Source organism: Eretmochelys imbricata, chromosome 26 (genome assembly GCF_965152235.1).
Source record: "Eretmochelys imbricata isolate rEreImb1 chromosome 26, rEreImb1.hap1, whole genome shotgun sequence".
Classification (NCBI taxonomy): domain Eukaryota; kingdom Metazoa; phylum Chordata; order Testudines; family Cheloniidae; genus Eretmochelys; species Eretmochelys imbricata.
Window position 1 is genome coordinate 15,208,446 of NC_135597.1, and position 272,039 is coordinate 15,480,484.

Sequence of the window (272,039 nt, forward strand, 5' to 3'; positions counted from 1 at the left end):
TGGGGCTCTTGCATCAAACAGCTAAACGAAAAGTATTTGGTGCTGGTGTTGCTTCTGGAATACTGTGTCCAGCTCTGGTGTCCACAATTAACAAAAGGTGCTGAAAAATTGGAGAGGGTTGAGAAAAGAGACTTGAGAACCATTCAAGTGTTGGAAAACATGCGGTATAGTGCAGGACTCAAGGAGGCTGAGCTATATAACGCCTCAAAGAGAAAGTTAAGGAGTGACTTGAACATAATCTAAAGTATGTATGTGGGGAAGAGAGACTTGATAGAGGGCTCTTTATGGCTGCCTCCAAGGGGCCCATCCTCTTAGCCCCCAGTGTGTGGAGCTCTTACAGAAACGTTGTCAGGTACTGGGGAAGGTGCTCAGCATGGTAATGTCCGTTCAGGTCAGACCTGGAAATTGACATCGTAAATGGTCAGCGTAGGAACAATCATCTCCCTTCTCCTGTCCAGTCAGGCAGTTATGTAACAGGATGTACAGGGCAGCAGACAGGGTGGAAAATCCTCACACTCCTGCCAGGGGCATGTATTGGATCTAACCCCATCAGTGGAAGGGCTCCTGCGTGTAGAATTTTAGCATTTTCCATTCAAAAATACATATTTTAGAGGGAAAGTTGTCTTATTTCAAAGCTTTGGATGGAGGGGAAAAGCTTTCCTCTCATCTCTATTACAGAGCAAAGCCCTAAATTGGAATTTGGCCCTGGGATTTTTGCTCAGGACTCCATTCTGTGCTTCAGAGTAACAGCCATGTTAGTCTATATTTGCAAAAAGAAAAGGAGGACTTGTGGCACCTTAGAGACTAACCAATTTATTTGAGCATAAGCTTTCATGAGCTACAGCTCACTTCATCAGATGCATACTGTGGGAAATACGGAAGATGTTTTTATACACACAAATCATGAAAAAATGGGTGTTTATCACTACAGAAGGTTTTCTCTCCCCCCACCCCACTCTCCTGCTGGTAATAGCTTATGTAAAGTGATCACTCTCCTTACAATGTGTGTGATAATCAAGGGTGGGCCATTTCCAGCACAAGTCCAGGTTTTCTCTCTCCCCCCCCCCCACCCCACACTTCATTAACATGCACTGAGGGAACAGGTTGGGGGAACAAACAACCCCAACAATGCAGACACCATTTCCCTAGTGTTTATTGTACCCAATTAAAAAAATCTCAGCAAACTTAATGCGCATTCAGCTGGCAGCAGCCAGCCTCAGTGCCGGCAGCAGCCACTGCATCCGCCCAGCTGGGTCTCCCTGCCAGGTCAGACAAAAAGTTAGAGCCCTGACGTTCAGTGGGATACAGGAATGAGAAGACAGCCCCGTTTGTTACCCTGCGGGAGGGAGCCCCTAGGGCTGAGCTAAGCTACGGGCTGGGTGTGAGGCTGTGCTCTAGCTAAGGGCGTTCATCCCTATTTCCTTTGCTGCAAGGCCAAGGCCCTTGGGTGGCTCAAACCCCACGCAGGACCGGGGGCTGGCACTGTTAACGCTCATGCTGGGTGGGCCGGCGGGGGCCACGCTTCAGTGCTCCGGTCCTGAGGCTGTGTTTTGAGTTACGTAGCAAACGGGGGGAGGGGGGACGTGCCCACCCATGGGCTGTGAGTGACTCCAGCACCAGAACCGCACCCCCTGCCATCTCTAAGGGTGCTGTAGGCGGCTGTAGTTCCCAGAGCCAGACACTAGAGGGCGGTAACCACATTGCTCTAAGCGGCCATGACACCTGTGCGGGTGAAGGTGCAAGGACTGGGTGCTCGGCCTGGCCTGTGGCTGCTCCTTCCCTCGGTGTGCTGCCGGCGGGTGGGCTGGCCCAGCTGCTCCATGGGCACCGACCTGCAATGGCCACGGGCGCCCAGGGGGCAGCTGAGCTCGGCATTGGCTGGGCCACCACAACCCCAGTCCCCCCTGCGGTGTGGGGTGGGGTTCTCATGGGGGGGGGAGTCTTGTGGGCTGCAGCCTGAAGGGCTTGCGCAGTGCACTGGGTGACCACACCCTGCCCTCCCCTCCAGGCGGGAGTCAGCCAAAAGCCAGAATAAGGGGGCACCTGTCTTCAGCGGCCAGCCTGCCACAGCCAGAGTGAGCCTGACCCAACGGAGGGGGTGTCTGTTGGGTTTAAGGGGAGCTCTGTCGTGTTTTCACCTTAGGCTGGGGCTTGCTTAGGAAGAGCTGGGGCATAACTCAAGGGGGGCCCATAACGCTGTGTATAGCCCGCAGAGAAGACCCTGCAGGCTGGCTGGGGAATTCAGCCGGCAGAAAAGGGGGCAGCCTGGAAATGCCTCTGTTGGGAGAGGTGGGTCTCCAGTCCCCTCAGGGAGGTGGCAGGTTGGGAGCTGGTAGCCTGAAAGGGGAGATAGGGGGGCAAATGCCCTGAATTGTAGAAGGCCCCTGTCCCTTCATCCCCCCTGCTATCCTGCCTCACCCCACAGCTCTGTGGGGCAAATGTTTCTTTCTGGGCCCTTTTGGGAGTGTGCTTCTGGGGCAGCTGAGGACCTCGGCCTTGTCCCGGCAGGGAGGAGCCCCCTGCTCCTGCCCTGATTGGTTCCTCCCACCCCCTTTCCCATCTACACTCCTGTGCCCAGGGGATACAGCCCCAGCAGGACCCCCCTCGCAGCCTGCTCTGAGCACCTAAGTCCTCTGAGCTCAGGGGTGGGGGGAGCTGCCCTGCCTGTCCTGATACCAACATGTCACAGCCTCTGCCTGGGGGGCTCTGCCCCTGCGGGCCCCAGGCCCGCTCAGCACCAGTTGAACGTGCGCCCCGCCAGGCTGAAGAAGTGCTCGTTGTGGGCGCTGAAGTAGGTGCAGAGCTGCTCCAGCAGCAGCTCGGCGATGGGCGGGTGGGGCCGCCCCTTGGACTCGTCCAGGCAGCGCTGGCGGGCCCCGGCCTGCAGGCAGTAGAAGCCCTTGGTCTGGTTGAAGTAGAAGTTGCCGGGGCCCAGCTGGGGCGCCAGGCCCAGGAACTGCTCCACGCGGCGCAGCTCGGCCAGGGGCTCGCGGATCAGGCTGCCACCGTCCACCACGTGGATGTGGGCTGGGGGGAAGGCAGCCAGCCAGCGGGCCAGGTGCAGGGCGTAGAGGCTGCGCTGGATGGGCTTGTAGCGGGTGTCGAGGCCCCGGTCCCCCCGCACCAGGAGCTGCTCCAGGGGCGGGTAGGGCTTGCAGCGCGCCTGGCGGTTGTGCAGGATCTGGGTGTAGTCCGACACCAGCCGCTCCACCGGGTCCCGCACGATGAGCAGCAACCGCATGCCAGGGGCCAGGGCGCGGACGCGCGCGGGGACCCGGGGGGAGGAGAAGTAGCCTGGGGTCTTCTCCACGGTGAGCTGGCCAGGGCGCGAGAGGGGCATCTGCTGGCGGTACCAGCCCAGCCCCCGGCGGTAGTTCTCCTCCCGGTTGAAGAAGTGCACCTCGGAGCGGGCAGCAGCCACCTGGGGGTGCAGCGCCAGCATCTCCAGCAGGGCTCGTGTGCCCCCCTTCCGCACCCCGATGATGATCCCCTGGGGCAGGCGGCGCTGCAGGCTGCTGGCTTGGAACCCGGATGCGTTTCCCAGCCGTGGAGCCGCCTGTGCCCAGGACTCCAGCGTCCCCTGCTCCAGGCGGGCCCCCCCAGCCTCTGCCAGCAGGAGCAGCCAGCCGGCCCACCAGCAGGCCATGGCTGCCCTTGCCTAGGGAAGGTGGGCACAAGTAGCCTGGGCTCTTGGCAGCAGCTGGGGGTCTCACAGCCACCCCCCTTCCATGGCCAGGGTTAACAGCAGGGGCTCCCTTCCCTTGCTCCCAGGGGGCCCCGCCCTGCTGCTGGCTGGCAGAGCCCCTTCCCTGGCACTGCCTCCGCTCAAAGGGGCAGCGGGGCGCTACGGCCCCCGGGCATCTCGCAGGATTCCGGCCCCGCTCCGCTTCCCGGGGCGGCTCCGGTGCTGGGACCCTCGTTCGATTAACCGGCTCCTCAACGCCTGGCGCAGCCCCCTGCGGGAGGAAGGGGAGAAACGGGGCATCAGTAGGACGCACAGGGCTCCCTCTGATCCCCGGCACAAAGTGACCCAGCCGGAGCAGCCCGGGGATGGATCGGGACTGCCCTGCATGAAATAACTGCCCCTGGGGCAGGCACCTCCTGGCACGTAGTGCCCAGTTGGGCATCAGGGCCCCCGCAGAATGCATACACACTCCCCCTGCCATGCTGACAGTCCCCCCCAGGTCCACTCTCAACCCCCCACCTCATCAGCCATGTACCTGCAACAGGCCCAGCCCCCCCCAGCAGACCCAGAGCAGCTCCTCCACGCTGGGTTTAAAGACCCCCAAGGTCCAGACTCCCCCATTTACACCAGTTTAAACCTGCCAGTGACCCCTGCCCCCACTGCAGAGGCAGGTGACCCCCCCCCGCCAATCTGCCCAGGGCTTGGGGGGGGGGGTTCTTCCCGACCGGTGTGCAGCGGTCAGCCCCCCCCCACACACACACAAACACCCCCCACGTGCCCACACAGGCCCGGCCAGCCCCGCCCCACAGGAGCTGCTGCTCCGGCTGAGCGGGGCACCAGGGAGCCCCCCGGCAACGCACGTCCCCCGCCTGACGCCCTCACTGAGCCCCCGGGAGCCCCGCTGGCGTCAGCGAGCGTCGAGCCCCGTGTCCCGGCCCCCGGGGGAGGGTGTGTCGCCGTGGACACCGCGCGGGGGGGTTCCGCGCGCCCCCGCCGGGAGGGGCCGGATCTGCAGCTGGGGAGGGGCTGCTGAGGCCCAGCAAACTCATCTCTCGGCGGCGCCCCCCGGCCAACAAGGGGGGCAGATTCCGGCCTCTCCCCGGGCCGGGCCCAAGCGTCTGCCCGGCTGCGGGAAACCGAGGCAGGAGGGGCCGCTCCCAGCGCCCTAGTGCCGCGGGGGAGGGGCCCCGCTGCCGGGCCGGCTCTGGGGTGGGGGCGCCGGGCATGGGGGGGGGGGCACAGACAGACCCGGCACCCGCGCCCCCACGCTGACGGGCAGGACAGAGCCAATGTGATCCCCCCAGCTCCTGGAGGCTGGGAGCCAGGACTCCTGGGTTCTCTCCTGGCTCCAGGAGAGGAGTGGGGTTTAGTGGTTGGGGGGGGTCTGGGAGCCAGGACTCCTGGGTTCTCTCCCGGCTCCAGGAGGGGAGTGGGGTTTAGTGGTTGTGGGGGGAGGGCTGCGAGCCAGGACTCCTGGGTTCTCTCCCCGGCTCAGAGAGGGTAATAGTGGTTAGAATGGGGGAGGGCTGCGAGCCAGGACTCCTGGGTTCTCTCCCTGGAGTTAAGGAAATGTGGGGTCTTGGATGGGTCTCCCCTCTCTCAGCTTCCCCTCTGGGGCTAGTGACACCCGCCCCGGAGGGGCTGGAGCAGGGCCGGGGTCACTCCCAGCTCCTGGCACTGCAGGGCCTGCCCGTCTCTCTGGGGGACGCTGTTTTGCTCTGACGAGGCGGAGCCCCCCGGGGACGATCCCCACTTCCTGGCGGATGCTAATTAGAGGGGAGCCGGGGGTGGCGGCGCAGACTGTCACGGCGGTCACGGGAGGGTGTTTAAAGGGACAAAAGCCTCAATATGGGGGTGGGGGAGCTTGAGCCCCAGCCCCCGGGGCCCCCTGTGTGGCTGCAGCGCCCCTCTGCCCAGGGCCCCAGGAATCCAGCTGGCCGCCGAGGAGGGGAGAGAGGCATCGGGAGAGGGGGCACCAGGGCTTAATTTGTGCCATGGCTTGTCTGGGCTGAGCCTGGCCCCCCTGGCCCCCCAGTTATGAATGAACTGCTCGAGCCCCAGCGCCTCTCCTCGGGGGGCACCGCGCACAGGGGGCAGATTCAGCGCCTGCAGGGCACCCAGTCAATGCCCCGGGTGGCATCATACCAGGGACCCAGCCCGGGACAGCACCGTACCAAGGACCCGGCCCCCATCTCCTTCCCCGCACGCCATTGTACCGGGGCCCCAACCCCCCCAGTCCTGGCACCTGTACCGGGGCCTGCCCTTCCCCCCCAGGGGCACAGACCTGGGCACACAGGGGTGAGAAACACTCCTGCTCCGCGCCCCCTAGCCCGGCGCCCCTCCCTGCCCGCCCCCCCCGGCGAGATGCCACCCAGGGAGCCGGCAGGTCCCTCGCCAGTGCAGGCGGCGGAGTCTGCGGCAGGGCTGGGAGCCAGGCCCCCCGGAACGAGTGTAAATGGGTTACAACGCCGCCCCCCACCGGCGCCCAGCTCTGAGGAGCCCCTGACTCAGCCTGCCCCCTCCCCCCACAGCCCCCCTCACCCCCCCATATCCATGTCCCCTCCCCGCCCACACCCCTCATCACTCGCCCCCCTGCCCTAGTTCCCGAGCTGGTTGCCAGACGGGAGCGCGCCCTGCTGTGGGGGACGGGGGGTGTCGGGGCTCGCCTTGGGTCGGCAGGTCCCCGGGATGCCCCGGCGCCGCCCTTGGGACCCACCACCTGAGAACACGTGTTCGGGTCCAGCCGCCCGGGTCCGCACGGGCAGCTCACACTGCGGCGCCCCCCGCTTCCGCCTCCGCCCCCCGCCTTCCAGCCGCCCCCTGCCTCAGTTTCCCCAGCTGCCCTGGACGTCTCTCGCTCCGTCCGAGCACGATCCCAGCCCGGGAGAGGCGGCAGCTTGGAACTGGACCGGGGGCTGCTCCCGGAGCCGGCCTGGGGGCGGGATCCGGCCGGCCGGGGGCTGCAACTCACTGGCTGGTCCGGGAGCGAAGCGACACCGCCGATCCGACCCCTGGGAGGGACCCGCCGCTGGGCCCCGGCCCGGCCCGGCTCGTTCAGTCCGCGGGGCGGCTCCTGCAGCCCGGGAGTCAGCGCGGCTCCGGGGTGCCGGGGCCAGCGGCTTTGTAACCTGCCGGCCCCCCCGGCCCCGCCCCCGAGCCGCCCCTGCCCCGCCCCCCTCTGGTTGTGCCCGGCCCCGCCCGGCCCCAGGCCACACAGAGCCCCATGTGCCCGACTCCCCATCAGGGGCTCTGGCTCCGAGCCCGCTTCCCCCTCGCAGGGTGGGGCCAGGCATCCGCACCATGACACAGAGCGGGGGGGAGGAGGAACTTACCCCCAAGCCCACAGCAAGTCAGAGCTGGGGATGGAACCCCGGCGTCCTGGCTCCCAGCCCCCGCTCCCCTCCCAGAGCTGGCCATAGAACCCCGGCGTCCTGGCTCCCAGCCCCCGCTCCCCTCCCAGAGCTGGCCATAGAACCCCGGCGTCCTGGCTCCCAGCCCCCGCTCCCCTCCCAGAGCTGGGGATGGAACCCCGGCGTCCTGGCTCCCAGCCCCCGCTCCCCTCCCAGAGCTGGGGATGGAACCCCGGCGTCCTGGCTCCCAGCCCCCGCTCCCCTCCCAGAGCTGGGGATGGAACCCCGGCGTCCTGGCTCCCAGCCCCCGCTCCCCTCCCAGAGCTGGGGGTGGAACCCCGGCGTCCTGGCTCCCAGCCCCCGCTCCCCTCCCAGAGCTGGGGATGGAACCCCGGCGTCCTGGCTCCCAGCCCCCGCTCCCCTCCCAGAGCTGGGGGTAGAACCCCGGCGTCCTGGCTCCCAGCCCCCGCTCCCCTCCCAGAGCTGGGGATGGAACCCCGGCGTCCTGGCTCCCAGCCCCCGCTCCCCTCCCAGAGCTGGGGGTGGAACCCCGGCGTCCTGGCTCCCAGCCCCCGCTCCCCTCCCAGAGCTGGGGGTGGAACCCCGGCGTCCTGGCTCCCAGCCCCCGCTCCCCTCCCAGAGCTGGGGGTAGAACCCCGGCGTCCTGGCTCCCAGCCCCGGCTCCCCTCCCAGAGCTGGGGGTAGAACCCCGGCGTCCTGGCTCCCAGCCTCCGCTCCCCTCCCAGAGCTGGGGGTGGAACCCAGGCGTCCTGGTTCCCAGTTCTGCGCTGTAACCATAAGATTTAATGTAGGGGTGCGAAGTGCAGGCCGAGGGCCAGAGGGTACCACCCCCTGCGCCCACGTGCGGTCCCTCCTCTGGTGTGTGTGGGGCGGGGGGGGGCAGGTAGCCATTGGCCCCACTCCCTGGCCTCAGCATTGCACATGGGCCCAAAGAGCCAGGCTCTGGGCTGGGTATCCACCCTGCCCGCTCACTGCCACTCCGAGAGCTGGGCTTGCCCAGCCCGTCCTACCCACCTGCCAAAGCAGGACACCTGCCCTTTAAATGGGCCAGCTCTTCCCACCCCCCCCACCCCCCCATGGGTGTGCGTGTGACACAATTACACAGATTCCGTAGCTCAAGTTCACCCAGAGTTCACAATCCACTGACCTCCCCCTCGCCCTCCTGGGGGAGCAGCAGGTGCTAAATCATTAAGGGAGGCTTCAAAAATTAATGTCTGGCAGAGAGAATCTCTGCAGTGCCCCTCCCCGACTTTCCCTCCCTCCCTTTGCAGCCCGCTGCCTCCCCTCTTCTCCCCTCCCCAGATCCTGCCCGTTTTGGGGGCTCCCCCCGAGTTCCAGCTCAACCCCTTGGCTCTGCGTGAGGTGGGGCCCCCAGTGCCGGGCGCTGCCCTGAGGAGCTCACAGCCTAAACAAAGAGGAGAAACTGAGGTACAGCGAGACTAAGGGGCTCAGCGACCGCTCAGCTCTCTTGATTCCAGGGCTGGACCCACAAGCCTTCTGCCCCCAAGACCGCTTTCTTCCCCGCCTGCCCGTTTCTCTGCTGCTCTCCTGCAGCAGGCCTCAGGCCCAGGTCTCCTGCAGCAGGCCTGGTATCAGCCCTTCACGCCTCCGCCCTGCCCGAGCCAATGGCTCGTGGGAGCTTGGCACACGGGTCCATTTCCTGGGAGCAGCAGTGACGGGAAACCCAGCCCCCCACACGGGGATACACTCAGAGAGCAGGGCCCCCTCCAAGGGGCACCGTCTTTGGGGGCGGAGGTTGGCAGCCACCCTGACACAAGCAGAGAATCATCCACAGCCCCCAAGCCCCATGGACCCGTATTCACTCCCCCGGCGCCGTCCAGGGCTGAAAGGGGCAGCGGGGAGCTGTCGGTCCCCCCAGGGTACAGGCAGGCAGGGGGCAGCGTGCACAGCCCCACGCCTGCTGAGTTCTGTCCAGAGCCAGACAAGTGTCCCATCTCCCCATCCCAGCACTGCCCTCTTGCTCGCCTGAGTTGGGAAGCAGCCAGTAGGAGCCCAGCCCAGCTGCAGGAGACCCCGAGCAGGGCAGGCAGCCAGGGTGCGGTATCAGGCTCTGGGCCTGCCTGTAGCTCAGCTTGCTGGGGCCTGGGGAGGAGTCTCTTTGACCCCCTCTAGGGCTGAAGCCGCCAGCACTTCCCAGCCACTCAGTCATGCAGAGTTCGGGTTGAATCCCCCCAAAACCATCCAGGGGCCTCACTCAGAGGGTTACTGACCCCAAGGCCAGGGGCCGCTCTGGTCCCCACTGTCCCCACAGCCCCTCCCGCGGGGGCCATGCTGTGAGCCCCATTGGACAGAGGGGACTAGGGCCAGAGCCTGAAACAGGAGCTGGGCTTGGCGGCAGACCAGGGCCATGCAGGGACGTGACCCAGGCCTGCCAAGCTGCAGCCAGTGGCATTGCCCCAGGCCTCGCCGCCTCCGGGAGCAGGGACAGGCCCACAATGGTGCCGAGGGGCATTTGCCATTGGCATTCACAACCCCATGCCCAGCTGGCACGTAACCCTGCAGGCGTCACCTCTCCGCTGGTCGGCATGTGCAAAGAAGCCTGAATCCGAGGGCTGCTGGGAGCCTGGGCACCCCCTGACATGGGGCTCCCACAGCAGGTGGCCCCCATGGGGGCCACCCCCATAGGCACCTCAGGAGCGGGCCTCAGCCCTGGAGCCTGGCCTCACATCCACTGGGGCAAGCAAGTGCTGGGGCCTGGGCCCCTGCTGAGGGCAGAGACCTGGCCCGGGGCCCCTTTCAGCCTGGCCCAACTACCCGCTGATTATTTACACGAAGCAGAACAGTGCCAGCAGGAGCGGCTGAGCTCCCCACCCCCGCAGAGCCCATGGCCCGGGAATCGGGCACTCACAGGCCACGTGGGTTCAAGTCCTTGCCCCAGATCAGGGCCTCGAACCCAGCTCACGTCTCAGGAAATGCCCTGGCCACCAAGCTGTTGGCTGCCACGTGGTGCGTTGCTTGCGCCAGCTGAGAACTCTGGGCAGAGACGGGCACCGCTCTCAGCCTGGCAGTCAGATGCTTGGAGGCCCGGGCCAGCAGGAGCTAAAAACCTGTGAGGGGCAGGGCCTAGGCCCCCCTCCTCTGCATTTCACTCCTGGACGGCTTAGGCAGCTGGGGTTCTGGCCTGGGAGCCAGCTCTCCCCACGCATGGGGTGGGCAGCCTGGACACTCAGCTCAGGGGTCCCCTGGGTGCCAGCACCCTAGGAGTTAGGCACACCAGTGCCTGAGTCCAGGGGCGAGTGCCCACCCCAGGTGCCCAGCCCTGGCCTAAGGACTTGGGGCCCACGCCCATCAACAGCAGGACCCCGGGGGGGTGAGGGGGTTGGGTTTCTATTAATTCAGCCTATGGGGCAGGAAGGGGGCTGAGTCTGCCCATGGGGAGGGGGGCTGGGTGTCCTGAGCCCCCCTCTCCCACGTGGGAAACTCCCTGATGTGGCCCTGCTCGGCGGATCATTGCCCGAGCAGGGAAGGCTGGCCTGAGGCCTGGGCACTATGTGGGCCCAGCGTGGGGAGCTGGCTTGGCACAGAGGGGGTAGGGCCCTGTGCGGACGGAAGCGAGAGCCATGGGGGCCCAGCACCAGGGTCTCACCCCATCCATTGCTGCTCGGCCAGGGTGTCTCCCGCCCCACTGATTGCCCCTCTGCTAGCTACAGCTTTGCCCAGCGAGCCCAGCCCCTCCCTGCAATCACCCCCTGGCCCCGCTGCCCTCTGAGTGCGCCTTGCCAGGCCGCCCCAGCTCACTGCCGTGCTCCTGGTGCTGCCCAGGGCCCGTACCCCCCACGGCTGGAGGAGACGCTAATGGAAACAGACCAGGAGCTGCCTGGGACCCCCCCACCGCATCAATAATGCAGGGGAGCAGCTTCCAGGCCGGCTCACAGGTGACGCTTTTCACACTTCGTTATCTGCCATTTCCGCCCGACTGGCCACAGAGGGTGGCATGGGGGTGAGGACGGGCAGCCAGCTGCTTACCCAGCCACCATGCTGCCACAGGGGCTGAGCCCCTCCCCCACCTCAGCAGGGTCAGGGAAACTGAGGCACAAGCCGATAGCACTGATTGCCAAAGCCACCAGGGGTGTGATGCCAGTGTCATTCATAGACATGGTGCCCCATGTCTTGGGAGCTCCAGGCCAAGGGACTTGCCCACGGCCACTGCGATAGAACCTGGGCCACAGACAGCAGGTCAGGAGTCAAGACCTCAGCTCTGTTCCTGGCCTGTAGGTGGTTGTGGGCATCACTGCCCCCCCGTGCCTCAGTTTCTCCATCTGTCCACCGGGGCTCTGATCCGCCCGTGGTCTCTCCAGCCCGGGAGCTCCTTGGGGCAGGGCACCTCTCTGTGCAGCGCTGGTCATCACGGGGCCCTGGTCTGGGGCAGCCCCTCCAGGGTTACTGGGACAACAAGGGTAGGGACTGGGAACTGACCAGGAGCCAGGCTGTCCCTCCTCCCAGCACCCACAGCTTGGGCCCCTCCCCCCTGCCCTGGCCTGGCCCACTCCCTTGCACAGCTGGGGCCAAGGCCCAGTGACCCAGGAGGCTGTCAGAGGCCCCAAGGGGGCACAGGGCCACAGCCAGATGTGCAATCCCACCCCTGGACCCCAGTCCCACCAAGGGTGGGGAAAGAAGCCCCCATCCGTATGCCCAGCCCATAGCCCCCTCTCAGGGCTGGAACCCAGGAGCCCTGGCTCCCACCCGGCTCCTCACACCCTGAAGACAGCCGGGGATCATGTGGTCCTGCCCTCACCAGCAGCACAGTGAAGGCCCTGGGGACCTGGCAATGGTCCCCCCCATGCAGAGCAGCGGTGGTAGGAGGTGCTGAACCCTGACTGACCCCAGTGGGGGCCCTAGGGGGCAGACACAGCCCCCCCCCAGCCAAAAGGGCTGGGTTTGATGGGGCGGGGGGCAGCTTGTGGTGGGGTCATGGTGGGAACCACCATGAAATATTCATAGCCCCGCTGTATGCCTGGCACTGAGCCCAGCCAGCTGGGCCCTGGCAGGAGAGACGGAGAGACCAGCCTGGCTCCCCAGGCCTTGGCACGCACCATGGCTCACCCTGGCTGTCCGACTCCTGGGGAAGTGGGGCTGGGCACCCCCATGGCACCACTACGGGCCCCCTCCCCTGAGCCATAGGAGCCAGCTGTACACAGCCCCGGACCCCCCCCCTCGCTCCCTGGACTCCCCCCCCTCGCTCCCTCCCACCTGAGCACCCAGCAGTGGGACTGATCCCTTCCCCAGGGGACCCCATCCCTCTCCTGCTGCCGCGGAGGTAGACAGAGCCCTGCTGGCCAGGGGCGGGGGGGACGCACCGCAAACAGGGGCCACGACCTGCTAGTGCCCCCCTCCCCTGAACCAAGCAACCGGCCAGCCAGGAGTGCGGGGAACACGGGGCCGGGGGTTTATTGATCAGCCCTTGGGCGCTGGGCACAGACGCGGGGGGCTCAGTCCACACGCACCAGCCTGGCTGGGTCACTCGGGAAACACACTGGAGGCAGCCAGCACGGGTGGCAGTAGGGGCCGTTTCCAGGGCTGGAGAGGGGATTCCTGGGCAGTGAGGGGTCTCTGCGGGGGGCACGTACTCCAGGGTTCAGGCGTTTCTCTGTGCGGGGGGCACATACTCCAGGCCCAGGTGCTGGAAGATTTCTTCTTCGGACGCAGCGGGTAGAAAGAGGTTCTGGAAGGAAAGAAACCAGCGCCCGAGCTGACAGCGGCTCCCCAGGGTGATCGCAGCCGGCAGGGCAGGGGACGGGGGGTCCTTACGCGGCAGCTGGCGCCAGGCTAATGCAGACCCTGCTACCGCACTGCTCAGGCGACGTCCCGCCCCGGAGCTACCATATGCCGGTGCTGCACACCCGCCCGCCGCCCGCGGGGCTGTGCCAGGGGAGTTCAGCACTGCACAGGGAAAGCCCCTCTGATTGGCTGCCCTTCCCCAGGAGGCGGAGCAGTGGGGAAGGCAGCCAATCAGGATGGTTACAGGAGACAGGCAGAGTGTTGCCCCACCACCCCTTGCGAGGTATAGGAGTATTTTGGCAGGGGGAGGGGAACAGCCAGCATCATTCCGCGGGGCTGGGGGAGGAGAGGGGGCAGAAAGAGACCCGCAGCTTTGGGCGGCTCCACCCCCTCTTCCCCCTGTGACCAATGGGTAAGTCTGCCCCTGCCCCCCGCCGGGACGGGCAAGGACCCTGGGGCTGCAGAGGGGAATGAGGGGGGCAGATTCGCTGTGGGCAGCAGTGGTGGGGAGAGCAGAGTTAATGAACGGGAACGTCAGTGGTGGGGAACAGCTGGAAGCTCCCTCGCCCCCTGGCACCAGCAAGAGCCCCTGTGGGGGGCCAGAACTGGGCACCGGCAGCCCCCCGCCACACGCCGGCCACAGCCACCATCACCCCCCCGGTGCGCTGTACACCACACAGCACCGGCCACACCGACTGTCCCCCATCGCATACTGGGGATCTCAACAACCAGAGTATCGACCAAGCCACACGAACCCCGCGCTTTCCTGGGGCCGGTGCTTCCCGCGCTGCCAGGCTCAGCCACGTTGGTGCTACCCCAGGCGTACCGGTGCTGTGCCCGTGGGCCAGGCAAGAGGGACCGCGGATTTCGCTACCCCTCTGAAGTCAGGGACCCTCCACCCAGGCCCCTGTAGATAGCTGGTCTGCCTGCGACTGGGGAGTCGGCTGAAACCAAGGCTGCGGCTCAGCCCCACCGGCTCATGCCAGGCACGGCAGGGAGCAGGCGAGAGGGCATCTGGGGGAGGGCAGTGCCAGGGCCTGCAAGGGTCATAGGTAGGGCCCAGCACCTGGGTGTCCCTTGGGTGGGGTAGCGAGGGCCTGGGGATCCCTCCCGCAGAACAAAGGGTGCAACCACCTGCCCTGGGGTGGGCTCCTCTGGGTGCCAGGTCTCTGCAGAAACGTCACCACCGGGGGCAGGATCGAACCCCAGACTAGGCTTCCCCGGACCCGTCCATTCATCCCTGTGTCCCCACCCACGCCTGGCGCTGCCGTACCTGCCTGGTGTCGTACAGGGCGTGGCTGTTCAGGACCATCTTCCTCTCACGGCTGGCGAAGCGCCGGAGCTCACGCTCGAAGTGCTGGGGAAAAGGGCGCAGACCCCGGAGTTACCGCCGGTCGCTCGGCAGGTACTCGGAGCCTGAGGTCAGGGCGGGGCTTGGCACGGAGGTTCTGGTTCAGACCCAGCTGGGAAGCGCTGACCTGGGTTCGGATCTCAGCTCCCCTGCACATGGGGCATCTGGCCCATTGGAAAGGGCTGTTTGGATCCACATTCAGAGCGCAGCATGGGTGGGGCAGGGTGCGCTGGGCTGGGATCTAAACCCCCCCGGCCCCCTGCCGCAGGGTGGGACAGGCTCAAATCTAGAACCCCACCGCAGCGGGGCTAGGCCCTAGAACCCAAAGCCTCCCCTGTAGGGGCTGGCTCATCTCTGGCACCTCCACGCCTGCATCCGGAGGTCCGGCCCTCGCCCATGTCTATCGGCTCCCCCTCCCTGGCCAGTCACCTACCCGGGAGCCGGTCCAGCCAAGCAGAGCGAATGGGAACTGACTGACCGGAGCCACGACCAGGTCCACCCTGACGGCCTTCCAGCCTCGGGCAGCGCCCGGGCCCCCCTGCGCCTCCAGGCGGAATATGGAAAAGCACCTCTCGAATCGGTCCATGACGTCCCTGCCCCCGAGCGGCTCAGGGCCCTCCCGGAGCCCATAGCTGTTCTCCTGGCTGTGCTGATAGAGTATCAAACCCTGGGGGTGGGGGGAGAGCACGCACCTCAGCCACGTGGGGTATTTCCAGGGCCACCCACCCCACCCGCCTAGTGCCGACCCCGAACCACCAGCTCCCAGTCGCCTCCAAGAGCCCAGGGAGAGAACCCAGGTGTCCTGGCTCCCAGCCACCGGCTCTAACCGCCAGACCCCACTGCCCTCCCAGAGCCGGGATCTCTCCCCCGATCTGAGGTCTTTAAAAATGAACCCCCAGGTCCCGCCCCTCCCGCACCTGGCTGTCCAGCCAGCTGACGACTCGGCTCAGCAGCCCCACCTCTCTGCCTTCCTCGGGGTGTGTGAGGAGAAGGTCGACGTCATGGCCACGCGGCTTCCCCCTGTGCGGGGAGAAACGGACAGTCCCTCAGCAGCACGTTCGCCCCAAGCCAGCAGGGATTCCCCACGCCCAGCGGGTTTAAGAGGCAGGGGCCTGTCTGGCTTGGGGCTGGGATCCCCCCGGCACAGGCCGTGCACGCTGGGGTGAGCACGGCCGCACACACGCGCATGCTCCCAGGGAGACCTGACGTTGGTTCTTTCTTTGCCGTTTCCACTCGGGAGGCAGCAGGGTGGCAAGCTGATGCCCCTCCCCGCAGAGAAGGGCCCCCAGCCTGTTACCGTCTGAACCCGCCGGCCAGCGTCACTGAGGCTCCGGGCAGGAACCGCTTCACCGCCTCCTGCACCGCCTGGCTGGTGGACTCTGCCTCACTGCGCTCCACCGGGGTGTTGAGGTCGCCATAGTGCCGCAGCCCTGCGGGAGAACCACCGGAGCCGTCGCTCAGGATCCCAGGGCCCGAGGCACCGGCCGGGAGACGGGTGCGAGGCTCCCTCCCCACGCCCTGCTGCATGGGCCGCGCCACGTCTGGCCGTGAGGCTGCCGGGCTCAGTGCCTCCCGTCAGGAGCACACGGCCACCACGGAAAGCTACCGGGGCCCACAATACCAAACCAGCAGCAGCCCAGGTCCAGCCCAGCTCACGTCTCCCTGCGCCCGGGGACTCGCCCCTCCCACGTCTGCAGAGTCCAAGCCAGGGCGTAGAGGGCCCGTGTGACAATGCCAGGCAGCGTGGGCCGGGAACGAGAGCCTGAGGGACCCCCAGCGGGCATCCATGTCCAGCAGCCTCGGGGCACAGCCCCGCCCTGGTGCTTCTCCCGCAGTTCCTCACCTGCTTGCTGCTGCCTGGTCAGTTTGGTGTTTCGCTCCTGCAGGTCCAAGAGCGTCCGGAGCCCCTCCTGGTACCACCGGCTGGCCGTCCTCACCCCAACCCCGAAAATCTTGGTGAAGAGCTGCGGAGACAGGAGCCAGACGGTGCTGGCTGTGAGTGAACCCGTGCGATGTCACCCCCTAGCGGCTGCACTCGCAGCTGGGATAAAGCAGCTACTACTGGTGGCAGCCACAGGAGTGCTCCTTTAGCTTAGGAAACAGAGTTAGAGGAGCTGGGAGCTGTGTGTCCTGGGCCCTATACTGCTAACAGGGATCCCCCCTTCAGCTCAGCTGGTATCTCTACCATATAATTAATCTGTCAATCAAACACCTTACAGCTCCAGCCTGTACCCAGGAAGGGACCCTCACCGAGAGGCTGAAAGAGACACGCCGTGAGGTCCAGTCATGGCTGACCCATGGTGCCATCAGGAGGGAACCTGTCTGAGCCTTTTCAACACCACGGCCAAGGCCCATAAACCCGCTGGAGCTGGCAGGTGGTTAAAGCAGCCACCAGAGGGCAGCCGGGAGCAGCCGCTGAATCCCCAGCTCAGAGACCCCCCACTTCCGAAACCAGGCCCAGCGTGTGCCCCACCCTGGCCCCAGCTCAACCCCCTGCTCAGGATCGAGGGCTGGGGCCTCCAGAGATTGCCTAGCTCAGCGCCCGCTGGACCAGCCAGGGCTCCTGGGGGCAGAGGCGGGCACGTCTCAGGGCTCCAGGCCTGGCCCGGGGCAGGCGTGAGCTCAGGGGGAGCCGTGTGGGCAGACAGGGTGGACAGAGCTGGCAGAGCGGTGGTAACAGGGCGGAACGAAGCTCCACACGGGAGGATGAGGCAGCTCGGGGCCGGCGCAGGAGATGGAGCCTAGAGAGAGCGATAGAGACGCCAGAGGAGGGTCCCCAGGGGGCAAGCAACACGATGGAGCCAGGAGACTTGGACTCCAGCATCTCTGTGAGGGCTGCCGAGTCGGAGCCAGTCCCCAGCTCCAGCCCCTCGGCACAGCCTGGCACCTTGCCCCTCTGGGACAGAACCCACCCTCCTTGCCCACCCACCGAGCCCCGAGAGAATCCCCACCGGCCGTGAGCAGCATGGGGCATCAGACACTCGTTCCCAGTGGCAGGGGGCAGCAGCCAGGGCCCATGAGCCCCCCGACCCCACCAACAGCACCCGGCCCCACACCCCTCCCGGCTCTGGTACCTTCATAGTCCGGTATCTCTCCGACAGCTTCACTCTCTCCACCTCCGCGCAGACGCCATCTTCCAGCACATCCTGCCCGAGAGAGACAGCCCTGAGCCCAGCGCCTGCCCCTCCCATGGGGCCGGAGCGGTGCCCTCAGCCCAGCCCCTCGCTGCAGGACACGACACCCCGGTGCCAGCTCCGACCTGGAACAGCCAAGGGCTGCAGGTTGTGGCTGAGGGGCACTGGCAGAGCTGGGGGGCAGGGAAGGGATGGCAGGGGGCTGCGGGTCAGGGTTGGGGGCACTGGCTGAGCTGGGGGGCAGGGCAGGGATAGCAGGGGGCTACAGGGTCTCTCTGGCTCTCTCCAGGCCTCAGGTTCAGTACCCCCAGATCAGGCCTCCCCCCCAGGCCTGGCTCCTGGGGGCCCTGTGGGGCTAGCCAGGGGGGAGTTACCTGGATGACCCGCCGGGAGTGCTCCCCGATGCCAGGCAGAGACCCCAGCTCCTCCAGGGCGCCGAGCCGGCCGGGCAGGGCCTTCAGCACCGAGGCTGCCCTGGTGAATGCCAGGCTGCGCCCCTCGCTGCCGCTGAACCCCGCCTCCTCCGCCAGGGTCTCCAGCGCCTCCTGGGACAGAGCAGAGTCACTGAGGGGTGGGGGAGCCAGACTCACCCCCCCACCCGGCACCGGGAACTGCAGCTCAGCCCCACGGCAGCCAGGGGAACCCCAAGTGCCTCCGAGCACCCCCAGGACCAATCCCCCCCAGCTTTTGCAGCAGGCCCTGCCACCTCCCGCCCCTCCCAGCTTCAACGCCCACCTCCCCTGGCCGTAGTGCCCCCCAGCCCCTCCCCGGCCCCGTGGGGCAGCCTGTACCGTCAGCGGCTGGTTGCTGTGGAGAAGCGGGGTCCGGCGCTGGCAGGCATATGGTGCCATCTGCCGCCCATGCGGAGCCAGCTCTGCCACCTGGGGTGGGGAGCAGGGGGAGGGAGGGAGGGTGTCAGTGCCAGGAACCCAGGAGACCCTCACCCTGCCCAGCCCCCAGCATGCCCCGTCTCCCCTTCCTGCTCAGGGGCCAGGAGCCCCCCTGCCCCCAGCTCACCCTGAGGCGGTGCCGGGACTCAATCTCCACGGGCCGTCCGGCCCCCATGCTCTCCGTGAACCAGCTGATGTCCAGCAGGGCGGGGTCCCCGCCGTCACCGCACTCCTCCCGCTGTTGCTCCAGCCACTGGGCCACCTCGGCCCCCGAGTTCTGCTCCGACACCACGTGGGTCACCGCGGCGCTGGGGGGCCGCCACCGGGCGGGGGAGAAAGGGATGAGAGGGGGCATCAGGCTGGGACCCCAGGAGGGAATTGGGGGAGCGACGTGAGTCTGGGGGGCTCAGGCTAGGACGGAGCATGGCTCTGCCCTCCACTTACCCCACGCCTGGGCTTTCCACCCCACCCGCACAGCTCCGCCGGTGCCCCTCACTCCCAACCTGCAGCCCCCTGCTAGACCAGCCCTGGGGTTCCTCACCCCACCCCCACTCTGCCAGTGCTCCTCACTCCTGACCTGCAGCCCCCTGCAACTCCAGCCCTGGGCTCCCCCCAGCTCTGCCGGTGCCCCTCAATCCCCACTGCAGCTAACCCAGCCCTGGGCTCCCCCTGCACCCGCAGCTCTGCCGGTGCCCCTCATTCCTGATCCGCAGCCCCTTGCCAGCCCAGGGCTCTCCCCAGCTCTGCCGGTGTCCCTCACTCCCGACCCACAGCCCCTGCTAGCCCAGCCCTGAGCTCCCCCGGTGCCCCTCACTCCCAACCCACAGCCCCCTGCTGTCCCAGCCCCGGGATCTCATGGGGAGGGAAGAGACCCATTAGATTTTTCCGAACGCCCCTCAGTACCAGCTATGGGGGATCTAACCCACCGGGACCCAACAGCCTTGCCCAGGCTCAGCTGGATCCACCAGGTGCCACACCAGATCCGGTGTCCCAACCAGGCCATGTCTCCCTCCCGTGTCTCCCCACTCAGCCAGGGGGAGATCAGGCCAGGAGCAGCCCTGGGCAAGCCTAGCGCCATCAGGGTGCCCCTCCACTCTGGGCCCCAGGAACCCCCGGGTTGGGGGAGGGGGTGATGGGTGACGAGTGAGTGGGGGAAAAGGGCACAGCCAGGGCCACCCCTGCCTTGCGGGGAACCTGTCAGGTCTGGCCCTTCTGGGCTTTGCCAGACCTCGATTCACAGGCCCCTCATCCTGCCAGGCTGGCCAGCTGCTCTCCCTGCCCCCCAGTTGGATGCCCTAGGCTGTGGAGGGCTGGGGGGCTGCAAGGGGTCAATGAGGTGAGGCTGGCAACAGCCATGGGGTCTATGGGGCGGTGCCCCATCTCCCCCTTGTCCCGGGTCACCCACCCAGGTCCCTTCTCACCTGTAGGCCCTGTCCACACGGAAGCCCTTGGCCCGGGCCAGCTGGGTGAGGAAGGCCCTGCGGCTGGCACCCATCCGCTTCTCCACCAGGCACAGCACCACATCGGGGAAGCGCCCAGGCCCTGGGGGCCCGGCTGGTGGGGACGGGGCCCTTCTCCTCTTCTTCAGGGGCACCAGGGCCATGGCCCCAGCAGGACCCCGGGCGGGCTAGGCTGGGGGAACACGGGGGGGGGGGGTCAGGGACAGTAGCCAGGGTGCCCCACACAGCAGGGCCCCCCCAAAACTCAGCAGGGTCAGGGAGTGGGGGCGGGGGCAGGCCGTGGCTGCGGGGAAAGGGTAGGACTGACGGGCTATGGGGCTGGGGGGAGGGCTAAGGGGGGTCAGGGCTGGGGGGTCACCAGGGGAGCTCTGGGGGAGGGGATTGCACGGGGGTTTATGGGAGGGCTGGCGGAGGACAATGGGAGGGGTCCCTATGGGGGGCCTGGAGCGGGGGGGGGGGGAAGCTATGGGGGGAGGGGGCCTGTCCGCCCCCGGCCCAACCTGCCCAGAAGCGACGCGTGAGCCTGAGGCGGAAACGCCCCCGCTCCACGTGGGTCAAAGCCGGGCGCAGCCACGCCCCTTATGCAAATATAGCCCCGCCCCCTCCCGCGCTCCTGGAGGTGCCGGGTCGTATTGGAAACCCGGGAGTCGGGTGGGCACCGCCCACTGCTAAGGGACCGCCCCGTTTGGGGCGGGGCCGGGGCGGGGCTTGCCGGGGGCGGGGCCGGGCCGGGGCATGTGGGGGTTTGTGCATTTGCAGCTGTCATATGATCGGCAAAGTTGCGCTTCCTGGAAGTGCGCTGGGGGCTCGGTGCTCGGCGCTGGGCAGGGGCTCGGGGCTCGGCGCTGGGCAGGGGATCGGGGCGGGGCTGCGGGCTCAGACCTCGGCGCTCGGCGCTGGGCAGGAGGCTGGGGGCTCGGCGCTGGGCAGGGGCTCGGGGCTCGGCGCTGGGCAGGGGATCGGGGCTGGGCTCGGCGCTGGGCAGGGGATAGGCGCGGGGCTCGGCGCTGGGCAGGGGATCGGGGCGGGGCTGGGGGATCAGACCTCGGCGCTCGGCGCTGGGCAGGGGGCTGGGCCAGGAATTGGGGCTGGGCTCGGGGCTGGGTAGGGGGCCGGGACCGTGCAGCCTGTGGGGGTCGCAGCCCAGCCATGGGGCACCCGGCGAGCTGGGATGCCCTGCTGGTGCTGAGCGCCGCCTGGCAGCTGGTGCTGGGGGGCCCGCACAACATCGTGCTGATCCTGACTGATGACCAGGACACGGAGATCGGGGGCATGGTAAGTGCCTGGGGCCGCCAGCCCCTCCCTGGCCACAGGGCGTGGGCACCGTTACTGCCAGCCCCCCCCCCATGCTCCCCGTGTCATGGGCCCCTGTAACACGGTCACACGTGCCACGGGCCCTCCGCGCTGCCAGCCTCACCTGTGTGCTTCTTGTGCCACGGACCTCACAGCCCCTCTAGAGACCTGGTGTTTGATCCCAGCCCAGCCACTGAGCAATCCTGGGCAAGTCACTTCCCCTTGGCAGGTGGATGATGGTCGCTACTCCATGAGCGAATGTCTGTGAGCGGTTCAGGGCTCGCAGTGCAGAGTGTTATGACCCGCCACTCCTGGGTTCACTGACGTGTCGACAGGCTTCTGGAATTCGCACTCTGCGGCGTTGGAGGGTGGGAAATTGCCCCTCTGAGTCAAATGCACCTGAATTCTCCACCCCCCTTTGTGCCTAGCCATTGGCCCCCTCACCCGGATGCTGTCACCTGGGGCTCTCAAAGGTGGGTCAGTATCGTTATCCCCGTTACAGAGGGGAAACTGAGGCACTAAGAGGGACTTGGCCGTGGACTTGCACAGTAAGTCAGTGAAAGAGCTGTGAACCCAGGTGTCCTGGCTACCAACCACCTGCTCTAACCACTAGACCCCACTCCCATATTCTGTATAAGCCGTTTATGCTCAGGGCAGGGGGGTGGTAAATGCCCTTAGCTGGTGGAACCTGGTCCGTCACTCGTGACCCACAGCACGCACCACTTCCTCCTTCCACTTCTGGTTCTGCTCCTTGGCTCCCAGGGCCGAGCTGGCTGTTACCCCAGTAACACAGTCACGCGTGCCACGGGCCCATCCACGCTGCCAGCCCCACCCGTGCGCTCCCCGTAGCACTGGGCCCCTGTAGCACTGATCACACAGCCATGGCATGGTCCTGTGATAGTCGCCCCCCTTTGTAAAGGATCCGTGGCTGCTGGGCCCCTGTGAGAGCTGGTGCTCGCTGTTCTGCCACGGCTGGGACCCCTCTTATAAGCTAAGACTGGGGGTGCAGCTGACACGGTTCTATCCCCACTGCTAGATGGAGCCACGTTCCACCCACAGCACAGGCCCGGGGGCACCGATCGGGGCCACACTGCATGGCTATGCCATGGCTTAGCCGTGTCACAGGCCCTTGGGGACACAGTAAACACACAATGCGCAGCCCAGCCCCACCCACGCCACTGCCAGCCCCACCGCCCAGCCGCGCCACCCACCCCCGCTGCAGTGGGACTGACCCAGATAGTGCCAAACTTCCCCTAGACAGGGCGCTCTCCTGGAGCCAGCAGAGCTGGGTTCTAATCCTGCCTCTGTTGGTGGCAATGGGCAAGTTACTTCACTGCCCTGGCTCAGTTTCCCCTCTCACCATGTGTCGGTCTTGCCTGTTCAGACTGTGAGCTCTTCAGGGCCGGGCTGTCTCCCAGAGCGGGGCTGTGTCCGTACTGATCCCCGTCAGGGCGCTGGTCGGCCCCAGCCTGGCGGTTGTTTTGAGTCGCTGGCGCATGACAGGAGCTGGGGTGTTTGGTGCGTTCTGTGCAGCTGCGCAGGGTTTATTATCGCGTGGTTAACCCCGAAGCAGCTGGCAGTTCACACTCGGAGCTGGTGGCTCTGCTGACCCCGGGGGATGCAGGGGCTTGCCCACATTTGGAAGAAAAGCAGGATCCGAATTGCTCTCCGAAGTGCAGTGCTCCCCGTGGATGCATGGTGGGGTCCGTCTGTCCCAGGAGGGCACGGAAAGCCTGCAGCTGGGCGGGGTTGATGACTGACCATCACTGGCATGCTTGGGAGCTGTCCAACCGTCGTGGTGGGAAGGGCGGGTCTCATGGTTAACCTCACAGCTCCTCTAGAGACCTGGTGTTTGATCCCAGCCCAGCCACTGTGCAATCCTGGGCAAGTCACTTCCCCACCACGTGCCACAGTTTCCCCTTGGCAGGTGGATGATGGTCGCTACTCCATGAGCGAATGTCCGTGAGCGGTTCAGGGCTTGCAGTGCAGTGTTATGACCCGCCACTCCTGGGTTCACTGGCACGTCGACAGGCTTCTGGAATTCGCACTCTGCGGCTTTGGAGGGTGGGAAATTGCCCCTCTGAGTCAAACGCACCTGGATTCCCCACCCCCCTTTGTGCCTAGCCATTGGCCCCCTCACCCGGACGCTGTCACCTGGGGCTCTCAAAGGTGGGTCAGTATCGTTATCCCCGTGTTATAGAGAGGAAACTGAGGCACTAAGAGGGACTTGGCCGTGGACTTGCACAGTAAGTCAGTGAAAGAGCTGTGAACCCAGGTGTCCTGGCTCCCAGCCCCCTGCTCTAACCACTAGACCCTACTCCCATACTCTGTACAAGCTGTTTATGCTCGAGGGGTGTAAATGCCAAGGGGAAACCCAGTCCGTCACTCGTGACCCACAGCACGTGCCACTTCCTCCTTCCACTTCTGGTTCTGCTCCTTGGCTCCCAGGGCTGAGCCGGCTGAACTCCGAGGGGAAGCACCCAGTGTCCTGCCGGCTGGGACGGGAGCCTTTCCTCCGGTGCAGCAGGCATTGGGCTGGGGCCACGCTGGGCCAGAGCCTGTCTGGGAGCTGCCGGGAGCGTGGCGCTGTGTGTCAGGTCACCTCTATGCCGGGCGATCGAACATCAATCCTTCAGGCACCGCCTTGCCCTCGCTGACGCGCCAGCCTGGCTGCTCCATACCCTTAACACCGCCAACACCTGTGGAGGCCAGAGCGTGAGGGGACACGCTGGGGGGACCGATCCTGCTCTGGGCGCCGCAGGGTGGACGTGGCGACCAGGGACCGCAGCTTGGAGCTGTGCTGGGTGACTCCAGCTGAGGCTCTGCCCCCAATCACCTGGGTCGCGTAGGGGCCTCTACGCGATTCTCTCGCCTTGGCACCTTACACACATCGCTCCAATGCCCCGACCCTGCAGTGAGCCCCTGGTGGAGACTCGCTTGCTGGGTGGGCGGCGGGTGCGATCCAGAGGTGCCAGGTGTGTGGGCCGGGGAGTTAGAGCAGGGGAGAGCAGCCTTGGGGGAGCAGCAGTCACCCCCCTCCTCTCTCCCCGTCAGCCCCTCTGGGTCCAGCAGGCTCTGAGCCCAGGGGCCAGGGCCTGATTCTGGTGCGTTGCCCCCGGGGTGAATCACGAGTGACAGCCCGGGAATCGATGGAGCAGAGCCAGCGGGGGAGGGGAATCGCACCCCAAGGACCAGGCAGGGGACAGTGGCTGGGCCCAAGTCGGATTTGGATACTGGTGTCAATCTGAAGTGACTCTGGATTTAGCCCAGGCTGGGCTCTGAGCTGGCCCTGCCCTCAGCCCTGCCCTCAGCGCTGCTGTTTAGTATTGTTCTCATCACGAGGCTAGTCCTCCGGCACCCCGACCGGCCGATTGCCCCACCGCCAGCCTTGTGCAACCCCCTCCCTTCCCCCTGTGCAAACGCTGGGCTGAGCAGAGAGGTCAAGAGATCAGCGCCCGGCCCTCCCCCCTCCAGGCTGCTCTCCCCTCCTTCCTGAGCTGGGGGTGTCACGGCTCCACAGGGTCCTCTCCACGGCTCTGGAACAGTCCCTGGCAGGACCCCATCAGTGTGTCAGCCCCCCGAGGGTCACACTCTCACTGGGGCCAGCCCCTCAGCTTCCCCGCCTCCTGGGACCGACCCCCAGAGCCTTCAGCACCCCGGGGTCATGCCGTGAGCTCCCTGCAGCGAGTCGAGTCCCCGGGTTGGAACCTGAGGGAGACTTGTACCCCCAAAGGGAGCACTGCACCCCACCTGCCCTAGACTGTGGTCACGCTCAGCCAGCGCGGTAGGAGCAGTCGGGGTTTATTTGGTGTCTGGAACACAGGGTGGAAAGTCCTGGGTTAGCACAGGGAGCGGAAAGTGACAGCCTGGTCCAGCAGGGTCAGCCCAGAGCCCTCTGCCCCCTCTTTGGTGCCAGTCCAGGAGAGACTCCTGCTTCCCGCAGCCCCACACTTAACACCCCTACCTGGCCCCTCCACAGCCCTTTGTTCTCCAGCTGCTCCCACCCAGCTGGCTTCTTGCAGGTGGCGGGGGTGGGTGGGGGGAGTGCCTTAGTTGCTAGATACCAAATATCCGGGGGAATTGGAGTGGTCATTGTCCTTTCAGGCTCTGGATCTCTGCAAACAACCTAGTCCCACTACCTAGTAACCATGCAGTACATGAGGAAACTGAGGCACATACACTATCCATACAAAATACGAAAAATGCCCACTTTGTCACAGGGAGATTCCCCTTTCCAGCTGGGTCTCTCTCTGCTCTGGTCTGTCAGCCCCCTTGTGCAGGTCGAACCCCAGGCCCTCAGTGGTGAAGCATCAACTCTTCGAGCTAGCTGCTAATTAGCTGGTAGCAGTAGTCGGTTGTTCGCCTCTGATGCAGAACAGCCCCAGTTGCACCCCACACGGTCACACCCGCCTCGCATGTGCGGCCACTGCAGCCCCATGTGCTTTAGTCAGACACAGGGTTTTGTGCTCAGGGCAAGTGTACAAGGTTGCCTGGCCTGTGTCCAACAGGCCCAGCCAAGCGATCTGATGGGCCCGTCTGGCCTTAAACTCTACAGATCATGGGGGTTCCTAAAGCACAAATGATACACACCAAGCGTCTGTGAAATGTAGCCAGCTCCGGGGTGGAGCGTAGCGGGCAGAGATGCCAAGGGAAAGCCTGAGCATTCCAAAATGACCGGGGGTGTCTCAGAGCTCTCAGGTTTAAGGTCTTTCCCCTTTAACGATTCCACATTTATCGCTAACCCTAATTGCTGTGTTCTATTGAGTTGTTCTTTACACAGCACCATGCGGGGCGTGGGGGGAGGGAGAGGGGGGATATGGTGCCCGGTTCCTAAGCAACTGACAGTCAAAGTGACACTTTCCAGAGCAAAGGGTAGCTCTAGAGGAATCACCGGCAGTGAATCAGACCAGGGTCCATCTGGCCTAGCTCCAAGGAGCTCCCTGTAGAGTAAATTCCTTCCTGACCAAGCTGGGAGAGGTTGCAAGTGCTTTGGAGGACAGCATTAAAATTCAAAATGATCTGAACAAACTGGAGAAATGGTCTGAAGTAACTAGGATGAAATTCAATAAGGACAAACGCAAAGTACTCCACTTAGGAAGGACCAATCAGTTGCACACATACACACACATGGGAAGTGACTGCCTAGGAAGGAGCGCTGCGGAAGGGGAATCTGGGGGTCATAGTGGATCACAAGCTAACATATGAGTCAACAGTGTAACACTACTGCAAAAAAAGCGAACATCATTCTGGGATATTGTCAGGGTTCCTTCCCCACTCTGAACTCTAGGGTACAGATGTGGGGACTGGCATGAAAGACCCCCTCAGCTTATTCTGACCAGCTTAGGTTAAAAACTTCCCCAAGGTACAAACTTTGCCTTGTCCTTGAACCGTATGCTGCCACCACCAAGCATTTCAAATAAAGAACAGGGAAAGAGCCCACTTGGAGACGTCTTCCCCCGAAAATATCCCCCCAAGCCCTACATACCCCCTTTCCTGGGGAAGGCTTGATAAGAATCCTCACCAATTTGTACAGGTGAACACAGACCCAAACCCTTGGATCTTAAGAACAATGAAAAATAAATCAGGTTCTTAAAAGAAGAATTTTAATGAAAGAAAAGGTAAAAGAATCACCTCTGTAAAATCAGGATGGAAAATACCTTACAGGGTTTTCAGATTCAAAACACAGAGGATCCCTCTCTGGGCAAAACCTTAAAGTTACAGAAAACAGGAATAAACCTCCCTCTTAACACAGGGAAAATTCACATAAACCAAAAGATAAACTAATCAGCCTTGCCTGGCTTACCTCTACTGGTTGCAATATTGGAGACTTGGATTAGGATGGGTTGGAGAAGATGGATTTCTGTCTGGCCTCTCTCAGTCCCAAGAGAGAACAACCACGTAAACAAAGAGCACAAACAAAAGCCTTCCCCCCACCCAAGATTTGAAAGTATCTTGTCCCCTTATTGGTCCTTTGGGTCAGGTGCCAGCCAGGTTAGCTGGGCTTCTTAACCCTTTACCGGTAACAGGAGGTTGCCTCTGGCCAGGAGGGATTTTCTAGCACTGTGTACAGAAAGGTGGTTACCCTTCCCTTTATATTTATGACAGATGTATTAGCAGGAGTGTTGTAAGCAAGACACGAGAAGTAATTCTTCTGCGCTACTCTGCGCTGATTAGGCCTCAACTGGAGCATGGTGTCCAGTTCTGGGTGCCACATTCCAGGAAAGACGTGAACAAATTGGAGAAAGTCCGGAGAAGAGCAACAAAATGATGAAAGGTCTAGAAAAAATGAGCTATGAGGGAAGATTGAAAAACTTGGGTTTGTTTAGTCTGGAGAAGAGAAGACTGAGCGGGGGAGATGATACCCGTTTTCAGGTACATAAAAGGTTGTTACAAGGAGGAGGGAGGAAAATGGTTCTCCTTAACCTCTGAGGAGAGGACAAGAAGCAATGAGCTTAAATTGCAGTAAGGGTGGTTTAGGTTGGGCATTAGGAAAAATGTCCTGTCAAGGTGGTGAAGCCCTGGAATAAATTGCCCAGGGAGGTTGTGGAATCTCCATCACTGGGGATTTTTAAGGGCAGGTTAGACAAACACCTGTCCGGGGTGGTCTAGAGAATACTTAGACCTGCTTTGAGTGCAGGGGACTGGACTAGATGAGCAATTAGTGGCTGGCACATGCCCTGAAGCATGCGGGTTTATAAAGGTGTGTTCTGTCTAATGAAACCATCAATGTCGATCATATGCAGGGAATGGCTAATTCTTTTTTTTAAATCCGGCTACAGTTTGAGGGCTGTATGATACCCAGCGGCAGTGAGTCCCATAGGCCATTTCAGAGATTCTTGGGCTGTGCTGCTATTAAGGAAGAGGGGGATGGGAGTGTCTGATTTCCCTTCTCTAGTCTTTTCACTATTTTATATGCCTCTCTCACCTCCCCACGCCGCCATACGGACTGGTCCGTCTGTTCCCTGTCTCCATGAAGGGGCGGGCGCTGTTCTGTCCCTGCCACGTTGGGTTCACGGCTGGTGACTGGTTCCGTGTCTCCTTACAGACTCCGATGAAGAAGACGCAAGCCCTGATCGGCCAGGCAGGTGTCTCCTTCACCAATGCAGTGAGTGCCACGACGCTGTAGGGACACCCCCTCCGGAGACCGGGCAAACTGGCCCCCTCATGGGCCACGCCGCATGTGCCATGGCCGGCTCATGCACAGCTCTTCCTCTGGTCTCCTGTCCGTGTGGGGCAGGGGGACTGGCCGCGGACAGAGCCAGAGAGCTGCCTCAGGAGCTGAGACCACGGGAAGGGGGAGCCCAGACAGCACTGGTGGGGCAGACGGGGGCTCCCTGGCACTGGAGATCAGAGCCCCTGGGGGCTCTCAGAGGGGGGTCCCCTGTGGCCACACGGCTGGGGGTGCCTCATGGCCTGGTCACCGGGACCCCAGCCTGGCACCCACTCGAGGCCTTATGACCCAAAGGCCTGGTACGTCCCAGTGGGAATCCCCCCACCCCCCTTTTCAGCGGCCCAGGAGTGGCCTGGCTGCCTGACCAGAGTCCCCTGCCCTGCCTGCGCCCGGGGGGCCCTGCCAGCCCTCAGCCAAGTGTCCGGGACAGCAGCCTTTGTCCACCACTGCCTGGTGCTGATGCCAGGAAGGGGAGCAGGGGACAGGCCGCCCCTCCCGGGCCGGGGGATGTGCCTGCAGACCCCCGGGAGGGCTGCTGCGGCCGGGGCTGAACGTCCGTCTCTTGCCCCAGTTCACAGTCACGCCCCTGTGCTGCCCCAGCCGCAGCAGCATCCTGAGTGGGTGCTACCCCCACAACCACCTGGTGAGGAACAACTCCCTGGAGGGCAACTGCAGCAGCCTGGCCTGGCAGAAGAGCCAAGAGCCACTGGCCTTCCCCGTCTACCTGCAGAGGCAGGGCTACCAGACCTTCTACGCCGGCAAATACCTCAACCAGGTAACGGGCCCCCACTGGCACCATGGGGCCGCACACCCGAGAGACCTTGCTGCGTGACACAGGCCATGGCCAGAGTGCTATGGCTGGGCAGGGAGTGGGGCTAGTGGTTAGAGCAGGGGGCTGGGAGCCAGGACTCCTGGGGTCTATCCCCAGCTCTGGTAGGGGAGTGGGGTCTAGTGGTTAGAGGGGAGGCTGGAAGACCCAAGACTGAGCCTGCTTGAGTTGGAGAGTCCTTGGGGTGGTGGTGGGGGGCCTTTGCTGCCTGCCACCTCTGTTCCGGGGGCCCCTTACTGGTGGTGCTGGCTGGGCAGGGGCTGTCGCTGGCCACGTGCTGGGGAACACCTCCTCACTGCAGCCCAGGTGGCTGGCAGGGGACCCCAGTGCCCAGCTCCAGGGGAGGGCAGGGGCCACTTTCCGCTTTGAACGCCCTGGGACTTGTAGCCGCTGAACCAATGGGATTTTCGCCACTGAGTTCAGTGTGTTCAGGATCTGGCCTGGTACCAACAGGGTGTTGCTGTTTGGGGCAGAGGGAGCAACCAGGAGCTCCCTGGCACATCCCGTCATCCAGCCGCAGGGTAGGGCCCCAGCTGGACCCTGCGAGAGCAGTCAGGGGCTTCTGAGCTGACAGTCCCGGGGAGCTGGGGGGCTGGGTGGAGGCCGAATTGAGACGGCTGTGCAGCAAGAGGGAGGAGCCCAGGGTTGGGCGCTGGACCACGGTTGCCTCCCATGGGCTCTTTAGTGGCTAGGAGCTTCGCCCAGTGGTTTTGGAGCCTGGGGGCTGGGAGCCAGGACTCCTGGGTTCCATGCCAGCTCTGGAAGGGGAGTGCAGGCTAACGTTTAGAGCAGGGAGGGTCAGGACCCCGGGTTCTACTCCCAGCTCTGCTGCTGACCACATGTGCAGGATTGCACATAGCACAGGCCTCTCTGCCTCAGTTTCCACAGTGAAACATGAGGCTAGTGACCCAGTCCTGCCTTACGAACAGGGCCATGAGGGTAAATGGATCCACCTTTGGGAGGCCATGGGACGCTGTGTGGATGGGGCCAGAGAGGTGTCTGTGTGGACACCCCGAGCATTGAACCAGGAGGCCGATGGCCCCGGGCTGTGCTTGGCTGCTGCGGCTTTCCCATCGCTGCCGGGGTTGGGGGGTCAGAGGCAGGAGCTTGGTCGGTTTCCTTAGTCCTCTGAGCAGTAAGCGTGTGTAACCGGGGCCTCTCCCCCTTTGCAGTATGGACACCCCGCGGCCGGAGGCATCCAGCATGTGCCCCTGGGTTGGAAGTACTGGAACGGCCTGGTAAATGCCAGCTCTGCCTCCCGGCAGCCTTTGGGCTGCATCTCGCGGCTTGCTCTGACCCGGGAGGCCTGGAAATTGCTGGGCCTTGCGGGGACCCGGGGCAGGTGGATGGTGGCCCCAGGTTGCTGCAACCCCTAATCAGTCCTGTCTGTAACCTCGGGGTTGGGGGACCCAGGACTGAGGCCTGGCCAGGAGCCAAGGTGACGGGCTGCAGAGGTTTAGCCTGGATCTGTTCCCTGCTCCAAAGAGCTCCCAGCATGCGTGAAGAGATGTGGGGAGAACATGGGGGGTGATGAGAGAAGGAGCAAGTGCCTGTTGGACCCTAGTGTCCCAGCTAAATCTAACCAAACAACTGCATTTTGTCTCTTTGGTGTCTCCCCCAGCCCTTGGGATTCTCCTTCCCGCCTCGCTGCGGCGTCCCTGTGCTCAGGGACCAGCAGCCACGCTTCACCCCAGAAGTGGCCGCACTGTGGTTGCATGGTGGGGTGGTGAGCCCCTCTGGGACAGAGAGTGACCTGTAACAGCCAGTCTCCACCCCCTGCAGGGTGCCGTGGGTGGGTGGGGCGCTGCGAGGCGGGGGCAGCTGGGCAGTGGAGGTGTGGGGGCTGCGGGTAGGCAGGGTGCGGCTCACCCCTGGGGCTGCCCCGCAGGTGGGGAACTCCCGCTATTATAACTACACCCTGTCGGTGGACGGGCAAGAGGAGCGGCATGGGCATCGCTACCAGGACGACTACCTCACGGATCTCATTGTGAGTCTCTGCCCCACGCCCGCTGGCCAGCCCCGGCTAGCTGCCACGCTGATCTCGCCAGGGGCTTGGAGCTGGGGCTGGTCAGGGGCCTGTGATTCCCACCCAGGATTTATGCTACAAACTGGGGCTCCCTCAGCTGGGCGTGGGGCCGATCGAGGGATAATCGAGTCGCCAAGGTGAGGGGGTGTGAAAACGGCACAGGGGGTCGGCCAGCTAGGGCCGTGGTAATGGCTTGCGAGTCGTCTGTAGTCAGCGTCCTGGTCCAGTCGCCCCGTCCCGGCACCATGGACCCCGGCTGGAGCGGGAGCGGAGAAGGGCTGCGGGGAGCCGATCTTAGCAGGGGAGCCCAGACAGCTGGGCTGGTTGAGCCTAACGCGGCGCCGGGCACAGGGTTCGCACGGCGGTAAACAGGCGAGGGTCCAGCGGGGGCTGAAGCTGAGAAGGGTCCAGCTGCCCCAGGGAGGCGCTAGATGAGTGCCCGACGGGGCGGACTGGACGGAGCTGCCCCATTGCCCATCCTTCTCGGACTACATCTCCCATGATGCACTGTGCGTATGCCACTGTCACCCTGCTCCACCTCCCCTCAGCAAGAGAGGAGGCTGTGGTGCATCATGGGAGATGTAGTCCAACTGGGGAGCCCAGCCCACGGGTGGGGGGACGGGTGCCTGAACTGCCACTCCCGGAGGCACCACGTTGTCATTGCCCGTGGGCAATATTCCCCATTTCGGCTTTTTGACAAAACTTGACATTTCCTAGGAACGCTCCTCCCCCGCACTCCTCCCACCCCCCTCCCCCACCCCTACCCCTCACAGCCCTGAGTACCCTTCCCCACCCCCATGTCCCTCCCAGCCCTGCCCCACCCCACCCCGCCCCACCCGCCTCTCGTGGCTGCCCAGTAGGGGTGGGGGAGGCCTCCGCAGAACCCCATTGATCCCTGGCTGGAGTGGGTGCTGTGGGGTGACACAAGCCTCCCCCACAGCACCGCCCCACCCCCACTGGCCCACAGCTCTCCACCTCCATCCCCTCCCTGGGTGGGTCTGTCTGTCCGGCCCCCAGGGCTCTGTCCCCCCACAGCAGCAAGGTCTCTGCCCTCCTGCCTGCAGACCAACCGCAGCCTGGAGTTTCTGCAGAAGTGGTCCCGCCCGCCCTTCCTGATGGTGCTGGCCCCGCCCGCTGCCCACTCCCCGTGGACCGCGGCGCCAGGCTATGCCATGGCCTACAGCACCACCAAGGCACCCCGAGACGGCAGTTTCAACATCCACGGCAAGGTGAATGGGGACGAGGCCCCCGCCACGCACCGTGCCAGCATCCCGCAGCCCTGCCGGTCCCTCGCGGGGCCAGGGTGGGGGTGGGTCTCTCCCCTGGCGCGGCCGATGCCCCTGTCACGGGGGTCCGTGGGCTGGGGGTGTGACCACGGGGCTGGGCTCCAGGAGCCCACCGTGTGCTCCAGCCCTGCTCCCAGCACCGCGGCCAGGCAGTCCCCTGCGCTGTGACGCCCCCTCGGGGCAGAGGAGGTTACTGCGGGGGGGGGGGGCGCAGCCCCAGGCTGGGGAGTCGGGGACGCTTCCCCCCATGACCGCCCCCTTCCTCTTGCAGGACAAGCACTGGCTGGTGAGACAGGCCAGGAGCCCCATGGCTAACACGTCCATCGAGTTCCTGGACAAGGCCTACAGGGAGAGGTGAGGGGCCGCACCCCGCGCGGGGGGTCAAAGGGGGCCCAGTGCAGCACAGGTCGGAGCCGGAGGCAGCTGAGCTGGCTGGGAGGGGGCAGGGTTGGGGGACTCATTGGGGGAGGGGACCGGGAGGGGGTCAGGAGATGGCCCAGGGATGGGGGAGGGGTGGGTGGCCCTGCCTGGCTTGTGGGGGGGTTGAGGACGTTGTACAGAAGGGACCGCATTAGTCTGATCTGGGACGGGCGCGGGGACACAGGCCGGGGGGGTCTAGGTGTCTGGTCGAGGATGGGCAGGGCCCGGATATCTGCGGGGGGACCACGGATCTGGTCTGGCCAGAGATTGGTGGCTCTAAGGGCAGAGGGACCCATCGTGGTGGTGGTCTCGCCTGGGGAGGCAGGGCTGGCTGGGGGCCGGAGGGGGAGGGGTCCCGGCCCAGGGTGCAGCAGCCCGCGTGGGAGCAGGTCCCTGGCTGGGGGCTGGGGCCGTTAACCCCCGTGTGCCCGCAGGTGGCAGACTCTGCTCTCGGTGGACGACCTGGTGGAGAGGGTGGTGGGCCGGCTAAAGGCCCTGGACCTGCTGGCCAGCACCTACATCTTCTACACCTCGGACAACGGCTACCATGCGGGTGAGCCCCTGGCCACCCCTCTGCAGGGCAGTGCCCGGGCTCCCTCCAGCACGGCCTGGCCTCGGACCCAGGCTGGGGCCGTGGAGCCGGGCCCGCGGGCTCAGCACGGAGGGGCTCCGGTTTTAGGGGTCACTGGCTCCATCCCCGGGGTCCCTGCAGGCGGTGGGGGAGGGGGCTTCCCGGGTGGGTGCAGGTGCTGACCCCTGCCCTCCCCGCAGGCCAGTTCTCGCTGCCCATCGATAAACGCCAGCTGTACGAGTTCGACATCCGGGTGCCGCTGCTGGTGCGGGGGCCGGGCATCAAAGCGAACCAGACCCGGTCGGTAGGTGCCCCCCGCCCCGGTGGGCAATGCTGCTGCTGGGGCTCATGGGAAATCTGGGTTCCTGTGCCCCTCGGGGGCCCTGTCAGTGCCCAGAGAGTGGCACAGTCCCCGCCCTGTCTGCACGGCCCTGCCCTCCTCAGGAGCCAGGACGCCTGGGTCCCGTCGGCCCTGCTCTGGGTTAGCCCCTGCTCGTCACGGCCAGCCGGGAGCTGGGCTGGGTGGGAGCGGGGCGGGCGGGCGGGCGGACGTGCTGGAGCCAGGGCAGGGACCAGGCCAGGGCCTGCCCTCCCCACGCCAGCCCCAGGACGCACAGTGATTTGTGCCCCTCTCCCCCGCCCAGGAGCCGATCCTGAATATTGATCTGGGGCCCACGTTCCTGGACATCGCCGGCCTCAACGTCTCGCAGACCGCCATGGACGGGCAGTCCTTCCTGCCGCTACTGGTGACGCTGCCCAGGCCGCCGGGGGGTGGCGAGCAGGGGCCTGTGGGGGGAGCTCCTGGCGAGCCTAGCCTCTTCCAGCAGGGGGTGCTGGGGGGAGCGGGGCAGGGCAAGGTGCTGGCTGGGGGCTCCATGCAGGGGGCGCTGTGGAGAGTGGGGCAGGGCTGCCCCAGACTCTCCCAGCAGGAGGCGCTGCGGGGAGTGGGGCAGCCGCTGGCTGGGGGGGCTCCATGCAGGGGGCGCTGTGGGGAGTGGGGGCAGCCGCTGGCTGGGGGGGCTCCATACAGGGGGCGCTGTGGGCAGCCGCTGGCTGGGGGGGGCTCCATGCAGGGGGGCGCTGTGGGGAGTGGGGCAGCCGCTGGCTGGGGGGGCTCCATGCAGGGGGCGCTGTGGGGAGTGGGGCAGCCGCTGGCTGGGGGGGCTCCATGCAGGGGGCGCTGTGGGGAGTGGGGCAGCCGCTGGCTGGGGGGGCTCCATGCAGGGGGGCGCTGTGGGGAGTGGGGCAGCCGCTGGCTGGGGGGGCTCCATGCAGGGGGCGCTGTGGGGAGTGGGGCAGCCGCTGGCTGGGGGGGCTCCATGCAGGGGGGCTGGTCTAACCACCATGTGATTGGCCCCAGGTGACCCCGGCGCAGCCCAGCGCGTGGCGGGCGGATTTCCTGGTGCAGTACACAGGGGAGGGGTTCCCGGACGGGGACCCAGCCTGCCCGGCCCTGGGCCCAGGGGTATCGGTGAGTCCGTGCAGGCCGAGCCCCGTTGCTGCCGGGGGAGCCGGCGTCACTGTGCCCGGGCCCACGGGGGAGCCGTCAGGGCCAGGCCTCCCCTGCCCCGGCCTGCGGTGCCAATGCAAAGCAGCTGATCTCCACACAGTGTCATTTGCAAACCCTGCCCAGCCCTCCCTGGCCCGCAGGCACCGTGCCTGGCCCTGCACAGAGCCAGCGCCCAGGGTGCCCCCTCTGGCATCTTCCCTCCCCCCTCCAGACCCCCATCGCCCCTCCCTCCTCCTTCCCAAGGGCTCGCCTTGTGCCCAGAGCTGGCTCCCGGCCCCAGTACATGGACTGGGGGCCCGGCTGTCTGTGGGGCACTGGGGGGAGGGCTTGCACCCCATAAGGACAGTCTGTCACAGCTCAACCCAGCTGGCTGTGGGGGCTGGGCCCCCCTCTGGGGAGTGATGGTCAGAAGGCCGGGGGATGGGTGGGTGGGTCCATGGTGAAGGAGGTGTTGGGGATGCGGGCGGACTGGGGGGTCAGCGGGGGCAGAAGAGGCTGTAATGCACTGACAGTGACCCCTGGCCTCCCAGCAATGCTTCCCCGACTGCGTGTGCGAAGACGCCTTCAACAACACCTACGCCTGTGTCCGCACCCTGCGTCCCCACGGCCTGCAGTACTGCGAGTTCGCCGACAGCCAGGTGAGCCAGGCACCGGTGCCCCCACCCGGGCGCCAGATGCTGCAGCCAGCACTGCCGGCTCCGTGCCCCCTGCCACAGCGCCCTACGCTGCACGGGGCCGGGGCCTGTCCCCTGGCAGGGGGCAGGGAGGGGAGCCAGGCAGAGCTGGTTCTGGCCCCCTGGCTGGCAGGGGGTGTGAGGGGGAGCCAGGCAGGGCTGGGCCTGCCCCCTGGCAAGGTGGGGGAACCGGGTTGAGCTGGGCCTGGCCCCCAGGGCTGCCGGGGGGAGCTGGGCAGGGCTGGTTCTGCCCCCCAGGGCTGGCAGGGGGGGCCTGCCCCCTGGCGACAGGCAGGGGTGGAGCCGGGCAGATCTGGGGGGCTGGCAGGGGGATCTGGGGCTCCGAGGGCGTCCTGGTTCCGACCCCCAGGGAGGCCGTTGCCGATGGAGCCCCCTGGTTTGCCCAGGTGCTCTAGGTGGGGCAGGTGGGGTGCAAGTTCCCCGGGCTCCGCCCTGCTCCTCGCTGACCGGTGTGGCTCCCGCAGGCCTTCGTGGAGCTGTACAACCTGACCGCTGACCCCCAGCAGCTCCGCAACGTGGCCCAGAGCGTGGACCCCACCCTGCTGGAGGCTTTGAACCAGCGGCTGATCAAGCTCCAGGCCTGCGCAGGGCCCAGCTGCCGGGCCTAGGGGCGCCCGCCCCCCGGCTGTGCCAGGACCCCTCCAACGACTCAGCGCACTCCAAACACCCGGGCTCGATGGGCCCTGCCCCCGCCCGACCTTGGCCCCTTCCCAGGTTGCCCAGAGCCCAGCGCAGGATGCCAGGGGCCCCAGGGCTGGACAAAGGGGCTCCCCCCGTCTGAGTCCCCCCCATTTGCTGTCCCCCAGACTCGGGCTCTACCCTCAGGGATATTTCCGTCTTCACCCCAGTTTGTAGGTATGCCTGCTCCACCCAGCATCCCTGCCCCTGCTCTGCTGATTCCTCTGGCCCTGGAAGCTGCTGGGGTCCCCGATCTTCCCCCCGATCTTCCCCCCGCCCTGTGACGTGAAGGTGAAATAAATTCTGGTTTGTAGAAGGGGCTTGGGTGTTTGTTTGCGGGTTCCTCCCTGGGGGCTCGGCCCCGTGGGACGGGGCTCGGCCCTGCCACCCCACCTGGGCTGCTGGTGAGACGGGTACCCCGTGGGCCACCCAGACCCTCCTCAGGGTGCAGGAACCAGACTTCCCCCCTCCACTGCAGACCCCTCCGACACCTTCCCCACCTTCCAGCCCCATTTCCCACAGCCCCAGGTCCTGGGGTCTCGGGAGGCGGCAGGAGGAAAGGGGTACGGGGGGGGGGCAGATTCTGCTCCTGCCTGTCTCCTCCCTCCCTTCCCATTGCTCATGCAAATCCCCAGCACAATGTGGGTTTGTGCCCTTTGGGCCATTTGCATCTGAGCAGCTGCTGGGCTGGAAGGGCTGGGCTGTGTCTCCCAGCATGGTGAGTCCAGGGAGCGCTGGGGGACTTGGGGCTCAGAGAGCAGGCCCTGCGGGGAGCAGCTCCATGCAGGGATGGCTTAGGGCTGTGAGCACCTTTGGATTCCCTGACCCGCAGCCCCCTGCCCTGGGCTTCCCCCAGCTCAGCCGGTGCCCCTCACTCCCGACCCACAGCCCCCTATGAGCCCGGCCCTGGGCTTCCCACCCCCCAGCTCAGCCGGTGCCCCTCATTCCCGACCCACAGCTCCCTGCGAGTCCGGCCCTGGGCTCCCCACCCCACAGCTCTGACGGTGCCCCTCACTCCCAACCCACAGCCCCCTGCTAGTCCGGCCCTGGGCTCCCCACCCCACAGCTCAGCCGGTGCCCCTCACTCCCCACAGCCCCCTGCTAGCCCGGCCCTGGGCTCCCCACCCCACAGCTCAGCCAGTGCCCCTCACTCCCCACAGCCCCCTGCTAGCCTGGCCCTGGGCTCCCCACCCCACAGCTCAGCCAGTGCCCCTCACTCCCCACAGCCCCCTGCTAGCCCGGCCCTGGGCTCCCCACCCCACAGCTCAGCTGGTGCCCCTCACTCCCCACAGCCCCCTGCTAGCCCGGCCCTGGGCTCCCCACCCCACAGCTCACCCCCAGGCTGAAGAGTCCCACAGTGGGGGGGACAGGGCTGCTGACTAGATCCAGCAGGGGATGCCGTGGGGGGGCACCATGGGGAGTGGGGCAGTGGCTGTGGGGGGCACCATAGGGAGCGGGGGTGCCATGGGGAGGGAAAAGGGGGGATGCTGAAGGCTCTTTGGGGATAGGCTCCCCGCTGCCCCCCTTCTGCCCTGACCCCACTCTGGATTCCTTTCAGAACATCTTCGGGAGGAGCTGCAGCCCGTGAGTAGAGCAGCCTCCGGGCTGAGGGCTGGGGGGTCCATCCCTGGCCCTGGCCCCGCTGCGGGATCAGTCCCTGGAGGCCAGAGCCTGGATGGGCACATGGGGGGCAGGGGTAGGGTGACCAGGCGTCTGATATTAGGGGCTTTGTCTTATACATGCAACTATCCCCCCCACCCCAAAAAAGAAAATGTGTCTAGTTTTCACACTTCCTGTCTGGTCACCCTAGGCAGGGAGACCGGAGTGGGGGGGTCACCCGGCTGGGAGAGTGGGGGAGAAATGTGCGGGCAGGGGGTGATGTGCAGGGCAGTGGGGTGATGCAGGCATGGGGGGCTATGCAGGGGGGTGATGTATAAGTAGGGGCATAGCGAGCAGATCGAGGGACGTGATCGTCCCCCTCTATTCGACATTGGTGAGGCCTCATCTGGAGTACTGTGTCCAGTTTTGGGCCCCACACTACAAGAAGGATGTGGATAAATTGGAGAGAGTCCAGCAAAGGGCAACAAAAATGATTAGGGGTCTGGAGCACATGACTTATGAGGAGAGGCTGAGGGAACTGGGATTGTTTAGTCTGCGGAAGAGAAGAATGAGGGGGGATTTGATAGCTGCTTTCAGCTACCTGAGAGGTGGTTCCAGAGAGGATGGTTCTAGACTATTCTCAGTGGTGGAAGAGGACAGAACGAGGAGTAATGGTCTCAAGTTGCAGTGGGGGAGGTTTAGGTTGGATATTAGGAAAAACTTTTTCACTAGGAGGGTGGTGAAACACTGGAATGCGTTGCCTAGGGAGGTGGTGGAATCTCCTTCCTTAGAAGTTTTGAAGGTCAGGCTTGACAAAGCCTTGGCTGGGATGATTTAATTGGGGATGGGTCCTGTTTTTGAGCAGGGGGTTGGACTAGATGACCTCCTGAGGTCCCTTCCAACCCTGATATTCTATGATTCTATGATTCTATGTGGGGGCAGGGCAGTGGGGTGATGTGGGCATGGGGGGGCTATGCAGGGGGGTGATGTGGGGGCATGGCAGTGGGGTGATGTGGGCATGGGGGGGCTATGCAGGGGTGGGGGTGACATGGGCACAGGGCAGTGGGGTGACATGGGCATGGGGGCTATGCAGGGGTGGGGGTGATGTGGGGGCGGGGCACTGGGGTGATGTGGGCATGGGGGGGCTATGCAGCAGGGCTGATGTGGGGGCAGGGCAGTGGGGTGATGCAGGCATGGGGGGCTATGCAGGGGTGGGGGTGATGTGGGGGTAGGGCAGTGGAGTGATGTGGGCATGGGGGGCTATGTGGGGGTGAGGTGATGTGGGGGTGATGTGGGGGCAGGGCAGTGGAGTGATGTGGGCATGGGGGGGCTATGCAGGGGTGGGGTTGATGTGAGGGCAGGGCAGTGGGGTGATGTGGGCATGGGGGGGCTATGCGGGGATGGAGTGATGTGGGGGTGATGTGCGGGGCAGGGCAGTGGGGTGATGTGGGCATGGGGGGGCTATGCAGGGGTGGGGGTGATGTGGGGGTGGGGCAGTGGGGTGATGTGGGCATGGGGGGGCTATGCAGGGGTGGGGGTGATATGGGGGTGGGGCAATGGGGTGATGCGGGCATGGGGGGCTATGCGGGGGTGGGGTGATGTGGGTGTGATGTGGGCATGGGGGAGCTATGCAGGGGTGGGAGTGATATGGGGGCGGGGCAGTGGGGTGATGTGGGCATGGGGGGGCTATGCAGGACTGACGGTGATGTGGGGGCGGGGCAGCAGGGTGATGCGGGCATGGGGGGCTATGCAGGGGTGAGGTGATGTGGGGGTGGGGGTGATGTGGGGCAGGGCAGCGGGGTGATGTGGGCATTGGGGGGCTAAGTGGGCGGGAGGCGATGTGGGCACCATAGGGATGGAGCAGGGAGGCTCATGGGGTCCTATTGTGTCTCCTCCCCACAGGCCTCAGACTCCACCCCCGCCCCCCGAGCGGCCGGGTAAGTGATGGTCCCAGCCCCAGGAGCCTGGGGGGGTCAGTAGCAGCAGCCAGCTAAGCCAGGCCTGGGATGGCTGCATTACTCCCCCAGCCTGCCCTGTGTGGAGGGTGTGACGGGATCCCCCAGTACATCCTGTGACCCCTTAACTCGCCAGCCTGGGTTGTCCCTCACAGAGCTTCGCCAGCGACAAACAGCAAACCCAGCCCAGCGCTGGGATCAGTCACCACCAGCATGGGGAGCCTCACAGCCAGCTACATTGCGTGTTCCCTGAGCCACTCATGAATCACCAGAGAGGCACCAGCCCATCACTCAGCCCCCAGCCTCGCACCCCAGAACTTCCTCTGCTCAAGGGCCCCTTGCGCAGTGCAAGCCCATTCATTAGTTCTCCGCTTCGACAGAGGGTACTGAACACACACCAGCCCCTGCTAACCTGAGCTCAGATTCCCTGAGCACTTCCACCAAACCCCATTGTTCGGTGAAATAGAACACGGATTTATTACCAGAAAGATCGATTGTAAGAGATTATAAGTAGCAGGCAGAGAGATCAGAGTTGAAAGAACAGGAGGACTTGTGGCACCTTAGAGACTAACCAATTTATTTGAGCATGAGCTTTCCTGAGCTACAGCTCACTTCATCGGATCCGATGAAGTGAGCTGTAGCTCACGAAAGCTCATGCTCAAATAAATTAGTTAGTCTCTAAGGTGCCACAAGTCCTCCTTTTCTTTTTGCGAATACAGACTAACACGGCTGTTACTCTGAAACAGATCAGAGTTGGTTTGAACATAAGAGCGGCCAGACTGGGTCAGACTAAAGGTCCATCTAGCCCAGTGTCCTGTCTTCCGACAGTGGCCAATGCCAGGTGCCCCAGAGGGAATGAACAGAACAGGGACTCATCAAGTGATCCGTCCTGTCGCCCGTTGCCAGCTTCTGGCAAACAGGCTTGGGACACCATCCCTGCCCAGCCTGGCTAACAGCCATTGATGGACCTGTCCTCCATGAATGTATCTAGTTCTTTTTTGAATCCTGTTATAGTCTTGGCCTTCACAACATCCTCTGGCAAAGAGTTCCACGGGTTGATTGTGTGTTGTGTGGAAAAATACTTCCTTCTGTTTGTTTTAAAGCTTCTGCTTCTTAATTTCAGTTGAAAGAAAAGGAGTACTCGTGGCACCTTAGAGACTATCAAATTTATTTGAGCTTAAGCTTTCGTGAGCTACAGCTCACTTCATCGAGTGAGCTGTAGCTCACGAAAGCTTAGGCTCAAATAAATTGGTTAGTCTCTAAGGTGCCATGAGTACTCCTTTTCTTTTTGTGGATACAGACTAACACGGTTGCTACTCTGAAACCAATAATTTCAGTTGGTGGCCCCTAGTTCTTGTGTTATGAGAAGGAGTAAATAACACTTCCTGATTTACTTTCTCCACATCAGCTTTTCCAGGCTGAAAAGTCCCAGTCTTATTAATCTCTCCTCATATGGAAGCCAGTCCATATCCCTAATCCTTTTTGTTGCCCTTTTCTGAACCTTTTCCAATTCCAATATATCTTTTTTGAGATGGGGCGACCACATCTGCATGCAGTATTCCAGATGTGGGCGTACCGCGGATTTATAGAGAGGCGACATGATATTTTCTGTCCTATTATCCATCCCTTTCTTAATGATTCCCAGCATTCTGTTTGCTTTTTTGACGGCCGCTGCACATTGAGTGGACGTTTTCAGAGAACTATCCACAAGGACTCCAAGATCTCTTTCTTGAGTGGTAACAGCTAATTTAGACCTCATCATTTATAGGTATAATTGGGATTATGTTTTCCAATGTGCATTACTTTGCATTTATCAACATTGAATTTCATCTGCCATTTTGTTGCCCAGTCACCCAGTTTTGAGAGATCCTTGTGTAGCTCTTCACAGTCTGCCTGGGATTTGACTATCTTGAGTAGTTTCGTATCATCTGCAAATTTGGCCACCTCCCTGCTTACCCCTTTTTCCAGATCATTTATGAATATGTTGAATAGGACTGGGCCCAGTACAGATCCCTGGGGGATACCACTATTTACCTCTCTCCATTCTGAAAACTGACCATTTATTCCTACTCTTTGCTTCTTGTCTTTTAACCAGTTACCAATCCATGAGAGGACCTTCCCTCTTATCCTGTGGCAGCTCACTTTGCATAAGAGCCTTTGGTGAGGGACCGTGTCAAAGGCTTTCTGAAAATCTAAGTACACTATATCCACTGGATCCCCTTGGGGCACATGCCCATTGACCCCCTCAAAGAATTCTAATAGATTGGTGAGGCATGATTTCCCTTTAACCCATGTTGACTCTTCCTCAACAAATTATGTTCATCAACATGTCTGACAATATTGTTCTTTATTATAGTTTCAACCAGTTTGCCCAGTACTGAAGTCAGACTTACCAGCCTGTAATTGCTGGGGTCACCTCTGGAGCCCTTTTCAAAAATTGGCGTCACATTAGCTACACTCCAGCCATCTGGTACAGAAGCTGATTTAAATGATAGGTCACAGACCACAGTTAGTAATTCTGCAATTTCACATCTGAGTTCCTTCCGAACTCTTGGGTGATACCATCTGGTGAATACCATGAGAAATAAAAATAAATTTCCAGTCTAAATTCTACAAACTAAGCAGGATTAGAATCAAGCATTTTCTCGCCCTAGTAGATGTTACAGGCAGCTCACAATTCTCGATACACAGGCTGGATTCCCTTTCAGTCTGGGACCAATCTCCCCAGTTCAAAGTCTTTGTCCTCCAGACAATCGATCTTGCAGCTGTTGAGATGGGGGAGGGGAGAGGGCAAGTGATGTTGTCACTGCCCCTCTTTTACACTTTCATCCAGCCAGGATCTTTCTAGCAGCTGTGACGTGGGGTCAAGCAGCCCCCAAACTGCACCTGCCCTCTCTGAGGAGCCTCTGGGAGGGAATTGTTCTTGATGAACCATCAATGCCTGTCTGGCCAGTGATGGCTGCTCCTTTGTTGCCACTGAAAGGCTGGTTGTGGGTGTCTTCCCACCTCACAATGTATTTCACAATGTAACACACAGACCAAAGTTAACTTCCCATACAATGAGAGTACACACAATTCAACAGGATATTAATGTTCGACAGATCAGATACCTCACAAGGCCCTCACATCATCACCTCACAAAGGTGAAAATGGTGACTATGGGGTTCCAGGGTACTACTGTGGGGGACAGAGTGTCATGGAGGGAGGTCCTGAGGGGTGGGGCAGGTCCATAGATGGGCAGGCAGAGCCACTGACAGCCCCGTGTGTGTTACAGAGAGCAGGGAGCATGCGGTAAGTATGGCCCAGCCACAACCCCACCCCTGCCCCGCCCACTGAACCCCAACCCCAACCCCGCCCCCACACACCCACAGCCCCACCCATTGCTCCCTGCCCCACCCTATCGACTGAACCCCCAACCCTACCCCCTCACAGCCATAGCCCCGCCCACTGCTCCCTGCTCTGCCCTGCCCACTTCACCATAACCCCGCCCCCACCCAGACACAGCTCCACCCATTTCTCCCTGCCCCACCCTGCCCGCTGAACCCCCAACCCTATCCCACCATGGCCATAGCCCCGCCCATTGCTCCCTGCCCCACCCCACCCACTGCACCCCCAACCTTGTCCCCACCCTGCCCACTGCTCCCTGCCCCACCCCCACCCCACCCTATGCACCCTGCCCCCACCTAGCCACAGCTCCACCCATTGCTTCCTGCCCCACCCTACCCACTGAACCCTCAACCCTACCCCCCCACGGCCATAGCCCCACCCACTGCTCCCTGCCCCACCCCATCCACTTCACCGTAACCCCACCCCCACCCAGACACAGCCCCACCCATTTCTCCCTGCCCCACCCTACCCGCTGAACCCCCAACCCTATCCCCCCGACGGCCATAGCCCCGCCCATTGCTCCCTGCCCCATCCCACCCACTGCACCCCCAACCCTCTCCCCACCCTGCCCACTGCTCCCTGCCCCACCCCCACCTCACCCTATGCACGCTGCCCCCACCTAGCCACAGCTCCACCCACTGCACCCCTCATGCAACCTCTCACCCCAACCCACTGTGTCCCCCAGCCATTGCTCTGCCCACTCCCCAAGCCCCAAGGCAGCACCCACCTGCCCCCGTCCCACTCCGCAGGGTCCCAGTGTGGCGGAGGAGTCAGAGGAGGGGGACACGTACGAGGCGCCCCCCTGTGAGAGCCAGGCCTGGAAGGTGGCTCCAGCCAAGAGGCAGGAGGACACGGACGGCACCTACCTAGGTAATGGGACCTGGGGGGCAGGAGACTGGGAGGCTGGCAATGGGGGAAGGGAGCAGGGGGCTGGGAGTGGTGAGGGACAGGGTTGGTGGGGGTTGGAAGGTTGGGGGGCAGCGTGGCCCCCTGTGCCCATCTCACCTGTCCCTGCCTCCAGATCACGCCACTGCCCGGCGCTGCTCGGAGCCCTTCACCCATCTGCGAGCCAAGGTGAGTGAGCAACCCCCACCCCACACCGAGCCCCCAGCACCCCCAATCCCCTCCCCCAACACCGAGCCCCCTGCACCCCCAATCCCCCTCCCCCAACACTGAGACCGCAATCCCCCATTCCTCTCCTGCACCCCACAACGAGCCCTCTGCACCCCCAACCCCCCTCCCACACCCCACCCCACACTGAGCCCCCTGCACCCCCAATCCCCCTCCCCAACACTGAGCCCCCTGCACCCCCAATTCCCTTCCCCATGCCCCATCTCCCCCAGGCTGATCTTCCTCTCCCCAGGCTGAGCCCCCACACCATCAACTTGCTTCTTCTGCTCCCCCACCCCCAGTGCTGGGTCCTCCCAGCCAGCACCCCTGATGCCCCCTGCCAGGGAGAGATACAGGGTGAACAGACAGGGGGCTCCCCTTCACCTAAGAGTCATGGGCCCCAGGAGGCCTCCCAGCCCCCTATTGCCCCTCCCATGCACCCTGTGGCCACCCTCTGAGGTGGTGACATGGCACCGTGTGGCCAGGTACGTTCCAGGAGAGCCCAGAGAGCCCCATAGCCCACCACTGCCACCATTTACCCCATGGAGCCACCCTGGGCCAGCCAGCTCCAAAACTGGGGACTCAGGAGTTGGGCCCAGGAGTTACTCATAGGGGGGCAGTTAGAGACCATGGGGAGCCTGGCTGGCTGGTAACCAGTCCCTGTTGTAACCCACAGTTCCTGTCGAAGCTCAGCCTGGTGCCTGGCACAGATGCTGGCAACAGAGAGGAGATGCCCCGGGGCCTGGCCTGCGGGAAAGGTGAGGGTCTGGGGGGTCTGGGAGGGGGCTGCTTTGTGGAGTGACCCCCTTCCCCACAGACCCCGAGTCCCCCCAGCCTGGGAGCCTGGCAGAGCCACTTGGAGGCACCCCGGGGCCCATGCAGGCTGGCTCTGGCCACAGGGCTAGGGGAAGCCTGGCTCCCTGCCCACCTTTGGGGTCCCCGTTTGCCCCTGCCCCGTGTGGGAGGGGATCTCTTTGCCCAGGGTAGTGATTGCCATGGTGACAGGTGGGCATGCTGATGGTTGCTGGGGTAGTCGCGTTGGGCCTGTGGGGCATCCTGGGGGCTGAGTCTTTGGGGCTGGGCCCTGGGGCCCCTTGGGCTCCCCACATGCCCAGCTTGGCCACGCAGCCTCTTGCCCCTGGGTGACGCCTCGCGCCCGGAGCTGAGCCGCCTCCTTCCCTTACAGGTCTGGACAGAACCCGGGCAAAGCTCCCGCCAGCTCCCGCCAATCGCAAGGTCTCCCTGTCCGGCTCCTTACCGAGGTCCTTGCCGACACCTGCAGGCCCCACTGCACCCCGGGGTATGTGGGGCGCCAGGTTTGGTAGATGGGAGGTGGGGGAAGTTTCTGGGGGAGGACTGGGACAGCTGGGGGGGCTTGTCCCTGCGGGCTGGTGGGGGCTCCTCAGAATCCCCCAGGCCTTTCCTGGGGGCTCCCCAGATGGGGTCCCTCTGTTCTCTTCAGTCCTGCTTGGGCTCCGGATGCTTCTGCCCATCCCATAGCCCCCTCCAATTCCTCCCATCACCCCGCAATCCCTTACCCCCAGCCCGTCTCCCCCCCGCAATCTCTGCCCGCAGCCTGTCCCTATCCCCCCACAGTCTCTGCCCCACCCCAGGCCTGTCCCCATGGACGTGCCCCACCCAGTCACATGGTTTAGTGTCTCAGGGCTCCCCAGGACTCCAGTGGTGACCCCCCTCCTTTCAGGGGGGGATTAGCCTCTGCTGCTCACTTCACCTTGTTCCTGCACCCACAGATCCCAGCCCGACCTCGTGGGTATTGAAGGGTATGTGCTGTTTAGGAAAGGCAAAGGCGGGGAAGTAGCATTGTCTATCAATGATGAGGTCGACTGTAAAGAAGTAAGAAGCGATAGCATGGATAAGACTGAGTCTGTCTGGGCAAAAATCACATTGGCGAAGAAAACTACTGGAGCCTCCCCTGGGATAGTGCTTGGGGTGTGCTAGAGACCGCCGGGATCCGACGTGGATATGGATCAAGCCCTCTTTAATGTTTTTAATGAAGTAAATACGAATGGAAACTGTGTGATCATGGGAGACTTTAACTTCCCAGATATAGACTGGAGGGCAAGTGCCAGTAATAATAATAGGTTTCAGAGTAGCAGCCGTGTTAGTCTGTATTCGCAAAAAGAACAGGAGGACTTGTGGCACCTTAGAGACTAACCAATTTATTTGAGCATAAGCTTTCGTGAGCTACAGTTCACTTCATCGGATACATTCAGTGGAAAATGATAAGTAATAATAATAGGGCTCAAATTTTCCTGGCTGCGATAGCTGAACCAACAAGAGGGGATGCCATTTTAGATTTGGTTTTGGTGAGAACCTTAAGAACTGCATAGGGGAAACTGAGGCACCCCCACACTATTCAGAGGAAACATTAAGAACAGTCCCACTTCGTCACATCGACAACCTTGGTTCAAGCAATCATGAGCTAATTCAGTTCAAACTAAACGGAAGGATAAACAAAAATAGATCTGTGACTAGGGTTTTTGATTTCAAAAGGGCTGGCTTTAAAAAATTAAGGAAATTAGTTAGGTAAGTGGATTGGACTGAAGCACTTGTGGATCTAAAGGCGGAGGAGGCCTGGAATTACTTCAAGTCAATGTTGCAGAAGCTATCGGAAGCCTGCATCCCAAGAAAGGGGAAAAAATTCACAGGCAGGAGTTGTAGACCAAGCTGGATGAGCAAGCATCTCAGAGGGGTGATTAAGAAAAAGCAGAAAGCATACAAGGAGTGGAAGATGGGAGGGATCAGCAAGGATAGCTACCTTATTGAGGTCAGAGGGATAAAGTGAGACAGGCTAAAAGCCAAGTAGAGTTGGACCTTGCAAAGGGAATTAAAACCAATAGTAAAAGGTTCTGTAGCCATATAAATAAGAAGAAAACAAAGAAAGAAGTGGGACCGCTAAACACTGAGGATGGAGTGGAGGTTAAGGATAATCTAGGCATGGCCCAATATCTAAACAAATACTTTGCCTCAGTCTTTAATGAGGCTAAAGAGCAGTTTAGTGATAATGGTAGGACGACAAATGGGAATGAGGATATGGAGGTAGATATTACTGTAGAGGTAGAAGCCAAACTCGAACAGTTTAATGGGACTAAATCGGGGGGCCCAGATAATCTTCATCCAAGAATATTAAAGGAATTGGCACATGAAATTGCAAGCTCATTAGCAAGAATTTTTAATGAATCTGTAAACTCAGGGTTGTACCGTATGATTGGAGAATTGCTAACATAGTTCCTATTTTTAAGAAAGGTAAAAAAAGTGATCCGGGTAACTACAGGCCTGTTAGTTTGACATCTGTAGTATGCAAGGTCTTGGAAAACATTTTGTAGGAGAAAGTAGTTAAGGACATTGAGTCAATGGTAATTGGGACAAAATACAACATGGTTTTACAAAAGGTAGATCGCGCCAAACCAACCTGATCTTCTTTGCGAAGGTAACAGATTTTTTAGAGAAAGGGAACGCAGTGGATCTAATTTACTTTGATTTCAGTAAGGCATTTGATACGGTGCCACACGGGGAATTATTAGTTAAATTGGAAAAGATGGGGATCAGTATGAAAACTAAAGGTGGATAAGGAACTGGTTGAAGGGGAGACTACAACAGGTCACACTGCAAGGTGAACTGTCAGGCTGGAAGGAGGTTACCAGTGGAGTTCCTCAGGGATCGGTTTTGGAACCAATCTTATGTAATCCTTTTATTACTGACCTTGGCACAAAAAGCTGGAATGTGCTAATAAAGTTTGTGGATGACACGAAGCTGAGAGGTATTGCCAATTCAGAGAAGGACCAGGATATCATGCAGGAAGATCTGGATGACCTTGTAAACTGGAGTAATAGTAATAGGATGAAATTTAATAGTGAAAAGTGCAAGGTCATGCATTTAGGGATTAATAACAAGAATTTCTGTTGTAAATTGGGGATGCATCACTTGGAAGTAACAGAGGAGGAGAAGGACCTCGGAGTATTGGTTGATCACAGGATGACTATGAGCCGCCAATGTGATATGGCCGTGAAAAAAGCTAATGTGGTCTTGGGATGCATCAGACAAATTGGAGGATTGGGCCAAAAGAAATCTGATGAGGTTCAATAAGAATAAGTGCAGGGTCCTGCACTTAGGACGGAAGAACCCAATGCACAGCTACAGACTAGGGACCGAATGGCTAGGCAGTTCTGCGGAAAAGGACCTAGGGGTGACAGTGGACGAGAAGCTGGATATGAGTCAGCAGTGTGCTCTTGTTGCCAAGAAGGCCAATGGCATTTTGGGATGTATAAGTAGGGGCATAGCGAGCAGATCGAGGGACATGATTGTCCCCCTCTATTCGACATTGGTGAGGCCTCATCTGGAGTACTGTGTCCAGTTTTGGGCCCCACACTACAAGAAGGATGTGGATAAATTGGAGAGAGTTCAGCAAAGGGCAACAAAAATGATTAGGGGTCTGGAACACATGACTTATGAGGAGAGGCTGAGGGAACTGGGATTGTTTTGTCTGCAGAAGAGAAGAATGAGGGGGGATTTGATAGCTGCTTTCAACTACCTGAGAGGTGGTTCCAGAGAGGATGGTTCTAGACTATTCTCAGTGGTGGAAGAGGACAGGACAAGGAGTAATGGTCTCAAGTTGCAGTGGGGGAGGTTTAGGTTGGATATTAAGAAAAACTTTTTCACTAGGAGGATGGTGAAGCACTGGAATGCGTTACCTAGGGAGGTGGTAGAATCTCCTTCCTTAGAAGTTTTTAAGGTCAGGCTTGACAAAGCCCTGGCTGGGATGATTTAGTTGGGGATTGGTCCTGCTTTGAGCAGGGGGTTGGACTAGATGACCTCCTGAGGTCCCTTCCAACCCTGATATTCTATGATTCTATGATTTCCAGTAGAGATAAGGAGGCGTTAGTACCGGTATACAAGGCACTGATGAGACCTCATCTGGAATAGAGTGCGCAGTTCTGGTCTCCCATGTTTAAGAAGGATGAATTCAAACTGGAACAGGTCCAGAGAAGGGCTACTAGGATGATCTGAGGAATGGAAAACCTGTCTTATGAAGGGAGACTCAAAGAGCTTGGCTGGTTTAGCCTAACCAAAAGAAGGCTGAGGGGAGATATGATTGCTCTCTACAAATATATCGGAGGGATAAATACCACGGAGGGAGAAGAATTATTTAAGCTCAGTACCAATGTGAACACAAGAACAAATGGATATAAACTGGCCATCAGGAAGTTTAGACTTGAAATTAGACAAAGTTTCTAACCATCAGAGGAGTGAAGTTCTGGAACAGCCTTCCAAGGGAAGCAGTGGGGGCAAAAGTCATATCTGGTTTCAAGTCTAAGCTTGATAAGTTTATGGAAGGGATGGTATGATGGGATAGCCTCATTTTGGCAATTAATTGATCTTCGACTATTAGCGGTAGTTATGCCCAATGGCCTGTGATGGGATGTTAGATGGGGTGGGATCTGAGTTACTACAGAGAATTCTTCCCTGAGTATCTGGCTGGTGAGTCTTGCCCACATGCTCCGGGTTCAGCTGATCGCCATATTTGGGGTCGGGAAGGAATTTTCCTCCTGGGCAGATTGGAAGAGGCTCTGGAGGTTTTTCGCCTTCCTCTGAGGCACGGGGCACGGGTGACTTGCTGGAGGATTCTCTGCACCTTGAAGTCTTTAAACCACGATTTGGGGACTCAATAGCTCAGACATAGGTCAGGGGTTTGTCCTGACCCACAGCCCCTGCTATCCCGGCCCTGGGCAGAGGCAGCCGTGGTCTCTCCCCATCCGGGTGTGGCCTGTTTGGGGGCTGGGGAAAGTGCAAGCGAGCTGAGGCCGTGCGGAGCCGCTTCGTCTGGGACTGAAGGGGAAAGGCAGGTGCTTGCAGGCCGGGCACAGCCCCTGGTGTCTGTGAGCACCCCCTGGGGGCAGAGAGGGGGAGTGCACCGCACAGCCGCGGCGCCCTGTTCATTGAGGAGCAGGTGTCCAGTCTCCCCGAGGCTGCTGGGCCAGTGGCTCCTGCCAGGCCTGGGAGCTGGTGGAGGGTCAGGGAGCGAGGATCAGGCTGGGAGCTGGTGTGGGTCAGGCCTGTGATCTCCCCAGGTCCTGGATGAGTGTCAGTGACTACGGCGCCCTCCCAGGGCTGGGCCCGTGGGGGATAAAGGACCCACTACTGCTGCCGGCTGAGGGAGCTCCACTCAGGCTCATGGCAGAGGCCTGGGAGCATGGTGCCCATGGCCCGGCTGGACGTCTGCCGCATCTCCTCTTAACCCATCGGTGTCCTGCCTCTTTCAGCCTCGAGCAAAGCCCCAGCCTGGCCCAGGGGCAGCAGATCCCCGGCGGAGGTAAGCGCCTGCCCTGCCTGGGGGCTCGCTGTGCCTGGGGGGCGGGTGGGGTGGCACCTTCCTCCCGGAGCAGCCAGCACAGCCTCTGGGAGGGGCTCACCCCGGGAGGGGGAAGATATAAGGGGGGGCCCCAGAGCAGAGATATGAGAACTCTCCCTTCCCCACCCTCCCCATGGTGGTCCCAGCTTCACCCCCCCACCCCACCCCACCCCACCCCACAGGCAGCCAGGTGCATTCTGGGAAGATTCATCTTGAGCGTGTCAAGTATTGCCATGGGGGAGGATACACACGGCTGCTCTCACCTCTCCCCTGTGCTCCCCAGGATCCTGGCATGCAGGACCAGGCCTGGTATGCCGGGAGCTGCGACCGGCACATGGCGGAGAGCGTCCTGCAGGCGGTCAATAAGGTACCGGCTGCACTCGCCAGGCGAGGGCGAGAGCAGGGCTTGGCACTGGGAGGCAGGACTCCTGGGTTCTCTCCCAGCTCGAGGAGGGGAGTGGAGTCGACTTGTTGGGGAGGGGCTGGGAGGCAGGACTCCTGGGTTCTCTCCCAGCTCAAGGAGGAGAGTGGGGTCGAGTTGTTGGGGAGGGGCCGGGAGGCAGGACTCCTGGGTTCTCTCCCAGCTTGAGGAAGGGAGTGGGGTCGAGTTGTTGAGGAGGGGCTGGGAGGCAGGACTCCTGGGTTCTCTCCCAGCTCTGCTGCTGACTCTCTGTGACTGTGAGTGGGTCAGTCCCCAGCTGTACTGTGGGGTCAGTGTGGGGGGATGGAAGGGGCCCAGAGCCCATCCCTGGGGCTGTAGGGACCCTGTGGTGGTTCCTCCTGCACCCAGGAGCTGCCACAGGTCTGTGCCAGGTGGGGCCTGGGCAGGCCCGGCAGCGTCTCCCAGCGCCAGGTTGGGTACCCGCCCCAGTGCTGAGCAGCCCCCCTCTGCCCCAGGACAGCGCGTTCATGGTGCGACAGAGCTCGGGGCAGGGCTGGAATCAACCATTCACCTTGGTCGTGCTGTACAAGGGTCACGTCTACAACATCCCCATCCGCTACCTGGAGAGCAGCCGCCAGTACACGCTGGGCAAGGACGGGAAGAGCCGCGAGGAGGTGGGTGCCAGGAGGGCAGGGGGTGCCAGGGAGCCCTGAGGGAGGGACCTCTCCCCTTCCCCCTTCAGGGGCAGCCTCTCACCTGGGAGCCCTGGGAATGGGGAGGGGACCCCTGGGAAAGCTCCTGGTCGCCCCTGCTGCTCGCTTGGCCCGGGGGGCGGCGGGTGGCAGCCCCAGGCCGGGGCACTCAATGGACAACTGGGGGCCAGTGGAACTGGGCGGGGCACATCCGGCCCTGGGAACGGCGCCCCGCGGAGGGTCGGGCTGGTCCCATTGCCCCCAGCCGCTCTCTGCTGCCATCTCCCCTTTTCTCCCCCAGCGCTTCGACAGCGTGGCCAGCATCGTCCAGCACTACAGCGAGCAACCCCTGGTGCTGATCGAGGGCAGCTCCGCCTCCAGGGTGCACACCTGCCTGCTCTTCCCCGTCAAGCCCTGAGGGCTGGGCCCGGCTGCTGCCACCCCCAGCTCTGCCATGTGGGATGCGAGGCTCTCTGCCCTGGCTGCTGCAGGATGGACAGCAGGGGGCGCCAGCGCTGCAGAATGCCCCCATGCGGGGCCGTGCAGCCCCTGCAGGGGACAGGGCTTGGGGGGCTGGGAGCTCCCCGGTCCGGCTGGGGTGACTCCTGCTTTTGCCTCTACAGCCCCGGTGGGGTCCGGCTCCTGTAGCCCTTGGCTCGGGCCCCTCTGCTGCAGTGGGGGGTTTGGAGCCTTTGGGTTTCTCTGGGTCTCACTTGGCCTGCTGCTCATGGTGGGATCTCCAAGCCCCTGGGGCTCCCGGCCGCGCTTGCCCCGTGTCAGTGTCAGGTCCCAATAAACGTTGGGACGCGCCTGGTGCTGCCTCCTGGAGCCTCTTTGCTGCCATTGCCCGCCCACGCCCCATGCCCCGCCCCGTTTGCAGGCTGGGATCTTTCCAGAGCTGTCCACTCTGTGCCGGGAACTCCCTGGCCTTGGCCTCGCCCCAGCAGCTAATCCAGACAAGTGTGGGGGAGGGCGAGGCAATGAGACTGGCTGCATCAGATGCTGGGCTGGGACCCATGGGGCTGCTGGGTTCGATTCCTGCCACTTCCCTGCTTGGTGCCTCAGTTTCCCTTTCCACCATTGTCTAGTTAGCCCCACCCACAGAAAGTTCCATGCCCGAATCGTGGTCTGTGGCTGCGCAGTGCCCAGCACAACAGGGGCCCAAGCTCGCTCTCTGGGGCTGGCCAGGGGATGGAGCTCCTCCCCACCCCACTCACTGACCCATTGGGGCCCTAGTTACAAGGTGGGGGATGCTGCACACAATGCACCCACCCCCCACATTCCTGGGCTCGTGGCCAGCGCGCCCACCGCCCCGCTTCCTGGGCTTGCGGCCGGCAGGAGAGGGGCCTGGGGGCTGGGACCCTCTCCCCACCCGGGCCCCAAAGGGGCTGGAGTGGGGAAGCCCTATGCAATGCCCACACAGACCACCAGGGGCCCTCTGTGTCCAGGAGTTGGGTGTCCCTGGCCCTGGCCCTTTCCCCTGGGCCGCAGAGAGCCCCCTGCCTCTGAGTCCAGCATCCCCTCCCGCACCCCCGTCAGCCCATTCCCTGCCCCCAGGACCCATCTCTCATCTTGCCTGGGGGCGTTAGTGGAGGCCTTGTCCCCCCCCAGCCCACATGGTGCCTGCCAGGCTTCTCGCTGCTGGGCAAGGCCCCTAGAGCCTGGGGCTGACAGATGCAGCGGGGCAGGGCCCCCTGCCAGGCCCCAGCCAGCTCTGGGGGAGTCTGGGGGACCCGCTGCCTTGGGGACCTTCCTCTCGCCTTAGGCTGAGCCGGGCACCCTGCAATGCCTGGGGGAGCAGCAGCGCCCCCAGGTCCTCTCTGCACCCCCCGCCTCCAGCATGAGCCTCTGACCCCTGCCCGCCCCCGGCAGCATCTGCCCCCTAGCACCATGCTGGGGGCAGTGCAGACAGTGTGGGGAAAACGCCCCCTACTGGCTGCATGTCGGTGGAGTGGAGTCGGTTCGTACACCCTCCCCAGAGGTGGCTGCATGTGGGGGCACTGGTGGATCTCCCCCTCTCTGGCTGCTGTGCAGCATGTCGGAAGCACTTGGCTCAAAAGGGGCAGGTGGTGGCAGAAGTGGGCCCCACACTGGGGTTGCCAGGCGCACACAAGCCCGGCCTGAGCCATGGCTGCCCGGGGCCCGCACAGCTTGAGCAGCCCATCCCCCCAGGGGCGGGGTACAGGGAAACCCGCCAGGCCCCCTGACTGAGGGCTGCAACCGAACCAAGCACATGCCATGGGGTCAGCCAGAGCCTGGCCGGGGCTGAATGTCGGCGGAGGCAAACTGTGCCAGGAGTGCCAGGAGCCTGGCTGGCACAGCTCAGGGAACGGGCCGCAGGGCCTTTCCCCTGCAGTACGCGCCCAGGTCCGTCGGGTAGGATGGGAACTGAACACACTCACCCTGCAACTGGTCTCTCGCACTCTCACCCACACACAGAGTCCTGCGTCTGTTCACACCCCCGACATGCCGGCTGGTCTCTGTCTCTCACACACACACGGACTGTTCACACGTGCACACAGTGTGATTCTTCACACTCACCCCACACTTTGGCGGTCCCCCAGCTCGCTGCCTTCCACTAACGGGCGAGGGTGGCAGCCAGTACCCCATTCACAGGGGCTGTCCGGCTGCCAGCCAAAGACCCTGCCCAGGCTGTGCTTACAACAGGGCAGGGTGCCCCGCGACCCCTAGAGCTGCTCTCAAGCTGGGGGGCCCCATGCATTACTGCCATGTCTGTGCCCTCCCCTGCCCCTAGGAGCCTGGGCCAAGGTGGGACCTGCTGGGTGGCCAGGCCCGGGACAAGGCCACAGCCGTGGAGGGGCTGGAGGCTGGGAGCGAGATCTATCACCCGCCGGTGGGGCCGGGAGCAGAGAGGATTCTGGGATATAACCCAAGCAGGGCCAGGGCGGGAGCAGAGAGGATTCTGGGATATAACCCAGGCAGGGCCAGGGCGGGAGCAGAGGATTCTGGGATATAACCAGTGATGAGCTGCCACACTCTTAACCGGTTCCCTCCTCACCCCACGAGGGGGTCGTGGCCCACCCCTGCCCCCCGGGGACTCCTGCCCCATCCAACCCCCCCGCGTTCCTTGACGCCCCCCCCCCAGGACCCCTGCCCCATCCACCCCCCCTCCCCTGTCCCCTCACTGGCCCCAGAACCGGGCAGGAGGGTCTCGTGGGCCTCCGTAGTGGGTGCCTACCCCACCCTAAGAACCAGAGGGACCTGCCGGGGGGTGAGGTGGGGAGTCCCGGCGGTGCTTACCTGGGGCAGCTCCCAGGAAGCATCCGGCAGGTCCCTCTGGCTCCTAGGGGTGGGGGAGCGTAGCTGGGCGGAGCAGGGGGAGCGGCTGCTCCCCCCACTGATCACATCAAAAGTGGCACCTTAGGCGCCGACTCCCTGGGTGCTCTGGGGCTGGAGCCCCCACGGGGAAAATTTGGTGGGTGCAGAGCCCCCCCGGCAGCTCCCCGCCCCGCGCCCGGCCCCAGCTCACCTCCGCCTCCTCCCCTGAACGCCCCCCCCCCCCCGGCTTCCCGCGAATCAGCTGTTCGGCGGGAAGCCGGGAGGGCTGAGAAGCAGGCGGTGGCTTCGGGCTCAGGCCCAGGGTGGCGGAGGTGAGCGGGGGGATGTTCCCCTGCGCGCCCCCCCCGGGTTACCTGCTGTGGCGCGGGCGGCCCTCCTCGCCGCCCCCAGCTCACCTCCACCTCCCTGAGCCTGAGCGCGAAGCCACCGCCTGCTTCTCAGCCCTCCCGGCTTCCCGCCGAACAGCTGATTCGCAGGAAGCTAGGGGGGTGGAGTAGCCGAGCGGGGCAGCGCATTCAGGGGAGGAGGTGGAGCGGAGGTGAGCTGGGGCCGGACACGGGGAGCTGCCAGTGGGGGATCTACACCCACCAAATTTTCCCCGTGGGGGCTCCAGCCCTGGCACACCCAGGGAGTCGGCGCCTAAGGTGCCACTTTTGACCAGTTACATTTAGAAGCCCTCGCGGGACAACCGGTTCTAAAAGGGCTTCTACATTTAACAACCAGTTCTAGCGAACCGGCTCCAGCTCACCACTGGATATAACCCAGGCAGTGCCAGGGTGGGAGCAGAGGATTCTGGGATGTAACCCGGGCAGGGCCAGGGCGGGGAGCAGAGGATTCTGGGATATAACCCAGGTAATGCCAGGGTGGGGAGCAGAGGATTCTGGGATATAACCCAGGCAGGGCCAGGTCAGGAGCAGAGGATTCTGGGATGTAACCCGGGCAGGGCCAGGGTGGGGAGCAGAGGATTCTGGGATATAACCCAGGCAGGGCCAGGGCAGGGAGCAGAGGATTCTGGGATATAACCCAGGCAGTGCCAGGTCGGGAGCAGAGGATTCTGGGATGTAACCTGGGCAGGGCCAGGGTGGGGAGCAGAGGATTCTGGGATGTAACCCGGGCAGGGCCAGGGCGGGGAGCAGAGGATTCTGGGAGATAACAGAGACTTGACTTGGTGGGGTAGCTCACATGACTGGAGCACGGTCACAGATGGGTATAAACTGTTCAGGAAGGACAGGCAGGGGAGGAAAGGGGGAGGATTTGCACTGTAGGATTGCTCAGAGCTCTAGTATGAAACGGGAGAAAAGCCTGTTGAGAGTCTTTGGGTTACATTTAGAGGTGAGAGCAACAAGGGCGATGTTGTGGTGGGCGTCTGCTATAGACCACCAGACCAGGAGGAGAAGGTAGACGAGGCTTTCTTCAGACAATTGACTGAAGTTTCCACAATACAGGCCCTGGTTCTCCTGGGGGACTTCCATCACCCTGACATCTGCTGGGATTGCAATCCAGCAGTGCACAGACAATCCAGGACGTTTTTGGAGAGTGTTAGGGACAATTTCTGGGTGCAACGACTGGAGGAACCAACCAGGGGGGCCGTTCGCCTCTTGACCTGCTGCTTACAAACAGGGAACAATTAGTAGGGGAAGTAGACGTGGGTGGCAACCTGGGCAGCAGTGACCATGAGATGGTCGAGTTCAGGATCCTGACAAAAGGAAGAAAGGAGAGCAGCAGAATACATAGACCCTGGTCTTCAGAAAAGCAGACTGTGACTCCTTCAGGGAACTGATGGGCAGGATTCCTGGGAGGCTAATGTGAGTGGGGAAGGAGTCCAGGAGAGCTGGCTGTATTTTAAATAAGCCTTATTGAGGGCACAGGAACAAACCATCCTGATGTGCAGAAAGAATAGCAAATATGGCAGGTGACCAGCTTGGCTTAACAGAGAAATCTTCGGGAAGCTTAAACACAAAAAGGAAGCTTACAAGAAACTTGGACAGATGACATGGGAGGAGTATAAAAATATTGCTCAAGCATGCAGGGGTGTAATCAGGAAGGCCAAAACACAACTGGAGTTGCAGTGAGCAAGGGATGTGAAGGGGACCAAGAAGGGTTTCTACAGGTATGTTAGCAACAAGAAGGTGGTCAGGGAAAGTGTGGGACCGTTACAGAATGGGGCATGCAACCCAGTGACAGATGTGGATAAATTGGAAAGAGTCCAGCGAAGGGCAACAAAAATGATTAGGGGTCTAGAACACATGACTTATGAGGATAGGCTGAGGGAGCTGGGATTGTTTAGCCTGCAGAAGAGAAGAGTGAGGGGGGATTTGATAGCTGCTTTCAACTACCTGAAAGGGGGTTCCAAAGAGGATGGCTCTAGACTGTTCTCAATGGTAGCAGATGACAGAACGAGGAGTAATGGTCTCAAGTTGCAGTGGGGGAGATTTAGATTGGATATTAGGAAAAACTTTTTCACTAAGAGGGTGGTGAAACACTGGAATGCGTTGCCTAGGGAGGTGGTGGAATCTCCTTCCTTGGAAGTTTTTAAGGTCAGGCTTGACAAAGCCCTGGCTGGGATGATTTAACTGGGAATTGGTCCTGCTTCGAGCAGGGGGTTGGACTAGATGACCTTCAGGGGTCCCTTCCAACCCTGATATTCTATGATTCTATGATTCTATGATGTGGAAAAAGCTGAAATACTCAATGCTTTTTTTGCCTCGGTCTTCACAGCCAAGGTCAGCTCCCAGACTGCTGCACTGGGCAGCACAGCATGGGGAGGAGGTGAGCAGTGGTGAAAGAACAGGTTCAGGACTATTTAGAAAAGCTGAACATGCACAAGTCCATGGGTCCAGATCTAATACATCCAAGGGTGCTGAGGGAATTTGCTGATGTGGTTGCAGAGCCATTGGTCATTATCTTTGAAAACTCATGGCGATCGGGGGAGGTCCCGGACGACAGGAAAAAGGCTAATGTAGTGCCCATCTCTAAAAAAGGGAAGAAGGAGGATCCGGGGAACTACAGGCCAGTCAGCCTCACCTCAGTCCCTGGAAAAATCATGGAGCAGGTCCTCAAGGAATCAATTCTGAAGCACTTGGAGGAGAGGAAAGTGATCAGGAACAGTCAACATGGATTCACCAAGGCAAGTCATGCCTGACCAACCTGATTGCCTTCTGTGATGAGATAACTGGCTCTGTCGATATGGGGGAAGCGGTGGATGTGATACATCTTGACTTTAGCAAAACTTTCGATCCGGTCTCCCACAGAATTCTTGCCAGCAAGTTAAAGAAGTATGGGTTGGATGAATGGACTATAAGGTGGATAGAAAGCTGGCTAGATTGTCGGGCTCAACAGGTTGTGATCAACGGCTCGATGTCTAGTTGGCAGCCGATATCAAGCGGAGTGTCCCAGAGGTCAGTCCTGGGGCCGATTTTGTTCAACATCTTCAATAATGATCTGGATGTTGGGATGGATTGCACTCTCAGCAAGTTCACAGATAACACTAAGCTGGAGGGTAGGGATAGGATCCAGAGGGACCTAGACAAATTGGAGGATTGGGCCAAAAGAAATCTGATGAGGTTCAACAAGGACAAGTTCTGCACTTAGGAGGGAAGAATCCCATGCACCACTACAGACTAGGGACCGACCTGCTAAGCAGCAGTTCTGGGTTCCCTAGGGAGGTGGTGGAATCTCCATCCTTTGAGGTTTTTAAGGCCCAGCTAGACAATGCCCTGGCTGGGATGATTTAGTTGGGGTTGGTCCTGCTTTGAGCAGGGGGTTGGACTAGATACCTCCTGAGGTCCCTTCCAACCCTGATATTCTATGATTCTATATAACCCAGGTAGTGCCAGGGCAGGGAGCAGAGGATTCTGGGATATAACCCAGGCAGCGCCAGGGTGGGGAGCAGAGGATTCTGGGATATAACCCAGTAGTGCCAGGGTAGGGAGCAGGTGGGAGCCAGCCCTGGCATGAGGGGCGTTACAGGCTGGTCTCTGAGCCTGAGCCCCCCTCTGGCAGAGCCAAGGCCAGGCCCGGCAGAACTCTGGCAGCATTTCTGGTCACCCCCCCCGCCACTGGCCCCACTCCTGGGGGTTACCACGGGCGAGAGGGATGCCCAACGGGTGCTTGGTGAGCTCCCCGGCCTCTCTGCAGGAAGCCTCCTGCCTCTTGCCAGGCCGTGGCATGGCTCCCTGGTGCTGACATTTCATGTGCGCGGCACAGGGCTATTCCGAGGTCCCAGATCCCACCTATCGTCCTCACCCACCGTCACAGCACTCCGAGTGCCCCTTGCTCGGCACCGGCTGTGCAGAGCCCACTGGCACCTCAGAGCCTGTCCATGCCCAGCGGGAGGGGGCACAGCAGGATGGCACCATTGGCACATGGGAGCTGGGTCAGTGTAACAGCTGGCCCTTGGAGGAGAGGGCAGGGCACCCCTGCAGATTCACCCCTTGTGGCCCGGGTGCATGCCAGCCCCAGCCTGACACAGCTGCGCTGCTCAGCGTATAAGAGCAATGTGGATCCTAGCAGATACGATGGGCACTGAGCAGACAGCGAGCAGGACGCACCCCACCCCCTGGGCCCAGGGAGGGCCTGTAAGACTGCAGGGCCCCCCCCGCACGAGGATCGGTGTCCAGTGGGAAGCACCAATGGGGCAGAGCCAGAGCCCAGCTGAAAGGGCCCCTTATCTCTCCAGTACAATGACCACCAGCCCTGCCCAGGGCAGGCAGGATAATGCTGGGCCAGGACATCCACAGCTGGACAATACTCGGCACACGGCCAAGGGGCAGGCAATGGAACACAATGGGCTGGATTCGGCCTCGCCGATACTGGGGTAAATCCGGAGTCATTCCGCTCGGCCGGATTCTGCCTTGCCGATACTGGGATAAATCCGGAGTCATTCTGCTTGGCCGGATTCGGCCTCGCCGATACTGGGATAAATCCGGAGTCACTCCACTGGGCCGGATTCTGCCTCACCGACTGGGGGTAAATCCAGAGTCACTCCACTGGGCCTGATTCTGTCCCGCTAATACTGGGGTAAATCCAGAGTCACTCTGCTGGGCCAGATTCTGCATTTTTGACCCCGGGGTAAATCCGGAGTCACTCTGCTGGGCCAGGCTTGGCTTTCAGCACGTAAACGGTCTGAATGAGGAGTGACTCGCTGACTGGGCTGGAGTCACGCTGGATTTAGACCTGTGTAAGTGTAGGTTGGGGACAGTGGGCCAGGTGGGCGAACTGCCCTGGGCCAGCTGGGAAAACAAGCTGGAAAGGATCCAGCTAGAGATGGGCTTGAGCATCCCCCTTGGGCAGGGGTGAAAGTAAGTCAGAGAATATACCGGGCTCCTGAGCAGGGGGCGTGGCCTCAACTGGAAGAGGCAGGGCCTTAAATCCCCGGGGCCCCAGATTTAAAGGGCCAGGGCTCCAGCGTGGGTAGTGGCAGCTGGGAGCCCCGGGGCTCGGGGGCGATTTAAAGGGCCCAGGGCTTACTTTCACCTCTGCCCTTGGGACCCGGGACCAGCCTCCCCCGGCTCCGGGTTCTAGGTCGGCTTGTTATACAGCCCCCAGCCCAGCTGCTGGGCACGGGCTCCTGGGGGAGCAAGCACCCATGTGGGTCCAGGGGCCCTCCACTCCCCACTGCCCTGTGCTGGGAGCTGGCAAGCAGGAGCCGAAGCCCTGGGGCAGGCAGGCAGCAGACGCTGGGGGCTTGGCAGCCTGAGGTGCCAGCGAGAAGCCCTGAGCCGTGGCCACCGTGCGGGGGAGGGGAGTTTGGCAGGCTGGGGCACACTGGCAGAGGGCAGTGTAGGACGCTGGCCTTGGCACTGCCCCTGCTCTGCACCCGGGGCTGCCCATCCAGGACCCCTCGCCAGCTTCCCCCAGGAGACACCTGGCACCACAGGGCTGGGGGAGTCCCTCAGACCCATGCTCCCCTGCAGCCCTTCCCCCCACAGCTCAGCTGTGGCTTTCCCAGCCCGTTGCCATCCCAGAGGTTAAGGTGCCCGGGTGCCTCAGGAGAAAACAGCCCAAATGCTCCGGGCCCATGGAGCCTCCCCCAAGTGCGATGAGTCCTGCACCTAGCAGGCCCAGCTCCCACAGCAGCACCTTGCCCATGGCAGGCGCCTTTGGGTGTCCCTCACATCACCAAGCTCCTCACCCAGGAGGGTGTGTCATAGCCTCCTACTGCAGATGGGGACTCGGAGTCAGCGGCAGAAATAGGAGCAGAATCCCAGCGTCTGGCTGCCCCCGTTCCCTGCTCTAGCCACTAACCCCCTGCCCCCCCAGCCCGCTTTCCTGTGCGCCTGTTCTGGCCATTGGCAAGCTGGGGGATGGCCAGGAACAGGGCCCAAGGCCTGGCACTGCCCCAAGTGCTCCTGGAAATGCAAACAGAGCTGGGCTGGGAGCCAGGCCAGGCAGGACCCAAACAGGCCAATCGCAGGGGCAGGTTGCATCAGCTCCCGGCTGGGCTGGTCCCTCGCCCAGCACACGGAGGAAACCCTGTGAGGCAAGTGCCCAGAGCCTGCCTGCAGCGAGCTGGGGCCTGGCCGGGGAGCAGCCTCTGAGCATCTCCCCTGAGCGGGGGCCTCCCTGGCTAGTGCGGAGCTGGAGGAAGGGCCCTGTTCCCAGTGTGGACCAGGGGTGTGGCCAGGGCGCCTGCACTGTGGCTGTTCTCGGCCCCCCAGGGCCCACAGGAAACAAGAAGCAGAAGCAAGATGGGGTCAGGCCCCAGGCACTGGGCGTGCTGGGCCGGCCGGGTGGATTTCTCAGCCGCTGTGGCAGAGCCGGGTCCATGGAACTGATTGACACCCGCCTGAGCTCCAGCCACGGCTCCAGGGCCCTGCACCCACTGGCTCCGGAGCTCAGTCTCCCACGGGTGCCCTACTTTTAGCCCCTTCTCCCAGGACTGACTCGGAAGGATCTTTCCCACACGCCACAGCTGCTGGGGTCAGGCGCAGGGCGCAGCTGCCGGCCCAGAATAGCCGCTTTGCAGCAGCCTTGCAAGGCCTCCCAGCTGGCGTTATGCTGAACCGACTGGAAAGGAAGGTGGTGGGGCTGGGCCACGCCCCTCATACCTGTTGCCATATGACACACAGAGCCTCCACGTAATGTGTGACCTCCGCCCCGCGGCCGATCAGCAGCCAGCGTGTCTCCCCCTCCCCCGAACAGCCAGCACTTTGCTTTGACGCAGCAGATGTCGTGTGCAGCAACGTGGGTTCTAGGCCCTGTAGTGCAGAGAGCTGCTGGTGATTCTCCTTCCCTCTTGTGGAAGCAAGGGGGTTCTGGGTTCTTTTTCTGCTGCTGCCGCATGTGCCCCGTGGCCGTGTGTGGAGGAAGGATGCAGGATCTCACCACAGATGTCCATGAATTGGTCACTAGCCCCTGACAGATTCTCTGTTACAGCCTAGCTAAGCAGCCTGGGTGAGAGTCACAAGGGCCATGTGCCACGTGTGGCCCACTTCAGTCCTAGGGGCCCTGGTGCCTGGGCCTTGGCCGAGCCCTCGTGCGTCCTGGTGCCTGGGCCTTGCTCTGATCCTTCTCACTGATGCACAAAGACCTGAAACCACCCAGCCAGGAAACATGTGGGCCAGAGCCCTAGAGTGACAGGCTGCTCCACTCTCCCGCTGCAGCCCTGCCCCACCTTGCACCCCAGGCCTGGGGAGATGAGGGATCAGAAAGGGTGGGTATCAGCTCACCAGGACCTTCCCCAGAAAGGTCACTGCCTCTGTTTGGCAGCGGGTCCTGAGCACCATCAGAGTGATCCCCTGCCCCACGCAGCCCCGATGCACACTCATGTCCATATCCAGTCAGGGTGCAGACAGACGCTGGCCTTTCCTCCCTATCAGGATCTGCACGGGATGGGGGGTGCCCCCCCCCTCCCTGGCAGGCATCTGCTCTGGGCAGCTGAGATGTCACATAGCGAGGGCAGCTTCCCAGGGACAGAGCCAGCTGCACCTGCACTCAGAGACCTTCGGAGGGCAGGCAGCTGAAATGCATCTGGGGGTATCCCAGCTCCCATTGGGCCTGATCCTGCTTCACTTTCCCTGCTTCAGGAGAGTCACTCTGGATTGACTCCGGATTGAGCGAGATCAGAATCAGGCCCCTTTACCATCACTGGCTCCAGTTAAAATTGCTCCTGGAGTTTGGGGCAAGGAGGCCAGGATCTGAGAGCAGTGAGGTTCCCAACCCCACACGTGCTCCCCAGGCACCGTCTCAGCCACCTCCCATGTTCGGATTAAACCGAACCATGTCTGGGACCAGCTGGCAACTCTTAGGCCCTGTCTACACTACGGCTCTGCAGCGCTGGAGAATCCACGCCCTGAGCCACGCAGCTGGGTAGAGGCTGAAGTTTCAGCGTCGCTCAGACCTTCCGTCTGGCGAGCTGGCCTTGAGCTTCACTGCAGGGCTGGATTCCCCCCGGTGGCCCCTGCCTCCTACCCAGGCCCCAGGGACGGCGGGACCCAGGTTCTTCTGCGATGCCAATCACGCCCTGGTCACCCTCCACCCGTCCCGTGGCCCGGGGAGCTCAAAGCACTTTGCAAACACTGGCACATTCAGACTCACAATCTCCCATCACAAGGTGGGTCAGGGTCATCTTCCCCCTCAGGGGGCAAAGGGAGGCACGGAGCAGGGAAGTCAGCATCTGAGCAGGAGCAGAGCCCAGGAGTGGCCGTACAGCCGGCATGAAGCAGGGCCAGCGGGGACAGAAAAGCCTGTTCTGGCACCTGTGCTTTCCAGCCAAGGTTTGCAGATATGAGGCTTAAGCACACACACAGCTTCCCACAAGGTCTCCAGTCCCCCCCAGCCTGAACCGCAGGCCCCGACCTGGGCTCCACCTCTCTGGGAGTCCAGGATGATGCAAACTGTGGCCATCTTTCCTCCTCCCTGCTCTCCCAAGATAACCGCCCCATGATAAGGCCCGGGCAAAGGCAACTCAGGCAGGTGGGAGGCAGCTGGGCAGAGAGCTGGGATGTTGAACAACAAACACACCTTGATCTTTGGGCCAATGAGCTCCTCGCTGCCCCTGGGGAGCCGTGAACTTTAAACAGAGAACAACAGCTGAGCCCTTCCACACCCACAGCCGCAGGGCAAGCGCCCGCCTGACCCGCTGGGCAGATCCCCAAGAGGAACCCAAGCTAGGATTATGTAAAGCTCCATTCTCCGCAGATGGAGCACATTACCCCACAGGGGGTGTTGTTTGGTGTCGAGTGTGTGTGTTTGGGGAAGGCCCACACCCTGCCCTGCAGTAACCCTGGGGTCCAGGAGGAACGCTCAGCAGCAGGAACCCTGTGACCCACTCAGCGGGGGGGGTTGTCAGGGTGCCCTCAGGTACCAGTGACGCAAAGGGACTTGCTGAAGGGGGCTAGACACCAAGGGCCTGATCCTCCATCCTGTGCCCAAACATGCAATCCTGTCCTGATGCTGGTGTTTTAAACCTACGTATAATTATTACCCACAACAGCAGAATCTGGGGCCAGCCAATCACAGGGCCCCATTGTGCCAGGCACTACACAAACCCAGAGCGGTGCCCACAGTCGCTGCCTCGAGAGCTGGCGATCTAAACCCACCAGACAGCTGCAGGTGGGGGCTGGGGTCGGGCACCAGCAGAGGGAACAAGGGATGGCAGCAAACAGGACGTGATATGGCGGGGAGGTGGGGGGAGCTAGGAAGAGATCAGCTAAATGGGAAGGGAAGGGAGCAGGGCCACGGAAAAGAAGGGGTGAGCGGGACAGGGCAGGGGGAAGAGGGCAAGGGGGCGGGTGTGGATTGACGCTGATGACTGCACAAAGCAGGGCAGCAGGCAAAGAAGCAGAGGAGCTCTAGGGATGTGGGGGAGGATGATGTCTGGGGGCACATTAGGGCTCCTGCCTTCTAAACAGCAGTGATCTGGGGTGGGAGAAAGCAGGAGTTGGCAGGAGAGGAGCCCCGGAGCTCAGGGCGGCGGGCCGGAGCTCAGCTGAAGAGCCAGTTTCATGGGAGCCAGGACACTGCGACCCTGATTCTCTTTTCTCCCCACTTTGCACCCATGAAACTCCACTGGCCCCGGTGCCCTTGCCCTGATTTGCACCGGTTTCAGGGCGAGCAGAGGCGAAAGGGGCCTTTCACAGAGGCTGGTCAGTTTCACTCTCCAGTCCTGGCCCAGGTGGCACTGCTGGGGTCGGCCTGGGGTGGGGCTTTCCCAGCCCAGCCCAGTGGGAAAGCTCAGGCCACCCTTCGAAGGATCACGCGGCTGGGAAAGGCCCTTTGGTTACCAGCCCAAATTTGGAGCCTAAACTAACTGCCACGGAGACCAGGGCAACAGGGGCTAACAGCTGGGAGAGAGAGGGAGAGCGCAGGGATCAGCCGGTGCTCTGGGCTCCTGCCCCTTTGTGCCCACATAAATGCCCAGCAGCCCAGCATGGCAGGGGTTAACCCACCCCCGCAGGGCTCCCTGCCCCAAGCTGTCTATGGGTCAGACTCTGCAAGGCTCACTCCCATGGCCAATGAGAACCCACTGGCGCAAGAGCAGGGGCACTGGCCGTTGTTGCCCTCGCCAGTGCGAATGCCTGATGTGCACTGCAGCCTTGCCGAGGGGCGGGGGTCAGGGTTCTGGCCCAGCTCATTGCGGGGCAGAGACAGTAACTAGATCCCACTTGGCCGCTCTCTCCTCCCGTAGCCAGCAGGGTTTCGCTCTGGAGTTCTGTCCAGGCCCCTCTCGTAATAACCAGTCCCGCTAAGCCCTGGGCTCTGGGGATCAGGAAACCAATATTATGGGCCATCCCACGCCCATTGCCCGGCAGGCAAGAACACTCCAGATTGGGCTGCTGGGTGAGGCTGCACCCCTGCTTTGCCCCACCCTGCTCCATCAACACCAGCTGAGCCGTGCGCCTCGGCTCCTGGACACAGATTGCACAATACCTCGCCCCCCAGTGCCGGGACTTGCTCGGGCCCTTATGACGCCAGCACCCCGCACTCTGGGAATGCCAGCCTCGGGGGGGTGGGAGGTGGAGCGGGCTGACACGCTTTTCAGGTGCTGCTGGGGATTTCCACTGCAAAACAAATGCTAATTTTGGACTAGTCATTGTGTATACGTAGCCCAGTAACTCATCTCCTTCCTAGGGAGCAAAGATGGATCATTGTCATTAGTCCCGTTCTATAGCTGGGGAAACTGAGGCACAGAGCAGGGACAGGACTTGCCTGAGGTCACTCAGTACAGCAATGGCAGAAACAGACCCAGATCTCCAGGGTCCCTGTCTGGTCTGTGGCAGAGCTGGGATGTGAAGCTACATCTCCGGGTTAAGCACCCAAGCCTCAGGCTGCCCTGCCCCGTGCTCTGCCCCCGGCTCCCACACTGCCACACATCGATCGGGCTGTTATCATAGACATGGGGGAAGCTCTGCACAGGTTTGCACGAGGCCAGGAAGGCCTGACTGCTAACCGCACATCACTCCCTGCTGCACCAGCTTTCCCAGCCCCCTCTGGGCGGCTGGCTCCATGGAGATTCCTACATCTTTCTCTAACTCAGCTGAGATGGGCTAGTGCCAGAGACCAGATACCAAGCTCGATGGGCCCCTGGTCTGACCCGTTTCCACAGCACCCTGTGAGCAAAGGGAAAGCAGACCTCAGGGCTGGAATCCTCTGGGCAGAAGGCCAGCAAAAAGCGGAGACACCATTCAATAGGGCATCCTGGGGCCTGTGCTGTGTACTGGGCGGGAATTGCCCAGTTAGAAACAGGCTGCCAGCTGCTTTCTGGTCCCGAAGAGGCTTACGGATGGTTAGAAGATGGTCGGTGTGTTGCAAGGGGCTTTGGGAGCTACCAGAGGCAGCCTCAGCACCCGCTTCCCCTGCACGGCTCAATCAACAGAGAACACATTAGCCTGAATAACGACCACAGATGGAAAGGCCTCAGAGGCCCAGGGCTGGAGTTTATCGGACTGAGAGCCAGGAATACACCGCCAGCCAGCCAGCCAGCCCTCCCCCCGCCTCCCCCCCACCCACCCACAGAGCGGAGTTCAGGCCAGGCCACTGGAGTGGAATCAGGAGAGCTGGCATCTATTCCTGGGTCTGCCACCGACTCGCTGGGGCACTCTGGGCGAGTCCCTTCATCTCTGCGTAGGTTGAAAGCTCTGGGTCAAGGCTCAGCTCTCAGTGAGTCTGTCTGCATGGCAGTCGGCCGGGGGAACTGGTGTGCATGGAGACGTCCCTGAGCAAGCTTCGCTGGAGGCAGCTTTGCTGAAAGTCCCAGAGGGTGTGGTGGCACAGGCTAGTCCTCCCTGGGACCCTCGTTTTAGGTACCCTCAGGGCTCGGTCTACACTTAAAAATTAAACCAACTTTGTCATTCTGGGCTGTGAAAAATTCTTCTGGCGACCTAGTGTGACGGGCTGGATCACAGAAACCCCCTTGGGGCTGCCAATGGATGAGCCAAGACTGCTTCTGCCCCTGCTTTCCCTGCCCTCCCAGCGGGGGGCTTCAGAGCCCGGCCTGGTTTGAGCCAGACCCGCTAGCCGGCTGCAAACCCAGACCCAGGTCTGAACCACGTCCCCGAACAGCTGTAGGCTTAAGCTGAAAGCAGCTTAAGAAGCATTCCTGCCTTTAACACTCAGATGCCTAGTTCCCAATGAGGTCCAAACCCCAAATTAATCCATTTTACCCTGAATAAAGCTTATACAGGGTAAACTCATAAATTGTCCGCCCTCCATAACACTGATAGAGAGATATACACAGCTGTTCCCCCCCCCCCGGTTAATTAATAAGTAAAAAGTGATTTTATTAAATACAGAAAGTAGGATTTAAGTGGTTCCAAGTAGTGACAGACAGAACAAAGTGAATTACCAAGCAAAATAAAATAAAACACGCAAGTCTAAGCCTAGTACAGTAATAAAACTGAATACAGATAAAATCTCACCCTCAGAGATGTTTCAATACGTTTCTTTCATAGACTGGACACCTTCCTAGTCTGGGCCCAGTCCTTTCCCCTGCTACAGCCCTTGTTCCAGCTCAGGTGGTAGCTAGGGGATTTCTCATGTTGGCCGCCCCCTTTGTTCTGTTCCACCCCCTTATATAGCTTTTGCACAAGGCGGGAATCCTTTGTCCCTCTCCGGGTTCCCACCCCTCCTTCTCAATGGAAAAGCACCAGGTTAAGGACGGATTCCAGGTCAGGTGACATGATCACATGTCACTGTGAGATGTCATTACCCACCTGCCAGCCCACAGGTACAGGAAGACTTACAAGTAAAACAGCCATCCACAGTCAATTGTCCTGGTTAATGGGAGCCATTAAGATTCCAAACCACCATTAATGGCCCACACTTTGCATAACTACAATAGGACCTCAGAGTTATATTTCATATTTCTAGTTTCAGATACAAGAGTGATACATTTATACAAATAGGATGACCACACTCAGTAGATAGGTGTGTGTGTGTGTGAGAGAGAGAGAGAGACTCTTGGGGCTGTGAGCAAAGCGAGACCCTCCTGAAGCTTGGGTCCGCCGTGTATGGGGAACCAGGACTTTGCACATACACAAGATTGTGTCAAAGAAAATACCTGAGCCGATCCTCACCCCGTCACACCCTGCATGCACTCAGCTGCTCCTCACTTAGGCCTGCGGTTTAGGCTTGGTGCTCTGTAAAGGAACCCTGCCACGGCCTCACAGCGAGACAGGGTCCAGCTGTGAATCGAACCCAGGAGTCCTAGCGGCCCTGAGGAGGGGTTGCCTGAATGCAGGCAGCAGCCTCGGCTCAGGAGTAACCTCACTCCATCAGGCCTGATCCCCCAGATGCTTTGTGTGGTCAGTTACATTGGCTGCCGGGGGGCAACATCTCCCCCCTAGCCTTGCAGGGGGCTGGTTGATAACACAAGGCGAGAGCCAAGGCAGGCCTGCCTGGATCCCTTTAATGAGGGCTGGGCCCAATGCCAAGGCCGGGGGAGCCAGCAGCGGGCTGAGCGCCGGCCGTTTCTTTTGTAATGCAATTATTTTGCAGGCACTAACAGGGTTCACTGCAGCCCCGGACTAATGTGACCCGTGGCACATGCAAGAGGCAGGGTGGACAATCGCACGCCCTCGGTGCCCATCTCCAGCCCCCCACCCCACCCCCATCTCATCCCACTTCCGGGCGCTGCTCCTGCAGGCTCGCTCACTCGCTCGCCTGAGATGGGTTTTGAAATCTCTGGTTGCCTTGGCAACTCCCATGGCCCAGCGGGAGCACGAGGCGGCATCAGGAGGGCTGGGGGAGGTGGGCGAGGGGAGGGCAGGTACTCTCAGCGGAGTGACGCAATGGGAGGGGGTGGGTCCCCTCAGCCTGCCCACGGGGGTAGCTGTGATGGGGGCGCGGAATGGCAGGGTGGGACACGCTGGCCGAAGCTCAGTGCCGGGGAAAGGTCTCCCCAGCTGGCTTGGAGGGGCTCGCAGCTGATCCCCGGGGGAGGGGCGCCTTTTCCCAAAGTGAGGCGTGTGTGGGGGGTGCCGGACATTCACCGAGACTTGATCAGCCCTCAACGCACCAGTAACGTCACCAGCCAGGCTGGTTTATTATAAGCCATGAAACAGACGTTCCCCCCATTGTTAACGGCCTAAGAACCAGGGGGTGAACCCCAGTGTCCTGGCCAATCCCAGCTCGGAATGGTCCAGCCCATTTACCCGAATTCCAGCCTGCCATTCATATTAGCTCCAGCAATCTTCTTCCCATCACTGGGCCACATTAAAACCAGCTGCTGTGTTCTGCCCCAGAGGTGGCTGCATTCACCGCTGGGTGAAGTGGTCTCTCTATGTCTGTAGCCTAGGAGTAGCTTATGCTGGCAAAGTGCCATTGGATCCTTCGGTGGAAGGCTTGAGAGACTGGCAAAGAGCTAGTGGTGTTTCCATTTTGTGACAGCACGGGCAGGTCCCAGGCTCTCCTTTCTGCTGGGGATTGCACTGCGCTCTTCCCAGCGGCTGGCACACACAGGTGCAAGGCAGCCTGGGCTAGCAGCATGAGTGCAGTGCTGGACAGCAGGGCAGCCCGAGCTCGGATTCTGGCTCTGCCCCTGATTCCCGGTGTGGGAGACATGGAGCAGCCCCTGCCATGTGCGTGTTCCACCCATTCCCCTCTGTAGGTGTGGGCCTGTGGGGAGCCCCTTGGTCCTGCCCCTCAGAGCCAGGGCAGGCTAGGTGTGGCTTTCCCCATCTCTCCCAGCCTGGCCAAAGGGGTCCCGGTGCAGCACCGTTGAGGCCCCATAGAGTGGGGCTGGGGGTGTGTGTGCAAAGATACCCGAGTCTGGTCTGTGCTAGCATCCCTGAAAGGGTCTTTCACTCGGCCAGAATCCCGGCTGGCTTTCCCGTGCCACCAGCACGCCCTCCCTTGCAGCCCGGGTGAGGACCAGCAGCCGAGCTCGGCCAACTCTCCCCAGACCTCCAGAGAGAAAAGCAGGAGCTGCCACAGCCTGAGCTAAAGAGTCAGGGCTCCCTGGCTGGCATGGGCTCCGTGGCCTGGGCACGGGGTCAGGCTCACGCCCCACCGTGCCAGTCCTGGGGTGACCGTGTCTGGGAGGGGAGATGCTGCTCCCCATCAGGGCCGGCTGTCGAGTTCCATCCTGTTCGCCCCACATCCGGCTGCCCCATGCGCGGCTGTGATGCGCTGTGACTGAGAACGGAAGTGCAATGCAATCAGCGAGACCCAGCCAGACCAGGGCATGGGGCTAAACCCAGAGGGGCTGTGCAATGAGGGCCAGGACAGGTGGGAACGTCCTTCCAGCGTTGTTTACATCCCCTCTGGACTCCTTGGCCTGTGAGTTATCCCAGCTTGGTCTGTTCGGCCCACGTAAAGCCTACGATTGCAGAGCAGACACAGCATCCATGCCACCTCCCAGCCCTCCCACTTCAGTGTCATTGCCCCATTGCACCGACGGGCTGGCCGGCCTCTGCCCCTGTGGGTTTCTAAGGCCCAGTCTGCCCCACAGATTTGTCCTGATTTCAGTCACCAATGCAGTGGCCCTGCAGCCCCTCACACAGCTGCCACGGATCTCAAAGCACTTCACAAAGGAGACCAGGATCTTTATCCTCATTTCACAGATGGGGAAACTGAGGCAGAGAGCGAGGCAGTGATTCACTCAGCAGGCCAGTAGCAGCGCTGCGAATAAAACCCAGCTCTCCTGAGTCCCAGTCCAGTGCTCTATTCACTAGGCCGCACTGCTGGTTTGCACTGCTGCAGCCTGCTCCAGATTCAAGCAGGCGCAGCACTAGAGCAAACAGTGTGGCTGTCTGTCTATACTAGGGGTTGCAACAGTGCAGCTGGATCAACAGTTGGAATCAGGGCAAATTCCCAGGGCAGACTAGGCCTACGCGACAGTCACCTTGTGCTCTGCAGCACAGCTAGGAGAACTATTGGTTCACTGAATTTCCCCCCCTTTCCATGTCCACTGATACCTCCCAAGCAGCTGGGCCTCAGGCGCTCTCCCACTCCCCAACCCACAGCATTGGAGACGGTCATGGGAGCACTTCTGGGGAGGGCACTTGTGAACGTCGGTGTGCAAAACACGTGGCTGTGTGTTTGCACCAGGGGCACTCAGTGCTTTCCCTTTCCGCAGCTGTCCCCAGGAGCAACGGGTGACCGCAAAGGGCTGCTGCGAAGCAAGGGGGGGCTTTGAGTCAGAGACTGGCACATGCTCTTTCGGGAGGAAGCTGTGAGCACAGTGTCATTGTCTATTTTCCAGGAGCTGGTGGGCTGAGCACACTGTAGCAGCAGGTCTGCGACAGATGGCCTAGTGGCTAGTGCACAAGGGTAGCGCTCTGAAGAGACTCTAGTCCTGGGCCTGTCCCTGATTTGCTGGGTCTCAGTAAAACAGGGGTAAGGATATCGACCAGCTTGGGAAAGAGCTAGGGATGATTATTACTTTACCACCTGCTAAATAGTTCCAGGATTTCTGTGGGGTATTGGCAGGCCAGTCCCACCCAGGCTAGCCTTGTTCCATTTCTTAACGTGATCAGAATAGAAGGAAGGACCCACAGAGGGATGAATCGCATGCCCTGATTCTCATGGGTGACTTTAATTTTCCTGATATCTGCTGGAAGAGCAATACTGCGGTGCATAGACAATCCAGGAAGTTTTTGGAAAGCGTAGGGGACAATTTCCTGGTGCAAGTGCTAGAGGAGCCAACTAGGGGGGGCGCTTTTCTTGACCTGCTGCTCACAAACCAGGTAGAATTAGTGGGGGAAGCAAAAGTGGATGGGAATCTGGGAGGCAGTGACCATGAGTTGGTTGAGTTCAGGATCCTGACGCAGGGAAGAAAGGTAAGCAGCAGGATACGGACCCTGGACTTCAGGAAAGCAGACTTCGACTCCCTCAGGGAACGGATGGCCAGGATCCCCTGGGGGACTAACTTGAAGGGGAAAGGAGTCCAGGAGAGCTGGCTGTATTTCAAGGAATCCCTGTTGAGGTTACAGGGACAAACCATCCCGATGAGTCGAAAGAATAGTAAATATGGCAGGCGTCCGGCTTGGCTTAACGGTGAAATCCTAGCGGATCTTAAACATAAAAAAGAAGCTTACAAGAAGTGGAAGGTTGGACATATGACCAGGGAAGAGTATAAAAATATTGCTCGGGCATGTAGGAATGAAATCAGGAGGGCCAAATCGCACCTGGAGCTGCAGCTAGCGAGAGATGTCAAGAGTAACAAGAAGGGTTTCTTCAGGTATGTTGGCAACAAGAAGAAAGCCAAGGAAAGTGTGGGACCCTTACTGAATGAGGGAGGCAACCTAGTGACAGAGGATGTGGAAAAAGCTAATGTACTCAATGCTTTTTTTGCCTCTGTTTTCACTAACAAGGACAGCTCCCAGACTGCTACGCTGGGCATCACAACATGGGGAAGAGATGGCCAGCCCTCTGTGGAGATAGAGGTGGTTAGGGACTATTTAGAAAAGCTGGACGTGCACAAGTCCATGGGGCCGGACGAGTTGCATCCGAGAGTGCTGAAGGAATTGGCGGCTGTGATTGCAGAGCCATTGGCCATTATCTTTGAAAACTCGTGGCGAACCGGGGAAGTCCCGGATGACTGGAAAAAGGCTAATGTAGTGCCAATCTTTAAAAAAGGGAAGAAGGAGGATCCTGGGAACTACAGGCCAGTCAGCCTCACCTCAGTCCCTGGAAAAATCATGGAGCAGGTCCTCAAAGAATCAATCTTGAAGTACTTGCATGAAAGGAAAGTGATCAGGAACAGCCAGCATGGATTCACCAAGGGAAGGTCATGCCTGACTAATCTAATCGCCTTTTATCATGAGATTACTGGTTCTGTGGATGAAGGGAAAGCAGTGGATGTATTGTTTCTTGACTTTAGCAAAGCTTTTGACACGGTCTCCCACAGTATTCTTGTCAGCAAGTTAAGGAAGTATGGGCTGGATGAATGCACTATAGGGTGGGTAGAAAGCTGGCTAGATTGTCGGGCTCAACGGGTAGTGATCAATGGCTCCATATCTAGTTGGCAGCCGGTGTCAAGTGGAGTGCCCCAGGGGTCGGTCCTGGGGCCGGTTTTGTTCAATATCTTCATAAATGATCTGGAGGATGGTGTGGATTGCACTCTCAGCAAATTTGCGGACGATACTAAACTGGGAGGAGTGGTAGATACGCTGGAGGGGAGGGATAGGATACAGAAGGACCTAGACAAATTGGAGGATTGGGCCAAAAGAAATCTGATGAGGTTCAATAAGGATAAGTGCAGGGTCCTGCACTTAGGACGGAAGAATCCAATGCACCGCTACAGACTAGGGACCGAATGGCTAGGCAGCAGTTCTGCGGAAAAGGACCTAGGGGTGACAGTGGACGAGAAGCTGGATATGAGTCAGCAGTGTGCCCTTGTTGCCAAGAAGGCCAATGGCATTTTGGGATGTATACGTAGGGGCATAGCGAGCAGATCGAGGGACGTGATCGTCCCCCTCTATTCGACATTGGTGAGGCCTCATCTGGAGTACTGTGTCCAGTTTTGGGCCCCACACTACAAGAAGGATGTGGATAAATTGGAGAGAGTCCAGCGAAGGGCAACAAAAATGATTAGGGGTCTAGAACACATGACTTATGAGGAGAGGCTGAGGGAGCTGGGATTGTTTAGCCTGCAGAAGAGAAGAATGAGGGGGGATTTGATAGCTGCTTTCAACTACCTGAAAGGGGGTTCCAAAGAGGATGGCTCTAGACTGTTCTCAATGGTAGCAGATGACAGAACGAGGAGTAATGGCTTCAAGTTGCAGTGGGGGAGGTTTAGATTGGATATTAGGAAAAACTTTTTCACTAAGAGGGTGGTGAAACACTGGAATGCGTTGCCTAGGGAGGTGGTGGAATCTCCTTCCTTGGAAGTTTTTAAGGTCAGGCTTGACAAAGCCCTGGCTGGGATGATTTAACTGGGAATTGGTCCTGCTTCGAGCAGGGGGTTGGACTAGATGACCTTCAGGGGTCCCTTCCAACCCTGATATTCTATGATTCTATGATTCTATGAATCCCTTTGTAGCACTGTGGAAGCCACACTGGCAAGATGCGGGGGTAGGGGGAAATGGGGGAAGCCCTCGCTGCTGCATGTGCATAGCCTGCATGTAAAGTCTGCCTGGGTCACAATGAGGATAACAGTCTACTACTGCTGGTGGCTAAATGCTCCCCTTTTTAGCTCAGAGATCAGCACTTTGGTGCTAAAGGCCCCAGGTTCAAAACTCTCTGCTAACCCCCAGTGGGGCCTGCTGCACAATCAGGGCCTCTGTCTTGGCCTTCTTCCGGCTAAGCCAGTTCCTAATACACTTACTGCTCTTTTCCTTGAGACACCATAAGCAGATGGGTGCGAATGCAGCAAGGACCTGATTGGCTGAGGTGCCACCCACCCAGGTTGATAATTAGCCTCTCTGGCCTCATTTGATTTAATAATAGATTCACAGATCAACAGAGCCAATCAAAGAGGCCAGGCCCAGCTGTGCTCCTCAGCTGACTGCCCTTTGGACTGGGGCACGGGAGCGGCTGGGAGGATCCTCTGGGGTGGGCTATGGTTACTTGTTAAAATGGGAGCTGTCATGTTTCCCTTTGCCCTGACTTTCCCTGCCCCACTCCCAGAGCCAGGAATGTGACCGTCAAAGCTCTGTGCTTGAATCCTGGGATCTCAAAGCGCTTTACTGACACTGCCCTGCAAGCTGGGCAAGTATCGCCATCGATCAGGAGCCCATCATGCCCGGTGCTGCGCAGACGCAGAATGAGAGCTGGTCCCTGCCCTGAAGAGCTCACAGTCTAAACAGACCATGATAAACGGGAAACTGAGGCACAGAGCGGGCACGTGACCTGTCCATGGTCTTGCAGGAGGTCAGCGGTAGAGCCAGGCATGAATTTCAGGCCACTGAACCACACTGCCCCTCATGTTACAGCTGGAGAAACTGAGGCTCAAAGAAATTAAGTGACTTGCCTATGGTCACCCAGTTGCAGAGCGGGGGAGGGCTCGCACTGAGCTGGCACGTGGCAGCACCATGGACTAGCAGCCCGCTCCTGCGGCTGGCGACTTCCATGGAGCCTCTGCTTTTACTGCAAACACTGCCAGCCTCTAGCGGCGATGACAGCCTTAGGAATGTGACCCACGTGGAACTGATGCTGAGGCGTCTGCCGGGGTCTGCACAGAGCCTGGGACGGTCGCTGGGAGGGGTGCAAGCCAGCCCATGTATCTCGGAGTGGGGCTCCCTCAGGTGCCCAGCGATGGCCAGCATTGTTCACGATTTCATCCCGCGGGTGGGACAGGAGTGGGAACAGCTCATTTTGCCCCCGGGGGGCTGGCCACTATTTATGTTTCCCCAGTCAAGGAGTCGAGCACCTTGGCAGAGCCCATGGGCAGATCCACGCCCCAATGAGGGGAGCCGAAGAGTTTCATACTCCCATTTCCAACATCTTCACAATCTCCTGCGAGCGGCATCTTGTTCTGGGGACTTCCTTGGGCCGGGCTTATTGTGTGCGCGGGGCTCATTGGAGGGCCAGAGGGCACACTTCCCCTGGCCCCCAGTTCAATGCCTTAATCTCCTAGGAGGTTAGGAATTTCATTTCCCCTGGGAATCATCTACCCGCTCCCTCTCCACAGCCCTGACTGGATTGGGGACTATGCTGCTCTTTGGGATGCACTTGGACTGAGAGGTTGCCCCTTTTTCTGCCACCAGCGTCGGATTGCCCCTCTGCCCTGCAAGGGTCCGGGGCCTTGCAGGTCGGCTTCCCAGTGACGGAGACATCTGTGATGCCAAGCCAGGCTGTACTCCCATGTATATTTACACTTAATCAGAGCAGAGGATGGCACAGGACTTTCGAAGCCATCACAGGCAGCCCCACCACAGAATCCCCTGTGTAAATGTATCAAGCAGGCCGAGCTGTTTGATGGACAGACACCACGCAGGGCAATTGCGTCTTCCGTGGATCTCAGACCGTGGGGTTCTCAGAGAGCGACTCCGCCTCACGAATGGACCCACTGGTGCCCGAGGCGGAGAGCAACCACGCCTGCTATTCGCTCAGCTCCCTCTGCGCCAGACCGTGCACAGCCCCACACTAGCCACGACACAGCATCTCTTCCCAAGATTCACTGCTTGCTCGCACGCTAAGAAATAGAACCGGAAAGACCGGGTGCCAGGGTGCCACCTACTGACACCCGCCCTGGCGGTAACAAGCCCCGGGCCAACGCCTCTGCCATTGACATCAATGGGCTACGGATCAGCCATCGCAACTCCAGGCACGTTCGGATGCTGCATTCGCCATTAGAGTGATTAAAACTCAACGGGGCCAGAATCCACCAAGACCTCAGAGCCCTGAATGAGCATCCCTGTCACCTGCATCCCCAGTCGTCCTCCCAGTCCCCCTGCACCAGACAGACTCCTCCTCCCTGTTCCCCGCTCCATTCACCTCTCCCCCAGGACAACCCCCTTGGCCCTGACCCCTGCGGTGGGAGCCTTTGCCTGGATACTTTGCGGTGGCAACTCCAGTCCAAAGCCGTGCCCACCTGCTGCGCCAGGTGCCGGAGGCACTTCTTGGTTCCAGCACCTGGCGCAAGGTCTTCAGGTCCAGGTCTGGGTGAATCGGCCTTTGCGGGGGGGAGAAAGGTGTCCCTGTTCGTGTCTCCTCCGTGCGGTTCACAAGGGGAAGCGTCCCACAATGCAAAGCCGGAGGTCGTTCGGAGGCTGTGCAGCCCACTGGAGCTCAGAAGGAAGCTGCGGGGCAGGAGGAAGGTGACTGGGTGACATAGACTCGGCATTTCTGTGCTGCGAAGCTGACCTGGAAAGGGGTCAGTGCCCCTTCCTGGTGATGGCCTCACGGCCTGAAATGGCTTAACATCAGGAATGCCACATCTGGTCTTACGTGGAAGACTCCTTGGGTGGCTCAGAGATGGGGATCGGGCTGATAGTGGGAGGATATCCTGTGCTTAGCAAAGGCACCTGGCTTGGAAAGCACCAAAACTGCAGGGAAGCTGGTGGATGGTTCAGTCCATGCAGCGAAGCGTTGGAAGCCCTTTCAAAGGAGCTGAAATAAAGCAAATATTGAATGAGTGAAGTGAAGTGAAGAATGATACTTGGGCATGCAAAACTGCTAGTTCAGAGCATTAATACTCAGCATGCAAAGAACCCTCAGTATGCTTCAAAGCACCCAGTAACGCTTCCTAGATGCCAATAACTCTTCAAAGTCTTACTACTAAATCATACTTGTATGAGAATATTACATCCAAATTCTGCACAGTACTTTGGTTACAAAGATCCAGAAACAATGGCTCCGAGGGTTTACCTGTTGTGAGCCATAATTCAAAGTATGGGAGATACACTCACTACTCGACCCTTGTAACAAGCTTCAACCCGTTTTAAAAATGGGGAAACTGAGGCCTGGATAGGGCACACCATGACTCTTGCAAGAGACACCATCAGAGCTGGGATCAGAACTCGTTAGTTCCTGATTCCTAAATGGTAAGGCCAGAAGGGCCTATTTGGCTCATGCCATCCAACCGCCTGCATAACCCAGCCTAGCGCCCCTCACCCAGCCTGTTGCTTCTGCCTGCGCTCAAGCAGATCTTTTAGAAAGAGACCCCGTCTCCAAGTGACAGCGAATCCACCGTGTCCCTTAGGAAGCTGCGCCACTGGTTTATTGCTGGCTCCTGGGCCTGTGATCAGACCACTGGGCCAAGCCCTTGTCTGAGCCTAAGCCATATTAATGAAGAAGCAAACAGAAGCTGCTGGGTCTTGTCAGAGCTTGTTAGCTCAGCTCCTAGTCTCTGAAAGGGGTTTGCTCTTTACTCTCTACACAGAGGCATCCAGGAATCGCGGGCTGGGATTAACACTGAGTGATGCCCTCCTTCCAGGGACAGCGCTGGCTCTCCCTGTCCCCAGCTGTGCCAGAGGCCGCCTGGGTCATTCTCTGTGCTCCCCGCCAGCTGCCTGGCTGCTGAATCCGGCTTGAGCCACGGGGAGGAAGGTGAGAGCGGCAGGCACACAGGGAGATGGGGCAGATGGGCAATTAACCCACTGCTTTGTGAGCCTAGGAGGGGCTGGAGGAGGAGAGGGCATTGGGGAAGGGTCCTTACTAGGAGGCAGCGCTGCACAGACCAGCAAAGGGGCTAGGAAGGGGCTGCCCCATGGGATCGCAGGGTCCCTCCCGCCCTCAACCGGCAAAGCCCTGAGAAGTTCCCAGACTCCATGGTGAAGAGGCTCTGGCCCAGCCCCTCCTACCCCATGGAAAGAGCCACCACCTCTTGCACCAGCCTGGAGGAGGAGCCACCCAGCCTGCCCGCACCTGCCCATGCTGACCTCCAGCGAGAGCAGGGCTTGCTGCTTTCCAGAGGCCCCGAGAGCAGGGGCAGGGCCTGGAAGGCACCTGTGCCTTGGGAGAACAGCTCGCTCCTGGGCGCGGCAAGGGACGCTGTGACCTGCTGGGCTGGGCTGGTCACAGCTCCAGCACTGGTGAGACTTCGGCTTCCTGGCGTCGTGCAGGACGGCGTAACGATCAAAACGTCCCCAAAAGGGCACTGGGCCTGCGGCCAGCCAGGATTAACCCTTCCCAGCATCAGGGCTGGCCCAGTGCCAGCAGACGCAGCCCAACGCTGACTGCAGCAGGCTGACTTGGCCCATGCATGTCACTAAGGAATAGATGGTGGCAATCACCCGTCTCCTCAACCCCAACCAACCCCGGGTGAAATAGAGGTATGGTTGCCAACCCTCCAGGATTGTCCTGGAGTTTCCTGGAATTAAAGATGAATATTTAATTAAAGATTATGTGATGAAACCTCCAGGAATACGTCCAACCAAAACTGGCAACCCTACATGGAGAATTGGGAGCCCATTGCCTGGAAAATCTTGACAGCGCCAGCCTTGTTCCCACTGGGGAGGGAAAGGATGGCCCAGTGGTTACAGTGGTAGCCTAAAAAAGAAAAGGAGTACTTGTGGCACCTTACAGACTAACCAATTTATTAAGTCCTCCTTTTCTTTTTGCGAATACAGACTAACACGGCTGCTACTCTGAAACCAGTGGTAGCCTAGCAGCTGGCAGACCTAAGGTCAGTCCTTGGCTCTGCTACAGGCTTCCTGTGTGACCCTGGGCCTGTCGCTGTGCCTTGGTCCCTGGCCATACAATGGGATAACAGCCCGGCTGTCCAGCAGGGGCATGCGAGGGTAAATACAGTAGAGGGTTTGAGGTGCTCCCAGTAATCTCTGGTGCCATCTCTGCAGTGTGCACGCTCAGCTCCTGTTTTGGAGATTTCCTTCACACCCAGCTGGAGCAGGCAGCCAGCGGGCCCCCACCCAATTCCATCAGCCTCAAGGGGGCTTCTGTGGCCACTGTTCCTGTCACGCCCCCACCTGCCCTGTGTCTCCTGGCCCTTGCCTGCTGATGGGTGTCACAGCTGGCTGCCCAGACCGTCACAGCAACAGCAGGGATGGAACTCGCCCCTGCCTCCAGAACCTCGCCAGAAGCTGCCAGCGGGATAGGAGGGTGACACATGGCCAAGCCGGTCTGAGTCTATCCAGAAGGGGACACGCCAGCCATTACGATATCAAGATTATACCCTCATGTGATTTTGAAACGTCGGCAGTCACTCAGCCTCCGAAGAATTAGACGTGTTTTGCTTTCCTATTGGCAAATGCCGTTTTATATAATCCCATTAACATTCAGGAGCGATGCCGGCTGCTTTCTATCTCTGCATCCTGCAGGCTGCACCTGGCTCTCATCACAGCGCTGTCCAGACCCGCTCTGAGCCTTGGAAAGTGCATGCATCCAAAATGCTGAGTCACTCACAGGAGGCTCAGGGAAAGGTCAGGTGGAAGAGATATAAGCTCCCTCTCTCCCCAGGGGCGTCCTCCCAACAAAGCCAGCCTCTGCAGCCAACAGACGGAATGGCTGGAGAGATCCCATTCACCAGGGGGAAGGGTGTGGAGCTCTGGTCTGTCGGTTCTAAAGACACAGGCCTTCCCCCTTTGAACTAACAGAGGCATTGCTTAGCTAATCTTAGTAGCAGATGCCTTATTCTCTTTGCAGCCCGTCCTCTACTGGGCAGCGTCACAGATCTATTTATTAACAGAGGTCTGTCCATCGCACACAGGGGCTCTATCTCATATGGGGGAATTATTGACCGATCGATCTATTAACAGAGGAATCTATCCATCACACACGGGGATCTAGCTAGCTAGCTATAGACTACTGCTGAAATCTGTCTGACCTCTCTCTATCTGTGATATCAATAGGGGGTTGATAATCATGACATCTATTCAGCCAGCTCTCACTTCTCCCAGTGGAAAAATCATTGCATACTTCACATACTTAAACAAACACGGGTCCTGGGTGTGGCTCTATCCCATCTGGCATCAGTGACAAAAGTCTCTTTAAATTTCAGCAAGAGCAGGATCTGGCCCAAAGAAGTTTCCTAGAAGACGCAGTCCAGAACGGGATAATGGCAGGGGTTGGAGATGGAAGATTGGGTTCCCCCAGCCCAGCCAAAAGGACATGGGATGATAACCTGATCTGCTATTATTTCATTCAGACAGGTACAGAAGGTCCAATCCCTTCCCCGCTGCTTGGATGTCTTGTTGACAGGAGCGTCATCTGAATGGGCCAAGGACAGCCAGTGTTGTGCAGGAGGTCAGACTAGATGATCATAATGGTCCCTTCTGACCTTAAAGTCTATGATTCGATGATTAAGCAGTTAAGGGACCATGTGTCCAGGCCACCATGCAGTGCTATAGGGGAAGAAGTGTCCAGTTTTCAGGACCCGACTTGGGATTCAGAAAACCTGGGTTCAAGTTCAGGTTCCCTGTGTGACCTTGGGCAAGTCCCTTAGTCTCTCTGTGACTCAGTTCCCCCTCTGTAGAATGGGCATGACAGCCCTGCCCTGTCTCCTTTGGCTGTGTGAGGATCAATACAATGCAGATTGTGAGACAACAGATAACCCTGTGGAGGGAGCTGTGTAAGTACTAGAATCATAGATTCCAAGGCGAGAATGACCTTTCTGATCACCTAGTCCAAACTCCTGTATCACACAGGCCAGAGCCCTGCCCCCACAATAATTCCTAGAGCAATCGGTTAGAAAACATCCAGTAAGACTAGATTAAAAATTGCCAGTGATGGAGAATCCACCATGACTCTGGGTAAATTGTTCCCCTGGTTAATTACTCTCACTGATAAAAATTTACACCTTATTTCCAGTCTGTATTTGTCTAACTTCAACTTCCAGACACTGGATCATGTGAGACCTTCCTCTGTGAGGCTGAAGAGCCCAGTATTAAATATTTGCTCCTCATGTAGATACAGGTCACCCCTTAACCTTCTCTGTGTTAAGCTAAATAGATTGAACTCCTTGAGTCTACCGCTATAAGGCTTATCCTTTAATCACTCTTGCGGCTCTTCCCCTCCCCCTTCCAAAACAGGTTATAACCATGGTGGGAATCATCCACCCTGGGCTCAGTAGGACCAACTGGATCAAATTTATGCTCATCAATGAGCAATGCCAATTGCTCCTAAAGAGAGACTGGCCAGGGTGTCGCCCGCAGAACCGCTCCGCTACCCGGAAGCTCCAGAGATCAGCCATGAGCTGTTAGAGACATTTGCCTCCAGGTCAGGGGTTCCAGGCCAGCTCAGGGTGGGAATGGCTGGCAGGTCTTTGGTGGCCCTGGAGTTGGCAGGTCTCAGCCCAGTTCTTAGCAGACAGGTGCCCACGTCCCGCACACTACCATCACAGCAGGACTCCACCCGGCGGGCTCAGCCAGGAGGCTGAATCCCTCTGTGGTTCCTCCAGGTCAGGGCTGAGGGATGTTGGCAGCACAGCAGCTGGGAAGTTCACCAGCTGCGGCCGGAGCGGCCTGACGTGGAGATAACGAGAGCAGAGCACAAACGTCACCACTTATTACTATTATGGAAAATCCCCAGCTCTTCCCTGAAGACGGCAACATGGCCCCGGCTCCTCGTGCTCGCTGGGCTGCTGGGGAAGGATCTCAGAGTGCTCTGTGCTCCGCTGGCATGGCTGTCGCGAACGCTGAACAAGGAAGCAGAAACCGTGCCCGTGGCGGAGCCCCTGAGCTCCATATCAAACAAACAAATGGAAAGCACCCACCCCTCTCAGCCCGCAGGAAGCTTTCGCAACCAGAAGCCCAGCCGTGCTGTGGGTGGTAAACCCTGCCGTTAAAAACTCCTTTCATTGCTATGTTTAAAAAAGGACGTTACAATATTTCTATGAATATGTGCTTTTGAAAAACCCCATTGCAGCCTAATTAACAGTGTCCCTGGAAGCTAGGGATGCAGGTGAAATACTGAAAGGACAGGACAGCAAGAGGAGCCACTTTGCTGGCCTGGCCCTAAACCTCATCTCTGGCTGGATTTTGAATATTTTTGCCATAAGGACACATCTGACTTTTAAAAAAATACTGCCCGAGATGTAAATATTGACACCATACATCCCAGTGCTTATGCGTGTACGAGTGTGGCAGGGGAAATGACCGTATCTGCACATCCTCCTTGTCATCTGTTAGGGTGGAAGCCTTACCAATTAATGAGAAATTGGCCTTATCTTTGCCCAGACACGTTATTTGTTCGGCTGGTCCAGGGATTTATAAAAAGGGCCGGTCAGTGGGATTGTGTGTGTGTAACCACAGGAGGGAAGTCAGCAGGAGACAAGGTGCCACAAGTACTCCTTTTCTTTTTGCTAGAGCAATGCAGCTCACAGCCCTTCAATGGGCATTTCATCTGCAGTCTCTTGCCTGGCCCCACATCTCAGATGATGAAACCAAAATGCAGTCTTCAGGCCAAATGCAATCCACTGAATTCTACCAGAGCAACCCCAGGTGTCACATTCAGAGACACAGGCCACAGAGCTCACCCGGGCTGCAGCGGTGTGATAAGGTTAGAAACAGGGCCCACCTCGGAAGGCTGTGGACTGTCTCCCTCCCCCCTTCAGGCCATCTCCTCCTCCTATCCCCTCCATGGGGGGAATCTCGCCTTGCTCCTGCACCTGAGTCAGTCCCATTGATCCTGTCCTAAGAGGAGGGAGCCCCACTGACCCAAGTTCACCCCAACAGGTGGCTTTCCTCTGAGCACTGCCCCCCATGGCCTCGCTGCCATGCCCAAGCCGTGCTCCCACCATGAAGGCCTGGATCCCAGGGATCGGGGCCTTACTCCACCCCAGGCACCCACAGACCCCTCTGGATCCCAGCGGCCAGGCCCAGGGGGTTCTCCAACAACTGCCCCTTGGCAATGGAGGGTGCCTGGGCACGGGGAGGGAGGTGGCGCCATGTCCCAGATACTGCCTTAGCCCCGCGCCTGACAGGGTACGTGGGTACAGGGCCATGGGAGTATACGGCAGGGTGGCTCGGTGGGGTACGTGGTATGTGGGTACAGGGCTATGGGGGTATACGGCAGGGTGGCTTGGTGGGGTACGTGGCACATGGGTACAGGGCTACGGGGGTATAGAGGAGGTGGCTCGGTGGGGTGCATGGCACATAGGTACAGGCCTGTGGGAGTATATGGGGGGGTGGCTCAATGGGGAAGGGCCAAACAGGTGCATGGCACGTGGGTAAAGGGCTAGGAGGGTATATGGGGGGTGGCTCAGCGGGGTACGTGGCACATGGGTACACGGCTAGGGCGGTATAAAGGGGTTGGCTTGGCGGGGTACAGGGCACATGGGTACAGGGCTGGGGGGTATACAGTGGGGTGGTGCCTGGCGGGGTATGGGGCACGTGGGTACAGGGCTAGCGGGGTACACAGGGGGTGGCTCGGTGGGGTACGGGGCACGTGGGTACAGGGCTAGGGGGGTATATGGGAGGTGGCGGGGGGGTACGGGGCACATGGTACAGGGCTGGGGGGGCACGGCGGGTGGCGGGGGGGTACAGGGAACGTGGTACTGGGCTGGGAGGGTACGGGGGGTGGAGGGGGGGTACAGGGCACATGGTACAGGGCTGGGGGGCATGGGGGGTACGGGGCACATGGTACAGGGCTGGGGGGCACGGGGGGTGGCAGGGGGTATGGGGCACGTGGTACAGGGCTGGGGAGGTACAGGGGTGGTGGGGCGTTCGGGGCACATGGTACAGGGCTGGGGGGGTACGGGGGTGGCGGGGGGTTCGGGGCACGTGGTACAGGGCTGGGGGGCTACGGGGGGTAGAGGGGGGGTTCGGGCACGTGGTACGGGAGGCGGGGGGGTACGGGGGTGGAGGGGGGCACAGGGCACATGGTACAGGGCTGGGGGGCACGGGAGGTGGAGGGGGGGTATGGGCATGTGGTACGGGGCTGGGGGGCACAGGGGGTGGAGGGGGGTTCGGGCACGTGGTACGGGGGGATGGGTACGTGGTACAGGGCTGGAGAGGTACGGGGGGTGGAGGGGGGTACAGGGCACGTGGTACAGGGCTGGGGGGCACGGGGGTGGAGGGGGGTTCGGGCATGTGGTACGGGGGATGGGGGGTACGGGTACGTGGTACAGGGCTGGGGGGGTATGGGGGTGGAGGGGGTACGGGCATGTGGTACAGGGCTGGGGGGCACGGGGGTGGAGGGGGGTTCGGGCACGTGGTACGGGGGCTAGGGGGGTTCGGGCACATGGTACAGGGCTGGGGAGGCACGGGGGGTGGAGGGGGGTTCGGGCACGTGGTACAAGGCTGGGGGGCATGAGGGGTGGAGGGGGGTTCGGGCCCGTGGTACGGGGGAGTTCAGGCACGTGGTACAGGGCTGGTGGGGCACGGGGGCTGGAGGGGGGTTCAGGCACGTGGTATGGGGAGTGGAGGGGGGGTACGGGCACGTGGTACGGGGGTACGGGTACGTGGTACAGGGCTGGGGGGCACGGGGGTGGAGGGGGTTTTGGGCACGTGGTACGGGAGGCGGGGGGGTATGGGGGTGGAGGGGGGTACAGGGCATGTGGTACAGGGCTGGGGGGCACGGGAGGTGGAGGGGGGTACGGGCACGTGGTACGGGGCTGGGGGGCATGGGGGGTGGAGGTGGGTTCGGGCACGTGGTACGGGGGACGGGGGGTACAGGGCACGTGGTACAGGGCTGGGGGGCACGGGGGGTGGAGGGGGGTTCGGGCATGTGGTACGGGGGATGGGGGGTACGGGAACGTGGTACAGGGCTGGGGGGGTACGGGGGTGGAGGGGTGTACTGGCATGTGGTACAGGGCTGGGGGCACAGTGGGTGAAGGGGGGATTCGGGCACGTGGTACGGGGGGTGGAGGGGGTGTACGGGCACATGGTACGGGGCTGGGGGGCACGGGGGGTGGAGGGGGGTTCGGGCACGTGGTACGGGGGCACGGGTATGTGGTACAGGGCTGGGGGGCACGGGGGGTGGAGGGGGGGTTGGGTACAGGGGATACGGGTACGTGGTACAGGGCTGGGGGGCATGGGGGTAGAGGGGGGGTTGGGCACGTGGTATGGGGGACTGGGGGTACGGGCACGTGGTACAGGGCTGGGGGCACGGGGGGTGGAGGGGAGTTCGGGGCACGTGGTACGGAGGGCGGGGGGACGGGTACGTGGTACAGGGCTGGGGGGCACGGGGGGTGGAGGGGGGTTCGGGCACGTGGTATGGGGGCGGGGGGGTTCGGGCACGTGGTACAGGGCTGGGGGGGTACGGGGGTGGAGGGGGGGTTCGGGCACGTGGTACGGGGGTGGAGGGGGGGGTTCGGGCACGTGGTACAGGGCTGGGGGGCACGGGGGGTGGAGGGGGGGTTCGGGCACGTGGTATGGGGGCGGGGGGGTACGGGCACGTGGTACAGGGCTGGGGGGTGTACGGGGGAGGGCTCGGAGGAGAGGGGTTTGGGGGGGCGGTCTGGTTGCTCAGGGGATTGGACGAAGAGGAAACCAAGATGGGCGCCAGAGCGGGTCAGGGCCGCCTTCCTGACCGCGCGAGGCACACTGCGCATGCGCATCAGCCACATTCCGCGTCCAAGTTCCCGGGCAGCGGGCGGGAGGGTCGCAGCTCGGCCAGGCGTGAGGGGAGGCTCTCATTGCGCCTGCGCAGCAGCGCTTCCCTCCGGCGCCTCTCTGCGGCGACAGTCGGCTCGAGCTTGTGCCTTTCGTCTGGGACCCGTGCAAGTGGCAGAGGCGCGGGGGAGACAGAGCACCTCCCTCTGCTGCCCTCCCGGGCCGCGTCAAGGACGGGAATTGTTGTCTTGCCCTACGGTGCGTTATGAGAAATCCCCTCCCTCCGGCTGGGAGCGAGCTGGTCGGTGTGCCGGGGGAGGGGGGATTTATTATGTAACGTGGCCCCCTTCCCCGGAGTGTGGTTGAGTCCGAATCCGCTCTCCCCGCCCGCCCCGAGATTGGCGCGTTGCGGCGGGGCGGGGCCTGCCAGGGGCGGGGCCGGGAGCGTATAAATACCGGTGCCGCTGAGGCGCTTCTTTCATTCTGGCGGAGCAGAGGTCTGTGGAGTGTCCTTCTTGTTTCGCCGCTTCCTTCCGGTGTCGCCATGAACGGGCAGATCAACGGTTTCCACGAGGCCTTCATCGACGAGGGCAGCTTCCTCTTCACCTCCGAGTCCGTGGGGGAGGGGCACCCAGGTGAGGGGCCGGGGCGCGGCTTCGTTCTCCGAGGCGGGAAACCGGCCCGGCCGCGCGACCTCCTCCGGAGGAAGCGCCCGGCGCGTGCACGCGCGGCGCAGCCCTGTCTCTGGGCGGGGGGGGATGATGAAACTCTCGGCCGGGCGCGCGCTCCCGCCGCCATTATCCGCGAGGGCGCGCGCCGCATTGCAGGCTCGGCCGGGCGGCACGTGGTCCCCGCGCGGGGACGGGTCCCTCCCCCGGCCATGGTCCGTGTCCGCCGCGGCGGGGGGGGGGGCGATCGTGGCTCCGGGCCATGGGACCGATCAGCCTCCCGTGCCGGAGCCGGGCGAGGGTCGCCCGGGGGTCTCGAGCCTGCTGCGCCCCGGGATGGGGGGGGCGGCGGCACGGCGCCCCGGGGGGGGGGCGGTGCGTCAGCTCCCGGGGGGGGCGGGGGCCGAAGCACCTTGCCTCCGCTCTTTTACCGCGTACAGCGACCCCCGCAGACCACCGATGTCTCCTGGTTCCGCGGGGCCCCTTGCAGCCCCCGCTGCTGTCCCGGAAACCCACCGGCCCTTCGCACCCGGTCCCTGCCGCCTGCGGCCGCTCTCTCTCCTGGGGCAGGGAGCCCCAGCCGCCTCGGGCGCGCTGTGCTCGGCGCTGCCGTCGCAGGGAGGCCGCAGCGATCCGCGCACTTGCCAGCCTGGATTCCGTTCCCAGCTCTGTCACTGACTTGCTTCGTGACCTCGAGCAAGTCCCTTCATCTCCCCTTGACTCCTGTTCCTCCTCTGTGTCCGCAAGTGCTGTGAGGGCCGGGTGCGCCGCGCGTCTCCCGCTCCGGGGCTGTATTTCTGGGAAGAGAGGAATTCAATGGATGCTGAACGGAGCAACTGAGGTTTAAATAAAGACATAAATCCTGATGGTGTATATTCTCTTGAATAGCCTTGTGTTTCAGACTTGAACGCTCACCGATCACTACCTTTCCTCACCCACTGCAGAAAGTGTCTAAAATAGTGTCAGAGGCTGTGTGGAATTGCTTTGGACAATTTAGAGGTCACTGCTCAATGGGCTTTTGATAGATTCCTTCATTTCCATGACAAAGAATGAATGTTCTATCTCAGTCCTGGCATTGTTTCAGTATAACAACGTTGTGTTTTTTCTGACTGCAATCTCCATTTTGGGGCCCTGTTCTATTTAGATTCCCATTCTCTGGTCCATTATAAATCACTTTCACATTGCACAATGAACTTAATCGACTGTTCAGTGGCATTTGCTGTGTATCAGTCACTACCTTTTCCAAACCATTGGCCAGTTATGGTCTGGCCAAACAGGTGAACTGGTTTCAAAAACTACTTCCTCTAATATCAGTCTGTCTTCACTACAGGACTAGGGACAGCAGTGCTCAAATGATTGATGCTGGCATAGTTATCCTAACCAGAAATTTTGTGATGTCATTAAATCCTCCCTTTAGTCTGTTTTATTACCTGGGGGCTGTTAGTAAAACAAATCATTCCTGGGGGTGTAAAAGACTGTGTTTTGTAAATGACATCCGGGGGAATTTTTTCCCTCCCTGGGTGGTCGAGAAAATTATTCTTATTGTCACATCATTTCCAGCTCTGCTGTTCAAGGTGACTGGTGAAAGATCCGAGGAATGAATGGGTTAAAGATGATGGGAGGGGCTAGCTCAGTGTCAGGCTTTCCTTTATTCCATCTCGTTCCTGTACAGCACACAGAATTGTCACTCTGCTCCAAATCTGATCTGAAAGGTCATTGTCAAGGACGACATTTAGCCCTGACTGAGTAGCTTATTCATCACAGAATTTGAACAATTCTTGCAAAGCCCTTAGTGCTTAGGGGTTTCAGGTTGCTCTAGAATAATTGTCTGCAGCAGTCATGCTAGAGCGACTAGCTATGCGCAGGCTGGCTGACCAGCTGAAACCAGTTCTGCAGTCTCAAGCCTGCTGCTTGCTGCTCACAACTTGGTTGTTTCTTGGCAGCCATGGCTACTGGCAACATGACTACGGCCTACAGTATTGCAAGTTCAAATTCCGTCATTGGGGCTACGTTGGGCACATGCAGTCTCTTGCTGCACATGTGCAAATCTAGAGTGGTCTTGCTGCAAGTGGCCATTTTGTCAGGGCAGTTTTCTAAAATTAAACACCTGTACAAACCAAACTGCAGCTGTTATCTTCGATTTGTTATCTTCTGTTTGAGGGCAGAACCACTTGCAGATCAGATGCTGCTGTAATTTGGGTGCTTAAGTAAATCCCTGGGCAATGCAGTGCATTGTCCTATTCAGAGCTGGCGGGATTGCACACTGTCAAAATCCTGTCTTATAGCTACATCACAAAGAGAGTAAGAGTGGCTAAATTTAAGCCCTGACATAAGAGTAACTTGATCCTAAAAGTTCCACTAGAAAATGCTTAGGATTCCACACTAACCCAAAAAACCCCAAAACACCTCAATAGTATGGGACAAGTGCTGCATCTGAGGGACAGGAAATTACAGTGTAAGATAACAACACTTCTGCCTGGTGTTGTGTAACACTGCAGTTGTTGCTTTCTGTTGACAAATTGGCATGGAGACTCCCAGAATTGGCTGAAGTTAAACATATTGAGCGGAAAGAGAAAGGGATTCAGTGAGATACACTGTGCATTGAGAGTGATTGGCTGTTTGATTTCTTTTCAGATAAAATCTGTGACCAAATCAGTGATGCTGTCCTTGATGCCCACCTTAAACAGGATCCAGATGCCAAAGTTGCTTGTGGTGAGGATACCTAGCCTAGAAAAGGGGAGGAATTGCACCTATTAGATGCACTTTTGTTACCTTAGGAGAGCTGTTTCTCTGAATGACACTGAAGTTGATGAATATCCTTTTATTCTCTTCTAGAAACTGTTGCAAAGACTGGGATGATCCTCCTGGCCGGTGAGATCACATCCAGAGCTGCTGTTGACTACCAGAAAGTTGTGCGTGATACAATCAAGCATGTTGGTTATGATGATTCTTCCAAAGGTAAGTGCCTCCGGCCACTTGTTCTAGGTTTGGGAAGCTTTTTTTCTAGCTTTGAGTATAAGGCTGTTGGCTTCTAAAAGTATCTGTAACCAATTTGCTAGGTGTTCTAAGGAACAAATTATAAACTTTCTAGGAGTAGCTGGACGGTGCAGGTATTCTGTGAATCTGAGATTCTGCTGTGTTTTAGGGTTTGATTACAAGACTTGCAATGTGCTGGTAGCCTTGGAGCAGCAGTCTCCTGATATTGCCCAGGGAGTCCATCTAGACAGGAGTGAAGAGGATATTGGTGCTGGGGACCAGGTTAGTATTCTAGTAACAGCTGTTTCCCAGCTTGCAGAAATGTTTTCTTGTTTATAGGACAATACTTAGCACTTGTCAGTAGCTGGTTCTGTTGAAGTTGAGGTTTCAGACCCTTCTTCTCTCCCATAGGGCTTGATGTTCGGTTATGCTACAGATGAAACTGAGGAGTGCATGCCCTTGACCATTGTCCTAGCGCACAAGCTGAATGCCAAGCTGGCAGACCTGCGTCGCAATGGCACCCTGCCCTGGCTGCGACCCGACTCTAAAACTCAGGTAAGTGGAGCCTTGTCATACACTGCAGTAATGGGCATGTGCGAGAGAGCCTGGTTCTAGTAAGCTAAGAGCAGAAGGAATTTCTGCCTTTGCGGGGGGGGGTGGGGAGGACCGATAATGAAACGAAACTAGACTGTATTCTCATTCCTACTTAGCAGTCTGGAGGGTATGGAGAGCACTGCTGTCCCCTATTAGGATCTGCTGTAGATGTGCCTGTCCCTGACTTGGTTTTCTTCTCCTGGTCTGGGGTATCATTTCAGGTGACTGTGCAGTACATGCAGGACCGTGGCGCTGTCATCCCTATTAGAGTCCACACGATTGTCATATCTGTTCAACATGATGAAGAGGTCTGCTTGGATGAGATGAGGGATGCCCTAAAGGAGAAAGTGATCAAAGCTGTTGTGCCTGCAAAATACCTGGATGATGATACAATCTACCACCTGCAGCCAAGTGGCCGCTTTGTCATCGGTGGTCCCCAGGTAAGACTGATTCAATCCTCCAAGGAATGGACTTGTGTGTTTCACTTGGGTGTGTCTAGCCTACATGCAGGCATTGAGGGTGACCAGTCTTCCAAAACTCCCCGTCTCTAGCAGTATGGGATCATAGCCAGGCTAATGGAGGCCTCCAGAGCAGACTTACAAGCCAGTTTTCTCCCCCAGAACTAATGGCTCTACAGAGCTCAGTGGAGTAAACGCTTGTCAACAAATGAGAGTATTGGAGCAAGTGGAGCTGGTATAGTTCAGCTGCCATTTGTACAGTTACACTTAAAGTGAAACATTGTCTTCAGTGCATGCAAGGATTAGGCTTTAAGTTAGTGTAAGCAGTGGCTATTGTGCTCTAAACTGATGAGGTGTTTCTAAATGGAGTCCAGTTTAATGGGGATTGTTAATTCCAGGGAGATGCTGGCTTGACTGGCCGGAAGATCATCGTTGACACCTATGGCGGCTGGGGTGCTCATGGAGGAGGTGCTTTCTCGGGGAAAGATTACACCAAAGTGGACCGTTCTGCTGCTTATGCTGCTCGTTGGGTAGCCAAGTCCCTCGTCAAGGCTGGCCTGTGTAGGAGAGTGCTTGTCCAGGTATGGCTTGGCCTCAAGTTTGGAGAGGGATGTTTGTAAATGAGATGGATTTACTGGTGGTATTGATGGCTGGCAGGGTCTCCCTTTAAAGCCGTATTGAGCCAAAGATCTTTGGGGCTGCTGTGCCAAGGGAAGAAAGGGGTGTGGCTAGCTGTACTGGGAAGCCCATTTTTTCCATCAGCACAAGCTGGTGGGATGGCATTTGGAAGGCAGCTGACAGTGAGGGTGGTGAATAACTGGAGCTTGCCGTGGGAGTGCAACTGCTATTCTTGGTTGTAGAGACAATCCTCTCCAAACCAGGGAGTAATTACCTAGAACGCAATGGTATCGTTATCTGCATTGCTGCAGTGACCAACTTGCAGTGTGCTGCACTGCTTGGGTGTCCCTTCCAGGATAGACTCTAGAGAGAGAATAGAGCAAAGAAAAACCCAGGAATAGAAGGTAAGATCCGAAGGGGAGTTTGGCCGGTGTAGAAAGTAATATGAACAGGGTCATACCTTCAGAGCAGCTGAACGGAGAGCTGATCATTCTTGTAACTACTGTAACTGGCATGTAGAATGAGAGTGGAGGTACAGTTGTTGGAAGTATTTGAGTGGGTAGATGAGCCCCTGCATTACTAGGATCAAAGTACCCCTTCAGAATGTGGGGTTGAGGGAGTGTTAGACGGGGGGGCCCACATGGTCATCTGCTCCAGCAAGTCCTCTGAGGTGTTTAAACTGTCCTTTGCCCTCAGGTCTCCTATGCGATTGGAGTGTCCCACCCGCTGTCCATCTCCATTTTCCACTATGGCACTTCTCCAAAGAGTGAGCGGGAGCTGCTAGAGATTGTGAAGAAGAACTTTGACCTCCGCCCTGGGGTTATTGTCAGGTAAAGATGGTAATGCATGCAGAGGGGGGAATAGCTCCCTACTTGCTTGTAGGTAAATCTGAAGCCACTAATGAGTAGAGAATGAAAGACCAGGGCTAGACTGATAGTACAAATGCTGCTGGAATTGATTCCTTACCATGTCACGCTAACAGTAGAAGTGCACTTGTCCACGCTGGACTGCCTCTGGTAGCTAACCCCGTCTCTGTAACCAAGCAGGTGGCCTCTCGGATTAAGTATCGGAGAGCACTAATGGTGCTTGAAGGCTGAGGCTGCCTTTGGATTGGGTGCTAAATGCTCCTGGACTCAAAATCCTGCGTTCTATAGCAGGACTTGGGTGCCTAACCATCTTAGCAAATCTTTTGGGTGCAATGTTGAGCTGCTGTTTGCATTCATGCCTGTTTTGCAACCTGTGCTGGAAGCATCCGATTTAAAGTCAGAAGCAGCCATTGGGCTAGGACAAGAGCTGCTTAAACAGAAGAGATAAGTGGTTCCACCAAATGGATCACCAGGTCCTGATGTGCTGTAGCCCTCTAAGGGGGTAAGTATCATATGACCTCATGTGAGATTGGACGCTTGTAGTTTCTCAGGATGAGTTCGGACTGGACTGCAACTAGCTAAGTGTCTAGGACACGGTCTAAAAAACAAAGCAGCCTGAGAAACGACAACTGATTCTTAAAAGGAAGCGAGGGGAAGAGAGGCGCCTCCAAGTCAGTGAATGAATCCAGTTGTGTTGAGTCTGGGTTTTACAGCAAGGTGGAAGGTGTCTTGGCCTCCCACACAGCGCATGCAGTTCCAAGCCTGCTCCACCAACGGAGTGTCTGCCTCCATGACTTGCCCCTGCTGAGTCAAAAAACTTCACCTAAACCAGAGCTTCTGAAAACTGTCTCTTGTTTTGCTTTGCTTGTGATTGAATGCTCTGTATTAAGTTAAGGACTTGTATATTCCAGGGATCTGGATCTGAAGAAGCCCATTTATCAGAGGACCGCAGCCTATGGCCACTTTGGTAGGGACAGCTTCCCATGGGAGTTGCCCAAAAAGCTAAAATATTGAAAGTGTTAGGCTTTTCTCCCCAGACCTGTTGGCGTAGGCTACAGAGAAGCTTTCAGGCTCTGGGGGAAAGAGCCCCTCTTCCCTAACTTTATCCTGTCCTCCTGTTCAGCTCTTACTCAGCAAACTTCGTCCATTGCCATGGCTATTAATTCTATGGGGACCACGAGTTAGATTCTCTCTTCCTATTTCTGGCATTGTGCTCACTCTATTAGTGGAACTAGTGAGCACAAGCTATCTGTGTAACTGCCTAGAGATGAGCAGACATCAGTCTGTCTAGTAAATGATGCTTTAAGATTGGATCTGTTGTATGCCCACGAACCCAACCCTGAAAGTCTAAGAACTGCAGTGAATTTCCCCTTCAAATGCTGACTGAGAAATTGCCCTTGTAACATGCCTGTGGAATCTGTGGTTCATTATAGCATCTGTCCAGCCCCAGCCCTGTTGAGCTGCATGATTTTTGTGGTATGTAAGAATGTAAAGCCTCTAGTCCCCGTAACCTGGTCAGTCTGACTATGTAGCTTTTGTCTGGGAGCGCTTCCCCCTGGCAGACTAGCCTTGCATGCAACGCAAGTTCCACTTGGAGCTCCAGCCTGCCGTGGTTTTAATTCAAAGGCAGTTCTTGCTCTACCCACTTGTGGTGCTTTATGCTCTTAATTCCACCTGGAGTAGCACCAGATTTTAACCTCTCCACTTTCAGCTGTCTTTCTTGGAGGACGTACGTAATAAGGTTTTTAAAAAGATAATCAATCCTATGCATGGTTTCAGCACTAGCCAAACCTCACCATCTCCTGTCTAACAAACGGGCCCTTGGCAGCCTGGGGATGTACTACAGAGAAGTCCCCAGGCAGTACCGAGGTCTGTAGGCTGAACACTTTGGTACCAGAGTAATTTTTTTCTTTATAAGAAAGCTGGAGAATTCCACACTGCACAGAACTCCTCCTGGGTTTTTAAACTTTGTTTTATTTTCAAAGCCAGGTCCAATTCGTGCTCTGAACGGCTGGCGTAGCTACAGAGAAGCCAGCTTCCTTCAGAGCCACAGGTGCATTTGGAGGGGAGGAGAGATGGCAAAAATAACCCTTCATACTTGAACATTTTTCTAATTGCTTATTTATTGTTCTCTGGGGCAGGGTGTGAGTACAGAGAAGCCCTTGGCTCAGATGGCAGCTTTTTAACACTTCTTTTTTTGTTTTGGACACCATGATTCCTTGCCATGTTTCCAGCATTCCCTGATAGGCCAAGGTGTCCTACAGAAAAACCTTGGGTCACACCTACAGGGGGTCTGGCTGGTGTAAACATAAGGGGGAGGGCAAAGCTAGGGCAACTGGCCATGGGAGAAGCTGATTTGGCTGGTGTTGTACAGAGAAGCCAGCTTGTTTACATGCTTATCCCATGGCCTCTGCCTTGAGTGGAAAGTGCCTTTCGTGATCTATTTTTGTGGAGGTTTATTACGTATGTCTGCTTCTTCAAATCCCACCAATTAACTGAAGATCTGAATAAAGTGCTAGGTTCTACCTTAAGGGTCTCTGCTCAAACTTTATCTGGAACAATGCATCATGTTTAGGTGGACATAGCCAAGCACATGCTCATAGCTTGGCTGGAGTCATGGTGGGGTTACATCTGTGGGAAGGGGAACCTAATCTGGGGCTCGGGGGACAGAGGAGGATGGCTTCCTCGAGGCCAGTTGTTTGCCCTGCTGTGGAAAGACTAGTGCCTTAGTTTAAGGCTGGGGATAGAACTTCCAACTCACCGCTTCTCCTACCCACCTCAGTTATAAATCAGGAGAAGCATGGGGGCAGGATGGTTGTGATCCAAGCCTACAGTAAAATTCAGCCTGTGTTGTGGTCTGTTCAGGGACTGCTCCTAGTACTGATCTCCAGGGGTATGGCACAATCTGTTACTGATACCAGACTGGCTAGGGCCCCCTCTTGCAGCCCTGGTTCATGCCAGTACAGGTGGTGGCCTCAAAGTGCAGCTAGGACTACACAATTTGATCAGGCACTGAACTCCCAGGTGTCCCTAAATACCCACTACCCCTGAGTGCCTTACACTGCCCGCTGTAGTGATGCAGCAGTTAATGGAGACTGTCACTGCTAGGGGTGCTTTGGGTTTAAAAAAGTCATTTAACTATAATTTAGCCCAACTCCAGCATGTGCCTTGTGGTCTGCTGTCCTGTCAGGTTAAATACAACATCCATGATCTGTAGGGCAGCCTGAGGGGGGGCTGTACAAGCTCTTCATAGAATATCAGGGTTGGAAGGGACCTCAAGAGGTCATCTAGTCCAACCCCCTGCTCAAAAGCAGGACCCATCCCCAAATAAATCATCCTCGCCAGGGCTTTGTCAAGCCTGACCTTAAAAACTTCTAAGGAAGGAGATTCCACCACCTCCCTAGGCAACGCATTCCAGTGTTTCACCACCCTCCTAGTGAAAAAGTTTTTCCTAATATCCAACCTAAACCTCCCCCACTGCAACTTGAGACCATTACTCCTTGTCCTGTCCTCTTCCACCTCTGAGAATAGTCTAGAACCATCCTCTCTGGAACAACCTCTCAGGTAGTTGAAAGCAGCTATCAAATCCCCCCTCATTCTTCTCTTCTGCAGACTAAACAATCCCAGTTCCCTCAGCCTCTCCTCCTAAGTCATGTGTTCCAGACCCCTAATCATTTTTGTTGCCCTTTGCTGGACTCTTTCCAATTTATCCACATCCTTCTTGTAGTGTGGGGCCCAAAACTGGACACAGTACTCCAGATGAGGCCTCACCAATGTCAAATAGAGGGGGACGATCATGTCCCTCTTGCTATGCCCCTATTTATACATCCCCAAATGCCATTGGCCTTCTTGGCAACAAGGGCACACTGCTGACTCATATCCAGCTTCTCGTCTACTGTCACCCCTAGGTCCTTTTCCGCAGAACTGCTGCCTAGCCATTCGGTCCCTAGTCTGTAGCTGTGCATCGGGTTCTTCCGTCCTAAGTGCAGGACCCTGCACTTATCCTTATTGAACCTCATCAGATTTCTTTTGGCCCAATCCGTCTAGGTCCCTCTGTATCCTATCCCTGCCCTCCAGCGTATCTACCACTCCTCCCAGTTTAGTATCATCTGCAAATTTGCTGAGAGTGCAATCCACACCATCCTCCAGATCATTTATGAAGATACTGAACAAAACCGGCCCCAGGACCAACCCCTGGGGCACTCCACTTGACACCGGCTGCCAACTAGATATGGAGCCATTGATCACTACCCGTTGAGCCCGACAATCTAACCAACTTTCTACCCACCTTATAGTGCATTCATCCAGCCCATACTTCTTTAACTTGCTGACAAGAATACTGTGGGAGACCGTGTCAAAAGCTTTGCTAAAGTCAAGATAGATTACATCCACTGCTTTCCCTTCATCCACAGAACCAGAGCAGCAGCTTTGTGAGATGTAATGTGTAGAAGGTAGTTATGTCTGTTAACCCATCAGCTGCCATGAGCTTTCTCAGAAAAGGTAGCTCACGACTGATCTCGATTTCTTCCTGCTGGAGCAGGTGTTCTCAAACTGGGGTTTGGGACCCCTCAGGGGGTCGCAAGGTTATTACATGGGGGGTTGTGAGCTGTCAGCCTCCACCCAGAACCCTGCTTTGCCTCCAGCATTTATAATGGTTTTAAATTTATAAAAAGGTGTGTTTCATGTGTAAGGGGGGGGTTGTACTCAGGCTTGCCATGTGAAAGGGTCACTGACTAGTACAAAAGTTTGAGAACCACATTGCTAAAGGGGGAAGATTGTGCTTGCCCTTACCTACTGGGCACAGGCCTGACATGGGCTCTCTGGGCTCAGCTCTGCTCCCAGCGGCTGGAGAGCAGTTTGCAGTAATACATAGTATCACTTGTTACATGTTGTCTTAATTATAAACAAACAGTAATTAGTCATTTGAAATAGCTAATGTAAGTGACTTGGTGAAGTTACAGCTGGTGTCACTGAAAGGTTCTGAGTTGTGTTGCAAAGATGACTGCCCTTGAAAAAGGCACCCAAACCTACATCCTATTGCTCTGGTTAAATACACACCTACTAGTGTTACAAGGGACACCTTAGAGCACAGTAACTATCTAGCTTACATGAGCATTTGACGCTTCAGTCTGAGTTTTCCTATTGAGCTTGTGTCTGGAACCCCCTCTAGTTTGTGGGTCATTTATAGCAGCAGGGACTAAGGAATCCTTTGAAGAGTGAAGGAGTTATGCTTGTCAGGACACAGAGGTAGCAGCAGAATCTACTTCTGATGCATTGCCTTTTGATTTCAAGTTGGTGCTCTCCCTTCTGGTCCTGAAGTTCATATCACTCCTTGCTGATGGATGTGCTACCCTGTGACACTAAATGGCCCCCTTGAAAGAAAACATGGCTCACCTTAAGCAAGAAATGCCTGCCTTTGTTGTAATAGGGCCAGAGTCTTGCAGAGGTCGGTGTTTTGAGCAAGTCAGACACATTAGCCAAGAACTATGGCCCCATTTGAAGTGGGGCCAGTGTTACGTGAAGCAGCCATTCCTCCATGCTATAGTGCAGTTAAATGCTGGAAGTGAAGATTTTTGTCAAGGTAGCTAAGTAGCTTGCAGTAAATGTGAGCTGTTGTGGTTCTTGTATGCAGAGCTGTGCCTGTTAAAACTGATTCAGTCTCGTGACACCCCAATACCCCACCCCAAGACTTGGGGTCAGAGCTTCTGGACTCAAAAGGAAACTTTGGGCTAGGGAGCTGTCGGCTGATTTGAAGCCAGCTGCTGGGAAGGGAGGGGTGAAAACAGGAAGTAGAAGACGATAAAAGAGAGGGACTAAATAAAAGGCAGCCCTTTGGCTATTTGAGCATTTCAGGCTGAACTGGTCCTGGACCACAGCGGTGAAAGCAAAGGGTGCTTATGAATGAGCTGTTGCCTGGGGGAGGAGGGGGATTTTTCATGTTAATAGACACCCACCAGCCCGTGCCTGTAGTTAGGACTAGAACCCAGGCCAGTACCCTAGCCCTGCCACTGACCTATGGGATAGTGGGCAAGTGTGTCCTGGAGCCTCAGTTTCCCTGCTGGAAGACTGATGATTCCTCCTTCCCTGCAGGGGGCTTTGAGAATGAATCCATTAATGAGCATGTGACACTTTGCTACTGTGGTGATCAGGCCAGCTCTCTAAGCTTGCTGGCCAGATCTGGGCCTGTCTGCTGTCAGGGCCAGAGCATAATGTGTGGCCAGGGGGTAACGGGATGACCTAGCTAAGAGGCTTTCTACAAGCTGGTGAGAGAGGGGGTCTGTCAGGGTTCCCTCCCCACTCTGAACTCTAGGGTACAGATGGGGGGGACCTGCATGAAAGACCCCCTATGCTTATTTTTCCAGTTTAGGTTAAAAACTTCCCCAAGGCACAAATTCTTCCTTCTCCTTGGATGAGTACTGCTGCCACCACCAAGTGAGTTAAACAAAGATTCAGGAAAAGGACCACTTGGAATTCCTGTTTCCCCAAAATATTTCTCCCCCCCCCAGCCTCTTCATCCCCTTTCCCGGGGAGGCTTGAGAATAATCTACCAACCAGCTAGGTAAACAAGGTGAGCACAGACCAGACCCTTGGGTTTTTAGGACACTAAAACCCAATCAGATTCTTAAACAGAACTTTATAATAAAGAAAAAAAAGTTAAAAGAAGCACCACTGTAAAATCGGGATGGGAGGTAATTTTACAGGGTAGTAAGGCTTAAAACACAGAGGATTCCCTGTAGGCAAAACTTTAAAGTTATAAAAAAAAACAGGGATAAACCTCCCTCTTACCACAGGGAAAATTCACATGCTAATACAAAAGATAATCTAATGCATTCCTTGCTATTTACTGTTTCTGTAATCTTACATGTATCATTTCAGTAGGACCTGGATTACTTGCTTGGTCTCTGCCGGGAGAGCACAAAAACAAAGTCTCACACCCCCCCCCACCCCTTTTGAAAGTATCTTCTTTCCCCATTGGTCCTTCTGGTCAGGTGCCAGCCAGGTTAATTGAACGGATTAACCCCTTACACATAAGGGGATTCTGTACCTCTGGCCAAGAGGAATTTTATTTTACTACATACAGAAAGGTTGTTACCCTTTGCTTTATATTTATGACAGGATCTGGCTGCGGGAGAGGGTGGCTGCTAATAGGCTCTGGGCATGTGTTCCATGCACGTCAGGGAGCCACGCCTCTGCATGTGCCCTGGAGCTCAGGGTTATGGCCAAGTTGCAGACTGTCTGAGTCAGGGCAGAGCCAGGGCTACAGCGGGGCTGTCCTGCTGTCCAGCCCTGGGCTTTAAGCAGCCAGGAATCCTTTCCTACGGGCCAGTGTTCAGGGCAGATCTCACCCCCAATCCATCCCAGGGAACGGCACAGCCACCAGGACAGAAACTAGTCAAAGGGGGGGCAGGGGGAGAGGCAATCCCTGGGTTTTGGGGAGCAGGACAGGCTGGCTAGGAGGTACCATGCTTTGTACAGGTGGGAGTGTCCCTGCATTTGGGGGTGGGGGGAGCTTCAGCAAGGGGCGTCCCTTCCGGGGCCCAGAGCAGCACTTGATCTGCAGGTCAGGGGGCTGAGGGAAAAGGGCTGCAGCTCTCACTGTATTACAGCTGCGACAGGTGGGCTCTGCCAGCGCCAGCTCGTTGTGCTGGACATGCTGTTCCCCACTTTGCCCTGGGCACCAGGCCCCTGTTCCGAAGCCTTATTTTACAAGTGGGGAAACATGGGCCAGAGCTTGGGTGAGATGCCGGGAACCCTCAGCTCCCTGGTCAGTGGTGCTGGTGTCAGGCCGGAGTTACTCCATGGCCCCCAGAGGAGTCGTTCTGGCTTCACACTGAGCAGCAGCCTCACCGCCCCATGGAATCAGAGGTGGCAACTCAGCCCAGGGCCCTTGGGTGCTCCTGGGAGATCATTTTCACACCCCTGTTCAGTTTAATTCAGGCAGTCTGTAACCAGCTGAGGTACAGGCCAGCCCCTGTGGAGCATGGGATTGCTGATCCAGCACTAGCAAAGCCCTTTACTGAGGGCCTGGTCCAGCTGCGCTCTGGCCACCAAAGCCCCTTGGGGGCAGGGCTGGTGCACAGTGAACAGCGGCGAGGGCCAGCCCTGTACAGTGATGGTGACGTTTGCACTCTGCCAGCCCAGCCTGCCTGCTCCCTTATTCAGCTGAACCAGGCCTCCCTGCTCAGCTGGGTCCTGTCCTCTCTGGGCACTGGTGGGCTCTGGCTCCACCCAGGCCCCACTGCACCTTCCTGTTAGAGCCAACGTCCGTGTCAAGGCAGGGGGCAGCCTACCCTGCACCAGCGATGGTCTGTTTAAACTGGGCAGGGACCCACAGCTTGCCCCCAGCTCTGGTACCACCCAGCCCTGGGGCGTGAACACAGGCCCTGCTGTGAGCCAGCTCTTGAATAGCTCATGGATCAAGGATGTGAGGAGAAAGCCCAGCCTGCAGGCAAATAGCACCTACACATAACTGGCATGGGCCTGATCCAGCAACCATGCTCCTCTGATCCCCCCCCAGCTCCGCCAGTGCCTGTCACTCACAGGCCCCTGCTGTCCCTGCCCCAGGCTTCCCCCAGCAGAGGGATTTGGGCCACTTCCTGTAATAGGTAAAGGGACCGTCAGTGACCCACAGCGCCTGGAGAGAGACCGAGCTGCCCGGGAGAAAGGCTTTAAGGGCTCTTTGAGTCACAGGGCTACGCCTGTCTGAAGCTGTACTGAGTGTTGCTGCCCTGAACCCAGGCACCCTGTCTCCCTGCCCCCACCCGCTCTGACCCCTGGACCGCAGTTGTCTCAGAGCCAGGAATAGAACCCTGGTGTCCTGGCTTCCAGGCCCGACTGCTCTAAGGCCGGCTAATGCTGTCCGTGCCGAGGGGGCCTGGGGCTCCCAGTGCTGCTGACCTGGTGCCGCGCAGGCAGCCTGTGGCCTCCTGCTCCACTTAGCTACCCCCAGCCCAAGCTAAAGCCTTTAAGCCTCTTTCCTGGAGCCATCTTCATCCAAACAGTCCTTGAGGGACTTTCTCTGCCTTGGCTGCCCCTGATCACTCCAGGTGAGCAGGGCTGACAGCAGTGGGAGGATGATCTTGCCCCCAGGTGTGTGGGGGGAGGGTCCATCCAGGGACAGTGCTGGGGGGGTCCAATCCTGCACTCCCACCCCACAGCAAAACCTGTCTAGGCTGCAGTGGTGAGTCCTGCCCTGCTGCACCCCCACCCCGGGGCAGTGAGCTCTCTGGCTCCCAGGAACCAGCCCCTTTGAGGGGTTGGGGGGCTGGCTGGAGTCACACTGTGACGGAGCCAGGGAGCTGCCTCCTGTGGGGTTCCTTTAATGGTGGGGGTGGGAGGAGGGCAGGTTTGTGTCTCCCACAGCCTGGCTAGAACCTTTGCCCCGCTCCCCACCAGCCTTACAGAGCCCATGGCACTGCCAGGCCCCCCCCTCACGGCTGGACAAGAGCACCAGTGGGCACAGGCCTGAAAGCTGGAATCTGATAGAGGCACATGGTGCTAGGGGGCAGAGGGGCTCAGTGGGGGGGTGCCATGGGGAGCGGCAGGAGGGTTGAAAACACCATGGAAGTTGGGGCAGCTGGAGATGGAGTCAGCAGCACCAGAGAGCAGGTCAGGTTTGTAACCAGCCCTGCTGTGTCGCTCCCAGCGCCCAGCCCTGCGCCGATGCAAAACGCCCAGGCTGGGGGGCTCCGGCAACACTTGCTGCCAGGAGGCAGCTCTGGGGGTCGCTGCCTGTTCCCTGCAGGGCAGGCTGCATGGCAGGGAGCTCGCTTGTGCGCAGGCCAAGGGGTAACCGTGCCCTGCAGTGCCTTCCACAGAGCTTCACCCCCACAGCACCTAGCCGCAGGGCAGGCACCTACAGGGAAGGGCACAGAGCCTCCTCTGGCACCCACACAGGACACTCATGGTGTGGGGATCCGCAGCTGGGTAGGAGCAGGAGCCTGGGTGGGGGGCAGGACCTCGGGGGGGGGGGGGGATTGCAGTTAAAAGCAAGAGGCTGAGCTGCCTTTCTTGTGGGGGGCTCCTACAGGCATTGGGGGACACAGAGACCAGGCTGCAGCCACAAGGCAAGTCAGCTAAACACGCTCAGGAGAGTCTGGAGTCCTGCCCCACGCCTCAGCCCCCGTGCCCAGCAGCACAGAGAGGGCACTGCAGCATGGTTCAGGCTGGAGAACTCCCCCAGCCACTCCTGCAGCCAGCCCAACAGCTCTGGTACTGCGGAAGAGACGGGGAAACGGACGCACCCAGACAGGGCAACTTTCCAGCAGAGCCGGACCCACATCCTGTGCTCCAACCCCCACCCCACGCAAACTCTTTGGCAGGGGAGGGAGAGCCAGTGTGGACGGGAAGCTAGGCTGCCGCTAACCCCATCCCACAGGCAGTGCACAGGGAACAGCCCCAGGTTTAGAAACAAGGCGCTTTATTGGGAGGAAAGGGTTAAGACCATTGAGACAGAAGCCTTCCTCCCACCCCCAGTGATCAGACAGCAGCCCCGCCTGCCAAATGACCCCAACCTGGCCAACCCCCCCACGAGGTAGCTCAGTGTTGGGCAAGTCTGTCCCCAGCACCACAATGAGTCCATGGTAGATCCAGGCATGGCACCCAGGAGTCCTGACCTCAGACCCCTCCTCTAACCACTCGACTCCCCTCCCCGCCCAGAGCTGGGGAGAAAACCCAGGAGTCCTGGCTCCGAGCCCCGTGCTCTACCCACCCACCCGTTCACACACTTCTCCCCCATATTGCTGGCAGTAGGTGCTGCCACCGAGCCAGGCTGTGGGGCGATTCCCTTCCACCCAAGCTCGGTTTCTCCCTGGGGCAGACAGCTGGCCAAGCCGTGGGCAGCGTGGGGCTCAGGCTGTGTGCGCTGTGGGCCCAGGCCTGACGCTCACCAGGGGCTCAGGCTGTGAGCAGGGGCCTCGTGGCCCATTCCCAGCCCTGCTCGTCCCTCTTGCGTGAGCACTGCTCCCTATCAGCCATGCAGAAGCGGGAGGACCTGAGGACGTGCGCCTATCCCAGGGTGCATTGGGCCATCAAGCTGAGGTTGGGGGGAGGGGATCCCTTGTCTGCAATGTGTCCTTGGGCCATCCCCCCAAGGTCAGAGCTCAGCCCGCTCTGGCTCCTTCTGCACCCCCTCTGTCCCTGCCACGCCCGCCTCCGGCTGCATGTTGGCATAGGCCACCTCCCGCGCCAGCTGCTCCAGGGACGGGCGCCCCAGCACCAGGTTCCTGAGCGAAATCCAGGTCATCAGGAAGCTGTGAGGGGAAGAGAAAGAGCAAGGGCTGGAGATGCGCCCAGAGGGGCATCTGCAGGGGTGTTCAGCTCAGAGGGGGGGTGGTTCATGTTGCTGGGGTAGAGGGAGTAGGGAAGGCCTGGCAGCTAGGGTGTCATGGCTTGTGCGAAGGGCGCCTGGCCCGTGGCTGGGAGGAGATGGGTGCAGTGGTGGGGGCCGATCACGTGATGGGGGGGTGGGGGCCCTTGACTGTGAGGAGGTGGGTGCAGTGGCAGAACTGTGGCCGGGAAGGTCCGGTGGGGGGGAGGTTCGGCAGCGGGGCACTGGCGGTGGGGGGCTGGCACGTCAAGGGGGGGCGGTAGGGCGGCGGGGGGAGGTTTGGCAGTGGGGGGCTGGCACGTCGAGGGGGGGCAGTGTGGCGGTGGGGAGGAGGTTCGGGGGGCAGTACAGCAGTGGGGGGGAGATTCGGCGGTGGGGGGCTGGCACATCGAGGGGGGGCAGTGCGGCGGCGGGGAGGAGGTTCGGGGGGGCGGTACAGCAGCGGGGGGGAGGTTCGGCGGTGGGGGGCTGGCACGTCGAGGGGGGGCAGTGCGGCGGCGGGGAGGAGGTTCGGGGAGGCTCGGCGGTGGGGGGCTGGCACGTCGAGGGGGGGCAGTGCGGCGGCGGGGAGGAGGTTCGGGGGGGCGGTACAGCAGCGGGGGGGAGGTTCGGCGGTGGGGGGCTGGCATGTTGAGGGGGGCGGTATGGCGGCGGGGGGCTAGCAGTGGGGGGAGGTTCGGGGGGGCGGTACGGCAGCAGGGGGGGAGGTTCGGCGGTGGGGGACTGGCACGTGGGGGGGGCAGTACGGCAGCGGGGGGGAGGTTCGGCGGCGGGGGACTGGCACATGGGGGGGGAGGTTCGGCGGTGGGGGGCTGGCGCGTCGAGGGGGGGCAGTGCGGCGGCGGGGAGGAGGTTCGGGGGGGAGGTTCGGCGGCGGGGGGCTGGCACGTGGGGGGCGCAGTACGGCAGCGGGAGGGAGGTTCGGCGGTGGGGGGCTGGCACGTGGGGGGGGCGGTACGGCAGCGGGGGGGAGGTTCGGCGGCGGGGGGCTGGCACGTGGGGGGGCGGTACAGCAGCGGGGGGGAGGTTCGGCGGCAGGGGGCTGGCACGTGGAGGGGGCGGTACGGCAGCGGGAGGGAGGTTCGGCGGCGGGGGACTGGCGCGTCGAGGGGGGGCAGTGCGGCGGCGGGGAGGAGGTTCGGGGGGGAGGTTCGGCGGCGGGGGGCTGGCACGTGGGGGGCGCAGTACGGCAGCGGGAGGGAGGTTCGGCGGTGGGGGGCTGGCACGTGGGGGGGGCGGTTCGGCGGTGGGGGGCTGGCGCGTCGAGGGGGGGCAGTGCGGCGGCGGGGAGGAGGTTCGGGGGGGAGGTTCGGCGGCGGGGGGGGAGGTTCGGCGGCGGGGGGCTGGCACGTGGGGGGGGCGGTACGGCAGCGGGGGGGAGGTTCGGGGGGGCGGTACGGCAGCGGGGGGGAGGTTCGGCGGCGGGGGACTGGCACGTGGGGGGGGAGGTTCGGCGGTGGGGGGCTGGCGCGTCGAGGGGGGGCAGTGCGGCGGCGGGGAGGAGGTTCGGGGGGGAGGTTCGGCGGCGGGGGGGGAGGTTCGGCGGCGGGGGGCTGGCACGTGGGGGGGGCGGTACGGCAGCGGGGGGGAGGTTCGGCGGCGGGGGGCTGGCACGTGGGGGGGGCGGTACGGCAGCGGGGGGGAGGTTCGGCGGCGGGGGGCTGGCACGTGGGGGGGCAGTACGGCAGCGAGGGGGAGGTTCGGCGGCGGGGGGCTGGCACGTGGGGGGGGCGGTACAGCAGCGGGGGGGAGGTTCGGCGGCGGGGGGCTGGCACGTGGGGGGGGCGGTACGGCAGCGGGAGGGAGGTTCGGCGGCGGGGGGCTGGCACGTGGGGGGGGCGGTACAGCAGCGGGGGGGAGGTTCGGCGGCAGGGGGCTGGCACGTGGGGGGGCAGTACGGCAGCGGGGGGGAGGTTCGGGGGGGCGGTACGGCAGCGGGGGGGAGGTTCGGCGGCGGGGGGCTGGCGCGTCGAGGGGGGGCAGTACGGCAGCGGGGGGGAGGTTCGGGGGGGCGGTACGGCAGCGGGGGGGAGGTTCGGCGGCGGGGGGCTGGCACGAGGGGGGGCAGTACGGCAGCGGGGGGGAGGTTCTGGGGGGCGGTACGGCAGCGGGGGGGAGGTTCGGCGGCGGGGGGCTGGCACGTGGGGGGCGCAGTACGGCAGCGGGAGGGAGGTTCGGCGGTGGGGGGCTGGCACGCGGGGGGGGCGGTACGGCAGCGGGGGGGGAGGTTCGGCGGCGGGGGGCTGGCACGTGGGGGGGGCGGTACGGCAGCGGGAGGGAGGTTCGGCGGCGGGGGGCTGGCGCGTCGAGGGGGGGCAGTACGGCAGCGGGGGGGAGGTTCGGGGGGGCGGTACGGCAGCGGGGGGGAGGTTCGGCGGTGGGGGGCTGGCACGTGGGGGGGGGCGGTACGGCAGCGGGGGGGAGGTTCGGCGGCGGGGGGCTGGCACGTGGGGGGGGCGGTACGGCAGCGGGGGGGAGGTTCGGGGGGGCGGTACGGCAGCGGGGGGGAGGTTCGGCGGCGGGGGGCTGGCGCGTCGAGGGGGGGCGGCGGGGGGGCCGGCGTGTGACCGGGCACTCACCTCCGGCGGAACAGGAAGCACTTCCTGGCGGCGAAGCGCTGCAGCCGCGCCCCGAGCGTGGCGTTTCGCCGTCTCTGCAGCTCCTCCAGTCGCTGCTGGCGTCGCACGAATGCCTGGACGACGGGGTCCGGCTGCGTGGAGTCCCCCAGGGCGCCATCGAGGATGGGCTGCAGCTCTGGGGGCAGGGGCTCCGTCTCTGCACCGGGGGGCAGGCCTGAGATGGCGTCTCACCCCCAGGGGCCCATGCGCCACAGGGAAGCGTCCCATGGCAGGAATACCGGCACCTCCTGCCTGCCTGGCAGGGACACAGCCACTGGCAGGCAGCGCGAGGGGTCTCCACCCGCTACGCCCCCCAGCAGGGCTCCAGGGGATCTGGGCCAAGGGGGAGTGCCGGTCCCAGCGGCCAGGAGCCAGGTGCCCCCAGCTAGCAGGGCCCCAGAAACTCACCGCTGCCGTTCTGCACCTTGTCCCGCAGCTCCTGCAGCTCGGTCAGGTTCTGCTCCAGGGCCACGTCCGTGGTGTTGACGTAAACGTACATGTAGCAGGAGGGCTCTGGCGACACCGTGTGCACCTTGTGGTACTCGCCTGGGGGCAGCTGGGACACGGGGGGGGCGGGGTCAGCAAGTGGCAGCAGGCCAAGTGGGCTGAGAACCAGCCAACTCTCTGCCCCCGCCCGGAGACATGCTGAGCCAGAACACAGCTCCCAGCTTGGGGGGAGGATCCCCCTCCCCCAGATCTGAGGCCAGAACCCTCAGGCCCAGTTCCCGTGGCCCCCCCAGCGTACCTAGCAGACCTGGGCTGAGAACCAACCAGCCACCCTCCATGGCTCTCCTCCTGCCAGGCGGGGACACAGGCTGGGATCCACGTCCATCCCCTGAGCCCAGCCCTCACCTGCATCCTGTCCCCTTCCTGCAGCGTGTAGTTCCTCTGCTCCTTGACGATCTCTACCACGACCTCCCCCTTCAGCAACTGCAGGCTCGTGTTGCCCAGGTCCTCACTCACAAAGTTCTCCAGGTGCAGGCCTGGGAGGGTTGAAGGGGACATGAAGGATGGTGAGCACAGCCCCACTGGGACCCACCCCCACACCCGTGACCCACACTGGCAGCAGCTCCTCAGGAGAGGCTAACAGCCTCCTTCAGCCCCCCGGCAATGGAGCAGCTCCTTGAGGTCAAGCTGCAGTGGCTGAGGTTTGTGCTCTGAAGGTGCCGGGTTCCAGCCCTGCTGATGAGCCAGGAGGGTTGTTCTGTTAGTAACAGGAGCCCCCCAGGGAACGGGCTGCAGGCAGGTACCTGGGAAATCAGCGATGAAAACCACCTCAGTCTGGTTGTCCAGCGAGCTCTCGATATCCTGCAGCTTCGTCCTCCAGGGGGACAGGTCGACCAGCAGCGGCTTGAGCCACGGAGTGTGGCGGAAGGGAGACCACTCGGCCCGCACGATGTCCACCTGTGGGTCGAAGAGCCTGGCCGGCAAGCGGGACCCAGTGAGCATGCCAGGGGCTGGGCTGGCAGGATGCTCTGGTACCCAGCTCCCCGCCTGGTTTGTCTCCCTGGGGCAGCGGGCAGCGCTGGCTGCCAGGCAGCAAACTGCAGCCGGCCCCGGGGTCATCGCAGGCCAGAAGGGGCATCAAGTCCCTGAAGTGCCAACTGCCAGTCTTGGTCTGTGATGGGACCCAGCACACCCTGTGCTGGGGCATGGCAATGCCAAAGCCTCCTGCCCCAATATTCACACAGTCCTTCTGTGCAGTGCTACCCAGCAGCCCCTCCCTCTGCTCCGTCCTCGCCCTCATGGAGGACAGCCAAAGGCGGGCGTGGGGCTGGCTGGGTCCACGTGTGCGTGATGCTGAGCCAGCGCAGGCAGGCAGGACCCCAGCAGCAGCTGTGTGCTGCCCAAGCTGTCCTGGGCCCCCTGGGCCCCCGCACTTGCCTCTGCTGGAAGCGGTCGTTGATGGAGACCCAGACGTCAAAGTAGATCTCAGGCTGCGAGACGTTGTAGTTGAGTAGCAGGTGGCTCAGGCAGGTGGCGTACTGCTTCAGCATGTCAGCATGGTCCTTCCAGCGCCGGCTCTGCGTGAACACCTGCCGGACACGTGTGAGCCCGGTGCCAGACACCCAGCTCTGGGGAGCCCCGGGGCCATCCCCATCCCCCCCCCAAGTCCCGGGAGCCTGAGGGCACAGGGAGGGGCTCAAGAGATTTCCATCCCCACGAGCTTCTGCCTCTGAGCCGGCAGCCTTTCGGGGCTGAGTCAGCTCTGACCTCCCTGTGCCATGGGTTCAGAGGGAGGCCAGGCCTCTGTGTAAGGCACAGGGTTGTGGGTTAGGACTCCTGGGTCCCAGCTCTGCGGCTGACTCCCTGGGGGAGTTTGGGCGAGTCCCTTCCCTGCTCAGTGCCTCACTTTCCCCACCTGTAACGGGCAGGGAAATTCAGTCATGTCTGCAAGGCTCAGGCAGACCAGCAGAGAAGGCAGATCATCTGCCGAGGGACAGAGTCATGCCTGAGCACAGGACTGGGAGAACCCCAGCAGAGACCCTCCCCCAGGCCTGAATCCCACATTTCACGCCATGGGAATTTAAACAAACCAATAACCCCCCCTTTTGACTCCCAGCCCCAGATACAGTTGCATCCCAGCCAGGGGGCTCCAGCTGGGACACAAGGGGAGGGAACCACACACCAATAAGCAGAGTTTGGGGAAGATGAGTCAGCAGGACTCCTGGGTTCTATCCAGGGCTTGGGGAAGGGACTGGAGTGTGGTGAGTTAGACTGGGGGGTGGGAGGCACTGGGAGCCATGACTCCTAGGTTCTAGCCCTGGCTCTGTAACAGATTTCCTCTGTGACCTTCAGTCAAAAACCTCCCCACGCCTCAGTTTCCCCATCCATATAACAGGGATGGCCTGGGCCCACCTTTGCTTAGTGTCCTGAGACCCTCAGATAGGAGCCCCATTGTCTATGCTAATTAATATTGTTAATGACCATTAATGTCCACCTTCTCTGGGGCACCAAACACAGCCAGGCCACGGTGAGGGCGCTGGACACAGGTGGCCAGACTGATTGTCCAGTCCCCTTCGCTGCGCAGAGCCGGAAACTGAGACAGGGAGTGGCGGCAATAGAACCCAGGGGTCCTGGCTCCGCCCCAGAGCGCAGCAGGGTCACTTACCCCGGGGTTGAGGTAGCCCAGCTCCCCAGTCGCACCATCCCGGTAGGTGATCTTTACGTGCTGGTGGGAGCGGGAATGGACCATCATGTCCCACGAGTAGCCGTACAGCCCATTGGTCCAGTTGTTGTAGCCCTGGCGGGAAGCATGGGGGGATCGGGAGCACGCTGGGGGGATGCATCGGGGATCCCCCAACCCAGCATCCGATGGGGTTCAAGCCGCTCTCCCAGGGAGCTGCTTTGTGCTGTTTTGCTGCCCCCTGCTGGGCAGTCGGGGATATGGCTGCTGTGGCGCATCTACCATGGGCAACCCACTGGGTCTGTGCAGCTCGCACGGGCCACTGGTCACCGGGCGGGGGGCCCAGCCATCGTGGCCACCCAGCTCCCAGGGGAAGTCACCCGGCTGGGGAGGGCGCAGGCTGACTGCCACAAAGCATCAGCCAGGGCTACATGGGGGGGAAGCACAATCGCTGCCAGGCCAGGGGTCTCGGCTTGTCCCCCCGGCTGAGCGTGCCCCTGGAGGAGCAGCACCCCAGCACCCACTGCCCCTTCCCTGTGTGCTCCCAGCGCTGCCCTCCACTGGCCCCAGCTCTTCCTCTCCGGGGGCCCATCCCCTCCCCTCCCCACAGCAGTCCCCAGAGCCCTGGGCTGCCTGGGGGCTCCTACCCCCGTCCCCTCCCCACAGCAGTCCCCAGAGCCCTGGGCTGCCTGGGGGCTCCTACCCCCTCCCCTCCCCACAGCAGTCCCCAGAGCCCTGGGCTGCGTGGGGGCTCCTACCCCCTCCCCTCCCCACAGCAGTCCCCAGAGCCCTGGGCTGCGTGGGGGCTCCTACCCCCTCCCCTCCCCACAGCAGTCCCCAGAGCCCTGGGCTGCGTGGGGGCTCCTACCCCCGTCCCCTCCCCACAGCAGTCCCCAGAGCCCTGGGCTGCGTGGGGGCTCCTACCCCCGTCCCCTCCCCACAGCAGTCCCCAGAGCCCTGGGCTGCGTGGGGGCTCCTACCCCCCTCCCCTCCCCACAGCAGTCCCCAGAGCCCTGGGCTGCGTGGGGGCTCCTACCCCCGTCCCCTCCCCACAGCAGTCCCCAGAGCCCTGGGCTGCGTGGGGGCTCCTACCCCCCTCCCCTCCTCACAGCAGTCCCCAGAGCCCTGGGCTGCCTGGGGGCTCCTACCCCCTCCCCTCCCCACAGCAGTCCCCAGAGCCCTGGGCTGCCTGGGGGCTCCTACCTGGGTGATGAAGTGGGAGTAGGGCAGGAAGAACTGCTCCAGCACGTACAGCACGGTGAAGAGGGCCCCCAGCTTCTGGCGCAGCCCTGGCCCTCGTTCCCCCCTGCCTCGGCCCTTGCGCTCAGGCCCCCCATACACACATGCCTCGCTGGGCTGCGGCGGCTCCAAGGAGGGCAGGAGCCTTCGGAGGCAGGCCGGGAACCTGGCACCCAGGCGGCGCGGCCAGTCCGGGGAGCAGAACAAGGGGCTGGTGGCAAGCATGGTGTAGGAGAACATGCCTGTGGGGAGAACCGAGACGTCAGCCAGGGAGCTCCCCTCCCCTCAGGCAAGGCCAGGGGCAATGGCTGGGCAGGGCACTTGGGCTGGACTAGAGGGGTTAGAGCAGGGGGTCAGGACTCCTGGGTTCTATCCCCAGTGCTGGGTGGGGGCGTCGAGTGAGTTAGAGGGCGGGGCTGGGACTCCTGGGTTCTCTCCCCAGTGCTGGGGGGTGTTAAGTGAGTTAGAGGGCAGGGCTGGGGCCAGGACTCCTTGGTTCTCTCCCCAGTACTGGGAGGGGAGGGGGGTCAAGTGGGTTAGAGCAGGGGGGACTGGGGCCAGGACTCCTGGGTTCTCTCCCCAGTGCTGGGAGCGGGATGTGGGCATCGGGGGATGGAGAGCAGGACTCCTGGGTTCCATCCCCACACCAATGCTGAAGAGCTGTGAGTTCATGCAGTGGAAGTAGGAAACGAAGACGAGCGCCGCTGGGCGGGTGGCATCGAAGAACAGCAGGTAACCAGCCGTCAGGTCCAGAACCAGGCCCCCGCCATGCACCACCAGCAGGTTGGTCATCTCCTCTGACAGCACCAGCCTGGGGAGCACGCCGAAGGTGAGACCCACCCTCTGCCCCGACTAGGGAGCTTCTCCCCTGCAGCCACCCGCAGGTCGCCTGCCCCCCTCCTTGGACTGCCTGTGTTCTCCGCCCCATGGCAGCACCAAGCCCCGTATCCGAGCAGCCCCTGGGGATGCAGGGCTGGTCATGCCATAGCCCCTCGATGGCACTGACCAGTGGCGGCTGGGGGGCGATGGCTGCCCTGGCTGGGCTACAGAGGGAAATACAGGCCCCAGCCCCCGCGCACACAGCACCAAACCCCCCAGCCCCCACCCCATCCTGAACTTCCACGGCCCCTTCCCTCTCCCTATGTCCCCTTCACTTTGTTACAGTCCCGGTCCCCAGCCCGGGTCTGCCTGGTCCCATTTAGATCCCAGCCCTGAGCCTTCAGGACCCCAGATCTCGGAGGTTGGGGCAGATTGTCCTGCGTTTGTACCGTTGGTGCAAAGACTTGGGGGGCATCTATCTCCCAACTCTCCCCACCACCATGGTCTGCCCAGCATGGCAGGGGTCCAGCATACAGGAGGGCCATGCCCGGCGACACAGGGGAGTCAGACATCAGTCCCATGTCACCCAGTGCCAGTAAGTGACCCCCTCCCGTCCAAAGCATGGGGCACAAAGCAAACCCAGAGGAGCCAGCCCGCCTCTCTTGATGTCAGATGGGGAATTTCTGGGCAGGGGCCTGTTTTGTTCGTGTGCAGGTGACTTGGTGTGAGCCCATGTGTTTCATGTGTGAGCTCCCAGCTCAGGCCGAGTCGTGGAAGGGGGGATGGAGGTCCCTGTGCACACACTGGCCAAGCTGGGCGATCAGTGTTAGTGACTGGCCAACTGCTCCCAGTGCCAATGTCTGCTGTGGCAGCACCCCAGCGGGACGCTGAACCCCCGGGGCAGCCCCCGTCACCCCAACACTCACTTGAAGGGGTCGAAGAGCCAGTGGCGGGACAGCGACCCCATTGAGTAGCCTTCCACCCAGTCAGCATCCAGCTTCTTGATGCCCGCAATGAAGTAGACGATGAAGATCTAGGTGACACAAAGCTCCTGTGACGAACCCCAGCCAGCGCGGGGTCTGTCCAGTGCCTGGCCCCGGGGCCCCACCGCTCAGTGCCAGCCAGCACAAGGCAAAAAGCGACAACCGATGAGCGCCGGCCCTGGGAGCTCACAGAGAAGGGCCCCATTTACAGGTGAGGGGGATAATCTCTGCCTGCACCTATGTTACCAGGGCCTCAGAGCACCTCAGTATTGTTATCCCTCCCCCACAGGTGGGGAAACTGAGGCAGAGAGGGGACGGGATGGGCCCAAGGTCACAGTGAGTCAACAGAAAAGGTGGGAAGCGAACCCAGGAGTCCTGGCTCCCAGCCTGCCCCGCTCTAACCCACTAGACCCCACTTCCCTCCCAGAGCTGAGGAGAGAACCCAGGAGTCCTGGCTCCCAGCCCCCCTACCCAGGCCATCCCCTCTCCCAATCCATCACAGAACACTGAGGTTTTGGGGGGTGAGTCCTGCTGCCCTCACCCTCCCAGGCAGTGACGTGCTCTGTGCGCTGCTGCCCCTAGTGGCCAGCCCCAGGGACTGCACCAGCATTCTCCGCCCCTTCAGCAGCAGGGCCAGGGCCCCCGGCTGTGACTCCAGATGTAAGGGGCCCACTTCCCCAGCACGGCCGCACCCCAGCAGGGGTCCTGACCGACACCCAGGGCGGAGGGCATTGCTGGGAGTCACCTCCCGGCCTCCAGGACACAACGACAGAGGGGCCGGGGCAGTGCTCCCTGCAGGGCAGAGCGAGGCAGCGTGGGTGCGGGGAGGCTGACCCACACAGCACCCATGGACATCCCCTGCCCGTACCTGCATGCGCAGCACTGTATAGTTCCACAGGGGCACGTGGGCGTTCCTCTTCCGTGGGTCCCTGAGCCCATCAACGGACCTGGGGGAAGGAGCCGCTCTGTCAGGGCGCGGCCGGTGAGCGAGGGGGCTGCAGCCAGGGTGGTGAGCGGTGCAGCCAAGGCTGCCCCACTGCGCGCCCCATGGTAGTTATGCCACGGCCTAGCTAGTGCAGGCTGGGCAGCGGCCCCCAGCTGGGCTACAGGGGAAGCGCTCCGGCCCCCTCCCCAGCTGCTCCCCACCCATGGCTCCAGGACTGCTCCCGGCAGCTCTGCCAGCCCTGCCTGGACTGTGCTATCCAGGGTCAGACTATCTGAGCACAGTGGTCCCGTCTGGCCCGGGGATCTGGATCTGCTGCAGGTCAGGTGCCATTTCTAGGATAGGGAAGCAGAGTCCGTAAATGCCTGGCGCAGACAGTGATGTAGAAGGGCCCAGGTGTCAGAGGAGCTTTGCAAAGGCTGGGGATGTAGGGCTGGGCTGGGTTTAATCGGGGAGCTGCGACCACACTTCCAAGGGGGGTAGGTTTATTTGTGTCAACGCGGCTTAGCCATGCGACTGGGCAATGCAAAGCAGATGCAGCTGATGCTCAGATTGCAAGGTTTCCCCTGGGCAGAATGGGGGGTTCAGATATAAAGATTTGGGGCCCGATCCCTATTGACCCGTCATGCAGCTCCAGAAGAGGGGCACCAATGTGACCCCGGAAGGACACAGTGGTGCCTCGCCCTTGGGCTCTGCCCGGCCCTTAGCGTGCGGCTCGGCTCCCAGAAGCTGAGCCCCAGGCCTGTTCACGACGTGTATTCGGCAGTAGCCTGGCAGATCTCCGTACTGCTGTCGCGCAGTCTGCGGCTGGAGGAACCTGGTTCGGTTTTGCAGGCGGCTGCTTTACCTCACCGCGCCATTGCGCACGAGGCGGATCCTGGAGACTCTCACACGTGACAGAGCTACCAGAGAGAGGGCGTCTCGGCAAGGCTGCTGCACTGGGAAATGCAGCCTACGTCCCAGCCTGCCCGCACGCCGTGTGAACAGAACGGCTCTGTGTGCCCACAGCCTGCACTGGGCGCTGCGCCAAGACGGAGCCCGTCTCATTCTCCAGGAGGGGAAAGAGCCTTTGGAACTTTGAAGGGCCCCCCCCTTCAGGTACCAGGGCCCCTGCGGCCTTGCCACACCTCTGGCTGGAGGGACAGAGCCAGGCCGCCTGGCCCCCAACTCTGGGTTCAGCTGGGTCCCAGCCAGGGCCCCCATGATCAGCAGCAGTGTCAGCACCCAGCAGGCAGGCAGGGTCCTGGGCGTGGCCAGGGGCCGAGTTGGGGATCCGAGGGGAGAAAGGGCGGAGTCCGAGCCAGTTTCAAGAGCGCCGACCCCCAGCCCGACCCTACCAGTAGCGGTTGGCGTCCATGAGGGTGAGCTGGAAGCCAAGGAGGCCGTAGAGGTAGGAGTGGTTGTTCCAGGCCGTCTTGTCCAACAAGAAGACGTACCAATAGGGCAGCATGAAGAGCAGGCAGCTCAGCCGGTAGCAGCAGCCCAGCATGATCCCCAGGGCACCTGGGACGAGCAGGAGGGATTCAGCAGGGGCCAGGGATCTCCCCTCCCTCCCCGGGGCTCCCCAGCCTGGACCCCATGCTGCCAGCACCATTCTGCTGGCCATGGCTCTGAGCCTAGCCCTGCAAGGGGCCTGGACCAGCCTGGGGGGCAGGATAGGGCAGAGGGCCAAAAGCTAGCAGAGCAACCCTGGCATGGCTGTGTCTGGGATGGTCCTGGCAAGCCCCCTGCCCCCAAATGGGGCGTGAGCCCCAATCTTAAACCGGTCAGGGCCCCTCAGACACTGCACCCCCCAATCTCCCCCGCCCAGCTTCCGGCCCTCTGATCTCCCCAATATCCCCAGCCCAGCCCAGCCCGTGACCCCCTGATCCGCCCCAACCTCCCCCAGTCCCCCCGATTCCCCCCAGCCCAGCCCGTGACCCTCTGATCCCTCAGTACCGCCCTGTGATGCTCTACACTTCCGGGAAACACCCTACACCCCCGTGTTCATCTTTGTAACATGATTGTGTGGGATCCAATGCAAAGTTTGTCATGTCGGGTGTCTTCGGAAGGCTCATGATGCCCTGAGCATGGTTGTTCTAGTCATGTGACAGTGATTGTTGCAGTAATGTTATAGTAAGGTTATAATTTCATGTATATAGTTACGTGGCTGAAAACGTGTCCTCATGGCTTAAAGCCAGCCCATGCAAAAACTCTCCAAGAGCAGAGAGGCAGTTCACACCTCATCAGGGCATGTATGGGACAAACCCAGCCCAGCCTCACAGGGACAAAGGACACTGGTTTAGGCAGCAACAAAAGGATCTATTAGACCCTCGAGTGAGTCACCCTCTTCCTCTGGGCAGTCTGGGACTGCGATGAGGTAATGCTCGCCTGACTCTGAAGTGGGGGGTGGGGGGGAAGCAAAGCCTGGAAGAAAGAAAGGACGTGATAAAAGGGAGAGACGTTTGCCCTGCTCCCTCTCTCCCACCTACAGCTACAGACACCACCACCAAGCGACTGAAGCGCTGATCAAAGGGGAGAGCCTGGCTGAATAGCAACCAGGCAGCCTGTGGTGAGAAGCATCTAAGTTTGTAAGGACACTGCAAGTGTTAAGATCAGCTTAGAATGCGTTTTGCTTTTATTTCATTTCACTAAATCTGACTTCTTGTGCTTTGACTTATAATCACTTAAATCTACCTTTATAGTTAATAAATCTCTTTCTTCGACCTGAAGCCATGCGTTTGGTTTGCAGTGTGTCAGAGACTCCCCTTGGGAGAACAAGCCTGGTACATATAGATTTCTTTGTTAAATTGACAAACCTATATAAGCTTGCAGCGTCAGGCAGGCATAACTGGACACTGCAAGACGGAGGTTCCGAGGGTTGTGTCTGGGACTGGGGGTATTGGCTAGTGTCATTCGGTTGCAAGTAGCTGGGAGCAGCTTACATGGCAGAGGCTGAGCGTGATCAGCCCAGGAGTGGGGGTTCTCCCAGCAGAGCAGGGTAAGGCTGGCTCCCAGAGTCAAGGATTGGGGGACCTAGCAGATCACCGGTCCGGATTACACCAGAGGGGAACATCACAGTGGCACAGCGAGCAGGGTGTATGTGCAGCTTGTTACTCCAAGTGAAGTTCACACTTTAAGCACTGATATTTGTGATTTTAAGTGAGTCTGAAGTGCAGTGGCTAAGAACTGTCAGGAGGAGGTCACAGTTTGTTATTTTCTGTTTGCTTATTTCGGGAAAGGGAAATCGGGACAGAAAAGCAGGGAAATGAGTGAAAGCAGCGAAGCGATTGCGAAGGTTTTTAGTCTGCAGAAAAGAGCAGGAGCCCCAGAGATTATTGCAACTGCAAAAACTGGAGATAAAGGAAAAAGAAAGAGGCGGCTAGAGAGGCAGCTGCTCACAGAAGGGCCATGGAAGTAAAAGAGAGGGAGAGAAAACACCAGCTGGACCTGCTAGAGAAGCAGAACCAGGACCCCTGACTCCAACGACTCCTATCACTCCAAAAATCCACAGGTGGGAACACTTATGTCCTGCACACAGAGAGGACGATGATATGACTGAATATCTGACGACCTTCGAAGGCTGTGTGTAATACATGAAATCCCTGATGATAAGAGAGTTCCTACCCTGATTGCAAAATTAACTGGTAACGCTCGAAATGTATTCAGTGGAATGCCTATTGAAGATGCTTTAGACGATTGTACATTTAAAGATACTGTTTTGCGAAGTTTTCAGATCACCCCTGAAACATACAGAGTTAAATTTAGGAATCTTAAGGGGGATATTGGTATGGGGAATATGTAAACAAAATCAAAGATTTGTTGGGAAAATGGGTGAGGGGCAAGGAGGTGGCAAGTTTTGAGGGAATGTTGGATCTTGTTGCTCAAGAGCATTTCCTAAGCGTATGTAAGGCTGATGTAAAGCAGTGTCTACAGCAGGGGCGGGCAAATTTTTTGGCCTGAGGGCCACATTGGGTTTCTGAAATTGTATGGAGAGCTGGTTAGGGGAGGCTATGCCTCCCCAAACAGCCAGGCATGGCCTGGCTTCCACCCCCTATCCGACTCCCCCTGCTTCTCGCCCCCCAGAGTTCCCGCCCAGGACTCCTGCCCCATCCAACCCTCCTGTTCCCTGACAGCCCCCCAGGGACCCCTGCCCCATCCAGCCCCTGCTCTCTGTCCCCTGTCCGCCCCCGGACCCCCCCCTACTCCTAACTGCCCCCCACCACCCCAACCAACCTCCCCTCTCCTTCCGCACTGCCCTCCCTCAGACCCCTGCCCCCATTCAACCACCCTGTTCCCCAACCCCTATCCACACCCCTGAACTCCCCTGCCCTCTCTCCAACCCCCCTGCTCCCTGCCCCCTTACCATGCTGCCTGGAGCACCGGTGGCTGGCAGCGCGGCTGCACCAGGACAGGCAGCCATGCTGCGCAGCACAGAGCACCGGGTCAGGCTGGGGTCTGCAGCTCACTGCCCCACGAGCTCGCAGCCCCACCACCCCGAGCATTGAGCCAGCAGTGCAGTGAGCTGAGGCTGCGTGGGAGGGGGAACAGCAGGGGAGGGGCCGGGGTCAAGCCTCCCAGGCCAGGAGCTCAGGGGCCGGGCAGGAGGGTCCCGCGGGCCAGATGTGGCCCGTGGGCTGTAGTTTGCCCACCTCTGGTCTATGGGACAAAGCTGTAAAGTCTGGAGGAGATGCCTTGTTTTGCTGATGCCTTTGAACAGACTCAGGCATCTACTGAGGGCAGGCCACAGAAAGAGGGTTTAAAACTGGAGGGAGGGAGGATCCCATTTTGCCCCTGGGAAGAGAGAAGGGGGCTGGGAGCCTAAACATTCCCTCACCCCAAAACAGTCCTCCACTGGTAACTCCTATCCCAAACCTCCTGTAAAAGCAGACGAGCCCAGAAGGTGCTATCGGTGTGATTCCACTGATCCCCTGAGGAATAAACGCCCTGTGCTGGGCGGAAGCTCCTGTTAGTTCTGCTGCCCTCAACACTGAAACCGATCACGTTGGTTTTGTGAGGTTAGCCTCCGCAGAACCAGACATGGAGCATGTAACGGCTGCCCAAATTGATGGCAGGGAATACTTGGGGCAGAGGGATGCAGGGGCCCAGATCTCTCCGGTTAAGCAGGGTGTGGTCCCAAAGGCCAGTATGTTGCCTGGCCAAATGGCAGAGATTGTGGGGGAGGGTGAAAGCAGATTCCTTGTGCCACTAGCTAAAATCCATGTGGTTTGGGAAGGTTTGGAAAGTGTTCTGACTGTGGGGGTAATAGAACACCTCCTAGTCGACCTGCTCCTGGGGAATGATTTTTTCCGTGTAGCTCAGGTTAAAGTATTTGCCTGCAGCAGGAGGGAGTATTATGCTGGGACCCTCGAGGGAAAGGGGAAGGTCTCAGGAACTGCTGAGAGAATGTGAGGGAGTCTGCTTGATTCTTCGGCAGCAGGGGGAAGCCACATGCTTCCAGGCAGGTGGGTGGTTGAGACCAATCTCTGCACTGCAGCTGGAGGCAACACCACCTCAGGAAGGGATGGGGGTTTGATGCCTGCCAGGGAGAGAACTGTCCAGGTTATTAGCTGCCAGCAAATTTCAGCTGAACCAGAGACAGACCCAGCTCTAGGGAGCAGAGAGAAATGTGTCCCAGAGAGCCTGGAGAACGGGCAGGGAATCTCAGAAACCACTGAGGTGGGTGAGGATTCCTGTGACTCTGTAACACAGGGAAGCAGGGTGCTTCCAAGTATGGGAGGGGCTGAGACAAGCTCCTTTCCAGCAGAAGGCAACATGCCCTCAGGCGCAGGGGCAGGAGAGGGGTGGTCAGTGATTAAGGAAACTGTCCCAGTTGTTAGCTGGCAGGGTTCTGCAGATGAACAAAAGATAGAACCCTTCCTAGGGATTACAGAGAAATGTGTCTTGGGAAGGGGCCCAGAGGAGTAAACGGGGGAAGGAACAGTGGGGGTACAGGAATGTCTCCACCCTAGACACTTGGGCCAGGATGCCCAGGACACTAGCAGGATGGCTGGGTCAGGTTTTGAGAGGGATTTGTGTAACTGACCTCCCGGAGGGGAGTAGTCACACAGCTGACTTCCCAGGGACAGAGAAAGGGGTGGCGGAGGGCACCCCAATACAGGTTCCAGTTTTTCAGAATGCTATTCCTGATAACTGTTTGGAAAGTAACTGTGTCTCTTTACATCAAGATGCAGCTCCAACACCTGTGACAGCAGAGGAGTTGGGACCAGGAAATTGCCAAGTGGTCGTCTGTCAGAATACAGATGATCTAACGCTCTTGGGGGGGGGTCCCCCAGGCAGGTGAGACCCCCCAGGCAGGTGAGACCCATGGAGCAGTTATGGAAAAGGTGCTGGGGAAAGGTGCATCTGATCAAAGGATAAACACACTTATCCCACAGAGCAGGGATCACAACCCTCTCGGGGGCAGGGAAGGATTCAGTGCAGGGAGTTCGAAACACAGGGTAACCTGAAAAGGGAGCTGGATTTCCTACATACGTACAGCCCTGTGGTTGGGAGACCGCTCCCCAAAGGGCTAGCCAATGTGCAGGATCCCCCTGGACCCTTATCTTGCCAGACCCCGAGATATCAAAAAAGCCAGAAACATGATTAAATTAAGAGCCCACACAGAGCGAAACGCTGGAGGGAAGGAAAAGCCAGTGACTGATTACATGGAAGAGAGTCAAAGGACACCATGGGTAATGAACAAACTAACCTCAAACTACACTAACTGAACAGAGGGCGTGGTATCATAAAGATATTTGTATACACCCATTTTGGTATTAATGTTAAGTTTTGGGGATAAGAATTTCGACACGGATGTGAAACCTTATGATAATGCTACTTTTCAATTAATACCTGTAAACAGGTTTAAAGCTTATCACAGCAGAGAAACCATAAAAAACCTGGTTTGCAGTGTGTGAATGGGGAAACTGAGGCACGCTGCCTCATGGCCTTAATGGCTGGATGCCAAGAGAATTATAACACAAACTGCCTTTGACCTAGTCAGTGACTAACCCTCTTGCAGTAAACTAAGAGGGGAGGTGTGACATTCTGTACCTCAGGGGAACACCCTACACCCCCATGGCGGGGAGGGATAGCTCAGTGGTTTGAGCATTGGCCTGCTAAACCCAGGGTGGTGAGTTCAATCCTTGAGGGGGCCACTTAGGGATCTGGGGCAAAAAGTGGGGATTGGTCCTGCTTTGAGCAGGGGGTTGGACTCGCTGACCTCCTGAGGTCCCTTCCCACCCTGATAGTTTATGATTCTAATCTTTGTAACATGACTGTGTGGGATCCAATGCAAAGTTTGTCATGTCGGGTGTCTTCGGAAGGCTCATGATGCCCTGAGCATGGTTGTTCTAGTGATGTGACAGTGATTGTTACAATAATAAGAACGAGGAGTACTTGTGGCACCTTAGAGACTAACACATTTATTTGAGCATAAGCTTGCGTGGGCTACAGCCCGCTTCATCGGATGTGTACTCCTCATTCTTTCTGCGGATACAGACTAACATGGATACCACTATGAACCCTGTTACAGTCATGTTATAGTAAGGTTATAGGTTATAATTTCATGTATATAGTTATGTGGCTGAAAATGTATCCTCATGGCTTAAAGCCAGCCCATGCAAAAACTCTCCAGTTCACAGCCCCCCCAGCCCAGCCTCACAGGAACAATGGACACTGGTTTAGGCAGCAACAAAAGAATCTGTTAGATGCTAGAGGGAGTCACCCCCTTCCTTTGGGCAGTTTGGGATTGTGATGAGGTAATGCTCGCTGGACTCGGGGGGGCGCAAAGCCAGGAGGAAAGAAAGGACATGATAAAAGGGTGAGATATTTTGCCCTGCTCCCTCTCTCCCACCTACAGCTACAGACACCACCACCAAGCGACTGAAGTGCTGATCAAAGGGGAGAGCCTGGCTGAAGAGCAACCAGGCAGCCTGTGGTGAGAAGCACCTAAGTTTGTAAGGACACTGCAAGTGTTAAGATCAGCTTAGAATGCGTTTTGCTTTTATTTCATTTGACCAAATCTGACTTATTGTGCTTTGACTTATAATCACTTAAATCTACCTTTATAGTTAATAAATCTGTTTCTTGTTTCTACCTGAAGCAGTGCATTTGGTTTTCAGTGTGTCAGAGACTCCTCTTGGGAGAACAAGCCTGGTACATATAAATTTCTTTGTTAAATTGACAAACTCATATAAGCTGGCAGCATCCAGCGGGCACAACTGGACACTGCAAGACAGAGGTTTCCTAGGGTTGTGTCTGGGACCGGAGATATTGGCTAGTGTCATTCGGTTGCACAATCCAAGGAGCATCTTACGTGCCAGAGGCTGAGTGTGAGCAGCCCAGGAGTGGGGGTTCTCTCAGCAGAGCAGGATAAAGCTGTCTCCCAGACTCAAGGATTGGAGAGACCTAGCAGATCACTGGTCTAGACAGCACCAGAGGGGAACGTCACACCCCCAGATTCTCCAGTTCCTCCAGCCCCCGCCCAACCCTGGCCCCGTGCCCTCACCCAGCAGCATGACCGCGTAGAGCAGGTACATCCAGTCCAGCGGCAGGGGCTCCAGGAAGTTCACAAGTGGGAAGCGACAGACCTCCAGCCCATCCAGGTACTTGTGGTCCAGGTAGCTCAGGCCACGCTCCTGCGGGATGTCCAGGGCCATCAGCAACCCTTAGACACGGGCAGAGGCGGTGTCAGTCTTGGGGAGGGTCCCCCTGACCTCTGCTCAATCACTCATGTCCAGCCCAGAGCTAACTGGGCCCCCCAGGCTTGGCAAGCCCCAGAGGCAGAGCAGGATTGCGGCCAGGAGCCCATGCAGTTGGGCACTGCCCTGCTGCCCACCCAGCCCAGTCCGGCCACAGGACCCCGGTGACGAGGCAGCCACACAGAAGCTGAGCCGGGAGCCACCCCCACCCCACCAAGCACCCACCTGACGACAAACACCTGCATGAGGATTCTCCACTCAAACCCAACCCCCGTGGCTCAGTGCAGTGACCTCCCTGTCACAGGCAGGGAAACTGAGCCACAGCAAGGGGATGGGACTTGCCCGGGGCACCCCCAGGAGCCCAGGCGTCCTGCCTCCCCACAGGGCTGATCTCACTGGCTGTTGCAGCGCAACAGGGATCCTGCTGTCCCGCCCTGGGAGGAAGCCCCAGGTCTGGCCCAGAGAGCAGCTTGGAGATCCGGCCTCTGCAGGGAGCCTGCTAGTAACCCCGGGGTCCAGCACAGGCAGGGATCCAGTGGGGCCACTAAGGATCGGGAGAGACTGCCATAGGCAGCAGGAGCCATATCACGTGAACAGAGCACTTGAGAAAGGTGGCAGGGTGAGGTGAAATGGACTTGCCCAGGGTAAGACAGCAGGGCTGGGCAGCAAACCCAGGAGTCCTGGCTACCAACTCCCCCACCCCACTCTAACCCACTTCCCTCCCAGAGCTGGGGACAGGACCCAGGAGTCCTGGCTCCCAGCCCCCTCCCTAGCACCGTGCTGGGACAGTGGGTCAGCCCGGACTCTGAGAGGACAGCACCCCCAACTGAGTCCCCTTTTCCAAAAAGCTTTCCTATCCAAGTGCTGACCCAGCCTGTCCCTGCTTCACAGCATGACCCCAGGACTCTCCTTGTTGGAGTCCAGGAGCCCCCTCATAGGAGACCCACACCCCCACGGCAGGACGGCCCCTTTGACCAGCATGGAGGGTTTAACCCCTTCCCCACCAGGCTTGTTGCAAACCACGCAGAATCCCTAGGCTGAGCCCTGGGGGTGGGGGGAAGATGCCTTGCACCGCCCCACCCTGGGATGGCTAGAGTCAGGGGGTTGGGGAGACCCCCAGTGTCCAAGCACTGGGGGGCCAGAGGGGAGGGCACCCCTCAGATCTCACTGGAAGGAGGGGTGTTGGAGGGAGAGAGCTGGGACCACCACATCCGCTCCTTCCTGATAATTGGGGCCTTCCCTGCACTCTGAGGCCAAAGTCCCTCCCCACCCCCACAAGCAGAGGACACTGGCCCTAACCACATTGCAAAACCAGCCCTGCCCGGGGCTGGGAACAGGGACTAGTCCCGCCCCCAATGGCCAGCAGAACCAGCTGGCAGCCAGACAATGGCAGGGCAGAGTGGGTGGGACGGGATGTGGGGAGGCTGTGGCTGGCTGGGGGGGCGTCAGAGGTTCTGGATAGGACCTGCAGCAGCACCACGTGGGCCATCAAACCGCACCCCAGTCAGTGGGGGCTGGGTAACCCAGGGATGGGTTCCTCTGTATGGACTGTGCTAAGCAGGGACAGCGCTGGGCCCGGAGACAGGCCAGGGGATGAGGGACTCCTGCACTTCTCTGCTCTGGAGCCCCACGCAGCACGAGGAGCAGTGAGAGCAAAGTACCAGGACTCCTGGGTCCTCTTTCCAGCTCTGCTCTCCCTCTAGCTGTTCTGTGCCTCAATTTCCCTCCCATAAACAGGGAGAACAACACTGACCCACCTGGAGTGCCCCGAGATCGGGAGGCTGGGCTTGAGGGAAGGGGAATTCCTGCACCCAGAGAAGGGAAATAAACTGAGCACCAACTGCCCGAGCACTCAAGGGACTTTAGAGCCCCCAGGGGACACAGGACCCTGGACACTCAGAGCCGGCACTAATGATTTCTGAGGTGCCCTGTCGCCAGCCAGGCTCCCCAGAGGGGCAGGGATGCCAGGGGCATGTGCCCTGCCCAGAGCACTCACCGAACAGGAAGCGGAAGACGCCCAGGGAGGCCGGGTCCGTGGGTCTGTTGAGCAGGCAGACGAAGCGGGGCCAGCTGGACACATCAGCCCATTCAAAGCCCAGCAAGCGCTGAGCCCAACTGCTCCTCTGCTGGGTGGGCTCCGGCGCCCCGTCACCATCGCGCTGCCGGCGGCCGGGCGAGGACTCTGCCAGCAGGGCAGCTGCAAACCAACCGGGAGAGTGGGGGTGCAGGGCCGGTCACTTCTTTATTCGGGGGGGAGGGGGGTTCCTAGTGTCCCAGACAGCAGGATAGCAGGGGCTCTAGGCGTAGGATCAGCTCACAGAGCCACAGCCCCCCGCCAGCCCTGCCAGCACCCCCCGCCGGCGCCCCCCACTCCCGACTCGCAGCCCCCCAGCGCCCTGCACTCCCGACCCGCAGCCCCCCGCCGGCCCAGCCGGCGCCCCGCAACCCCAACCCCCCACCCCCCGGCGCCCCCCACTCCCGACCCGCAGCCCCCCGCACTCCCGACCCCCAACCCCCCGCCAGCCCCCCCACTCCCGACCCGCAGGGCCCCGCCAGCCCAGCCGGCGCCCCCCACTCCCGACCCGCAGCCCCCCAGCGCCCCCCACTCCCGACCCGCAGCCCCCCGCCGGCCCAGCCGGCGCCCCGCACCCCCACCCCCCGGCGCCCCGCACTCCCGACCCGCAGCCCCCCGCCGGCCCAGCCGGCGCCCCGCACTCCCGACCCACAAGCCCCCGCCAGCGCCCCCCACTCCCGACCCCCAACTCCCCGCCAGCCCCCCCACTCATGACCCACAGCCCCCCGCCAGCCCAGCCGGCCCCCCCCCACTCCCGACCCGCGGCCCCCTGCCAGCCCAGCCGGCCCCCCCCACTCCCGACCCGCGGCCCCCCGCCGGCCCAGCCGGCGCCCCCCACTCCCGATCCGCAGCCCCCCCACTCCCGACCCGCAGGCCCCCGACAGCCCAGCCGGTGCCCCGCACTCCCGACCCGCAGCCCGGCCCCGGGCAGGCTGAGAACCAGGCGGGACCCAGCACGCGGCTCCCTCCCGGGCCGGGCCGGGCCGGGCCGGGCCCCTCTGCGCGGGGCGGGGCGCGGGGGGGGGGGGCTGCAGCGCCGGGCGGGAACCCAGGAGTCCGGCTGCGAACCCCGGTACCTGCCGCGCGGCCCCGCTGCGGCTCCATCTCACGCGCGGTGCCCGCGCCCCGCCCCGGTTGCTAGGAGACGCTCCAGCGCGAGCCCCTCGGCCGCCGACACGTCACCCGCGAGGCGGCCGCAAAGCGCGGGGCGGGCGAGTGTCGCAAGCGCGGGGCGGGCCCTGGCGGCGCTTTCCGGCAGCCCCGGGGGCCGCCCGGGGGGTCTCCTCCCCACGGCACGGCTGGGGCGGAACCCAGGCGTCCGGGGCCCCATCCAGCCCCGCCTCCTCCCGCTGCGGGGCCCCTCCCCCCGCGGGCCCTATCCCGGACGCCTGGGTCCTCCCGCTCCCAGACAGCCCCGCGCTCGGGGTCCTGGCGCCCCCGGGCCCCCCCACCCGGGCCCTCTCCCCCCGGGGACCCGCAGCGCAGCGCCCCCCAAGTGCTGGCCTGGGGCTCGTGCTACAGCCAGCAAAGAGGCTCCCCGCCTGCTGCAGCCCGTGGGCCCCCCCATGTATTGACCAGGCCCGGCCCCACCCTGCGGCCGGGGGCTGCGCCACGTGCCTCTCCGCGGCTGGCTCGGGCCCTGCTGGCCGCGCTTGGCGGGGTGAGCAGCCTGCGGAGAGGGGCAGGCTCGGTCCCGGCCTCGTGCTGAGCCCTCCCGGCGGGGGCAGCCAGAGCGGGTTCAGAGCAGCAGCCCTGTTCGTCTGCATCCGCCAAAAGGAAAGGAGGACGTGTGGCACCTTGGAGACTAACACGTAGCTTTCCTGATGCATCCGATGAAGGGAGCTGTAGGCCAGGAAAGCTTACGCTCCAATAAATCTGTTAGTCTCTAAGGTGCCACGAGGCCTCCTCTTCTTTCTCCTGAGATAAGGAGACATTCGTTAGGAGTGGGGCGCTAATCAGATTGTCCCCCTCTTCCGTGAAATTAATGGGGCAACTTGGTTTGCTACAGGCACCAGGCAGAACTAGTGTGTGGGCTGGGGGAAGAACGGTCCGCCTTGGGGTCAGGAGGGCTGCGTTCTTGTGGGGTATAGTGGTTTGGGCTGGGGGTGGCAGGAGTCAGGACTCCTGGGTTTTCCCAGCTCTGGGAGTGGGGTTCCATGCCTGGCTCTGGGAAGGGAGTGTGATCTATGGGTTTGAGCAGGGGATTGGGGGGTCAAACCTAATACAACGCCTCCTGGGTTCTGTTCTTGACTCACTGTGTGACTCTGGCCTTTTCCCTCTCTGTGCCTCAGTTTCTCCTGCTATGGGCTGGGGTCGATGAGACTGACCCCTCCTCTCAGAGGGGCAGGCAGGATGCCTTCATGTTGATAAATCTCATTGGGATCCTCTGGGAAAGGGCCGGGTACCAGCGGTGCTGCTTTGGGTCACGGATCATAGACTGTCAGGCTTGGAAGGGACCTTGGGAGGTCATCGAGTCCAACCCCCTGCTCAAAGCAGGGCCAGTCTCCAGTTTTTGTCCCAGATCCCTAAATGGCCCCCTCAAGGGTTGAACTCACAACCCTGGGTTTAGCAGGCCAATGCTCAAACCACTGAGCTATGCCTCTCCCCCCACTGGGCTATCCCTCCCCCTCACAGAGTCATAAACCAACACACTTTAATAGTAACAATTACCCAGGGCTGGGAAGCTGTAAACAGAGACTGCTGGGGCTGCGGCCGGCAGAACCACCAACCACATCTCCCTCCCACCCAACTGCATTTCTCATCTGCCACGGAAGCTGCATTTCCATCCTGCCAGCGACACGGCCTGGTCTTCGCTTTGCTCCCCAGCCGTGTACAAACCCCAACACCTTTTGCTCCCACTGCAGAGCCCGGCTGGTTCTTCCTGCTCTTCCACTCTGAAGGGAAGAGGCAAATATTTATACAGAGCCCAAAATGTTACATTCTCTGTGGCTCTGGCCTGAGGGGGAGGAGGCAGAAAGGACCAGCTTGGTGCGGGGACAGGGACAGAGAGATCTCCCCAACACTTCCCACAACTGTGGCTTTTGCTACAGAACAAAATCCAGCCTCCATCTGTTCGTGGTATGAAGAAAACTTTTTCCTGGTGACCCTGAGGAAAACTGACATGGCTGCATCTGCCTGAATTTGCAGAGAGCCTGAGCCGATCACCCAGAGATGAGGGATTTGCCCTCAGGGTAACCAGTGCAATGATGCCTGCCTGGGTTTGTTGAGTCCAAAGCAATAGGAGCAAGCGTGCGGGATGAACGCCCCGTTCATTCCAGTCAGGGCTAACTCCAATGCCCACTGCTCTCACTTTAAATGGCAACACTTAACTATTCCAGAGGGAAGAGGAAGGATCAGAGTACAAAGGGCTAGGTGGGGGGAGGGACAGCATGGGATAGATACGTAGGAGTGGGGGAGGTGGCATGGCTGGATTAATTTACCACAGAGCGGGGCTCAGCTTCAGCCATCTGGAAACACTGCACTGAAATAGCCTCGTCCTGGGCTTGAGTCTGTCCCTTTTCTCCCTCGGTTACGTCTGGCCAGTTTCCATCAGGTTTAAACGAAGTGTTGCAAGCAGGCAAGACTAGAGCAGATCAACAGTGAGTCATCCACTGCCCTACCCTGTCTCCAGCACCAGCTGCTTCAGGAGCCCTGGAAAACCCAATCCCCCATGCTGCCTGTAGTTGTTGCATGATACTGTATGGAAAGATAGGGATTCCTGCCTGACCCTTGGGGCCATCAGCCCTGGAGCATGAGAGTTGATTACAACTGTAACAGAAAGGAAAGGGTGTGGAGGGTGATTGGGGGATGGAGGCTGGAGGGAAGCAGCCTCCTTAACCCAGAGAGAGGGCAGCATGGCACCAGAGGCCTTCTTGTGAGAGGAGCTGCGCCCCTGTGAGCCCTGCTGGCTCTTCTGTTTGCAGGAGGGTGGGAAGGCTGCAGGGTATGTCAGGATTGCACCCCTCAGGCGCCCCTGTGGAGATGAAGATGCGTGAGCAGGGGGTAAGGTGGTAACACAGCTGTGTGGAGTCCCCATGCTGCCTCAGTGCCAGAGACAGGGTGGGTGACACAGGGCTTCGCGCTGCTGGGAGACCAGGCCTTCAAGAAGAGCCAACAGCTCCATGGGGGGCCCGGATCAGGTAGTCACTAGGCCGTGCAAAGCCATCCATGCACCAGCATCCTCCACAGCCCCGCCACACAGCAGGCCCCGGCCCCTTTCCACTGTCCTCCCCACCGTCAAAATCTCCATACCCTTTTCACGCAGCTTCCTGACCCAGGGGGGACAGTAGCTGCTGGGCCCCATCCCCCACCTCAGCTGGCTTCCTCTGCAGCCCAGTACCCCCTGATCTGGGCGGAGTTTAACCCTCTCCCTGCCAAACACAGGGCAGGGGCCTGGAACCCCTTGTGGGTGTGTACAAGCAGGAGATGGGTGCGTACAAGCAGGAGATGGGTGCTGGAGATAGATGGGCTCCTCCCCAGAGCGGGTCAGCGGCCCAGCAGTCCCCGCCCCTGCCAATGTGTCTGGGCCTACGGTCTGCCAGCAAGGCACCACCATTGTCCCACTCAGTGACTGGGCTGGATCTGGGTCCACACCAGCTCCACTCAGCAGCCTCAGCCCCCGGACATCTGCTCCCTGCAGTGCTGGCTTCTGGTCAGCTCCACCTGCCAGGGCAGGGCATACCCTGCCCTGAGCCCTAGGAGCATTTTGTACCAGCTGGTGTCAGCCAGGCTGGGATGGGACACGGAGTGGGCAGAGCTCCCCCCACCCCGAAGAGTTTCCTGTCCAAGCTCAGCAGATGCCCCTCACCCCTGACTCACAGCCCCAGCTACTCCTGGGCCCCCCAGCTCTGCCGATGCCCTCTGTGGGGGGAGGCCCCAGCCTTACCCCTAAAGCACTAGTCCCGTGCACAGAACCAGCCTGCTGGGATGGGGGCTGCCCCCCAGGGGGGCTGGGTCTCCTGGACAGGTCTCTGGGTGGCCTGGGGCTGCCAGGGGGGCAGGCAAAGCTTGAAGCCCATCGCTGGGGACCCAGTGCCTCGGTTCTGTGCGGGGCCGAGGGACCCGAACCCCGCTGGGTCCGCCCCGTCCCGGGGAGCTGGGCCCCGCCCGTGCCTCTTTAAAGGCCGCGGCGGGAGCTGGGCCCGCCCCTCGCACCTGCGGACCGGCCGGGCCGGGCTGGGCTGCAGGAAGCAGGAAGTTCGGGCTGAAACTTAGCGCACCAGGAAGCGGCCGGAGCGGAGCATGGTGAGTTCCCGGGATCGGGGGCCCGCCCCGATCTGCCCCGGCCCCCCGATTCACACGGGGCTCCGGCGCCCGGAGGGGATCCGGAGTGACTCCGCGCGGGGAGGGGCCCGGGACCGGCTCAGGAGCTGGCTGGAGAGCGGCGGCCGCGGGGGAGCGGACTGGAAACAGCGGCTGGCGGGGATCCCGCCTGGCTAACAACCCTCCAGGGCAGGGCAGCGACTTAACACCCCCCCTCCCCCAGTGCTGCGGAGAGAACCCAGGCGTCCTGGCTCCCAGCTGTGGCTCTGGTGGCTGCTGGGGGGAGGGGGGCACAGGGCAGGGTCCGGGTGACAGAGGGCGGAAGCGGGTGCTGCTGAGACAAGGGACCCGAACGGCGCGCTCGGCGCTGCAGGCTGCTCCCTGGGCCGTCTCCAAGGTGGCGGCTGGACGGCCGGGCAGAGGCTGGGCGCAGGTAGCGATTGCTGTGGGGAGGGGACTGGGTGCAGCCAGCGTAGAGAGGGGAAGCGGGCAGCCGGAATATTTTCCAGGAAGGGAATAGGGGCGGGGAGAGTCTGCAGCTTCTCAAAGGGGGCGCAGGAGCAGGGTCATTCCTGAGACCAGAGAGAACCCGCACCCCGACTTCCAAAGTAACAGGCTCCTGGCTGCGTCCCGTGCCAAGGCCCTCCATGGATCCACAGACTAGGAGCTGCATGCCCCCCCCTCTTCTCCCCGCCCCCTCCCCCTGGTGCTGGGTCTCATTATCAGCCCCTGCCCCCCGCCCCCCCATCCCATCCCATCCCTGCAGAGCTGCCTAGAAAGAGGAAGCGGGCGGCCTAACGGTTCCTGCCGCACTCGGGGGACTCCAGACCCCAAGCCCTGTTCTGCACGCTGAGCCGGCCACGGTGGGGGACAGGGCCCCCTGAATTGCAGGGCTATTTTGGGGCCAGGGTGGGATCGGGGGAAGGGGGATGACTCAGTGGGCATTTGGGGGCAGCGCTGGCGGGTGGGGTGGATGGAGGCCAGGCTGGGCCTAAAAGGGGCCACAGACCCTGGGGGCTCCTGGCCTGAGCTGCCCGCTGTGTGGGGCTGCCGGGGGCTGGGAAGATGCAGGGGTCTGGGGGTTGGGGGGTCTTCAGGGGGTGCTTACCAAAGGACTGGTGCCTCTGAGGCCCCACTAGCCGTGATCCCCCACTGAGGGGGCAGAGGGCTCTGAGCCGTGGTCTGTCCATCTGAGCAGTCTCTGAGCAGCTGCAAAGCAAAGAGCAGAAGGCAAAAGATTAATGTGCCCAGGCTCGCTGGCACGTCCAGCCCCCTGCATCTGGGGTCACTAATTCACCTGAGTCGGGGGAGATGGGGTTAATGCCTGGCCCTGGCTGCGCAGAACACCCCAGTCCAGAGCACCTGGGGGAAGGGGGGAGCGGCCTGGGACCTGAAGGGTTAAGGGAAGGAGCTCGGGTGCCCCAAGTGTTGCCAAGGTGCCCTGGCAGTGGAGAGGTTTCCCTTAAAGGAGCCACACGGCGGGAATGGAGGGGGGCTCTGGCCCCTACCCTGTCTGCTTCCTCCTGGGGAGCCTGGGGTTCCACTCTCCAGGGGCTGGGGTGTCCCTCCTCCTCCCCCGTGTTGGAGCCATGTTGGCCACCTCTGGCCAGTCCTGGGTTAAAAACTGGGTCAGATCTGGGGGATCAGTGTCGGGCTAAATGCGGCAGGTGCTGGGAGTTGAGTGGGGGCCCGGGTGAGCTGCTATGAAAGGCCGGAAAGGGGAGGTGGCGGTCGTGCTGCCAGCCAGGGCCAGTGTAACGGGGATTCTCTCTGCAGGCTGCTGGACTCAGACCCCGGGGCTCCCATGGGGCTCCCTCCGGCCCACGCTGGGCAGCACTGCCCTGGGCACTGGGCGGGCTCTGCTCCCCTGTGCCTGACGTACTTTGGGCGCTGGCCCCGGGCAGCGTTTCTGAGATTCCAGCCTGGGACCCACCCAGCCTGACATGCCTGGGTCTGACCAGCCCAGCCGCTTGGATCAGGCTCAGCAGGAGGGGGAGGAGACAAGGGGGTGGCTCTGACCCTGTTCCCCCTGCGGGTCTCACAGGCTCAGGGGGTGCTCCCATCCTGGGACTGTCCCAGGCCCCTGGGTGCGCTGTGTTTGCTGGGTCTCTGCTCTGCGGGGGGCAAAGGACCCAGCAGGGCTTTGGAGACAGACCCCCCGCTCCACCCCTGCAGAGGGGTTTGCCCGGGGCCACGCTGGGCTGGCCGTGTCACACCTGCTGCCCCCTGCAGGCAGAGGGCATAACTGCTGGGGGGGAGATTGCTCGGACCGACCCGACCGGCTGGGTGAGTCCTGGAGACGTGACGCGCGCTGGAAGTTCCCTGTTGACATTCCGCAGTGATAAGTGTGGGGGGTGGGGCAGCGCAATCACCCCGGGGGCTGCTCTGCCCCATCGCCCAGAGAGCCCCCCCAGTGCCCAGTCCTGCCCTGTGGGACCTCCCTCAGCCTCTGTGCCTGCAACGCTGCCTCTGTGTCCCTCCTGGCCTTGGGCCAGGCACCCTCCTTCCCCGGCTCTCTCCTCTCCCTTCCTCATGCTGGCTGAGGTGTTGTGGTCCAGTGGTTAGAGCAGGGGTCTAGTAGCCAGGACACCTGCTTCTATTCCTGACCCTGAGAGGGGAGTGGGGATGCTGGGAGAAAGGACTCCTGGGTTCTCTTCCTGGTTCTGCCCCTGCCTTTGTTACATCAGCTGCCTCAGTTTCCCCACATGATTGTTCTCCCGTAGTAGGCTTTGGGGCTCAAACGGAGTCTGTGAAGCATTCTGAGCTCCTCAGAGGGACAGGGCTGCAGCTGGACCCCAGAACCGGGGCGTTGCCCTGTGATCAGAAGCCCTTTAGCTTCTCGAGGGCCCTTCCCCCGTTCCCTTGGGGCCTCCCTTCTCTGGGCCCCCCAGGTTTTGCCCGGGCCGCGTGTGCTGCTCCCGCAGCCGCTCTCCTGTTGACCCCTGGCGGGGGCTCTCCCTGCAGGAGGGCACCGGTGGCAGCGGGATGGCAACGGACCGGGTGAAGAACCTGCAGAACGAGGTGGAGGGGGTGAAAAACATCATGTCTCAAAATGTGGAGCGGATCCTGGCGCGGGGCGAGAACCTGGACCACCTGCGGAACAAGACCGAGGACCTGGAGGCGACGGTGAGCCCTGGTTCGGGGAGGGGACCGGGGAGCAGCAGGCTGGGGGAGACCCCCATCCTGTGCTCGTGAGGTTCCTGGTTAGGTCATGGGGAGCAGGAGGGGGAACCTCAAGACTGGAGTTGATTTGCAGAGGGTGGCGACTGGAGCCTGATGGGGGTTTGGGCAAGGGCCTGGCTGCTGTTCTGGCCTGGCACCGGGTGCCCCTGGCTCTGGGGCCACCCAGACTAAGACAGGCCTGGGCACCGCCATGAGCCCTGACCTCGCTCTGGGGGCTCTGGCTGCTGCCCCCACAGGCTCAGCTGGGCGTGGAAACGGCGCCAAGCAGGAGGCGGGGGGGGGGTGGTTCGGATCCTGCTGGTCCCTGCCCACGTGCATTGCACGACTGCGCACTCTGGGGGGAGGGGCTGTTTGCTCAGCCGCTGATAAACCCTGGCAGCCGGCGAGACGCTGTCCCTGCGCTGCCCTTTGTCCCACGCTGGCATGGCTTATCGGAGGCTCTCAACCTGGTGCCCAGCATGGGCCGGTGCCAGCAGCTGCAAGCACCCTCTAGTGGTCAGCTCTGGAATAACGTGCCCATAGCTCCCAGCACCGGCTTGGCTTGGCAGAGCGGAGCTGGGGCGGTGCCCGCATGTGGACCCGCCTGCCGGCATTGCGCATGCCTGCAGATCTGCCCACGTGAGCTAAAGCGGTGGAAGCCAGATTCCCATCCACCGTGTTAGAGAGCCCAGGCCCACTGCTGCCCTGGTGTAGCTGCAGCAAGAGGAAATGTCCTGGCGAACCTCACCGGTGCTGGCTCTGATGCAGCGAGCGCAGTCCAATGGGCGCGTCTGGTACCCCAGCACCAAACTGGGGTGGCCCATGTAGAGCTGGATTAAGGCCGGTGCTGGCCCGAGCTACCAGCCCAGTGAGTCTGTGTCCAGCTGCAGCCTCGCCCTGAGGGGGTGCGGATGTCTCTTCCCCCCCCCCCAAAAAATCCCTCTGGTTAGAGCTGCCCTCGGCAGGTGGGGGGCTGTCCAGCGGCCTAGTGCCAAGCCAGGCAGGGGCTGGAGGTTCTGGGTCAGCGTGGTGCTAACCCCCCCGCCCCTCCGGCATCTCTTCCCAGTCTGAGCACTTCAAGACGACCTCGCAGAAGGTGGCCCGCAAGTACTGGTGGAAGAACGTCAAGATGATCGCCATCATCTGTGTCATTGTGGCCATCATCCTCATCCTCATCATCCTGTTTGCCACCAAAGTCATCCCCACATAGGCCATGCCCCCTCCCTGCAACCTCTTCCCCCACTCCACAGCTTCCCTGCCCCCACTGCCTGATGGTCGCTGGGGGGGTGATGCCTCCTGTCAGCCTTCTGAGTTTGCCCCTCCCTACGCCAGGAGGGGGAGGACACTTGTACTCTGACCCTCATTGCCCCCATGAAAGCTCCTTGGGGACTGTAGCCCCCTGAGGGGAACTCCCCTGCTCCCTCTGGCTCTGCCCAGCTTCCTTCCCCCAAACCCTGTGTCACACCCTTTCCCGGGCACCCCCATCGGTGTTCCCAGGCTGGCAGAGCCAAGCTATGCGGGAGCAGCTCCCAACCGCCAGCTGGCCCCGGGGGGCGGGGTTGTCCCCTCTGCCCAGTGCGGCTGCCTGTAGTCCAGCTGAGGGAGGAGGCACTCCTGGGGCTGGGGTGATGGGCTTGGATCTGGGGAATGCTTCCCCCCCACCATCACAGCCCGTGCCTCCTGTGGGGCAGAGCTGGGCGTGGGCAAGGGCTGCTTTGTCCTGACCTGGACGTGGCCCTATGGGGAGCAATCTACCTTTTGCCTTAATAAATAATGAGAGAAGGCGATATCCCTGCAGGAGGGGGCGGGGGGATTTGTCAGCCACCTCTGCCTGTCCAGGCTGGGGGCTCATGGGCTTCACTCCCTAGGTTCTCATAGCTAACCCCTCCCATGGCACCCTGACAGTTGGTGCACCCCCTGTCCTGCCTGGAGGGGCAGGGTGCTCTTGGGGGTGCAGAAACCCCCTCTTGTCTGCAGGGGGAGACTCAGCCAAGGGGCGCAGCTGGGAGCTGGCGGGTGCTCTGTCGATTGGGGGAGCGGGGAAGGGTGAGCAGCCTCACCCTTGTTGCAGCCTCAACCCGCCCCAGCCTCCCCCACATGCCCTGAGTTTGGCTGTGTAGGTGGGTCTTACTTGCAGGCTCCCACGTCGGACCGGGGGGGGGGGGGGATCCCTGAGCTGAGCAGTAGAAATGAGCTTTGGAAGTAGTTTCAGAGCCGCCACCCCCCCCCCCGACCCTGGAGGGGGAGACCAAGTCTTCCTGATTTCCCCCCTCCCCACCCTCGCCCCCCCAGACGCAGGCTGCGCTCCCTGCAATAAATGTATTTATACCTCACCGGGGAGTAGCGATTTATTGGACGGAACCTACCCCCACCTCTGCTCTGTACCCTGTCTGCTGAGCCCCACTGGACTCTCTCCCACAGCACCCTCTGCTGGGAGAGGCTGGGACTGCACAGGCTGGCATTGTGCCTGGCCCGGGGCGTGGGAGGGCTGTTGGATGGTCCTTCATTCCAGGCTGTGACCAACTTGTAACCCTCAGCCCCTCACCCTCCGGGGCTGAGAGCGCAGGATGCTCGCCCGGCAGCCAGCCCTGCCCCCGGCTCTTTCCGGGGCCCCTCCCAGCTGAGGATCTGCCATGATGCACCCCCTGAAACTGAGGCATGGAAGTGGCTTGCCGAGGCCGTGCCAGAGCCAGAAGGAGAACCCAGGACTCCTGCCCATCTTTCCTGGCACAAACCTGGCAGCAGCTTGGTTGTGAGAGCTGGATTAGAGCGGGGGGAGGACTAGGGGCTAGTGGCTGGGGCTAGCATGTGGGGCAGGGCCATCTGCTGCAGCCAATGGAGGGGAGATTACTGGGTGACTTCCTTCCCCCCCCCTCCCCCCCATGCGCACACACAGGGAGAGGGGATGGATCCCTGCCCCCTTGGCCAGGGCCCCTAGCACTAGAGCTTCTGGAGCCCTTTGCTGGCCTCCTGTCCACTCTGGGCTCAGCCACTAGGGGGCACTGTCACTGATCCCCATGCAGCACCCTCTGGGAGTCATTTCCAGACCATCCCCTGGCCACGAGCCATGGGTAACCAGATTCTGCTGAGCAGAGAGATGTGGCTGCCCCTCTGCCTCAGTTGGCTATTGGAGAATCCCCATTAGCACTATGGGGCTATGACACACAGGAGAGCAATCCTGATTCCATGCAGCAGAGGGCAGTAACAGCTGTTAGGGTTTTAATGTTTGATCAAGGGCTCAGATCCAATGGGGGATACTTAAAACAACCAAACAAATACAAGAATTAAACAAGCTGCTCCCAGAAGTAGCAACCCATTCAGCCAATGAGATACCAGCTTGAAGCAATTCCATCATTGGCACAAACTCCCATTGGCTGGTCAGAGATCTGGAGGGCTGGATGCTTCTGTGAGCAGATTGACCCTTTTGTGGCTGGGCAATGCCCTCTGCTCCCCCGCCATGGCTCTGTTGTGTTTCACACCAGCATGTGTTACCGTGTGGAACTCCCTGCCACAGGATGTCCCTGAGACCAGAAGCTCAGCAGTGTTTGAGGGCAGGCTGAAACATTGAGCTGGTGATAAGAGTTGCCAGGGGGACCTCAGAGACTTCTATCTTGTTACACTTCTGCCTCAGGATATGAGCTAGCCCCCGGCTGGTGGGATGTAGTGAAACCCTCTCCATAGGCAGGTGATGCCACAAAGGCCCTAGGCCAGGGGCTTTCTGCCTGTTCCTCAGCAGCAGCTGGAACTGGCTGCTGTGGGAGCCACGATACCAGGCAGGATCTGCTAGTGGGGCAGCTGGCTCCGGGGCTGGGCTTCCCCTCCTGGCTGGGGCTGTGGGAGCGCTGTGTTCCCCTACGCAGCTGCCCAGGGCACTGAGACGCTGACTTCTGTGCCAGAGGCAGCCTGGGTGGGTGACACAGACAATTGCCTCAGTGTGTGGGGAACAGCTCGCATTCCCTGCTTGGGCCTCAGCTCTGGGCTGGTGCCACAGAGGCTGGGCTGAGGCCTGGCCCGGTGGCTCAGGGAGGCAGGTGGTAGAGGGTGGGTTGGCAGCTCCTGGCCATGGGGAAAATGGTGGAAGCAACCGCAGCTGTGTGGGAACTGCCAGGTGGCTCCCAGCCTCAGGCGTTGGCTGCAGCTCCTCAGGGCTGGAGGGCCGGTCCCACGGGGTCCCTGCCAGGGCAGAGATGCAATGAGCCAGAGACTGGCATCAGCACTGTTCAGCTGGGTTTACTCCATTGCACCCCATCTCCGCTGGGTCTGCCTCCTTCAGTGCCCACACAATTCCCCCCCGCCCCAAGATCTACACCCTCTGCAGCCCCAGCACTGGCCCCCGGCCTCCCCCAGCCGATCCATCCAGCATGGCCACCCCCATCATCCCTGAATCTACCCGCCCCCATTGCAGTTCAGTGGCGGATTTAGAGTTAGTGGGGCCCCGTGCTCAGCTTCATTGTTGGGGCCCCTCCTTGGGACCCAGCCAAGGAAAAGAACATTTGCTCTTATCTCCCCTTGCCCCCGTTTTTCATCCTTTTTTCCTTCCTCCTCCTCCTATAAGTAATAGGAAGTAAATGAAAATAAAGTGAGGGATCTTGACTGGTTTTGTCGTCGAACTTATTTTTCCACAGACCACTTGAAAATCGCTGAGGGTCTCAGCAGACCACTTCCAGATCTTTCCAAATAGCGTTTGTGCCCTTAGCTGACTCGTGTGAAGCGCTTTGGAGAAGAGCCTTTTATAAAAAACAAATATGTAAAAAGTGATGGGGTGTGGGGTCTGGCCAGGACTTAGGGTGCAGGAGGGGGCTCGGGGCCGGGGGCGCAGGGTCTGGGAGGAAGTTAGGGTACAGGAGCAGGCTGGGGGTTGGGGTGCGGGGTCTAGCCAGGACTTAGGGTGCAGGAGGGGGCTCAGGGTTGGGGCAGGGGGTTGGGGTGTGGAGCGTTTACCTGGGGCAGCTCCCATGTGGTGCGAGGGGTGCAGGTGGGGATGTGGGGGTGTGTGTGTGCAGGAGTCAGGGCTCGGGGTGTGTGAGGGGGTGCAGGGGTCAGGGCAGGGGGCTGGGGTCGTGGGGGTGCTCCTGAGCAGCTCATGGCAGGGGGCTGGTGGGGGTATGTGAAGGGGGAGTGGGGGGGCCCCGCCTTTGCTCCGCCCTGCTCCGATTCCACCCTCTTCCCCAAGGCCCCGCCCCTGCCTCTTCTCCGCCTCCTCCCCCCACCGTGCTGCGGCCCTGCCCCTCCCCCTCCCTCCCGGAGAGACTGGCAAACAGCTGTTCCGTGGGGGCAGTGCTGGGAGGGGGAGGGGCAGGAGCACAGCACGCTCGGGGGAGGAGGCGGGAGAGGGGGGAGCTTGGCTGCTGGTGGGGGCGGAGCCTGCAGCAGGAGCCGGCAGGACCAAGCTTCTACCCCCGCAGCTGCCCGGCCCTGGGGCTCCTTGTCACTGGGGGGCTGCATGCCAGGGCACGCTTGAGTTTCACTGTAAATCCGCCTCTGTTGCAGGTACACCCTGAAATGGGCAAAGTCCTGGTCACTTTGTTCAGAGCCCCTCCCCCCACATGCCAGTTACCCCAGCCACACCCCTGCCCCCCCAACGCTTCCCTGGGCCCAGGAGAAGGAAGCAGCTAACAACAGACTCCAATACCCCCACGTTGAACCCACCCCCGGCAGGCTCCCCATCCCGCTCGTCTGCCCTGCACACCCCATCCCACGCTGCGAGCCCTCGGGTGGGTCGGACACGTTCTGGGCCTAGGCCAGTACCTGACACAGTGTGTGGCCTGACCGTTCCTTGTCACTCAGCCGGCGCTGCCTCGTGTGGAAATCTGCTGCCTGGAGCCCTCTTTCCCACAAAGATTCTCTGGGGAATGGGAGGGGGGCATGCTCGTCAATGCCACCCGTAGACCAGGCCGCGCGATCAATCAGGTGCCACACACCCGAACTGCCACTGGCCTAGCCAGTGTCCAGCTCTTTCTACTATCATCAGCCCCTCCTGTGCCATGGAATCTGATCTACAGTGAACTAGTTAACAGCTCCAATTACACGGTCAACATTAGGTTTCAGAGTTAACACGGGGGAGGAGAAGGGGCCCTCCACAGCCATCTGCACACTAGCTGCATGTAGACTCAGGGACCCATGGCTGCATCAGTTCCGCCCAAGCCACCTTCTGCCGGCTCTTTACAGCACCACGGCTAGAGCCTTAATTACTGTGTAAGGAAAGCTGAGGCCTTGGCCCCAGCTCCCTGAGCCTGAGAGTGCTGGGCTGAGCCTGGCTCTAGACAAGCCGAGCACCAGTTCCCGCCCCACCCACCTTACCTGCACTGAGCCCTATGCCAGCACCCGCAGGAGCTGTGCAGCAACCGTGTCACCATGGCGTTGAAGGGAAGTGTGCCAACTCCCCGGCCACCTCCCTGGCCCCTGGGAGCTGAGAAGCCTCGTTAGAGCCCACTTCCCATTAGGTAATTAAACGGTAAACAACCATCACGCTGGGGCAGGGCGACCCCAGGTGCAACAGCCTGAGGCTCAGTGGGTTTGGCACCAGTGACGGATTTGACCCCATCTCAGGAGTAACTGGGCCAAAGCCACGGGGCTGACGCCAACGTTCCTGACGTTGGCCCAGCGGGTTACGGGTGTTTGAACCCCCAGCTCCCACAATCCCCTGTGCCACCAGTGGGAACCCCGCATCACACAGCTGGTATCCTGCAATACATGGCAGCAGAGGTGAGCAATGCACCATGCGCATATTGACCCCGCGGGCTGGTGTGACTGCCCCGCCGTGAATGCCCATTGGGTGGTACCCTGCAAAAGTGTCACTTCTACTTGTCGGCAAGGCCTTAGTGCGCCCCCTGCAGCATGACCTGAGACATAAGTGCCCCCATGCTGCTGCATGCACCTCCTGTCTTCTGACACGGCCAGAGCTTCAGGGGGAGCGTACTGCACTGGGCAATTCTGGAGAGATCACCCATCTTCTCCTCCTGGTTTCTAGCAGTTGGAGGTTTAGGTTGCCCTGAGCATGGGGTTGCGGCTCTGACCATCCTGGCTAATAGCCATTGTGGGACCTAGCCTCCGTGAACTTATCTCATTCTTTTTTGAATCCAGTTATACTTTTGGCCTTCACAACATCCCCTGGCAAGGAGTTCCACAGATTAATTGTGCATTGTGTGAGGAAGTACTTCCTCTTGTTTGTATTAACCTGCAGCTTATCAATTTTATTGAGTGGCCCCTGGTTTTTGTATTATTGGACAAGGTAAATAAAACTCTCTTCTTCTGGAGATGGGGTGACCAGCACTGGACACAGGATTCCAGGGCTGGGCGCACCAGGGATTGATGTATGTGTTGGGGGGGGTGATAACTTCTGTTTTATTTTCTATCCCTGTGCTAGTAATTCCTAGTCATCTTTCTCATCACTGCTGGGAACTGAGCTGAAGTTCTATCCCCATGACTCCAGGAGCTCCTTCTTGAGCATCAACAGCTCGTTTAGACCCCATCTCTGTGGGGTTGGGATTGTTTCCCCCAATGAGCATTACTTTGCACCTAGAAATGTTGAATTTCAGCTGCCATTTTGTCCCCCCGTCAGGGAGAGCCCCCGTAACTCAGCTGTCTTGAACAATATTAGTTCATAGGCAAATGTTGTCACTTCACCAGTTACTCCCTTTTCTGGATCATTGATGAATTTGTTGAACAGCCCAGTCTGGCGGGGGTGGGGGGGACCGCGCTGTTCACTTCTCACCACTGGGAAAAGGGACCATTTAGTCCTGCCCTTTGTTCCCTGTCAAACAGCTACTGATCCAGGACCTTCCCTCTTTCCCCTAACTGCTTTGTGTCCTCCAAAGCCTTTGGTGAGGGACGTGGCCTGGCAGAGGCAAGGGGGAGCAATTTCGTGCAGTGAGGCACCAGAAATTGACACCCCCTCGCCATGCGGCCAGGGCAGCCAGGTGGGGCAGCGGTGGCCTGTGACTGACATGCAGTGTTTCCTGTCTCTGCCACAAGCTGCGGAGGAGGCCACACATCCTGCCCTCCCCCCTCGGTGGACTTTACTCACCTTTCTGCTTCCCCCGTGCTGGCCTGGGAGTCCAGCGTTCACCTGGGTGCATGGAAAGAAAGTAACGAGCCAGCTGGAAACTGTGAGCAATTCCCAGGAGTGGCAATTAACTATAAAGCAGCATTTGCCAGCTGCTCCTCCCCAGAGCCACCATCAGTCTCTCTCCTAATGGATCCCTGCCCGTCTCTCTGCCCCCCTCGCAGCCTCCCCTTCCAAGCTCCCTTCCAACCTGCCGCCAGTGGGTCCCTGCTGCGCCCAGCTTACACCGGGCATCTCAGGGAAGACTCCCCTTTGGGTTCATGACAGCTGAGCCCTGCATCCACTGCAAAAGACGCTGCAGGAGCAAATCAGGGCTGGGGGCTAAAGGTGAGGCTTGTCCGCTCCCCGAATTAGGCCTGTCTTGAGCTCCCATCCACAGATCTCCACGCAGTTCACTAAAGGAGGGGTCATTATCCCCATATTGCAGAAAGGGAAACTGAGGCACAGTGAGGGGTGGTGACTTGGCCAAGATCACCCAGCAGGGCAGCGGCAGACCCAGATATGGAACCCAGCCCAGGCACTGCCCTGCCCATTGCCCAGAGAAGTCCACCTCTGCGGGCTGCTGATCCGGCCCTTCCTGCCCTGCCAGAGTCACTCCAGAATAGATGTAGGAAAGGAGTGAAAGTGAAAAGTCTAGAAGGAAAGAGAGAGAGGCTGAGAGCCCAGCGCCCAATACTGCCCCCGGTGCGACTCCGGAGTCCAGTGTGGACCTTAGCGTGACTCCGGAGTGACACCGCCAGGACGGCAGGTGGAAGTGCGCTGCGGGCGGGGCTGAGCCGGCTCTCTCTTCCTGGGCAGGCGCTTCTCGTGGCCTGCCCCTCTCGGCCCCTCGCCCGCCGGGCTGCGCTGCGCTCCCCTCTCCGCTGTGGAGCAGGCTCGGAGGCGGCCGCCTGGGGTCCCGCGTCCGCAGCTGGGAAAACCCCGACTGCCCGGCAGCGCCCAGGGCCCCGGAGCAACTGGTGGGACGCCCCGGCGCGGGGCGCACGGGCAGCCCGGCGCAGCAGGACCCCGGGCAGAGCGGATCGGAGCTTCCCGAGAGCCGGCGCCATGGTGAGGGGCACGGGTGGCCGCGGGCAGAAGTTTCGGTTTCTAGGCGCCTCCAGCGGGCGGGAGGGCGCGGGGACCCCGGCACCCTGCCCAGGGCCCTGCGTGGCCCCCCATCCACGGGGGTGGGCTGGGGCCGGGGCGCCTTGCGGGGTCTGACCCCCGGGCGCTGGGGGGACGGGTGTACCGCGGGCCTGGGGGGAGACATGGTGCTGTTCAATGCCTGATACCCCCCCCCCCGCGCGAGTTCGGTGCCTCCCTCCGGCCCCGCATAACTGAGCTTTGTGCCCCCCATATCGCCCCGTTTTCCTCCCTGCTTGTGGCAAGCCCAGCTGCTCTCCTGTCCCCTGCCCCGCCACAGGCTCCTTCCTGCCCAGCCCCCGCCCCGGGACCGGGTAAACCAGAAGCCAAATGGCACATCCTGATCCCAGTTCCAGGCAGCCCTGGTCTTTGTCTCCGCCTGCCCCAAATCAGTCTGCGAATTTGCAGATGACACTAAACTGGGAGGAGTGGTAGATACGCTGGAGGGTAGGGTTAGGATACAGAGGGACCTAAACAAATTAGAGGATTGGGCCAAAAGAAATCTGATGAGGTTCAATAAGGATAAGTGCAGGGTCCTGCACTTAGGACGGAAAAATCCCATGCACAGCTACAGACTAGGGACCGAGTGGCTAGGCAGCAGTTCTGCAGCAAAGGACCTAGGGGTTATAGGGGAGGAGAAGCTGGATAGGAGTCAACAGTGGGCCCTTGTTGCCAAGAAGGCTAATGGCATTTTGGGCTGTATAAGTAGGGGCATTGCCAGCAGATCGAGGGACGTGATCGTTCTCCTCTATTCGACATTGGTGAGGCCTCATCTGGAGTACTGTGTCCAGTTTTGGGCCCCACACTACAAGAAGGATGTGGAAAAATTGGAAAGAGTCCAGCGGAGGGCAACAAAACTGATTAGGGGACTGGAGCACATGACTTATGAGGAGAGGCTGAGGGAACTGGGATTGTTTAGTGTTCAGAAAAGAAGAATGAGGGGGGATTTGATAGCTGCTTTCAACTACCTGAAAGGGGGTTCCAAAGAGGATGGATCTAGACTGTTCTCAGTGGTGGCAGATGACAGAACAAGGAGTAATGGTCTCAAGTTGCAGTGGGGGAGGTTTAGGTTGGATACTAGGAAAAACTTTTTCACCAGGAGGGTGGTGAAGCATTGGAATGCATTACCTAGCGAGGTGGTGGAATCTCCTTCCTTAGAGATTTTCAAGGTCAGGCTTGACAAAGCCCTGGCTGGGATGATTTATTTGGGGACTGGTCCTGCTTTGAGCAGGGGGTTGGACTAGATGACCTCCTGAGGTCCCTTCCAACCCTGATAGTCTATGATTCTATGATTCTTAGCTTCCCTTGCAACCCCTTCTCCGGGGCCAGGAAGCCTGAGTGCGCCCCAGCTCTAGGGGTCAGGCCCCCTGGATCTCCCATAGTGACCCCCAACTGTTGGGGCAGGTCCTGGGGAGGCCTGTGGTTCTGTCTCACCCACTCTGATCCATGGGAGAAAGGGCCTTCAGAGGCCATGCTGGTGCATGTGACAGTTCCTACAGGGTTAATCTGCTTTGGCAGGCAGCCTGTCCTGGCCCCAGCCCCTCCAGGGGGAGATGAGGAAGGGCCTGTGACCCCTGTGCAGTGGGAGGGTCTACGAGGAGTGGGGTCTGGCAGCTCCCCTCTGAGGAAGGGCCGTTCTATTGCTCTGTACCCGCCTTGGTGCTCCGGATGTGGCATCGTGCGGCCAGACCTGGGTGAGCCAGCTGTGTGATGTGCACTAGCCAGGGATCTGGCCTGTGGACTCCAGCCTCCCTGTGCTGGGCTGTAAATACAGCACCCAGGTCTCTCGGAGGCACCTGCCCCCCTCCCTCCCAGGGAGTTTGGTGTTTGTCTGCAGGCTGCAGGGCCCGATCCTAGGAACCAACAGGGCAGCTCGTGCAAGCAGGGGCGGCTCCACCAAACAGCCCAGGCTCAGCCCCCTGCCCCCACCCCGCTGCAAAAGGCAACAGGAAACCTCGCAGAGAGGCCCCCGTCTTGGTTTAGGCTCCGGGGCTCAGCCCCTCCTTCCTCCCACTGCAAAAGGCTCAGCTTTAGCCCCCGGCCGGCAGGGCGGTGGCAAACGGGATCCCAGGGCCTGGCCCTGGGGATGTGGGTAGATCACATGCTCCTGTGGCTGAGCAGCTTTGTTTCCTTTCACGGGGCAGAGAGGTCCTGGGCTGTGCGACCTGCCCTGCCGCACCCCACCCCTTCCCTGCGGCCTCCGTTGCTTCCACTTTCACAGGCTTTTGCTCCTCCCCAAGGGGCAGCCGTGTGCTGGCAGGGAGAGCCAGCCTCATCTGGGCAGGGGCATTTGCCATCTGCCATGCCCACCAGCGCTGTTAATCCCCTGAGACTGACTGAGACCGGGGCTCCTTGGGGCTGGCCCCCTGCCAAAGAACAGGGAGGGACAGGAGCAAGCCGGCTGACCCTGGCTGCCTCCTGGGGGGCTCAGCCCAGCCCAGGGTGGCTGGACGTCCCACTGGTGGGGGCTGGTGTGTGGAGTTTAAATTATTCAAGGCTCCCTGGGGACGTGCTGCTCTGAGCAGCCCAGTAGCCATCACAGGAGTTGGAGCTTTCCCACCAGACCGTGCTGGCAGGCAGGACTCCTGGGTTCTATTCCCAGCTCTGCCTCTCTGGGTGACTTCAGGCAAGTCCCTCCCCTGCTCTGGGCCTCGGTTTCCCCATGTGTGTTGCAGGATCAGGATCCTGAGCCACTGCTGTGAGCCCTGTTAGATCGGGGGCCTGGTGTCAGTGCCAAGGGCTTTGAGCCTCATAAAGAGATTCACATAGTGGCCTGGCAGATCAGGGGTCGGGCTGGGCCTCAGGAGAACCAGCTGAATTCCTGGCTCTGCACAGATGCTGGTCCAGTCACTGAATTGCTCTGGACCTCAGTTTCCCCATTTGTGAAAGAGGGATAACAGCCCTTTGTCTCTCTTCTCTGATGAGGCTGTCGGCTCTTGGGGGCTGTCTCTGGCTGTGTCTGAGCAGTACCTTATGGTGGGCTGCCTATCTCAGCTGGGGCCTCTAGCTGCTACCGTAATACCCCAATAAAGCAACATCCACAGTGCCCGCCTGAGATCGGTGGGTTGGAGTTTGCTGTTAACCTGCGGGGGCAGTTTGACCTGGCTGTGAACCGCGGCTTGGCCCCAGCCAAGCGGGGAGCACGCACAATGAGACCGACCGAGAGCAGGGTGGAGAAAGACCCTGCCTGACAAGAAGGAGGGTTCTGCCCACTGGCTGCTCGGAGCACCCACTCCCTGGGAGTTGTGGGGAGCATAGCCCCCCACACGTGGGGGTTTATCTGTTGTTGTGCCCCATTGCAGGGAGTGGAGAAAGGTGGCTTATTCTGTCCCCCCCCCCCCCCCGGGGCTCCTGGATCAGGCTGCCAGGGGCCCTTCTGCTCAGGGCAGGTTGTGCCCCTTCCCATCCCCTGAGCTGTGAGAGGTTGGCGCAGCTCCGCTGGGAGGACACCCCAGGGTGGGGGCTGCAGGACAGGGAGTCTCCAAGGAGCCAAGCACCTGCAGCAGCCTGGAAAGTCAGGCCCCAGGCACCCCAAGAAACCCAGGGCCCCCCAAAACTGATTCTCTCATTGGTATGTGGGCCTCTGACCCCCCTGCCCGGGGAATCCCACCTGCCTGTTTCAGCACGGGCTCAGCACATGTGATTAGCCGTATTTCCTCTCTGAGCTGCTCAGAAACCCCCTTTGTGCAAGGAGGATCCTTCTGTCTCAGCCCTTGCAGTGATCCAGATCTCCCCAGCCACCTCAGGGGCTGTTGCCACTCCATGGGAAGGGGTTGCAGTTGCTGTATGTATTCCAGTCACACCTAGAAACCCCGCCCGAGATCAGGGCCCCCTTGTGCCGGGCACTGCCCAGACCCCGCCCGAGATCAGGGCCCCCTTGTGCCGGGCGCTGCCCAGACCCCACCTGAGATCAGGGCCCCCTTGTGCAGGGCACTGCCCAGACCCCGCCCGAGATCAGGGCCCCCTTGTGCCGGGCGCTGCCGAGACCCACAGAGACTCTCCGTGCCCCAAAGAGTTTGGTCTGATGGGACGGAAGGAGGAAGGATCCCATTACACATTGGGGTGCTGAGCCCCAGCCAGATGAAGTGACTGGTCTGTGGTCACATGGGGAGTCCACGGCAGGCCAGGAACTGAACCCCATCTTGTAGGTCCCAGCCCGAGGCCTTGGCCCTGGCCTAGCCCATGTTGGTAGTGCTGGAAAATCCCTACCCTGGTGACTTGTTTTTCCAGCTCTAACCGCCTCCAGGCATCAATCAAAGGAGCCTAGAACAAACAATAGTGACATGGCTGATTCCCGTAACCAAACCGGACCCCCCCCCCCCCCCCCGGGCCACCCACTCGGCTCAGCCCCACCTCGGCTCAGAGACTGGGACGCGCTCCAGCAGCCGGATGTCCTGACACCTCGGGCCCCACAGGAAATGCTCCCCTGGCCCAGTGCTGGCACCAGGCCATGGCCTGTGAGAACAGGCTGGGACCAAAATACCCTGGGGTGTCTCTTTGGGCCCCCCAGACTCATAGGGGGTGATGCTGGGACAGGGGTGGGCAGGGGGAACCCTGAGCATTGTCTTCAACTGAGCAGAGCCGGCAGTGGGAGAGAGGCTGCGGGGGGAAATGAGCGCTGGGTTGGGATCAGCCATGGCTGGGGTGAAGGGAGGGGGGCACTGTCCCTGAACTACCCCAACAGCATGGGGGAATGCACCTCACAACCCCCTCATGCCTTACCCAACTCCTCACCCCCCAATCCCTGCCCTCCACACCCCAACCCCCTCACGCTGTACCCCAACTCCTAACCCCCCAATCCCTGCCCTCCACACCCCAACCTCCACATGCCGTACCCCAACTCCTCACCCCCCAATCCCTGCCCTCCACACCCCAACCCCCTCACGCTGTACCCCAACTCCTCACCCCCCAATCCCTGCCCTCCACACCCCAAACTCCACATGCCGTACCCCAACTCCTAACCCCCAATCCCTGCCCTCCACACCCCAACCTCCACATGCCGTACCCCAAGTCCTAACCCCCCAATCCCTGCCCTCCACACCCCAACCCCAGTATGCTGTACCCCAACTCCTCACCCCCCAATCCCTGCCCTCCATACCCCAACCCCCACATGCCGTACCCCAACTCCTAATCCTCCAATCCCTGCCCTCCACACCCCAACCCCCGCATGCCGTACCCCAACTCCTAACCCCCAATCCCTGCCCTCCACACCCCAACCCCCTCACGCTGTACCCCAACTCCTAACCCCCCAATCCCTGCCCTCCACACCCCAACCTCCACACGCCATACCCCAACTCCTAATCCTCCAATCCCTGCCCTCCACACCCCAACCCCCTCACGCCGTACCCCAACTCCTAACCCCCCAATCCCTGCTCTCCACACCCCAACCTCCACACGCCGTACCCCAACTCCTAACCCCCCAATCCCTGCCCTCCACACCCCAACCTCCACACGCTATACCCCAACTCCTAACCCCCCAATCCCTGCCCTCCACACCCCAACACCCATATGCCTTACCCCAACTCCTAATCCTCCAATCCCTGCCCTCCACACCCCAACCCCCGCATGCCGTACCCCAACTCCTCACCCCCCAATCCCTGCCCTCCACACCCCAACCCCCTCACGCTGTACCCCAACTCCTAACCCCCCAATCCCTGCCCTCCACACCCCAACCTCCACACGCTATACCCCAACTCCTAACCCCCCAATCCCTGCCCTCCACACCCCAACCTCCACACGCTATACCCCAACTCCTAACCCCCCAATCCCTGCCCTCCACACCCCAACCTCCACACGCTATACCCCAACTCCTAACCCCCCAATCCCTGCCCTCCACACCCCAACCCCCATATGCCTTACCCCAACTCCTAATCCTCCAATCCCTGCCCTCCACACCCCAACCCCCACATGCCGTACCCCAACTCCTAATCCTCCAATCCCTGCCCTCCACACCCCAACCCCCTCATGCTGTACCCCAACTCCTAACCCCCAATCCCTGCCCTCCACACCCCAACCTCCACATGCCGTACCCCAACTCCTAATCCTCCAATCCCTGCCCTCTACACCCCAACCCCCTCACGCCATACCCCAACTCCTAACCCCCAATCCCTGCCCTCCACACCCCAACCCCCTCACGCTGTACCCCAACTCCTAACCCCCCAATCCCTGCCCTCCACACCCCAACCCCCGCATGCTGTACCCCAACTCCTAACCCCCAATCCCAGCCCTCCACACCCCAACCCCAGCCCCCAGTGAGAGGGATATGTTAGCCCAACCCCTCCCCCCCCCGCAGTGAGATGGGGAGGGGTGGCTGGCTGGGGGGCAGGCGACAGCCCCATGCCTGTTCACCTTGTGGGGGACTACGCAGCAGGTGGTAGGAGATGGGCATCTGTGGGGAGCTTTGAGCTTGAGGGTTGGGCTGCTCAGAGCAGCAGGGTGTTTTGTGTGGTGTCATCTTCAGCATCCGTTACTGGGCCTTGGAGGGGCTGTGGACATGTGCATTGGCCATGCTGGGAGGAGTGGGGTCTGTTGGGTAGAGCGGGGGTGGGGCAGGGAGTTAGGACTCCTGGGTTCTGTTCCCAGCTCTGGGAGGGGAGTAGAGTCTAGTGGTTAGAGCAGGGAGGGCTGGGAGCCAGAACTCCTGGGTTCTACTTGCAGCCCTGGGAGGGAAGTAGCATCTATTGGGTGGAGCTGGGAGCCAGGACTCCTGGGTTCTATCCTCGGCTCTGGGCAGGGATGGGGGTGCAGGAGTCGCAGCAGTGGGGCTGGGCACACAGATCCCACCCTGCTCCATGCGGTATAGTGCCCCTTTGTGCTGCCTTGGGGTCAGCACTGACTGCAAGGGGACAGCACCGCATCCTGCAGCGTGCTGGGCATTTCCTGAAGGTCTCTCCTCCGAAGCCCAGCTGTTGCTGGTTGCGCTGAGATCTTAGCTTCCGGTCTTTTTCCTCCCCTGTTCCCATTTCCTGCTGGAGTTGGCTCAGCAGACTCGCCCCACCCAGCTCGGGTGTCTCCACCCTTAGACTGGGGTCTGGTCTGAGTCCTTTTACCTCTTTGTGGAAAGAATATTTCCCGGGGGGATTTGAATCCCGCCAGCCCAGGAGCCAGGAACATCACTCCAGGAATTGTGGAGGTCAGAGGGCATCCGCTTGTCTGCTCCGAGAATTTATTCTTTGTGGATATTTCCTGCTCTGGCCACCCGGTCCTCCATGAGCAGCCCTGGCCGGATGTGCCGGAGAGAGCGTGCTCTGATCAGCACTTCTCAGCCAGGGGCTGCACCCTCCCCAGCACAGAGCAAATAGGGCCTCTTGGGCAAGATGTGTCTCAGAGTTAAGGAGAAGTGAATCAAGAAAGAACATAAGTAACAGACACTATCTGGCCGTGGTCTCTGCAGCTGGCATGGCTCTGAGGGATTTGAAGGTGCAGGGCACACGAGACCACAGGCCGCACTAAATACAATATCCCGACCTATGGGGAAGAAGGAGCCCTCCCCCATCTACCCTTTGGCTTTCAAAATCATTCCCTCAAAGGACCACAAGGGAAGGCTGGTCTGGTCCCTAAGCCCCCTGTACAAACTGGTCCCTGGAGCAGCTGCTGTTGCCTGGGATTAACCCAGCTGTTGGCAAACAGTGGATCAAAGAGTGCCGGGGGGTGGGGTGGGTCTCCATCTATGGAGGGGCCAAGGCTGAGTGTCGCTGGGACCAGGTGCGCCAGGTTGTGACCACCGGAGTGGGGAGCTGCCACTGCCTGGGTGGGTGCAGAGTGGGCTCCCCCCGCCCCCCTCCTGCAGGGGGGTCCCAGTAGGAGATGAGGCCGGGGGTCACAGCGTGGCAGAGTTCAGGAACAGTCGTTAAGTCAGAGAACCAGTGAGCTCCCTCTAGCCCCCAGGACCTGCTCCTGCCGTCCTGAAGGCTCAAAGAGGCCCCCAATGTGCCTTTGGGTTTATCCCGCTGACCCTCTGCCCCCTCAGCTGGCCCAGACCACTGAAGCCCAGCCATCCTGTTGTCATGGGGTCCCCGGGCGATGCCCTGGAACTGCTCCCTACGAAGCCAGGCAGGATTGTGGGGGAGCCTCCTCTCTGGGAGCAGCCTGTCTGCAGGACACACAGCTCACACAGCTTCCACCTTCCTGGGTCTGACCCCGGAGCATTCAGCATCCTCTGCCCCTCCCTGCGCTTCCCCCAGAGAGTCCGCCCAGGCGGGGTCCTGGGGAAACCAGTGGGTCCTGCCCCCCAACTCCGCAGTCAGACGGGACTCTCAGCCAGCCAGTAAAACAGAGGTTTATCAGATGACAGGGACATGGTCTAACACAGAGCTTGTAGGTGCAGAGAACAGGACCCCTCAGCTGGGTCCATTTTGGGGGGCGGTGAGCCAGATAACCCCGTCTGCCCTTCACTCCATGTCCCTAGCCAGCCCCAAACTGAAACTCCCTCCAGCCCCTCCTCCTCTGGGCTTTGTCCCTTTCCCGGGCCAGGAGGGCACCTGATTCCTTTGTTCTCCAACCCCTTTAGTTCTCACCTTGCAGGGGGGAAGGGTCCAGGCCATCAGTTGCCAGGAAACAGGGTGTCGGCCATTCTCTGTGTCCAGACCCCTGCACACACCTGCCCTCTAGGGCTCTGCAACGATCATACACCCTTATCCCACCACCTAGATACTTAAGAACCGCATAGGGGAAACTGAGGCACCCCCACAATATTCAGAGGAAACATTAAGAAATGTCCTGCTTCATCATGTATTTAACCCTGTCCTCCCTGCAGGTGGAGGAGAACCTGGAGCGATGCCAGAAGGAGACAGAGGAGGTGACTCAGATCATGCTGGTCAACTACTCCAAGGTGCTGGACCGGGAGGCCAAGCTCAGTGACCTGGACGACAGAGCAGATGAGCTCCGCAACATGGTGTGCTGGGGGAGAGGGAGCAGTGGGTCAGGGCACAATGGGGGGGGGGGGGGCTGCTCGTGCACCATCACTTTCCTGGGGGCGCGAATCCAAGACCCATGGGTTTGCAAATGGGCTCCCACTGCTGGGCTAAAAGGAGAATTCCTGTTAGTAATATGGGCCCCATGATACACAGCTGCCCGCTTCCAACTCCGGCCAGCAGGGGGCAGTGATGTAACCGGCGTGACAAGTGGCGGCTGTACAGGGTTTGAGCGGAGGGAAGCTGAAGCCTGGGGTGAGTTCCTTGGGCCTGGGGGCGGGTCCCCGGCTGCCCCTTGACAGCTCTCGCTTTGCTTCCTCCTAGAGCTCCGCCTTCAGCAAGACGACAAAGACAGTGGCGCAGAAGAAGCGCTGGGAGAACAGGAAGTACAGGATAGTCCTGGCGGCGGTCGTGGTGCTCATGGCGTTAATCATCCTGGCCGTGGTTCTGTGGCTGTCACTGCGCGGGGCTGGGAACCAGGCCGCCGGGAACCAGGCCGCCGAGAGCCGGGCCGCCACCACGCAGGGTGACTGAGGGAAGGAGACGACCCAGCGTCCTCTCTGCTAGGGACGCAGCTGCCCTGGGCTCAGTGCAATATGGACACAGCGCGCGGGGAGACTGCCGGGGCTGCCAGTGGAGCTGGGGATTTTCTTTAGCTATTTGGAAAGGCCCCTTTGGAGATGGGTCACAACACTAGGAAACAATATTGACAGCCCAGCTCCAGAGAGCAACCCTACAAAAACGACCCCCTAATGATCAGCCCAGGGCTCAAGAGCAACCCTACAATAACAAACCAGTGTGTGCAGCCCAGTTCTGACATACAATCCCCCAATAACAACCCATTGGGATCAGCCCCAGCAACCCTACAATAACACCCGCAGTCCCTGGGAGGGGACCCTAGCAAGGGAGAAGGCCCCTGCGTTAGGTTTCCCAGCAGGTCAGGTAGATAAACGCTCACAAGTGCCTTAAGCTTTAGTTAGACTACTGTAGGGTGGGGAGGAGAGGTTTGCAGACAGTTGTGCTTTATGAAGTGTATCGTGTGTGGTAGACCTGGTTTTAAGACCGGCCCCCAGATCTGTTTAAAGCTCTCGCTGCCCTGCGCCGCAGCCTTTCGCACCAGTCCCAGCACTGCTGAGGGCAGGTCAGTAAAGACAGATTGTAAAATGTTCGTGTTTCTGGTATGGCTGCTGGGGAGGGACAAATGGAGGTGGACAGAGAGATGCACCCAGCAGCGATCCATGCCGAGGGGTGCCCGATCCCTTCCCATTGTTCCCCCAGCTCCCTGGCACCCCAGAGTCAAATCGGATCTCCAGGTTAAGCATCCTTTGTGCCCTTAATTATAACAGGGTTCAAAAAAGAACAAGATGAGTTCATGGAGGACAGGTCCATCAATGGCTATTAGCCAGGATGGGCAGGGATGGTGTCCCGAGCCTCTGTTTGCCAGAAGCTGGGAATGGGTGACAGGGGATGGGTCACTTGATAATTCCCTGTTCTGTTCACTCCCTCTGGGGCACCTGGCATTGGCCACTGTCGGCAGACAGGATACTGGGCTAGATGGACCTTTGGTCTGACCCAGTCTAGCCGCTCTTATGTTCTTAGAGTCAGACACAGACGCTCGCAGCGAGGGTGTGCTCGGAGCACGGTCGGCACGCTCCTTTGCCATCATGCCTATAACAAACTCGCCAGCAGTTACATTGTGGGTGGGCCAAGCCCATGGCTGAACGGCAATAGCCACTTGTGGTTTCCTGGTGCTCCTGGTCCGTCTCCAGTGTTGTTTCATCTCATATGTAGATTAACTCTTTGGAGCAGAACAATGTGTATAGTAGGGGTGCTGAGAGCCAGTGAACCACACTGTAAACCCTGCACCCCCAGCACCTATGAGCAAGGCCCGTCTGTTGGCTCTGGGTCTGGACAGCGCCTGGCACAATGGGGTCTTGGTCCACTAGGGAGGCTCCGAGGTGCTACCGTAATACACCTAATAAATAACGTATGAGCGCCCAGCATGATGGGTCCTGGTCCAGGACTGGGGTTCCTGGGCATTACCGTAATACACCTCATAAATAACCTACAGTGCCCAGCACAATGCGTAGTGTGCGGGACGTGGGCACCTGTCTGCTAAGAACTGGGCTGAGACCTGCCAACTCCAGGGCCACCAAAGACCTGCCAGCCATTCCCACCCTGAGCTGGCCTGGAACCCCTGACCTGGAGGCAAACGTCTCTAACAGCTCATGGCTGATCTCTGGAGCTTCCGGGTAGCGGAGCCGTTCTGCGGGCGACACCCTGGCCGGTCTCTCTTCAGGAGGAATTGTTGCTCAGTGATGAGCGTGAACCACCCCTGTTTAGGAAGGAGGGAGTGGGGGGAGGGGCACTCTGCATCACCAAGGGCGGGACCTGTTTCCAAGTCCCCCATAACACTGAAAAAAATGACCCTGAATGACTCCACCCCCAGCAGTGAGCTTCCCCAAAGCAGTGCCTCACCCCCATTTGCAGGCTGAGAGTGCTCCCCCATGGCTGTGCCCCCAGGGCAGTGCCCCCCCCATGGCTGTGAGTACCCCCAGGGCAGCACCCCTCCCCCCACTCTGTAAGCACCCCCCAGGGTGGTGCCTGTGAGCACCACAAGGTTGTGTCTCCCCAAGGCAGCACCTCCCTCCCCCCAGGCTGTGAGCACCCCCAAGATGGTGCCACTCAGCTGTGAGCGCCTCCAAGGCAGTGCCTGGCCCCCCCCAGCTGGGAGTGCCCCAGGACAGCACCCCCTCCAGGATGTGGGCTTCCCCAAAGCAGTGCCTCATCCCCCCCCAGGCTGTGAGCACCCCCAGGGCCGTGCCTGCCCTCCTTCAGCTGTGAGCACCCCCAGGGCCGTGCCTGCCCCCTTCAGCTATGAGTGTCCCCAGGGCCATGCCTGCCCTCCCACCCCAGGCTGTGAGCACCCCCAGGGCCGTGCCTGCCCCACCCAGGCTGTGAGCACCCCCAGGGCCGTGCCTGCCCCCTTCAGCTATGAGTGTCCCCAGGGCCGTGCCTGCCCCCCCTTCAGCTGTGAGCACCCCCAGGGCCGTGCCTGCCCCCCCCCCCCAGGCTGTGAGCACCCCCAGGGCGGTGCCCTCCCAGCTCCGCCCCCCAGCTCGGGCCGGGCCGGGAGCTCAGACAGTCCCGCACGAATCACCGCCCTTCTCCGCACGGCGCGTCCCGATTGGCTCCTGGCTGCGTTCCCGTGCCTCGCGTTCGACCAATGGGCGATTAGCTCCCCGGCTACTTCCCCATCCAGCCCCGCCCCCGGCCGCGGGGATTGGCTGGCGCGGCCGTCTCGCGAGGCCATTGGGCCGGGCCGGGCCGGTAAAGCGTCACTGGCCCCGATGGCTTCGTACTTCGAGGAGCACAACTGCGAGCCCGGCGAGCGCGCCCGGGAGAACCTGCTGCTGGAGCTCGCCAGGTGGGGGCCGGGACCCGGCGCGTGGGCAGCCCCTGGGGGGATGGGGGTCAGGGAACGTGTCCCCCCCGCCCCCCGTGGGGGGCCGAGCCTCCCGGGACGCCCCCCCGCAGGAGCCTGTCGCCCCGTGGGGCAGGGTCGCCGCCTGGTCCAGCTGGGCCCCGCCCCCTGGTCCAGCTGGGCCCCGCCCCCTGACCGGACTTTCCCCCCCGGTCCCGCCGCCTGACCGGACTCTCCCCGCAGGACCCTGTTCAATGGGCAGCAGATCGACCTGGGTGCCGTGGGCTTCACCGACTGGGATCAGCGGCTGCCCCCGCCGGCCGCCCGGCGGGCCGTGCTGAGCCTCCCCACGGTGCGGGTGACGCCGGCCCAGGCAGGTGAGGGAGCCCCCGGTCAGGGCTCGGGGGCTCTGCTAGGACCCCGCCCCATTGCCCCAAGGGATGGGACCCAGGTGTCCGGCTGACCGAAACGCTCTGCTGCGCCTGCAGCCTGCCTGGCTCCTCGGGGGTCTCTGTTTCCCTTAGAATCATAGACCTCGAGAAGGCACCGAGTCCAACCCCCTGCTCAGAGCAGGGCCAATCCCCAATTTTTGGCCCAGATCCCTAAATGGCCCCCTCAAGGGCCGAACTCACAACCCTGGGGTTAGCAGGCCCATGCTCAAACCACTGAGCTATCCCTTCCCGCGGGGTGGGTTATTGCCGGATTGTGGCACTCAGGATGGGGTCGTGGTGCCCGCTTCCATGGGGTCCTGGGGCATCGGGTCCGGGCGCCTGCTGCCTGGGACAGGACGAGCCTGATGCTCTTCTCTCTCCCCTGCCCGCTGCCCGGCGCTGCTGCCCAGACAAAGGGCTGAAATGCCCCGTGTGCCTGCTGGAGTTCGAGGAGGATGAGGGGGCCAGGAAGATGCCCTGCGAGCATCTTTTCCACTCAGGCTGCATCCTGCCCTGGCTGGGGAAGGTAGGTGCTGCTCCTTTCAGAAGCTTGCAGGGCCAGCAGCGCTTCCCCTACCCTGGCTGCGGCTGGACCCAGGCCTTTGGAAGCACAGACAATGGGGGGTGACCTCTGCTGAATTGGCGGTGCCAAGGAGACACCCGAAAGGTCTAGGGCTGCAGGTGCCCGGGTGGGCGAGGGGATGGCGCCTCAGCGAGATTCCTCTTCTCTCCCCCAGACCAACTCCTGCCCTCTCTGCCGCCACGAGCTGCCCACGGACGACCAGGAATACGAAGAATACAAGAAAGACAAGGTGGGGTGCTTGTTACCACGCTGCCCCCTGCAGGGAGGCAGGGGTGGGCATTGTGGGGTCCTGCTGCAGGGGTGGGTGTGCACGGAAAGGCTTTGTTCCTGCCATTAAATGGTTAAAGCCAAGTGTCCAGGGAGCAAAGCATTAGAAGATTGAACGCTGAGCCCAGGAAGGGGGGAGAATTCAGGGCCTGCTGGGCTGGAGTGTAATTTGGATGGAGCAGGGCCAGTTTTCCCCATCCCTGTTAGCTCTGCTGGTGCCCCTCCCTGCTGACCCACAGCCTCTCTGCCCTTCCAGCCCTGGCCGGCCAGGGGTATGGTTGTCACAGGGCACCCAATGCCCAGGGAAGAGGCTGGAGGTGGCAGCATCGGATGATGATGGTGTGGGGGTCAGGCCTGAAGCGTGATGGTAATCGCAGTGATGTGCTGCCAAAGCCCAATACCTTGCACCCTGTCTGGCTGTGGGCCCCAGCGGACTGCCCAGCGCGGGCGGGGAACATGGTGGGGTACATGGGCCTCCTGATGTCCATGCTGGGCGGTGGCCATGTGCTAGGTGGGGCGGGTGGAGCTCGCCTTGACCACTGCCTGTCCTGGTTGTGTTTCAGGTGCGGAGGGAGCAGCGCGAGCACCGGCTGGAGTACCTGCATGGGGCCATGTACACGTGACTGGGGGGTGCCCCACCCTGGCCCCCCACCTGCCTGGGGCATTGGATGCCCTCTCTGGGTCAGTGGGGGTGACCCCTCAGCGTGGGTACAAAGTTGCCTCCATTCCAGAGCTGGGTCCACAGGGGGTGTCCCCTGACATGGACAGGGCCCCTCCTTTGCTGAGCAACCCCAGCATCCCCATGGATCAGCCCTTGGCATCTCCCCCACTTTGCTGTGGGGTAGGGGCAGGGGTAACACTGACCAACCCCTCCCCCGTTGTCCAGCCATCTCTCCAGGCTGATTAAAGGTGTTTTTCTCTGACCCAGAGCATTTATGGAGTGTGAATGGGGGTGGAGGGCTTAGGGTATGGAGTCGTCTCTGTGGGGGAGATAGAAGACCCACCCTCCTGGCCTCTTTTATTCCCATGGGTGCTGAACCCTGCCCTAGGCCCTAAGCCTTGGCCCCTGAAAGAGTCCCCACAGCCAGCTGGCTGCCTGGAACCTGCCTGGGGGCTGAACTCCCTCCCCACTCAGGGGCATGCCCGCAACAGCTGTCTGAGGGCCCCTGGCTCTGGCTCCCCCAGTGGTGGGGTAACAGCAGGGCAGGCCAGGCCCTCCCTGCTGTTCAGAGGGAGATCACAGCATGTTGCTGGTGCCAGGGTGGGTGGACCGGGTGATAGGGTGTCTCCTGAAGAGAATGGAGCCCCTCCTTTGCTGATCAGCCCCGGTGTTCCCTGCTTCCTACTGACACCAGGCTCAGAACAGCTGGGGCTGGGAGGTGAGGGTCACTCCGAGCCAGGGGATTGGGGCTGTTTCCCCATAATCTGTGTTTAATGAGGCTGCTGGTGTGACACCCTTCCCCAGTTAGGGGGAGCTGGGCCCGGGGGACCCTCTCTTGGATTCAGCTGCCCCTCCCAGCTTGCTGGGAAAGGGGTTTGGACAGCATTGTCCCTGGTGTGGCCCAGGGCTCTCTGCTCACCCCTAGGTAGGAGCACCCAGCTGCAGGGCGTTGGGAGAATCCTGGCCTCCAGGGGGGTTATGATTCCCCAACAATGGAAGCTCGGCTGAGGGAGGGAGGAAAAGGAGATCTAGAGAAGGGAGGGCACAGCCATGATGGATGAAAAGCTGGTGGGTGCCCCTGCTCTGGCCCAGCTCAGCAACCAGACATCTGCAGCAGAGCACCCCCGTGCGCGCACACCCCCCCTTACACAAGGAGAGGGCTTGCCCCGGGGCGTGTGGGGCAGCTCCCACAGCCTGGAGGGGGCAGCCACCTGTCACAGGGGCCCCAAGGTGTCATGAGCAAGGGGGGATCCGGGCCCTGGCTGGCTGTGCCCAAGGCTGGCCCGGCAGGTAAGCAGGGCTCCTCTGCAGGGAGCTCCCCAGTGACCAGCAGCACACCCTGCTCCAGTACAAGTCCCTTTATACACACCTATAGATATAAAAAGTACTAAAAATACCAAACCATTTTACCAAAAGAAACCAGCTCAGAAGGATGGGGAGGGAGGCTCTTTGCCCCCTGCCACCTCATCCCCCACCGCACCACCAAGACCTCCCCCAGGAGGGGGGGAGGAAGGAGAGGGGTTAATGGGGATGGGAGAGAAAAGACCCTCCCTCCCAAGGAGAAGCAGCAAGGTCAGACACCATGGAACAGCCCTCTGCATCTCCCCCACTTTGCTGTGGGGTTACCCCAAATCCTTCCTGGGTGGGGCAGGGGCTTGAGCAAGGGAACCTGTGCAGAGGGCCTCCCGCCCAGGAGAGGCTGCCCCACCTGGGGTGGTAAAGCCCTCAGCGGAGTGGGGTAGCAGCATAAGCAGTCGTGCCCTGCAGCCAGCTCCGGTCGCCTTTCCCTGAGCAGCCACTGCCGGCAGGGGTCTGATCTGCAGCGGATGTGAGGGCCGGCGGTTCCCAGCAGGCCCCCGGGAGCCTGCCCCTGCAGGAGAAGGCTAGCAGCCCCACCACAGGGTGCCCTCTGGCTGTCGATGCAGCAGCCAGGCTGGCCAGCAGGGAGTGCTGCTGAGCTGGGCCCTGCTGTGGGGGGCAGCCCCAATACTGTGTTTTCCTTTAAAAAATTTCTTTTTTGGTACAAAATAAAGGAGGGGGGAGCCCCCGCTCAGATCACGGCAATGCTCTCGGGGGCACAGTTGAGGTGGGTGGAGGTGCTGCTGCCGCCGGGCGACTTGCAGCCCCGGGTGCTGGCCCGCTGCAGCGCCGTCACCAGGGTGTCGGTGGAGACGGCCCCGAAGTCGTAGGCGAAGGTGCCGTAGAAGACCAGCATGTCGATGACGAAGACCCACTCGCAGACGGCCGCCAGGTGCTGCAGCAGGGGGCTCTCGTGGATGAAGAAGACACCGCCTAGGGGCTGGCTAAGGAAAGGCACCCACTGGGTGTGGCCTCTGCAGGGGGTGGAGTCAGAGACCCCACTCCCCCACCCTGCACACTGACCCCCCACCCCCATCAGCTATGGGGAGAAGGGGTACCAGCTCCCCTCATCCCCCCCCGGGGACTGACTGCGGTCAGCCCCCCACTTCAGGAGGAGGGGAGGGTATGCATGCCAGGAGCCCCCTGGGCCAGCTCACACCTGGCATGAACCTTATGACCCTTCCCTGCCCCCAGCCTGGGCATCCTCCCTCCGTGCCTGGGTATCCTACAGCTCACGCCCCCCGAGCCTGTATGCAGGAGGTGCCCATGGGGAGGGTTATGTGGCTCTAGCTCCAGGCAAATGAGCATCTTTAACCCTGTGCTGCCTGCAGGGTGGCACAGCCCTTGATCACTAGAGGCTGTGGGTACAGGTGAGGCCTGGGGCAGGGGACCCTGCCATGTATCAGTACAGCAGGAGAGGGCCAGCCCCTGGCATGCTGGGGCACCCTGGCACCAGGGAGGTCAGCCAACCTGCTGTGGGCACAGACTTGTAGAGGGCACCATATGCCACAGTCCTTCCCAGTGTCTGTGCTAGGCCATCCCGTGCTGGGCTCAGAGAGGGGCTGCCAGTTTATAGCCTCTTCAGCAGCAGACATGGCCCCAGCTGATGCCCCTGCCCTGCAGCAGGGAGATCCTGATGTTCTGCTACAGCCCTGGGAACTACCCTGCCCTCTGAGGACACGACAGCATCTTCCCTAGGCATGAGATAGCCGGGGGGGCATCGGGCCCAGGGATCGAACCTGGGACCGCTGCGTTAACTCAGAGCCAGCAGCAGGCTCCCTGGTGCAGCCTGCAGGACATAGCCCCACGGTTACATAGGTGACGTTCCTGGATGTTGAGCCCCTGCCATGCCACACCTGCCTGCCTGGATGCGAAGGGGCTGGGTGGGCGGCTGGGAAGCCCCGCAGCCAGAAGGATACTGAGGACGAGGGAGATGAAGGCCACGCCGGTGAGCGAGACGCGGAGGTGTGCCATCCAGCTGTCCAGCGCGCTGACGGCAGTGTGGTAGGTGAGGATGCACTGGAGGCAGACGAAGAGCAGCCCCGCCGGGAAGGCGATGCCCGCCCCAATGTAGTGCAGGGACTTGGCGTTGTCCACCTGGAGCAGAGGGAGGGGCAGCAGTGAGCCTGGTCTATTCCTGTCCCTCCAGCCTCTCCAGCCCCCCTCCCTCACTGCTGCTCCAATCCTTCCCCCCATGGGAACCGGCTACCTACCACCAGTTCAGCCTGGCTGGTCTCCCGCCATGGGGGCCCTGCACAAACCCCGCTCCCCATCCCAGGCTTGCTTCTTCTGCACCCCAGTAGCTCCTCCCATTCTGCGCTGCCTTCCCTATCACCCCCCTATGCCCCGGACAGGCCCCACTCCACAGCTGCCAAGCCCCTTCCTCTCTTCTCAGCCAGCCCTTCTGGGGAGCTAGCATCTGCCCACCCCCCATGGCCAGAGAGGCAGCAGCCTCCCCCCAGCAAAGGGACATCACAGCCAGCTTGGGGGAGGGGAGGCAGGGGCCACATGGCAACCATGGGAGGGGAGGCTGAGGGTACCAGGGCAGGAGAAAAGCCTGGCCCTGCCGGGTGCTGGCCCAAGCCCACCTGGAAGTTGCCAACCACAACGAGGCCGGCAGCGTTGGTGCAGCCCGCGATGAGCGCCGTCGTGTTGACCCAGGACCGGTGGCGCTGCTCAATCAGCTGCCCATAGCGCAGGAAGCAGATCAGCACCACTGCCGAGAGACAGGCCATTAGCAGGCCTGGGGGCTACCTCACAGCAGGAGGACCCCAGACCCACACCAGGGGCGCTCCCCCTCTGGGACACCAGCTGCATGGCTGGGCTGTGGCTCTGACGTGAGGTGTGTGGGGCTAGAGAACCAGGCTGGCAACAGTCAGCCCCACCTCGCAACCAGCTGAGGGAAACGCCCCCCCCGAAGCCAGGTGTGCTCACAAAACCCAGCTGCAGCAACGAGGCATTGCAGACCCCAGGGAAAGGCAACAAGGGCCATGAAAGCCACTGGAAAGAGACAACCAGGGATTGCTCCTGTGACAGCGCACCCCATATTCTTCATAGCGATATTATTATGGCATAATGCTGATATATTTTATAGAAGATAAAGCATGGGAGGTGTCATTGGAAAGGTTATTGATTTACTGAATACGATTATCCTACTTGTGTGCAGGTATCATTTCTGTATCTGAAGTGAGAAACATTGCCTGTTTGTCTGTATTTCAAATGTGTTTACACCTGGGGATGCCCACTAGGCAAAAGACCAGTAGTTTTCAAACTTTTTTTCCGGACACGCAATTGAAGAAAATTGTTGATACCCACGACCCAACGGAGCTGGGGATGAGAGGGGTTTGGGGTGTGGGAGGGGCTCAGGGCTGGGGCAAGGGGTTGGGATGCAGGGGGCGGCCCTGGGCTGGGGGTGCAGGCTCTGGGGTGGGGCCAGGGATGAAGGGTTTGGGATGCAGGAAGGGGCTCCAGGGTTGGGGGGATCAGGGGTGGGGCAGGGGATTGGGGCACAGGCTTATCTTGAGCAGCTCCCGGTCAGTGGCACAGCCAGGGTGCAGAGGCAGGCTTCCTGCCTGTCCTGGCACCGTGGACCGCGCTGCGCCCTGGAAGCGGCCAGCAGCAGGTCCGTGTCCTTGGCCGAGGCGCACAAGCAGCTCCACGCAGCTCTCTCCTGCAGGCACCGCCCCCCTCCCAGGTCCCATTGGCCGGTTCCGGCGCAGAGCCGGTGCTTGGGCAGCAGGCAGAGCCCCATGGCCCCCCCGTCTAGGAGCTGGACCTGCTGCTGTCCACTTCTGGGGTGCAGCACAGTGTCAGAACGGGTAGGGACTAGCCTGCCTTAGCCAGGCCGCACCGCCCGTAGGACTTTTAACGGCCCTGTCGGCGGTGCTGACCAGAGCCACCACAACCCAGTACTGGGTCCCGACCGGCAGTTTGAAAATCACTGTTCTAGATGGCTGGCTGGGAAGGGCCCATTCAAATGAATGCATCAGAAGGGAGAACAATAGGCCTCAGAAGGAGCTTTTCCCCACCTGGGGCTCTTCCTGAGGATGCTACAAATGGCCCCTGAGCAATGGCTGCTGCGGCACTGCAGGGACATGTAACCAGGTCAGCTGGTGCTGGACTCCACCTTGGCATACCTGTGATTTTCCACTGCAAGGTGTGGGAACCACGCTTGGAGACAAAGGGTTCTCAGCACAGGCAAAAGCTATTTAAGGTCGGGGAGTGACATCATCATGGTTCTTCACTGACTTCCCCCAAGAGACTCTGAGGAACAAAGACTGAACTGGGGGGAAGGGCTGGACCCAGGCTAGAGGGATTTTTAGCCTGTGAAGGAAACACCTGGGTTTTAAGCTGTAAGCAAGTGCAGCTGGCCCTCTGCAGCCTGCTTGAACTATCACGTGAGATGAGACATTACGACTCATATCCAATCCCATTAGTATATTCAGCTTCGTTTGCGTGTTTTGTTTATAGTTGTGGCCTTCATAGCATCTGGCAAGGAGTTCCACAGGTTGACTGTGCGCAGTGTGAAAAAATACTTTTGTTTTGTTTTGAACCTCCTGCCTATTAATTTCATTTGGTGACCCCTAATTCTTGTGTTATGAGGAGTAAATAATACTTCCTTATTTACTTTCTCCACACCAGTCATGATTTTATAGAACTCTATCATATCCCCCCTTAGCCGTCTCTTTTCCAAGCTGAAAAGTTCCACTCTTATTAATCTCTCCTCATACGGAAGTTGTTCCATACCCCTAATCATTTTTGTTGCCTTTTCCCAAATCTTTTCCAATTACAATATATCTTTTCTGAGATGGGGCGACCACATCTGCACGCAGTATTCCAGATGTGGGCGTACCATGGATGTATAGAGAGGCACTATGATATTTTCTGTCCTATTATCCGTCCCTTTCTTAATAAGTCCCAGCATTCTGTTCGCTTTTTGACAGCCGCTGCACATTGAGTGGATGTTTGCAGAGAACTCTCCACAAGGACTCCAACATGGATGGTGGGTGAATCCCTGGCTTGGGGAGGCTAGCCCCCAACCCCGCCCCGCCCCTTCCATGCCCACCAGAGCCCAGCCCCACTCAGAGTGCTGCGCCACCAGGCCTGGCATGCCCCAGCCTGCCCCTGAAGGCACCTCCTGGCAGAGCTGCTGGCCCCAGCGCTGAGCAGGTGGAGTAGGCCTGGCCCCAGGAGGATGGGCAGCGTGATGTGGCCCCCAGCCTGCCTGCCCCAGGGAACAGCAGGCGGGATGGGACCTGGGGGTGGAGTATGGGCCAGGCAGGGCCGGCTCTAGGATTTCCCCCCCAAGCAAAACAATTTTTGGCTGCCCTCGCTTTTTTTTCATGCCCCCCCGTCCCTGGCTCCACCCCAACTCCACCCCTTCCCAACCCCTTTCCCAAATCCCCGGCCCCGCCTCCTCCCCCTGGCATGCAGCATTCTCCCCACCCCCATTGATTCCTGTGACTCCCCCTCCATCCCGCAACAGCTCCCCTCCACTCCGCCTGCTCCCCTGAACATGCTGCCGCTGTGCTTCTCCCCCCTCCCGGTCAGGCGAGGGAGAGGCAGTGCATTCAGGGGAGCAGGCGGAGCGGAGGGGAGTGAGGAGTGCAGGAAGTAACAGGGCGGGGGGGGGGTAGAGGAACTGCTCCCCGCCGCAGCTCACCTCCCCTCCATCACCGCCGCCTCCCCTGAGCGCGCGGCCGCTCGGCTTCTCCCCACTCCCTCCCAGGCTTGCCACGCGGCAAGCCTGGGCGGGAGGGAGGGGGGAGAAGCCGAGCGGCGGTGGCACGCTCAGGGGAGCAGGCAGAGGCGAGCTGGGGCACATTTCGAGGGGCAGCATGGCCAGCACCGGGATGCCGCCCCTAGAAATATGCCACCCCAAGCACCTGCTTGTTTTGCTGGTGCCTAGAGCTGGCCTTGGGGCCAGGGGACAGCAGGCTGTTTGGGAAGGCAACGCCTTCCCATGCCTATGATACCCACCACCCATGGACTCCCAGATCTCTTTCTTGAGTGGTAACAGCTAATTTAGACCCCATCATTTTATAGGTGTAGTTGGGATGATGTTTTCCAGTGTGCGTCACTTTGCATTTATCAACATTGAATTTCATCTGCCATTTTGTTGCCCAGTCACCCAGTTTTGAGAGATCCTTGTGTAGCTCTTTCCAGTCTGCCTGGGACTTGACTATCTTGAGTAGTTTCGTATCATCTGCAAATTCGGCCACCTCCCTGTTTACCCCTTTTCCTAGATGTACTGCAGCTGGGTGTGTCCCACCTCTGCGTGTGCTGAAGCCTGGGAGAGGACCTGACAGGCTGGTCCCAGCACTACTATATAAAGGGAGCCCAGGCGGGTGGGTCAGGGCGACCCCACTTCCAGATGGCACCCCAGGGGTAACTCATCACCCCCCCACACTGTGAGTATTGATAGTGGCTGATGGGAAACCCCCCCACCCTTCTCCAGTGGAAGGTCCCCAGACCTCGAGGGGCTGCCTGAGCGCTGGAGCCTGGGGCAGGGGCACGTGGGGAATCTGCGGACAGCCTGCAGATGTTGACTGCGCAAGGGGAAGCTTGTTCCCTCCATTACTATCTCAGCTCTGAATCTGGGGGGAGTTTATTAAATCCACGGGTTATTTTCACCCCAAGCAGCTTGCTGGTCTGCAAACTGTGTGGAGTGTGTCCCCCCCAGTGACTGGGGAGCTGGAGTCACACCTCTGGGGGTGACAAATCAAAGGGGAAACTGTCTGGTAGTTAAGAACTTGGAGGCCAAGGGGACCTGCAGGGCAGTTGGGGTCACCATGAAAGGAGTAACCAGGCCAGTGGAAGCCAAGGTGAGACCTTTACACTTAGTGGCTGGTGTGAGGGCTCCTGAGGCCACAGGACTGGCAGCGAAGGACCCACTCCCTGGTCTGGGGGATCCCCAGCATATCCCACAGGCATAACATTTTTACAGAGAGCTTCCAGCACTTATGTTGCAAAATAAACCTTCCACCCACCACTGAGCTGCTCTGGGAAGGGAGCAGCCCACTCCATGCCCCGGGGGGGGGGATCTGCTGTCTGCCCAGCCTGGAGGTCGGGCCCCAGTCCAATGCAGAGGCAGCCCTGGGGACAGAACAGCAAAGGGTCCCTTCTACAGAGCCAGATCAGCAAATGCAGCCCCAGATCCTGCCCCACAGCAGGGAGGCCAAGCCTGGTGTGGGCTATGAGGCCAGCAGGCCCAGGCAGGTGCAGGAGAGGGGCCCTCTCCACAACCTGGCTCTTCAGTGGGCCAGGTGGGGTGGACACTTACCCATGAAAGCCCCAGTGTTCCCAATAAGGCTGAAGAGGCAGCTCTCAGGGGGGTACGTACCACACTTACTGCAGGGCAAGGAGAAAGCCGTCAAAGCCAGCACATGGCTGGAGCAGCGCACGCGTCCCCGTGGTGGGCTTGGAAAGCGGGTGGGTGTGACCCCCCTCCAGCACCCCTCTGGGCCTATCTCACCGCCCTGGCTCCTGGGCCCTCACATGCCTCCTGGGTATGGTGGCACCCTGGCACCCCAGTATTCACCACTGTCATGTAATTATGCTATGTTTTGCACCAAGCACGCCTTGTGAGGTATCTTTCTAAAAGTCTTGATCTGCTAGACAGTCATATCTCGTTGGATTGTACCGTCCTACGTGAAGTTATGAGGTTGGGCTGGGTACGTGCTACTGAAATGTGTTGTGAGGTTGAAAACACCCACAAGCAGCCTTTCAGGTACAACACTCAAAAGGGCAAACAATGCTAATGGCTCACTGAGAAAATGCACACAGGCACCAGGATTACCCCAGGAACTGTGTGCAAGAGAAACCTCTCAGAGATAGCTCTGCACCAGGGGTCTCAAACATGCCGCCCGCGGGGCTATGTCCTGTGGCCCGCCAAGCTCCCCACAACCCCCGCCCTTGCCTACCTCTGGGCCAGGGGTGGGCAAACTATAGCCTGTGGGCCAAGATTGCCCCCCCCGGCGCTGTGAGCTGCTGCCATCACCACATCCCTGGGGAGGGGGAGGGGGAAGGGCAGAGGGCTCCATGCATTGCTTCCAGGCCCCCCCGCAGCTCCCATTGGCCAGGAGCAGGGAACTGCAGCCCATGTGAGTTTGGGGGAGGTACCTGGAGGAGCAGCAAAAGCAGGAGCCTGCCCTGGCCCTGGCGTGCACCACTGCCACCCCGGAGCCGCTCTAGGTAACTGGCTGGAGCCTGCACCCTGAACCCCTCCTGCACCCCAACTCCCTGCCCTAAGCCCCCTGCCACACCCTGCACCCCAACCCGCACCCTTTGTGCACTCCCTGCCCTGAGCTTCCTGCCACACCCTGCACCCCAACTCCCTGCCCTGAGCCCCCTGCCACACCCCCTGCACTCCCTGCCCTGAGCCCCCTGCCACACCCCACACTCCTCCTGCACCCTCTGGGGGCAGGGAGGGGGCAGAGCTAAGGTGGGGACTTCAGGGAAGGGGTGGGAAGAGGCGGGGCGGGGCCTCATGGAAGGGGGTGTCAGTGACGCAGTCCTCGGGCCAATGCACTAGTCTTCATGTAGCCCTTGTGGTCATTTGAGTTTGAGACCCCTGCTCTATACAATGGGAACCGTTTGACCCAGGTCACAGAGAAAGAGCTTTCCAGCAAGTGGGGAGAAGATATAAAGGGAGGGAAATGACAACATGGAGGTACCTCACTCTGCCTACAACAACACACCTGGAAACCTCCGAGGAACAACGACTGAACTGGGGGAAGTAATGGTCCCAGGCTAAGGGATTTCTACCCTGTGTATGAAAACCTGGGAAAGCCAAGGCAGCTTGTGCCTTAAGCATCTGCCAGCCTGTGTCACTCAGGGCGAGAATTTGCTAATTCATCTCCTACCTATCTAGTGTGTTAAGCTTAGTTTGTGGTTTTGTTTATTTACTAGGTAACCTGCTTTGATCCGTTTGCTTTCACTTATAATCACTTAAAATCGATCCTTTTGTAGTTGTTAAACTTATTTTATGTTTTAATCTAAACCAGTGTACATTTGCCTAAGGTGCCTGGGGAAAATCTCAGCTCGGTTACTACAAGCGTGCATGGTCCTCTTCACATTGAGGGAGAGGCGGACCAGGTATTAAACCCACATACTGGCCAGATTGGACCAGGGCAGGATGGTACTGCTCTGGGGTCCCAAGCTGGGAGGCTGGCTGTTAGAAAGCCTGCATGTAACTGCAGCTGGGTGTGTCCCTACCTGTGTGAATGCTGGTGAAAGTGCAGGCTGGAGGGCTTTGCAGCTTGTCACAGCAGCACAGGGTGAGAGGGAGCCCAGGCTGGTGGGTCAGAGGGCTCAATGGTACCCCAGCTCCAGGTAGCACCCCGGGGGAACCTGTAACACATTGCGCCAGGCCCTGGGCCCCCCAGGTGTGCTGCTCCTCTATCCTCTCCTTGACTCCCCCGCCACCATGCCACGCAGGCTGCATGTGACTTGGCATGAGGAGATGCCACAGCTCGGGTGGGCTGGCTGCCCACCTAGCAGGGTGGGGATCAGGCCTGTGGGTGTCCATCTGGGCCCCCCAGCTGTGGGTCGAGTGGCCCACAGCACCATCTCCCTGTTGCACAAAGGCAGCGGGAGGCTGGGGAGTCTTGGCCACGGCTCATTCCAGCACATGCTGCCAGAGGCCTCTGGGCGCCTGGCACTTCCGGAAAGCCCAGCAAACAGCAACAACAGCCCCCCGCCCCCAGCCCTGAGTGATACATGGATGGGGGCAAGAGGAGACAGACAATGAGGCAGCCAGCGAGGCTGGGGCTGCCCTGGGGTGAGGGAGCTGTGAAGATCCCTCACTTAGGGCAGAGAGTGCAGCTCCTCTCGCCTCATGGGCTAGTGGCTTGCAAGCTCCTCGGGGTGGGACACAGCCCCTAGCGCGACAGGCCCCAGGTACCGATCACACCAACCGCCCTCCAGCCTCACCTGATCAGAGGGACATCTTCCAAGGTGCAGCAGCTTTTGGGGTAGCCATGCTTGACAGGGCTGGAGGAGCATGACTCGTTGTAGGACCTGAAACCAATTGGTAAGTGGAGGGGGGGGGAGGGGGGCGTAGGAAGGGGATGAAAGGGGCCGGAACAGCACGGGGGGGCGGGGGGGGGAGAACTGGGAAAGGACATGGGGGGCAGGAGCAACTGACCTCTGCCCTGCCACTTCCCCGAGCAGTGGTATAGTCCATATTACCCATCCCTGGGCATGGTGCCCTCCATACACAGGGGAGACCATAGGGGCTCCTCTCCCTGTCCTGGGAGCCTGGAGACATGGCCCCACCTCCTCCAGGCTGCCCAGAAGCCCTGGCACCCTCCCCTGGCAGCACAGAGCGACTACTTCCCCCACCAGTGGGCCTTTCTAACATGGTTGCTGCCAGGCACCACCCACTAGGCAGGCAGGGGCAGGTTACAGCCCGTGCTCTGGACCATCCTGGGCACCCCCTGCTCCCTCCATCCCAGGGGCAGCACTCTGGACCCAGGCCAAGGAACTGGACTGGAGCACAGGGGCTGGCCCCGGAGCCGGACCATACCGGTTAGCAGAGACTCTGTGGCCAGGGCAAGGAAGGAAGCCGGGGGGGCCGCAGTGCCTGCCCATTGCCAGCGACGGGGGGCTGCTCTCACCAGTTCTCAACGGGGCACACGTGGTGGTTCATCACTGCCATGGCGTACCTGCGAGGAGCAGAGCCAGGGTCACGACACCTGATCTAGTGAGGGGAATTAATGCACCCACCCGGCCTCCTGTCCCATAGGAGCCTTCTTACCTCCCCAGCCTCTGGAGCAGGGGAGCCCAACTTAAGAACCCCTTGAGAGGCATCCAGTGCCCCCAGCCGAGCCTTGGGTAACGGGGCCATCTCCAGACAGGTGCCTTGAAGAGCCTGGGGGGTGCTGGGAATGGACACAGCACCGGGAAGGCCAGCCACCGGGGCTGAGAGACCTGGCACTGCGATCCACGCCCCCCTCATCCAGCCCACCTGGGGGTACGTGACACAGGCGACGGGAACAGCCAGCCCCTGCCCATTGTGCCATGCAGGCCAAATATCCAGCTACCTCTGCCCCACCACTCTCATCCCTGCAAATCCCTCCAGGGACACGAGCCAGTGCCCTGCTCTGCCCTGCCCAGGGAGCTGCTTTGGCTCACGCTTTTCTGGAGGAACCAGACAGCTCCATGCTTTGGAGCTTGCTGCAGCGCTGGCAGCCAGGGGCTCCGTCGCCGACCCCCCATGCAGGGCTCTGCGCTGAAGCGCAACCGGCTACGGCAGGCGAGGGTTCAGTCTTTGCCCCCCTGAGGCTCCATCGAGCAGCCCTGGCTCCCAGGCACAGAGACAATTTTTTCCTGACCTCTGCAAACGCTGGGCTCTTTCCTTACGGGCTGCCACCCTGCGTGGGGATGGGGTGCACAGAGGCTCTTTGCCTTCCCCAAGACCGAGTGGGGGTTTGGAAAGTTACCAGCGATTCTGAGAGGTCCCCAACTTTCCCTATCCCCCCCTTCCCCAGCAGCACGACGGCTCTGATCGCCCTGGTGTCTGGGCTGCTGGCGGAGTGACACACGCTCGGCCCAGCTGGAAGACAGCAGGGGAGCCGGGCCAAGCAGCAGCCAAGACAACGTGAAGGAATGTGCCCTTCGGCCGCTGCCACGCTCAGCTGTTTAGCTTCAACAGCCGCCTTTGGGGCCAGCGCAGGGACAAGCCATCCTCCCTGGGCTCCAGCCAGTCACCCCGGGGGCCTGCGCTAAGAACATCCACACAACATAGCCCAGATCCCACCCCCCCAGCTCCCGGGCAGAACCGCCTTGGTGGAGAGACCAGCTCCCCGGCGCAGAGGGGCGGAACAGCCCCTTTGTTGCCCTGGGTGAGGGGACCCTGCCCAGCAGCCCTGTGCACCTGGTGCCCGTCACCCTAGAGCAAAGAGCACCGTGGGGGGGGCAGGGAGGGGCTGCAGAGGGGTGCTGGTGCTCCTGGTGGCAGCAGAATGAAGAGGGTCTGGGGGCACCAGCTCAGAGCCTGATCCAGTCTGGCAGGCCAGTGGGTGAAGGCAGGAAGGACATGCGGGTGAGGGGCTATTCCGTGGGGAGCAGGGCTGGTGGGGCAGCTCTAAGGCACAGCAGTGCCGCTGCCATGACCCTCGTGGAGCCCGACTCCCGCACTGGCACGGCTAGGGCACTACGGTTTGATAGCACGAGAAAGGCCTGGGAGCTGGTGGGGGGCAGCTGAGCTCCCGGCCTGCGACCCCCTGCCCACCCCTCCCTGAGCAGGGGCCAAGGGCTGCGCCCTGTGTCCACACTGCTCGGGGCAGCCCGGCAGGCGCCTTGGCTCATTCCTGGCACAGGCAGTGGCCTGCGCTCCTTGCCCAGGACCCTGTAAGGTCAGCGGTCCCCTGACACGCAAAGTCAAGGGCAAACTTCTCTGTGGAGCCTCCAGCCACCTTTGGCCCCTGCCTCACTTGGGGGCAGAGCTGCCCAGCACAGCCCCCCGCCCCCATACCTCCTTTTACTGGGGGAGCAGATGGGGTTGACCTTGATGGCCTGGCCTGACACCGCATCTACCAGGCCCCCTAGCTGAGGGCCCTCACTCCTGCCTCCGCCCCACCCTCACCAGGCCCTGCTTCCCATCAGGGTCCCAAGTCCCCACCTCCAGTTACAGTCAGTGAGAGCAGCTGGTGCTGAGCCCTGGCAGGGCCTCCTCCCCCCCCCCGACCCCTGAGCTCCTGCCACTCCAGACTGGGCCAAACTGGCACAGCCTTCCCACTCCCTGCAATATCCGAGTGCCTCTGGGAGAGCGTGTGTGTGCTGGGGTGGGCTTTCACCAACCCCAGGAGCAGCTGGGGGTGAGATATGGGGGGCTCTGAGCTACCCTCTACTTAACTGCACAAGCCTCCGGTCACTATCTATAATGAGTTCACACCTCCCTGCCTTTAACCAAGCTGTCACCTTCACTGCCAAGGCTCCAGGCCAGGGCTGGAGCCATCAGCAACAACTGCTGGCTGCTCTAAGCACCCAGTGTGCGCAAGAGCCTCTCAGGGGCAGTGAGGGGGTCCCGGAAGGCCGGCGGGCCTGCCAGCCTGCCCCAGTAGGCTCTGTGGAGGCCTCATGGGGTAGGGGGCCCTGCAGGTGAGGCAGCAGCCAGATCCAGGGGCTTATGCTTAAGTTATCGCTCTGCGTCTGAATTCCATCTGTTTCCTGGGCAGCTTTGCAAGGCCCTTCCCCTCGATCCTGCCCCTGGCACTGGCAGCCCCCCAGGGGCTCCCCTCCTGCAGAGGGGCACTCAGCCCAGCACGGTTTGGGGTGATTCTGGCTCTGCCCCTGTGGATGCGGACACGGGTCCCCCCAGTGGCTGGACCCTGTTACTGCAGGGTGAGTTAGGGACACACTGGGCTCTCTCAGAGAGGAGGACAAGGGCGGCTATTGTCAAGGCAGCCGAGCTGAGGACTGTGGGGAGGGGTGGGGGAGACACAGCAGCCCAGCAGCCAGCCCTACCTTGAGGAGGATTAGGAGAGGGACCCCGCCCAGCTCAACTAGCATTTGGGGCCACCGGAAAACACACTGGCTGGTAGCTCCCCATCACTGGGAGGGGGTGGGTAAGTGCCAGAGGGCCACACCCGTGGGAGCACTGCAGCTGTCAGTGGACCCTTTGCTGCCCTGGGTTGGAACACAGCCCCCGAGCTGCTCAGCCTGCAGGCAGGAAGTCCCGTTCTGGGCTCCTAAGGCCAGTCCTGAAGCCAAACTCAGCAGATACCACGGGTCAGACACAAGAATGCTGAGCCCTGTAGTGACCACCATTTACCTGTGCAAAGGGGATCCAGTTAACCGTCTCCCCCCGAGGCTCCCGTGTCAGACACAGGGCCAAGGGGAACACACTGAAGTGGCAAGATGTTGGCCAGGCCCACAGGTAACTATGGCTCGCTGCTGATGGAGCCTGGCGACAGAGGATTCATCACACAGCTTATGTTAGTTTCATGCCCTGATCACATCGGGGCAGGGCTCAGAGGGGTCCCAGAGGTGCCCCCAGCATTGGAACAGTGGTATCTGCACCTCCCAAAGTAATTGCTCCTGGGGTCCTGCACCCCAGTCCTGCCAAACCTTTCCATTTACCCCACCCCATCACGAAGCAAACCTCAGTGCTCCCTCCATGACCCCCACCAGCACCCCAGACAGCGGCCACTCTGGAATCTGAGCTGGGCTGGGGGCACACCAGACAGCCGCCAGCCACTGTTACACCAGGAGCGGGCAGAACTGGAGTGAACCCAAGACTCAAGTAAAACATGGTGGCATCCGTCAGTTCATAGCATAGGAGGCTACTAAAGTGGGGGCGGGGAAGGAGAAGAGAGAGGAGGTGGCAGGAACCTGCTCTTCACTGGATTCAAAGTCACTTGGTTTTGGGCTTAGGCTGTCAGAGGAAGCGGCCCATGGACTAGCCACCCAATCGCATGGGCTATTGGAGCACCCCGTTCACTAGCCAGATCCCAGCCCCCATTGGTTAACTCTCCCCCCGTCAGTACACAAATCAGAGCGAAGCGGCTGCTTACACGATCCATATCCCGGTGATGGAGAAGGTGGACAGGCTAATGGGGAGGATGATCCAGGCTGTCATTAGGGAGTCCAGGTACAGAACATGTGGGGGGGGTGGGGCTCGGAGATGAGGGAAGGGGGGGGGGAATGGGTGGGCACCAGCTACAACCCAAGGCCTCCACTCGGAACCATCAGAAGGCACCTGCCTGGAAGAGAGAGAGAGAGAGAGAGGGGCAGATGTCAACCAGCAGCAGCCAGACCCATTGTTACACAGCTGGGGGGATGTCACCTGCCTTGGAGCCCCTCAGGTTGGGACCATTTTCCTCTTTAATAGTCACGTCCCTTGGACAGCTAGTGTCCATCATCCCACCCACCCAGGAGTCCCCAGGCCCACCCCCTAGCTTTAGCCAATGCACACAGCACCGCTGCTCTCCCACCTCCTGGCACTTAGTGGAAGTCCCTGGTAGCACTACAAAGTCCTCCCCCAATCACCCATGACCTTGCACCCAGGGCACAATGCGTGCCAATGCTGGGACACATGGCAAGCGTCACAGGATGGCAGCAGACATCAGGGGTAGGGAGCCACTTCTTGGGCATAGGACAGCTGCAGATTCTTCCAGCCCAGCCTTCCCCTGTGCTCCTGGGTGCCCCGCTTTGCGCTGCAGCTGCATGGCCACATTCTGATACAACACCCCTCTTCTCCCGACACAGCCCCTGCCACTGAGCCCCCACCCAAAAGCTACAGGCCCCCCACACCCTCCTCCTCCTTCCAGCTCCTTGTGCACATCCAGCCACGGAAGCAGGACATTCGCTTCTCCCCCACGCTGCGGGAGTCCGAGCCAAGGGCTCAGCACCCTCCCCAGGCGCAGGGGTTCAAGGACACGGGCTTTCTGGCGCTCGCTCGGGGCTCTGGCCGGCCCTGGAGAACAGCGCTCGAGCCAGCGCGGCCGGTGCAGACGCAGGACGTCTCCCCCGCCCCTGCCCCGAGGGAGCCCCCGAGCAGCGAGACCGCCACGCAGCCTCCAGGGCCGCTGCCAGGGGGCGGCCACGCGCCCGCCGAGACAGAGCCTCAGCCCGCCCGCCCGGCGGCCCCGGGGCGGGTCATCCTCGGGCCCGGGCCAGACCCCGCCGCGCGCGCTCGCAAAGCCCGGGGGGGAGGGGCAGGTAGGGGCGGCCCGGGCCAAGCGCGGCTCCTCGGGCGGGGGCGCCTCTCACCCGCTCCCCGCCGCAGCCTCCCGGCCCGACCCGGCCCGGCTCGGCCCCACCGCGCCGCAGCCGCCGGCTCCACACGGACCTGGAACGGGCCAGGCCGGCCCCGCCCCCGCGCAGCTGACCCCGGCGCGCAAGGCCCGACGGGGGCTGTGGTTTCCGAGCCATCCCCAGCGCAGGACTACAACTCCCGCCATGCCGCGCGAAGCGACGGCAGCCGGGACGGGCCGAACGCCGGCCCCGCCCCGCCCCTCCCAATAGAATGGAGCGGGGCTAGAGCACAGCTCCACTGGACGGGGCGGGGCTTCTGCGACGGACAGGGATCCCTGAGAAGGGGCGGGGTTTGACGTTTGAATGATAGGGGGTCAGGCTGGACTGACCCATCTCTGAGATGGGGAGGGGGAGTCAATGGTCCCCCTCCCTCGGGAATTCCCTCGTTGCAGGTTCGAGTCCTGTCCTCGGCACAGGTTGGGGTGGGGGGCAATACTGGAGGTTCCCTGGTCAGGGCCAAGGGTCCTGCCACAGGTCCAAGTCCTGAATTAGAGGTCCCAGCTCAGGATCCAAATCCTGGATCTGGTCTGAGTCCAGGCCTTGGAGGGCTGAGCTCAGGAGCCCGGGCTGTGGGGGGCGGTGTTCGTGTCCCACACAGATTCAGGAAAAGGAGAAAAAGACGGTTACTCACCGTTGTAACGGTTGTTCTTCGAGATGTGCTGCTCATACCGATTCCAGATGGGTGTCCGCGTGCACGGCCGTTGGAGAATTTTTACCCTAGCAACACCCGGTGGGTCGGCTGTGGAGCCCCCTGGCGAGGTGCCTTCATAGCACTCGCTACATACCCCAGCCGACCCAGCGCCCCCTCAATTCCCTTCTTGCCGGCTGCTCCGACAGAGGGGAAGGGGGGCGGGTTTGGAATGGACGTGAGCAACACGTCTCGAAGAACAACAGTTACAATGGTGAATAACCGTTTTTTCTTCTTCGAGTGTTTGCTCATATCGATTCCAATTAGGTGACTCCCAAGCCCTACCTAGGCGGTGGGGTCGGAGTGAAGCAACGTGGATTGTAGGACTGCTGTACCAAACGCTGCATCTCCTCTGGCCTGCCGGATGATGGCATAGTGCGAAGCAAAAGTGTGTACCAAGGACCAAGTTGCGGCTCTGCAGATCTCCTGGATCAGCACTTGGGCCAGAAAAGCCACCACCGAGGCCTGGGCCCCTGTGGAGTGAGCAGTGAGAGGCGGGGTCGGAACACTGGCCACATCATAGCAAGCACGGATGCAGAACGTGATCCATGAAGAGATCCGCTGAGAGGAGACTGGGAGGCCCTTCCTCCGGTCCGCCACCGCAACAAAGAGCTGGGTCGTTTTCCTGAATGGCTTCATACGCTCAGCGTAGAAGGCAAGGGCCCTACGGACATCAAGGGAGTGCAGCTGCTGTTCCTGGTGATTGGCGTGCAGTTTTGGATAAAAAAACAAAAGAAAAATGTCCTGGCTGATATGGAAGGCAGATGCCACCTTGGGAAGAAAGGCCGGGTGAGGCCAAAGCTGCACATGGAAGGTGGTTCCAAGGTAAGGGCTCTGAGCTCAGAGACACGCCTCACCGACGTGATAGCAACAAGGAAAGCCGTTTACCAGGAGAGGTATAAAAAAGAGCAGGTGACTAGCGGCTCGAACGGGGACCCCATGAATTTGGAGAGGACCAGGTTAAGATCTCATGTGGGGCCTGGCTTTCGAACCTGTGGGTAGAGATGGTTCAGGCCCTTGAGGAACCTGCCAACCATGGGATTGGCGAAGACAGAGAGGCCATTTGCACCCGGGTGTAAAGCCGAGATGGCTGCAAGGTTAACTCTAATAGAGGATGCCGCCAGGCCCTGCTGTTTTAGGTCTAGGAGATACTCCAAAATGAGCGGCACGGACGCCTGGAGAGGGGGGGTGTTGTGCTAAGTGCACCAGCACGAAAACTGCTTCCACTTAGCTGTATATGTGGCCCGAGTGGAGGGCTTCCTGCTGCCCATCAGTACGTGCTGTACCAATTCCGAACAGAGAAGTTCTGAATGGTTCAGCCACGCAGCATCTATGCCGTGAGGTGGAGAGATCGCAGGTCGGGATGGCAGAGGTGACCGTGATCCGGAGTAATCAGGTCGGGAAGAGGAGGCAATGGGACTGGAGTGTGCACAGAGAGCTCCAACAGCACAGTGAACCAGTGCCATCTGGGCCACGCCGGAGCCACCAGACTCACTCGTGCCCTGTCCCTGCGCACTTTGAGCAAGACCCTGTGCACAAGGGGGAAAGGAGTAAAATAGTCGACCCATCCACAGGAGCAAGAAGGCGTCTGTGAGAGCCCGGGGAGCAGCCTTGAAGGGAGCAGAAAGCCGGGCATTTCCGGTTGCTGCAGGAGGCGAACAGGTCGACCTGGGGAAACCCCCACCTTCGGAAGATGGGGTGGATGACATCTGGTCGAAAGTGACCACTCATGGGAGAGGAAGGACCTGCTCAGGTGGTCCGCCAGCGTGTTCTGGACCCCGGGTAGAAAGGATGCCACCAAGTGAATAGAGTGGGCTATGCAGAATTCCCACAGTCGAATGGCCTCCTGACAGAGGAACGGGCCCTCCCTTGTTTGTTGATGGAGAACATGGCCATGGTGTTGTCTGTGAGGACAGCCGCACAATGACCCTACAGCTGCTCCTGGAAGGCTTGACAGGCAAGGCGTACCGCCATCAGCTCCCGGAGGTTGATATGAAGGAAGAGTGCAGACGGGGGCCATAGGCCCTGTGTCTGAATGTCCTTGAGGTGGGCGCCCCATCCCAGGGCTGACCTGTCTGTGACGAGGGACAAGGAGGGCTGAGGGTTGTGGAAGGGGACTCCTTCACATAGCACCCAAGGATCTAGCCACCAGTGGAGGGAAGCCAGGATCTGCTCTGGGATGGTGACCACCAAGTTCAGGCTGTCTCGACCTGAGCGATAGACTGATGCCAGCCAGGCTTGTAATGGGCGTAGTCGAAGTCTGGCATGCATGGTCACGTATGTGCAGGAAGCCATGTGTCCTAAAAGACTCAAGCAACTTCTTGCCGATGAGGTTGGGAAGCTCTGAAGGCTCCGGATGAGGCTCGCTATAGCTTGGAAACGAGAGTCTGGCAGGAGAGCTCGAGCCTGCACAGAGTCCAGGACTGCCCCGATGAATTCTATTCTCTGGGTCGGTTCTAGTGTCAACTTTGCCACGTTGAGGAGGAGGTCTAACGGACAAAACGTGTCCGTGACCAAACTAAGGTGGGACTCCTGTTCTCTGGTGCGCCCCCGCATAAGCCAGTCATCGAGGTAAGGGTATACCTGCATCCGTCGTCGACAAAGGAAGGCCGCCACGACTGCCATACATTTGGTGAACACCCAGGGGGCCGTAGAGAGACCAAAGGGAAGGGCCATGAGCTGATAGTGTTTGTGGTTGACCACAAAGCGGAGGAAGAGTCTGTGCATTGGATGAATCGCTAAGTGGAAATACGCATCCTTCATGTCGAGGGTTGCGCACTAGTCTCCAGGATCCAGGGAAGGTATAATGATGCCCAAGGAGACCATGCGGAACTTCAACTTTACCATGTACTGGTTGACTCCGTGCAGGTCCAGAATGGGCCAAAGCCCGCCCTTTGCCTTGGGGATTAGGAAATATCAGGAGTAAAACCCCCTGCCCCTTAGTTTCCTCGGAACCTCCTCGATAGCCCCCATGGCGAGGAGTGTCTGAACCTCCTGAATAAGGAGTTGCTTGTGAGAAGGGTCCCTGAAGAGAGACGGGGGAGGAGGGTGGGGAGGAAGAAAATTGGAGAGAGTATCCCGCTTCCACCGTGCGGAGGACCCAGTGATCCATGGTTATGTGAGACCAAGCACGGTGGAAACGGGATAAATGATTCAAGAAAGGTGGGATAGGATCCTGAACGCGGTCCGGTACATTGTCCTCAGGCGTCCCTTCAAAAGGTTTGTTTTGAACTGTCGAGGGCTTGGATGGGCCCTGGCCCTGCCCAGACTGGTGGTTGGGGGGTTTCCCCCGTCTCCTATAAAATTCCTGCCTCGGCCAAAGAGGGGGATCGGAGCGCTGTGGAGGCTGCTGGGGTTTGAAGGGCTTCTGCTGGGTAGCCGGTGTGTGCATGCCCAGGGACCTTATTATCGCCCTTGAGTCCTTAAGGCTTTGTAGCCTTGAATTGCTCTTTTCCGAAAACAGGCACGCTCCATCAAAGGGGAGGTCCTGCAGTGTTTGCTGAAGTTCCGGTGGCAGGCCGGAGGCTTGCAGCCAGGAGATATGCCTCACTGTGATCCCTGAGGACAAAGTATGTGCGGCGGAGTCCGCAGCATCCAGCGAGGCCTGCAGTGAGGTCTGTGCCACTGTTTTGCCCTCTTCCGCTAAAGCCCCAAACTCCTCTCTGGACTCAGGAGGTACTAACTCCTTGAACTTCAGCATGGAGTTCCAAGAGTTAAAGTTGTAGCGGCTCAGGAGCGCCTGCTGGTTTGCGATCCTGAGCTGAAGTCCCCCTGAGGAACAAACCTTGCCCCCAAATAAATCAAGGCACTTGGCCTCCTCGATTTGGGTGCTGGGGCCTGCTGGCCATGCCATTCTTTTTCGTTCACTGACGCCACCACGAGTGAACAGGGCTGTGGGTGAGTAAATAGATAGTTATACCTCGTAGAGGGGACAAACTATTTCTGCTCCACCCCCTTAGCAGTTGGGGGGATGGACACAGGTATCTGCCAGATTGTTCTGGTGGTGGTTTGGATGGTCCGAATAAGGGGTGGGGCCACCCTTGATGGAGCTTCGGCAGACAGAATATCCACCACGGGGTCCTCCACCTCTACCACCTCCTCTGCCTGCAGGCTCCTATTCCGCGTCACCCTGCGCAGGAGGTCCTGGTGGGCACGGAGGTCTATCAGAGGGGGACCCGATACTTCAGTGCCCGCCACTGCCTCATTGGGTGAGGAGGAGGAGGAGGCCACAGGAGGAAGAGGGTCATCTGGGGCCTCTTGCGGAGCTGGGCCAGCGACCTCAGGGCCAGCGACCTCCCTGAATTGGAGGGGGACCTGAAGCAGGGAGAGAAGCCATCATGGTCTCCATGCTTCCAAGGGCAGGTTGGCTGGCAGTATCCTCTTGCACTCATGGCTTGGACAGGGCTGATTGAGAAGTCCCAGACGGAGCACCCTGGGCCTCGTGGTACGCCCAGGGCATCCAGAACAGCCATTGAGTGGACTCTTGAGCAGGACCTTGCTCCTGCGCCTGCCAATGTCCGGCCCCTGAGTCCAGGTGGCTGTGGTCCAAATGGCGGTGTTCCAAGAAACGCGACCCCGCCTCCGATCCTGAAGAACGAGAAGCGGAACGTGATGGCCAAGGTGCTGCCGAGCGGATCTGCGCCAAGTCATGTTGACGAGGCGATGGAGAGTGGTGCCGCGATGCTGGGGAACAGTGCCGTGACCTGGACCGGTACTGGAATCTGGAACAGTACCTGGATCTGGACTTGGGCCGAGATGATGACTGGCGTCGAGAGCGGCGTCGGGTCCAGGATCTGCTCCTCGACGGCGGATGGAGCGGTGCCGAGACCGGTGTTGGGAGTTTGAGCGGGGTCGTGAGTATGACCGGTTCCGCGAGTACGACTGGCGTCGCGACGGAGAGCAGGACTGCGAGCGGCGTCGGGAGCGGGAACGGTACCGAGAATGGGATCGGTGTCGCAGCTCGACCGACGGCGCCGGCGGGTGGATGAGCGCTGGCTTGCCCCTGGATGGTGCCACGGGGACGCCGATACTGTCAAGGCAATAAGATCCCTTGCAGCCGCGAAGGTATCTGGGGTAGAGAGCAACCGGACCTCAACCACGCTGCAAGTCGGGGAGTCCAGGGGCACCGGACTCAACGGCTCTGACCTTGGTGCTGGAGTCAACGGTGCCAAAGCCGCAGGTTGTCCCCTAGACGCTCCCTTGCGGGATGTGTCTCCACGGGCGGTTCCAGGGAGGCTGGTCTTTGCTGAGGTGGGCCAGTCTTTTCCGGTTTCCGGTGCCGCTTCTGGCCAGGAGAATGGGAGTGGTGCTGGGCCGATGGTGCCGGGGAACATTGTGCTGCGGGTCTCGGTCAGAGTCGCTGTTCCCTCTAAGCTGTGGGTGTGGGCGTGTGCACACAGATCCCAAACCCCGCGCACACGGCAAAACACCGCACGCACAAACATTTGCACAGAAAAATTCTTTTGCGCGCACGGCCTGTCAAAAATTAGAGGGAACATTGGTCAGAGTCCAACCGCGGTGCCGTTCCTACCGCTGCCCCTGGAGGGCCGTGCCCTGAAGCGCTCGATGCTGGATCTTGGCGCGCTGCTGCAGGCTGAGGGCTAAGAGGAGCTGTTTTAAACGAAAGTCCTGCTCCTTCCTAGTCCAGGGACAAAACCCTTTGCAGATCCTGCACTTCTCTGCTTGGGGGGGAGGGATCGCTCAGTGGTTTGAGCATTGGCCTGCTAAACCCAGGGTTGTGAGTCCAATCCTTGAGGGGGCCATTTGGGGATTTGGGGCAAAAATTAGGGATTGGTCCTGCTTTGAGCAGGGGGTTGGACTAGATGACCTCCTGAGGTCCCTTCCAGGCCTGATATTCTGTGATTCTATAAGGCTCCCTCAGACACGTCAGGCAAGAGTCATGGGGGTCGCCCTTTGGCCTGGGCTTAGAGCAGGAACCGCAGGGCTTGAATCCCGGAGCCTTGGGCATGAGCCCGAGAGAAGAATCAGGGAGGAGGGGAAACCCTACTAACACTAACAACTATAACTATTAAACACTGTAACTACAACTATTAACTATGAACTATTAGCAAAACTATGAGGTATACGCTAAGGAGAGTGGAGAGCAACGAAGCAGGACTCCACAGTTCCAACGACTGTCACGGGCAGTAAGAAGGAACTGAGGGGCGCTGGGGCGGCTGGGGTATATATTGAGCGCCATGAAGGCACCACTCCAGGTGTTACCCGGGGTTCTTTCAACCCAAAGCTCTTGGTAACTTTTACTCTGTGCGAGGTGGTGTCAGGAAATAAATCAGGGGAGACACGACCAATAGATGGCTGGCACAAACAGGACAACACAAGAGTGCTTTCACTTAAAGCTAAACTTTACTTAGCCTCAAGCACTAACACACGTCTGCAAAAAGTTAGTAAAACACCCCCAACCCTTGATAATTACCAAAGCTGAGTGTGGCTCTCGAGTGGCAGAGCGGCAGGCTTCCGGTGGCCAAATCTTCCGTCTGCAGGTGGGGACTGCAAGATGTATCCAGAGGGAGAGTCCAAAAGGAGTCCAACTACCTCAAACTTTTCCCCCTTATTTATACATTAGTAATAGAATGACATGTCCCTTAAAGAAAACTTGTTAAGTAAGCAGTTTCAATAGTCGAGAAAGAGGTTCCTTCTGATTGTCGATTAACCAGGTGTGGGTTTTTCCAGAGTTTGCAGCCTTGAGGCCCCAATAGACATTCCTGGGGCACATCCTGCTCTTCAAAAATGCATGTATCAGCCACTTCAACACAATTCTTATCAGGAAGGACACGGGGTCAAGCTGCCCTTTCTGTGACACCCAAAACTCCTCCCCCCCCCCTCCTGCCTTGGTCAAACTGAGGGTGCTGAATGGCCAATTTACAGCCTGCTGGCTTGGCTGCCTTTAGCAATAAGCCATAGTGGTTTCAGGCACTTTACTGGTTTGCCAAAGTCTCCCCGTACACAGGGGGCTCCACAGCCAACCCACTGGGTGTTGCTAGGGTAAAAATTCTCCGACGGCCGTGCACGCAGCGTGCACACCTAATTGGAATCGATACGAGCAAGCACTCGGAGAAGAACAGATATTACTGGGTGGGGGCTGCGCAGGGCTTGTGTCCCTGGCCCTGCCATGCATTCTGGGGTGCCCTGCTCGCATTGTGCACCATTGGCTGCTGGCTTCCCTCCGCCCCGATGTATCCAACCGTCCCCAGACAAACAGCCTGGCAGTGGATCAGCCCAGAACACAGCTGCCAACTTTCACGTGGTAAATAAGCACCCCGACTGTCACAATAAGCCAAAAATCAAGCTACTCCCATTTCAAGACAAGGCCAACACAGGCCAATCCCCAAGAACCCCAACACTCTATGTGACTAGATCCCCCTGACATGCAGTCTGGGTCTGTGGTGGGCCCGCTCTGCACCCCTGACTCTCTCCTCTGCTTGCCTCTTACCCCTGCTTGCCAGGAGCTAATCAAAAAAAGAAGCAACAAGCTACAAGCCAAACAAGCTACAAGCCAACAAGCAACTCACAAGCCAATTAAGACAAAAACAAGCCCAATTTCTGCTTTTTTTCCCTAAGGTTTGGCATGTCTGGCCCAGAAGCTTTCCACCTCTCGGAGAGGCTGGAAATGACCCACTCAATCTCAGTGCTTCCCCATGCCACCAGCTCTGTGTGGGCGAGATCTTCTTCCGGCGACCGGTCACCTCCTCACATTGCAAACCAGACAATCTGGGGCTGTTAGGAAGGTGATCCAATCGATCACCTCCAGAGAAAGGGACAGCCTAGAAGATGTAAAAGGAAATTTAGGTTGATTGTTCCTGTCTTCCGGCGACCCTTCTCTCTGCTGAGTGCTGGGGTCAGGGGCCTTGCCCCATTCCTGCCAGCCATGTAAACCAGATAATGAGGAGTGGATCAGGCCACATTCCTCACCACAAAATCCCTCTTATTTCAACAACAAATTAATGAATTAAAGGCACAGCAAGTATCGGCAGTTGCCACAGGGTGGAGGACACAGTCGAGGTAAACTTGCAGTTAACTCACTGGGCAGGGGACCTGGTGACATGGGTGGGGATGGCTTCAGAAGGCTAACATGGGGAGAAGTGTGTGTAGGTACTCAAAATGCTCAGTTAATAATGTTGATGGCTATTATGAGAGATGCTTGGTCAGAACAATGGCCTTCAGTATTAAATCGGGAGGCTAGCCCATATTTATTCACAATTGCAAAAACATACCCATCTACCTGGAAAATAACATCCCCGACCTGTGGGGACAGTTGTTGTGTAATTGTTACTATGATACCATGAGAAGGAAATGCAAATAAGGTGGTTCCCTTGAATCCTATGGGAGTAACTAGGGAAGGGAGAGCGCGTTGGGAGCCACTAGCAAATAGGTGGGGGGGGAGGGTGCAATGGGGTAAATTGGACTGTCATCACATTAAGCAGTTGCATATCCAGAGGAGGAATATGGATGTACCCCTCTCCTATGACTATGGAGGAGCAGGATCAATGGCCTATTGCAAAGGGGGGGCATTTTGGGGTAATGTACATGGGGTAGGGTGTATTCTGTTGGGAATGTATGCAATCCTGCAATATAACACTGGGAGGCAAAATCCTTCCAGTGTATGACCAAATTATGAACTTCTATACACTGCCACCTGGCCTAGGGTGCACCAGTGGATCAGTGGACCTAATCGTTGTAAACAATTGACCCAGCACCTACTACCCCATGCCGTACCAAGTAGTTGAACTGGTTTGGACAATACCAAATTCCACTGTGGATATTCAATGGACACACAATATGGACAAAGGTACACAAAGATTACAAGAGCAACTTGCTGCAAGCACCAACAGTTGGATGCACTTACAATACAGGATGGCGCTGATAAAATTTTAACCCTATCGAAGGAGGAGAAGCAGTGTTTTTGGTGGTGGCCAGGATGTTGGACCATACTGCAGTGGTCAGGACTCTCGGGGTTGCTGTGGATTATCATGGCAGCTGGTGTATTAACTGGTGTGTTACGTTGCATATGGAAATGATCAAGGGGGGCACAACCTCCTAGAGAACAGCCACTAATTATAACCTATAAGTAATGTAGTAAGCCCTCCGCCCTCAGTGTACTAGACAGCCCGGACCCAACCTTCTCGGGCCACTACACTGGCAAGTCTGGAACATTAATTGGAATAGGTGTGGTATGCCCGTACGAGAGAAGGTGCAGGGCACGGTACGACACAAGGGGCAGTGGGACAGATGGAGGATCGACACCTTCCACCTTGAGGCCTGGCGCTATCAGGAAATATGTCGCCATATGTCCTATGCTTTTCCAGGGATACCTGGGCAGGAGGATCCCAAAAGAAAAAAAGAAAAAAAAAAGGGTGGAGTGTTAGGATCTAGATATTCAGGCCTGCCTGTAAAGGCCTGTACTCTAAGAATGTAGGTCTATGTTTATCATTTAGCTAGTAATAGAGGTATACAAGAAAGAATCTGCGTAAGGGCCTTCTCGCACCGTGACAGTCGGAGGCCCTGTGCGTAGGCTAAGGCCTTTGGCTAAGCAGCAGAGGCAGCCATGCGCTGGGAAACGACCGGTCACCTCCTCACATTGCAAACCAGTCAATCTGGGGCTGTCAGGAAGGTGATCCGATCGATCACCTCCAGAGAAAGGGACGAGCCTAGAAGATGTAAAAGGAAATTTAGGTTGATAGTTTTCTGTCTGGTAAGACCTCATTTATCGGTAGACACAGCTGGTTATGTCTTTATAGATGTAGTTGTGAAATCCTCACTTCTGTATTGTTTTGTCATTATAGGTTTCAGAGTAACAGCCGTGTTAGTCTGTATTCGCAAAAAGAAAAGGAGGACTTGTGGCACCTTAGAGAACTAACCAATTTATTTGAGCATGAGCTTTCGTGAGCTACAGCTCACTTCATCTGATGCATACTGTGGAAACTGCAGCAGACTTTATATACACACAGAGATCATGAAACAATACCTCCTCCTACCCCACTGTCCTGCTGGTAATAGCTTATCTAAAGTGATCATCAAGTTGGGCCATTTCCAGCACAAATCCAGGTTTTCTCACCCTCCGCCCCCCCCCCCAAACACACACAAACTCACTCTCCTGCTGGTGATAGCCCATCCAAAGTGACAACTCTCTACACAATGTGCATGATAATCAAGGTGGGCCACTTCCAGCACAAATCCAGGTTTTCTCACCCCCCCACCCCCATACACACACAAACTCACTCTCCTGCTGGTAATAGCCCATCCAAAGTGACCACTCTCCCTACAATGTGCATGATAATCAAGGTGGGCCACTTCCAGCACAAATCCAGGTTTTCTCACCCCCCCACCCCCATACACACACAAACTCACTCTCCTGCTGGTAAAAGCTCATCCAAAGTGACCACTCTCCCCACAATGTGCATGGTAATCAAGGTGGGCCATGTCCAGCACAAATCCAGGCTTTCTCACCCCCCCACCCTTTTTCCCGGGGACACACACACACACAAACTCACTCTCCTGCTGGTAATAGCTCATCCAAACTGACCACTCTCCAAGTTTAAATCCAAGTTTAACCAGAACATCTGGGGGGGGGGGGTAGGAAAAAACAAGGGGAAATAGGCTACCTTGCATAATGACTTAGCCACTCCCAGTCTCTATTTAAGCCTAAATTAATAGTATCCAATTTGCAAATGAATTCCAATTCAGCAGTTTCTCGCTGGAGTCTGGATTTGAAGTTTTTTTGTTTTAAGATAGCGACCTTCATGTCTGTGATTGCGAGACCAGAGAGATTGAAGTGTTCTCCGACTGGTTTATGAATGTTATAATTCTTGACATCTGATTTGTGTCCATTTATTCTTTTACGTAGAGACTGTCCAGTTTGGCCAGTGTACATGGCAGAGGGGCATTGCTGGCACATGATGGCATATATCACATTGGTGGATGTGCAGGTGAACGAGCCTCTGATCGTGTGGCTGATGTTATTAGGCCCTGTGATGGTGTCCCCTGAATAGATATGTGGGCACAGTTGGCAACGGGCTTTCTTGCAAGGATAGGTTCCTGGGTTACTGGTTCTGTTGTGTGGTATGTGGTTGTTGGTGAGTATTTGCTTCAGGTTGCGGGGCTGTCTGTAGGCAAGGACTGGCCTGTCTCCCGAGATCTGTGAGTGTTGGGTCATCCTTTAGGATAGGTTGTAGATCCTTAATAATGCGTTGGAGGGGTTTTAGTTGGGGGCTGAAGGTGACGGCTAGTGGCGTTCTGTTATTTTCTTTGTTAGGCCTGTCCTGTAGTAGGTAACTTCAGGGAAGCCGGACTCCTGGGTTCCGTTCCCAGCTCTGCTGCTGACTGGCTGCCTGAGCTCACCCGAGTCATTTCCGCTTTTTGTGCCTCAGTTTCCCCAACAAATCAAGGGGCGGGATGGCAGCCGAAGCCTCTCCAGACCCCGGGGGGAAGGAAGAGCTGCTGGCCCATGGCAGCAGTTGGATGGGGGGCAGCATGGCATAGCAGTGACGGCACCATGCTGGTGCTCAGGGGAGCTGGACCCATTCGTAGCTCTGCTGGGTGAGCTGGGCCAGGCTGATAAGACTTGACTTATCCTCGCCCCACCCCTGAAATGGACAAGGACCCACCAGCCTGGGAGACTAAGGGGGCTGGGGGCTACAACACCCCCAGAGCGCGGCCCCAGTGATCCCCATCCAGACAGGGGTCGCACAGGAATGCTCGTTACTACACACCCTGGTTCTGTTTTGTCAGCGTGTTTATTGGTGCTGTGAGCACAGGGCCCTGCGGTCCCGGTGCCGAGAGCTCCCTGGGGCAGGCCTGGCTGGCCATAGCACTGGAGCACGGGGCTCATTCATTTCTCCAGCGCCCCTGGGGCCAACAGGCACTAGAATCGAGATGCCGGACGCAGCCCGGCTCCGAGGGGGCGGTTCCACCATGCATGTAGGGCAGATCCAATGGGGTCCAGCCGGTTCCCCCACCCAGGACACAGGGCGTCCCCTAAAGGGCTCAGTGGCACATTCCTGCCTGGTGGGGGCATGGGGCCCGTGGCAACCTCTCAGGGACCAGACCAATCCCGGTGCCCTCCGGCCACGGCCCCAGCTGCCAGGTCCTGTGCTGTGTGCTGGCCAACAGCCTAGCACCTTCAACCAGCCACAGAGCTCCCTTAAACAACAGTCTGCCTGGGTGTGACCCCCCGGGAATTGAGCAGCTCAGCCACCCACAGAACGGAGGAGAGGGGACCCCAGGGCTGGGAGTTGGGGAAACGGGGATGGGGGACCCTGGGGGCATGGAAATCAGGGAACAGGTGGATGGGGGAGCCAGGGGGACTGGGCGCTGCGGGACCCTGGGGGCTGTGTGGCTGGGTGTGGGGGGAGCCTGAGAGGAGGGGGAGCAGGGGGACTTGGGGGAAGGGAGGCTGGAGGACCCTGGGGGCAGAGTGGCTTCATGGGGCCTGTCAGCACCAAGTGCACCCTCCAGGCATTACGAGGCTGGGCGAGGCTCCTCCCGCCAGGCTGTGCCCAGGGCTTCATCTGCCCCAGTTCCCAGGAGCCCCCAGGCCGCCCAGCTCAGGATCCCCTACCTAGCAGCCAGCTCCTCCGGGGGGCACCAGTGCTGGGCCCTGGCTGCTGGGGTGGCTGGAAGCGGTAGGGAACAAACCCGCTCCACAAGTCTGTCGGAGCTTGGGGTAGCCGGGTCCTTGCTCCCTGGGGCCAGAGCCTCCAGCTCCCACCAGCCAAGGTGCCGCAGCTCCCCATGTGCGCCCGGCTCCCCGTCCAGCACGGCCGCCACGGGGCCTCAGCGCTTCGCCCGCCGCTTCCGCAGCTCCTCCTGCACCCGCTGCCTCAGGGCCTCATGCAGGGGCGGCTCCAGCGGGCTCTGGGCACAGACCTTCTCCGTCACCTCCTCGGGGCTGTCATCCTGCAGCAAGAGGGGCAGGGCCCGCGGTCAGCTCCGGAAACTCCTGCCACCCAGCTCCCGGATGCGCCCAGCCCTCCGTCCCAGTGGAGCAATTTCAGCTGAACGCCAGCTCCCTGCACCACCCCGGGCAGCATGTGCCAGGGCCCCAGCACGCCCCAGCTGGACAATTCTCCATCACTCTGTGCTGGCTGCAGCCTCTGCCATGGGGTCTGCGGGTCCAGGCCCGTTTGTGGGAGGGGAGGGCTGCTGGGCCGGCAGCTGGCATGTGAAGGGAGTGGGATCGGCTGGTGCCTTCTGCCCCTGGAGAGTCGGGGGAGCAAGGGGAGAGCGCAAGAGATGGGGAGACACCAACAGGATGGAGGGACCGCACAGAACACTGGGTGCGCCCCCTGCTGAGCCCCCTACCCTGTGACAGCGCCCCCCACTCCCCCTGGCACCCCCTGCTGAGCCCCCCACCAACACTCTCCACATCACGGTGCCCCAGGCGGAGCGCCCTCCCCTCTCCCCACAGCACGGCAGCCCCTGTCGAGCCCCCCCGCTCCCCACATCACGGGGCCCCCCACTGAGCCCCCCCCCAGCACGGCGCCCCACACCAAGCCCCCGCCCCTCTCCCCACAGCACGGCGCCCCCCGCTGAGCTCCACACCCTGCTCCTTGCAGCCCAGGCCCTAACACCTCGCTCAGTCATCGGGGTCAGCCCCCCACTAGCTCCCACCCCCGCCTGGTGCCCCAGGCACACACCTGGTGTACGATGACCGAGGTGACCTCGCCGCTGTCAGCCTCATACTCGAGGCAGAAGAGCTCTGTGCTGCGGGGATCTGGCTCGGTGCTGGAGCTGCTCTCGCTAGACCCCTCATACTCCAGGCCGCAGGCTGGGTCCACTCGACCTGGGGAGCAAAAGGAAGCTGATTAGGGGAGTGTGGCCAGATGGTGCCTGCACCCACCCAGAGAACACAGGGCCCGGGCCCAGCAGTCTGGAAATGGAGTCCCTGAACCTGGCACCAGGTATCTGTCAGATTTAAGGGGTCTTGGTCTAACGCCCCTCACTCCCGACCTGCAGCCCCCTGCTAGCCCAACCCTGGGCTCCCCCCAGCTCTCCCTGTGCCCCTCACTCCGGACCCACAGCCCCCTGCTAGCTCAGCCCTGGGCTCCCCATCACACAGCCCTGCTGGTCCCCCTCAATCCTGACCCGCAGCCCCCTGTTAGCCCAGCCCTGGGCTCCCCACCAGCTCTGCCGGTGCCCCTCACTCCCGACCCGCAGCCCCTCAGAATCCTGCTAAGCAGAAGTGGCCAGTTGTGATCATCTTTGGACTGCGATGGGCACCAGCTAGGAGGCCCAGAGCCAGGTCCCGCGGGCGACCGTCACTGAGATTTGGACCCAAGGCTCCGGGCGAAGGGACCGCGTGGTTAAACCCTTGCTCTGCGGTGCTGCCAGTGACCAAGGAAAGGGCTGGCCAGGCCGGTCCCAACCTGATCCCTCGGCCTGGCCACGGCCCAACTCTGGCTGGTCAGTCAGCCGCCCCTTGGAACGGACGCCCATCGCACCAAAGGCGCAGACGCGGTGCTGGGGGGAGCCTGGACTCGCCTCCACCAAACTCAGTGACTTGGATCAGCGCGGGAGCTAACAACGCCCGGCGGCCCCCGCCAGCACCGGCTGAGGGGGGGCACCCCCGCTCTGCTGGACACGTGCCACGTCCGCTCCCCAGTGGGAGCGCAGAGGGCAGGGCACCGGCCGTGCTCACTTCTCCGGCAGGGGCGGTACACCTGCTGGTCAGGTTTCCTGGGCCGGGGCGGGGTTGGCGTGTGCCTCTTCTTCACCTTCTCCTTGGCCTGCTTCATCTCCCGGTCGTAGTCGTCCCTGATGGGGAGGAGAGTGAGGCCTGGGGCTGCGGCTGGGGATGGGGCTGGCGGGGCTGGGAGCCGGGACAGGCCTGCCTGGAGATGCCATTGATTCGTCAAGCCTAGGGGGTGCACATGGGGTGGGTTCGCATAGGTCTGGTGGCAGGGCGAGGGGCTGGTGCGGTGGAGGTGGGGGTGTTACCTTCCCCATCTTACCCTGTTCTCCAGTGGCCCCCCTTATAGGGTCTGCAGAGGGGAGTGGGGGATAGGCATCTACCCTTTTTGCCTGGCTGGAGAGAGGCATCCCACTTGCTGTTTGCGTTAGCAGTTGCCGTCCCCCCCGTCCCCCGAGACTCCACCGCTGAACAGAGAACTGGCAGGCACATAGATGCCATGCCAGTAACCCAAAATGTGCCCAGGGAGGGGCAGGCATGACCTGGGAGGCGTCAAACTCCGACCCCCACAGCCGGGGTCTCCCAGCCCTGCACCCAGTGAGGGTCCAGCTCCCCCAGCCCTTTCTGGCCTTATACAGGCAGGGCTGGGGGGCACCCAGCTGGAGGTGCGGGGGGGTCTGCAGGGCTGGGAGCTCCCATGTGGGTGGGGGGGGTTCTCTGGGGGCAAGGACCAGGAGTCCCAGCCGAGTGGGGGTGGGGGGCCGGGGCCGGGGTCAGGTACTTGGGGGCGTGTCCGCGCCCAGGATCCCGCACCTGGAGGGGGGCGGGGTCTGGGCCAAGTTCAGGTACCAGGTGGGCGGGCTCCGGTCCCGGAGAGCGGGGTCGGGTGCCGAGGGATCCGGGGTCCAGTCTCGGGGAGTTTCGGGGGGGCGGGGTCCAGGTCCGGTCCCGGGGCGGGGACGGGGTCCGGTCCGGTCCGGTCCTGGGGAGCCCGGGGGGCGGAGTCCGGTTTCGGGGGGGCGGGGTCCAGGTCCGGTCCCGGGGCGGGGACAGGGTCCGGTCCGCTCCCGGGAGATCCGGGGTCCGGTCGCGGGGAGTTCGGGGGGGCGGGGTGCAGGGCCGGTACCGGGGCGGGGACAGGGTCCGGTCCGGTCCTGGGGAGCTCGGGGGGCGGGGTCCGGTTTCGGGGGGGCGGGGTCCAGGGCCGGTCCCGGGGCGGGGAGATCCGGGGTCCGGGCCCGGGGCTCCGGGCCGGTACCTGGCGATCTGGTTCCGCCGGATGTGCCGCACGAAGCCGTGGCTCATGTCGAGCCGCCCCCCCGGCCGGCAGCCGCCCCAGGCCGGGCCCCGCTCCGCCTCCGGCCCCGCGTCCATCGGCCCCCGCCTCGCCCAGCGCCGGAGAGCGGCGGCGCCGGGCCCTGAGACCCGCCCCCGGCCCCGCCTGGCCGAGCGCGGGCAGCCGCGGGAGACGGACCCAGACCCGGCCCCCCGCCCCGGGACCAGCCCCGCGTCTCCCCCTCAATCCCCCAGGGGCGCCCCCTGCACCCCCTGGAGCGGAGACCGTTCAGCCTCCGCTCCACCCCGCGTGTGCCCCACGCCCCTACCGGGCACCGGGCCCCTTCGTGCGCGTTCAGCCCCCCGCCGCCCACACCGAGCCCTGGGTCCCCTTTCCACTGCCCCCTGCCCAGCGCTGCCCTGTACCCGGGCACCGGGCCCCTTCGTGTGCGTTCAGCCCCCCGCCGCCCACACCGAGCCCTGGGTCCCCTTTCCACTGCCCCCTACCCAGCGCTGCCCTGTACCCGGGCACCGGGCCCCTTCGTGCGCGTTCAGCCCCCCGCCCCCCACACCGAGCCCTGGGTCCCCTTTCCACTGCCCCCTACCCAGCGCTGCCGGCACCGGGCCCCTTCGTGCGCGTTCAGCCCCCCGCCGCCCACACCGAGCCCTGGGTCCCCTTTCCACTGCCCCCTGCCCAGCGCCACCTGTACCCGGGCACCGGGCCCCTTCGTGTGCGTTCAGCCCCCCGCCGCCCACACCGAGCTCTGGGTCCCCTTTCTACTGCCCCGTACCCAGCGCTGCCCTGTACTCAGGCACCGGGCCCCTTCGTGCGCGTTCAGCCCCCTGCCCCCCACAGCGAGCGCTGGTCCCCTTTCCACTGCCCCCTACCCAGCGCCGCCGGTACCTGGGCACCGGGCCCCTTCGTGCGCGTTCAGCCCCCTGCCCCCCACAGCGAGCGCTGGTCCCCTTTCCACTGCCCCCTACCCAGCGCCGCCCTGTACCCGGGCACCGGGCCCCTTCGTGCGCGTTCAGCCCCCTGCTCCCCACACCGAGCTCTGGGTCCCCTTTCCACTGCCCCCTACCCAGCGCTGCCGGCACCGGGCCCCTTCGTGCGCGTTCAGCCCCCCGCCGCCCACACCGAGCCCTGGGTCCCCTTTCCACTGCCCCCTGCCCAGCGCCACCTGTACCCGGGCACCGGGCCCCTTCGTGTGCGTTCAGCCCCCCGCCGCCCACACCGAGCTCTGGGTCCCCTTTCCACTGCCCTGTACCCAGCGCTGCCCTGTACTCAGGCACCGGGCCCCTTCGTGTGCATTCAGCCCCCCGCCCCCCACACCGAGTGCTGGGTCCCCTTTCCACTGCCCCCTGCCAGCGCCGAATGAGGCGGGGGGGGTTGACGCCAGGGTGAACCCTCCACAGGGCAGAGCCCGTGCCCCAGGCGGTCCGCGTTGGATACTGTATCTGTGCACAGGGAGGTTATGTCACGGCAGGGCTGCCTTGAGCCTGGGGGCTCATGGGGTCAGTTGAACGCCCAGAAATCAAGAGCACCAACCCTCAGTGGTGCTGTGACCTCCGGTTTGGCCTGGTAGGAGCTGCTGCCCCAGGGTGAGTGTGGGGCAGACGTAGTGCACCCACTGAATCTGGAGGCTATGGCCACCCGGCATAAAGGCAACTCGGTCTCAGAACTTGTCTACACTCAGCTGTAGCACTTCAGTGTGGACACTACCCACCCCACAGGAGGGGCTGTCCCGTTGGCCACCTCCCCACGGGGCAGTAGCTACGTCCCCAGAAGAATTCTTCCGTCCATCTAGTGCGGTCTATGCTGGGGGTTAGGTTGGCTAAACGACCTAAGGGCGGGGGGGGGGGGGCAATGTGTGGTTTTTCACACCCTTGAGTGAAGTCGTTAAACCAATTTAATTTTCTAGTGTAGACCAGGCCTAAATCAAAGCCTCTGGGTAATGCCAATGCTAAACAATAATGGATTTGAGAGACCAGGTGAGGGAGGTAATATGTTTTATTGGACCAGCTTCTGCTGGTGAGAGAGATGAGCCACACGGAGCTCATCTTCAGGTCTGGGAAACCAACTCAGAACATCACAGCTAAATACAAGGTGCTAAAGAATCGCTTCCACCCTGTATTTAGCTGTGATGCTGGAAGTGCCTTTCCCAGCCCTGCAGAAGAGCTCAGTGTAGCTCGAAAGCTTGTCTCTGTCACAGAAGTTGGTCCAATAAAAGATATTCTTTCTAATCTCCTGGGGCCGACAGGGCTGCCATGCCTATTGCTGTGTTGGCAATTTCAGGCCTTCATAAATGATGAGCTTGGCTTAACAATCAGGAGATTCTAAACCCAGTAACTGCTGCGGTTGGTCTCCGTGGCCTTGTGGCTTGTCAGGCCTCGGGATTCATGTTTTCTGGCTTTTCTCCCCACACACAAGTTCTAGAAACCGACGTGCTTCCGCTTAGAGCCCAGATTTTCACCCCGTCACTGGACTCCAGGAGCTGGGGCTTTGGGAGACATGCCGGGGCGCAGAGATCAGACACAGGGGCTAGGGGCAGGGGAAGCCCGACAGGAGCGGAGGCAAGGGGCAGCAGCGCAGACACCTGCGGGACAGAGCGAGGCCGCACAGCCCTAGGGTGCCATTGCCAATAATCGCTGCATAAAGGAGACACTGTCTCTTTAAATGGTAACTCCGAGAAGAGCGGCGGTCGGCCCACCCCACAAACACGGACCGGACAGAAACCAATGCGCCTGCGCGAAAGGACGGGTGGCCTCTCGCTGTAAGAGTGCGCAGGCGCCAAACTGATCCTCGCGCCTCCCTTTGGACGGCTGTGCGCATGCGTCTGTTGCTGCACATGCGGGTGGGGGAGGGCAAAGGCGCCGGGGGCCTGTGGGCGCGCGTGCGCAGCAGCGCTTGGACGCGGCCCGGGATGTCCGGCCGGGTGAAGCGGGAGCGGGAGGCCCGGGCGCCCCCGCGGAGCTCGGGCCGGGTGAGGCGGGAGCCGGCGGCGTCGCGCGGCTCCTCCCGAGGGAAGCGCGAGGCGGAGCCCGAGCGGGTCCGGGTGAAGCGCGAGCCCGAGGACGGGCCGCCCCGGGCCAAGCGGGAGCGCGAGGCCGAGGAGGAGCCGGAGCCGGAGCCGGAGCCGGCAGGTGGCGGCGGGTCCTTGAGCCGTGGCTGGGGGAGGGGCCGGCGGGGGGGGCGGGGCGTCCCCTGGGGGGTTAGGGGGGCTCCGCGGTGGAGCATGGGGATGGGTCAGCGCTGGGCACCCCCAGCCCACGCTCTTGCCTCGCTGGCTTCACAGCCCCGACTCCCCGGGGGCCAGAGCGATCTGCTGGAGCCTCGTCTGGCTGGGCCCTCGGACCCCAGCTGCCGCAGGTAGCGGTGGAGCCGAAGTCGCTTTGGTGAGGGTTGTCCGAGCTGGGTTCTGTTCTAGCCCTTGCCAGATCCGCTGACCAAACTCAGATCCCTTCCCCCATGTGGTGCCCTTGCGTCCCTGTGGTTGAGGTGGGGTTGGTGATGCTAACCTGGCTTTGCCCTCCCCAAGTGCGAAGTTCTGAGCATTGCGGATAGAAGGTTTGATTTTTAGGAGGAAATGCTTTAACCCAAGTGAGGAACAAAGGGGAAGAGGTCGTTTCTCAAGCTAGTTATCCCAGTTCAGGTTCTTTAGTCAGTGTAACTGGTGCTCTCAGGTAGGCAGCCCTTGCAGAGTATGGAGTGCTGGTGTCATGCTCCCAGCAGCCTGCATGGGTTGTTTTCTCCTGAGGAAATGCTGTGTGGTTTTGGGGTTTCTCTCTTGCTTTTCAGTGGCAGGTACCACTTCAGGAAAACTGTTAATTTCCTTAGACCTGGGAGTGATGCTTGAGTTGTTTCTAATCCATTTGTGTGGGTCTTTGTTCCAGTGAGATATGGCCGATTTGACCCCGAGGACCGGCGCAGCAGACACTGCCCATACCTGGACACTATTAACAGGTCAGTATAGAGACAAAGCAAACACTTGTAACACAGGGCATGGCAGAGTACTGGCCTAGTACAGTGGTTCTCAGCTTTTCCAGACTCCTGTACCCCTTTCAGCAGTCTGATTCATCTTGCATATTCCAACTTCACCTCACTTAAAAACTACTTGCTTACAAAATCAGGCATAAAAATACAGAAGTGTCACAGCACACTAATACTGAAAAAATGCTGACTTTCTCATGTTTAAATCAATTGTAATATAAATATTGTATTGACTTTACAAACAAGTCATTGTCTGTTTGAAAAAAGAAAAGGAGGACTTGTGGCACCTTAGAGACTAACCAATTTATTTGAGCATAAGCTTTCGTGAGCTATAGCTCACTTCATTGGATGCATTCAGTGGAAAATACAGTTTGAAATTTTAGTTTGTACTGACTTCGCTAGTGCTTTTTATGTAGCCTGTTGTAAAACTAGAAAAATATCGAAATGAGTTGATGTACCCCCTGAAAGACCTCTACGTACCCACTGGCCTAGCTCTTTGTTAGTACTAGATACACTCACAGACATTTATGTATTAGGCCCTATCTAGTGCCTACAAAGAGCCACAACTGTTTCTGGAATAGCAGTATCTGCTCAAGACTGGAATAGTAGCTGTTGCTATAGGGCAGGAGTGAGCTGCATCCGCAAAGGTTTAATAATGCCAGGAGGAGGAGCAGGACTGGAATAGCAAGGGATGATGCATGTCAGGATTGAGATGCAGTTCTGATTTTTAAAATGATGTGAGATCTTAGTTCCTGTGAGATCTTAGTTCCTGTGAGAGCCCAGAACCGGGAGGAAGGGGCTCTCTCATATTTGAGGTACTGTCACGTGCAGCATGGTACCAAGCAGCCTTCCAGTACTGTAGTGTGGGTCACACGTGATAATTTTTCTATTGCGCATGGTTCTCTTGAGTTCTGTCAGATTCATGAGAATGTAGGATTGAAGGGGACCATTGGGTAGGCAATATTTGTCTGACTGTTTCAGGGTAGCTCTGTTAACTTGCTATTAACCTGCCGTTTCAGGAGTGTTCTGGACTTTGACTTTGAGAAGCTGTGCTCCATCTCACTCTCGCATATAAATGTCTATGCTTGCCTGGTGTGTGGGAAATACTTCCAGGGTGAGTTCACTGCTGTGCTGTATACCTGCCTCTGCAGCAAACGGAAGCACTGAATGGGGGTGTTACCCCGGCTATTTGAACTCTTCGGGGTTCACTTAAAGAGAAGGACTTTCCATTTGTCTTAAGTGAGAATTGTCTTTTGCCTTTTCCTGTGGGCCCTGAAATTCTAAAGCTATTTTACTTTCAAATCACTGTCAGAACGTGGCAGATCCTGTTCTTAACCATTGCTGTGGCTTGTGCAGGGGATATAGTACATGTGAGTGGCTGGAGGTCAGTTCTGCATGGATTTATTGCTCGTCTAAACACGTGTTTAGGTGCTGTTCTATGGTTCCTTCTTTGCAAAGTCCCCTTGAAATCAACATGGCCAGTGGCTTATTTCATTTTACTGAAGCCATGTGCTGTTTATAAGAAAATAGTGTGGTAAGTAACTGAATGTGGGGAAACTAATTGTCAGTGTTGCAACAAGTCTCCCATTTTAACATTGGCAGGAATCCTCTGACTGGATCCCAGGGTTTTTGTAGCTAAATCCCACCCTGCCTTTATGGAAATTTACCTCCTGAGCATGTGTAGCTGTTTCAACATTTATTTTCCTTCAAAATACCCCCCCAAAAATTGCTGTTACACCTGGGAATAGGCCTCAGGTGGGTTAGATGTTCAGCAAAAGTGTCTAAAACCAGAGGATTCTAATGTATTCCCTCTGAATAAAATTAACAATGAGGGTGGGGTGTGGAGGTCTCTGGGATTCTCCTTTTGGATTGTAAACTTGTTTTACTTGGTCTGTAAAGCACCATGTGCACCCATGATACGATACAACCATTTCCCCACCATCCTGTGTCACCTCTCTGCTTGAGGAAGGCTATGTATTGCTTTCCCAGAGTTTACTGTTGCCTTTGAGAGTCTGTGATTTCCTCCACTTGTTCCTGTTTGCAGAGGGCTGAGCAATCCTCCTCTAGCGCACAGCCAATCCCTCTCTAGGGAGGGAATGAACTGAGGTGAGGTGTCGGTAGCAATGCAGCATGCTGCACCTCTGTAGTGGAGATATCATTAAAACAATTGCTGCAGTCCATGCTGCTGCTCAGCACTTGCAGAAGGCAACATTTTTCTCTTAATAGTTCACGTAGTTTCCTGAACATACGCCAGTGAAGGACAAAACCAAATACCACTCAAGGTATAGAAAGCAAACCCTGGAAATTCTGTTTGTCCAGCTCATCAGTTGCCTTTGCAGTGAAGTTTAAGCCATTGGACATCTAGTCCATGCTGTCCCTTTGGCTTCTGTTGCTGTGCTCCATGTTCCTGACTGCCTTTTTTGTCCCTTCCACAGGCCGTGGGTTGAAGTCTCATGCTTACATTCACAGTGTACAGTTCAGCCATCACGTCTTTCTGAACCTCCACACGCTCAAGTTCTACTGTCTGCCAGACAACTATGAGATCATTGACTCCTCGCTGGAGGACATCACTGTACGTTGCCTTCTGGAGTTTTGCTGTCAGTAGTGCACAGGCAGAGGGGAAGGGAGGAAGGTGACTCCCTCCTCTCACATTGGAGGGCATAAGAATGTGCTCTTCGAGGATACAGTTCAGTTTGTACCTGCATGGGCACGCTGCCTGTTGTACTGTGTGGTCCAGATATGCACCTGCCCATTGATTTCCATGGGGACAGGATAGACTTGGTCAGACCAGAAGAGCTGGTGGAATTGCTCCTGTAACTCACTGTGTGTTTGGGGTAGAAGGGCCTGAATTAGATGGTTGCTTGTGATGCTGTATGCAGAGTACGGGCTGGATACATGTGTCCCCAGGCCCAGGAATTTTTGCAGTAGAAAGGAGCAGTCTGCCAAAGGCATCAGCAGGATATTGTGGGAATTAGGGGCAGAGCTGTTATGAATGAAGCATTATCGGAAGAGGAAGGATGGGGCAGTGGCTAAGGCATTATCCAGAGACTCAGGTTCAATTCCTGCCTCAGACTCCGTGTATAACTTGGTCAGTCATTGAATCTCTCTGTGCCTTGGTCCCCGTCTGTAGCTTAACCTAGCCCTGGTCCTTCGCTTTCATGCAGCACTGCTGTTGATCCCTGTCAAACCCCTTCACCTCCTCTGCAATTTTTTGTAGATGTCCATGTTTCTGCGGCTGGTCTGGAGCGGTCTCTGCACAGCCTCTTTGCCCCACAGGCCCAGGAGATTCAATACCTCCTGCCTGCTCCAGGAAGGAGTGTGTCTAGAGTGTGTAGCCAGTTTGGTCAGTCGGACAGCTGCACACTACAAGGGGGAACTGCGAGGTGTGCTCGCCAAGCCAGACAGTCGGGAAAAAGCATTTTGAAAATAGGTGGGGTGTTTTAATTGTGTGGCTCCCGGTTTCCGTGACTTTTGATATGGTCTCCCACAGTATTCTAACCAGCATGTTAAAGTAGTATGGGCTGGATGAATGGACTATAAGGTGGATAGAAAGCTGGCTAGATCGTCGGGTAGTGATCAATGGCTCCATGTCCAATTGGCAGCCGGTATCAAGCGGTGTGCTCCAAGGGTCGGTCCTGGGGCCGGTTTTGTTCAGTATCTTCATTAATGATCTGGAGGATGGTGTGGATTGCACCCTCAGCAAGTTTGCAGATGACACTAAACTGGGAGGAGTGGTAGATCTGCTGGAGGGTAGGGATAGGATACAGAGGGACCTAGACAAATTAGAGGATTGGGCGAAAAGAAATCTGATGAGGTTCAACAAGGAGAAGTGCAGAGTCCTGCACTTAGGATGGAAGAATCCAATGCACTGCTACAGACTAGGGACCAAGTGGCTGGGCAACAGTTCTGCAGAAAAAGACCTAGGGGTTACAGTGAACGAGAAGCTGGATATGAGTCAACAGTGTGCCCTTGTTGCCAAGAAGGCTAATGGCATTTTGGGCTGCATAAGTAGGGGCATTGGCAGCAGATTGAGGGACGTGATCATTCCCCTCTATTTGGCATTGGTGAGGCCTCATCTGAAGTACTGTGTCCAGTTTTGGGCCCCAAACGACAAGAAGGATGTGGAAACATTGGAAAGAGTCCAGCGGAGGGCAACAAAAATGATTAGGGGGCTGGAGCACATGACTTATGGGGAGAGGCTGAGGGAACTGGGATTATTTAGTCTGCAGAAGAAAAGAATGAGGAGGGATTTGATAGCTGCTTTCAACTACCTGAAAGGGGGTTCCAAAGAGGATGGATCTACACTGTTCTCAGTGGTACCAGATTGCAGAACGAGGAGTAATGGTCTCAAGTTGCAGTGGGGGAGGTTTAGGTTGGATTTTAGAAAAAACTTTTTCACTGGGTGGGTGGTGAAGCACTGGAATGGGTTACCTAGGGAGGTGGTGGAATCTCCTTCCTTAGAGGTTTTTAAGATCAGGCTTGACAAAACCCTGGGTGGGATGATTTATTTGGGGATTGGTCCTGCTTTGAGCAGGGGGTTGGACTAGATGACCTCCTGAGGTCCCTTCCAACCCTGATATTCTATGATTCTAGACTCCTGGGCAGTGAAGTTCACAATTGTGACTAGAGCAGTCACTTGTCAGGTGTTGCAGGATAGCTGCTGGAGGACTGTAGGGGTTGACCTAGATTGCACAATGTGTACACTTGTACTGTTTCAGCCTCTGTAGGTTGACCATGGCTCAACACCATTCGAGGAGGTGGTTTTACTGCATCGCTGTAACAGTGCGATTACATTGCTGGGAGACACATCTGAATGTAGACACTTACATAAATAGGTCAATGCAAGGTGGCTTACATTGGTATAACTATAGTCATTAGGTATTTAACCTTTCATGTCTGAAGATGCTGACCATCCTAATTGTCCAGTGTGATCTGCCCCATGAGTCCCTAGGCCTTTCAGTGTTGGGTATGTGTCTTTTCATGCCAGGGTACTGGTGATGTTCTAGGGGCACTTTGAGCTTACAGATGTCTTTACTTCAGTTACAGGGAGGACTTTGCATTCTTCACACTAAATTTTAAAAATACAGATTTTCTCACTCTGTTTATTTCCCTTTTTGCATTTTCCTTGCTTGGCCAGAGCAAATTAATGGAATCTGTTCCACTTCCATTTATCATCAGTTTCCCTTTAGACACCGCTGCCCTAATGTTTGTGCTGTAAATGCTTTTGGGCATGTATATTATTTAAAACTGTTTCCAGTGAAATTTAAAAGACAGGAGGAAACTCATGTTGGTCTTACGTTTTGTTAAAACCTTATTTTTTCAAAATCTTAATTCTGATCACTTAGAATTGGGTGCCCCTTTCAAGTGATAAATTAGTTGGAATAAACCTGTCCTGGAAATATCACCCAGTAATAAATATGGAACATGGTGCTGGAAGTCAGATCCCAGGAGCTGATGTAAAGAAGCTCTTAATTCTAAAGATGACTGGCTTGCTCCCTTTCTTTTTCAGTATGTGTTGAAGCCCACTTTCACCAAGCAGCAAATTGCCAATTTGGACAAACAAGCCAAACTTTCGCGGGCATATGATGGCACCACTTACCTGCCTGGCATTGTGGGGCTGAACAACATCAAGGCCAATGACTATGCCAATGCAGTACTCCAGGTACAATAGCTGTCGTCCTGCAATCTGTGGGGAGAAGCATAAAGAGTGGGCAAACTATGTGCATTCCCCCCCGCCCCAGAGGTTCTACATTTCACACCCACCCTCCCTCGGGATGAGTGGAATGATGTGTCCACTTTTCTTGGCTCAAGATGGACTCCTGATTGCATGCTGAGATTTGTACTCTCTTTGGCCTGTGCCTCTGTGGTCAAAATGAGTGTCTGGAGCTTGCTCCATTGTAAGCCAGTTGGACTCTTTCTCTAGGTTGGCCAAAAACTGGGTCTCTTAGATTTAAAACCTTTGTTTAGTTAATTGCTGGGGAATTCCCACGTGCAAAGCTAACTTAACGTGGGCCACATCAGTGTCTGAGTGGGAGAGCATTGTACAAATGTGTCTGCTGGCATGGTGCCATGCTTTTGAGAACAATTGCGGGGCTTTTCTTCCCTTTTAATTTAACTGTATCATAAGTACTGAAATAATAAATTATTCCTACAACAAAATATGGCAAAAAAGATATTATCTATATATGTTCTCCAAAGTTACCATTGATCTAGATCTCTGTATATAGAGCCAAAATATTAAATTATCTTGCATGAGAATTTGAATCTCTGCAGATTTTCTCTGCCCCTTATCCTCATGTCCTGTGGGAGTACAAGGGAATCCTTCACCTGAAGCATGTTTCTACAGGAAGCACAATCAGTTTATCGGCTTGTACTTAATCAGTCTTCATTTGCTTGGAATCAAATCAGGCTAGAGGTTTGGAGAGCTCTGGACCTTCTGTCAGTGGGCGTGCTGGGCTGAGTGATCGCTTTGCCACTGACCTTTGAATGTGTGTGCCCAGGCCCTGTCTAACGTCCCACCTCTGCGGAACTACTTCCTGGAGGAGGAGAACTACAAGAACATCAAGCGCCCACCAGGAGACATCATGTTCCTGCTCGTCCAGAGGTTTGGAGAGTTGATGAGGAAGCTGTGGAACCCCCGAAATTTCAAGGCTCACGTCTCTCCCCATGAAATGCTGCAGGCCGTGGTCCTGTGCAGTAAGAAGACCTTCCAGATTACCAAGCAAGGTGAGACCAAGGGGAGATCTTTAGCACACTCTTTTCCTTCAGCCATGCAGCAGAGCCCTAAAACATGGTTGCCTGGAGCAGTGGTTTGCACACTGGGAGGGTGGTTTGCACTGGGAAGGGGATTTCATGCATTATCTGCAGTGTGACACTGCAGAGGGTAAAGCAGAGCTCACACTCATGCTAGTCTGAGGTCCTGGGTGATATGTGTTTGTCCCTGGGCCAGGATCAGAACAATGCTAGATCAACGGACCTGCGATGGATGAGAGACCCGAATTCTTGCAAAACTGCAGGGCTGAAAATGAATGCTTTTTACCACTTGCAATCTGCTCTTCCTGCCTTGTATAAAGCATTCGTTCCTAGCCCTCAAGGTCTGTGAAGCAATGGACTTCAAATCATATCTTGATTTTTCTCTTTGGATTTCCTCCACTTGGATTCTAATGTGATTCTCTCCTGAGTATGAAATGGACATTCTGTGCTGTCTGAATGCTGAGAGCAGCCAGCTCTGTGACCCTCCCAGCCCCAACTGTGCCAGGATATATATGTGTACTGCAGTAGCACCTAAGTCATGGACCAGTCCTCCTTCGTCTGAAGTGCTGTACAAACATAGAACAAAAAGGTGGTCCCTGCCCACAAAGGCCTTACAGATAAGTTTGGGACAGGAGACAGCAGGTGGGGACAGACAGGGAAGCATGAGGAAACAGTGAGCTAATACAGACCAGCATGATGGGCCGTGGCTGTGGCATGCCAGGTTCCTTATGGAGCAGCAGTATGAGGTTGAACTGGCAGAGCATTAAACGCTTTTCATTGTGATTGCCGTCATGAGGTGCCAGATAACAGGATACGGGGAAAGAAAAGGAGGACTTGTGGCACCTTAGAGACTAACCAATTTATTTGAGCATAAGTGAGCTGTAGCTCACGAAAGCTTATGCTCAAATAAATTGGTTAGTCTCTAAGGTGCCACAAGTCCTCCTTTTCTTTTTGCGAATACAGACTAACACGGCTGTTACTCTGAAACCCGTCAGGATACGGGGAAAGGAGTTTAACTCACTGACTCTGTGTAAACTCCTTCAGTGTTGGTTTTCTCTATTGCTTTGTTGCCCTGACTCATTTTCCTCAGTGTCTTCCTGTCTTCAGGTGATGGCGTTGACTTCCTCTCCTGGTTTCTAAATGCCTTGCACTCTGCTCTTGGTGGAACAAAGAAGAAGAAAAAGAGTAAGTTGGGGAAATGATGGTGTTTCTGCAACTGCTGCTTCTTTAACCGGATGTTACATCATGTTTGGCCTAGCATGTGCTGATGTGGATTCTCTGGAGAATAGGTGTCCACGAAGTTAACAATTTTACTTTGCTTGTTAAAAAAGAAAAACCAAAAATAAATCTCTCAGCTAAGGCCTCCCCCCCAGATTCCATCCTAAGATACTTGGTTTGTTTCAGAGGCAAGTGAGTTTCCTGTGCGCTCCTAATGCTTGTTTCAAACAGCAGCCACAGTGTAAAAGGAGAAGAGATATTGGCATGTATTCACAAGTTAGTTGGAATATTTACAATTGTAAAGAGTCCGAAACGAACCAGGCTTTCAAAAATAAGATGACCACTTTGAAGTAACTAAATCCAGATAATAAAAATCTCATCTGTGGTAACTAAGTGGGGTTTCTAGCACATCCTCTTTCCTCAGACTTTGTATTCAACCCTCCCTCCACCCCCCAATCCCCTGCACCAGCCCACACGAAACTCCTACCAGAGCAAAGACTTCCTCAGCTTGGCCCTTTTGTCTCATCTCTCCAAGTTAGGATTCCTCCCACTTCAGATGGAGCTGCTGAGCTCTTAACCCTGGTTAAACCATCTCTTCCCCATACAGATTCCAACTGAAGATGCTGGCTTCTTTACTTCAGAGTCCTAAAGTAATCTTGGTGATTTCAGCAGTGCAGCCAGCGGCTCACTCCCTGGCACCTGTCTGTTAGCCACACGTTCCCTCAGCATTCTCTTCTCTAATCGTTCAGTGCAGTGTAACAGTCAAGGCAAGAAACCCATGACAAGAAAACCACGTCCAGCAATCTGTTTCCTGTGCAGCTCTTGTACATTTCACACGTTCCTCTGAACGTGCTGTTTCTGCATGTGCTGGTCTCAGGAACTTTCTGTCTTGGGAATTTGCACTGCCCCAGCAACTGGGATGCATCAGAACTGGCTTTCAGACCAGAGCTTTCTCTTCAGAGCTCTACTTGATCACTTGTAACGGTTTTTTGCTCTGTGTGTGTGTTTTCACAGCCATTGTGACCGACGTGTTCCAAGGCTCCATGCGGATCTTTACCAAAAAGCTTCCACACCCTGACCTGGTGAGTTAACTTGGTCCTGACCTCTCTGGGTTTGTGCCCATCCTTCACACAAGGAAGGTCCAGGAGCAGCGGATCCCATGGTTGCATTGGGGGGCGTGCCACACATGCACTCCCCAGCAGGCCTGTTGCTGTACAGTTCCTGGGCGTTACTGCTTGTGACTGGGGGCCAGCTATTGTCACTCAATTAGGGTGAACTGCAAAGAATGGGGCAGACAATCCCCATAAAGCTGGTGGATATTCATGAATCTAAGTATTGGAAGCCAGCATAAAACAGCTGTCTTATTACCTTACTTGTTACTCGAAGTCCAAACAACACAGTTCCCTTAATGTGATCCAGCCTCAGGCCTCCATCCAGGCACCTACATAAAATATGATGAAAATTTCTGTAAATCTTATTTCATCATATAAAAGAAAAGGTTCTACCAATCCCAAAGGATTGGACGCATTACCTCCCGGGTTATTAAATGTTTCAGATCTTACCCAAATACACACTATAGCCAATTCTTATTAACTAAACTAAAATTTATTAAAAAACAAGAGAGAATGGTTAAAAGATCAATATACATACAGACATGAGTTCAATTCACTGAGGTGCAGATTCATAGCAGAGATGGTGAGCTTTGTAGTTGCAAAGAGTTCTTTCAGAAATAATTCATAGGTTATAGTCCAATGTCCAAATATCATATTCAGGGGGTACCAGCATAACTGGGACCTCAGTCTTGCGACTCAACCTTCCCTAATGAAACCTAAGCAGATCTGAGATGACAGAATCAGGACCCAAGGATCTTTTATATAATTTCATGTCTTTTGACAAGTTGGAGTTCAAAAGGTAATTAGCATGACTTTGAAGGAGGTCCATCACCGGTACTTAACTATAGAATTAACATAAGGCCATTTGCTTTTTCCTCCACCATTCACAGATTATTTGCTATACATTTCAAAGAGAGATGAATACAGAGATATCCCGTGTTTACAGTTCATTTAAATGCTAGGATGTTCTTTCCATCTCTGAATTATCAGAATACAGCAGAGATAGGGACTGTTGGTTACGTTGTCAACCCTACTCATACATATGTAAATACACAGAAACACAAACATTCTCTCCCCACATGTCTTTTGAGGGTTATTTATTTTGCAGGATGTTTAACCCTTTCTAGCCATGCATGCTATAGGAAATTCTAGTGGAGGCTGCAGAGGCACTTAGAGGAGCTACAGAGAAAGCAGATCACCTCCCCCAACCCTGTTATCCTTGTGTCTGCATTGCCCATTGCAGAGCCAATGAAAGAGATGTCCAGCAATGAAGGTTTGCTATCCAAGACTGTCGTAATACAGGATCAGGGCGGACCTGTCTAGTCTGCGACCCTTTCCTTGTACCCAGTTCTACTGGGATGGGAGCATAGATGACCTGAAGTTGCTTAGAGACACTAGAGAGGCAGGGTGGATGAGGTCTTATCTTCTATTGGACCAACTTCTGTTAGTGAAAGAGACAACCTTTCAAGCTTACACAGAGCTCTTCAGGGCTGGGAAAGGTACTCTGTGTCACAGCTAAATACAAGGTGGAACCGGTTGTTTAGCATAAGGAGTAATGAGTGTGGTAAGAGACCATTCAAGGTGAAATGTGCAGTCATAAAACCTGCAGTCATAAGACAAAAAAGGGGGATTAGAGGGTTATCGATTGTTGTAATTAGCCAGAAATCCAGTGTCTTTATCAAGTCCATGATTTTTAGTATTTAGCAAAGTTATGAATGTAGGCTCCCCCACTCGTCGTTTGCAGGTGCTGTGCAGGTTTCCTTTGAGGATTCGGACTGAGAGGTCAGATAGGGAGTGATCGCTTTGTGAAAAGTGTTTGCTCATGAGTGATAGTGTTTTTGTCTTTTATCACTTTTCTGTGTGAGTTCACTGGAGAGCGCAATGGTTTCACTCACGCAGTTGTTGGGCATTTAGTGCACTGGCTGAGGTACTCCACATGTTGTGACAGGCATGTGTAGGACCCATGGATCTTGAGTGGTGTGTTGTGGGGAGTATTGATCATCATAGCAGTGGAGATATGTCTGCAAGTTTTGCATCTGTTCTAGCAGGGTCTGGTGCTGCTTTGGTTAATGGGGCCTGGTCTGTGGGGAGTTTGTTTCTGATGATGACCTTGGCAAGATTGGGGGGTTGTACGAAGGCCAGAAGAGAGGTCTGTGAAAGTAAGTGTGGTGATCTTGTATGTAGTTGTGTGTGAGGCTACATTGTTGAAGTTGATGCTGGAAGCTTTCCAGAGTGAGTTTAATGGACGGGTAGTGGTGGTTGTAGTTGTGTGGAAATTTGAGGGGGTTCAGATGGTCTGTCCAGAGGATGAAAATATCAGAGATGTATCTCAGGAATATCGCTGGTTTCGTGGTGCATTTGTTCAGGAATTCTTCCTCAACGTGGTCCTTGAAGAGGCTGGCATGCTCAGGAGCTGTCCTAGTACCCATGGCTGTTCCCATGGTCTTTGGACAAATTGTTGCTGATGTAAAGTTGTTATGGGTGAGGGTGAAAGGGATGAGTTGTTGTCCATTGTAGATACTGGAGGTGGGCCGTGATGCTGTCATTGGGAGCAGTGGTGGTGTATAAGGAGGTGACATCCCTCAGAATGCCACTCTTACCACCTTGGAAGTGGTTACTGTTGCAGAGTTCCTAGAAGAAGTTGGTTGTGTCCAGGAGGAAGCTGGCCCTTTGCATGTTGAGTGGTTTGAGGATGGTTTCTATGAGTCCTGATATCCCTTCAGTCAGAGTGCTGTGGCCAGATACGATGGGTTTGCCTGGGTTCCCTTGCTTGTGTGTATCTTGGGAAGCAGGTAGAAGGTCCCTCGGGAGGGTTCAAGGGGGATGAGATTGAAGAGTTTCTCTTGGAGTTGTTTGGGGAAGGATTTGATAGTATCCTTCAATTCCTGACTGAACTGTGGCGTGGGGTCTTCTTTGAGTTCTTTATAGCAGGTGGTGGTGGAGAGTTGCTTGTCCTCATTAACATAATTGTCATGGTGGAGGACTGTGATGGCATTCCCTTTGTCTGTTGGTCTGATCACTATCTGGAGGCTGGGTTTCAGAGACTGTATAGCTGGTCGAGTGATAGTCAGTGGTGGATGTGATGTTTAAGGATTTCACAGTGAACTTCCTGAAGCAATCAATGTAATGATCAAGTGTGTGGTTTCATCTGTTCTGGGGTGTCCAGTCAGATGGTTATTTTTGTGTGTGACTGTCAGTGGGGACCTAGTAATTGTGGGGGTTGGTGGTGTGGAAGAATTCTTTGAGATGGAGTCGGCGAAAGAATTCTTTTAGGTCTCCACATGTTAGTATGGTGTCTGGTTCCGTTGGGGGGCACAAGTTCAGTCCCTTGGAGAGTTGGGGGGTAGTCTTGATAAATTGATGATGATGGGGGTGTCGCGTTGTGTCCACTTGGGTCTTGGTTCTATGGTTTCTCCCAGAGATGGTGTTCTGTGGCTTGTGGAGTTGTGGTTGGTTCTGCTTTCTGTTTTGGATGGCTGTCCTTGTGGGTTTTGATTGTTGTTTTGGGTTTCTTGCATAACCTCTAAGTAGGTTCCAGATTTTTTTTTCCTGCCTTCCAGTATGTGGGAGTGTGTGGTGATTCCTGGTTTGAGGTAGCCCCTTCTGGAGTACGTAAGGTGCCAGAGAGAGTTCCCCAGTTTTTCTGAAGTCCTTCTATAGAGTTGGTCAACATATTTAGAGTTTTGTGTAGGGGCCAGAGGGTAACAGATGGTGAGCCCTCTGGGAATGATTTGCTCAGCTATTAAGTTTTGCTTTCTTTTTCATCTTCTTGTGGACTTTCCATGTCCATTTGGGGGACACTACACAGTATTGCCACTAGATGGTGCCAAAACTTAATGCATCTGTCCTGGACTAGCCTCACATACAGTATTGTCCATTCAAGGGTACAGGAGGCACTTTCATTCCTCAGCGGTGCTGGAAACTTTTACATTACAAATATGATATGTTCTATTCGGAATGGAGCGACATTATTATTTATTTGTATTGCAGTGGCTTTCAGAGGCCCCCAGCTGAGATCAGGCCCTCATTGTGCTGGGCACTTCACAGACACATAGTAAGACAATCCCTGCTCCTTAAAAGCTTATGGTCTAAATAGACAAGAGAGATGCAGTTTTTATCTCTTCAGTGCTACAAACCGTGAGGTTCCATTCACAGTTCTGACCCCTGCATCCCCTGAAAAAACTACCATGGAGTCTGATTGTATAACAGGCCAACTTCTCAGGGGAAACATTGGGCCACAAGCCAAAACTAAAAGCTGCTGCTACAGATCTCTGCTTCAGAGCAAGCTGTGCAGCCTGCAGGAGTCACTGCAGGACTGCTGGAGTGGGAGGGGGGTAGGCCCTTCTGAGACACGTCACTTGAATTTGCTATTCAATTAGAAGAGACCATGAGCCGTCTATGGCAGCTGGTCTTGGTTTGGTGCATGTGTAGATTACCTCTGTGGTGCGATTTCTGGTGTCTGTTTCAGATCATAGGTTTCCTTACGCTGGGGAAATAGCAATAGCTGCAAACGCTGTAGAAAAACAGTTCACAGATGGAGCTGGCTGTTATGAGATGAACACTTGATGCTGTGTAGCAGACCTGGTTTTGTGCTGGGGCTGGTGGTGCAAAGATGTCCCAGTCCTGCACCTGCTGCAGAGCTAGGGGTCAAAGCTGGAGTTATTCTAGTGAAATTGGTTCAGTTCCAAAGCTCCCCCTCACCAAGGCCCTCATCCTACCAGAAAGTCATGCAGGCAAAGCCCTGTGGGTTTCCTTGCAGGATCAGGGCTGATGTCCTCATCTAGTGTAGCAGGGATAGTCTTTTCTTAATGATAGGTTTCAGAGTAACAGCCGTGTTAGTCTGTATTCGCAAAAAGAAAAGGAGGACTTGTGGCACCATAGAGACTAACCAATTTATTTGAGCATAAGCTTTCGTGAGCTACAGCTCACTTCATCGGATGCATGGCTGCTGAAGATTGGAATGGAAGGCGATGCAGGTTGGGGCTGGGATGGCAGTGGATCCTTAGAGGGAACTTGCACTATGGCTAGCTGTAGGTAGTGCACACTGTATTAACTCTGGGCTCCACAGAATCATAGAATATCAGGGTTGGAAGGGACCTCAGGAGGTCATCTAGTCCAACCCCTGCTCAAAGCAGGACCAGTCCCCAACTAATCATCCCAGCCAGGGCTTTGTCAAGCCTGACCTTAAAAATATCTAAGGAAGGAGATTCCACCACCTCCCTAGGTAACCCATTCCAGTGCTTCACCACCCTCCTAGTGAAAAAGTTTTTCCTAATATCCAATCTAAACCTCCCCCACTGCAACTTGAGATCATTACTCCTTGTTCTGTCATCAGCTACCACTGAGAACAGTCTAGATCCATCTTCTTTGGAACCCCCTTTCAGGTAGTTGAAAGCAACTATCAAATCCCCCCTCATTCTTCTTTTCCGCAGACTAAACAATCCCAGTTCCCTCAGCCTCTCCTCATAAGTCATGTGTTCCAGTCCCCTAATCATTTTTGTTGCCCTCCGCTGGACTCTTTCCAATGTTTCCACATCCTTCTTGTTGTGTGGGGCCCAAAACTGGACACACTACTCCAGATGAGGCCTCACCAATGTCTCACCATCTCCCAAAATGTATGGGTTAGGTCTGTCTGTCCCACAGTGCTTTGCTGTGCTAACCCAGGTGGTTGTGTCCCTGCCTCCCCTCAGCCAGCAGAGGAGAAGGAGCAGCTGCTGCAAAATGACGAGTACCAGGAGACAATGGTGGAATCCACCTTCATGTACCTGACCCTCGACCTCCCCACTGCTCCGCTGTACAAGGACGAGAAGGAGCAGCTGATCATCCCCCAGGTGCCGCTCTTCAACATCCTGGCCAAGTTCAACGGCATCACTGAGAAGGTAACTCCGCCCCTTCCCTGACTCTCCTGCACTGCTGCCCTCCTGCGTCTAGAGGCACACTTCCCTGCTGCCTGTCCCTATTAGACGCTTCTGCTCTGCAGTGCAGCTTGTGTTTGGGGGGCAGCAACAAATGTGCTAAGGCGCCTGGCAGATCTAAGGCAGCATTGTTGGTGCTGGTAGCGTGGAGTGAAGGCTGGTGTGCTCTCCTATCCGTGTGGTACCTCTGCCCTGGCCATGTGTGGGTCTCTGGTTGCTGAGGGTTGTGTGTCTCTGTTCTTGCTCCAGGAGTATAAAACCTACAAGGAGAATTTCCTCAAGCGTTTCCAGCTGACCAAGCTGCCTCCCTACCTCATCTTCTGCATCAAGAGGTTCACCAAGAACAACTTCTTTGTGGAGAAGAACCCCACTATCGTCAACTTCCCCATCACGTAAGTACCAGCTGGGGGGGCTGCAGCTCCGTCTGTGCTTTCTATAGAAAACCCCTGGCTCTGGGAGCTGCGGCACTCACTCTGAGAACAGAGTTCGTCTGCAGGGGATGAGCCCCAATGCAGCCCGTCTCCAGTTGGCAGCAGATGGGCGTTGGCGCCTGAATGGCGCTGCCAGGAGCTGGTGCAAATTACACCCTTGTGGGATATATTGGTTGGGTGCTCCCTGATCCTCTAAGGATTCCCTCCAGGCGTTGGTTAGCAGCTAGGCCTGTTTGGCTAGAAACATATTACTTACATGGACACTCGACCCTGGCAAACAGCCCTGTTTAGCAAACACTCACTCTGTACAGGCCATGCAGGCGTGCTGATACCAAGCACTGAGTTGTGATGGAAGGAGTGGCTTGTGGGTAAACACAGGATTTGGACTCTGGAGACCTGAGATCAGTTCCCGGTTCTGCCACAAACTCCCTGTGTGACCCTGGGCAAATCCCTTCCTTTGCTGTGCCTCAGTTTCCTCTTCTGTAAAATGGGTGATCCTTCCCTGCCTCCTAGGGGTCTGTTGAGGATGACCTCAGCACTGTCTGGGGGGGACTGTAGATACAGACACCAATGGAGCTCAGCCTTGTGAGGTCTTGTTTGGGCCCCTCTTGGCTGCAGAGCCACGTGCAGTCGGCTGTTCTGCACCTGGAGCTTGTAGGCCGGCGTGTTGTGCGTCCATGTGGAGCTGACCTTTATACAGCCTCCGGAGTGGCACTCCCTGTTTGAATGGGTGCTAGGGCAGGGGTGGCACAACACATCCAGTTATGACTAACGGGGAACGTGACGTTTGGCTACTGCCCTTTTCTGGTGGCCAGAAAAGTCGTCTTTCTCTTTTGCTTTGAGTATTAAAAATGATCTGTGCAGCTTCCAACTGAACTGTGCAGACTGGTCTTGGCCAGAGCATATCCTCCCTCCTTGTTCTAGTGCAGTGCTGGGTTGTCTGCTGTGTGCTGGTGATCCAGCCTTGCATGGCAACAGAAGAGACAGCTCGGCGATAAGTGACTCCATGAGGAAAGCTGGGTGCTTTGTTCTGATTTACATGAATGTGGGGCTGACAGCTTGGTGACTGCAATCTCAGGTAGCTAAGGAGCTGGCCCCCGGGGCATCAGCATGCAATGTACAGGGGCACACTGGAACTCCCTGCCTTTTCAGGGCCTAGTGCAGCTTGCCCCTTGCACTCACAATGCTGCTGTTCCTCCTGCTGCAGGAACGTGGATCTCCGGGAGTACCTGTCTGAGGAGGTGCAGGCCGTGCACAAGAACACCACCTATGACCTTATCGCCAACATCGTGCATGATGGGAAACCCACCGAGGGCTCCTACAGAATTCACGTGCTGCATCACGTGCGTGACCGAAGGGTTGGGGTTCAGTGTCTGCTGGACACTGTGGGGGCTGGAGTAGCATGCACAGCTCCCCTCGTCCCTGCTAGCCCAGTGGCTTGCAGTGTTCCCTTGGGGTGTGACTGCTCCAGTCTCTGGGGGTTTAGCCCACGCAGAGGATGGCTGACACTAACTCGCTGCCTAAGGCTGATCCCTCGCAGCTGTTGTACCCGGGAGCTGAGGAGCTCTCCCCAGTTCGTTCTCCAGCCTGCACAGCAGCTGAGGGCAGCACTTAGGGCTTGCCCCAGCAACTCTGCTCCCTGAATAGCCCCACAACTGACCTCAGGTAGCAGCTGGCCATAACCTGCTCCCCCAGTCCAGACGCATCTTGCTGCGATGTGCTGGGAAAGCAGTTTGCCTGCCCCGGGCTTCTGTGCTCGTTGCTTGGTGCCAATCTGGATGATTGCTCGGGGAGCTGGGGATGAACTTCCTAGTGCATGCTTTGCTCTGTTGCTATGGCGAGGCTCAAAGCAAGAGGCTGGGCAGAGTGGATCTCTGGCACCATGCTGGAGCCTGGTGTGTCAGAACTAGCGCCATGGTAAGACCTGCTGTCACAACTCTCCTCACCCCTTTTGCAATGGCTTTTGGCAGGGCACGGGCAAGTGGTATGAGCTGCAAGACTTACAGGTGACCGATATCCTGCCCCAGATGATAACGCTCTCAGAGGCCTATATCCAGGTAAGTGCACTGTTCCCTTCAGCGCAGGGCTGTCTATTCCACTGCATGGGGTGACTCGTTCTACATCTGAGGGAATATACAAATCCCTGGTGACCTGACCAGGTGAGTTCTGCTGGCTTTTCTGCTGTCCCAGGTCTCTGCACAGCACAGCAGATGTGAGTTGCTTTTGCAGAGCTATTTAAAGCAAACTTGCTTTGCCGCAGCTGCTCTAGCATGGTGTGCAGGCTGAGGCCCTCGGGGAAGGAAGTGGTGGTCCCTGTGTGGGAAGGAGGGCTGTGTGTGTGATGAGTCATTCAGTGCCTATGGTAAGTGCTGACCCCGTGGTGCAATGGTGGGACATGGGGGAGGCGTTGTCACACCTGTGCTGGTGGTCATGTTCCTGTGCCTCTCATGCAGCATGCCCGTGATATGGACAGTGCTGTTGCACTCTGGGATGCGGCGGCAGCCCATGGGCTCTGGTCAGCAAGTCAGTAATGACTTAATGGGATAAATGATGTGGTAGAACAAAGGTGTGGGGGTGATAAACTTCTCAGGCAGGCAGCATTTGAGTCCCTGCACACAGAGGGGCCTACAGCAGCCTTGTGTGTCCTGAGGCAGGGAGTGGCGGCCTGAATTTAGCAAGTGGAACTCAAAGTAATACTTAGCGCTTTTCATCTGTACAGCCCAAAGGGTGGCTGGATTGCCCAGTGGTCAGGTCACTAGCCTGGGGCTAAGGAGAGCCAAGTTCAATTCCTGGCTCTATCACAAACTCACAAGAATGGCCAGACTGGGTCAGACCCATGGTCCATCTAGCCTAGTGTCCTGTCTTCTGACAGTGGCCAGTGCCAGGTGCTTCAGAGGGAATGAATAGAAAAGGGCAATTATTGAATGATCCATTCCCATCATCCAGTCCCAGCTTCTGGCAGTAAAAGGCTTAGGAAGTTGCGTCCCTGACCATCTTGGCTAATAGCTGTTGATGGACCTATCACCCAGGAACTGATCTAATTCTCTTTTGAACCCAGTTATATTTCTTTTGGCCTTCACAACATCCCCTGGTAACAAATTCCACAGGCTGACTGTGCGTTGTGTGAGGAAGTACTTCCATTCTTTGTTTTAAACCTGCTGCCCCCTTAGGGTGACCCCTGGTTCTTGTGTTAGGAGGAGGAGTAAATAACACTCCCCTAGTCACTCTCTCCACACCCATCATGATTTATAGACCTCTATCGCATTGCCCCCTTAGTCGCCTCTTCTAAGCTGAACAGTCCCAGTCTTTTTAGTCTCTCCTCGTATGGAAGCTGTTCCACACCCCTCATCGTTTGTGTGTTTTCTAATGCCAGTGTACCATTTTTGAGATGAAGCAACCAGAACTGCACGCAGTATTCAAGGTGTGGACACACCGTGGCTGAATATAGTGACATTGTAATATTTTCTCTCTTCTTATCTATGCCTTTCCTAATGGATCCTAACAGGCTCTTAATTTTTTTGACTGCTGCTGCACATTGAGCAGATGTTTTCACAAAACTGTCCATGATGACGCCAAGATCTTTCTTGAGTGGTAACAGCTAATTTAGACCCTGCAGTTTTTTACATATAGTTGGGATTATGTTTTCCAAGGTGCATTACTTTGCATTTATCAACATTGAATTTCATCTGCCATTTTGTTGCCCGGTCACGCAGTTTTGTGAGATTTTTTTTATAGCTCTTTGCAGTCACCCTTGGTCTTAACTGTCTTGAGTAATTCTGCAAATTTTGCCATCTCACTGTTCACCCCCTTTTCCAGATAATTTATGAATATGTTGAACAGCACAGGTCCCAGTACGTATACTTGGGGAACCCTGCAATTTACCTCGCTCCATCGTGAAAACTGACCATTGTTTTCTGTCTTTTAACCAGTTAGTGACCCATGAGAGAACCTTCCCGCTTATCCCACGACTACTTACTTTTCTTAAGAGCCTTTGGTGAAGGACCTTGTCAAAGGCTTTTTGAAAGTCCAGATATACACCCTTGTCCACATGCTTGTTGACTCCCTCAAAGAATTCTAACAGATTGGTGAGGCATGATTTCCCTTTATAAAAGTCATGTTGACTCTTCCCCCAACATACTGTGTTTGATCAGACTCAAGAGATATTCTGTTTACTATCGTTTCAGCCAATTTGCCTGGTACTGAGGTCAGGCTTACTGGGCTGTAATTGCCAGGATCGCCTCTGGAACGTTTTCTTAAAAATAGGTGTCACAGGAGCTAACCTCCAGGCATCTGGTCCAGAGGCTGATTTAAGCGATAGGTCACAGACCACAGTTAGTAGTTCTGCAGTTTCACATTTGAGTTCCTTCAGAACTCTGGGGTGATACCATCTGGTCTCGGTGTTTTTTTTTTTTTTTATTGTTCTCAATTTGGTCAAAAACCTCCTCTACTGACACCTCTTGGACAGTTCCTCAGATTTGTCACCTAAAAAGAATGGCTCATGTTGGGATCTCGCTGCATATTCTCTGCAGTGAAGACCCATGTAAAGCATTCATTTAGCTTCTCCGCAGTGGCCATGTCTTCCTTGAGTGTTCCTCTAGCACCTCGATTGTCCAGTGGCCCCACTGACTCTTAGGCAGGCTCTCTGCTTTTGATGTACTTTAAACATTTTTGCTGTTTGTGTCTCCTTAGCTAGTTGCTCTTCAAATTTTTTCTTGGCCTGCCTTATTATACTTTTACACTTGACTTTCCAGAGTTTATGCTCCTTTGCATTTTGCTTAGTAGGATTTAACTTTCAATTTTTAAAGTACCCTTTTTGCCTGCATCCTTTTACTCTGCTATTTAGCCCTGGTGGCATTATTTTGGTCCTCTTACCATTTATTTTATTTGAGGGTATACATTTAGTTTGGCCCTCTATTATGGTGTTTTAAATAGTCTCCATGCAGCTCACAGGCATTTCACCCTTGTGACTGTTCCTTTTCATTTCTGTTTAACTAGCTTCCTCATTTTTGTGTGGTTCCCCTTTTGAAGTTAAATACTACTGTGATGGGTTTCATTGGCATTTTTCCCCTTACAAGGAAGTTAAATTTATGGTCTCTATTATCGTGTGTTCAGCTAGATTCACCTCTTGGACCAGATTCTGTGCTCCATTTAAGACTAAATCAAGCATTACCTCTCCCCTTGTGGGTTCCAGGATTAGCTGCTCCAAAAAGCAGTCGTTTATGGTGTTTGGAAACTTTATCTCTGCATCCCGTCCTGAGGTGACATGGACCCAGTCAATACGGGGATAGTTGAAATCCCCCATTATTGCGTTTTCTGCTTTTGTAGCCTCTCTAATCCCCCTGAACGTTTCCCAGTCATCACCACCATCCTGGTCAGATGGTCGGTAGTATGTCCCAACTGTTATACGCGCATTGTTTAAGCGTGGAATTTCTCTCCCTAGAGATTGTATGGCACAGCTTGATTCATTTCAGATGTTTACTTTATTTGCCTCTATGCAGTGCCATCTCCCCACTAGTGTGCCCTACTCTGTCATTCCTATATATTCTGAACCCTGCTTTTACCACTTCCCGTCGATTGCTCTCATTCCATCCTTTTTCCACGATGCCTGTTATAGCGATACCCTCATTCAGGCCTGGCACTTCAGTTCACCCATCTTAGAATTTAGACGTCTAGCATTTGTATAGAAGCACTTGTTCATTTTGTCAATACTCAGCTGGTTGTGTTTAAATGGGACTCATTAATGTGTGACTGTTCCTCACTAGCTCCTGTCTGTGCTCTACCAACTCCCTTCCTATCCTCTCTACCAGGATATGGAGCTCTCCCTTCCCTAAGGGGGTGAATGTATTGAAGGGGGAAATCCCTGGGCAAGTTATTTGATGTTCTCAGTTCCCCATCTGCAGAGGGGCACTGCCTGGCCTTGTGGCGGTGAGAGGATATGTACCCTCTAGATTGTGAAGTGCTTGGATACTGTGGTGACGGGGGCCAGATAAGAACTGCAGGGGGGTTAGTGAGGGAGTATCCCCATTTTACAGAAGGGGAAACTGAGGCACAAGTGCCTTGCCCAAGGTCACTCGGAGTCAGCGTTGGTCAGTAGCAGAGCCTGGCTTTCCTGACTGCCGCCTTGTGCCTTTTCCACTCGGCCATGCTGCCTTCCTGAGCTCTGCTGAGGGCAGGAAATGAACCCCAAAGTGATGGGTTTCTTTTCTCTTTGCAGATCTGGAAGAGGCGGGATGAGGATGAGACCAACCAGCAGGGGGCGTGAGAGGAGAGCGGAGTGCCACAGTTGTTTTCCACCATCCTCTCCCGGGTTTCGGGGGAGAGACTGGGATGCTGCCTGCCACCCGCAGCTGGATGGTGCTTCTCATCCCTGGCCTAGCACAATCCACAGTACGTGCCAGCAGGACTCAGCCCGATCAGCTTCTCCACCAGCCTCTGAGGGCACAGTGGGATGGAGTCTTGCATCACCCAGTGCCCTTTTGCTGCTCAGCTGCTCTCTGGCTGCACACAGGCCCTAGCAAACACTGGCCTGTGTTGCCCGTGGCAGAGGAAGCTGATCTCGGCTATTGCAGGCAGCCGTCTGTCTGGAAAACTCTTCAGGGAACCCAGGCTGTTCCCCTCATTTCATGTCTCACTGACGTCCCCATTCCAGCTGCACTGCCGCTGGCTGGTGGCTGGAGCAGACCGTGCCCCGGGCACAGTGACTAGCGAGGCCTGGAGCAGGAACGGCCTCTCTTCTACTTGCCAGTCCTGCTTCCTCATGTGCATTAAAGGAGTTCAGGCCTGTTTTTTATTTCCCTCGCCTGGCCTCATTGCTTCTGAAATCCCATCTGTTCCGTGCACCTGCTTCTGTCTCCACTCAGGAGTTGCGGCCAAGCCCCTGTGCTGCCCCACGGCGGTGGGTGGGGCCAGGAGGAGTGCGGGATGTCACACACCCTGTCAGAGCGGTGAGAAGCCTGCCATTGGCTGTTGGAGTTCGGCAGGGCTTTCCCACCTAGCCCAGCTTCTGTTCGAGTGCCTCCTTTACAAACTGCCCAAGCGCATCCTCTCCCCCTCCTCTTCTAAACGAGGCACAACTCCTTTCCCTGGATCCAGGGTCTCCCCTTAAGGATCGTGAGAGGGCCCCTCTCCGCTCCCAGCTCCCACTTTCCTAGGGAGCCAGCAGGGGCCAGACCCTCCAAGGTATTTGGGTACCAAACTCCTATTGAAATGGATGGGACTCAGGCACCCCAGTACCCTTGCGGGGCTGGGCGTAGCTCCCCTAACTGCTCTCGGCCTCTTCCTGTTGTGCCCCTGCCTCCCCTGGAGAAGGTGCTGGTCGGGTGTGGGGGCGCCCTTCAGAAGGGGAGGAGCGCTCGCCCACCACATCTGAGGGGGTCAGAGTGGAACCAAACCGCTGGGGTCTCTTTGAAGCGGTCCCATGGTCTCTTTGAAGCGGTCCCACGAGCCTGTTGATGGAAAAGTCTCAGCTGCTGATGGTGGGAGATAGCAGGTGGAAGCTGGTCACTGTGGCTTTAGCAAGTCAGGGAGGTGACAGGGCTATTTGTGTCAGTATGGAAACAAAGGCACGTAACCCTTTTGCTGCTGCATGTTGGAGATTCTGCAGAGGCAGGCCCTGGAGGAGCCCTGCGGCGGGTGGTGCGTGTATGGAGCGTATCCGCTCAGGAGGCTGCTCCTGAGGCCTGCTGCCTTCCCTCTGCCACTGCGTAAATGGCCTGCTTTCCTGCCCAGCCTCTGCTTCCTGTGTATGGCTCTGGGTTCCCAGGGCATGGGAAGGGTGGGCAGAGGATGATGGGACACATTCAGGGCTTGGTGGCAGTAAGTGTGAGAACTGTCCTTCCTGTGTTTAAGCCAGCAATTGCCCTACCCTCTTGGTTTCACCCTGTTGTGCTATAATCCTCCTCTTAGGCCTTGTTCCTGCTCCGGTGTAATCGAAGGTGTGGTTTGACACTGGTTTCAGACGGTACTGTGGGCACTTGCTTTGAGAGGCAGTGTGGCCTAGTGGATGGAGCATTGAGCTGGGACTTGAGACCTGGGTTCGAGTGCCGGTTCTGCTGCTGGCCTGCACAGTGACCTTGGGCAAGTCACTGTCTGTCTGTGCCTCAGTTCCCTCATCCTTAAAATGGGTTGATGGCACTGACCTCTCTAAAGTGCTTTGATGAAAAGCACTCGATAAGAGCCAGGATTTGACTCTAAGCTACAGGCTGTCCACAGGGGCTGGCACAGCTGGAACTAAGCTGATGCAAGTCTGTGTCTAGAGAGGCTCTTCAGTCACTGTTAAACGGGTGCAAACCCCTGAGTGTTGCTGCTCTTGTTCCAGCATCACAGCGGCTCCTTTCCCTTCCTCCAGTCACCTGGAGCTAAATCCCAATGAGCCTCTCTGAAATGGAAATAAGAGCAGCACCCGGCATGCTGCACTGGTTTAAATTCACATGTTGCATTGTGCTGGCACATCTTCCCCCAGCAAGGAGCTCCTAGGACCTTAGTGTCAAAGGGTCAGAAACTAGGTGATTTAGGAACCCATATCCTGCTTTCACAAGGGATTTAGGATCTTAGAGCTGGATTTTTAACAGTGTGTGAGCAGCTAAAACTGCAGATAGATGCCTGGTGGTTTTCAAAAGTGCCCCATCTGCCCCTTGAAATGCACAGGTAACTGAAATCTGTCCTGCCCTAATACCATCTCCCCCGGCTTGGAGCATCCGCTCTTTGTCGTGGTTGGTTCTTGGCAGGTTTTACACTCTGCTGCTCTGACCGTGGGCGTTACAGCAGCTGATAAAGCTACAGCAGCTCTAACAGCACCAGCGAAAACCAGCAGGACTAGCCTGAGCCGGGGGCCTGGTTGGCAAATTGTCCCTTTTTTCACATACCCCCTCCCAAGTACAATCTTCATGAAACTGCTTCCTGCTCTGTTGTTTACAGTCACCGACAGCCGGGCCCATGAACCTACAGCCAGTGCAGGGAGCCTCTAAAAGAGGTGTATTCACCATCCTGTGTTTGTGGGGGTCGAATGGAAATTCAGCTTTACGCTCAGTGCAGATGAGCAGCCACAAGTGCTGTAGAGCTACTAAAAGGTTGGCCAGACACTTTTGAGAAAAAGTGCCTCGGGGGGATGGCATCTTCCCCAGCCAGGAGATCGGACGAACTGCCTGCCGTGAGCAGAGGGCACCATGGAGGCCTGTTCGGACTCCCATGGGAAGTTGTCATGTGGGAGCCAAGTCACGTGAGGAAAGAGGGCAGCCGAGAGAAACCTTTTGAACCCTTCGCAGGAGGGCAGGCTGGTGGCGCTCGGTCCCACAGAGCCACTGGAAGCAGCAGCCAACGCCAGAGAGGAATGGAGGGGCCTGGATTGGCCTTGGCTGCCAACACTGGCACGGGAAGGATGTTAAAAAACAAACAAACAAACCCCAGCAATCATCAATGTGGGGTAATAGAGAGTGAAGAGGGGACGTGAAGGGCTGTAATCTCACCCTGGCCAGCCAGTGTGAATCCAAAGCTTTATTTGTCAGGCACATTTCCCCATACAGCAAGCTGGAGCCTTCACCCACTACACCAAGCCAGGGGAGCAGAGGGGCTGACCCTCGGCGGTGGGTTTCTGAAGCAGCTGAACCTTGGGGGCGTTTCACATGTGCGGTTGGTGTGCAGAGGCTGCTGTGGGTTTATCTCTACAGCAAAGCTCGGAGTGGGGGGAGTTTGCGTCTTCGGATGTGGGAGCCAAGCCAGCGTGTGGTTCTTGCTGAGACTCTGCTGCCGTGAGACTCTTCTCTTGTACAGCAGGCAGCCCCCCCGGCTCCCTTCTGCCCCAGTGCCCCGTGGCCAGCGGGCTCTCAGTGGCACTGGGGCAAGGAATAGAGTGTGCTGTGTTTTAACTCTTCCCCCCCCGGCCTCAGCCAATGGATGTAATGCCTCAAAATCTTGGAGCCAAAGTTTTGCAGGGGCCACGTCCCTCGGAGGCTGCTCCCTTTGTGAAGGGAGGGGAGGAGGAGGCAGCTGCATCGCACCCGGGCCCCTTGCTGGCCCAGGGGTGCAGGAGCAGAGCGGTTAGAATATGCTTCCTGCAGGTGCATGAAATACTGTGTCATGCTCCCAGTGCAGGATGGGATCTGCCCAGCCCCGGGGTGGGGGGCGTCTCCTCCCTGCAGCAGCCGTGTCCCTCATGGGGGGGCATGTTAAGGGCACAGTTGGGCTGGTGTTGCTGGCAGTGGGAGTTGTAAGTGGACAGGCTGTGGGGCAGCTCCCCCTTTCTGAGGAGCACTCGGCGGTGGCCCAGGAGGGACAGAAGCTTGGCAAGATTCAGAGCTTGGCCACTTCTCCTCTCCCACCCCTGTCTACGGTGCAGTCCAGCCCTAGCGCCAGCTGCAGGTCTCCCAGGACCAGGGCCCTGCACAGCGACTGCCTAAGTTGCTCGCAAATGGGGTCTCAGCACGTAGCTGGATCTCAGCAGGGATTCAGGCCATGGCTGCCTGGGAGATGTATCACGTGCCAAACGCTGCCTTGGACCCCCTTTATAGGCATGTGAGGGAGCTGCCCGGTGGGGCTGGCCTAGCCTGGCAATTCTAGCCAGGGGCCTTGGAGGTCTGACATTGGCTCCGGCTCTGCACAGGAATCTCAGCGACGCAGCTCAGCCCAGCTGCTCGCCCTGGCCCTAGCTGGCTAGTTACGAAGGCAGGTGTCTCCCCAGCAAGGAGGCCACTTGGGGATCTCTCCAAGCTGTTGTGAGCCAGCCCAAGGCCTAACCCAACAGCCCTGGAGCCGCAGGCATCACTCTTGGTGCACGCACCCTGGGGCAGAGCATGGGCATGGGACAGCAGCACTGAGGAGGTAGCCAAGGCTGGCCGGAGAGAGGGGTGGCAGAGGGGAAGAAATCGCTCTCGAGGGGGTGAGACTGAAAGTGGAGGCTGCCCTTGGTGGAGGAGGGGGATTGGCTGGGCTGGGGGCGCAGGCAGGGGAGAGTTGGCTCAGCAGCCTGGCGTGTCTCCGGCTATGCCCAGCCATGGGCCTGGCAGTGCTGCACAGCCTGGAAGGGAACGGGGAGAGGAGAAGTTAGAGCCAGACAGGGTCCCCTCCCGCTCATGTTCCAGCTGGGGTGACCTGCCCAGGCAGGAGGAATCTGGGCCCCAGTGCTGATGGGAAAGGGACCCCCATGCCTCACGATGGACCTGGAGCAGGGCTTGTGTCCCCTGCCCGCCTGGAGGGTGGGGAGCTGGGGTGGAAAGGGGCCTCTTAGGGGATTGAGGGGAGGCAAAGCTGAGTGTGCATCTGCTGGGCCCTTGCCCGTCTCCACCTCCCCTGGCACGGTACTCACCTGGCACTGCTTGGCAGCCTCCAGGCTGGAGCACCAGTAGGCTGGTCCCTGCGTGCAGCCCTCGGCTCCGGGAGCAGGGCCCGTCCCAGCCTTGCACGCGCCCAATTCCTGTGTGCAGGTGGCAGAGAAAGCACAAGGCCCGTCAGCCTCGGGAGCAGGGCGGGGGCAGCTCGCCTCTGAGTGGCGATGGAGGGAGCTGGGGAGGGGAGCCCGGCTGGGGGCCGCGGTAGCTCAGATAGTCTCCCAGGATTTTCCTTTCAGGTCCCGGTGCCATCTGGCTGGGGCAAGGGGCCTGGATCCCTGGCTGGGGATGGGGGTGTTTGTGGCTACGACACGTCACCAGAAGGTGGCTCTTACCTGGCACATGCTCTGGGGGTCCCAGGCCTTTGGCAGCAAGGTCAGCAGCCGGGGCTGGTGCTGCTCGATGAAGCTCTTGCACTGGGGAGGGAGGAGGCGGGTTAGTATCTCCACCTGGTCTTCTGTCTGTGGAGCCCCAACTCCCTCCCCACTGATGCCCTCCTGCCCCCCGGGCCCTCCTTGCAGATCTCAGGGGCACGGCTGGCTTCACCTGTGAGGGTCTCGATCCTGCAGGGAGAGCCACGTGGGCCAGACCTCATGGCCCCAAGGGCGAGGCCTTTGGGACCCCGCCAGGCAGGGAGCTCAGACAGTAGCACAGCACGGACCCCATCTTCCCAGAGAGCCCCTCGTGTAGACCCTCCAGCCCCGCTCTGCCTGCCAGGATCCCCACTCATCATGTCACGTCCCCCGGCAGTGACCACCATGTCCATGGAAACAGGACATTGGGGAGGAGCTGGGAACTAGGAGCCAGTTGGGGAGGGCACCCGATGCCCCTTGGCCTCATCCCTCCTGCATCACCGCCAGCAGCCTTGGCACCCACCTCCTGCCAGCCCAGGTGGGCACCGCTGCAGGCCCCAAGCAGAGCTGCCTCCACGTCTGCCGCAGTGCTGTTCACCTGCACGGTCGACTTCGCCAGGCCCGTGACAGTGACGCAGGCCTGGCACTCGGTGCTCTGGGCAAGGAGCGGCACCAGGGGCGGCTCTGCAGGGGCAACAGGGAGCAACGTGAGAGACACAAAGGCTGGGGCAGCATGGCAGCAGCCAGGGGCAGGTGTGAAACACACACGAGCTGCAGGGAACGTCTCCCCCAGTGCCCTGGTCTTGCCCCCGTGGGCCATCACAGCCCAGGACCAAGGCAGCCTGGCCAGGACAGCATTAAAATACAATTTATTTATAACCTTCCCCCATCCCAGCATGCCTTGGTGCCACAGACTCCACCTCCCGGCATCGTTTCAGGCTACAAATCCCAGAATGCCTCAGTTCTGGGCTGCAGCCATGATGGCCTAGTACTGGGTCGGGGAATTGCCGTTCAAGGGCCAGCACACCCTGCTCTCTAGCGTGTCTACACTGCAATGTAAGCCCATAGCTTGAACCTGGGCTCAAGCCTAACCCTCCTTGTGTCTACACTGCAGTTGTGCTAACCCAGGGCCAGATCCCGGGACGCTGCAGGGCTGGCAGGTCCGAGCTCGGGTTAAGCTGGTGGGTCTGCGCACTGCAGTGTGGATACCAAAGCCCCAGGTTCAAGCACGGGTCTGAAAATCCTTAACCTAGGGTTAAAATGCAGTGTAGACGCTCCAACCCCCAAGCCCAGGAGCAGCAGAGCAGGGCCAGGACTCACCCGGGCCGCAGTTCTCCCCCGTGGCGCACATGAGGAGCATCCCACAGATCAGCCGTGGGCCCACTTTGTCCAGGATCAGGTCCAGCACAGTGGTGGTGTATTTCTCCATCAGGCCCTGGCACGTGCCACCAATGGTGCCCGGCAAGAGATGGCAGAGCTGTGACATGGACTTGGCGATGGCCCCCTGGGGGAAGGGCAGACGGCCTGAGTCAGTGCCCCCCCTCGACTCTCTCACCCCTTGCCCCCTTAGTGATGTCCCCTTCCCCCCAGGCCAGCTTCTGTGGCAGGAGTGGCTGCAGCAAGGCCCTGGGTAGACCTGTTGTTTTTTTGCTGGACATTTTGGAAAATTCCAGGTTTTTCCCCAAAAGATCCTGCCATTTTTTTCATTTTGTGGATGAAAAAACTCCCCAATTTTTTTTTAAGTTAAAATGATTTTGATATCGAATTTCAAGGGTTAGATCAAATGTTTCCATTTTTAAAAGCCAAAGGACTTTGACCAAAACCCAGAGATTTTTACCCAAAATTTTTTTTTACTGAAAATGGTTGTTTTTCATAGAAAAAAATCAGGAAAATTCCATTTCTTTTTGGACAGAAAAGCCATTATTTGACTACCCATGTCACCCTCTGGGTGGTCTGCCCCACTGCCCTGGCCTGTGCCCACTGGGCACAGATGCCAGCTGCAGCTGCCACTGCAGGAGGCAATTTAGTCTGCACAGGTGTTTCTCTGCAGTGTGGTGCCAGAGGCCACGAGCATGGATGCCTGGCACCATGTAAACAGCTGAGATGAACCATGAGCAGGGCACGAGGGCTGATAGCTCAGATTTACCCTGGGCATTGCTCTTCTGGGCAGAGCGGAACCTCTGCTGCACAGGAATTGCCACAGGACATTGGCAGTTCCAGGCTCACAGGCTGGGGGCCTAAAATGTCCTTCAAGCTGACTGGGAATTTTCTTCTGAATTTAGTTTCCAACCAAAAATGCCGTTTCTGCAAACAATTGAAATTTTCCTCATGAAAAACTCCAACCAAAGGGTTTGGTTTTGAGTCAGTTTGATGTTAAACTGCATCTGCCTGTGGTGCCTCATGGGAGTTGTAGTTCTCCCCTACTTGGACTACATCTCCCATGATGCACAATGGTGTGCCGGCTAACCAAGCCATGTAGTGCATCATGGGAGATGTAGTTTGGCTAGTGAGTCCAGCCCCTAGGGGAGAGCGTGGGCAGGGGACATGAGGCACCATGGCACCCTGGGAAGACACAGTTTGGTGTCAGTGTTGAACCGACTCCAAACGAAACACGTTTGGAGATTTTCCCATAGAAACACTTTGATTTTTTGTCCCAATTTGGGAGCAAAACAAAGGCTGAACTCCCTCAGGTCCTGATTCCTGCTCCCTCCTCTCCAGTTCAAGGACGCCTAGGGTTATTGTCCCCATGCGGACACCCCCACTGCCCTAACGAACTGGCATTGCCCGTTGCCAGCCCCTCATGCTCCCCCTTGGCTCAGCCAGCCAAGCCAGGCTCCGAATTCCAGTCACTCTCGGTTCTGCCCTGGGGGCAGCCCCATCTCTGAAGGTGACCAATGGCACCTCTTGCCCAGCACGGGGAGGGTCCAGCTCTCCCGGGCCTGTGTTGGGATGCAGGGGACCCAGAGGAGCCGTGGAGCGAGCAGGGCTGCTCCCCGAGTCGTTTTTTCAGAGCTAAAATGCACTTTAGTTTCCTCAGGCATTTCCCACATGGCAGAGCGAGTGTCCCCCACGCCCTGCCCTGGGAGCTCAGCCCTGGGCATCTCCCTCTGGGCTGCCAGCACCTGTACCATCCACTGCCGGACGGACTGAGACCTGCCTAGCTCATTTCACAGCCTCCCGTTTGCTGCCATCCTGGGCAGGACTGGAGCTGGTGGCCAGCTTTGGGGTCTCTCCCGTGATGCCCCGGGGGCGCAAATGGTGGGCACAGCACCTTGGGGATGGTGGACTCTATCCGGCCGACGAAGGAGCGGCACATCCAGCACAGCGGAAGCGGGAATGGCAGGTCCTTGCTGGGGCCTCCCTTGGGAAAAGAGAACAGGGTCAGCTCCAGCAGCCGGGGCAGAGAGTGGGGCTGGCATCTAGACTGTTCTCAGTGGTGGCAGATGACAGAACAAGGAGTAATGGTCTCAAGTTGCAAAGGGGAAGGTTTAGGTTGGATATTAGGAAAAACTTTTTTACTAGGAGGGTGGTGAAACACTGGAATGCGTTACCTAGGGAGGTGGTGGAATCTCCTTCCTTAGAGGTTTTTAAGGTCAGGCTTGACAAAGCCCTGGCTGGGATGATTTAGTTGGGGATTGGTCCTGCTTTGAGCAGGGGGTTGGACTAGATGACCTCCTGAGGTCCCTTCCAGCCCTGATAGTCTATGATTCTATGATTCTTTGAAATGAAGATGACTTTGCTTTGGAAAAATCCAGTGTAGATAGCTTAAAGGAGGCTTCATTAATTGATATTGGAAGTGAACAGTTTGTGTCTCAGGTCAAAAGGAGGGCTGGATTCCTGGCTTTACACAGCAGAGCAACCTTGTGAATAGACCCATAGACACTTTGGACACATCAGGTGATTTCTTAGTAAGCTCTAATGCATCTGATGCCTTGTGGATGCAGAAATTGGTAGCTTAAAAGCAGGAGAACTGTAGTTTGGACATAATGATAGAAAATGGTTGTGTCTCTATAAGGCACATTGTCCATGCAAATTACCTAGCTGACAAGGGAGGAACAAAGTTGCTCACAGTGGCTGGCAATAAGAGCATAGCTGGCGAGCCCATAGACTAAGGTATACCAGAAAGCTCAAATTTCAACCGTCTACAAAGGGAAAAGAAGGAAGGCAAGCTGACCCTTGAAAGGCAAAGTGCCCTTACAGACTTGCCTCACTCATCTCTAAAATACCGAAGCCCCGAGGACGTGGTTAAACTAAGTGTCTATGTTAAGAAAAACCCTGAGGTAAAGGAAAATCTACAAAGGTTCAAAAGGGATATTGAACATGCTGACCTAAAGAATGATTTAGCTAAACAAAAGGCTTGGCATGACAAAAATGACTGTGATTGTACACTTGAGATAGATTTGATGTTAATATTCATGCTAATGTTAACTCTTGTAACTAGTTCACAGCTGATGCCAAAAACATGACTTATGGAAAAAATCCTCAAACGTGTTAAGAGTGGTACATGAAAACACACTATGTAATCGAAACCCTTATGAGTATGCTGTTTGAGTCAATAAGAACGCACTTTGTATTAGAAAGCCTAATAATGCTGAGGTTTCACAGCTAACGCCTATGTACAATCCTAAAACTTTCCACAGCAGAAAAACCATTACAAGCTTGGACTGCTGTGCAAAAAGGGAAACTGAGGTACAACAACTCACCGCCTTCGTGGCTAAATGTCAAAGTCAGTGCTCTCTGAAAAACATTGATGTCTATAAAAAGAAAAGGAGTACTTGTGGCACCTTAGAGACTAACCAATTTATTTGAGCATCAGCTTTCGTGAGCTACAGCTCACTTCATCGATAAAGTGAGCTGTAGCTCACGAAAGCTCATGCTCAAATAAATTGGTTAGTCTCTAAGGTGCCACAAGTACTCCTTTTCTTTTTGCGAATACAGACTAACACGGCTGTTACTCTGAAACCTGTCATTGATGTCTATGTTAACACATAGGCTCAACCCTGAAATCACTAGAGTGTTTGACAGAGTATGGACTAAATTGTCAACTTGGGCCAAAGGATGCACATTGGCCTTACAAAGAATTCAATATAAACACAGCTCATATCAATATTGGGAGGTCCTTAAGGTGTACCCAGGAGCTCCAAATACTTCCGTCTACACAAATCTCACGTTGAGGGTGTGATGCATGGCCAGAAAGGGTTAAGCATCCTGCAGGATAAATGACCCAAATTCAAACTTTAGAGACATGTTCGAAAAGTATGTGAATGGTAATTAGGGCCATTCCATGTTAGATAGGCCAGAACTTTGAAATGCAAACCTATATTGTTAAAGAATTAGAGGTGATACTAATTGTATGAGAGTACTCATATCTTGTTAAATGTTAGTCATGTAAACAGACAGTCCCTGTCTATCACAAACTTTATAGAGACATATAGACAATGACATTATTTCACCCAAGATTCATCTAAATGTTAATATTCCCTTTTGATCTCTGAATCAATAGCTATAGTGACAAACTGCCTAATGGATAAATTGCCTTATGTTAATCCATGTAGCTAATTACCAGTGATGCTTAGGAAATAGGTCTACTTCAAAGTCTCCATGATTGTCTATTGTTCGCCTAGGGACTCCGAGCTGTCAAGAGAAGGCCTGGAACTGTATAAAGACCCTAGGGTCCTGATTCTTTTTATCTCAGATCTGCTTGATGCTTCATGCAGGGGCAGTTTAAGTCATAAGACTGAGCTCTCCAATCCCGCCTGGATCACCCTGAATATGGACATTGGACTATAACCTATGGACTAATTCTGAAAGAACATTTTGGAACTACAAAGCTCACCATCTCTGCTATGAATCTGATCTCAGAACTGTACTCATGTCTGTATGCGTATTGATCTTTTAACCAACAATCTCTTAATAAATTTTAGTTTAGTTAATAAGAACTGACTGTAGCATGTATTTGGGTAAGATCTGGAATATTCATTAACTGGGAGGTGATGTGTCCGATCCTTTGGGATTGGTAGAACTTTCTTATATAATGAATAAGATTTCCCGTAACCCTCATCAGCTTTGACTTGGGTGTCTGGGTGGAGGCCTGAGGCTGGGTGGCTTTGAGGGAACTGTGTGTTGGCTTCTGGGTGACCAGGGAGGTGCTACAGAAGCTGGTTTGGGCTGGCTGGGTAAATCTAAGTTTTGGAATATCCACCAGCTTTGGGGATTGTCTGCCCCATTCTTTGCAGTTTACCCTAAGTGAATAACTTCAGTGTGGCTCCCCGGGACCTCTGTTACATGCCCCAGGGCAGGCATTGAACCTGAGAATCTAATTGCCCAAGCCTCTGGTTGACCTAAAGGACCCAGCTCTATGAGCTCAAGGCTAGGTAGCTTCCCTGCTGTCCCTCAGAGTGATGGGCTCAGGCTCTAAGCAGGCTCAGGCAGCCAGACTGCGCCGGGAGGGTTTCCTTGTCAGTCATCGGGGGTTGTCAGGGAAGCTGGGATACAGGAGCCCGATTCCATGATGCAGGGATGGGCTTGGTGTCAGTCTGTGTGGTGTCATGCGACACCCAGGGTGAGGGGGGGACGTATGGGCACCTAGGCCTGGCGCTGGCCCTCTGTGTGGGGGGAGCTGCCCCCAGAATTCAGCACATCAGCCCTGCTAAAGTAGGTAGCGGGACCCCACATGGCAGCAGGATCGGGCCCAGCCGGGGTGGAGGTGCCTGTACCTGGGTCTGACCATCTGGAAGGTCCAGGTGGAGACCTTGCAGCAGCTGGAGAACACACTTGTCCGAGCTCTTGTCCTGCGACGGGTCCGTGGGACACAGGCCCAGCTTGCCGCAGATGGAGGCGGGTTTCTGAGGGGCAGAGCAGTGGTCAGTGACATGTGGGGGAGCGGAGGCGGGAGTGGAGGGGGACGTGGTTTTGTGCCTTGGGATCCACAAGTGATGCAATGGGGAGCCCCCTGCGTTCTGGCACTGCCCTGGCCCCTGGGGCCGGGAATTCCTCTGGAGGGGCGGATCCCCGTGGTGCAGGGGGCTGTGGGGTGTCTCTGCCTGCGCCCCCTGCCGGACCTGCCCAGTTCGGCTGCGCCCCGGTTCTGATCCGATCTGCCCCAGTGCTGCTCTCCTGTCTGCCAGGCAGGACTAGCAGGAGGAGAGACCCTGCACGACAGAGTGACCCCAGCCCATCATGAGGTGGGGTGACCAGCCAGCGCTGCCCAGCCCTTGTGCCCACGGCCACCGGCAGAGCAAGACTGGGGCTCAGTGGGTTGGGTTACCATCCCCTTGGCACAGCATCTGCCAGTGAGTCCAGGGCAGTCTCTGGTGCCTGCTGGGTCCAGCAAGGGATCGGGCAGCAGGACTGGCCTTGGCTGGGGAGTGAGGTCGAGTGGGGTAGAGCAGACAGGGCTGGGACTCCTGGGTTCTAGTCCTAGCCTCTGACCCGGACTCACTGGGACCCCGGGTAAATCCTCCTCGCTCTGTGCCTCAGTTTCCCCACCAGCCCATGTCCCAACTGTGTGGCTAGTGCTCCCTTGGGCTGCTAGCCCTTGGGGGTGGCTTTATTTCCTGGCATGGTGCCATCATGCGAGGGCAGCAGGGCCCCCCCATTATCTGATTGGCTCGGTGCTGAAAGTCTGGTGGCAATAGGGACCCTCCCCCACCCTGGGGAAGGGGCCAAGTGGGTCCCACTTACGATCTGCCCCTCCAGGCAGGTGATGAAGAGGGTGAAGTATGTGTCCACCACCTTCTGGCAGTGTGGCACCAGGATGCTCAGGGGCAGCAGGGTGCACTCATGGGTCAGGTACTTCTGGATGCTGTCCTGTGGGGGGAAGGAGGATGTGAGTGGGACAGAGCCTGGGCTGTGGCCAGCCCCCACCCCCCAGGCCTAGCAGAAACTAGCCCTGGCCCCCCATGGTACCTTGAAGGCTGAATCCTTGGCCATGCGAGTCAGGATGGTGATAATTTGCCCGCAGTCCGCGCACATGTCCTCCTGGTGGGGGAGAGACCACGTCAGGGGCTGAGTCTGAGGGGGCTGGGGTCAGGGCCCCTCTGTAGGGCCCCAGCTGCTCCTCTGGCTCACCCCACACCCGTCAGCAGGGCATGGCCTGGGACCAGCGTGCCCAGGGCACCCCCCCAGCGCCCCTGCCTCATGGCTGAGCCACCAGCCCCCTGGACCCTGCCTCATGGCTCCCACCAAGCCCATAGCCATGGCTCCTGCGGGGACCCCAGTGCTGCTCAGCTGCAGCCCCCCGAAACCAAGGGCCAGCTGTGGCCACCCCCCTTCCTGGGACCCGCGGTTCTGGCCCCACCCAGCTCTCTCCCTGCTGGCCTCCCGAGGGCTCCCTGGATGGGGCTGGGGCCAAGCCCTCTGGGGCTCGGGGACAGGCTGACTGCCCCTAGCCAGGCCCCCCCGCTGGCCCCGAACCCGGGACCTGTGGGTCTGATGGCACACACCTCTGCCTGAGCCGCTGCCCCCCGACTGGAAGGGACTGGCCCTCGCGGGGCCAGAGAGCAGCCCTGGCTGCCCCACTCCCCGGGCGGTCATCCCATCTGGGGCCTGGGGAGTACCAGCCAATGCTCAGCACAGGGGAGCTGCAGGGTCGCTGGCTGGTGCCCGGAGCCCAGGGCCTGGGGGTGCTGCTGGGGGCCTGTCTCCCTCCGCCCCAGCATCTCACACAGCCCGACCGTGGCAGCTTGCGGGGCATGGACGGGACCTGCCTTAGCAGCCTGGTTCCACCCGGCCCGGGCACAGCTCTGCACTGCACCGCACTGCACGGCCGTCGCCAGGCTCCGGCACCAGAACGTCGGGCCCTCGGCACAGCCCTGCTGGGCCAGCAGCCTCCCGGCCAGGGCTAGGAGCAAGAGAGGCCAAGGCCCGGTTAGTGACACGCAGCTGGGGCCTGGTCGGCACCAGGGACAGACAGCCTCCGTGCTGGGGCAGCCGTCCTCTCTCCAACGCCCCCTCCGTCCCCCCGTCCCTCCATCCTCGTCCCTCCATCCCTCCATCTGTCCCCCCATTCCTCCGTCCCTCCATCCATCCCCCCATTCCTCCGTCTCCCCTCCTCCAACCTTTTGTCTGTCCCTCCGTATGTCCCTCCCTCCCTCCATCCCATCCCTCCCCTCATCCCTCTCTCTATCTCCCCATCCCTCCATCCCTCCCTCCATCCATCCATCTCTCCATCCCTCCATCTGTCCCTCTGTTCATCCCGCCCTCCTTCTCTCCATCCATCCATCTGTCCCTCTCTCCGTCCCTCCCAACCCAGCGGTGATGAGCATGTTATCAGATCCAGTACAGAACAACACTGGATCCGGGGGACCTGTCCATCTGCCGGCTGGGGGCTCGATCTGACCCTCTGGGCTCTGGGACAGGGCATCAGAAATTCTCAGACCCCTCCTGCCCCATTTGCTCACACACCGGCGCCAAGAGGGACCCACCCCACTGAGTTGCCCTGGGGAGGGTCCCCTGCCCCTGTGTAGCCCAGACATGGACTCCCCACATGGGGTGTGGGGCTGCCCACGCAGGATGTGCCGTCAGCCCTTTGTTCCCCCTCCCTGTGTTTTGGGTGTTCGGAGGGGGAGCTGGGCGGGACCACAACCCATCCCCTGCCCCTCCATTCCTAGCCCCCTCCTCCCTCCAGGACACCAGTCACCAGGCCCAGGGGCGTCACCACTGGATCTGCCCAATTGCTCTTCCAGCCCAGCAGCAGCCAATGCTGGATACATTGGGGGAGGAGAAACCCCAATAATGCACCTCGTCGTTGGGCACAGCGCTAAGAATCCCTTCCTGACCCCTGTGCCCTGAAGCATGAGCTTGGATCCCCAGAACTGCCTGAGCTCCTGACGAAAGGCCCCGGCGGAGACCCAGTCCAAACAGCCAGGGCATGCGGGGTGGTGATCTGCCCCAGCTGGCAGTGTTCTCTGGCTCTGCATCTTCCACCAGCCTCTGCCGAATTCCCCACCCCCACAACAGCGTCAAAGACGGGACATGTTTCCAAAGGGGATGCTCCAATGTGGCTGAGCTGGCCGGTCCACACCCGCAAAGCCGACGCCAGCCACAGAATGGCAACTGGGCTGCGGGAAGTCATTGAAAGACTCTGTCAAAACCAGGTGACCAGGTCTGGCAGTCAGAGGTTTCTCTCCCCACAGCCAGATCAGCCTTCTAGAGGTTTCTGCATCTCAGGATCGCAAAGCACTTACCCAGGGTGGGCCAGCAGCATTAGCCCCTTTTACAGATGGGGAAACTGAGGTACAGCACGGGAAAGGGAAGTTACACAGAGTGAGCAGCACAGCTGGGATAGAACCCAGGAGTCCTGTCTCCCAGCCCCCCTGCTCAAATCATTAGACCCTACTCCCCTCTGAGGGCTGAGGAGAGAACCCAGGAGTCCGAGTCCTGTCCCCTGGACTCTTACACTGTGAGCTCTCCCATGGCTGGGCTGCACCTGCCCCTCCAGGCTCTATGTTTCCACTGAAGTCCCACGGTGTCCCAGTGGCACCCTGGCCCTGCACATGCGGCGGTGACGCAGGGGTTTGCCCCGGGTCCAAGGAGCAGCTCTGGCCCATTGTGGGGAGTGAAGGACTCTGTGGAAGGACCTCTCCTGCCTCCGCCCCATGCGCTGGGGAGGAGATCCAGGCCTGGAGGGCAGAGCTGACAGAACTGTCCCTGTCCCATCTCCCCCAGCCTGGGGCAGGAAGGTCCATGAGGTCCCATCTCATCACTCCCCCAGGGGCTGGGCTGGGTTCCCTACACCCCACTCCCCACGGCTCTCACATCTCAGCCCCCAGCCCTTGCCTTGTGAGAGGTCCCCCCGCCTCGCAGATGCCTCCATCAGGGGCTCCCTTCATGTCTCCATCGCTCCCCTCCCAGCCCAGGGCCATGCACCCTCCTGGCTGGATCCGTGGGGCCGATGCCCCACCCTGGTGCAGGGGTGGAGGGGGGCAGCCCAGTCCCCGTGGCTGTCCCTACCTGAACCTCCGCAGAGCAGGGCGAGCAGAAGGAGCTGGGACCCGGGCATGCTGAGCTCAAGCATTCGAGCACCCGCATCCCGCGCCCCATTTATAGCCATGCTGGGCAAGGGGGGCCCGGCCCGGCCAATGGGGCTGTGGCCAGGATCACCCTGGAGGAGCAGGGGTGGGGCTTGGATTAAACTCAGCAAAGTGAGTGGCTCAGAGGCAAAAGTATTTGGCTGGGCTCCAGCCCTGGTGCCCCACACTCCCGATCTGCAGCTCCTGCTATCCCAGCCCTGGCTCCCCGTCTCTGCCTGCCCCTTGGTAGGAGCCCTGTAAGGTGCCGTTTGCAGTCTGACTCAGCTTTCTGTCTGCGGTGAGCCGATGGGGGCTTGACCCCCATGTGACCTGGCCAAAATGCTCAGGGCTCAGTCTGTGGCTGAGCTCAGGCCTGGAATCCCCCCAAATGTGGGGTGTGTGACCCAGCCCCCGCGCCTTGTGCCTGTCCGAGGGCACATGGGGGGCACTTGGCATGGGGCTCCCTGTGTCAGAGCCCCGGGCTGCACAAGACCCCAGGGAGGTTGGGGCGTTTTGGACCGGGAGTGGGGGTTAGACCGAGCAGGGCCAGACCCCCAGCCCTAGATCAGGATCCAGCCCCACACCACTCGGAGGCTGGCCCAGCTGAGCAAACAGCCTGGGAGTGGCCCATTCACCACCAGGCTGGGCCAGGGGAGTCGCATGTTTGCCCCTTTGCTGAGGATTGGGGGCTGTTTGCAGGGGCGGGGAGTGAAATGAGGTCACTGTTTGGCAGGTACGAATCCCCACCAGCTCCGTATGCAGCCTGCCCCAGCCCCACGGCCCCATTCTACCTTCCCCCCCGGGCCCTGGCTGCCAGGCCCCTCGATTGTCCCGACGCACCCCCGGGCAGGACTGTGTCCCAGGCGGTCGGTGCCTGGCCCAGGGCACGTGCCCCCAGACCTGTGGGGAGGGCAGGCTGGTGCCATGGAGTCCTGGGCTCCTGCTGCCGCCACCCGCCCCGTGATGGGGGCCCAGGCCCCCGCCTGCCCCACCCGGGGTGTGTTGACATTGCCCCCGAGGGGCTCAGCTGTTTCGGCTGCGGGCGTTGGCCTCTCCCTGCACAAGGGCCCTCGGGGGCCGGTTCCCGGCAGCCAATGGCCCCAGGCCATGCCGGGGTGGGGGAGCCGCTCCCGATCCTGGGGGGGCCCCCGCCGGGTGACAGCGGGCAGCACAGATTGGGAGTGAGGGTCTGTCTGTGCCCAGCCCCCCACATACAGAATTGCCTTGAGACCCAGCTCCGGCCCCAGGGGCGACCCGCTGGCAGGAGTCAAGGCACCCCATTGCTCAGCCGGGCTGGATCGGAGACCCCAGGGCAGCGGGGAGTCTGAGCTGGCATAGGGCTGTGGTGGGGGGCCTGGGGCAGGCGTAGTGCATGGCAGGGGCAGTGGCGATAGCCCCCTGGGAACAGGGGGAAGGGGGCAGCCCCCAGGGGGAGGGGGAGGAGTAGAGCTAGGCTGTGTGTAGGGCCCCCCCCAGTTAGTTGCCTGGCAGCTGAGTGGCGAGACCTGCACCCGCAGGCTGGGGGTGCCTGGCACGAAGGGGAGCCGATTTGCATGCAGGCAGAAGCTTTACTGAAAGGCCGGGCGGCAAAGGCAGGTTCCCGGCCGGGCGTCACAGCGGGGGGCAGCCCCTCCTGGCCGGGCCTACGGGCGCCGTGGGGGCTCCGCTCGGCCCTGGCCCCCAGAGCTCAGGCGCCATCTGAGGAGGAGAGAGAGGCCAGTGAGGGACAGACAGACAGACTCAGTGCAGGGAATCGGGGAGCCTGACCCAGGCCGGACCGGCAGAGGGGCACTTAGGGGACACCCCTCTCCAAGCAGCCCAGCTGATCTGTGGGGCCTCGGGTCAAACCCCCACGGCTACGTGTGCTCCACCCCTGGGGTACTGCACCATCCTCCGGGGCTCCCTGGGCAGAGCGGAGGAGCGGTGGTCCTCACGCCCCACTGGGGACAAAGCCACTGGGCTGGGAGTGCCCAGCCCTGCGCCCCCATGAGCTGGCTCAGCTGCCCCATGGCATGGCCCCAGCTGGCACTCACGGGGCACCAGGAGGCTGGTCCCTGGCTACGCCCCCAGACACGGGGGCGGGTTGTGGGGCCTGGCAGGCCTCGGCCTTCTGGGGGCAGGGGAGGACCAGCCGGTACTAGGGGCAGGAGGGGCCCCAGCTCCACTCTGCCCCCGGACAAGGCGTCTGGTCTGGGGCTGGGCCCTGGGGCTGGACTCCGCAGCCATGGCAGGATGGGGAGGCTTTGCCCTGCCACTGCCTGGACTGGTCCCTGTCCAGGGGGCACAGAAACCCCCAAACTTGGGCCCAGATCGGCCCGGCTTCCCAGCTCAGGGCAGCAGCCCCGGGCCCCACGCTTTGCTCAGCGCCCAGCCCTTGGTCAGGGAAGATCGAGCCTAGAACCCCATGGAGCTTGTGACTCTACCCCCCACAGTGCTGAATGGGCCCCCCCAGGGATCTGTCCGTCACGCCCATCACCCTGGCATCAGTCCCCCACCACCTGCCCTTCCCCCGCCCCCATTTTCACCTAGTCAGTGTCACTCTCTGCCCCCCATCTGTGGCCCACCCATCCCCTCAGCTCTGCCCTCACCTGGCAGAGGGCGTCACGGTCCCGAGGCATCCACCAGGCTCTCTGCAGCCGGGGCCCGCTGCAGGCCAGGAACCTGCCACCCTGGAGACCACGGAGAACATGGGTGTTATCTCAGCCATTGCCACCCAGCCAGGGCCCAGTCCCCCGGCCGCTCACAGCCATGACCACGGACCCTGCATCCCCCCGCAGGGATCGAACCCGGGGCACTCAGCGCCCAGTCGCTCACCCCTGAGCTAAGGGTGCAACTCCCTCCGGGCGCAGCAAGCAGCCGGCTGCTGTAGTGACAGGGGCCGGCCGCTAGAGAGCGACATGCACTGGGCCAGCGCTGCCCATGGGGACGGGTGCGAGGGGGCTGGGGCTGGGGCCCGGAGAGAGGTTGTAGGAAGTGGGTGCACAGAGCTGTGGGGGGACAGGGTGCTCTGCAGAGACGGGCTGAGCCCCCTTCCTCCTGGCTGCAGCTGGCAGAGCCAAGCCCTGGCCCCGCACGCCCCACACGGGAGGGCTGGGAATCCAGCGTGGTCTGTGCCAGAGCCCTGGAAATCAGCCCATGGGGTGGCTGAGCGGAGCCCCTTTAGCTTCCTCGGCCCCCGATCCCTGTGGGGGCGGGGTGGGCAGCACATTCCTGCGGAGGGGGGCACCGCGCCCACTTCCGCAGCTGCCACTCTTGTGAAATCGCTTTTCTCCGGAGCGGCTCCTTTGATATGGGCAGGCTGCCCAGCCCTGAGCGCTCCCTGGTCTCAAGTGCCCTCGCGGGGTCGGAGATGCTTTGTCGGCACAGACGAGGGCCCTTCGCGGCGCAAAGTGGGGCTTGGGAAAGTCCGGGGGAAGAACGGGGGGTGGGGGGAGTCAGGCAGCTGTGGGAAGGGGGCCCTGGGGGGTGATGGCTCGGGGCACTGGCCTTTCACCTCTCGGGCACCGTGAGGTACCAGCGCCGGGGTGGGGGCCGGTGCCCGGATGCCTAGGTTCAATTCACGCCTCTGCCACAAACTCCCTGGGTGAGCCAGAGCAAGTCCAAAACCAGCGGGCTCTCTGGGGCCTTCAGGCCTGGCCCTGTGCCTCAGTGTCCCCTTAGGCAGGGCTCTGGCCAGCCATGGGTCCCAGGCGCTCAGGCAGGGGTTAGGGAGACAGGATGGAGGAGCAGCTTCGGGGGTGGGGGGCGCTGGGCAGCAGGGACCCATGGCCAGCTGGGGGCACCAGAGGGCAGCAGCCCGGCCGCAGGGCTGGGGCTGGGTGACCCCACAGCTCCCGTGCCCAGGAGCAAGCCCCCTCCCCCTCCATTGACAGGAGTAGTACATCCCCTCCCCCGCTGGGTTCCCAGCCCAGGTGGGAGCAGGGGGCACCCATGGGCCAAGCTGGGGGAGGTGGGACCCTGGCAAACGCCCTGACTTTGGTTCCCCCAGACCTGATCCCTGGTGGGAGGGGGCGGGAGGCTGCGGGGGAGACCCGAGCTCTGCCCTCCAAGAGCCAGGGGCCCCACAGAGCCAGCCCGGTGCCCAGCCCCCAGCGCGCCGGCCCCAGCTCCCCAGGGGTCTGCTCAGCCGGGCGCGGTGGGCTCGGGGCGGCCCCTCCCCCTCACCTGGGTGGCCCGGGCTCTCACACATGCCGATGGAGACGCAGATGTCGCGGGGCTCCAGGTCCTGGGCCAGCCCGTCCTCGATGGGCTGCACGTACTGATCCACCACCCGGTGGCACTTGCCTGCCCAGCCGAGGACGAAGGTGGAGCAGATCTTCTTTATGGCCGTTCCCACGCTGCTCTGTGGGATGGCAGGGGAGCGCTGGGCAGGCACTGGCTGGGGCCTGGTGCACACCCACCCTCTCACACTCCCACCCGCCCTTGCACACTCCCTCAGACATACCCACCCATCCTCACACGCTTCCACCCACCCTCGCACACTCCTTCAGACATACCCACCCACCCTCGCCTTTGCCCGTGCCCTCTCCCTTGCCCGTGTTCACCCACCCGCCCATGCCGCCTGGCACGTGCCCACCCTAGCACGCTCACTCTTAGGCTCCCCTCCTTGGCCCGTGCACTCTGTGCCCTCTTGCACACTCGCTGCCCAGCCGGGGGTCCTCACCTTGTTGTGCGTGTTGGATACCATTCTCTTCAGCTTGCTGATGACCTTTTTGCACACCCAGCACTTCAGCAGGGGTTGCCGCTCGTCAGCGCCCTGAGCCGGGACACAGCAGCCGGGTCACGTCCCAACCCATCCGCAGGGGCCGCCCGTTCTGGGTGCGTGGGGTCCTGGGGCAGCTGGGGCGACGGGGGGAGTGGGGGAGGGAAGCGCACCGGGTCCGAACTGTTTGGACTGAGCAGGCTGCTCTCGGGGGCTCTACAGGCCCCAAGCCAGGGATGGTTGTGTGGGACGCCACCCGGCCTCCCGCCATTGGGACCCCCTGCCTGTGATTGACGCAGGAGTGGGCATGGCCCCTCAGTGCCCAGTGAAGGCGGGTCCCAGTGACAGGTTTGGGCTCTGGAGCTGGCGGGGGTGAATCAGGGCCCCCCAGGGGCGTACCGTGGGCCCCCTAAGGGCAGGAGCCTGCGCTGGGGTCTGGGAGGGATGGGAATAAGCCCCCGATGCCAGCCGGGAGGCACTGAAGCCCCCAGAGGCAAAAGCTCGCTCACCTCGGGCAGCTCGTCCCAGTCGTACTCCAGGCAAAACTGCAGCTGGCTGCACTGGGCTGCTGTGGCCATGTCCTGGCACCAAAACTCAGGGCCTTGCAGGCACTCGGGGGGTTCCCCTGGCAGGGCCAGGGCTGGAAGTGGAGAGAATTGGTAGAATGAAGGGCCTCCCCAGCTCTGCTGATGCCCTGACCCGCAGCCCCCTGCTAGCCCAGCCCTGGGCTCTCCACCCCCCAGCTCTGCCGGTGCCCCTAATTCCCGACCCGCAGCCCCCTGCTAGCCCAGCCCTGGGCTCTCCACCCCCCAGCTCTGCCGGTGCCCCTAATTCCCGACCCGCAGCCCCCTGCTAGCCCAGCCCTGGGCTCTCCACCCCCCAGCTCTGCCGGTGCCCCTAATTCCTGACCCGCAGCCCCCTGCTAGCCCAGCCCTGGGCTCTCCACCCCCCAGCTCTGCCGGTGCCCCTAATTCCCGACCCGCAGCCCCCTGCTAGCCCAGCCCTGGGCTCCCCACCCCCCAGCTCTGCCGGTGCCCCTAATTCCTGACCCGCAGCCCCCTGCTAGCCCGGCCCTGGGCTCTCCACCCCCCAGCTCTGCCGGTGCCCCTAATTCCCGACCCGCAGCCCCCTGCTAGCCCGGCCCTGGGCTCTCCACCCCCCAGCTCTGCCGGTGCCCCTAATTCCCGACCCGCAGCCCCCTGCTACCCCAGCCCTGGGCTCTCCACCCCCCAGCTCTGCCGGTGCCCCTAATTCCCGACCCGCAGCCCCCTGCTAGCCCAGCCCTGGGCTCTCCACCCCCCAGCTCTGCCGGTGCCCCTAATTCCCGACCCGCAGCCCCCTGCTACCCCAGCCCTGGGCTCTCCACCCCCCAGCTCTGCCGGTGCCCCTAATTCCCGACCCGCAGCCCCCTGCTAGCCCAGCCCTGGGCTCTCCACCCCCCAGCTCTGCCGGTGCCCCTAATTCCCGACCCGCAGCCCCCTGCTAGCCCAGCCCTGGGCTCCCCACCCCCCAGCTCTGCCGGTGCCCCTAATTCCCGACCCGCAGCCCCCTGCTAGCCCGGCCCTGGGCTCTCCACCCCCCAGCTCTGCCGGTGCCCCTAATTCCTGACCCGCAGCCCCCTGCTAGCCCAGCCCTGGGCTCTCCACCCCCCAGCTCTGCCGGTGCCCCTAATTCCTGACCCGCAGCCCCCTGCTAGCCCAGCCCTGGGCTCCCCACCCCCCAGCTCTGCCGGTGCCCCTAATTCCCGACCCGCAGCCCCCTGCTAGCCCGGCCCTGGGCTCTCCACCCCCCAGCTCTGCCGGTGCCCCTAATTCCTGACCCGCAGCCCCCTGCTAGCCCAGCCCTGGGCTCTCCACCCCCCAGCTCTGCCGGTGCCCCTAATTCCCGACCCACAGCCCCCTGCTAGCCCAGCCCTGGGCTCTCCACCCCCCAGCTCTGCCGGTGCCCCTAATTCCCGACCCGCAGCCCCCTGCTAGCCCAGCCCTGGGCTCCCCACCCCCCAGCTCTGCCGGTGCCCCTAATTCCCGACCCGCAGCCCCCTGCTAGCCCGGCCCTGGGCTCTCCACCCCCCAGCTCTGCCGGTGCCCCTAATTCCTGACCCGCAGCCCCCTGCTAGCCCAGCCCTGGGCTCTCCACCCCCCAGCTCTGCCGGTGCCCCTAATTCCCGACCCGCAGCCCCCTGCTAGCCCAGCCCTGGGCTCCCCACCCCCCAGCTCTGCCGGTGCCCCTAATTCCTGACCCGCAGCCCCCTGCTAGCCCAGCCCTGGGCTCCCCTCACAGGTCTGTTGGTGCCCCTCATTCCGGACCTGCAGCTCCCCAGCTCTTTTCACGAGGGGAGCTGGAAATAGGGAAAAGAGACACAAGGGGGGGGAAGGGGGAGCATGGAGTGAATGCGGGGGGCGAGGAGCCCAGAGTGGAGGGACAATAGAGGGGAGTGGCGGGAGCGGGTGATGGGGACCGGGATGATCAAAGCAGTGGGGGTGCTGACAGGAGCTAGTGGATAAGGGGGTGGGGTGGGGACCCGGCCGAGGTGCTCGGAGCTAACAGGCTGTCCTCACCCCTCTGCCCCATCTCAGGCAGGGGTACTCGGGCCTCCTGCTGTCCTGGGCTCCCTCTCTGGACACCTGGGTTCATCTCCCATCCCTTAGGCATTGCTTTCCCTGTGTTGTTGGGGGGCTCAAAGGCCCCCCCCCCAGCTCCTACCAGCTGCCCCTGCAAGCAGGGAGACGAACAGAAGGACTGCGGTCATCTGGCCTCCCAGGTAGTCGCCTCGTCTCTTCGCTCCCTGGCCCTATATCCCCTGAGGGGGGCGGCCACGCCCCGTTCCTGGGCCCCAGGAGCCAATACCAGGTGCTGTGGGGAGCCCCCCCATCCTGGTGCGGGGGGGGGGCAGGTGTAGTCTCTATAGCAGGGACAGGAGTAGCAGCTTACGTGAGCGCCAAACACCTCCTGCCCCCCAGGAAACCTCAGTGTCCACAAGTGGCCCAGGCTGCAGCAGCAGCTCAGGGCTCCTCTGCTGGTGGGGTCCCTGCCCCTCACTCTGCAAGGCCCCCCATGTCTTCCTTGGACCTGCCCCCTGTCCTGCTACTGGCTGGGGGGGCCAGGGTACATGAGGCAGGATCTCTAGGGTCGGGGGGTGTATCGGCCTCGAGGGTCCTGCTGCAGGGGTGTTAGGAGCCCTAGAGCATGGAGGGGAGGGAGGTTCCCAGAGGATCCCCTGCCCCATGCTGCCCCCGTTGCTGGGCAGGGCTCTGTGTCTGCCCTGCTCCCAGCCGCCAGCACAGGGCAGGGACTGGGGCATGGCCGGGGCACCCTGCGCTGCGGCTGATCTCTGCCCCCACTCATTGATTAGGGTTACTCTTCTGGGGGGTGGGGGGTCTGTATGTCTATCCATGGCCTGCTTGTGTCACTTGTGTTCTCACATGGAGCTCTACTTCTCCCTGCTGCAAGTGCCCCCCAAGGGAGCTGTCCTGCAGGACCTAGTTCCCCAGGGCTGGGTTCCTCCAGCCCCAGAACCAGACGAACACACAAACACCCACACCGGGTTAATCAGCACTCCCAAGCTGCCACCCTCCTATGTCCCAGGTTCAGCACGTCCCTATCCCCACTTTCACCTTCCAATTGTTTTGGTCACAACCCACTTGAAGAGCAAACCCCACAGGACTTTGGGGCAATGAAGCGATCTTTAAGCTTAGATAAGAGGAGCGTTGCTGCAGAGTGAATGAGGAAACCGAAAAACACCCACAAGGGAGAGAGAGAATCGTAGAATCGTGGACTCTCAGGGTTGGAAGGGCTGGCTAATTGAGTTTCACTTTCAATCCAATTGCTGCTTGAATCGCTGAAACCTGCACGGCTTCAACATTGGAACTTCTGCTCCCTGTTTGTCGTTCCTTACACGTGTCCATGGTGTAACTCAAACTCCATTTTAACTTGTCCCAAACTCCATTTTAAAATGCTCACTCCATTTTGTAAACCCTGCTGCACCCTTGATTTTGCAAAACCCGGCTGTAATCTGATTAGTGTAGTTTAGATGTGGGAATGAGGTATGGATGGATGATGGACTCAACCTCCAGCCCCAGCCTGTCCTGATGAAATAAGTGTAAATGCCAACGGCTGAAGATGCAGACAACAGCCCTGACAAAGCAAGAAGAGACCACCCTCAAAAGAAAAGGACAAAAGTACAACTGAAAAAACATCAAAGCTGAAAGTCATCAAAGCTGGACGTGCACAAGTCCATGGGGCCGGACGAGTTGCATCCGAGAGTGCTGAAGGAATTGGCGGCTGTGATTGCAGAGCCATTGGCCATTATCTTTGAAAACTCATGGCGAACGGGGGAAGTCCCGGATGACTGGAAAAAGGCTAATGTAGTGCCAATCTTTAAAAAAGGGAAGAAGGAGGATCCAGGGAACTACAGGCCAGTCAGCCTCACCTCAGTCCCTGGAAAAATCACGGAGCAGGTCCTCAAAGAATCAATCCTGAAGCACTTGCATGAGAGGAAAGTGATCAGGAACAGCCAGCATGGATTCGCCAAGGGAAGGTCATGCCTGACTAATCTAATCGCCTTTTATGATGAGATTACTGGTTCTGTGGATGAAGGGAAAGCAGTGGATGTATTGTTTCTTGACTTTAGCAAAGCTTTTGACACGGTCTCCCACAGTATTCTTGTCAGCAAGTTAAGGAAGTATGTGCTGGATGAATGCACTATAAGGTGGGTAGAAAGCTGGCTAGATTGTCGGGCTCAACGGGTAGTGATCAATGGCTCCATGTCTAGTTGGCAGCCGGTATCAAGTGGAGTGCCCCAAGGGTCGGTCCTGGGGCCGGTTTTGTTCAATATCTTCATAAATGATCTGGAGGATGGTGTGGATTGCACTCTCAGCAAATTTGCGGACGATACTAAACTGGGAGGAGTGGTAGATACGCTGGAGGGGAGGGATAGGATACAGAAGGACCTAGACAAATTGGAGGATTGGGCCAAAAGAAATCTGATGAGGTTCAATAAGGATAAGTGCAGGGTCCTGCACTTAGGATGGAAGAATCCAATGCACCGCTACAGACTAGGGACTGAATGGCTAGGCAGCAGTTCTGCGGAAAAGGACCTAGGGGTGACAGTGGACGAGAAGCTGGATATGAGTCAGCAGTGTGCCCTTGTTGCCAAGAAGGCCAATGGCATTTTGGGTTGTATAAGTAGGGGCATAGCGAGCAGATCGAGGGACGTGATCATTCCCCTCTATTCGACATTGGTGAGGCCTCATCTGGAGTACGGTGTCCAGTTTTGGGCCCCACACTACAAGAAGGATGTGGATAAATTGGAGAGAGTCCAGCGAAGGGCAACAAAAATGATTAGGGGTCTGGAACACATGACTTATGAGGAGAGGCTGAGGGAACTGGGATTGTTTAGCCTGCAGAAGAGAAGAATGAGGGGGGATTTGATAGCTGCTTTCAACTACCTGAGAGGGGGTTCCAAAGAGGATGGCTCTAGACTGTTCTCAATGGTAGCAGATGACAGAACAAGGAGTAATGGTCTCAAGTTGCAGTGGGGGAGGTTTAGATTGGATATTAGGAAAAACTTTTTCACTAAGAGGGTGGTGAAACACTGGAATGCGTTACCTAGGGAGGTGGTGGAATCTCCTTCCTTAGAGGTTTTTAAGGTCAGGCTTGACAAAGCCCTGGCTGGGATGATTTAACTGGGAATTGGTCCTGGTTCGAGCAGGGGGTTGGACTAGATGACCTTCAGGGGTCCCTTCCAACCCTGATATTCTATGATTCATGTCTGCAATTGACGGGTGATCAGTCACACCGACCCCAGAGGCAGCGTGACACAGCAAGACCTATTGACTCTGGATTCAAACTGAAGCCTACAAAAAGGATGGATGAGATGGAAGACTTTGGAGGGTAACATTCTGCTGCCAACATGGAAGGGCATCGGTGCATGCCCCACAGAGACCCAGCCCTTCCTTGTGCCCAGCTTTCCTGGCCAGTTAGCCACCACAAGCTACGAACCCAAGCCACAAACTCAAGCTACATTCAGGACTGGTAACTATACAGCGGCTGCAGAACATCTGGGGTGTGTGGGTGTGTGTGTATATACACATAGGTATTAGATATTAGTTATTGGCCATAAATCAAATTGTGGCATAATAAACGTGACATCTTGTCTTGTCCCCTGAAACGATCCTATGTAGTTTTCTCTGCATAACAGCTCTGCAGCCCCACTGTCAGAGTTCTCACGCTGGGCAGGGATTCAGCAGCCCAGGTCAGCCACTCCCATGGGGGAGCATGCGTGGGGGGTGGGCTGATATACAGAAGGTCAGACTAGATGGTTACATCGGTCCCTTCTGGCCTTGGAAGCTATGGGCAGTTTTCCTTCCTGACTCCAGCCATTAGTGTTAGCTCTTGCCCTGAAGCATGAGAGTTTTTAGCCCTTATAAATACTATTCTGTGTGATCACGGAGCGGAGCGACAGATCAGTCAAATCCGGAAACTGAGTGGAGCTGTGGGTGAGAGATGGCGGGGAGGGGCTGTGATGGGTTTCCCCTGTGTGCCACCTGGAACTGAACCCTCTGACCCACCAGCCTGGGCTCCCTCTCACCCTGTGCTGCTGTGACAAGCTGCAAAGCCCTCCAGCCTGCACTTTCACCAGCATTCACACAGGTAGGGACACACCCAGCTGCAGTTACATGCAGGCTTTCTAACAGCCAGCCTCCCAGCTTGGGACCCCAGAGCAGTACCATCCTGCCCTGGTCCAATCTGGCCAGTATGTGGGTTTAATACCTGGTCCGCCTCTCCCTCAATGTGAAGAGGACCATGCACGCTTGTGGTAACCGAGCTGAGATTTTCCCCAGGCACCTTAGGCAAACGTACACTGGTTTAGATTAAAACATAAAATGAGTTTGTGAACTACAAAATGATAGATTTTAACACACTAGATAGGTAGGAGATGAATTAGCAAATTCTTACCCTGAGTGATAAACAGGCTGGCAGATTCTTAAGGCACAAGCTGCCTTGGCTTTGCAATGTGGGTTTCCCAGGTTTTCATACACAGGGTAGAAATCCCTTAGCCTGGGACCATCACTTCTCCCTGTTCAGTGTTTATTCCTCAGGGGTTTCCAGGTGTGTTGTAGGGAGAGTGAGTACCCGCCCATGATGTCATTTCCCCCTTTTATATCTTCTTCCCTCTTGCTTGAAAGCTCTTTCTCTGTGACCTGGGTCAAGCAGTTCCCATTGTGCAGAGCTATCTCTGAGAGGTTTCTCTTGCACACAGTTCCTGGGGTAATCCTGGTGCCTGTGTGCATTTTCTCAGTGAGCCATTAGCATTGTTTGCCCTTTTGACTGTTGTATCTGAAAGGCTGCTTGTGGGTGTTTTCAACCTCACAACACAACACGTACACAGCCCAACTTCATAACTTCACACATGACCATAGCACACGCAATCCAACAAGATATTAATGTCGAGCAGATCAAGACTTTTAGAATGATACCTCACAAGTAGGGCCCTACCAAATTCTCCCTCATTTTGATCAATTTCACAGTCATAGGATTTTAAAAATAATACATTTCATGATTTCAGCTATTTAAATCTGAAATGTCACAGTGCTGTAATTGGAGGGGTCCTGACCCAAAAAGGAGCGGTGGTGGCGGGAAGGGGGAGGTCTGCAAGGTTATTGTGTGTGTGTGGGGGGGGGGGCGGTCCTGCTACCCTTCCTTCTGCACCGCTGCTGGTGGGTTCTCTGCCTTCAGAGCTGGGCAGTGGGGAGCGGCGGCTGCTGGCTGGGAGCCCAGCTCTGAAGGCAGAGCCCCGCCAGCAGCAGGGCAGGTGGAAGGGTGGCCTGGTCTGGGATTGTCACCCTGAATTCTGTGCTGCTGGGGGCGGGGTGCTGCCTTTCAGCTGGGCACCCGGCCACCAGCCGCTGCTCTCCAGCCACCCAGCTCTGAAGGCAGCGCAGAAGTAAGGGTGGCAATATCACGACCCCCCTAAAAAACAGTGTGACCCCCCTGCAACTCCCTTTTGGGTCAGAACCCCCAATCTGAGAAGCACCGGTCTCCCCTGTGAAATCTGTATAGCACAGGGTAAAAGCGCACAGAAGGCCAGATTTCACAGGGGGAGACCCGATTTCATGCTCCAGGAGGCATTTTTCGTGGCTGTGAATTTGGTAGGGGCCTACTTACAAGGCATATTTGTACAAAACATTCACAGAGGTGAATATTGGGGTGCCAGGGTATCACGGGGCTCACCAGTAGGGCTGCGCTGGCCAGTTCAGCACAGTTCCTCACTTCTGCGCTTTATGCGGCGTATTGCCTTTTCCCCTGAAAAAGATCTTGTGTGCTTCTTATAACATCTGCACTGCGTTTCCTCTGGGCAGAGCTCTGCTTCCCGCAGAAGATGCCTGTGGCTGGCCACAGAGCCTTGTGGGGAGAGAGAAGACCAACCACTTGTGTGTGCCACCAGCTCTGGGTTCCCCCCTCACTGCCTGGGCCACTTGCAGAGCATTGTGGGTCTGGGAGCTCATAGGCAAATCCAGGGGAACCTCCTTCTTTGAGCTTCACTCGCCTGGCCGTGACTGTTGGGAGCCGGCCTCCCAGGGGTCCCGGTGCTCTGTCTGGCAAAGGGCATTTCCACCGGCTGGGGGGCTGGCCTGATAGGCCTGGAAAGGCAGAGGGCTTGCACTGCAGACTTGGCCTCCCCTGGTGCCCAGCCTGGCCCCTGCCCTGGGATGACAGTATCCGCAGGCATCAAACCCAGCGTGGGGGTAAGGCTGCAGGCCAGGCGTGTCACCCTGGCTCACCCAGGCAGCTTGCCATCCCCCTCTGCTGGCTGCACCATGCAAAGAGGCTGATGAGTCTGCTACTGCCCTGGGTGTTACAACTGAAGGGTGGGTAGGGAGCCCCGGGCAGTGTGGGGGGAGCGAGCTTAGCTCCTGGGGTGGCAGGGGAGGGTGTTATGGGGGCAACCCAGGCCAAAGAGGGCGAGCGGAAGCTGGGTGGAACTGTGGGGGAGAGGTAAGGGCTCTGGGACAGAGGCTGTGGTCTTCCTTTGGAGCAGTGTCACCAGGGCAAAGGGCTGGCCAGATGCCCACTGGGGAGCAGGAGCTGCTCCCTATGGCCTGGCTGCAGCATTGGGCTGGGTGGGGAAATCCAGACGAAGGAGCCGCCCCCCTGCACACAGCCCATGGTCTCAGCGATGGCAGCAAAGCCCCAGTCCACTGGGGGGTCTGTGGAGACAGACGCTCCCGTCCCATAGGGGCCCCCATGGGGTCGCTGGAGCCCAAAGTACGGGCTGCGTTGGCCGGGGCCCCTGCCGCAGCAGCCCGAGGGCAGGGCTCCTGGGACCCCGCAAAAGTCACCGCCTTGTTGGAAATGCCACCTGCCCTCCCTGGAGAGCAGGGGCCAGCTTGGCTGAACCTAGCCCCAGTGCCTGGGGGAATACTCAGGGATTTGCAGTTGCGTAGGGTTTATGGCTGGCTGGTCCGAGCCCCCGCGCATGCCAGAGCCGCTCCCCCAGCCCCACTGCTGAGCTCATTTTGGCCCAAAGCGTTTCAGCTGCAGGAGACCAAAGTGGGGCGGGGGGGCACAGGTGGAGAGCAGGAGAGACAAGGGGCCCCTGCGATGGTGAGGGATCGACTCTGTGTTCACCCCACACCTGCCCCTGAATGGGTTAAGGTGGCTGGGGACCAACTAATCCCTAGGCTGCCCCAGAGGGGGCACCAGGCAGCAAGAAGGGCTAATTGAAGGGTGAAGCATGCAGCCTGCCCCAGCCCCATGGCCCCATTCTACCCTCCCCCTCCGGGCCCTGGCTGCCAGGCCCCTCGATTGCCCCGACGCACCCCCGGGCAGGACCGTGCCCCAGGCAGTCGGGGCCTGGCCCAGGGCACATGTCCCCAGGCTGGTGGGGAGGGCAGGCTGGTGCGACGGAGTCTTAGGCTCCTGCTGCTACCACCGGCCCCGTGATGGGGGCCCAGGCCCCCGCCTGCCCCACCCGGGGCGTATTGACATTGCCCCCGAGGGGCTCAGCTGCTTCGGCTGTGGACATTGGCCTCTCCCTGCAGCACAAGGGCCCTCGGGGGCCGGTTCCTGGCAGCCAATGGCCCCAGGCCATGCCGGGGATGGGGGAGCCCCCCCCAGTTAGTTGCCTGGCAGCTGAGTGGCGAGACCTGCACCCGCAGGCTGGGGGTGCCTGGCACGGAGGGGAGCCGATTTGCATGCAGGCAGAAGCTTTACTGAAAGGCCGGGCGGCAAAGGCAGGTTCCCGGCCGGGCGTCACAGCGGGGGGCAGCCCCTCCTGGCCGGGCCTACGGGCGCCGTGGGGGCTCTGCTCTGCCCTGGCCCCCAGAGCTCAGGCGCCATCTGAGGAGGAGAGAGAGGCCAGTGAGGGACAGACAGACAGACTCAGTGCAGGGAATCGGGGAGCCTGACCCAGGCCGGACCGGCAGAGGGGCACTTAGGGGACACCCCTCTCCAAGCAGCCCAGCTGATCTGTGGGGCCTCGGGTCAAACCCCCACGGCTACGTGTGCTCCACCCCTGGGGTACTGCACCATCCTCCGGGGCTCCCTGGGCAGAGCGGAGGAGCGGTGGTCCTCACGCCCCACTGGGGACAAAGCCACTGGGCTGGGAGTGCCCAGCCCTGCGCCCCCATGAGCTGGCTCAGCTGCCCCATGGCATGGCCCCAGATGGCACTCACGGGGCACCAGGAGGCTGGTCCCTGGCTACGCCCCCAGACACAGGGGCGGGTTGTGGGGCCTGGCAGGCCTCGGCCTTCTGGGGGCAGGGGAGGACCAGCCAGCACTAGGGGCAGGAGGGGCCCCAGCTCCACTCTGCCCCCGGACAAGGCGTCTGGTCTGGGGCTGGGCCCTGGGGCTGGACTCCGCAGCCATGGCAGGATGGGGAGGCTTTGCCCTGCCACTGCCTGGACTGGTCCCTGTCCAGGGGGCACAGAAACCCCCAAACTTGGGCCCAGATCGGCCCGGCTTCCCAGCTCAGGGCAGCAGCCCAGGGCCCCACGCTTTGCTCAGCGCCCAGCCCTTGGTCAGGGAAGATCGAGCCTAGAACCCCATGGAGCTTGTGACTCTACCCCCCACAGTGCTGAATGGGCCCCCCCAGGGATCTGTCCGTCACGCCCATCACCCTGGCATCAGTCCCCCACCACCTGCCCTTCCCCCGCCCCCATTTTCACCTAGTCAGTGTCACTCTCTGCCCCCCATCTGTGGCCCAGCCCATCCCCTCAGCTCTGCCCTCACCTGGCAGAGGGCGTCACGGTCCCGAGGCATCCACCAGGCTCTCTGCAGCCGGGGCCCGCTGCAGGCCAGGAACCTGCCACCCTGGAGACCACGGAGAACATGGGTGTTATCTCAGCCATTGCCACCCAGCCAGGGCCCAGTCCCCCGGCCGCTCACAGCCATGACCACGGACCCTGCATCCCCCCGCAGGGATCGAACCCGGGGCACTCAGCGCCCAGTCGCTCACCCCTGAGCTAAGGGTGCAACTCCCTCCGGGCGCAGCAAGCAGCCGGCTGCTGTAGTGACAGGGGCCGGCCGCTAGAGAGCGACATGCACTGGGCCAGCGCTGCCCATGGGGACGGGTGCGAGGGGGCTGGGGCTGGGGCCCGGAGAGAGGTTGTAGGAAGTGGGTGCACAGAGCTGTGGGGGGACAGGGTGCTCTGCAGAGACGGGCTGAGCCCCCTTCCTCCTGGCTGCAGCTGGCAGAGCCAAGCCCTGGCCCCGCACGCCCCACACGGGAGGGCTGGGAATCCAGCGTGGTCTGTGTCTCCCCAGATAGGGGCGCATGGCGGCTGTGAGCAGAGAGCCCAGAGTGGGGGTTGTGGATCAGACCGAGGGGGTGCTCTGCTCTGACAGCCCCCTGGAAGGAGACAGGCTGTGGGGGGCTGGGCCCGGCCAGAGCCCTGGAAATCAGCCCATGGGGTGGCTGAGCGGAGCCCCTTTACCTCCCCGGCCCCCGATCCCTGTGGGGGCGGGGTGGGCAGCACATTCCTGCGGAGGGGGGCACCGCGCCCACTTCCGCAGCTGCCACTCTTGTGAAATCGCTTTTCTCCGGAGCGGCTCCTTTGATATGGGCAGGCTGCCCAGCCCTGAGTGCTCCCTGGTCTCAAGTGCCCTCGCGGGGTCGGAGATGCTTTGTGGGCACAGACGAGGGCCCTTCGCGGCACAAGGTGGGGCTTGGGAAAGTCCGGGGGAAGAACGGGGGGAGTCAGGCAGCTGTGGGAAGGGGGCCCTGGGGGGGTGATGGCTCGTGGCACTGGCCTTTCACCTCTTGGGCACCGTGAGGTACCAGCGCCGGGGTGGGGGCCGGTGCCCGGATGCCTAGGTTCAATTCACGCCTCTGCCACAAACTCCCTGGGTGAGCCAGAGCAAGTCCAAAACCAGCGGGCTCTCTGGGGCCTTCAGGCCTGGCCCTGTGCCTCAGTGTCCCCTTAGGCAGGGCTCTGGCCCGCCATGGGTCCCAGGCGCTCAGGCAGGGGTTAGGGAAACAGGATGGAGGAGCAGCTTCGGGGGTGGGGGGCGCTGGGCAGCAGGGACCCATGGCCAGCTGGGGGCACCAGAGGGCAGCAGCCCGGCTGCAGGGCTGGGGCTGGGTGACCCCACAGCTCCCGTGCCCAGGAGCAAGCCCCCTCCCCCTCCATTGACAGGAGTAGTACATCCCCTCCCCCGCTGGGTTCCCAGCCCAGGTGGGAGCAGGGGGCACCCATGGGCCAAGCTGGGGGAGGTGGGACCCTGGCAAACGCCCTGACTTTGGTTCCCCCAGACCTGATCCCTGGTGGGAGGGGGCGGGAGGCTGCGGGGGAGACCCGAGCTCTGCCCTCCAAGAGCCAGGGGCCCCACAGAGCCAGCCCGGTGCCCAGCCCCCAGCGCGCCGGCCCCAGCTCCCCAGGGGTCTGCTCAGCCGGGCGCGGTGGGCTCGGGGCGGCCCCTCCCCCTCACCTGGGTGGCCCGGGCTCTCACACATGCCGATGGAGACGCAGATGTCGCGGGGCTCCAGGTCCTGGGCCAGCCCGTCCTCGATGGGCTGCACGTACTGATCCACCACCCGGTGGCACTTGCCTGCCCAGCCGAGGACGAAGGTGGAGCAGATCTTCTTTATGGCCATTCCCACGCTGCTCTGTGGGATGGCAGGGGAGCGCTGGGCAGGCACTGGCTGTGGGGCATTGCTGGCACATGATGGCTGATATCACATTGGTAGATGTGCAGGTGAACCCGTGTGGCTGATGTGATTAGGCCCTGTGATGGTGTCCCCTGAATAGATATGTGGACACAGTTGGCAACGGGCTTTGTTGCAAGGATAGGTTGCAAGGATAGGTTCCTGGGTAAGTGGTTCTGTTGCGTGGCTTATGGTTGCTGGTGAGTATTTGCTTCAGCTTGGGGGGCTGTCTGTAGGCAAGGCAAGTCCGGGGGACTGAGTCATCTATCTGCCGCCCTGACCGGGAAAACCGAGAAGTCTGCTGCTTGCCGGGGGCTAAGATTCGCGATGTGACGGAGAGACTGCCGAGACTCATCAAGCCCTCGGATCGCTACCCCTTCCTGCTTCTCCACGTGGGCACCAATGATACTGCCAAGAATGACCTTGAGCGGATCACTGCGGACTACGTGGCTCTGGGAAGAAGGATAAAGGAGTTTGAGGCGCAAGTGGTGTTCTCGTCCATCCTCCCCGTGGAAGGAAAAGGCCTGGGTAGGGACCGTCGAATCGTGGAAGTCAACGAATGGCTACGCAGGTGGTGTCGGAGAGAAGGCTTTGGATTCTTTGACCATGGGATGGTGTTCCATGAAGAAGGAGTGCTGGGCAGAGACGGGCTCCATCTTACGAAGAGAGGGAAGAGCATCTTTGCCAGCAGGCTGGCTAACCTAGTGAGGAAGGCTTTAAACTAGGTTCACCGGGGGAAGGAGACCAAAGCCCTGAGGTAAGTGGGAAAGAGGGATACCGGGAGGAAGCACAGGCAGAAATGTCTGTGAGGGGAGGGCTCCTGCCTCATACTGGGAATGAGGGGCGATCAACAGGTTATCTCAAGTGCTTATATACGAATGCACAAAGCCTTGGAAACAAGCAGGGAGAACTGGAGGTCCTGGTGATGTCAAGGAACTATGATGTGATTGGAATAACAGAGACTTGGTGGGATAACTCACATGACTGGAGTACTGTCATGGATGGTTATAAACTGTTCAGGAAGGACAGGCAGGGCAGAAAAGGTGGGGGAGTAGCACTGTATGTAAGGGAGCAGTATGACTGCTCAGAGCTCCGCTACGAAACTGTAGAAAAACCTGAGTGTCTCTGGATTAAGTTTAGAAGTGTGTGCAACAAGAGTGATGTAGTGGTGGGAGTCTGCTATAGACCACCGGACCAGGGGGATGAGGTGGATGAGGCTTTCTTCCGGCAGCTCACGGAAGCTACTAGATCGCATGCCCTGATTCTCATGGGTGACTTTAATTTTCCTGATATCTGCTGGGGAAGCAATACTGCGGTGCATAGACAATCCAGGAAGTTTTTGGAAAGCGTAGGGGACAATTTCCTGGTGCAAGTGCTAGAGGAGCCAACTAGGGGGGGTGCTTTTCTTGACCTGCTGCTCACAAACCGGGTAGAATTAGTGGGGGAAGCAAAAGTGGATGGGAATCTGGGAGGCAGTGACCATGAGTTGGTTGAGTTCAGGATCCTGACGCAGGGAAGAAAGGTAAGCAGCAGGATACGGACCCTGGACTTCAGGAAAGCAGACTTCGACTCCCTCAGGGAACGGATGGCCAGGATCCCCTGGGGGACTAACTTGAAGGGGAAAGGAGTCCAGGAGAGCTGGCTGTATTTCAAGGAATCCCTGTTGAGGTTACAGGGACAAACCATCCCAATGAGTCGAAAGAATAGTAAATATGGCAGGCGACCAGCTTGGCTTGATGGTGAAATCCTAGCGGATCTTAAACATAAAAAAGAAGCTTACAAGAAGTGGAAGGTTGGACATATGACCAGGGAAGAGTATAAAAATATTGCTCGGGCATGTAGGAATGAAATCAGGAGGGCCAAATCGCACCTGGAGCTGCAGCTAGTGAGAGATGTCAAGAGTAACAAGAAGGGTTTCTTCAGGTATGCTGGCAACAAGAAGAAAGCCAAGGAAAGTGTGGGCCCCTTACTGAATGAGGGAGGCAACCTAGTGACAGAGGATGTGGAAAAAGCTAATGTACTCAATGCTTTTTTTGCCTCTGTTTTCACTAACAAGGTCAGCTCCCAGACTGCTACGCTGGGCATCACAAAATGGGGAAGAGATGGCCAGCCCTCTGTGGAGATAGAGGTGGTTAGGGACTATTTAGAAAAGCTGGACGTGCACAAGTCCATGGGGCCGGACGAGTTGCATCCGAGAGTGCTGAAGGAATTGGCGGCTGTGATTGCAGAGCCATTGGCCATTATCTTTGAAAACTCGTGGCGAACGGGGGAAGTCCCGGATGACTGGAAAAAGGCTAATGTAGTGCCAATCTTTAAAAAAGGGAAGAAGGAGGATCCTGGGAACTACAGGCCAGTCAGCCTCACCTCAGTCCCTGGAAAAATCATGGAGCAGGTCCTCAAAGAATCAATCTTGAAGTACTTGCATGAGAGGAAAGTGATCAGGAACAGCCAGCATGGATTCACCAAGGGAAGGTCATGCCTGACTAATCTAATTGCCTTTTATCATGAGATTACTGGTTCTGTGGATGAAGGGAAAGCAGTGGATGTATTGTTTCTTGACTTTAGCAAAGCTTTTGACACGGTCTCCCACAGTATTCTTGTCAGCAAGTTAAGGAAGTATGGGCTGGATGAATGCACTATAGGGTGGGTAGAAAGCTGGCTAGATTGTCGGGCTCAACGGGTAGTGATCAATGGCTCCATGTCTAGTTGGCAGCCGGTGTCAAGTGGAGTGCCCCAGGAGTCGGTCCTGGGGCCGGTTTTGTTCAATATCTTCATAAATGATCTGGAGGATGGTGTGGATTGCGCTCTCAGCAAATTTGCGGACGATACTAAACTGGGAGGAGTGGTAGATACGCTGGAGGGGAGGGATAGGATACAGAAGGACCTAGACAAATTGGAGGATTGGGCCAAAAGAAATCTGATGAGGTTCAATAAGGATAAGTGCAGGGTCCTGCACTTAGGACGGAAGAATCCAATGCACCGCTACAGACTAGGGACCGAATGGCTAGGCAGCAGTTCTGCGGAAAAGGACCTAGGGGTGACAGTGGACGAGAAGCTGGATATGAGTCAGCAGTGTGCCCTTGTTGCCAAGAAGGCCAATGGCATTTTGGGATGTATAAGTAGGGGCATAGCGAGCAGATCGAGGGACGTGATCGTCCCCCTCTATTTGACATTGGTGAGGCCTCATCTGGAGTACTGTGTCCAGTTTTGGGCCCCACACTACAAGAAGGATGTGGATAAATTGGAGAGAGTCCAGCGAAGGGCAACAAAAATGATTAGGGGTCTAGAACACATGACTTATGAGGAGAGGCTGAGGGAACTGGGATTGTTTAGTCTGCGGAAGAGAAGAATTTGGGGGGATTTGATAGCTGCTTTCAACTACCTGAAAGGGGGTTCCAAAGAGGATGGCTCTAGACTGTTCTCAATGGTAGCAGATGACAGAACGAGGAGTAATGGTCTCAAGTTGCAGTGGGGGAGGTTTAGGTTGGATATTAGGAAAAACTTTTTCACTAAGAGGGTGGTGAAACACTGGAATGCGTTACCTAGGGAGGTGGTGGAATCTCCTTCCTTGGAAGTTTTTAAGGTCAGGCTTGACAAAGCCCTGGCTGGGATGATTTAACTGGGAAATGGTCCTGCTTCGAGCAGGGGGTTGGACTAGATGACCTTCTGGGGTCCCTTCCAACCCTGATATTCTATGATTCTATGATTCCATGATCATTCAAGAAAGAGAGTGAATGTTGATCACTCGAGAGAGTGCCCGCTTTCCCCCCCTAGCTCCCAGTGCTTGCGCTGTGAAACAGCTGTTTGCGCAGCTGGGGGGGGAGGAGGGGGAACGCGGTGCACTCAGGGGAGGAGGCGGGGCCGGGGCGGGTATTTGTGGAAGGGGTCCAATGGGGCAGGGAGGGAGCGGAGTTGGGGCAGGGACTTTGGGGAAGGGGTTGGAATGGGGGCGGGGAAGGGGTGGAGTTGGGGTGGGGCTGGGAGCAGGGAGAGGCACGGGCAAATACCCACCCCCTTGGAGTGTCCTCTTTTTTGAATGTTCAAATATGGTAACCCTATCCCAAGGGAGCACTGCACCCCCCCTGAGCCAGCACATCTGTGAACACCAGGAAGGACTGGTCCAAGTCTGGATCTACCACCCCAGGCCCTGGCTTAGAGCTTCCTTCAGCGCACAGAGAGTCCCCGGCACTGCTCGGTCCAGACCAGCTCGTCTGGCTCACAGTTCTCGTAGTGTGGTGATGGGAGCTGCTAGGAAGCTAAAGTGGAGTACAAACCTCTGGCAGGCCAATCTCTGATTGCCTCCACTTTGGCCGGCTCTGGCTATACACAGCCGCTTCCCACCTCGTGGCCCAGCCAGGTACGATACCTCGGCCATCCCCACTTTGCACTCAGTCCTGCTTCCTAAGGCGGCCCAGCCCCCTCCTCACCTGGGACACATGGTCCTCCCAGGGCTGGCTAAGGATACAGCTAGCATCAATGTACGCCAGGACAAAGTTCTCCCTCCTGCTCAGTAACTGACCCGCCAGGCGGTGGCAGGTGCCCCCTTGAGGCCGAAAGTCAGGACCAGGAACTCACAGAACCCCAAAGGGGTGATGAGGGCAGATTTCAAGCTGGCCTCTGGGTCCAAGGCACTTGCCAGTAGCCTTGGGTGAGGTCCATGGTGGGGAGGTAATGAGCTCCCCATAACTTGTTTAGGATCTCACCAGGCCTAGGCATGGGGCAGGCACCAGACATGGTGATGGCATTGAGCTTCTGATAGGCCACACAGAATCGGATCAATCCGTCTTTCCTGAGGATCAGCCCCACAGGTGAGGCCCAGGGGCTGGAGGATGACTGGACCACCCCTAAAGCCAGCATTTCTCTGACCTCTCTCTCCAGGACCCGGGCTGTGTTCCCAGTGACTTGGAACAGGGAACACCTGATGGGAGGTTTGGCTCCTGTCCCCACCTGGTGGACAGCCAGGTTAGCGAGCCCAGGCCAGTTGGAGAACAGCTGCTGGCAGGAAAGTAGCACCCCTCTGATCTGTGCCTGCTGGGCAGGGGCTAGCCCTTGGGGGGTCATGAGGTTATTACCTGGGGGGTTGTGAGCTGTCAGCCTCCATCCTCAAACCATACTTTGCCTCCAGCATTTACAATAGTGTTAAATATAAAAAACGTGTTTTTAATTTATAAAGAGGGTCACACTCAAAGACTTTCTGTGTGAAAGGGGTCACCAATGCAAAAGTTTGAGAACCACTGGATTAGCTGACCAGAGGGGGATTGATTCCAGCTGGAGGTTGGCTCATCTCAGGGAAGAGACCCACCAGGGGACTCTCCTCCTGCTCCTCCCACTGGCCACACACAGCCAGCATCAGCCTCTCCCTGTCCCAGTATGGCTTCATCACGTGGCCATGGCGCACCAGGTGGCTGCGAGCCTGGCTGGACAGCTCCACCACATAGCTCATCTCATTCAGCTGCTTGATGACCTTGAAGGGCCGTCCCAGGTGGCCTGGAGCTTATTCCTCCACACTGGGGCAAGAACCCTCCCTGGTTCTCAGTGCCATAGGAGCGGGCATGCACCGCGTGCTCATACCAGGCCTTCTGCTTCCCTGGGGCCCTGGCTAGGTTCCCCCAGCCAGACCCATGAGCTCCGTGAGCTTTTCCCGGCAAGCTCAGCACATACTGCACCACCAATTCCCCAGTGGAGAGGCCCTCCCCTCCCATTTATCCCTCACCAAGTCCAGGGGCCCCTCACTCTCAGACAGCCATTCGAAAGGGGAGAACCGCCTGGATTCCTAGGGCACATCCCGCTATGCAAACAGCAGGTGGGGTAAATACTTGTCCCAGTCCTGCAGGTGCTGGTCCATAAAAATCCTCAGCACCATCTTCAGGGTCCCATTAAATTGCCCCAGCAGCCTGTTGGACTGAGGGGGATACACCAAGACCATTTGTACCGGACCCCATGCTTCTCCCACAAGCCCCAGATTGGGGCTGGCATAAAATTGGACCCCTGCTCTGTGTAAGTGGGGGAACAGTCCCGCTCTTGTGGGGAACTTTCCTGGCTTCTGCACTACCCTGGTGAAGTGGGCTAGCGAAAGGATCTGAGTCCTCGCTCCCACTTCCTTTACCCAGTGGCCTCCCTGCCCTGCCCTTGCTCCCCTTCCACTCTCCTGTCTGGCAGAGTCCTCGTAACCCCAACAAGGCTGGGCCCAGGAGTCCTGGGGGGCTCGACCCCCAACCCTGCTGTGGTCACCTAGGACAGGGGCTAGGGTGTCCCCACTCCGAGGTACTCTCTCTGCACTGGGCACTTCTCTGACCCACTGACCGTTACATACACTTTAAAGCAAATGCAAGTTATTTAATCAACAATTAATTTTAAAAAGAATAATGGGAAATGGGAAAGGTGAAAGGAAACACATCACCCCGCTCTCTGGCAGGGAACATCACAAACAGTGTCTCTGGAACGTCCGGGCAGTTCACAGTCTGCTCCTTGTCGGTCCCAGGCCCCTGCTCAGGCCCTGGCTGTGCTGCAGGGATGCTGTGGGTCGGACACTTGCTCCGGTGGTGGCCACATGCTTTCAGGCTCTAAGTGGTAGGACCCTTTTTCCCAGTGTCGCCCCCGCCCTGTCGGGGTTACGATCCAAGCCTGGCCTGCAGAGCCTCTTGGCTGAGGCGTCTCCCTGTGCTGGGCCTGCTGCCCAGGGTCCCCCTCGCTCTCCCCAGCTGCTCCCTGCACCCAGCTCCGGACGGCTCCAGCCCCAGCTCCACCACTCGGTCTCTGCACCACTGCTGCTCTGCCTCCAGCTCCCTGGGCTGCCTCTCTGGCCCCTCTGGCTCTGGTTGCTGCAGCTCTGCTCCCAGGACAGGTCTGCTCTGCAGGCTGCTTCTGTGACTCTGCTCCCGGCACTGACCTGCTTCCTGGGCTGCTTCTCTGGCCCCTCTAGCTCAGGTCGCTGCAGCTCTGCTCCCAGGGCAAGTCTGCTCTCTCTGGGCTGCGCCTCTGGCTTTGGGGCTGCAGCTCTGCTCCCAGGACAGGCTCTGCTCTCTCGGGGCTTCTTTTCTGGTCCCTCTGCATCTGGCCCAGCTCTGCTCCCCAGCTTAGCTTGGGCCCCTGCTTTCTCCTTAGCTCAGCCCCACTCTGTCTGACCCAGGCAAATCCAGCTCACACAGAGGACGGGACCTCCCTGGCCTCCTGACTCCCTGATTAGCCTGCCCGCCCTATCATTCAGGCTGACCTGGAGCATTGGCCTCTCCCCATTGTTCCTGGGGGCTGTCAGTCTCAGGGTCCTGATTCCCCATCGACCCTTCCCCCTTTTAGTACTGGGAGCTAGCAACTAAAACACCCCACTGAATGTTAGTAAGGGGGCAACAGTCCCCTTACATCTGTAAGGACCTCACTGGGGAACCCCACCATGCCAGGGGGTGAGAGCCCCCACCTCCTGGCAGCAAATTCTGTCCCCACCAGAATGTCTGTCCCCCCGGCGAGTCGTCTTCCTGAGGGGCCCCGCTATGTCCACAGCCGCCTTCTGAAAAGGGTCCTGTGATGGGGTCTCAGGGTGGCTTTACCCTAATCCCTGCCCTCTGGCAGGAGTCACAGGACCTGCAGGGCTGCATCAGAGACTCGGAGCCAACAGAAGGTCTGCAGCAGCCTCTGCTGGGTGCGCTGGATCCCCTGGTGTACCAAGAGAGGGACATCGCAGGCCAGGTCCAACAGCCAGTGGTGGTGCGTCTGGTGGACCACCAGCTGCTTCCTGAGCCCCCCAGGTTCAGCTTCCCCCTGGGACCCCATTCCTGGGGAAGGAATCCCTCCTCCCACAGGAATCGTCGCCTGCAGCCCTTCTTACGGAGTTTGCAGCACTGTGGCCAACTTCTGAAATTCAGCTGCTGGGGTAGGGAGTGGAGCCTGTGCCACCTTGCTGGCTGTGCCTCGGTTGCCCCACCTCAGAAGAAGTCTGGAGCGCAGCCTGGTGAAGCCTTGTCCCCGGGAGCTTCCTTCCCCTGGTCAGAGGCTCCTGCGTCCCCTGCTGGGTCATCTGTGGCACTGTCTAGGGTGGCCCCCGGCCGTGGCCATTTCATCACACAGGCCAGTTTCTGAGGCAAGACAGACTGGGGAGTCCAAGGGGACTGTCTGTGACTCCAGGACCAGACTATCTGTCACAGCTGCGCAGAAGCGGTGTTAGAGGAAGTGGGGAATGTCCTTTATGCTGTGAGTGCTGTGTGTGCCTCAGTTTCCCACTGCGCTGCATGTTTACGAGGTGTTTGTGGTTGCAGAGGACCAGATGTGACCCCACCTGAATCCTGACAGTCTGGGCACTTTGTAACTTAGCACCTGACGGCCCCAAGGCCCACCCCATGGTGGGAGCAGCGGGAGGGCTGCAGAGAGACACAAGGTGATGTGTTTGCCCAGGAAAGAAGTCAAAGGAAGGGGGAGGGCGGGCTTGGAGGTGATATAGTAGGAGCTGCTGGGAGGAGTGTGTGTGCGGGGGCTTCTGGACTGGGGCCAGAGCAGTGTGAGCCCACCTGGCCTGGGACTGAGCCAGCATGGGCTGTGCTGAGACTTTCTAGGCTTGAGGCCCCTTAGAACAGCCAGTGCTGTGACCAGATGGCTGGCGAGTGGTCCCCTGGGTGTGGCAGCCCGGTGCGAGTGGATTCCCTGAGGAGGGGGCTCCCAGAAAGAGACAAGTGTGGTTCCAGGAGGCAGCGGTGCCAAAGGGCCTAACCCCAGAGAGAGAGTGCGACCCCTGGGGAGGGCTGTCACGCTGACGGGGATTCCTCCCCAGCACAGTGGGGAGCTGATGGAGCACTGGCCTGTGACCCTGTGTCCCTGTGCTACACCCCAGCTTTTAAACAGCCCCCGGGGGACCACTTCAGCGTGCCAGCCCCCCAGGGGTCCCCCTTTTCCTTCAGGGTGGGCCACGGCATCCCAGCCCTCCTGCGTCGCACCCGGAGCTCTGCCCAGTGAGCGCGGCCGAGCGAGACGCTGGGCAGAGCCTTGCGGGGCCCAGCGCAGCCCCGCGGGGTGTGCACGGACCCCAGGCAGCCTGTCCCAGCAGAGCAGGGTTGATTGGTCAGCCTGGCGCAGGCCGGGCTGAGCTCAGCACAGAGACGTGAAGGCTGAGACATAGCCCTGCTGGCCAAGCCGGTGCCCTCCAACCACGCGGCCACGGGCGCCTGCCAGGCTCTGCCTCGCCGGCCCATTGCCCATCCTGCTATGGGTTGGTGTCAGCCAGGCCCTAACGCCCTGTTCACCCTGCCCCAGACACACACCCACCATGGCTCCTGCTCGGCCTCAAGAGCAGCTTTTTAACCCTGTTGCACCCACTGGGTAGCAATGCAAAGAGGGAAACTGAGGCACGCATCAGACTCAATTAAAAATACTGTAGAACAATCCCACTTTGTCATGCTAGATATGGCAGGGGAACCTGCCTGCTAACTGGTGTCAGAGGGTAAGCCGTGTTAGTCAATGTGACGAAGTGAGGGATTTTTTTGTTTCTTCCTTGTTTTTCCGATGGTTTGCATGCAGAGGGGGGTGGGATTCGGTTTCCCTGGGTGTTACTGGTTTAACAAGGTGATGGGAGAGGGAGTTTGTTGTTACAGAGGACCAGCGAGGGAACTTGGGACCCCAGCCAATGCCCTGGAGAATGGAGACCCCAGCGACTGGTGACAGGGAGGCCCAGCTCAGGAGTCGCAGCTGGGTCTGGCCAGTGGGAAGACAATGGGCTACGAAAGGAGGACCCTGGTGACCTGCCCAGCCAGTTCCGGCCAGAGGACAGAAGAGGGGAGAGGGGGCCCAGGTGTCACGGAGTCCCCGGGCGATGCTCTGGAACTGCTCCCCATGAAGCCAGTCAGGATTCTGGGGAAGTCTCCTTTCTGGGAGCAGCCTGTCTTCAGGACACACAGCTCACCCGGCTTCCCCCTTCCTGGGTCTGACCTCGGAGCATTCAGCCTCCTCTGCCCCTCTGTGCACATCCCACAGCGAGTCCGCCCAGGCGGGCTCCTGGGGAAGCCAGAGGGTGCGGGGAGGGATAGCTTCGTGGTTTGAGCATTAGCCTGCTAAACCCAGGGTTGTGAGTTCAATCCTTGAGGGGGTGATTTAGGGATTTGGGGCAAAAATTGGGGATTGGTCCTGCTTTGAGCAGGGGGTTGGACTAGATGACCTCCTGAGGTCCCTTCCAACCCTGATATTCTATGATTCCTGCACCCCAACTCCGCAGTCAGACGTGACTCTCAGCCAGCCAGTAAAACAGAGGTTTATTAGACGACAGGAACATGGTCTAACACAGAGCTTGTAGGTGCAGAGAACAGGACCCCTCAGCTGGGTCCATTTTGGGGGGGCAGTGAGCCAGACAACCCCGTCTGCACTTCACTCCATGTCCCAGCCAGCCCCAAACTGAAACTCCCTCCAGCCCCTCCTCCTCTGGGCTTTGTTCCTTTCCCGGGCCAGGAGGTCACCTGATTCCTTTGTTCTCCAAACCTTTAGCTCTCACCTTGGCGGGGGGAGGGGCCCAGGCCACCAGTTGCCAGGAAACAGGGTGTCGGCCACTCTCTGTGTCCAGACCCCTGCACACACCTGCCCTCTAGGGCTCTGCAATGATCATACACCCTTATCCCACCCCCTAGATACTTAAGAACTGCATAGGGGAAACTGAGGCACCCCCACACTATTCAGAGGAAACATTAAGAACAGTCCCACTTCGTCACAGCAGGCACTGCTTGCCTACTCATTGGGTGTCTCAGTGCTGGGGCTGTTTCCTGCCCAGCCGGTTGCCCTGTCCATTCCTGGCACGTGGTGGGCAGGGCGTGAGTTGGTCTTTGCTCTGGCCACCCTGCCCCTGCTCCGTTCTTGGCCTGACCTGGTGATGATAGTGCTGGGCTTTGCTGGGGGCCCTCATGATGGAGTGCCTCATTGGGGTCCCCATGTAGGTTGGGGGGTCACTGGCTGGGGGGCCTGGAGACAGCAGGCTGTGCTCCCCACTGGCTTGTCCCTCCTGCTGGATCCATGGGGCGCCTGCCCAGAGCTCCCTCCCACCCTTCCCCCTTCCCCTCACCCCCGTTTGCCCTGCATGGAGCTGTGGGAAGAGGATCTGGCTTGAAGGGGACCTGGATCAGGGATGGGGAGCCCGAGATGGGGACCGAGCAACAAACATCAGAGCTTCAGCATGCAGCCCTGGCCTCCCAGGTCAGCCTCCCCCCTGCCCATTGCTGCTAATGACATGCCACCCCCAGGGAGGGGGTATTTCTCTGCCCTGGGGCACCCTGCAGGATCAGGCCCTAGCAAAGAGAGTGGCATGGAGCATCCAGGCTGTATCTGGCTGAGCCGAGCTGAGTGACATCCCTGGGAGCAAGGCCCCAGAGCTAGGCAGCATGAGAGCAGGGACTGGGAGCTGGCAGGTGCATCTGGTCTGGAAGGACCAGCTGATGACAGCTCTGCAGCTGGGAGGTGGAAATGGAAGCCAAATCCCCCACCCCCTGTGGAGGAGCGGCTGTGGGGATGACACATAATGCCCTGTTATAAACAGTTGTTACAGCCCACTCCAGAGATGGCTGCATTTAGTGATGGGAGAGGAGGCAGCAGGGGGCTGGGAGGGTCAGCGGACAATGACCCTAGCATCATAGGGTGAGATCACAGAGACTGTTAGGTCGATACTGATCCTTTATTGCCCAAAGCGGGGAGGAGAAGCGAAAGTCAGAGGCGTTAATGCTGCCATCCCAGCCGTCACACACCGGGGGGCGCTGTCGGAGCTGGGGGGGAGCAGTGGAGGCATGCCCGGAGCCAGCGGGGGAGCTGCCCACTGTGGATGTGGGTGCATGAGTCCAGGCCTGGAGAAGAGGAGGAGAGGGGTCAGTGCATGCCAGCAGAGGTGCCCCCGGGGAAGGGTGCAGGGTGCAATGGGGGGCCATGGGGCTGGGCTGAGAGCCCAAGGCCTGTGCCAGGGATCTGATGGCCAGGGGCACTGGCAAGTGTCTGGCCTGGCACAGCGCTGCCCTCGCCCATGGACACCATCACTAGCAAAGGCCCCCCCAACCCCTGCCTATGGTGCTCACCTCACGGCCATGCCCAGGTGTTGGTGCCAGAGCTGGGCTCATCTCGGGTGGGCTCCTCCGGCAGCTGGCAGGCATCTGCGTCCTGGGGAGAAGGGACACTGCGTCTCCGAGGGCATTGCCAGCATGGGGCTGCAGGAGAAGGTGCCCAGGGCCCCCTGCACTCGGGGGGGGGGGGGGGATCCTGGCAGGGGGGCAGGGATCCCAGTGGCTGGGGGAGGCAGGGACCCCAGTAGTGTGGATGGAGGGGGGGGCCCAAGGATCCCATTGTGTGGGTGGGGGGGGGTGGGAGGGGAGGCATTCCAGAGGCAGGGGAGGATGGCGGCGGGAGGCCTGGGGACCCCAGCGGGGAGGACTGGGTGACAGGCTCCCTTCCCGCCCCCCTGGGAGCTTGGCCAGTTTGCCATAGCGATGTCTACCCCTCTCACTGGGGTGGCCCTGCAGTGACCCCCTATGGCCCCACAGCCTGTGCAAGGAGCCGCAGGGACCCCGGGCACTCGGCTCCCCACGGCGACTGGGCCATGGACGAGGTTTGTCAGCTGCTGTGAGCGAGGTCCCAGTACCGCTCCCTTAGCTCCGGCACTTCGGGTCCGTGGGCAAAGAAGGGGCCCTTTGTGCATTGCCCCAGATGCCAGCCCACTGTGTCTGGGGCAGAGCCGTGGGCACTGCCCATTCTGAGGGGGGTGAGCAGGAACCCATGCCCACTGAGGGGCTCACCCCTCACCGCCACCCTCAGGCCACAGCCAGGTGCGGGGAGAGTGGGAGGGGTGGTGGCATCACGCCTGCCCCATCTCTGCAGCCTGAGATCTTTGCCCCCCAGCTAATGCTGATTCCCTGAGACTTGTTTCACAGGATGGTATCGCTGCTGGGGGTGGTTTGTAACTAATCCCCCAGCTCTTCTCGCTGGCCCATCACCCGCTCCAATCTCTTACCCGACAGGTGGTGAGCGGGTCCTGGGGCACCCTCAGAACCCGCAGCAGCCTGGCGTGGTAGGTCGAGACGAAGTCGTTGCACTGCAGGGAGATGTAGAGCCTGGCTAATGGCCCCCGCTTCACAGAGGTGTCGACTGCCCCCTCCTAGAGAGTGACCTCACCGACCCCCAGCTCTGCCCGGAGAAAAGAACCCAGGAGTCCTGGCTCCCTCCCAGCCCCCCTGCTCTAACCACTAACCCCACTCCCATCCCAGAGCCAGGGATAGAACCCATGAGTCCTGGCTCCCAGCTCCCCGCGGCTCTGACCCCTAGGCTCCACTGCTCTCTCACGGCTGGGAAAAGAATCCAGGAGTCCTGGCATCTAAATCCTCCCTAGCTCTAACCACTAGACCCCACATCTGAGCCAGGCTGGTGCTTTTCTTACACGTACTTCAGCCCCTGCCCCCACAGCCCTGCTTGGGGTGGATGAGTCCTCTGGGGCACTGTCCCATGACCCATGGAGATGGCTGGAGACCCTCCCTTCTCCTAGAGCCAGTAGAGGGCTGGCCTGTGGGACCCCGAGCAGATCTGAGCCGTTCTACTGACCCTGGGGGAACCCCCAAAGTGCCGCTTGCATGTGCCATTCAGGACGTCTCCAAGGTCCCAGCCAGGCCTCACGTGCTGCAGGTCAGGCTGGGCCAGGCTGGTGAGGGTCAGGCAGAAGTCACAGGCATCTCTGGGGGGCACCAGGCCGCCTGGCACATGGAAAACAAGGATCTCACCCTCTCCCCTCTGGGGCATAGTGCCTGCCCCCTGAGGCCCTGCCCTCCTCTCCTAAACCCACGGGGAGAGTGCCCACCACCCCAGGGGCCCCTCCAGCAGCGGGTGGGAGCAGGACCAGCATAGTCAGCTCTACGGTGCTCCCCTCCTGACATGTGGGGCCTGGCCGGGGGCTGAGCGGGCACTCGGGGCCAGGGCACAGCCCTCGGGCAGCAGCTGTCACTTAGAGCCACCCCAGGGCTGCTCTGCAGTACAGGTGTGCAGCCAGCTCGCAAGTTGCCAGTGGCACCGATTCTGGTACCTGCTCATCCCCCTCTGCCCCCGGGAAGGACTCCAGTTTGATCCCCACTCATTCCCCCCTGCCACAGGCACCCCAGGTCTCCCTCAGCTTGGGGGGGGTGTCTCCCCTCTGTCCTGCATAGAGCGTGTGAGCCCATGCCCCCAGGGATCAGGCCATACCCCCGCTGGCCAGGACGACTGGCTCAGATTTCTCTGGCGTTGTGCCCAGCAGGGACAGCAACGCCCCAGGCTGGCAGCAGCCGGCTGATGCCCCCTGACTCCACAGCAGAGGGAACAAGTGGGAAAACCTTGGGTGGGTGGGGACGCCCGGCACATCCTCAGGCTGGTACAGATCTCCTTGGGCTCCAGCCCGTCCTGCAGCTCCTGCATGATCTTGGACTTGAACTTCTTCATCACAGAGCGGCAGAGGGGCCGCAGACTCCAGCCCACGGCCCTGCACAGCTTCTCCTCGGCCTTGGTGATGGAGTCCTGTGTGACACCGGCCCGGCCCGGGGTTAGGACACAGCACGGGACGTCCCTCCACTGCCTGAAGGGGGCGCTCGCTGGGCCCCGCCCTGGCACCACGGTCCTTGCAGGATGTGTCATCTCTACGGGATGCTGGGCCTGGGGAGGGTCTCCCCCCGCCAGGGGACAGACACGGGCTGTGTCTGGGATTGGGAGAACCCTGACCCCAGGGGGCCGTGTGGGTGGCAGGTGGAGACGGGGACAGTAGGATCTAGACCCTCCTTTCCCTCCTGGTTGTACCAGGGCACTGGGTGCTGCCCGTGCCCCCTGGCACCGGTGGCAGACGGCGATGGAGCAGATGCCCCCTGCTCCCCACAGGCTCCCCACATCCTGGTCTCAGAGCCCACCTGCTGCCCCGCCCCCCCGCCCCACTCCCCATAGGTGCTGGAGCCAGGGGCCCTGGCGTACCACTGGGGAGATCCTCCCGAGACCCAGGGAGGCTGGGCTCAGTCCCTGGGCTGCCCCAGGGCCCTCACCTCGTCGGGGTCGTCGCCGACCATAGACTTCAGCTTCTTCAGGATGCGGGTGCAGATGGTGCACTTGGGGGAAAGGGCCTGCTCCTGGGTGCGCCAGCCCTGCTGTGCCAGACACAAACCCGGGGTCACCACCCGGAGTGCCCCACATCACCCTGAGCCCCCTCCCCCCACTGACCCCTAAGCCTCCCAGCCCTGAGCCCCCTGAGTCCCGTGACCCACACAGACCGTCAGCCTCCCAGCCCTGAGCCCCCTGCCCCCCATAGACCTCTCAGCCTCCCAGCCCTGAGCCCCCTGACCCCACGGACCCCTCAGCCTCCCAGCCCTGAGCCCCCTGACCCCACGGACCCCTCAGCCTTCCAGCCTTGAGCCCCCTCAGCCGCCTGGCCCCCACTGACCCCTAAGCCTCCCAGCCCTGAGCCCCCTCAGTCCCGTGACCCACACAGACCCTCAGCCTCCCAGCCCTGAGATCCCTGACCCCACGGACCCCTCAGCCTCCCAGCCCTGAGCCCCCTGACCCCACGGACCCCTCAGCCTTCCAGCCTTGAGCCCCCTCAGCCGCCTGGCCCCCACTGACCCCTAAGCCTCCCAGCCTTGAGCCCCCTCAGTCCCGTGACCCACACAGACCCTCAGCCTCCCAGCCCTGAGATCCCTGCCCCCCATGGACCCCTCAGCCTCCCAGCCCTGAGCCCCCTGACCCCACGGACCCCTCAGCCTTCCAGCCTTGAGCCCCCTCAGCCGCCTGGCCCCCACTGCCCCCTCAGCCTGCCAGCCCTGAGCCCCACCCCCCCACATCACCCAGCCCCCTTTGGAGCTGGGATGGGATCAGAGCAAGGGGTGCGAGCCCCCGGCTCACCTGGGGCATTTGCTGCTCGAGGAGCTTGCAGTCGTGCTGCCGTCCACACTGAGCTGCTGTGCCCGGATCCCTGCACCAAAACTCAGGGCCCAGCAGGCATTGCTTGGGGACCAGCTCCCGGGCACAGAGGGCTGCAGAAAGAGGGGCACAGCAAGGAACAAAACCGGACTGGGTTGGGAGTACGGTAGCTGGTGGGACTTATTTATTATATGCTACAGCAGCACCAAGATCAGGGCCCCATCGTGCCGGGCGCTGCCCAGACCCCAACCGAGATCAGGGTCCTGTCATGCTAAGTGCTGCCTAGACCCCAACCGAGAAACTGAAGAATTTGAAGCCAAGGGTGATTCAGGGATTAGTCCAAGAGGGCTGGGATGTAGACCAGAATTGAACCCAGTTCTAAACCCTACCCCACTGGGCTTGGGTCAACTTGGTTTGGACCCGGTGACGGGCATGACTTTGCCAGTTCCAGAAAAATCGGTCAAGAAACCAAGGGTCTGGAATAGACAGATCACCTTGGGTGCTCCCTGAGGCACTGGGGCCCCGGCCCGGGCACTGAACCAGGATTGGCTGCAGCTGGGATCGGGGGGCACCTGGCCAGAGCGCAGCGCTGGGATTGGCTGCAGCCAGGATCGGGGTCACCTAGTGTGACCATACATCCAGTTTTGGCCGGGACAGTCCCCTTTTTAAGCCCTGTGCCAGCCATCCTGACTTCTTTGGTGAAAGGGGGCATTTGTCCAGTTTGCTCTTGCCGACTTGATCAAACTGGACAAATGCCCACCTTTGTCAAAAAAGTGGGAGCAGGGGAATGTGTGTGTGTCTGAGGGTGAGCAGAGATGGCAGCCCTGCACAGGGAAGAGGGCTTGGGCGAGTAGCTGGGGCCAGCCCCACATGGGGAGGAGTGGGAGGCTTGGGGTAGCCCAATGCAGTATCACGTTTTCCTACTGGGAAATATGGTCACCTGGTCACCTGGCCAGGGCGCTGTGCCGGGATTGGCTGCAGCCGGGATCGGGGCACCTGGCAAGGGCGCTGTGCCGGGATTGGCTGCAGCCGGGATCGGGGCACCTGGCCAGGGCGCTGTGCCGGGATTGGCTGCAGCCGGGATCGGGGCACCTGGCCAGGGCGCTGTGCCGGGATTGGCTGCAGCCGGGATTGGGGCACCTGGCCAGGTCGCTGTGCCAGGATTGGCTGCAGCCGGGATCAGGGGCACCTGGCCAGGACGCTGTGCCGGGATTGGCTGCAGCTGGGATCGGGGCACCTGGCCAGGGCGCTGTGCCAGGATTGGCTGCAGCCGGGATCAGGGGCACCTGGCCAGGACGCTGTGCCAGGATTGGCTGCAGCCGGGATCAGGGGCACCTGGCCAGGACGCTGTGCCGGGATTGGCTGCAGCTGGGATCGGGGCACCTGGCCAGGTCGCTGTGCCAGGATTGGCTGCAGCTGGGATCAGGGGCACCTGGCCAGGACGCTGTGCCGGGATTGGCTGCAGCCGGGATCGGGGCACCTGGCCAGGACGCTGTGCCGGGATTGGCTGCAGCCGGGATCGGGGCACCTGGCCAGGACGCTGTGCCGGGATTGGCTGAGTCAGGATCAGCTGTGCCTGCACATGGCAGGAGGCTCCCCTGGAATGGGTGGGCCCTCACTGTGCTGGTAACCCCCTTGTATTGGGGTGAGGCTCATATGCCCCCAGGGGCAGAGAGAGGGGAGGCAGGTGCTGTCAGGGCAGTTGCCAGGCCCTGGGGTGCTGTCTTGGGGAAGGGTCTGATTCCGCCCTGGGGCTCCCCCCTGTAGGCCCCCCAAGGACTGTACCGGGGAGGTGCCCCTGCTGGTGACACCTGCCGGGGGCTGCTTACCTGAGCCCAGCCAGAAGAGCAGGAGGAGAGGGGCCATGTCAGCGCTGACAGGACACTGCCTGCGATGTGCCCCCCCCGTCAGTGTCACTTCCCCCCTGCCCTGGCCCTGGCCCCGCCCTTAACTGTGATCTGTGGGGTTTCGCTAGCCCCAAAGCTGCTCAGCACATTTCCTGCCTTGTTCTGCAGGCGGGGGAGTGACAGCAGCCTTGGGCCCTGGGCCCCTCCAGCCCTGCCTGGCACCAGGGGCATCCTCTGGCCTCCACCACAGCCATGCCCCCCATGTCTCATAGGCCAGTGCTGGGGTGAGGGGTTGTAACGGGTGCCCAGGCTCAGTGCTCTGGAACGGCTCTGACTGGTTCAGACAGGCCCCTCTGGCAGTGTGACACCCCTTGGCGCGCCCCCTCGGCTCCAGCATCTCCCGGGACCAACTCGGAGCGTTCGGCCCCCTGCTCACCCCGTGAGCTCCCAGCAATGAGCCTGCCTGGATGGGACCCCTGGGGAAGCCTGAGGCCCACAAAGGGCCCTGCCCCCAAGCTTGCACTGACTCCCAGCCAGCGTGTGACACAGACAGGAGCACAGCGTAGAACAGAGCTTGTTAGCACCGAAAGCAGGAAGGTTCAGCAAAGTCCAAGGCCTGCCCCCCAGGCCTCAGACAGTGCTGGGGGATGGGGCTCCCACCCCTCCCTGCCCCCCAGGCCTCAGGCAGTGCCGGGGATGGGGCTCCCACCCCTCCCTGCCCCCCAGGCCTCAGGCAGTGCCGGGGATGGGGCTCCCACCCCTCCCTGCCCCCCAGGCCTCAGGCAGTGCCGGGGATGGGGCTCCCACCCCTCCCTGCCCCCCAGGCCTCAGGCAGTGCCGGGGATGGGGCTCCCACCCCTCCCTGCCCCCCAGGCCTCAGGCAGTGCCGGGGATGGGGCTCCCACCCCTCCCTGCCCCCCAGGCCTCAGGCAGTGCCGGGGATGGGGCTCCCACCCCTCCCTCCCCCCAGGCCTCAGGCAGTGCCGGGGATGGGGCTCCCACCCCTCCCTGCCCCCCAGGCCTCAGGCAGTGCCGGGGATGGGGCTCCCACCCCTCCCTGCCCCCCAGGCCTCAGGCAGTGCCGGGGATGGGGCTCCCACCCCTCCCTGCCCCCCAGGCCTCAGGCAGTGCCGGGGATGGGGCTCCCACCCCTCCCTCCCCCCAGGCCTCAGGCAGTGCCGGGGATGGGGCTCCCACCCCTCCCTGCCCCCCAGGCCTCAGGCAGTGCCGGGGATGGGGCTCCCACCCCTCCCTGCCCCCCAGGCCTCAGGCAGTGCCGGGGATGGGGCTCCCACCCCTCCCTGCCTCCCAGGCCTCAGACAGTGCTGGGGGACAGGGTTCACACCCCCGCGCTCTCAGCTCACCCAGCCTGGCTGCTCACGTATTTTTCCACCACAAAGACAGAGCTGAGAAACCAATACCCCTTCCCTTCCCGTCGTCCCACGGCTCTGCAAAGCGCGGCTTGCAGGGGGCAGGAGGATGCTGGGGGGGTTGCTGAGGGAGGGGCTCTGGGGCTGGCGCCCAGTGGGATACTCAGAGTCACCCCTCAGCAGAGACCCCCGGAGCCCCAAACCCAGGCCAAGCAAACCTGGCTGCTGCTGAAAGGGGGCTGACAACTCAGCAGGGAGTGCACTCCTCACTCTCAGTGCTGGCCCCAGTGTGCTGCTGGGAGGTGCCGTGCTGCGGGGGGGGGGCTCAGCATGGGGCACCATGCTTCAGGGGGAGGGGGAGGGGGCTCAGCGGGGGGGGGCTTGGCAAGGGGCGCCGTGCTGCAGTGGGGCGGGGTGGGGGGCTCGTCAGGGGGGTGGGGGTTCAGCAGGGGGTGCCGTGCTGCAGTGGGGCGGGGTGGGGGGCTCGGCAGGGGGCGCCGTGCTGCAGGGGGCGGAGGTTCAGCGGGGGGGTGCTCTCCCTGAGTCAGTGCTGACCCCAATGCCCCAGGCAGCGCTAGGGGTGCTGTGCTGCTGGGAGGTGCCGTGCTGCAGGGAGTGGGGTGAGGGGCTCCGCAGGGGGGGTGGGGGCTCGGCAGGGGGCGCCGTGCTGCAGTGGGGCGGGGTGGGGGGCTCGGCAGGGGGGTGGGGGTTCAGCAGGGGGTGCCGTGCTGCAGTGGGGCAGGGTGGGGGGCTCGGCAGGGGGCGCCGTGCTGGCAGTGGGGAGGGTGGGGGGCTCGGCAGGGGGGTGGGGGTTCAGCAGGGGGTGCCGTGCTGCAGTGGGGCGGGGTGGGGGGCTCGGCAGGGGGGTGGGGGTTCAGCAGGGGGTGCCGTGCTGCAGTGGGGCGGGGTGGGGGGCTCGTCAGGGGGGTGGGGGTTCAGCAGGGGGTGCCGTGCTGCAGTGGGGCGGGGTGGGGGGCTCGGCAGGGGGGTGGGGGTTCGGCAGGGGGTGCCGTGCTGCAGTGGGGCGGGGTGGGGGGCTCGTCAGGGGGGTGGGGGTTCGGCAGGGGGTGCCGTGCTGCAGTGGGGCGGGGTGGGGGGCTCGTCAGGGGGGTGGGGGTTCGGCAGGGGGTGCCGTGCTGCAGTGGGGCGGGGTGGGGGGCTCGTCAGGGGGGTGGGGGTTCGGCAGGGGGTGCCGTGCTGCAGTGGGGCGGGGTGGGGGGCTCGTCAGGGGGGTGGGGGTTCGGCAGGGGGGCGTGCCGTGCTGCAGTGGGGCGGGGTGGGGGGCTCGGCAGGGGGCGCCGTGCTGCAGGGGGCGGAGGTTCAGCGGGGGGGTGGTCTCCCTGAGTCAGTGCTGACCCCAATGCCCCAGGCAGCGCTAGGGGTGCTGTGCTGCTGGGAGGTGCTCTCAGGTGGTGACACGCAGCCCTGGTCTCTAATTGGTGTTCATCTCCCCGGGATGTCACCCAAAGCTGGGTGTGAGCACAGGTGCCTGCCCAGGGTCTGACGCAGATGAAGCCATTCTGCCCTCTTCACTTCCTCTGCAGCTTCCAGTCAATTCAGACGTCATCAATTCTCCCCTACCCCACTCTGGGCTGTTGGTGGGTGCAGTGAAGCAGCTGTCTTGCCCCACCCCAGAGGCGGCTGCAATGCAGTTCAGAGTGATTTCTGTGCCTACTAGGCCAGATTCACCATGTCAGCCATGACCACTAATGGGCATCACGTACAACAGCCAACCAAACGTTCTGCACACAATTCACCTAACCATCTCCAACTCTCTGGCCATGTGGTGTGAGTGTACGTTTGGCTAATGAAGATAATAGCGGTGACGTAATAGGCTCAGACATCTGACTGGGCACCACACGACACGTTGATCACAAAACTAGAAAGCTATAACATCACCAAGGGCACACAAAACTGGATGTAAAGCCCAATAAGGCTCAAAAATCGTTGGAAACGGGGAATCATCTGAGAGAGGGCGTGTTTCCAGAGGGGTCTCACAGGGATTGGTTCTTGGCCCTCTGCTACTTAACGTGTATCTATGACCTGGAAGAAAACCTAAAATCATCCCTGATAAAGTTTGCAGATGACACAGGAATTTGGGGAGTGGGAAATAATGAAGAGGACCAGGCATTGCTAGAGTGATCTGCCTTGCTTGGTAAACTGGGCACAAGCGAATATGGGTTTTAATACAGCTAAATGTAAATGTGCATATCTGGGAACAAAGCATGCAGGCTGTACTGACAGGCTGGGGGATCTATCCTGGGAAGCAGGGACTCTGAAAAAGATTTGGGGTTCTTGGTGGATAATCAGCGGAACATGAGCGCCCCATGTGATGCTGTGGCCAAAACAGCTAATGTGACCCAGGGATGCATAAACAGGGGAATCTCCAGGAGAGAGGAGATTTTCCTTCTGTATTTGGCACTGTTGTGACTGCGGCCGGAATCCTGTGTCCGGTTCTGGTGCCCACAATTCAAGGAGGGGTGTTGATAAATTGGAGAGGGGGGCAGAGAAGAGCCACGAGAATGATGAAAGGATTAGAAAACCTGCCGTAGAGTGAGAGAGTCAAGGAGCTCTGTCTATTTAGCTCAACAAGGAGAAGGTGAAGGGGTGACTTGATCTCAGTCTGTCAGTACCTACATGGGGAACGAATATTTAATACTGGGCTCTTCAGTCTAGCAGAGGAAGGTCTAACACCATCCAAGGGTGGGAAGTCAAAGCTAGACAACTCCCTACTGGAAACAAGGTGGACATTTGTACCAGTGACAGTAATTAACCATGGGAACAATTTGCCCAGGGCCATGGTGGATTCTCCATCCCTGGCCATTCTTAAGTCAAGACTGGCTCTTTTTCATACAGATCAGTGCTAGGGATTGTTGTGGGCAGGTCTCTGGCCTGTGCTATGCAAGGGATCAGATCAGGTGAACACACTGGTCCCATCGGGCCTGGGAATCTCTGAATGTAGCAGAGCTCAGACTTGTGCTCTGGGACGGTTCCTACAGGAATATGGGGCCTGGGGCGAGAGCAACCACAGAATCCTGACCTGCAGCTCCCACTGCCCCCCGCGCTGCTCTAACGATGTCCCTCAGTCTCAACCCACAGCCCCCTGCTATCCCAGCCCCGGGATCCCCAGCGCTCATTGCGTTGCTGGTCCCTCTCCATCCCGAGCTGCAGCCGCCAAAGAGGGCTTTCACCCCTGCTAAGCAGAA

The 272,039-nt window shown here is 59.4% G+C and overlaps 14 protein-coding genes across 34 annotated transcripts; 7 read left to right on the forward strand and 7 right to left on the reverse strand.

Moving 5' to 3' along the window:
• Positions 1-2,731: 2,731 nt before the first annotated feature.
• LOC144257761 (heparan sulfate glucosamine 3-O-sulfotransferase 1-like) lies at positions 2,732-3,646 on the reverse strand. Its single transcript, XM_077805889.1, has one exon. It carries the CDS (start codon positions 3,644-3,646, stop codon positions 2,732-2,734), a length of 915 nt encoding a protein of 304 aa, XP_077662015.1.
• Positions 3,647-12,447: 8,801 nt separating this feature from the next.
• On the reverse strand, positions 12,448-20,174 carry POLM (DNA polymerase mu). 9 transcript variants are annotated; one of them, XM_077805659.1, is made up of 12 exons: positions 20,131-20,174; positions 19,592-19,802; positions 18,298-18,478; positions 18,072-18,161; positions 17,655-17,825; positions 17,221-17,292; positions 15,990-16,110; positions 15,444-15,576; positions 15,106-15,166; positions 14,580-14,813; positions 14,073-14,152; positions 12,448-12,739 (listed from the first exon to the last, which is right to left on the reverse strand). In XM_077805659.1, exons 2-12 carry the CDS (start codon positions 19,771-19,773, stop codon positions 12,535-12,537), a joined length of 1,530 nt encoding a protein of 509 aa, XP_077661785.1. In that variant the 5' UTR covers positions 19,774-19,802; positions 20,131-20,174; the 3' UTR covers positions 12,448-12,534. The 9 variants fall into 9 exon arrangements, with proteins under 9 accessions (XP_077661785.1, XP_077661784.1, XP_077661788.1 ...); XM_077805658.1 differs by having other exon boundaries at positions 15,064-15,166; XM_077805660.1 differs by having other exon boundaries at positions 12,522-12,739; positions 14,069-14,152; positions 15,064-15,166.
• Positions 20,175-20,718: 544 nt separating this feature from the next.
• LOC144257642 (N-acetylglucosamine-6-sulfatase-like) lies at positions 20,719-36,425 on the forward strand. 3 transcript variants are annotated; one of them, XM_077805677.1, is made up of 13 exons: positions 20,719-20,905; positions 27,969-28,028; positions 28,666-28,869; positions 30,096-30,161; positions 30,812-30,910; positions 32,014-32,178; positions 32,507-32,589; positions 33,090-33,208; positions 33,427-33,530; positions 33,871-33,972; positions 34,587-34,697; positions 35,267-35,374; positions 36,280-36,425. In XM_077805677.1, the coding sequence occupies exons 1-13, from the start codon at positions 20,780-20,782 to the stop codon at positions 36,391-36,393; spliced, it is 1,461 nt and encodes a 486-aa protein (XP_077661803.1). In that variant the 5' UTR covers positions 20,719-20,779; the 3' UTR covers positions 36,394-36,425. The 3 variants fall into 3 exon arrangements, with proteins under 3 accessions (XP_077661803.1, XP_077661804.1, XP_077661802.1); XM_077805676.1 differs by having other exon boundaries at positions 20,721-20,905; positions 35,896-36,425; XM_077805678.1 differs by lacking the exons at positions 30,812-30,910; positions 32,014-32,178 and having other exon boundaries at positions 20,720-20,905; positions 35,896-36,425.
• Positions 36,426-39,554: 3,129 nt separating this feature from the next.
• SH2D6 (SH2 domain containing 6) lies at positions 39,555-52,201 on the forward strand. The gene is made up of 10 exons (XM_077805574.1): positions 39,555-39,645; positions 42,938-42,954; positions 43,800-43,920; positions 44,072-44,124; positions 44,837-44,918; positions 45,347-45,460; positions 50,442-50,491; positions 50,814-50,897; positions 51,428-51,586; positions 51,906-52,201. The coding sequence occupies exons 1-10, from the start codon at positions 39,564-39,566 to the stop codon at positions 52,020-52,022; spliced, it is 879 nt and encodes a 292-aa protein (XP_077661700.1). The 5' UTR covers positions 39,555-39,563; the 3' UTR covers positions 52,023-52,201.
• Positions 52,202-86,656: 34,455 nt separating this feature from the next.
• MAT2A (methionine adenosyltransferase 2A) lies at positions 86,657-94,895 on the forward strand. The gene is made up of 9 exons (XM_077805668.1): positions 86,657-86,819; positions 89,487-89,564; positions 89,688-89,810; positions 89,998-90,110; positions 90,240-90,383; positions 90,644-90,862; positions 91,279-91,461; positions 92,195-92,328; positions 93,276-94,895. Exons 1-9 carry the CDS (start codon positions 86,729-86,731, stop codon positions 93,376-93,378), a joined length of 1,188 nt encoding a protein of 395 aa, XP_077661794.1. The 5' UTR covers positions 86,657-86,728; the 3' UTR covers positions 93,379-94,895.
• Positions 94,896-102,797: 7,902 nt separating this feature from the next.
• Positions 102,798-130,704, reverse strand: GGCX (gamma-glutamyl carboxylase). Of its 4 annotated transcripts, none has more exons than XM_077805634.1 (15): positions 130,551-130,704; positions 124,103-124,303; positions 121,914-122,072; positions 114,760-114,925; positions 113,348-113,426; positions 112,423-112,529; positions 111,325-111,488; positions 110,642-110,919; positions 109,424-109,555; positions 108,196-108,347; positions 107,562-107,731; positions 107,164-107,294; positions 106,720-106,867; positions 106,273-106,468; positions 102,798-103,616 (listed from the first exon to the last, which is right to left on the reverse strand). In XM_077805634.1, the coding sequence occupies exons 1-15, from the start codon at positions 130,630-130,632 to the stop codon at positions 103,460-103,462; spliced, it is 2,322 nt and encodes a 773-aa protein (XP_077661760.1). In that variant the 5' UTR covers positions 130,633-130,704; the 3' UTR covers positions 102,798-103,459. The 4 variants fall into 4 exon arrangements, with proteins under 4 accessions (XP_077661760.1, XP_077661758.1, XP_077661757.1 ...); XM_077805632.1 differs by lacking the exon at positions 130,551-130,704 and adding an exon at positions 125,257-125,386 and having other exon boundaries at positions 121,914-122,043; XM_077805631.1 differs by lacking the exon at positions 130,551-130,704 and adding an exon at positions 125,257-125,386.
• On the forward strand, positions 129,316-134,937 carry VAMP8 (vesicle associated membrane protein 8). Its single transcript, XM_077805635.1, has 3 exons — positions 129,316-129,424; positions 132,407-132,568; positions 133,671-134,937. The coding sequence occupies exons 1-3, from the start codon at positions 129,422-129,424 to the stop codon at positions 133,812-133,814; spliced, it is 309 nt and encodes a 102-aa protein (XP_077661761.1). The 5' UTR covers positions 129,316-129,421; the 3' UTR covers positions 133,815-134,937.
• Positions 134,938-141,495: 6,558 nt separating this feature from the next.
• On the forward strand, positions 141,496-151,866 carry VAMP5 (vesicle associated membrane protein 5). Its single transcript, XM_077805707.1, has 3 exons — positions 141,496-141,719; positions 150,550-150,687; positions 151,031-151,866. Exons 1-3 carry the CDS (start codon positions 141,717-141,719, stop codon positions 151,238-151,240), a joined length of 351 nt encoding a protein of 116 aa, XP_077661833.1. The 5' UTR covers positions 141,496-141,716; the 3' UTR covers positions 151,241-151,866.
• Positions 151,867-154,008: 2,142 nt separating this feature from the next.
• Positions 154,009-156,334, forward strand: RNF181 (ring finger protein 181). Of its 2 annotated transcripts, XM_077805680.1 has the most exons (5): positions 154,009-154,133; positions 154,374-154,507; positions 154,972-155,087; positions 155,299-155,373; positions 155,975-156,181. In XM_077805680.1, exons 1-5 carry the CDS (start codon positions 154,057-154,059, stop codon positions 156,032-156,034), a joined length of 462 nt encoding a protein of 153 aa, XP_077661806.1. In that variant the 5' UTR covers positions 154,009-154,056; the 3' UTR covers positions 156,035-156,181. The 2 variants fall into 2 exon arrangements, with proteins under 2 accessions (XP_077661806.1, XP_077661805.1); XM_077805679.1 differs by lacking the exon at positions 154,972-155,087 and having other exon boundaries at positions 155,975-156,334.
• A 1,081-nt stretch (positions 156,335-157,415) lies between these two features.
• Positions 157,416-173,248, reverse strand: TMEM150A (transmembrane protein 150A). Of its 5 annotated transcripts, none has more exons than XM_077805734.1 (8): positions 173,149-173,248; positions 171,951-172,139; positions 167,960-168,098; positions 167,365-167,424; positions 164,714-164,781; positions 160,020-160,147; positions 159,351-159,528; positions 157,416-158,364 (listed from the first exon to the last, which is right to left on the reverse strand). In XM_077805734.1, exons 3-8 carry the CDS (start codon positions 168,022-168,024, stop codon positions 158,123-158,125), a joined length of 741 nt encoding a protein of 246 aa, XP_077661860.1. In that variant the 5' UTR covers positions 168,025-168,098; positions 171,951-172,139; positions 173,149-173,248; the 3' UTR covers positions 157,416-158,122. The 5 variants fall into 5 exon arrangements, with proteins under 5 accessions (XP_077661860.1, XP_077661858.1, XP_077661857.1 ...); XM_077805732.1 differs by having other exon boundaries at positions 167,365-167,451; XM_077805731.1 differs by having other exon boundaries at positions 168,051-168,098; positions 173,149-173,242.
• A 10,525-nt stretch (positions 173,249-183,773) lies between these two features.
• On the reverse strand, positions 183,774-189,926 carry C26H2orf68 (chromosome 26 C2orf68 homolog). The gene is made up of 4 exons (XM_077805892.1): positions 189,784-189,926; positions 188,535-188,650; positions 187,534-187,679; positions 183,774-186,793 (listed from the first exon to the last, which is right to left on the reverse strand). Exons 1-4 carry the CDS (start codon positions 189,897-189,899, stop codon positions 186,671-186,673), a joined length of 501 nt encoding a protein of 166 aa, XP_077662018.1. The 5' UTR covers positions 189,900-189,926; the 3' UTR covers positions 183,774-186,670.
• A 2,768-nt stretch (positions 189,927-192,694) lies between these two features.
• USP39 (ubiquitin specific peptidase 39) lies at positions 192,695-216,010 on the forward strand. 2 transcript variants are annotated; one of them, XM_077805638.1, is made up of 13 exons: positions 192,695-192,944; positions 193,695-193,764; positions 194,811-194,905; positions 196,227-196,363; positions 199,301-199,453; positions 200,292-200,517; positions 201,652-201,729; positions 202,777-202,844; positions 208,565-208,753; positions 209,039-209,181; positions 210,428-210,563; positions 211,191-211,277; positions 215,435-216,010. In XM_077805638.1, the coding sequence occupies exons 1-13, from the start codon at positions 192,725-192,727 to the stop codon at positions 215,480-215,482; spliced, it is 1,650 nt and encodes a 549-aa protein (XP_077661764.1). In that variant the 5' UTR covers positions 192,695-192,724; the 3' UTR covers positions 215,483-216,010. The 2 variants fall into 2 exon arrangements, with proteins under 2 accessions (XP_077661764.1, XP_077661765.1); XM_077805639.1 differs by lacking the exon at positions 211,191-211,277.
• Positions 216,011-220,195: 4,185 nt separating this feature from the next.
• Positions 220,196-231,947, reverse strand: SFTPB (surfactant protein B). The gene is made up of 11 exons (XM_077805944.1): positions 231,848-231,947; positions 229,603-229,736; positions 228,803-228,874; positions 228,578-228,703; positions 227,611-227,739; positions 224,166-224,255; positions 222,215-222,398; positions 221,418-221,578; positions 220,877-220,957; positions 220,520-220,627; positions 220,196-220,231 (listed from the first exon to the last, which is right to left on the reverse strand). The coding sequence occupies exons 1-11, from the start codon at positions 231,945-231,947 to the stop codon at positions 220,196-220,198; spliced, it is 1,221 nt and encodes a 406-aa protein (XP_077662070.1).
• A 29,425-nt stretch (positions 231,948-261,372) lies between these two features.
• Positions 261,373-267,498, reverse strand: GNLY (granulysin). 2 transcript variants are annotated; one of them, XM_077805814.1, is made up of 8 exons: positions 267,446-267,498; positions 265,599-265,729; positions 264,746-264,844; positions 264,053-264,233; positions 263,292-263,440; positions 262,708-262,788; positions 261,779-261,860; positions 261,373-261,553 (listed from the first exon to the last, which is right to left on the reverse strand). In XM_077805814.1, the coding sequence occupies exons 1-7, from the start codon at positions 267,480-267,482 to the stop codon at positions 261,780-261,782; spliced, it is 759 nt and encodes a 252-aa protein (XP_077661940.1). In that variant the 5' UTR covers positions 267,483-267,498; the 3' UTR covers positions 261,373-261,553; position 261,779. The 2 variants fall into 2 exon arrangements, with proteins under 2 accessions (XP_077661940.1, XP_077661939.1); XM_077805813.1 differs by having other exon boundaries at positions 264,746-264,847.
• Between the last annotated feature and the right edge of the window lie 4,541 nt (positions 267,499-272,039).

Coding starts and splice junctions, on each gene's coding strand:
- USP39 (XM_077805638.1), top strand. CDS start 192,725: ATGTCCGGCCGGGTGAAGCGGGAGCGGGAGGCCCGGGCGCCCCCGCGG. Junction 194,906..196,226: donor GTGTGGGAAATACTTCCAGG/GTGAGTTCACTG, acceptor TCCCTTCCACAG/GCCGTGGGTTGAAGTCTCAT. Junction 196,364..199,300: donor CCTCGCTGGAGGACATCACT/GTACGTTGCCTT, acceptor TTTCTTTTTCAG/TATGTGTTGAAGCCCACTTT.
- SFTPB (XM_077805944.1), bottom strand. CDS start 231,947: ATGGCTATAAATGGGGCGCGGGATGCGGGTGCTCGAATGCTTGAGCTC. Junction 228,704..228,802: donor CCAAGGATTCAGCCTTCAAG/GTACCATGGGGG, acceptor TTCCCCCCACAG/GACAGCATCCAGAAGTACCT. Junction 221,579..222,214: donor GGGGGAGAACTGCGGCCCGG/GTGAGTCCTGGC, acceptor TTGCCCCTGCAG/AGCCGCCCCTGGTGCCGCTC.
- C26H2orf68 (XM_077805892.1), bottom strand. CDS start 189,899: ATGGACGCGGGGCCGGAGGCGGAGCGGGGCCCGGCCTGGGGCGGCTGC. Junction 187,680..188,534: donor GTACCGCCCCTGCCGGAGAA/GTGAGCACGGCC, acceptor TTTGCTCCCCAG/GTCGAGTGGACCCAGCCTGC. Junction 186,794..187,533: donor CCTCGGTCATCGTACACCAG/GTGTGTGCCTGG, acceptor CTCTTGCTGCAG/GATGACAGCCCCGAGGAGGT.
- POLM (XM_077805658.1), bottom strand. CDS start 19,773: ATGGCCCTGGTGCCCCTGAAGAAGAGGAGAAGGGCCCCGTCCCCACCA. Junction 18,162..18,297: donor AGTCCCGGCACCGCCTCAGG/GTGAGCTGGGGG, acceptor TCCCCACCCCAG/GTGGCAGAGCTGGCTCCGCA. Junction 15,167..15,443: donor CTGGCCGGCGGGTTCAGACG/GTAACAGGCTGG, acceptor CTCCCCGCACAG/GGGGAAGCCGCGTGGCCATG.
- GNLY (XM_077805813.1), bottom strand. CDS start 267,482: ATGGCCCCTCTCCTCCTGCTCTTCTGGCTGGGCTCAG. Junction 265,730..267,445: donor GCTCTTCTGGCTGGGCTCAG/GTAAGCAGCCCC, acceptor CTCTTTCTGCAG/CCCTCTGTGCCCGGGAGCTG. Junction 262,789..263,291: donor ACTTTGGGGGTTCCCCCAGG/GTCAGTAGAACG, acceptor ATCTCCCTGCAG/TGCAACGACTTCGTCTCGAC.
- LOC144257642 (XM_077805676.1), top strand. CDS start 20,780: ATGGGGCACCCGGCGAGCTGGGATGCCCTGCTGGTGCTGAGCGCCGCC. Junction 30,162..30,811: donor GGAAGTACTGGAACGGCCTG/GTAAATGCCAGC, acceptor GCTGCCCCGCAG/GTGGGGAACTCCCGCTATTA. Junction 34,698..35,266: donor CCCTGGGCCCAGGGGTATCG/GTGAGTCCGTGC, acceptor CTGGCCTCCCAG/CAATGCTTCCCCGACTGCGT.
- TMEM150A (XM_077805729.1), bottom strand. CDS start 172,015: ATGACAGCCTGGATCATCCTCCCCATTAGCCTGTCCACCTTCTCCATC. Junction 168,099..171,950: donor ATCACCGGGATATGGATCGT/GTAAGCAGCCGC, acceptor TGCTCCTCGCAG/GTACGCCATGGCAGTGATGA. Junction 159,529..160,019: donor TTGTGGTTGGCAACTTCCAG/GTGGGCTTGGGC, acceptor CCTCTGCTCCAG/GTGGACAACGCCAAGTCCCT.
- SH2D6 (XM_077805574.1), top strand. CDS start 39,564: ATGGAGCAGGGAGGCTCATGGGGTCCTATTGTGTCTCCTCCCCACAGG. Junction 44,919..45,346: donor GGGCCTGGCCTGCGGGAAAG/GTGAGGGTCTGG, acceptor CTTCCCTTACAG/GTCTGGACAGAACCCGGGCA. Junction 51,587..51,905: donor ACGGGAAGAGCCGCGAGGAG/GTGGGTGCCAGG, acceptor TTTCTCCCCCAG/CGCTTCGACAGCGTGGCCAG.
- VAMP8 (XM_077805635.1), top strand. Junction 132,569..133,670: donor CCGAGGACCTGGAGGCGACG/GTGAGCCCTGGT, acceptor ATCTCTTCCCAG/TCTGAGCACTTCAAGACGAC.
- GGCX (XM_077805634.1), bottom strand. CDS start 130,632: ATGGACAGACCACGGCTCAGAGCCCTCTGCCCCCTCAGTGGGGGATCA. Junction 111,489..112,422: donor TGGCTCTTCGACCCCTTCAA/GTGAGTGTTGGG, acceptor CGTGCTCCCCAG/GCTGGTGCTGTCAGAGGAGA. Junction 106,868..107,163: donor AGGAAGGGGACAGGATGCAG/GTGAGGGCTGGG, acceptor CCCGTGTCCCAG/CTGCCCCCAGGCGAGTACCA.
- LOC144257761 (XM_077805889.1), bottom strand. CDS start 3,646: ATGGCCTGCTGGTGGGCCGGCTGGCTGCTCCTGCTGGCAGAGGCTGGG.
- RNF181 (XM_077805679.1), top strand. CDS start 154,057: ATGGCTTCGTACTTCGAGGAGCACAACTGCGAGCCCGGCGAGCGCGCC. Junction 154,508..155,298: donor GGTGACGCCGGCCCAGGCAG/GTGAGGGAGCCC, acceptor TCTCTCCCCCAG/ACCAACTCCTGCCCTCTCTG. Junction 155,374..155,974: donor AAGAATACAAGAAAGACAAG/GTGGGGTGCTTG, acceptor GTTGTGTTTCAG/GTGCGGAGGGAGCAGCGCGA.
- VAMP5 (XM_077805707.1), top strand. Junction 150,688..151,030: donor CAGATGAGCTCCGCAACATG/GTGTGCTGGGGG, acceptor GCTTCCTCCTAG/AGCTCCGCCTTCAGCAAGAC.
- MAT2A (XM_077805668.1), top strand. CDS start 86,729: ATGAACGGGCAGATCAACGGTTTCCACGAGGCCTTCATCGACGAGGGC. Junction 91,462..92,194: donor GTAGGAGAGTGCTTGTCCAG/GTATGGCTTGGC, acceptor CTTTGCCCTCAG/GTCTCCTATGCGATTGGAGT. Junction 92,329..93,275: donor CGCCCTGGGGTTATTGTCAG/GTAAAGATGGTA, acceptor TGTATATTCCAG/GGATCTGGATCTGAAGAAGC.